The following is a 215,282-nucleotide window of genomic DNA, read 5'->3' as shown; positions in this document are numbered from 1 at the left end:
TCTGGGAATTTTCTCCTGGGGCAGAGCCAGGAAAGGACCTGGTGCTTTGTCAATTCCTTCAGCTCAGGGATGTTCCAGGTCCCTCAAAAAAGGGACTTTCCACGTGGTGCTGTGGTTCCCTGACCCCTGTGTGGACACTGCAGATGTGGATCCTTCTGGAATTATTTCTACTCTTTGGGAATAAAACAAACAAACAACTTTTCCTGATGCTAAACCTGTTCCTGCCTGGCTTCCTGATTTCTCCTGGACAGAGCCAGGTGGCTCCATGGCTGAGGGTTTATCCACAACAGGACAGGACTTTTGGGACTTCCCAGACAATGACAGGGGGGTGGCAGCACCTGAGGGGACACGAGCTGCTGATCCATCAATCCTGATGGGAACCTGGTGCCTGCTCCTGGATGAAATCCTGGAGGATTAAAGATCCCTGTGCTTCCTGGTGCTCTGAGGGTGTTGGATGTGGCCACAGCTTCCTGCTGCTGGGTTTGCACCCATGGAAACTGGGCTGGGCTCAGCAGGGAGGGCTTGGGGTGGTCAGGGGGTGCTCAGGAGGGTTTGGGGTGGTCAGGAAGGTGGTCAGAGGAGTTTGGGGTGGTCAGGGGGGTGGTAAGAGGAGTTTGGGGTGGTCAAGAGAGTTGTCAGAAGGATTTGAGTGGTCAGGAGGGCTTGGGGTGGTCAGGGGGGTGGTCAGGAGGGTTTGGGGTGGTCGGGAGGGTTTGGGGTGGTCAAGAGAGTTGTCAGAAGGATTTGGGTGGTCAGGAATGTGGTCAGAGGAGTTTGGGGTGGTCAGGGGGGTGGTCAGAGGAGTTTGGGGTGGTCAGGAGAGTTGTCAGAAGGATTTGGGTGGTCAGGAGGGTTTGGGGTGGTCAGGAGGGTTTGGGGTGGTCAAGAGAGTTGTCAGAAGGATTTGGATTGTCAGGAGGGTTTGGGGTGGCTGGAAGGGTTTGCTCTGGGCTTGGCAGAAGGGTTTGTGCTCAGTGAGGGGCTGGTTGAAGGGTTTTGAGATGGTTGAAGGGTTTTGAGATGGTTGAAGGGTTTTGGGATGGTTGGAAGGGTTTTGGGATGGTTGGAAGGGTTTTGGGATGGTTGAAGGGTTTTGGGATGGTTGGAAGGGTTTTGAGATGGTCAGAAGGGTTTGTGCTCAGTGAGGGGCTGGTTGAAGGGTTTTGGGATGGTTGGAAGGGTTTTGGGATGGTTGAAGGGTTTTGGGATGGTTGGAAGGGTTTTGAGATGGCTGGAAGGGTTTGTGCTCAGTCAGGGGCTGGTTGAAGGGTTTTGGGATGGTTGAAGGGTTTTGGGATGGTTGGAAGGGTTTTGGGATGGTTGGAAGGGTTTTGGGATGGTTGAAGGGTTTTGGGATGGTTGGAAGGGTTTGTGCTCAGTGAGGGGCTGGTTGAAGGGTTTTGGGATGGTTGAAGGGTTTTGGGATGGTTGAAGGGTTTTGGGATGGTCAGAAGGGTTTGGGGTAATCAAAAACCCATCAGTGCCAGGAGGTCACACTGGATGATTTATTCACCATCTATTATCCCTCCAAGTGCTGAACAGGACAAATTTAACCACGAAACAGCCACCAAAAATCCCTTAAGGCACGGAATTGTCTGTCCTTGCACCCTGGAGCTCAGGGATCCATGGATTTTGCCATCCCAAAAGGATGAGCCATCAGGGGAGGCGCCTTGGGTCAGGTTCTGCTGCTCCCTCAGGACCCAGCCAGGCACAGGGAGACTCCCAGGATGGTGAGCAGCATTCCTGCCACAGCTCCTGTGGGAATTAACAGAGATAAACTGGGAATCTGCCTCAAACAACAACCTCCAGCTGCTTTTCCTGGAGTTTTAAACTTTCCAATGTCCTGCTTTTTCCTGAGCAGGGCAGGTTGACATTTGGGGGGTTTTGCACCACTCCTTTTCCATGGCATTTTATTCAGTGTTTCTCTCCTGGCTAAATATCCCCTGAGGGAAAAGCTTAAGCCTATAAACTCTTTCAGCACAAAACAGCCAGTTCTGGCTTTAAGTTCACCAACCCTGCCCAAAAATCTGTTTTAATTCCCTTTCAGGTCCTGCAGCCAAAGCTGCTGCACCCCAGTTCAAGCCTTGTGGGGTGTTTGGTGTCTTCAGAGCCTCCACATTATAAATCAAATCAAAACAAAATCTCAATCAAATAAAAGGTGATTTCTTGAGGAAATGCTTGAAGTGGGACTCACTTTTCCCACCGATGTCCTCTCCCAGGATTTTCCCAGTCACCAACGTCACAATCAAAGCCAGGGAGTTGCAGAGTGGGACTGCCAGGGACAGGTCTGAAATGCAAGTTTCAAGTGGAGAAATTCACTTTATTTGTAATTATTTGTAATTATTTATTTGTAATTTTTTATTATTTATTTATTTGTTTGTTTGTTTATTTATTTTTTATTTATTTTTTATTTATTTTTTATTTATTTTTTATTTATTTGTATTATTTATTTGTAATTATTTGTAATTATTCCAAGGGAGCTGCTTGGTGTTTGGCCGAGTCACCGACCCACAGCGCTGATCCTGCCAAAATCTCATAAACCCCCAAAAAAAAAGCAGCAGGAACTGACCTGTGGAGGCCAAGGTGAGGTAGAAGAGGAGGGATCCAGCCTGGTTGAGCAGGAAGGGCAGCAGGTACTGCAGGAGAACACAAAGCTGCTCTGAGCTCCCCAAATGGGGATCCCAGTGAGCTCATCCCAGCCAAAGGATGCAGGGAATGACAGGAAAAGGTCTCAGTTCTGCACAGGAGGAGCAGAGCAGTGGGAATAAACAGCCCAAGGAATGAGGGATTGTGGATATTGAAGCTGCAGGAAGGATGGCAGGGAATGGCAGTGTGAAAAACGAGGTTCACATAATTTTTATAGAATTTAAAAGTTTAATAGAAAGACAATTAGGAGAAAAAAATAAAGTGTACAGATAGGGCCGGGTGTCTCTGCATTCACCTCACTGACAAAGGATTGTCCCTTAAAAACAGAACCCTGCTCCAGATCCATAAATTCTCATACATATCCATAAATTCTCATACATATTCATAAATTCTCACACATATTCATAAATTCTCACACATATCCATAAATTCTCACACATATTCAGACATTCTCACACATATTCAGACATTCTTCTTAGGATCTTTGGTGTTTTTCTGTTTAGTTTTCTCTTGCCCCCTTCCCAATAGATCAATCCTCTTGGCACCACCGAGATTTACATTCCCTGATCCCAGAAATGCAATAAATTCCTCCCCCAGAGTTCTGGTCACTGCTGTCCTCATCTGGATAAGATAATTTACAAATGCAGGAGTTCTCTGGCTATTTTTTTCCTCAGTCCTTGGTTTATACAACCAAAAGCAATTTTTATTTTAATACTATGCCATAGCCTAACATATTTGTATTATACCACTATTTCTAAATTTCATCAGTAACAGAAATATAGAAAACTATATTAACCCAACAAAATTTCTCATTCTTATACACATAACATTCATTTGAATATTTGCCAAAAGCCAGCAATATAAAATGTATCTATAATGTAGATATAATGTATAATGTATAATGTATAATGTATAATGTATAGTGTATAATGTATAATGTATAATGTATAGTGTATAATGTATAATGTACCAGGGGCTCACCTTGGGGCTGAGGATGAGGAAGCGCAGCTCGGTCAGGAGCTGCCGCAGGCGGCCCCGGCCCCGCGGCCGCTCGGTGCCCGCCGCTGCCGACCGGAGGAACGGGCTGGAGGCACCCCAGAGAGCGGCCACCAGCGCCAGAGCCACCGCCTGTGCTGGGGGACACCGGGATCAGCACCGGGACACCGGGATCAGCACCGGGAACATCCCCCGGGAATACCGGGATCACCGGGATCAGCACCGGGACACCGGGATCAGCACCGGGATCAGCCCCGGAACACCGGGATCAGCACCGGGAACAGCCCGGGAACAGCACCCGGGAACACCGGGATCAGCCCCAGAGCCACCGCCTGTGCTGGGGGACACCGGGATCAGCACCGGGACACCGGGATCAGCCCCCGGGACACCGGGATCAGCACCGGGATCAGCCCCCGGGAACACCGGGATCAGCCCCAGAGCCACCGCCTGTCCTGGGGGACACCGGGATCAGCACCGGGAACAGCGGGATCAGCACCGGGAACACCGGGATCAGCCCCAGAGCCACCGCCTGTCCTGCGGGACACCGGGATCAGCACCGGGAACACCGGGATCACCCCCCGGGACACCGGGATCACCCCCCGGGACACCGGGATCAGCACCGGGATCAGCCCCGGAACACCGGGATCAGCCCCAGAGCCACCGCCTGCCCTGCGGGACACCGGGATCAGCACCGGGACACCGGGATCACCCCCCGGGACACCGGGATCAGCACCGGGATCAGCCCCGGAACACCGGGATCAGCCCCAGAGCCACCGCCTGCCCTGCGGGACACCGGGGTCAGCACCGGGAACATCCCAGAACACCAGGATCAGCACCGGGACACCGGGATCAGCGCTGTGACACCGGGGTCAGCACCGGGAACAGCACCGGGAACACCGGCATCACTCTCGGAACACCGGGATCACCGTCCTGGAACACCGGGATCATCCTCGGAACACCGGGATCTCCTCGGGAACACCGGGATCTCCCCCAGAACACCGGGATCACTCCGGGAACACCGGGAAGTGTCCAACGCCACACGGAGCTCGGAGCAGCCCGGGGTGCTGCCGCTGTCCCTGCCCACGGGACTGGATCATCCCTAAATTCCTTCCCAAGCCAAAGCACTCCATGCTCCCATCCCTCCCAGAAGAGCCCGACCCCCTCCCACCCCCTCAGAGCCCCCCAGCCATTCCCAGTCCCCCCCATTCCCAAACAAATCCCCCCCGCCGCCATCACTCTCCCCTCACCCACGGTCGCCATGGCAACGCCGCTGCACTTCCTGGTTTCCCCGGAAGCCCGTTGCGTTGCCGTGGAAACAGTGACGCATTTCCGCCGCGCCGCCGCCAACCCGGAAGTGCCGCCCTCAGCCCTCAGCGTGGCCGCCATGGTGAGCGCGGGGTCGCCACAGGCGCGGCGGCCGCGATTTGTGGTCGCCACCGATGATTTATCGGCTCCAAACCCCCGCTCCGCGGCTCCTGGGCGTGGGGAGGCGGGTTGGCCGCCTCAGTAGCCCGCAGCGGGGGTCGCGCTGGCCCCCCGGGCTCACCCCCCTTTCCCTGCCCTCACTCATTAATTATTTAATCATTAATTGCAGAAGCCCATCCTGCTGCAGGGCCATGAGCGCTCCATCACTCAGATCAAATACAACCGCGAGGGAGACCTGCTCTTCACCGTGGCCAAGGATCCCGTGAGTGTTCCCCAGCTTCGCTAATTAACGCGGCCTAATTAAGGCGCTGATCATTAATTTTAATCATTTTTTTCTCTCCTCAGATTGTCAATGTTTGGTATTCGGTGAATGGGGAGAGGTTGGGAACCTACAATGGGCACACGGGAGCTGTGTGGTGTGTGGATGCCGACTGTATCCTTTAATGCCAAAAAACGCTTTAATTCCATATTTTAGTGTCTGATTCCCGCTGATTCCTCCTCATTTTCCTCCCAAAAAACAGCTTTTAACTCTTCTGCTGCCTCTTCTTTCCCCATCTTTTGGCTGTTTTTGCTGCCTTGCTGAGATTTGGGGAGATTTTCCACGGGCAGCAGGGACAGGAGCGTGGCAGAGTTGTTTAAATGCACAAAACTGAGCCTTTTATTTCAAATTTCATCGGAAAACCTTGGGCTGTGTTGCCTTTCCTGGGATAGATTTTTGCCCTTTTAAAGGGCAAGTATTTAATTAAAAATTTAATTATTAAATTATTAATTTATATATTATATTATACTATATTATATTATTAATTATATTATATTAAAATTATATTACAATATTAATTACAATGTAATATATTATATTATATATATTATTAATTATATTATTGTTAATATAGTATTAATAATATTATAATATTGTAATATATTACATTATATATTATTAATTATATATTATATTATATTATATATAATTTTATATATTGTATAATATATGATATAATATAATATAATATAAATTATATTTTGTATTATATTGTATTATATTGTATTATATTATTAATTATATTATAATATTCTTTACAATATAATATATTATATTATTAATTATATTATATATAGTATTAATTATATTATATTATAATATTATAATATGTGACATTTTATATTATTAATATTATAATATATTACAATAGATTATAATATAATCTATATTATATATAATTTTATATATTGTATAATATATAATATAATATAAATATTGTATTATATTATATTATATATATGTTATATAAAATCTATTGATAAAATTTATAATTTATATCTTACATGATTATATATAAACATAGATATATAATTTAATTATATTTTTATTTATGTTTATATATAAACATACAACTAAAATACAAATTATGTAAAATACATTTATTGCCTATAACAGCATATAATATATTAATTTTCTTTAATTTAAAAGGGGTTTTAAAAGTACCTTTTTAATCTGGTGCAGAAACATTCTCTGAGATTTCCAGCCTGGGGAATTTGGGGCTGAGATTCCCAACCAGGGGAATTTGGGGGTGAGGAATTTGGGGCTGAGATTCCAAACCTGGGGAATTTGGGGCTGAGATTCCCAATCAGGGGAATTTGGGGATGAGATTCCCAATCAGGGGAATTTGGGGATGAGATTCCCAGCCAGGGGAATTTGGGGCTGAGATTCCAAACCTGGGGAATTTGGGGGTGAGGAATTTGGGGCTGAGATTCCCAGCCAGGGGAATTTGGGGCTGAGATTCCCAACCAGGGGAATTTGGGGCTGAGGAATTTGGGGCTGAGATTCCCAACCAGGGGAATTTGGGGGTGAGGAATTTGGGGATGAGATTCCCAACCTGGGGAATTTGGGGCTGAGATTCCCAACCAGGGGAATTTGGGGCTGAGATTCCCAACCAGGGGAATTTGGGGCTGAGATTCCCAACCAGGGGAATTTGGGGCTGAGATTCCCTAACTGATGGCCCAGGGGACACCAGGCACGTCCTCACCGGCTCTGCAGACAACAGCTGTCGGCTCTGGGACTGTGAGACAGGTGAGGCCATTCCCAAATTCCCCGTGGGGACACGGCTGTGACACCTCCTGAGCCTGGGGGACATCCCAGGCTGGGAGAATCCCGAGAGGAGAAGCTCCAGGGAGAGCTCAGAGCCCCTTGCAGGGCCTGCAGGGGCTCCAGGAGAGCTGGAGAGGGGCTGGGGACAGGGGATGGAGGGACAGGACACAGGGAATGGCTTTGAACTGCAGGAATGGGTCGGTGTTGGGAAGGAATTCTTCCCTGGGCGGGGCTGGGAAGGAATTCCTGGAGAATCTGCAGCTGCCTCATCCCTGGAAGTGTCCCAGGCCAGGCTGGAGCCACCTGGGATAGCGGGAAGTGACCCTGCCCAGGGCTGGGTGAGCTTTAAATCCCTTCCAACCCAAACCAATCCATGAGAAAAGCTGGAAGAGCCTCCAGCGATTCCTGAGTGGGTCACCAGCCCCTCCCACCATCCCTGCCATCATCTCCCCTCCTTTCCCTCTTTTCCCACCCATCCCAGGGAAGCAGCTGGCCCTGGTGAAGACCAGCTCAGCTGTGAGGACGTGTGGCTTTGACTTTGGAGGGAACATCATCATGTTCTCCACGGATAAGCAGATGGGATACCAGTGCTTCGTCAGCTTCTTCGACCTGCGGGACCCCAGCCAGATCGGTGAGGGCACACATTTCACAATCCCAGAATAGTCTGGGGACAGCCTGAAATCCCACCCCATTCCCATGGGCAGGGATTCCTTCCCCTCTCCCAAATTGCTGGAACACTTCCAGGGATGGAACAGAGATGGTTCCCTAAAAAAATCACTTTGTTAAAGGGCTGGAAGTGGTTGGGGGTGATCACATCAGCACAATTCCCCCCCTCAGATCCCTGGAAATCTGAGCTCCACAAATAAAAATTACAAAGGAATCCACCCTGGAAATGCTGGAAAAGCCCAAAGCCAAGCTGAGCACGGGACATGAAAGGATAAATGCTGGATCCAGTCCCTGTGGGATTGTCTGATTCCTCCTTCCCACAGAGAACAACGAGCCCTACATGAAGATTCCCTGCAGCGACTCCAAGATCACCAGCGCCGTGTGGGGCCCCCTCGGGGAGTTCATCATCGCTGGCCACGAGAATGGGGAGCTCAACCAGTTCAGTGCCAAGGTCAGGGCCTGGGGGAGGCTGGAGCATCATTCCCAGCGGGATCAGGGCTGGAATGTGGGATTTGGGGCTCCAAACAGCAGCTCCAGCAAAGGGTAATTAAAATGTGAGGCTCCCCTGAGCGAGGCTGGGAGTGACACAGCACAGAGATGTGAAACTGAATCCATCTCTAAATTCCCTTCCAACCCAAAGGATTCCAGGGTTCTATTCCATGCTCTCCCAGGTTGTTTTGAATGAGGAAATCACTTCCCAGCTCCCTGAAAACTCTTTTTCCTCTCCTGTTAAAATTCGAGGCTCCCCTGGGTGAGGCTGGGAGTGACACAGCATAGAGACATGGAACTGAATCCATTCCTAAATTCCTTCCAACCCAAGGCATTCCAGGATTCTATTCCATGATCTCTGAGGTTGTTTTGAGTGAGGAAATCACTTCCCAGCTCCCTGGAAACTCTTTTTCCTCTCCTGTTAAAATTCGAGGCTCCCCTGAGTGAGGCTGGGAGTGACACAGCATAGAGACATGGAACTGAATCCATTCCTAAATTCCTTCCAACCCAAGGCATTCCAGGATTCTATTCCATGCTCTCCCAGGTTGTTTTGAGTGAGGAAATCACTTCCCAGCTCCCTGGAAACTCCTCTTCCTCTCTCCTGTTAAAATTCGAGGCTCCCCTGAGTGAGGCTGGGAGTGACACAGCACAGAGATGTGAAACTGAATCCATCTCTAAATTCCCTTCCAACCCAAAGGATTCCAGGATTCTATTCCATGTTATTTTTAATGAGACTTCCCAGCTCCCTGAAAACTCCTCTTCCCTGTTAAAATATGAGGCTCCCCAAGCAAAGCTGGAAGTGACACCTCAGTGCAGGGGTGTGGAGCTGAACCCATTCCTAAATTCCCTTCCCAGCCAAAGGATTCCAGGATTCTATTCCATGATCTCCCAGGTTGTTTTGAGTGAGGAAATCACTTCCCAGCTCCCTGGAAACTCCTCTTCCTCTCTCCTGTTAAAATTCGAGGCTCCCCTGAGTGAGGCTGGGAGTGACACAGCACAGAGATGTGAAACTGAATCCATCTAAATTCCCTTCCAACCCAAGGCATTCCAGGATTCTATTCCATGATCTCCCAGGTTGTTTTGAGTGAGGGAATCACTTCCCAGCTCCCTGAAATTGTCTTTTCCCCTCCAGTCAGGGGAGCAGCTTTCCAATATCAAGGAGCACACCAAGCAAATCAACGACATCCAGACCTCCCGGGACATGACCATGTTCATCACTGCTTCCAAGGATAACACAGCCAAGGTGAGCTTTTCCTGGAGATTTCCTGGCAGGATCTCTGCTCAGAGGGAGGGTTTTGCTCCTTGGGAACGTTCAGTGAGAAAGGTGAGGTGCTAAATGAACAGCCAGGCATTGAAAACGGAATATTTTGGGATTTCAGTAGAACATTTGCAGTTTGCCACCTCTGGAAGGCAAAAAAATTTCCCTTTTTGGGGGGATATTTTTTGGGATTTGAACTTGGAGAGGGAACATCCAACCAGGTAAGGCCCAGCAGCTGGAGCTGTGTGAATTAATTGATGAATTTCTCCTTTTTTTGCAGCTCTTTGACTGCACATCCCTGGAGCACCTGAAGACGTTCCGGACGGAGCGGCCGGTGAATTCTGCTGCCCTTTCCCCCATTTTTGACCATGTAAGGATGAGTTTCCTCAGGGTGTCACTAATCCTGGGATTTCTGCCTTGGGAGTGCTGCCAGTCCAGCCTAAAACCAGGACTCTGCAATGAGCCTGGGCAATTTTGCTAGGTCTGGCACCGGGAACAAAATTTTTGTGTCCTCTGGTCAAATGTGTCAGGGAGGTGGGAATTCCTCTGAGGACTCTGGGAATTCCTCTGAGGATTGATGGATTTGTGGGATTAGTGGGAAGTGCTGGAGGTTGTCCCCACCCTTGGAGCTGTCCAGGAAACCTCTGGACCTGGCCCTCACTGCTCTAAACTGGTTTTGAGGTGGGGATCAATGTTGGGCTGGATCTTGGCGGTCTTTTCCAACCTCGGTGATCCCAGGATTCCCGAAATCCCAGCGGGAAGCACTGAAGGGTTGTGATTTCCCTGGTTTCTCTTCCCTGCAGGTGGTGCTGGGTGGAGGGCAGGAAGCCATGGATGTGACCACAACCTCCACCAGGATTGGCAAATTCGAGGCCAGGTTGGTCCTTTCTCTTCTCGGGGCCAAATCCTCCCCAGAGCACTCCTGACATTCCCAAGGATTGCATTTCCCTTTCTTCCTTTCTTTTGGCAAGTTGGCAGTGCTGGAGAAGCCCTTGAGTTTTGTTTATTTTTTTAAGAATTCCATGGTTTTGTCCCTTCTGGGCTTGTGACAATTGAAATCTTCCTCCTGCCAGGTTCTTCCACTTGGCTTTTGAGGAGGAGTTTGGCAGAGTCAAGGGACACTTTGGGCCCATCAACAGCGTTGCCTTCCACCCTGATGGGAAGAGGTGAGAGGCTCCCTGGGGATCCTGCAGTGTCCCAGTCCACCCAGTCCCACTTTTTAATTGGGGTATGACCAGACTGACGGGATTTCTGTGGTGGGAATGGAACCAGCACCTCAATTCTCCCATTTGGAGGGCTTCCCTCACGCCCTGCCCCACACTTCGGCCACATCACTGATCTGTTTTTTCCCCTTTGTAATTCCTGAATCAGTTTCAGGAGGGGGTGGTGAGGCCAGACTTCCCAGTCTTTGCTCCCAGCAGCATTCCTGACTTTCCCTGACATTCCCTGACTTTCCCTTTTCCTCCCTGCAGCTACAGCAGCGGGGGTGAGGATGGCTACGTCCGCATCCATTACTTCGATCCCCAGTACTTCGAGTTCGAGTTTGAAGCCTGAAGGAGAATTTCCCTCTCCTCTCCTCTTCTTTTCCCTTCTCCAACCCCTTTCCCAGTCCATGGGCTCCACCAGGACTGTTGGAAAGGCCTGGAGCTTTTCTTGGCAGTGCTTTTGGGGGCTGTGGGAAGTTGGGGAGTGGGAACTTGAGCAGCTCCAAAGGGCAGGAATGGCTTTTACTGGAAGAAGAGTGAAGGGAACTGGGTTGGCTGCCTGCCTGCTGGGCATATTTATAAATCAGGGGAAGGGAAAAAAACCAGGAAATAAATAGAAATCTTTTCTAAACACAAGGAAAAGCACCTCTGTGGGGTTTTTTTTTTAGTTATTTCTTTTTCCTATCTGGAGCAAGGTTAACCCAAGGACTTTGTTTTCCCAGCTCTGCTGTCAGTGCTTTGTTCCACACCCATGGAGCAGCGCTGCTCCTTCCAGGACCTCTGCCCATCCATGAACTCCTTCCCAGAGAGGCTCCACAGCCTCAGGCCCAGCCCTGAAGTGTGAAAAGTCTGGAAGTGCAGCAGCCAGGAATTGTTTTCCAGCTGCCACGCACGCGCCCGGCCCCGCTGCTTTGTTTATCTGCTGGGCTGACCCCGAGCCAGCTTTCATCATGGAACAGTTATTTCCTGCCCTAGGAGCTCCTGCTGCAGATCCTCACCCACCCACCCTCTTGTCTCTCCACAGGGTGGTTTTTTTCTTTCCTCTTTCCTTCCTCAAAACTGGGCCCAAGGGCAGAATTCCCCGGCTGGCTCCCGGCTCGGAGCCGCTGGCACGACGCTGAGGCTGCAGCCTTCGCAGTTTTGTGGGAGGGTGTTGGTTTAGTGTGTCCTGTTGGGGTTTTTTGTGTCATCTCCTGGGATTTTTGTGTGATCTCCTGCCCTTTAGGCACTGCTGAGATCCCAGTGGGAAGGAGCAGCTTCCCTATGGAAGAGTGGGACACAGGCAAGGGCTGGGAGAGAGATTTACTGCAACGAGCTCGGGCTGGGCAGCCAAAGGCTGGGAAAGGGGGTCTGTCCCCATTCCCAGAGCTGTCCATGGGGTCTGTGTCCAGCACAGCCCTTCCCATGGGAAGATCCAGCTTATCCCAAATCCCATGTGGACACGACTGGCCACGCTTCACCTCCCGTTCTGTGTCCCTGCAGTGGGGTCAGGGAAGCTCTGGCTCAGCCTTTTCCCTGTGCTCTCCTTGCTGGAGGAGTTGTTTCCCTCCACCAACCTCCGGATCTCCGCCCAGGCCTCATCCAGGTGCTGGGAAGGACGGATCCAACGCAGGAATAAACCTGGGAGAAAAGGGGCTGGGTGTTATTTCAGCCCTGTCAGAGGGGGAAAGGCAGAGCAGCTTGGCCTGAGCCAAGGGTGGATTTTGGGAGGATCCCGCTCACCCTGCCAGAGCTGGATGCTCTGGGGCTCCACAGAGGGCCAGATCACCAGGGGGTTGTGTGAGTAGAGAGGGTTCAGGTATTTCTGCCTCTCCTCGGGCTGGTTCAGCCAGGCCCAGAGCGAGTGTGTGCTTTCCTTCACCTTACACAGGCTCCTGGGGGGGACAGGCAGGACACATTTCAGTCCCCAGCAGGGTTTGGTGTCACCTGAGCCGTGCCCAGGAGGGGTTTGGCCCTGGCTGTGCCCCACACCGACCTCTCCTTCTCGTTGTTGCACAGGAAGGTGCCGTAGGAGGAGGCGTAGGCGTTGTCGAAGAGGGTGAGGAGCAGCTGCTCCCCAAATTCCAGGGAGAAGGGGAACTGGCGGCTCAGCTGCCACACGCAGTCGAGGAAGAGGAGGAAAAGCGGAGCCTCCTGCTTCCCTCGGCCGTGGGAGGAGGCGGAGCGGGCGCAGCGCAGCTGGAAGGGGTGCCCGGCCTGCGGGACCCCCACGGGGATACGGGGTGAGGGCACCCAGCCGGGCTGGGATCCCCACCCTCCTCCAAACCGCCTCTCACCTGGATCCATTCCCGCTCCAGCAGCCCCTGGAACCCCTCCAGGCTGCGGCAGGACGGGTCCAGGATGAGCTGGGCCAGCGCCGTCACCAGCAGCGTGGTGTCTGTCCCCTCCGCCCCGTGCACCAGCACCTTGCAGCCCTCCCTGCCCGGCGATTCCAGGGCTCAATCCGCGCTTTGAGCCACGCTGGGGGCTCGGGGAAGGGGAAAGGTGGGCGAGGTGCAGCCCCCCTTACCTGTCCAGGCACTGAGCAGCCAGGCAGGCCGTGCTCAGGGCGGCCTTGACGTGGCTGAGCCAGCGGCTGCTCTCCAGCCGGCCCAGCCAGCGATCCATGCCCTGCTCAGCGCACGCCTCCACCAGCCTGATGAAGCTCTCCTGCAGCGGGCGGCCTCTGCGAGAGGGGATGGAGGTGTGGGGGGCTCGCTGGGGCTGTCCCCACCTCACACCTTCAGCACCTGTTGGAGTCTGAAATACAGACTGTGTGCCCTTGTTTTTAATATTTAGTTCTGAGATTCAAAGAAACACTGAATTTCATATGATATGAAATTTATGAGCATGTTTTCATGGTGATACATGAAAACAAATGCTAAAGTTAGATAAGAAAGGTAGGTGTGTAGATTAGAAAGTTTCTTAAATCACTGGGTGAAAAAGTAGTTTAGAGAACAGGAGACAAGATGGAGGATTTAGGGTGTTGTCCCTTGTCCCTTCTTCTTTCTTCTTCATGTTCTTCTCCTAGAGGTTTTTGGGTAATGGTTAGTGATTGGATAGAAAATGCAGCAGTGCATCACAGAGGTGATGGGTCATTGGGTCATTAAGAAAAATAATATAGGTGTCTATTGTTAATTGGGTAAAAATAGGTATAAAGATAAAAGAGCTGCGTAGTTCGGGGCCATTTTGTGTATCAGACATGAAGTGTGCCACAAGGCCTTGTTTGTACCATCAGAAGAAAGAAATGTACCAAATTGCAAAGATTAACCTTGTAACCAGCCTGGAGAGACCTGTTAAGTTTTATAAGGATCCTTCAATAAACACGAGAAACAAGATTCTAACGAGCTCGAGAGTTTACTTCGAATAATAAAGATTGAGGTAAGTGGAACTCCCCACGAGGGAGGATCCCAGAAGAATTCAGCCCAGAGAAGGCTGGGAGACTGGAGAAAAGTTGTATCCACAGAGAATTGAGCCCAGAGAAGGCTGAGAGACTATAGAAAAGTTGTATCCACAGAGAATTGAGCCCAAAAGAGGCAAAGAGAGAGGGAGGTAACAGCACCCAGCCCTCCCTCACCTGTCCAGGGCTCGGTGGAGCCTCCTCCACTGCGGGTACGAGGATTTGGGCTCGGTGCCGCCGCCGCTCATCCGGGCCTGCTTGGCCGCCTGCGCCGAGCGCGTGTCGATGATGAAGCCTCGCTCGCCCTCGTCCAGGATTGTCCCCAGGAGTTTCTCGTCCTCGCGGCAGCGCCGGCGGTTGGGCCCGGTCAGGGGCTGGCTGCTGCGGAGCAGAGCCTGCAGGAGACGGTGGGAGCAGCTGGGAATGTCCAGCCTGGAGAGGGAAGGCTCCAGGGTGACCTTAGAGAGCCTCACGGAGCCTGAAGGGGCTCCAGGAGAGCTGGAGAGAGACTTGGGATGAGAGAGATGGAAGGACAGGACACAGGGAATTGCCCTCCCCAGAGGGCAGGGATGGATGGGATATTGGGAAGGAATTGTTCCCTGTGAGGGTGAGGAGGGGCTGGAATGGAATTCCCAGAGAAGCTGTGGATCCCTGGCAGTGCCCAAGAGCAGACTGGACAGGGCTTGGAATAACCCGGGAGAGTGGAAGTGTCAGGAGTGGAATGGGATGATCTCCAAGATCCCTTCCAAGCCAGTTCTGGGATTCTATGGAGAAGGAATCCCTCCTCCGAGGGCACCGGGGGCTCCCAGCCCCCTTCCCCCGCGGTTCCGAGGGCTGGGCCGGACTCACGGTGCCGTTTTTGGGGTGGAAGTAGCTGAGCACGGGGAAGCGCCCGCCCTGCCGGAACGCCGCTGCCTTGGCCACGACATCATCGCCCACGGCCGCCGGCACCATCACGGCCGGAGGGTACGAGGGGCAGGCGCTGAAGTCCCGGTTCACGGTGCTCAGCCGCCACTGGCTCGTCTGGGGGACAGGCGACATCAGCGGCCAGCCCGGCACGGCGCGGGGAAGGCAGCGGGACCCTCCCGGCCGGGCTCACCTGAGAGGCGACCTGCTGGAAGTGTCGCTCGAGGGGGGACTGGTGCCAGCCCTGCTGGAGCCGCAGGCCCGGGGGGCGATAGAAGAACGGGTACATCATCATCACCGAGTCCACCGAGGAGAGCGCCTGCGGCGGGGACACGGCCGGAGCTGCTCAGGGACACCGCAGCGGAGCGCTGGCGACATCCCCGTGTGCCATCCCCGTGTCCCCAGCCCCCTGTGCCATCCCCGAGTGCCATCCCCGAGTGCCATCCTCGAGTGCCAGTCCCGTGTCCCCATCCCCGTGTCCCATCCCCGTGTCCCATTCCCGTGTGCCATCCCCGTGTCCCATCCCCGTGTCCCATCCCCGTGTCCCCAGCCCCCTGTGCCACCCCCGAGTGCCATCCCCGTGTCCCCATCCCCGTGTCCCACCCCCGTGTGCCATCCCCGTGTGCCATCCCCGTGTGCCAGCCCCGTGTCCCCATTCCCGAGTGCCATCCCCGTGTCCCACCCCCGTGTGCCAGCCCCGAGTGCCATCCCCGAGTGCCATCCCCGAGTGCCAGCCCCGTGTCCCATCTCCATGTCCCCATCCCCGTGTGCCATCCCCGTGTCCCAGCCCCGTGTCCCATCCCTGTGTGCCATCCCCGTGTCCCCATCCCCGTGTGACATCCCTGTGTCCCCATCCCCGTGTGCCAGCCCCGTGTCCCATCCCCGTGTCCCATCCCCGTGTCCCATCCCCGTGTCCCCATCCCCGTGTCCCCAGCCCCGTGTGCCATCGCCGTGTCCCCAGCCCCGTGTCCCCATCCCCGTGTCCCCATTCCCGTGTCCCCAGCCCCGTGTCCCCATCCTCGTGTCCCCAGCCCCGTGTCCCCACCCCCTTGTCCCCATCCCCGTGTCCCCATCCCCGTGTCCCATTCCCGTGTGCCAGCCCCGTGTCCCATCCCCGTGTCCCCATCCCCGTGTGCCAGCCCCGTGTCCCCAGCCCCGTGTCCCCATCCCCGTGTCCCATCCCCGTGTCCCATTCCCGTGTCCCATCCCCGTGTCCCATTCCTGTGTGCCAGCCCCGTGTCCCATCGCCGTGTCCCCATCCCCGTGTCCCCATCCCCTTGTCCCCATCCCCGTGTCCCCAGCCCTGTGTCCCATTCCCGTGTCCCATCCCCGTGTCCCAGCCCCGTGTCCCCATCCCCGTGTGCCATCCCCGTGTCCCATCCCCGTGTCCCATCCCCGTGTCCCAGCCCCGTGTGCCAGCCCCGCCGGATCTGTGTGTTTACCCAGCTGATGCCCGGCCCAGAGCAAACACCGCAGCGCTTTCCAACCCTTTTCTGGCCGGCCGGGGCTCACCTCGATGGAGCTGGCGATGTTCAGACACTCCTCCATGCCCGGGATCTCCAGCTGCAGCACCTTCAGGTCCTTGCAGCGCAGCGTGATGGTGCCGGAGGAGCCGGAGACCCTGCGGGAGGGGTGTCAGGGCTGGGGGACACACGGGGACACACACACAGCACCGAGCTGCCCTCTCCCCCCGGGGCTGTGCCGGACTCGAGCCTCTCGTGTGCCACCGCAGCCGGGATGCGCCACGGCGGGTGGGTGGCAGAGGCAAGAGAGCCAAAAAAATCCAAACCTGGTGTCCCGCAGGGAGCCGGCGGTCCGGGGGGGCTGGTACCAGCCTAAATTGTGCACTCTGAGGAGGAGAGGAGGGCAATGCCCGCTGCTGCCGAGCGCGGCCCGGGAGGAAGAGGAAGGCCGGGGCTGGGCGGGGCAGCGCGGTGCCCCTGGGGTGCCCCCCGGGACAGGGAGAGGGGGAATCCTCCAGCTCGGACAGCAGGGGTGACACGGCTGGAGGTGACAACCCTTGGGGACAGCCCCACCTTTTCTCCACGGCGTCCACGTTGCGGATGAGCAGCCAGAGCTCCAGGTCGCCGCGGGGGCTGGAGGAGAGCAGCAGGTGGTGGCTGGTGATGCACAGGGTGCCCCTGACCGCCGGCAGCCCCGGTCGCGACAGCAGCACGTTCTCCACTGTCGCCGTCTTGATCAGCTCCGAGAACTCCATGGGCGCTGCCTCTGCCCGGCGCAGGGGAGGGAGGAGAGGGAGAAAGGGGAAATCCTGCAGCTCTCGGCCCGCCTGGAAACCCCTGCCCTGCGCGTCACTGCGGGCTGTCCCCCCCTCCCCGTGTTGACATTGTCACCTCCAGCACGCGGGAGCGCGACATTCCCTCCACCAGCGGGGAAACTGAGGCACGGGGGGCTGAGCTGGCTGGAGGGGATTTTTTTGGGGGGGAGGTGGAATGGGATTGCAGGGAGCGGCTCCCGGTCCTTCCCTGCCGCCTTGGGGCTGTACCCCGCTACCTGCCCCGACACAAGCCGGCTGCTCTGCTGTCCCCAAAGCCACACCAGGGGCTGGGGACGGCGCAGGAGGAGGAGGAGGAGGAGGAGGGTGGGAGGGTGGCGGTGCTCCTGTCCCCGCCACCCCTCTGCTTACCTGCCCGGGTTGGGTGCCAGGTGGGGACAGCGGGGGACAAGCGGGGTGCAAGCAGGGGACCTCCGAGAGCCGGCGGGGACCTGCTGGCCATAAGGAGAGGATTTTGGGGTGCCAGCAGGGGACCTTGGGGCACAAGGAAGAGCCTCAGGGTGCAAGGAAGGGATTGGGGGGGCACTGGGAGTCCGGGGGTGCAAGGAGGGGACCCCGGGGTGGCAGCGGAGGAGTCGGGGGTGCGAGGGCGGGGATCGGGGGGTGCGGGAGGGGGAGTTCGGGGACCTCGGGGTGGAAGCGGGGAGGCGGCGGCGATGTCCCCGCACAGCCCGGCCCGGCTGGCGGATGTCGGGTTTAAGGTGGCCCGGTCCGGGGGGACGCGGCCATGCCCGGGGCTGGGGCTGGGTCGGGAGTGTCACTGACTGCGAGGGGACACGGGGGGACCGTGGGAAGGGACACGAGAGGGGACAGCGGGAGCCGGGAGCAGCGCAGGGGGAGCACGCGGAGAATTTGGGGGCTACTCTGGGAGAGCTGGGGGGGACAGGAATGGGCACCCACGGGGCAGGGGAGAGCCGGGGGACGCGGGTGAGACCCCTGAGCCTCCTCCGCTGCCTCCGGGCCCCTCCGGGCAAGGAGGAGGTGGCACAGGACAGATCCGGACGCGGTTCCACCTTAAGGTCCCGTCCGGGTGCGGGACCCCGGCTGCCCCCGGTGGGCATCCCCCGTTTCTTTTTCCTTCCTTGAGCTTTTTCGGACCCCCCCAAGGGGCCGGGGAGCGGCTGAGCCCGGGGATAAATCATTCCCGCTCCTCCGTGCCCAGTGAAGGCTCCGTCCGGGAACGAGGAGTTTCCTCCCGGGCGGAGACAATGATGTTAAAAAAGAAAAGGAAAAAAAAAACCAAAAAAAACCAAACCAAAACAAAACAAAAAAAAACCCCAAACACAACAAGCCAAAAAAACTCCTTTGCACTCCTCTGGATAAGGAAATTCCTGCCCATCGGACTTGTCCTCGAGGGGTGGATAAATAGCCGGGAGCCGGCTGCAGCTGGGGCAGGGAGTGGGTGGGTGGTCGTGGGCTTCATTTCCCCGGGGGGAGGTGTTGAGGGAGCAGAGATCTTCTGGGCGTTTTGGGGGGGCTCTGTTTCGTCCCACCATGGCTTTCAGCCAGCTGAAATTCAAGGAATTGGGCGAGGAGGAGCCCACCTGGGAGGAGGAGAACCTGGACAGCGTGAAGGCACTGACGGCCAAGCTGAAGCTGCAGACCCGCAGACCCTCGTACCTGGAGTGGGAAGCTCGGGTGAGGGGGCAGCGCTGGGGGGCTCGGACCCCCGGGGGCACCCGGGGCACAGAGCAGAGCCCCGGGCAGCCCAAGGAGCAGCAGGATGGTGGCGTTTGTGGCTTTGCCACCGTGGAGGCGGCTCTGGAGTGGCTGAGGACGGAGCTGGTGAGTAGGACGGGAACCAGGACCGGGATGGGGTCACCGTGCCCGAGCTGACCGGGCACGGCAAGCTCAGGGCGCTCCTCTGTCCTCCCTGCTGGCTGTGCACGGGTTTTTCCAAGATTTTTCGTGGCTCCGCGGTGCCCCAGCCCTGCCCCTGACCCCGCACAGCAGCGGCGGGGGCGGTGGCCTTGCCACCCCCTCCTGCCGCTCTGGGGGTGGCACGGATGGCACAAGCCGAGCTGTCCCCGCGCTGTGACCGTGCCCTGGCAGCCGATCCCGCTCCATCCCCGTTCCCTCCTGCCCCCAGAGGGAGATGCAGGCTCTGGACCAGCGTTTGGCGCAGCAGCTGATGCGGCTGCGGGCGCGGCTGCACCGGCTGAAGGTGGAGCAGGCCTGCCACCAGCACAAGGAGATGCTGGACGACGCCACCTTCGGCCTCGAGGGCTGCGAGGAAGACTCGGATCTGCTCTGCACCATCCCCCCCAAGGCCGCCTTCCTGCTCTCCACCCCGCTCAAGCACATCGGCGTCACCCGCATGAACATCAACTCCCGGCGCTTCTCCCTCTGCTGAGCCGCCCCCGGAGCCTCGAGGGAGTTTTGGGGCTCAAAGATCCCTCCCCAAATCTCTCAGCACTCGGGGCGATGGGGCACGGGAATGTCACCATCCCCAGGGGACACCGGGCGTTTTGGGGTCTGGCCCTGAGGGCGGTGGGGTCAAGCCCGGTGGGAAATGTGGGGAGCAGCTCTTTGAGGAGGAATAAAAGGAGGTGAGGGTGAGAGCTGATGGTTTTTCCTTCCAGAAAAAACAGTTCCAGATGTGGCTCCTGGCCTTTTTTTGGGAGGGTGACAGCTCCAGGTGCCACTGGGGGATGTGACTTTGACAGAAGCAGTGCCAGGGAAGCTGTGGGGTGAGCCAGGGATTATTTTGGGGTCTGTTTCTCCTTTCCCAGGACGCGAGGAGAGCCCGAATGTGCCCCTCAAGCTGCCACAACGCCCCCGTCCTGACACCTCTGGGCTTCCTGCCTGTGCCTGTGGCTTCTCACTCCATCAAAAAAGCCAGCACAATTCTGCTGGGGCTGCTCTGAGCTCTCCAAAGCAGCGCTGGCAGGGGCACGGCGTGTCCCCTGTGTCCCCTCAGCTCCAGCCCTTGTCCCCACGGTGCTGGCACGGCGGTGCCAGCCGTGCTGGAGCTGCAGGATGTGTCCCACAGGGGACCTTGGGGCGCAGGGAGGAGGATGAGGGTGCACGGAGGGTGCCAGCGGGGATTTGGGGGTGCGAGAGGCAGAGCTCGGCACGGAGCAGGGCACTGCCAGCGCAGGGGACCGAGGGGTGCTGGCAGCAGGTGACAACGCCATGCTCATCTGAGGGTCTGAGCATCCCCTCGCCATGGGGGGACCCGGGGATGGCAGGAAGCCATCGGGGTTTGTCACTCGCTCTTGCGGTCGGCAGCGAGCTGAGAACGGGCTCCTCTTGAGTTTGCTCATGAGGCAGGAAACCGGGGCAAGGCGGGGAGAGCAGCAGCGGGCGGCGGCGGAGCCGGGCTCGGGGGGCTCCTCTCTGCACCCCAAAAGATCCCAGCCGGGCTCGGGGGGCTCCTCTCTGGACCCCAAAAGATCCCACCCGAGCTCGGGGGGCTCCTCTCTGCACCCCAAAAGGTCCCACCCGGGCTCGGGGGGCTCCTCTCCGCACCCCAAAAGATCCCAGCCGGGCTCGGGGGGCTCCTCCCCGCACCCCAAAAGGTCCCAGCCGGGCTCGGGGGGCTCCTCCCCGCACCCCACGGCTCCCGGGGGATGGCCAGGACGTGACCCCAGCGGGACATGGCACTCTGAGAGCGGCCGGTGCTCACCTCGCTGCCAACAGGTGAGAGCCGGGGGAAGGGGTCTGCGGGTCCAGCTGGGATTTTGGGGAGCAGCTGGGGGGGCTGGGGCTGAGCTGAGCTCCCCAGTGCCCCTCGCAGGGGTGGAAATGCGGGTTCGGGCTCGTTCTTGGCGGCTTGAGAGCCCGGGTGGGGATGGGGGAGAGCCAGGCTGGGCTCTTCATCCCTCTGGGGCCTCCCAGGTGGGGGAAAGGCGCTGTCCCAATGTCCCCTCCCCGCCCGGGGGTCCTGCCAGCGGTGCCAGCTCTCCCCAGCCCCCATTTCCAGCACAACGCAGCAGTTTTGGCCCCAGGGCTGTGGCAGCAGCTCGGTGCCGGTCCCTCAGCGTTGCTGCCCAGTTTGGGGGGTTCAGACGCTCAGAAATTCCCATTTTTGATGCTGGCTCAGTGCAAACACCTCCCTGCTGCGGTGGCAGCCTTGGGGACACGGTCCCTGGTGTCCCTGCCGGGCTGTGGCCGTGCAGAGGGCTCACAGCTGGCTCACAGCTGGCTCACAGCTGGCTCAAGGACACACAGGTGACCCTGGCAGAGCATCAAGCGCGGGGTCAGCCCAGATTTCATTTCAGATTTGATTTTCCTGCCCACACTGGTGACAAACCAACAGGACCTGGCCAGGGCCACGTGGGCGGAAGGGACAGCACAGGACAGGGGGTTCCAAACCCAGAGGGGGGAAAAAAAAAACCCAACAGGGAGAGAGGGACACACCTGGCAAGGACACCCGTGCACACCTGAACACTCTCACACTCCACACCCCTCCCTGCCAGGCCCCTTTGCACAAAGAATTTCGGTTGCACAGATGCAGCCACCAAAAAAAGAAAACAAACCGACTTCAAACGCCCCCTTTTTTTTTTTTTTCCCCCTCCTGCGTGGCCCTGGCGCAGGTGGAACGGCTGCTGCTCGGTGGAAATTACGCTGTGGCTTGGGGCTGTAAGAAAAAAAAAGGCAGAATAGCAGCACCTCCCTCTCAGCCCGGGAGGAAAAAACAGCTCCCGGCACCGCTCGCCTCTCCTGGAGGTGTTTGAAGAGCTCCTCCATGGGGTCAGGGATGGATTTGGGATTTCTCAGCTGTCCTTTTGCTCTGGCCAATGAATGTGGACACATAAAAGCCTGGCTTGAGCTGGGTCCTGCTCAGAAAGGCCTTCAAATATTGACAAATTTTGGATTTTTTTACTCTCCTGCCTACCAGCTGAAAGGTCTTGATGGTGCTGGTAATTACAAGGAAAGAGTCAGCAAAAGAAAATCTGTGTTTGAATGCTGTCACCCTTCCTGCAGTGTGACCAAACCCCTTTCTGGGTGCCAAAAGGTGTCCCCAAATGGGTGTCACCAGGAGCTGAAGGCACCAGGGTGAGGTTTGAGTCCCCAAAGCAGCGTTGCAGGGCATGGGGACCTCACTCCTGAGCGTCCTCCTGGCCAAAATCAGCTGTCACCTGCTCCTCTGGCCACTGTGGGGACAGTCCTGGTGTCCCTGCCACCTCTGCACCTGAGCGAGGTGGCTCCTGGTCTAGAGAATCAAACCTGGAAGAGCAGGCTGGGGGGCTTGGACTGGCACTGGGAGCTGGCAGCACCCTGGGGACCCCAAACCCTCCCTGGGGACCCCAAACCCTCCCTGGGGACCCCAAACCCTCCTTGGAGACCCCAAACCCTCCCTGGGGACCCCAAACCCTCCTTGGAGACCCCAAACCCTCCCTGGAAGCCCCAAACCCTCCCTGGGGACTTCAAACTCTCCTTGGAGACCCCAAACCCTCCCTGGGGACCCCAAACTCTCCTTGGAGACCCCAAACCCCCCTTGGAGACCTCAAACCCTCCCTGGGACTCCAGACCCTCCCTGGAGACCCCAAATCCTCTCTGGAGATCCCAAACTCTCCCTGAGGACCCCAAACCCTCCCTGAGGACTCCAAACCCTCCCTGGAAGCCCCAAACCCTCCCTAAAGATGCCCTGCAAGGCTCAAACGAAGCCCCCGCTGCTGTGTCCCCTTGGCACGGTAGGAAAAGCTGGATTTTGGAGAATGCTGGTGGAAACCCAGGCTCCCAGGCAGGAAAACAAGGAAAAAAACACCACCAGCATCCCAGGAAAGCATCTCCCAGCCCAGCTGGGCTTTGGGCGCCGGAGCTTGGCCTGGCTGCCACGTCAGAGCTGGCACAGCGAGGTTTGGCAGTGGGGGTGACACACCTGGGCTGCCTCGTGGGGACAAAACCCCCCCTGAGCCCTGAGAAAACCACACCTGGGCTCCTCAAGAGCCGCTGGAGCTGAGCCTGGGGAGGAGGGAGATGAATTCCGGCCCCGTGGGCACGGGGGATTCTGCGGAAGAGCTTTTTCCGCGGCCCACGCGCTGCTCCCGGGTTTGTGCCACGCTCAGCGCTCTCAGGAGAGACAGAGGTGACAGAGCTCTGCCCTCCGTGGTGACAGGGACACCGGTGTGGCCCTGGCTGGGTTTTGGGGGCCCTGGGTGTTGCAGGGATGGGGGTTTAGGAACATCCCTGATGCAGCAGAACGGGGGCTGAACGTCGGGAGAGGATGGGAATTTGTAGGGAGAGGAATTTGGAAGTGCCCACACCCAGCTGTGAGCCCAGGAGCTGATTTTAGGATCGGGAAATGCTTGCCCAGCCAAAAGCTCATTAAAGCTGAGCTGCAGGAGTTATTAATTGCTGATGGGGTATTAATGATGATATTAATGATGAGGTTATTATCTGCAGGGAGAGCAGAGGGATCAGCCCCAGAGCTGCACGGTGGGAGGAGCTGGCACCGTGCACAGCGCCGGGGACACAGGAGCCAGGCTGGGGACTAATTGCCTTCAGTGGTTTTAATTAACAAAGGCAGGATAAACGAGGAGAAAATGACAGCTGGTGACAGAGTCAGGGAATGTCCCCAGTTCAGCTGGGGGATGGGCCAGGTGGTGTGGGAAGGTGGATGGATGATGGATGATGGATGGATGGATGGATGATGGATGGATGATGGATGATGGATGATGGATGATGGATGATGGATGGATGGATGATGGATGATGGATGATGGATGATGGATGATGGATGGATGGATGATGGATGATGGATGGATGGATGATGGATGGATGGATGATGGATGATGGATGATGGATGGATGGATGATGGATGGATGGATGATGGATGGATGATGGATGGATGATGGATGATGGATGGATGGATGGATGGATGGATGGATGGATGATGGATGATGGATGGATGGATGGATGGATGATGGATGATGGATGGATGATGGATGGATGGATGGATGATGGATGGATGGATGGATGGATGATGGATGATGGATGGATGGATGATGGATGATGGATGATGGATGGATGATGGATGATGGATGGATGGATGGATGGATGGATGATGGATGATGGATGGATGGATGGATGGATGATGGATGGATGATGGATGATGGATGGATGATGGATGGATGATGGATGATGGATGGATGATGGATGGATGGATGATGGATGGATGGATGATGGATGATGGATGGATGGATGGATGGATGATGGATGGATGATGGATGATGGATGGATGATGGATGGATGATGGATGATGGATGGATGATGGATGGATGGATGATGGATGGATGGATGGATGGATGATGGATGATGGATGATGGATGATGGATGGATGGATGGATGATGGATGATGGATGGATGATGGATGGATGATGGATGGATGATGGATGGATGATGGATGGATGGATGATGGATGGATGGATGGATGGATGATGGATGGATGGATGGATGGATGGATGGATGGATGATGGATGGATGGATGATGGATGGATGGATGATGGATGGATGGATGATGGATGGATGATGGATGATGGATGGATGATGGATGATGGATGATGGATGGATGATGGATGGATGGATGGATGGATGGATGGATGGATGGATGATGGATGGATGGATGATGGATGATGGATGGATGATGGATGGATGATGGATGGATGATGGATGGATGATGGATGGATGGATGATGGATGGATGGATGGATGGATGATGGATGGATGGATGGATGGATGGATGGATGGATGGATGATGGATGGATGGATGATGGATGGATGGATGATGGATGGATGGATGATGGATGGATGATGGATGGATGATGGATGATGGATGATGGATGATGGATGGATGATGGATGATGGATGATGGATGGATGGATGGATGATGGATGGATGGATGGATGATGGATGGATGATGGATGGATGGATGATGGATGGATGATGGATGGATGATGGATGGATGATGGATGATGGATGATGGATGGATGGATGATGGATGATGGATGGATTGATGATGGATGATGGATGGATGATGGATGGATGTATGATGGATGATGGATGGATGGATGGATGGATGGGGACGCACTGGAGCAGGAGGAGAGGCAGGGATGGGTGTGCCCTAGGTGTCCCCTGTGTCCCCCACAGCCACCATGGGCTGCTGCTGCAGCTCAGACTATGACGAGGACTGGATTGAGAACATCGACATTTGCGAGCACTGCAATTACCCCATCGAGCCTGACAGCAAGCGCCAGGTGAGGAGGAGGTGACAGACCCCAACCCTGGTGGCCAAACCCCCCCCAGAGGTGGCCAAATCCCACAGGCTCACGGGGTTCCTGTCCCCTGGCAGAGGCTGACCCGCAACGGCTCCGAGGTTCGAGACCCTCTGGTGTCCTACGAGCCCTCGTCACCTCCGTGCTCGCCCATGCAAGGTGAGGCCCAGCCGTGGCGTGGGGTGGCTGTGACACCCCCAAACCGGTCACTGCCACCCTGTCCCTCCGCCTGTCCCCCCAGATAAGCTGGTGGTGGCCCTGTACGACTACGAGCCCAAGCACGACGGGGACCTGGGGCTGCGGAAGGGGGAGAGGCTCCGTGTCCTGGAAGAGTGAGTGAATTCCAGTGGTGTCCCTGCAGCCCTGGGGGTCTGGGCAGGGTCTGGGGGGTCTCACTGAGCTCTGTCCTTGCAGGAACGGGGAGTGGTGGAAGGCACAGTCGCTCACCACGGGCCAGGAGGGGCTGATCCCCCACAACTTCGTGGCCTTGGTGAACAGCCTGGAGCCCGAGCCGTGAGTAGGGAGCAGCCGTGTCCCGGTGGGATCCCAGATCCGGGAAGGAGCCTGGAGCATCCCACAAAACCCCAAAGGCCGGGTCCCCCCAGGCCTGACCCTGCCCCGTGTCCCCAGGTGGTTCTTCAAGAACATGAGCCGCAAGGACGCCGAGCGGCAGCTCCTGGCCTCGGGAAACACCCACGGCTCCTTCCTCATTCGGGAGAGCGAGACCTCCAAAGGTGCCGCCCGCAGCTCCCTCGGGCTCTGGGGGCGCAGGAGGGGCCGGGGGTCCCACGGGTGTCCCTGTCCCCAGGCTCGTACTCGCTGTCCGTGCGGGACCTGGACGAGAGCCAGGGAGAGACGGTGAAGCACTACAAGATCCGGAACCTGGACAGCGGCGGCTTCTACATCTCCCCCCGCGCGCCCTTCGGCAGCCTCAGGGAGCTGGTGCAGCACTACACACGTGAGGGAATGGGATGGGAATGGGGCGGGAATGGGGCGGGAATGGGATGGGAATGGGGCGGGAATGGGGCGGGAATGGGATGGGATCCATGGGATGGGATGGGATGGGATGGGATCCATGGGATGGGATCCATGGGATGGGATCCATGGGATGGGATCCATGGGATGGGATGGGATGGGATGGGATGGGATGGGATGGGATGGGATGGGATGGGATGAGATGGGATGGGATGGGATGGGATGGGATGGGATGGGATGGGATGGGATCCATGGGATGGGATGGGATCCATGGGATGGGATCCAGGGGATGGGATGAGATGGGATGGGATCCATGGGATGGGATCCATGGGATGGGATGGGATGGGATCCATGGGATGGGATCCATGGGATGGGATGGGTTCCATGGGATGTGATGGGATGGGATGGGATGGGAGGGAATGGAATGGAATGGAATGGAATGGAATGGAATGGAATGGAATGGAATGGAATGGAATGGAATGGAATGGAATGGAATGGAATGGAATGGAATGGAATGAGGCAGGGTGTCACAGGACACGGGACGATGAAACGGGAATGGGGCAGAATTGGATGGGGTGAGGCTGGATGGGATGGGATGGGAATGTGGCAGGCTGGAATGGGAGTGGGATGGGACATGACTGAATGGGATGGGATAAGGACAGGATGGGATGGGGCAGGACACTGTGGGACAAGATGAAATGGAAATGGGGGAGAATTGGATGGGGTGGAACAGGACAGAATGGGAATGGAACAGAAAAGAATGGAATAGGATGGGATGGGATGGGATGCATGGGATGGGATGGGATGGGACGGGATGGGATGGGATGGGATGGGATGGGACAGGATGCTCCCAGTGTCCCAGCCAAGCCATGGCTCGTGTTGGGTGCCCCACGCTGGCCCAGCTCTGCCTCCCCCTGGCCCAGGCAGCTCTGACGGGCTCTGCTGCCGCCTGGGCAAGCCCTGCCGGACGCAGAAGCCGCAGAAGCCGTGGTGGCAGGACGAGTGGGAGGTGCCGCGGGAGTCGCTGAAGCTGGTGGAGAAGCTGGGAGCGGGGCAGTTCGGAGAGGTCTGGATGGGTGAGTCAGGGTGAAGCTCCAGAGCGAGCAGCAGGATCCTCCAGCCGCCCTCCTTGGCACCGCTGTTGTCACCTGCCCGGTGTCCGGATCCTGTTTTCCCCTGTTTTTCCCCCAAGGTTTCTACAACGGGCACACGAAGGTGGCAGTGAAGAGCCTGAAGGCTGGCAGCATGTCCCCCAGCGCCTTCCTGGCCGAGGCCAACCTGATGAAGAAGCTGCAGCACCCGCGGCTGGTGCGGCTCTACGCCGTGGTCACCAAGGAGCCCATCTACATCATCACCGAGTTCATGGAGAAGGGTGAGGCCACCCCACACGGCTCCTGGGGCTGGCACATCCCTGTGGATGTGCCCACAGAGCTCTGGGATTTTAAGGCTGGAAAAGATCTTCAGGATAAGAGTCCAAGTTGTGGAAAATCCCCACCTAAACTGGCCCAGAGCGCTGAGCCGGTCATTCCTTAACCCCCTCCAAGGATGTGACTCCCCAAAACCAGTAAAAATGAGATTGGTAATGAGGAAATCTGTTAAATTTAGAGATTCCTTTGCCTCCAGCCTTTATTCTCTCCCACCTCCAGCCTGGGGAAAAAGGACTTTCTGTGTTCTCCTGCCCACATTCCCTGAGGTTTTTTTGGGGGGGGGACAGTGCCCTTGTGACCCCCCACGGCCCCCAGGAGCTGAGAACTGCTGCTTTCATCACAGGCAGCCTCGTGGATTTCCTCAAGACCTCGGAAGGAGTCAAGCTCAGCACCAACAAACTGCTGGACATGGCAGCGCAGGTGAGGGGGGAGCAGGAAAATGGGGATGGAACTGGGAGGGCTGGAGCTGTTAATTAACAATTGCCATTCGTTAATAATTGCAGATTGCTGAAGGCATGGCCTTCATCGAGGCCAAGAATTACATCCACAGGGACCTGAGGGCCGCCAACATCCTCGTCTCGGACACTTTGTGCTGCAAAATCGCCGATTTTGGGCTGGCCCGGCTCATCGAGGATAACGAGTACACGGCTCGGGAGGGTGAGTCCAGCCCAGCCCGGGGGTGACAGAGCTTGGGGACATCGGGAAAGGGACCTCAGCCAGCCTGGGTCTCTGGGGAGCTGCAGGAGAGGGGAGCAGGGCGTGCAAGGATGTTTTTCCCCTTTTCCATCTCTCTCCCCGCAGCTGCAGGGGGATGTGGGGCTCCAGCTTTGGGGTCAGGGGGCTCAGCCACCAAACCCAGCTCGTCCCCAAGCAGCGACAGAGCCTGCCTGGGGTTTGTCACATCGGATTAAACCGAGCGGGCTGATTCCAGCTCAGCCAGGGCGCTTTATCCCCTCCCCTCCCGCCGCTTTCCAGGGGCGAAATTCCCGATTAAGTGGACAGCACCCGAGGCCATCAACTACGGGACGTTCACCATCAAGTCGGACGTGTGGTCCTTCGGGATCCTGCTCACCGAGATCGTCACCTACGGCCGGATCCCGTATCCAGGTCAGGATTTTCGGGCAGCTGCGGGGCTGGCACGCCCACGAGTGTGTGTGCATGCAGTGCTGCACGCACGCTGCTGCCAGCCTGGCTCCCTGCCCTCCATCCCTGCCCCGCGTGGCTGCACCGGGCACGGTCCCCAAAACACCTGGGGAGGGGTTGGAGGAGCTGGGAGGGGATGGGAGATCCCCCCCCGCGGGGTTTGGGAAGGTGGGGTGGTAGCTGGGAGCCAAACTGTGTCCTGAGGGTTGTCCTTGGCAAGGGTGGCCAAGCCCTGGGGTGGTCCCTGTGACCCAAACTGGGTCCTGGTGTTGTCCTGGGCAAGGGAGACCAACCCTGGGGTGGTCCCTGTGACCCAAATTGGGTCCTGAGGGTTGTCCTTGGCGAGGGTGGCCAAGCCCTGGGGTGGTCCCTGTGACCCAAACTGGGTCCTGAGGGTTGTCCTTGGCAAGGGTGGCCAAGCCTGGGGTGGTCCCTATGACCCAAACTGGGTCCTGGGCATTGTCCTAGCAGAGATCAAGCCTAGGGTGGTCCCTGCCAAGTGGGGGTGGCACAAATTGGGTGCCACAGGGGTTGTCCTGGTAAGAGTGACCAACCCCAGGGTGGTCTCTGTGAAATTGGGGTGACCCCAGCTGAGTCCTGGGCATTGTCCTGGCAGCAATGACCAACCCTGGGGTGATTCCCATGACCCAAACTGAGTTCTGGGCATTGTCCTGGCAGCAATGACCAACCCTGGGGTGATTCCCATGACCCAAACTGAGTCCTGGGCATTGTCCTGGCAGCAATGACCAACCCTGGGGTGATTCCCATGACCCAAACTGAGTCCTGGGCACTGTCCTGGCAGGGTTGACCAACCCCAGGGTGACACCCACACCTGTGGGGTGACCCAAACCGAGCCCCCAAACGTGTTGCCCTCCAGGGATGACCAACCCCGAGGTGATCCAGAACCTGGAGCGCGGGTACCGGATGCCGCAGCCGGACAACTGCCCCGTGGAGCTGTACGAGCTGATGAGGCAGTGCTGGAAGGAGAGCCCCGAGGAGCGTCCCACCTTCGAGTTCATGAAGAGCGTGCTGGAGGATTTCTTCACTGCCACCGAGGGCCAGTACCAGCAGCAGCCCTGAGGGCCTGGCAGCTGGGACAGCCCCGCTTTGGGGTGCTGGAGGTGCCCCACATCCCCACAGACTCCACGGACATCGCCCCGGCTTGGGGGTGAACTCTGCCTGGGAAGATTTGAAGCGCTCCAGAGCTCGGGAGCAGCAGATTTCACCCCTTCAGGAGGGGATGGACGGCCAAAGCAGACCCCCAAAAGCTGGGGGATGGCACAGGGGGCTCTGCTGGTGGCCGGAGGGTGCCCACCCTGCTGTCCCTGCGTTTTCCAGGGGGCAGATCCAGGCTCCAGCCCCTCAGGAGCTGCCCTGGGGTCGCCTCACCCGGCTCTGGCCGTGCCCCCTTCACCCCCGGTGATGGCAGGAGCCCCCCAGCAGCGCTGGCCACTGCACCCCTCGGCTGTGGGACGCTCCTTCTCCCCCCTCAGCGTTTGCAGGACCTGTCCCACACCAATTTTGGGGAAATAAAGGCCTTTTCAGCGGCGGGGACCTCGCAGGGCCAGGCTGCCATGGGATGGGGTACGCGGGGTGATGTCCACGGCAGATGAACCCCACTGGGCGCTACCCACGGGAGATGGACCCCACTGGCACCGAGCCACCCCGGGGCGCTCCCGGGACCCCCTCACCCCACCCCAGCCCTGTGAGACCCCCCTGGGCCCTCTCTCGCCCACCCACATGGGTCACCCTCCCCCTCCCCCGGGATGGTTCAGCCCTACCTGCCCCCCCCCCCCCCCAGGGAATGGTTCCTCCCCGCCCACTTGGACCCTCTCCTCTTTTGCCCCCTCCCAGCGATGGTACAACCTCCCCCCCCCGTCCCCCGCCGCAGTAGTACAGCCCAGGCGCCCCCTATCGCTCAGCCTAACCTGCTGGGTGCCGCTGCGGCTTGCGATTGGTCAAAGGGCGGGAGGGGGCGGAACGGAGATCTGTGATTGGGCGGAACTGCGCGGGAGGCGGGGCCGCGGGCCCGGGGCGGGCAGGGTTGGTTGCGCCGGGCGGCGGCGGGTCGGGCGCTGTGAGGGGAGGCAGGAAAATGGCGCTGACGCAGGGCACGAAGCGCAAAGTCTGCTACTACTACGATGGTGAGGGGCTGCGTGCACCCGCCGGGACCGCCGGGGCGCGGAGGAGCCGTCCCGGGGTGGGGGGGAGTGGGGGGCATCGGGGACGGGGGGGGGTGGGGAGGAGGCGGGGTTGAGGAGAGGGGGCGAGGGCTGAGGGGAGAATGGGAGGGAATGGAGATCACTGGGGATGGGGGTGAGGGGGCACCGGGGGTCACTGGGGAGAGGGGTGGGGATGTCTGTGGGGGTCACTGAGGGAGGACGGGGGTGCTGGGGATGGGGTGAGAGGTTGGCAGCGGGGGATCATTGGAGGATATGGAGGTGGGGAGGATTTTAAAGGTTGTGGGGGGTCACTGGGGGCTGCAGGGATGGATACTGGGGGCACTGGTGGACAGGGGCAAGCAGGGCGTGGGGCTCGAGGGTTGTGTGGGGTTTTTATGGGGTTGAGGGGTATAGGAAGCATCTGGGCGGGCATGGAGGGGTATGGGGGACACTGGAGGGGAGAATGGGAAGAGTGGGGGGAAATCAGAGGGGTGGAATGGGAATGGGAGGTGTGGAGATCTGGGGTTTTGGGAAATGGGAAAGGCTGGGGAGGGTCCGGGATGGTGACAGGGACATGAGACCAGGAGAGGCTTTGGATGCTGGAGAAGGATTTTGGGGAGCTCTGGAGGAGGTGCTGCACGGGCTCTGAGGAGGAAGAGGCACTGCTGGGACAATCCTTTGGTGTCAGGGGGGAACAGAAAGGCTCTGGGAAGCCAGGGTGGCTGCGTGGCTCCTTGCACGGAGCTCCTGTCCAGGAGCATCCTTCACTTCTGGCTCTGGATCGTGGATTGTGGAGTGACTCCTTGTGGTTCTGCCTCTGGGGCTGCGTCACCATCCCTGCGGAGCAGGGAAGGAACAGGGTGGACAAATCCTTCTCTGGGGCTTCCAGAAAATCCCAGTCTTGCCCCTCTCCCTTTCCCTTTAGAGGGCTGGCTCGGTGCCCTGGCTGGTTTTTCGCAGGCTCTGTGCTCACCTTGTATGAGAGGTGTTTTGAAATTCTCTGTTCCATCACGGGTTTTAGCCTGAAATCAAATAAAAACTTGTTCTTGCTACTTTTTCCCTCTCAAAGGATGTGCCCAGTGCTGGAGCAGTGTAGGAGGCTCTTCCAAATCCTGTGCTGAGGGCTTTTTTTTTTTTCCCCCTCTAAGAATGTGAAGTTTTTTTCCTCAAATGTGAGGTTTTCAGCCCTGTTGGGTTGTAATTTTTAAAGGCACTTAATTATATCTGAAATATGAAATAAGCAGTTGTTTTGTTTGAAATGCTGCTGCCCTGCAGGTCTTTGCTGCACAGGAATTTCACAAATTTGGGTTCTGTGCTCTGTGGTGGGGTTTTAGTGCCCTTTTTAAAAGATTTGTTTTCTTTTTAGCTGTTCTTTTCTGAGCAGCTCTCAGTCATCCACAGCTGAGGGGTAAAAAGCTGCGTTTGCTGGGAGGAAATAAATAATTTGTTGATTTGAACCTTTTATTTTCCACGCTGGGAAGTTGAATCAGCCCTGGAATGTGGGAATTCCCTGAATTTGATGGGATGAAGGAAGTGGGGATGGTATCCAAAGGGTCCTTTATGGAATCCCGAGGGCCTGTGGAAAGGTTTGGATGGAATTTCTCCATCCAGAGCTCCCTGTGGAGGGATTTGTTTAACCCCAGCAGAGCCTGCTAAGTTCACACTCCTTAATCTGCTGTGACGTCCAGGAGCAGCTGAGCTCATCCGTGGATCCACAGGGCTTGGGATGTGCTCAGCACAGGGAACAGGAGCTCAGGGTTGGCCCAGGGCATTCCCTGGACAGCTGATGGTGACTTTGAAAAAGCTTCACAGAATTCTGTGCTTGGATTTTTTTTATGCAGAGCCTCAAATATCTCTTCCAAGATCCCCAAACCTTGACTTAGAGGTAGTAAAATACATCCCTAAAACTGCCAGGATGCTTACCCCAGGAAAACACCAGCAGGGATTTCCAAAATTTCAGAAAATAGAATTATTTTCAGTGAAAAGAACCCGTATTGGACTGAAAATAATACATTTTACTGAAAGAACATTCCCCCAGAGCTCCACAGACAGTAAATTCCAGCAGCAGACTTGCCTGGATGTGGGATTTGCACCTCTGGCATCTCTTTTTCCTACCTGAAAATAGATCTGTGTCCACAGGAAGAAAAACTGCTTCTGCAGAAGGTGGGGAGTGGTGATGAAATATTAATTCTCCCTTCTGAGTCACCCAGCCAGACCGGATTGGATCTCCTGCTTCCCAAAAGGATCAGGAGTTGTTCAACCCCAGGAACAACTTGGTCTGGTTTCCCAGGAAAATGATGCTTGGGAGAGATTCCTGCTCTCTGCAGCCAAATCAGGCAGCAGGCAGAAATCTGAAAGTGAAATTCCTGTAAATTTCAGGGAAATGAGTCCCCCCTGGGAAAGGAACCCGGTTAGAAGTGAAGTGTGAGCTCAGTTTGGAGGAGAAAATCCTCGTGGGGAGGTGACTTCATTCCCCTGGTCCCATAAAATAATTCCTGGGGGGTGGCTGGAAAGTCCTGGGAATCCTCTGGAGGATTTCAAGGAATAAAAAAAGGGTGAAAACAACTGTGGAGCTGTAAAAGCAGAGCTGGGTGGTGTTTGCTGAGTTCAGAGTTCCCTGGATCCCATTTCCCTTGGGTAAACAGGAGGAAAGTGAGGCAGAGGCCGGGTGTTCCTGGGCTGAGTCACTGTCTGAGCCGGGATTAACTCCCGTGGCCCTTGGGAATCCTGCTCCCAGCACTCCCTGAAACCTGGGAGAGATTCCTGGCACTGAGCCCAGAGCTCCTCTGGCCCAAAAAACCTTGGAGATTCTTCCTCTGTATTGACAGAACCATGGAATGGTTTGGGTTGGGAGATGATCCAGCACTAATGATCCAATTCCAGCTCCTTTCCAAGGGCAGGGACACATTCCACTGATGGTGGCATTCCAAATTCCCTGTCTCACCTTCCCTGAACTTCCAAACTTCTGTCTTTATTTGAGGATGAACCCTGAATCCATGGATTTCCCTGTGCCAGGAAGGTGGGAGATCCCACCCACTGCTGGAGGAGAAATAAATCCCAGAGGAGCTGATGGGTCCCTCTCCAGGAATTGATGATCAACTCCTTTCTGCTTCCAGGGGATGTTGGGAATTATTATTATGGCCAAGGACATCCCATGAAACCCCACAGGATCCGCATGACCCACAACCTCCTGCTCAACTATGGGCTCTACAGGAAGATGGAGATCTATGTAAGTGTGGCATAATTGATGTTTCACCTTTAATTGTGGAGCTTTTCCCTGAGAGGAGAGTAATAAACCCCAGTCAGTTGTGTTGATGTATTTCTGGTTTTTTCTCAGTGTTGAAGGGAGGGGTTCTATGCTTCAGAGAGGCTTTGGAGACTGGAAAACTGTTTTTTATCCTTGAAATTAAATTTATTTCCATGTCTGCATGTGTAACTTGCCAACAGTGCTACTCTTGCCTTTCAAATTCAGTTTTTCTTATTTAACACTGCTGATTTGATACTTTTCTCAGTTCCTGGGGGTAAATCTGGGATTTGGGAATTAGGGAGGGGAGGAATTCCAGAACAATCCTTGCTGTGTTACTGTCCTTGCAGCGTCCTCACAAAGCCAATGCAGAGGAGATGACCAAGTACCACAGTGATGATTACATCAAATTCCTGAGGTCCATCCGCCCTGACAACATGTCTGAGTACAGCAAGCAGATGCAAAGATGTGAGTGATGCTGCAGCTGAAAATCTGGGATCTGGGAATCCCAGCCCAGCTCCAGAAGTTTGGGATAAACTTCTATCAGTTGTCATTCTCTTGACTTTGCTTTTGATTTTCTGGTCCCTCTCTCAAGCTAAAGGAGCTGGGGGAAATCCTTTGAGCTGGTTGAATTTTGTTGCCTAAATTCCCTTCCTGGCTCGGAGATGACAGAGCTACTCCATTTCTGACCTGTGTGGATTTTGTGTTAATGCTCATCTTCAACCAGAAGAGTTGGGGCATTTAAAACCAGCAAATTTAGAAACCACAACTCCTCAGTTCTACCCCAAATCTGAAGGATTTTCAGGGCAAGTTTGAGATACTCATCAATACCCGATGATTTTGTAGGTTAATTGTGAGCTGATGTCTTGTTCCAACCTCTCCAATCCATGGAAAGACACTTTAATGGTACAAAAACCTGGATTTGCTGTCTCAGCCACTCTGAGCTGATGTTTTTTTGGCAAAGTAGATTTCTAACAAGTCCAGACAACCAGTGGGAAGAGCTCAAGCTTCATTTAAACAACATTTTACTCTTGGAAACCACCATGAGCTGAAGGGGACAGATATTTCTGCATGAGGTTCATGATTTCAGACACACTGAAAGCGTCCCCCCAGTCCATGATATTCTTTAATCCACCAAATGACATCCAGCAAAGTGCATTTTTTACCCAAACTGACCTGTTTACCCCTGGAGCAGCCACAGCTCATGAACACTCTGCTCTCTCTGGTGCTCAGTGTTTTCTGCAATGTGTTTTATTCCTGAAAAAGCCAAAATATGAAAATTAAATATGCAAAGGACAGAGCTTTTCTTCAACAAAACCTGCTGGAAAGGGAATGAACAGTTTCTAATTCCATTTTTGCATGCCAGACTTGGGCAGAATAAATCAAAGGACCTGAAGTTTAATTTTTTGTAATGAGTGACTATTTTTAATAGTGGAATTAATTACAGTAAAAATTTATTTTTACTAAAAGTCCAGTTGTGCTGAAAACTGTGTGATTTGAAGTGAAAGGAGTGTGCAAAGTGTCAGCCACACATTTCCATTTTATCATTTGATCACAGCATTTTGTTTAACCCTTTTGGCCACTTTTCAAACCCAAATGGTGATGTAAGATTTGGATTTTATTTCTGCTTTTATTTTAATGACTCTTTTCCATTCTCTTCCAGTTAATGTTGGGGAGGACTGCCCTGTGTTTGATGGGCTCTTTGAGTTTTGTCAGCTCTCTGCTGGAGGCTCTGTTGGTAAGATCACAAATCCTGTGTATTTTTTATTGTGTTTTATGTCATTCTGTCTCTGTGAACCCATTGCTGATTTAATAATTAAATCCAGATTTCCTCCAAGCTTTGCCTGTTGAATCCCTTTCCATTTGTTAATCACTGATTTGGGTTATCTCACTGAATGGCTCTGTAACATCACCAGTGACAGAGTTAAAACCACAACAGCATGGTTGAAATAAAAAAAAAATTCAACCTGATCTTTCCATTAAAATAAAAGTTGTACAAGTCTCACTCTGGGCAGGCACAACTTGGAAAGGAAATACCAGGGTGGCTTAGCTGCTGTTTTTAAAAACTCTGGATGTGAGGCAAAGCAGAAACTGAAAGGTTTGAGAACTGGAACATTGAAATGTTTTTTATTTTCTCACAATTCACAGCAAAACTGCTGGGGAGTTGTTTATGTGCACAAAGCCTGAGAGCTTTGTGGCTGCTGCTGCTGCCACAATGACACCTCCAGTCTGTATTTCCTGTGCCAGCAACACCCCAGCACTGACTGCAGCAGTTTTTGAAGCAGCTCTCTGCTCTCTCTGCTCCCAGAGCTGGAGAATTCCACAGAATTTATAATTTATTTGGATCCTGGGAGATTCCAGAATGTGCAGAAAGTTGATGGAAGGGGCTGGGGGAGGAGAACTTCCTTTGCCTGGATGCATTTTCACTCAATGACCTGAATATATCTCAGCTAAAAGCTTGATTTGTTCAGGGCTCTGAGAAATCCAGCTCATCTCCAGTGTGACACCAGCTGGGTGCTGGGCTCTACTCTCTGGAGATTTTTCTGCTCTGAGGCAAAAATGGGAAGGGATGTGAAGTATTTCCCATTTTCTTTTGGTTTGTGGGGAAATTCAGAGTCAAACCCTTGAGCTGGAGCTTTGTGGAGCCCCCAAAAAACCCCGGGGAGGAGCTGGAGCTTCACCTCAGCCTCTGGCCCAGGGTTTTCACTCCTGTTTTAAACTCTGTGTGATTTTTCTCCCCCAGCCAGTGCTGTGAAGCTGAACAAGCAGCAGACAGACATCGCAGTGAACTGGGCAGGAGGTCTCCACCACGCCAAAAAATCAGAAGCTTCTGGTTTCTGCTACGTCAACGACATCGTCCTGGCCATCCTGGAGCTCCTCAAGTATGGGCAGCAGCTCTCCCTCCTCTTCCTCACTGCTTTCTCCTCAGGATTTTTATTTTATTCCCTATTTTTTTCCCCAGCAGAGCTGATTTTTTGTGCTCTGCTCCCCTCTCTCCCCAAAGGGATTTGTCCAGCAGGAGGCAGAGGATTTTTGGAGCTTTTTGGGTGTTACATTTTTTTGCTGCTGTTCTTTGTCCCTCCCCTGTGCCACCCACCCATGGCTGTGTGACAGCTTCTGGCTCCAGGCAAACCTCACTGGGGGAGGCTTGGGCATAAAAATGCACTTTATTGGCTAAATCTGACCAAACTGAGCTGAATCTGAAACAAACTCAGCAGCAGGGGTCACTTATTTTCTGTTCCACTGCTGTCCCTTTCCTGCAGCTCCTTCCCCTGTAAATCCTGGCCCGAATTCCATGCTCTCCTCCCAGTTTCCTCTGCTCTGGAGGCAGTTTTTCGTTGGCAGAAATGCAATATTCTGATTTTTTCCAGGTACCACCAGCGGGTGCTGTACATTGACATCGACATCCACCACGGGGATGGGGTGGAGGAGGCTTTTTACACCACAGACCGAGTCATGACGGTGTCCTTCCACAAATATGGAGAATATTTCCCAGGAACTGGGGACTTGAGGGTGAGAGCCAAAAAAATTCCCAAGAAATTTGGGTTTTTCCCAGCTTTCCTGGCTCTCCCTGCTCAGTGGGCTGAGGTTTGGATGGGGAGGCTCCCTGATCGTTTATTAAACCCAAATCTTTGCTCTCAGTCTCTCTCTTGGTGGGGTTGTGCTCACAAAAAATGACTCTGAAGGTGACATTTTGGTGACAAAATTCGGTGACACAAACTTTTGGGTGAAGGTTTCTGAGGGAGTGGATTTTTATTGGCGTTTCCTGCAGTGCCTCAGTTCTGTGTCACTCAAAGTGTCACCTTGTGACATTGCCAGAACTCCTGTTCTCAGGGGTGAAAGGTTCTTTACTTACTTTTATAGGATTTTTATAGAAACTGTTTTGGTTTTTTTACACCTAAATCTTCTCATCTTTCACTTGGGATTTGTATTTTTTTCAGCCCTGCCAAGACCTTGGTGCTGCACCATAAATGAAATAACTATTTTTAATAAACTGCTTAGAGCGATAAAAGAAATGCTCTTTTTAATAAATGATTAAAAAAAAAAAGTTTCTTTTATCACTGTGAGTGATAAAAGAAATGTTAAAATACATATTAGTTTAGAGGAGAATATTTTATTTTTATTTTAAAGTAGAATTTGCTGACTGAATAGATTCAGCGAGTGGTCTGGCCCGCCTGGGCCACTGCTGTGCATCTCCACAGTAAATCATTAATATTTATTAATATTGTTAAATATTTCTTAATATCCAGATTAGACTGGAATCCAAGCTTCCTTTCCCAGTTTGGAGCAGAATTTGGATTTCTGCTGAGCTCTGTTCTCCTTTCTCCCCCCACAGGACATTGGGGCAGGCAAAGGGAAGTACTACGCTGTCAATTACCCGCTGCGGGACGGCATCGACGACGAGTCCTACGAAGCCATTTTCAAGCCTGTAAGTGAAGCCTCCTCTGCTCAGGGATCCTCTGTGGCTCCCTCTTTGTCCTTGGGGTCGTTCTTTTGGGGGATTGGATTGAGTTTTTCCTGTGGCAAGGCTCACCAAAGGCTCTGTTCCCCCCGAACAATGTGTGCCTGTGCGGGAGCTCCTGGGTGTGAGAGCCCCAGTGTTAGCAGGGCAGCTGTGGGGATGGCTTCACGTGCCTGGCTGTCACTGTGCTGCTGTGACAGTGGCCTGTGGGCAGGGGGTGACAAGGCTTTTGTTGTTTAGGTGATCTCCAAAGTGATGGAGACGTTCCAGCCCAGCGCCGTTGTCCTGCAGTGCGGCTCCGATTCCCTGTCTGGGGACAGGCTGGGCTGCTTCAACCTGACCATCAAAGGTGGGAGCTGAACTGCCGCAGGCACAGCACGAGCTTCCATGGAAAAGTTGGGATTTGTGGAATGAGTGGGATGGTTTTTTTTGTCCTGCAGGCCATGCCAAGTGTGTGGAGTTTGTGAAGAGCTTTAACCTGCCCATGCTGATGCTGGGAGGAGGGGGGTACACGATCCGCAACGTGGCCCGCTGCTGGACCTACGAGACTGCTGTGGCTTTGGACACTGAGATCCCCAATGGTAATTCCCCCCTGGAGCCCTGAGGAGCAGTGATATCCCGCTAAGAGCTCAGGGAAATGGTGCTGCTGGGCTTCTCTCACCTCTGGATGATCCCTTCTGGATGCCCTCAGTGCTGCTCCTGCCTCTAATTTGGTGTTAATTACCATTAATTTCCCCCCAGAACTTCCATACAACGACTACTTTGAGTACTTTGGGCCAGACTTCAAGCTCCACATCAGCCCCTCCAACATGACCAACCAGAACACCAACGAATACCTGGAGAAAATCAAGTGGGTGTTGGAATGACCCTTCCACGGGGGCTGGTGGCCTTGGGTGGCCCCTGGTGACAAAGTGTCCTTCCCTGGCTGGCTCTAGGCAGCGGCTCTTCGAGAACCTGAGGATGCTCCCTCACGCTCCCGGGGTCCAGATGCAGCCAATTCCTGAGGATGCTGTCCAGGAGGACAGTGGGGATGAGGAGGAGGATGATCCTGAGAAACGCATTTCCAGTAGGTGCTGGGAATTGAATTCTGCTGGGAGAAGCCCAAAGCCGAGCGGGATCCATGAGCTCTTCATGAGGATGCAGGGTTTAGATCCAATTCTGACTCCAGGATTTATTCCCCTCAGTTTGTGGGGGCATCCAAAGTCAAACCCTTGGGCTTGGGACTTTGTGGAGCCCCCAGAATCCCTGGGGAGGGGCTGGAGCTTCACCTCAGGCTCTGCCCCAGGGTTTGACCTCTCTGATTTGAATCCATTCCCACCTCCCTGCTGGGATTTTATAGGACAAAGCACTGCAGGATCTCTCCTGCCAGGTGATTTCCATATTGGGAGGAGCTCTGGTTTTCAAGGGAGAATTCCAGGAGTTTCTGAGAATCCTTGGCAGAATCCTGGGTGTGATCCCAGCAGTGGAAAATGGAGTTTTCCATCCAGCTTGGCCCTTGGGATCTGGCAGACAGATTTGGCAGTGGGAGGCTGGTTCTAAACCTGCTGTCAGGTCTAGACATCCCACTGTGCCTAATCCAAGCTGTCCCTGTGATCTTGGAGCACTTGGGATGAGTTCAAAGATGCAGCAGGTACCAAAATAAAGTGTTTTTATCACGGCCTAATCCTGATTTACGTGAGCTCCGCTCAGAGAATTAATCCTGGGAGCCTCCTGATTCTGAAAATCTGCTCAGCCAAGCTCTGTCCTCTCCCCTCAGTCCGAAATTCCAACAAGAGAATATCCTGTGATGAGGAATTCTCCGACTCCGAGGACGAGGGCGAGGGAGGGCGCAAAAACGTCGCCAACTTCAAGAAAGCCAAACGTGTGAAAGCAGAGGAGGAGAAGGAGGAAGAGGAGAAGAAAGGTGAGCAGCAGAGCTGGCACCACCTGCAGTTCTCCTTTCCTCCTGCTCTGCTGTGTGTCTTTAATTTTATTATTTTTTTTTTTTCCCAGATGAGAAAGAAGAGGAAAAAGTCAAAGAGGAAAAAGCAGCAGCAGCAGAACCCAAAGGGTGAGCCTGGCTCCTGCCCAGTGGGGTTTGGGAGGGTTGAGGTGACAATTTGGGTGGATTTATCACAGGTTCCTCATTGGAAGAAGCTTGCAGGTGTTGAGAGGGCTAAAAAATCAAAACACTGCTCTTTCCTTCAGCAATATATTAAATTTCAGCTGAAAATGAACCAGATAAGCAACATTTTTAAGCCTTGTTGTTAGATTCAAACCCAAATTGTTGATTTAAACCAAAATCCTTCTATTTTTTTTGCTTCCCCAGGGTGAAGGAAGAAACAAAATCCACTTGAGTTGGCTGCAGCTGCCCGGGTGTTGTCGTAGGTTTAGCTCCTGGGTTGCCTCCTCCCCACAGGATTTCTATTTTATATATGTTTTCTGTATATATTTCTATATAATTGTATAAATGACTGGAGAACTGTAAATTATTCCTTGCTGCACTCCACTGGGAGCAGGCAGGGGAGGATTCAGCTGAGCAGCCCAGGTTTGGTGTCTGGGGGAGTTTTACTCTTTGCCTTCCACTGCCCCTCCTTGGTGTGGCTCTAAAAACACAAAAATCACTTCCTTGCCTTTGCTCTCTCCTCTGAAATAACCTTGGAAAAGAATAATTTAAGTAGAAGTAGTGTCTGCATTTCAGGTTAGGTGGAAAGATGGCCATCAATTCTTGGTTTTCCTCGATTTTTATTTTTTTTTTTGGTGTTGTTTTTAACGGGAGAATTCCCAAACAAAGCCTGGGAGAGACCTTTGAGGTCTTCAGTTGGATTCCACCACCACAAAAAAACAAAAACCTGTGAGCTGGTGCCACTTCTCAGGGTCTAAATTGTGCAGTTCTTGAACAGAGTTGGCTCCTCCCTGCAGCAAACTTGGGGAAAGAGATGAAGCAGCTGAAAAGAAACCTGAAAAGTCTTTTTGTTTCTCTATTTTTTGGCTTTTTTTTTTTTAATGAATCAGCCCCAGAGCCCAGATCTGGAAAATGTAAAATTAAAATCACCTTTAGGGGGTGATTCAGTTTTCCAAGATCTGCTGGATCCAAGGAGTGTGGCAGCATTTGATGCTCCTCCAGGGAGGGAAGGGATTTTTCACCTGGTTTTTGGGGAGGGAATTCCTCCCCTTTGGCTCCACTTTTCTGCTGAAACCCCAGAAATTCCCTCAAAGAACCCAGCTGGCAGCTTTTCTTCATGTGGATCCCTTAAAAAAACCAACTTTTTCCTCATTTTTAAGCCAAGTTTTCCAACTGGATTTCCTTCCCAAGGCCAGTAAATTCCAACCTTTTTATCCTGAGGGAACAGCAGATGGGGCTCTGAGCTTTTTCACAGCTCCTCTCCCTCCTCCCACACATCCTCACCCCCACATCTCTTTTGTGACCTTTTACCTCTCCTTTTCTACAACCCAGGGAAGGGAAAAATAAAACTTTTTTTGTTTTTTTTGGAGGGGAGAAATTTGGATTTTTTTAAAATTTTTTATTATTTTTTTTTCTCCAGGCAGTTCCAACTCGCTGCTCTCCTTTCTCAGGGGGATCCCTCTGGAATTCCAGAGGTTCTGCACCCTCCCATGGGAGCACTGCTGAGGGTTTCAACTCCAATAATGCTGCTAAAACTTCACACAGGTTCTTTTTCAAAGGGTTTATTTTTTTAATTCCTTATTTTTTTCCCCCCCTCCCTTTTTTTTTCCCCCCTCACCGTGGAGTTTTTTAGTCTCTTTGGGATCTGAGTGAGGTTTTCACTCTGATTTTCAGTGTTTTTATGTGAAACAAGAGAGAGATCAGTGTAACTTTGTGTCTGGGGAATGTGGGAGGGACACGAGGGGAGGGGAAAAATCTATTGTGGTTTTTTAAAGATGCGTTTATTTTGAATTTTCAGAACCTTTGTAATAAAACTGCTCCATTTCTATTGCTGGTGTGAGCCTGGTCTTCTTTTTTACTCAATTAATTCATTTTCAGAGCTGTGCTTGGATCTAATGGATAAAAAAAAAATTAGAGGTGGAATTAGGAGTTGGGAAGAAAAACAAGGCATTAATTCCTTTCTTCTTTCAGGTTTAATTCCATCCACCAAAACATTTATTTATTTCTCCTACACCTGAAAAACTGCTTGAATCTCTTTTGTTAATGGTTATTCCCTTTGTCAATTATTTGGGTTTTTTGTTTGTTTTCTTTGTTTTTTGGGGTTTTTTTTTGCCTTTCCCCCTTTTTTTTATTTTTGCTTTGAGATTCTCAAAGGAGCTCAAATGTGATGGGTTTTGGGGATTATTTTTGTTTTCCTTTGATTTTATTCCCAAACTCCAGCTGGGTTCTCATCCCTGATCCTGTTTGGTTTCCTGCTTGGAGTGGAGCAATTTGGGAATAATCAAGTGATGGACTTAATTCACCTTTGGGCTGAATTTTAGTGGTTTTACCCAGAATCTGAGAGGATGAAAATCCTTTAATTGAATTATTAGCAGCTCCATTGTGGAGCTGAGTGCTGATCACACCTGAAATGGCCACAAAACCCCAAATCTGCTCTTTTTGGAGTAAAAAAAAAAGCAGCTTTGTGTGAGCTCAGTGGACTTTGGGTGCTGAACAGCCCCGGGAAGGCTCCATCCTCCCTCCCACCATTAAATCCTCCCCTTTTTTGGAACAAAACCCCTGGAATTTGAATGGAATCACCATTGAATTCCCCCTTCCCGAGCCCTTCCCTTTCCCAGCATTTCTAAAATGGCTGCCAGGCTGCGGCTCCGCCAGATGCTCCCAAATCCCATTTTTCCTTCAAAATTGGGTAAAAAAAACCCATTTATTTCACCCCTCTGCTCAAAGAAATGAATCCATTTGGGAGACAAATCCCCGATTTTGGCTTTCTTACGTAAAACATGGAATTTTTTGGGTATTCCCACCTACCTCAAGGCTCGGGAAGAGCCTGGATGCTCCTTGCCCTTGCCAGGGTGGTGCCTGTTGGGCAAACAAAGCTTTGGGGTTTATTTTCTATTATTTTATTTCTTTTCTATTATTTCTTTTCTATTATTTTAGCTCTTCTCCAGCCAGAACAGCAGGAGCAGGTGGAACTGGGCAAACTGGGAGCACGAGGTGGGAATTGGGAGCAAGGCCATGAAATGGAGGAGCCGCAGGAGCATTTTCCAGGAAAATCTCTGGAAAAACCACCGGATCCATCCCGAAAAAACCATCCCAGATCCCGGTGCAGGTGACAGGAGCAGGGATAGAGGCTCCATTGTCGCCTCCTTTTCCCTTTGTTCAGGAAATCTTTGCTGCCAACCCTCGCCTTTTGTGCTCCTTTCAGCCCAGAGGAGCTAATCCCTCTCTAAAAAAAAAAAAAACTATTTAAATTTAAAAAAATCGGGAATTCCGCCTCATCCTAAGCAAAATCCCGAGGGTTTTTCCAGCTTCCACAGGGGGAAAAAGCGGGATTGGGAAGAAAACAGGTTTGGAGCAGCGATGGCGAGGTGGGGATGGGGCTGGGCTGGGAAAGTCCTTTGTGGCCGGGGCTCTGCATCTGCTGCGAGTCAATTAACGGCGAGCGCTGATTAAACAGAGCAGCTGCTGGGCTAAATCAGCAACTGCCATCTTCCTCCCCTTCCATCCAGGACAAGAAGGACTCCAGCTCTCCCATAAAGGGCTCACCATTTATTCCTTTCAAATGTTACAGCTTTTGTTTGGTGGTTTAGTTTGGGTTTGTTGTCGTTTTGTTGGTTTTTTTTTTTTTTTGATTTTTTTTTTCTCGCTTTCTTCTTTTTTTTTTTTTTGTTTTTTTTTTTACAAGTTAGAAAATTGCAAATCAAGTGGTTTTCTTGGCCATTAAAAAAATTATTTACAGAGAAAAAAAAAACAACAATGTTGGCTTCACATTATACAGCTGGTAGGGCCCCCTCTCTCCACCCCACACCCTAAAAGTTATCCCTTAAAGCAGAATTAAACACAGCGGACTTACAAGCTTTATAGTTTTAAGCCAATAGAAGACATTATAAAAAACTAACCAGATTAGCTTTTTTAAACCATCGATTTCTATATAAAAAAGCACAAAATACTTGAAATGAAAAGTCAGAACCAGGAATGTAAACTGAGAAATAAAGAAAAAAACAAAAACAAAACGAAAAAACACAAAATAAAATAAAAATTCCATTGAACAGTCAGTGGGAGCGGGAGGAGAGGAGAGATCTGGAGAGATCCAGAGTGGGATTTGGGATCCAGGCTTCTTACAAACTGTAAACTCCAGTGGTGTCCGGGACAAATCTTCCTCCCCAGCTTTCTTTTGTTTGTTTGTTTATTTTCTCCAAGGAATTCAGCTCAAACTACTCCAAGTGGCGGCGGCGGTGGGAATCCAAACCAGCTTTTTCAATTTGATTTCTACCGGGAACGGGGAGCGCAATCCCTGCAGGGCGGGGTGTGCGGGAGGTGCTGCCAGTCCTAGGGGGGCCGGGGCGGTGCGGGCGAGTCCGTGGCGATCGGGGCTGGGGCGGGGAGGGTCGGGGGGCGGTGTGAGAGTCCCCGGTGAGGATGATGATGATGCCCGAGCGGCCTCTACTCTTCCTTTTGCTCCGCCGGGCTCGTTGTGGGCTCCGGCCCCGCGGTTTTCGAGGGTTCCTCGGGTTTGGCTGTGTCTCCTTGGCTCTCCCCTCCCTGCTGCTGCTGCTGCTTCTCCTCCTCCTGGCTCCCCGCGGCTTCTCCTCCATCCTTGGGCTCGGGCCCCTCGCCGCCCTCCTCCTCCTCCTCGGGGGGAGCCGAGGGCTGCAGCCCCCCCGGCGGGGTCTCCTCGCTCCTGCCCTGTTCCTCCGTGGGCGAGGAGCCGGAGGAGTCCCCGCCTTCCTTCTTGTTCTTGCGAAAGGAGATCCCGCTCAGCTTGAAGGATTTCTTGAAGGAGAACTTCTTCTTCTTCTTGGGGGCGTCCTTGGGGGCCGCGGCCCCTTCGCTTTTGGGGTCGCCGCCGTCGGCGGCGGCCGGGGCGGGCTCGATGGTGTCCGCACCGCCCGCTTCGCCCTCGCTCTCCTCCTTGGGGGGTTCCGCCGAGCCGTTCCCGTTCTGTGGGGCCACCTCGACCCCCACCTTGGGCGTCATGTCCCCGTTGTAGATGACATGGCCGTTCTCCTGCGGGGGGAGCGCGTTAGGCACCGCCGGGACCCCGCGCCCCCTCCCCAAAACCCCCCCACGCCCTACAAAGGGCTCCCAGCCGGGAAAACGGGGGGGCACCGAGCACGGGGGGGTCCGGATGGAGAAAAAGAGACGGGGATGGGGGGGAAGCACGACGGGGAGAAGCGGGGTTTGCAGCCGGTGGAAACGGGGAACACCGGGCACAGAGCGGGGCTTCCCCGAGGGAAAGCAGCGCACGGGAGGTGCCCGAGCAGAAAAAGGGGCTGCAGCGGGCCTGGGTGAGGGTCTCACGGGGGGATCCGCCGGGCTGGGGCGGGGGGGATAGCGCGTTACCACCGGGCGGCGCCCGCGCTCCACTCCCGGTACCGGGGCGCGGCGGCGGACGGGACCCGCCCGGTGCCGGGGGGAGCCCGGGGCGCGGCGCGGGCGGTGCCGCATCCCCCGGTGCCCCCCGGGCCAGGAGGGACCCCTCGGGACAGGAAGCTTTCCCTCGGCTCCATCACCTCGCTCTCCCCGCCGCGCCTTTGTCCGCGCTGCCGCCCGCCCCGGCGGAGCGCACGGTGCCCCCCGGTTCCTCCCGGTACCCCCCGGTTCCTCCCGGTACCCACCTGCCCGTTGGCCTTGGCGGTGTCGGGGTCGCCGCCCGCCGCCTTGGAGCCCTGGCTGCCCATGGTGCGGCCCTTGCGGAGGTGCCGGCCCCGCCGCGGCGGCTGCGCTGGGCGGGAGTGGGGCGAGCCCCCCGCCGGCCGCTGATAAGGCGAGGGGCGGGGGCGGGACGGGGCCGAGCCCGCCCCGGAGGCGGGGGGAGCGCCGTGGAGCCACCGCCCCGACCGGCGCCGGGGGGGTTCTGGTGGCTGCCGAGCCCCCGAAGGTCGGGGAGGCCGCGGTGGGGTGATGGGGGTACCCCCTCCCCTGGGTGGGGTCTCATGGCATTTCCACCCCCCCCCCGGGCTGCTGCTCACCCATTCCTGACACCCCCAGGGTGCTGCTCCCCCCAAGCCCAGAGCCCCTGGGTGCCTCTGCCCCATCACCAACCCCCCTGCAGTGCCGCTGCCCCCTGCCCTGTCACCCTTGGGGTGCTGCTCACCCCATCCCTGTCACCCCCGCGAGGGTCCCGTGGTGCCCCTTGTCCCTTTTCTGTCCCCCCCAGGACTGTCCTGGTGCAGGTCAGGTGCAGTCCTGTCACCCCCCGGTCCTGCTCAGCCCAGGGTGCCTCATCCCGGGGTTTTTCTCGTTCCAGGCTCCTGCTCATTCCATCCCCACCATCCCCGGGGTGTCCTGCAGTGGGGACAGCCTGTGCCGTGTGTCACACCCCGGCTCCCTGCCCTGCTCAGCACCCTGGCACACACTCAGGGAGGTTTTTCCCCTCTGGATGTTCCTCCTCTCTGATTTCCCAGAATAGGAGAACTGATGAGAAAGGAAAATGGAACTAAATCGATGGATTGCTGGTGCTGGCCTGCAGCATCCCTGCCAGCACCCAAACACAGCTGGATTTCACCGGGGGCTCCCAAAATCCAGAGCCTTTTGTGCCAGCCCAAGCCACCAACACCCCTGGAGGAATCTCCCAAGTGCCACATCCTGAGCTCTGGAGTTTTCCAGGAATCCTGCTCCCACCAGAGCAGCTCCAGAGCCACCACGGGTGGCAGAACCCTCTGTCCCCAGCACCCAGCTGTGCCACGAAGCCCAGCAGCGTCCAAGGCCAAACTCCAAGGGGAAAACAATGTCCCGCTGTGTGTGCTGCACCAACAAGGTCATGTTTTGTCTCCGGCCTCCCTCCCTCCCCCCCTGCACATCAGCTCACCCCCGTTAGAGTGAAATTGCTGTTAATTAAAACAGGCGGCATCTTCCTTATTGACTTTTGGGTGCCAGTTGATAAAAAGCCCTTGGACGGCTGCCGGGCGCTGCCGGCTTGGCCGTGAGCGCCGGAGTGTCCTGAGCAGCCACAGGAGACGGGCAGGGAGTTCCCTGCTGGAAAACTGCAGTTCCAGGGAGGTTGTTGGGCTTGGGAAGACCCAGAGTCCAAGAGAGGGTGGAATTAGTGGACACACGATGGTTGTTCCCAATCTCAGCCTTGGGAAATATCCAGGTCAGATCCGCACTTCTCTTCCCGCCTCCTGGGAGCAATTTTCAGCCTTTCTGCTGGAGGTCATTTCATCCTGGCTTTTCTCTTCAGGAACACGAACAGGCCTTGTGCTGCTGTCCTGTCCCATGGATCCCATCCCATCCCCATCTCATCCCATCCCATCCCATCCCATCCCATCCCCATCTCATCCCATCCCATCCCATCCCATGGATCCCATCCCATCCCATCCCACCCCATCCCATGGATCCCATCCCATCCCATCCCATCCTATCCCATCCCATGGATCCCATCCCGTCCCATCCCATCCCATCCCATCCCATGGATCCCATCCCATCCCATGGATCCCATCCCATGGATCCCATCCCATCCCATCCCATCCCATCCCATCCCATCCCATCCCCATCTCATCCCATCCCATCCCATCCCATCCCATCCTATCCCATGGATCCCATCCCATCCCATGGATCCCATCCCATCCCAGTTCCCATCCCAGAACCACCTCATCCAGCACCGGCTCTCGCAGCTCCCGTCCAAACCCATCCACACGACAGCCCTGAGACATTCCCAGCTCCCATCCCAAAGCCACAAATGGGAATGGCACCAGCAGCTCATTCCCACTGGCCATTCCCATTCCCACTGGCCATTCCCATTCCCACTGGCCCATTCCCACTGGCCCATTCCATTCCCACTGGCCCATTCCCATTCCCACTGGCCCATTCCATTCCCACTGGCCCACTCCCATTCCCAATGGCCCATTCCCAATCCCACTGGCCCATTCCTATTAGCACTGGCCCATTCCCACTGGCCCATTCCCATTCCCAATGGCCCATTCCCATTCCCACTGGCCCATTCCCATTCCCACTGGCCCATTCCATTCCCAATGGCCCATTCCCATTCCCAATGGCCCATTCCCACTGGCCATTCCCATTCCCACTGGCCCATTCCCATTCCCACTGGCCCATTCCCATTCCCAATGGCCCATTCCCATTCCCACTGGCCCATTCCCATTCCCAATGGCCCATTCCCATTCCCAATGGCCCATTCCCATTCCCACTGGCCCATTCCCAATCCCACTGGCCCATTCCCATTCCCACTGGCCCATTCCCATTCCCACTTGCCCATTCCCATTCCCACTTGCCCGTTCACATTCCCACTGGCCCATTCCCATTCCCACTGGCCCATTCCCATTCCCACTGGCCCATTCCATTCCCACTGGCCCATTCCCATTCCCACTGGCCCATTCCCATTCCCACTGGCCCATTCCCATTCCCACTGGCCCATTCCCATTCCCACTGGCCCATTCCATTCCCACTGGCCCATTCCCACTGGCCCATTCCATTCCCACTGGCCCATTCCCATTCCCACTGGCCCATTCCATTCCCACTGGCCCATTCCCAATCCCACTGGCCCATTCCCATTCCCACTTGCCCATTCCCATTCCCACTGGCCCATTCCCATTCCCACTGGCCCATTCCCACTCCTGGGGGGCTCTGGGGGTGTTGGTAGCAGCCCCAGCGTGGCTCTGGCTGTTGGGCTGGGGGCACCTTCCCTGTGGAACTGGCGCTGGTGGGGTTTTTTGGGATACAAGAGGATTTATTGGGGTCAGGGCTGGGGTCAGCAGCCACCCCATGGACACTTCAATCACAACAATTCCCGTGTTTTGCCAGAAGGGATGAAGGATTTCACCCCACGCCTCTCCCAGAGCTCCAGGACACGGCTGTGGTGTGTAAAGGTAAACTGAGGCACGGCTGGGCAGCGCAAGAAGCAGAACTGGGGGGTGACAGTGACAGCCCCCTCCCCAATCCAGGCCCTCCCAGCAGGAGTTTTTCATCTCCGAGGAATCCCCGTCTCTCCCGGTCTCGGCTTTTCCTGCGCTCCCTCTCCGGCAGCTGTGGTTATAAATATCCGCGCTCCCCGTGAATTCCCGAGTGTGCCACAGCACCTCCCTCCTTCCCTGCTCCTTCCCACCATGGATCTGCTGCCTCTGGAGCTCCGTGGGGTGACCAGAGCTGTCCCCAGACACATCCACAGCTTTCCCAGCTCCCAGCTTTTCCTCCTCCGTGTGTGGCTGGGGACCGGTGGTGACACCGGCGGTGTCAGGGAAGCAGAAATCGGTGAATTCCAGCACAACCCAAACACCATCCCAGCCCTCCCAGTGGAAACCAGTGGCCACCAGCAGCATGGTGGATCCCATCCCATCCTCCATCCCGCTGGAGCGGGGCAGGAGATGTTTCCGGGGGCTTTGGAAGGGCTGGGAATTTGCAGGATCCCCGCAGACGGACAGATTACGGTCTGGCTGCTCCTCCAGCAGATGGACAGGCAGACAAATCTCTGCTGCTCCTGCCCGCCTGGCCGGGGGGGGACTCCAGATCCTTGCGGATGTTGTTTTCCACTTTCCAGACCTACTTAAAGCGCGGCTGATTATTAATTTATTGGGTGTTAAGCGCTGGGAGGCTGCGGGGCAGAGCAGGGAGCGCAGCTCCGGCACCACCCGAGAGGTGGATGCTGGAGAGGGGCAGGAGGGACCGGGAACATCCCCAGGACCTCGCCCTGAATTCCCCCAACCCTTAACGAGGAATTAAGGCAATTATTTATTCATGGACCCGGATCATCCGCTGCGGGATTTTATCCCGAGTTAAAGGGGCCTGGGAATAAAAACAGAGGGATTTCCACATTGATTTATAAATAGCGAGGGAATTAACTAATTAGATCTCTGCAGGGAGAGAATTCCAGCAGGGAGAGTGCGGGGTTGGCCTGGATGGATGGTGATGGCTTCTGCCACCATGGCAGTGATGGGGACAGCGCTTGGGGACAGCCCAGAGCTGCTTTAGGGTCTGGGGGCTGCTCTGTAGGGTCTGGGGGCTGCCCCTATAGGGTCTGGGGGCTGCCCTGTGGGGTTTGGGGGCCTGTAGGGTTTGGGAGCTGCCCCTGTAGGGTTTTGAGGCTGTCCCTATAGGGTTTTGGGGCTGTCCTGTAGGGTCTGGGGGCTGCCCCTGTAGGGTCTGGGGGCTGCTCTGTAGGGTCTGGGGGCTGCCCCTATAGGATTTGGGAGCTGCCCCTGTAGGGTTTTGGGGCTGTCCCTGTAGGGTTTGGGGGATGCCCCTGTAGGATTTGGGAGCTGTCCCTATAGGGTTTTGAGGCTGTCCCTATAGGGTCTGGGGGCTGTCCCTATAGGGTCTGGGGGCTGTCCCTTCCATGCTGCAGCAGTTTGGCCTTCCCAGGACATGGCCACTCTCCTGGGGATGCTCTGGATGCTCATCCCACAGGGATTCAGGGTGAAGGGGCCGAGCTCCTTGAGCCGTGGCAGGAAAATCCTCCACGCTGGGGATTCCTGATGGGAACAGCAGGAGGAGCAGGGAATCTCTCCCCTTCACCGAGCAGAAGTTGGGCACAGCCCGACTCAATCCCGGGTGATCTCTGACGTGCACCTGGGAAAAGGCTCCCGGAGCGAACTCCTGGGAATGCAGCAGCAGTGTCCCCAAATCCTTCCTGCCCTGGGCAGGGCTCCAGCCCGGGAGGCTGTGCTGAGGCTCTGACTTCCCATAGAAACACATGAAAGGGCCCCTTCTTGTATTTGCCAGAGCCCCGTCATTTTTGGTTGTGAAGATCCCATGGCAACCGGCGCCTTCTGCAACTGCACTTGCTATTTCTGGGCTCGCTTCTCCCCTCCTGTGGGATCATCCCGTGGGATCAGCCCTGCTCTCCCAGCCCTGGGCTTTTCCCAGCCCATCACCCCCTTCCCTGCTCCGTGCTGAGGTGTTGGGAGTCACGGAGCAGGGATTGGAGCAGGAATCTCCTCGGTATCTTATCTTGGAGCCCATCTGCCCTTCCTTAGGGTCAGGAGTTGGGAGATTTGCAAACAGAGCCCGGCCCCAAACTCAAAGCCCTGCAGCCTCATCCTCAGGCTGAGCTGCACACCCCAGGATGATGATGGGGACAGTGCTGGGGTGTGAGGATGGTCCTCAGGCAGTTTTGGAATTTTGGGGATCAACACCCACCCCCCACGGCCTTTCCCAGCCTGTGGATCCCTCCTGGCAGGACAGGAACCCTCACAACGCCCTGCTCCAGGCATCCCGCTCATCCCACGCTCCTTATCTGCACTATCCCGGCCTCAGGCTGTGTCTCGGGGCTGATAAAGGGCTGCCTGACCCTGAGCTGCCAGCTCGGGAGGGTTGTGAGGGCAGGACGGCTGCCAGAGGCTGCCTGGAGAAATCCGGGAATGCCGCAGGATCCAGCCCAGAGCAGGGATTGAGGGGCGGCCGCACCGGGCTCTGCTCCCCTGACCTGGGCAGGGTCCCCCAGCCCGGGGCCGAGCCGGGACAGGTTCCCGAGCATCCTTCCTCGCCGAGAGGGAAGTTTATAGTGGAAACAAAAGCCAGGCTCGCTCCAAGTGGAGCTTTTCCCGTGCTGTTTCCTGGCTCCCGCACGCCACGGCCGGGGCAGCGGGACGGGAGGGGTTTGTGTGATTTGGGATCCCAAAATGCCACCCAACCCTGCCCTCTGGCAGTGGGGAACCATTCCCGTCACTCCAGGCCTTTGTCCAAACCTCTCCAGTTCTCTTGGACCGCCTGGAAGGGGCTCTGGGCTTTCCCTTCTCCAGGTGGGCACCCCCAGCTCTGCCAGCCCGGCTCCAGCCCTTGGAGCATCTCCGTGCTCTCCTCTGGACCAGCTCCGGCAGCTCCTCATCCTCTGGAGCCTCTCCATCCACATCCCGGGGCTGGAGGAGGCTCTGCAGGTGCGGCCTCACCTGAGCGGGGCACACAGGGACAATCCCCGATCCCACCGATCCCACCGATCCCTCGGCAGCGGGACACAACCTCCCAGCCCCTCCCCGCCCCCCTCCAGCTCCGTGACCCCTTTTGCCCGTGTCCCCGGGGCCGGTGGCCGCCGGTGGCCGGGACGCAGCGCAGGGAAGCGGGGCCGGGCGGCTCCGGGGCCGCGCTGCCTCCCCCGGGAGCTGCGGGATGTAAGGGCCCCTTTCTCCCGGCCACTCAATGTGGCTTTTTGTTGCTGTGCCGGGGCTGATACCGCCGAGCGGGGACAGACAATACGTGGCATTGTTCCTTTTCAGCAACATCTGACGGGCCCAGGCGCAGAGGAGAGGCCAGTGTGTGCCCGGGGTGAGGGGGGAAGGGACCGGCACGGACGGACAGACAGCAGGAAAGGAACAGAGACTCCCAAACCCAGCCCTGGATGTCGGGATGGGCAGCACCGGAGGGATGCTGCGTGCCTGGGAGATTGTAAAATCATCTCGGTTTGGGTTGAAAAGGAGCTTAAAGAGCATTCAGATGATGGGGGTGTTGTTTGTGGTACCCAAAGAGCGTGGAAAATCATCCCCGAGAGCCACAAACTTCCCGCCTCACTTACCCTAATGGAATATTAATTATAAAACCTCATTAGGGACCTGCAAGTGTCAACACCACCAAGGCTGCTGCTCCCTCTCCCCCAGGTTTCCTGGGACAGCTGGGGGTACCCGAACCCCCGGGAAATGCAGGGAAAAACCTCTCCCCGAACCCCAGGCGGGTGGGGTGGGGCAGGGGCTCAGTCCCTGCGGGGGAGGAGCCGGGAACGGAGCTCGGCGGGGGAATCCCGGCGGTGCCAGGGCTGTCTGCAACTTTCCATCAGAAATCCCCTCCTTCCCTTTATCCCGGGCTGTCCCCGGCCGGGATTGCTTCATCGCCAGCAGCAGAATTCCCCCTTGGCCTCCCAGCAAACCCCAGAGTGTCCCCAGGGTGGCGGCTGCCGGGACACGGAGACCTCGGGGGTGGCTCCGGGCTGGGGCTGCGGTTTTTGGGGAGCTCTTTGCCCTCCCAGGAATTCCAGCCGTGCCCGATGAGCTCCCATCCTCCCGGGGGCTGGCGGGACGCGCTGGGAGGGGGCACAGAGGGGTTTTGGACCCTCCAGAATCAGGAGCTGTTCCCATCCCCCTCATTCCTGCGCGGCTTTCGGGGTCGGAGGAGCGCGAAGGGTCCCGGCTGGAAGGGGCTCGGTAACGCCCCAATCCCACCCGCTCTGGGGGAGCCCCCGGGAGGGATCTCCAGGCGCTTTTGGGGTCGGGAGGGGAGGAGTGGCCGTGTCTGGGGGCAGCGGAGCCGTCCCCGCCCCCACGGCTCGCTGGGATGCAGCGGCGGATGCAGCTCGGGCAGACTTGCATGGCCGTAGCCATGGCAACGGCAGCGCGGGGGGATGCGGGGGATGCGGGGGATGCGGGGGGAACCGGGGAGAACCGGGGAGAACCGGAGGGAACCGGGGGGAACCGGGGGGAACAGGGGGGAGCGAGGCTGCACCGCTGCCATCCCACCCAGGGCCGGCTTGGCCGCGTCTGGGGTCACCCCACATCTGGATTTGCAGACATCTGGCTTCTCCCACCTCTGGATTCACCCCACATCTGCCTTTTCCCAGCTCTTGGTTCACCCAGGTCCGGCTTCGCCCCCCATCTGTTTCTTTTTCCGCGTCTGGGTTCACCCCACATCTGGGCTCACCCCACGCCAGGATTCCCCTCACATTTGGCTTCTCCCAGGTCCGGGGTCGTTCCCCATCCCCTTTTCCCAGGCCTGGCTTCACCCCACATCTGGCACCACCTCAATCGCTCCTTCACCCCTTTCCCGTGTCCCCGCAGCTCCGGCTTTCCCCGGGGCGGGCTCACCCCATTGCACCGCACGGATCCGGGGCCGTGCCCGCTCTTTGGGGTGCCGGTACCGGGGTGCAGCACCCCGGGAGGGGCTGGGGCGGGCTCACCCCATTGCACCCCACGGATCCGGGGCCGTGCCCGCTCTTTGGGGTGCCGGTACCGGGGTGCAGCACCCCGGGAGCGGCGGGCAGGGCGCGGAGGGAGCGCTGCGGGCGGGGGCCATAAAAGCCACCCTCTGTTTGCTTTGGCGTGGCCGCACTTTTGCTCCACATTAACTTTGAACCTCAGCCGTTTTTCCTCTTCTCCCGCCTCCCCAGGGCTCTGAACCTCGGGGTGCTGCTGCCCAGCCCCCCCAGAACCACGGAGGGCTGCGGAGAAACCCCCAGCCCCAACTCTCTGCCTGCTGGGCTGCGCGCATCGCGCTCTTTCCAGCCGCACTGGGGACAGCGGTGGGGCACAGGGGACACTCGGGGTGGCCGTGCCAGGCTGGCGGTGCCCACCCGCCCGCCCCTCCGGCCGGCCCCTCCGGCCGGCCCAGCCCCCGCGCCGCCAGCCCGGCTGCGTTTGGCAGCAAAGCAGCTCAGCTGGAGAAAAGCCTGCGGCGCTGGAGTGACCCACTAACCTTCTTCTCCTTAAAAATGCATGAAATGCAGGCAGCTGCCGCGGGGACCCGCACATGCAGCGGGGCTGGAGCGCGGGCGGGGGCTCGGGTGGGCACCGGGGCGGGCGCAGGGGAGCCCCCCTGGGCAGGGAGGGAGGGAGGGAGGGGATGCGCTGCTCTGGCTGCCCAGCTCTGGGGGGCTGACGGTGCTGGAATCGCGGTGCATCCCCGGCCCCGGCGAGGGGTGGCACGGGGCCGCTGGCACCGGGATGTGGGAACGCCGCGGCGGAGAGAAATCCGCCCCGGAGGGTCAGGAGGGAGCAGCCACGGCCGGGGCTCCGCTGCGCTCCGAGGACCCGGCAGAGCGAGCCCCGCTCCGCTCGGTGCCACCGGAGGGTCCCGCTGGGGACACGGGAGGGTGGCAGGGTCCTCCCAGGCGGGCTCAGCCTCGTCCCAGCGCTGCCATCACGGCCCTGACCTCGTTTTTCTGCAGCTCCTTTAACACACCCGGGGCAGATGGCAGCGAGCCCGGGGGGGGCCGGGGACAGCGGGGGAACGGCGGCTCAGCCCCACCGGGGGACCCCGATCCCCGAGCACCCCCTGTCCCCCTCGGGCCCCGGGCAGTGCCGGGGGGACGCGTCCCCGCTCTGGCAGGGGTTAACAGCTCCTGTCGCATGCGGCTGATTTAATTTCGGTCTCGTTTGCATGGCTGATTGCGGCTGCAACACCTCCGTGAAGACACGGGGTTATTTTTAGCTGCTCTGCGCTCCGGCTGAGCCGCCCCCGGGCAGCCCCCGGGCCGTGTCCGACCCCAGAGTCCCCTCGGAGGGGAAAAAACACCCGCGGCCTTCGGTGGGAAGAGAGGAGGATTTGAAGGATTAAAGTTTTGCCTTTGTTTCTGCGGTCACAGCCCTGTCTGGAGAAGGAAAACAAGCCCAGGAACCAACAGCAGCACAAACTGGATTGAGTAAACAACGGAGCTGCTCCATCCCTGCCGGAGAGGGGCTCGTTCCTTGGCTGGATCACGTTTCCCATCCTTTTCCCTCCGAAATTCCCAGCCTGGCCACCGCGTGCTGCTGCCGTCACCCGAACAGCCTCAGAAAGAGGGAGGAAATCACAGCTCGGGGGGGTTTCCAAGGCGTTTTGGAAATCCCTGGAGCTTCCCCCGGGGTCTCAGCTCTGTCTCAGCGGGCAGGGAAGGCGAGGAAGGGCCGGGAGCAGCCCCAGGGAGCTCGGCTGTCCTGCCCTGCCACCCTCAGCTCCACGCGTGTCCCCCCAGCCCGGCCCTGCGCGAGCCAGGTGGCAGAGCCGTGAGTGTCTCCACTCCCTCCGGCTAATTAACATAAATTGACACTGACTAATTAACCGTCCCGCCTCATTAGAGCCCGGATGCCACATCCCTGGGAACAGCAGGCACCCGAACCCTGGCTATGGACGCGTGGTGGCCGCGTTCTGCCCCTCGCCACCCCTGTCCCCCCCAGCGGGAGCGTTCCCATCGCTGTCCCCGTCCCACGGCCCTTGTGAGGCTGCCAGCAGCGATAACGAGATTGGTTCCTAATCCACTTATTCCTGGCTGGAGCAGAGGCCCGGCAGCCTGTTCCCAATTCCCGCCGGGCACCGAGCCCTCCCGGCCCTGGGGCCAGGGGGAAAAACCTCGCTGGGCTCGGCTGTGGGGCAGGGAATGATGGCCAGGAGGGGGAGGAAAAAAGAGTTGAAGCCTCGGGGGAAGGTGGCACCGCCAGCAGCGCGGCCTTGGGAAGCAGCAGGATGAGCAAATCTTGCATCAGCCTGGAAGGGAGATAAGGAGCCCTTCCCAACCCTCACCCGGAGCCGGGAGGGAGGGAGGGAGGGGGATGCTTGAGGCAGCGGAGTGCAGGGGAAGGTCACCCCAAGGCGGTGACACCCAGCTCGGCGGGAGGAAGGAAAAGGAAATTTTTCACTTCCCTGTTTGCTCAGGGCTGCCTGGGAAGCGGGGGCCCCGCACAGGTCCCGTCCTGCGCCGCTCTCGCCGCTCCCCACCCGCTGCCACCGGGCTGAGTCACGGCCCCGCACGTCCGACCGGTTTTGGGGGACACCCTCGGGCTGAGCGTGGGAATGTCCTGCCCTCAGCAGCACCCCCGAGCCGGGAGCAGCCCCGGGACTCTCAGCTCCCCAAAAACCACGATCTGGGGGGGGTGTGGGCGCTCCGGGAAAGCTCCCGATCCTCCCCAGCGTCCTGCGTGTGATCCCCGCCGCCCCGAGCCGTGGATTATAAACTAGGTCAGCCACAGATCCCCAAAAGTGATTGGAATCGGGGAATCGCCGCTCCCTGGGGTGAGCCCGGGGACAGATTTGCTCCGTTCGATGTTTCCTCCGCAGAGCTGGGAGGAAGCTGAGGATGGAACGGGGACCCCTGGAGCCCCCCGAGCGGCGTCGGGGAAGGGTCCCACGAGGAGCTTTGGGGACCGGAGGCTCGGGAAGGGCTCAGGAGGCCGGGTCCCCCTGTGAGAAGCTCGGGAAGGAGCCCCGGGGAGGATGGATGGAGCTGGGAAAGCCGGGAACGCTGAGCTCGGAGGGCAGGAAGCGGGGCCGGGGCAGGAAGGCAGCCCCGGCTCCGGGCTGGGCGGAAAAGCGAAGGAAGAGCGGAGGAAAGGCTGGAGGCCACGGCGGGAGGAAGCCTGGAGCTGTCCCGGGGCACGTTGTCCCCGCGGGGAGGGGACGGGACACCGAAACTCGCCCGTTCCCTCCCTCCGGCTGCCCACGCCTCTCGTGGGGCTGCAGGTCCTGGCGTGCCCCGTGTCAGCCGCACCTCGGGACTCGTGGGAGATCCCAAAAAGGGGGATCAGGACCCTCGGGACACCCCTTTGGTGGCCGTGGAGGTGGCGCTGCCTCTGGCCGGGGTCTGAGTGAGGATTCAGAACCTCCGGGGGTGTAGGGTGGGTTTGGGGTTTCTTCCTTTCCTTTGGGGTTCTGCCTGGGATGGGGCCACCACAGGGCCTGACACCCACCTGGGGTATGTGCGACATTCCTGACACTGCCCCCGCTTCTCCACAAATTTGGGAAATGTCCCAACACTCTCCAAAGCCTCCATTCACCCCCTCTCTGTCCTCAGGCACCTCCAGCTCAGATCACCGGGAATATTCAGCTCGAACTGCGGTGGGGGCCGTGTCCCCCATGCCTGGGATGTCACCCCGGTGTCCCCCATGCCGGGGATGTCACCCCGGTGTCCCCCAGCCCGGAGCAAAGGAGCTGGAGCACCGGGAGCCGCCGTCCCTCCTCCTTTTAAATATTTATAGCACTGCCGAGGAAAATGGCAGCGGGAACGGAGGGGGAACCGCGGGCGGGAGGATCCATCTGGAGCCTCCAGGAGCCGCTTCCCGGGGTGCTGCAGGCGCTGTCCCCCCTCCCCTGCACCAGGGCCGCGAGTTTGGTGTCCTTTGATGGGAAAGGCTTGCGGGGGATGGCTCGGGGTCCGCCCGGTCCTTGCTCCGACTCCTGGCTCCTCGTGGCTTGTTGAAATGAGGAAATGAGGACGTGTGTGTAATTGTTAATGAGGATGCTCGGGGTTTGTAATTACGGCTGGACGGGGTCTCGTGGCCTGCCCTGGTTTTGGCCAGCCCTGGGGTTGTTATGGCCAGCCCGGCTCGGTTCAGCATCTCCAAAATTTGGGGGTCTCAAGGGGATCCCGCGGCTCTGGGGCTGGAGGGGAGCAGGGCCCGGGGGATGCTCAGGGATCTCCCAGCCCGGGAATCCTGACAGGATCTGCACTGGGATATTTTTCCCTCCCTCATGCTTTTCCCACCCTTGATCTCACCCCAGACCTGCTGTGCTGTGAGGTGACAGTGAGCAAACGAATCCTTAATTAACCACTTCAGGGATTTGGCTTTAGAAATGTGAAAAAAAAATATTTGTTAGGGAGGAATTAAAGCTGCCAGTCTCTGGATACACGGTGGCACGGCTCAGGTGGGATCAACATTGGTTTTGGGGGATGATCCTGCTCCTTCCAACCTTCTTGTCCACAGCAGGAGCTGCTGGATGCTGGATTTGGCAGTGAAGCAGCCAGAGATGGGCTGGGGGTTTGGGATGGATGAGGAGGAGCTGGGAGTTCTCCAGTGAGAGGATTGAGCTGCAGGATCACCCAGAATTCCAGGATCAAACAACCCTGGATCACCCAGAAATCTGGGATCAAACAACCCAGGATCACCCAGAATTCCAGGATCAAACAACCCAGGATCACCCAGAAACCTGGGATCAAACAACCCAGGATCACCCAGAATTCCAGGATCAAACAACCCTGGATCACCCAGAAATCTGGGATCAAACAACCCAGGATCACCCAGAATTCCAGGATCAAACAACCCTGGATCACCCAGAAATCCGGGATCAAACAACCCTGGATCACCCAGAATTCCGGGATCAAACAACCCAGGATCATCCAGAAATCCAGGATCCTTCACTGTGCCGAGCTGGGCTGCGACCAGGCAGGAATTGGCTGCTTGGAGGTCCCAGGAACTGGGATAAGGGTGGGAGACGCGGCCTCCCAGGAATGTTGGGGCGGGCTTTTAGGGGAAAACAACCATTTCCCATCAGCTGCATCCGCTGGGAAGCGGGAGGGGATTCCCGGCGGGCAGCAGGAGGGAGAAGTTTTCCCATTTCGGGTGGGAGGGCTCATCCCGGGCAGTGCTGAGCCCATGGAGGGAATTTCTGCCGGGAATTTTGCTCCAGCGTGGCCTCTGTCCTGAGTTTCTGTTCTCGGGAACACCCCAGGATGTGTCCTGGCAGATGTGAGCCCCTCCTGGCCGGGGGACCCCCAGGCTGAGGTGGGATTGCTCACAATTCCTGCGCTTTGATGTCACCACCTGCTCCCGAGGGATCCTCGTTACCTGTTCCTGGCATCTGGCTGCTAATCCCGGGATTAATCCCGCGGCAGATGGAGCCCGGCCAGCCCGGGACCCCCGGCGGGCAGCCCGGGACCCCCGGCGGGCAGCCCGGGACCCCCGGCGGGCAGCCCGGGACCCCCGGCGGGCAGCCCGGGACCCCCGGCGGGCAGCCCGGGACCCCCGGCGGGCAGCCCGGGACCCTCGGGGTCACCGAGGCAGCTGAATCCCAAGCGGAGCCACCTCCGTGGTATTCCCGGGGGAATTCCTACCGGGAACTCCCCTGGGACATCGTCCCTGCCCGGGGCCCTGGGAAAGGGAAGTGAAACGTGTCACTGCTCCCGGTGACAGCTCTGCCCAGCTGCGGGAACAGCGTTTCTGGGAAGCCCAGAATCCCCATGTCCGGCTTCTTCTCACCCCAGAAATATCCCGAGCGCTCTCGGGGTGGGAAAAAGGGAAGGAGAAGAGGAAATGGCTGCGTGTCTCTATCGTGTGTCCCCCCCAGTTTCATCTCCTTCATTCTCGGGGTCCCGGCAAGGCAGAGGGGAATAAAGGAGATGTCCCCAGGGCTGTGTCGAGGGTCTCTGCCCCCCAATTCCCAGCCAGGCCCCCCGTCCTGTGGCCGAGTGTCCCACGGCTGCGTGCTAACCCCAGGGTCCCCGCTCAATGGGAGGAAGGAAATCCTCATCCTCGGGAAAGGCTGGACACGGCCGTTTCCTCCCGCCGTGCTGGGGAGGGGGCCGGGGCCCCGGCATCACCCCCCGCCCCATCCCTGCTGGAGAACCCGGCCGGACACGGGGTTTGGTGCTGGGGGGGCCGCTCCGTGCCCCCCAAACCCGCAGGATCTGCCGGGGGGGCTCCAAGCAGCCGAGCCCTCGGGAATGGGGATCCCAGCTCCGTGTCGGGGTGGGGGTGAAGGGAGGCACAGTCCCGCGGGATCCGCACGTCTGGCTCTCCTCCAGCCTTCGCTATTCCCGCTGCTCCTTCCTCTTCCTCGCCCTTCGCCCTTCGCGCTGAGAAACGGCGGCGGCTTCGTTCCGGTGGCCTTTGGTCCCGCCGTGTCCCCGCCGTGTCCCCGCCGTCCCTCGAGCCTCTGCCGGGCACCGACGCCCCCTTTCCCCTCCCCGGTGCCACGGACGATGCTGCCACCGGTCCCGGTTCTGCTCCCGGTCCCGATCCTGACCCCAGTCCCGGTCCTGCTCCCGGTCCCGGTTCCCGGACCCGCTCCGGTGCTTGGTCTCCGCTTTCGGTGGCGATAATTCCCCCGGCGTGATCGGGGCTGGATCGGGAACGGTGTCGGAAGCGGGACCGGGATCAGGATCAGGATCGGGACCGGGATCGGGATCGGTACCGGGATTAGGATCACGATCGAGATCAGGACCGGGATCGGTACCGGGATCAGGATGAGGATCAGGACCGGGATCGGGACCGGGATCAGGATGAGGATCAGGATCAGGACCGGGATCGGGACCGGGATCAGGATGAGGATGAGGATGAGGATCGGGACCGGGATCGGTACCGGGATCAGGATGAGGATCAGGACCGGGATCGGTACCGGGATCAGGATGAGGATGAGGATGAGGACCGGGATCGGTACCGGGATCAGGATGAGGATCAGGACCGGGATCGGTACCAGGATCAGGATGAGGATCGGGATCAGGACCGGGATCGGGACCGGGATCAGGATGAGGATGAGGATGAGGATCAGGACCGGGATCGGTACCGGGATCAGGATGAGGATGAGGATGAGGACCGGGATCGGTACCGGGATCAGGATGAGGATGAGGATCGGGACCGGGATCGGGACCGGGATCAGGATGAGGATCAGGACCGGGATCGGTACCGGGATCAGGACGAGGATCAGGATCGGGACCGGGATCGGTACCGCGCGTGCCGGGCGCCCCCTGGCGGCCTCATGGCCCTGCCGGAACAAAGGCCGGACCCGGGACCCCCCCGAGCCCCCCGGGACCCCCCCGGGACCCCCGGGACCCCCTTTAGGACCGCAGGAACCTCTTTTGGGACCCCCCGGGACCCTCCCGCGGGCAGGGGATGCTCGGAACCCTCGCAGCGGCCGCACGGGCGCTGCTCCCGGCAGAGGGGATGGCCCTGCTGCCCCGGGCCGGGGCACTCGGGATGCGCTGTGTCCCTTCCTCCTCCTCCTCCTCCTCCTCCTCCTCTCCCGACCCCGACGGGCAGGTTGGGCAGGAGGAGCCTGGGGAGAGCACACGACCCGCGGGTAAACGAGCCAAGGGGAGCGGCTGGGGCTCCCCCAAACCCTCCCAGCTCCCCCTGGGTCCCCACATCCACAGGGGACCCCTCAAACCAGGGCACTGCGAGCTGGGGGTTGCTGCAGTTGGGGCTCAACAATTTGAAAAGAAACATTTTGGAGAAATAACATCACCTTTCCCTACACAGAGCATGGGGAGGGGGCACAAGAGCTCCTGAGGACCCCCAAAAGGATGGGATGAGGGTTCACCCCCTCCTGAAGGAACCCAGCTGGGAGATTTAACACACCTGTAACTCTCACCTTCCTCCTCCCACTCCACCCCTGTCAAACCTCAGCACCATCAAAAAATCCCTCCACACACCCAAACAGCAGCAAACCTTTCGGTGGAGGCGGATTCAAACAACAAACACACAAACAACTTGTTGGGAGTAAAAAAATATGTTTTGTTTTTTTTTTTTTTCCTTTTAATTACATCAGTTATCAAAGAAAACGACAACAAAAAAAAAGCAGTGGTAACAAAAATACAAAGCTCTGAGGGTTTCTTGTTTTTGTTTGTTCTGTAATATGCTGAGAGCATCAGTGCAATTGTTTTAATTTAACTTCTGCTCTGAGTCCCTGCTGGCAGCATAGGAGTAGGCTTTGCCCAGCACCAGCCGGTCCCGCAGCAGTTTGAAGAAGGCGTAGTAATTGCTGAAGAGGATCAGAGCCAGTGAGATCGTCTGGTGCCACTTCTCTGAGGAAATCAGCGAGTAGAGCTGGTAGAAGATGACAGCTCCTTCCAGCAGGATCAAGATGTTGAGGATTCGCAGTGGTTTGCTGAAAAAGAACTGTGGGAGAGCAGGGTGAGGCACCTGGCAGAAGGTGAAACCTTTGGGGGAGGACTGGGAGGATTCCTCGGGACACTTTGGCTCTGGATGGAGTCACAGGGCTGAGATGGAGCCTGAACCCCACCCTGGGCATTGTCCCCCAGCTCCAGCAGCCTGAGGTGTCCAGGACCACAATCCTGAGGTGTTATCCCTGCTCCCAGCAAGGAGAGGGGAGGAGAGCTTACGTGGAACCTGAAGTGTGACACGTCCGAGGGCACGGCCACGTTGTAGTGACCCACGGCCTTGTAAACGTTCTTGCTGTGCTTCACCAGCACCCCCTGAGGCCACATGCACTCCTCAGTCCACCTGCAGGGAACAAGAGAATCCTCAATCCCAGCTGCAGGGAACAAGGGTTAATCCTCAACCCCACCTGCATGGGGCACTGGGCTCTGCACAGGGAAACTGCTCCTGGTTTGGAAGTGTCACCACAGCTGTGACAAACTGCAGGTAGCTGTGGCCAGGAGCAACAGGCACCTTGCCAAAAATCAGCTCTGCTTGCCAGGGGACAGTGCCCAGAGTGTCAGTGTCAGCCAAAAACTCCACTCTCACTTTTCTCTGGTTTACTTTAAGGCTGAGCTCCCCACCCACCCAGCAAAAGGAAAAGTGCAGCCTTTATCCCAGGAGAGAATTCCTTACTGGTGCTGCAGCACGTTGGAGCAGAGGGCTGGATCCACCTTCTGCCAGCAGCCAAGGTGTGCTGCAGCTTTGTGGAGCAGGTCACAGTATCGTGCAGGGAGCAGGTACTGCATGAGGATCACCGAGGTGCTGATGGAAACCAGCAGGAAGAGCTCACAGGACCAGCGTTTGTCGTAGTACTGAGTGTTCTGGGGGGGACAGGAAGTGTTTGGACACTGTGGGACACACCTTGGGACAGCCTCACCTGCCCAGGGCATCACAAAGCACCTGGGCAGGCAGGTAAAACGAGGGCTCTGCACGGAGCTGTGGATCCTGCCTGGAAAGGAAGAGCCCATGTGGGATGGGGGATGGAGAATTCCTGCAGAGTATTTGTGCCATCATCACCAGGACTGGGGAGGCAGCTCCTGATGGTCCCCATGCTGGAGGGGTCAGGGACAGGGACAGCCTCACCCCTGAGGCCCATTTACCAGCAGACATTCAGAATTCCATCACCACGAGCCATCCTCAAGTGTCCTCCCTCACTGTGCCACCACAGCCCAGTGTCACCTCCCAGCCAGGCCTCACCTTGACAAACCACACGGGCACAAAGGCCACGTAGTAGGCACTGAGCATGGAGCTCACCAGCACCTCCTTCATGCGCCAGTTGAAATCCATTTTCAGGAATTCCACCTCGTTGCGGATGAGGTCTGGGGAGAGGCAGCAGGCATGGCTGGGCATGGCCTCCATGCCGTACATCTGCCTCGTGTGCTGCTTCCAGGTCTCCTTGAGCACTGTCAGGTAGTCCCTGCCCCGGGCTGTCACCTCCCCTGTGTCCCTGGGGCCAATGTTGGCCACCTGGGCGAAGAGCCCTGCCTTCCGAAAGTCACAGTTCAGCTGGAGGAAGGGGATGTACATCCCAAACCTGGAAAAACACAGACCTTGGGAGCTGCATCCCATCCCACTGCTGTCACAGCCCCGTCCCAAATTCCCCTCTGGGGTTTTGAGCTGGGAGAGCTCGTGGCTTGGAGCAACCTGGGATAGTGGAAGGTGTTCCTGCCCCTGCTGGATGAGCTTTAAGGTCCATCCTCTGCCCCAACCCAGTCTGGGATTCCCTGATTCCAAAGGGAAATTCCCAAAAAGAGCCCTGAGTTCAAACACAGGCAGCAAACATCTGTGGATGTTTCTTCCTGCATCTACCAGGGAGGAGGGAGCTATTTCCACTCCAAATATTTCCTTTTGATAGGTAACAAAAAACCAGGAGCTGTTTGAATCCCTCCACCTGGCAGAGGAGGCCAGGAACAAAGGGAAAACCGAACCCTGAGTTCTGTGAACGCCATGGGAAAACCACACAACCCTTTCCAGAAGATACCAGCAGCAATCATGACTAATAATTAATGCTCACATCAAGCTGAAACAGGGGTCAATGTCCCAGATGTGTCCTGCCACCGTGGAATGTGACACAGGAGAAGGGAGAGGTGCAGGAAAAACTCTGTGTGCATGGGCAGGGACACCTTCCACAAGCCCAGGCTGCTCCAAGCCTTGGTCCCTTCCAGCTCAGAACCCCAGAGGGCTGCAGGGAGCCTCCCCCTGGACTTTGGGAGCATCCCCCAGCCCAGAGCCAGGGATACTCACGGGTAGCACAGGAACAGGAGGTTGAGGAATGAGTAGGTCCTGAAGAGGTGGATGATGGAGCGACACAAACTCCAGCCTGTGCCCGTGAGGACGGCGAAGCGAGTGACCACCAGGAAGATGGAGCGTGGCAGGGAGACTTTGCCACTCTGGGAAGCCTGTGGGACACAGGAGAGAGCTGGGCATTCCCTCTTCTTAGAGGAGAAAACTCAGGGTGTAAAATCACAGCTGCCAAGGAAGTGCCAGGGACAAGTTGACACCAGGACAGGGAGGATTTCTGTGGAATCTCAGTTTCATTCCTCAGGGAGTGAGGGGAGTTTCTAGTTAAGGCCTGGTAGTGCCCAGCACACTCTCCTGGCACTGCTCACCACGGGATGCTTCCACAGTGAGCATCCCTGGCTCTTCCCTGGGGAAAGCTGGAGAGATGGAGAGAGCAGGAAAAGAGCCAAAAGGCAGGAGGGAATCCCAGCCACTACAGTCTGGCTGAGACAGAAATTCAGAGTCAGATAAGGACACAGAGTCAGCAGGAGCAGTGGGCTGGGGAGCTCAGTTCTGTTCTCTGCTCCTCCCACTGCCTGGGATTTTGACTAGGGAATATCACACAGGTCTTTAGGGAGGGATGGAGGAGTTTGGAGTGGCAAAAGGGACACAGAGCTTTACAAAGGACAGCTCTGACTTTACCTCCTTGACCACAGCACCAATGAGCCGCCGTGCCAGCACGATGGTTGTCACTGTCAGCACGTTGAAGTCAATGAGGTGAAAGTTCTGTGGGGACAAAACTAAAATGATTCCGTTTTCATCAGCAGCAGGAACCCACATTCAACACAGAAAGTCCCAAATTATTCTCTTCTCCTTGGACTCTCTTCCAAGAGAATGCCAAGCCAGCAGCCAGAACCCAAAAATATGGGAAACAGGAGCGACAGGAGCAATCCTGAAGGGTCAGATGCAACTTTTATCAACCATTATCTCTAAAACTTTACATTTAGCGGTCCAAGAGACAGCCTGGGAGCTCCAGCTGCCCTTTGGTGCTTACCAGGGAGGTGTGGGAAGGAGGGTGGGAGGGTGGGTACCACCACACTGTCTTGTAGATGTTGATGTAGTGGACGAAGAGGGCGACGAGGTGGCAGAAGAAGAGCTGCAGCTCGAACAGGACGCTCCTCTCCACGGGCAGCTCGGGGATCTTGCAGTGCCGCAGGGGAACGACTGTCTGAGCTGCCAGAGGGGGGCTGGACAGGCCTGTCCCTGAGCCACTCCTGCCAGGGGAAGCCAAGAGCCAGGGGTGAACAGGGGAATGTCCTCCAGCTCCCCCCTCCACAGCTCTCAGATTGATTGGGGAACTCAAGTTATCAGTGGCTGGCACAAATCACAAATTTCAGGCAGATATTTAGACCCAGGACATTTGATATTAAATCTTCTGTGTTGTTCAAACCCAGGGTTGTGTTGTGCTACTCAGTGGCTGCCTTAATTAATTGGAAGCTTTCAGAGCTCAAGTTGATGTTTACATATCTAAGAGTGCTTGAACATGAAAGGCAGAGCAATTACACACAAGCCCTTGTTCATTCTTCACCTTCTGTTCACCTGAGGAGGAAAAACGAGTTTAGCCAGAGGTGCCTCCTGCTGTGTGAGCATGAACACAATCCCAGACTGATCCTCTGGATCAAGGGGAATGAATATCTCCCAGATTGAGCTGCAATCTCTAAGTAACAACAGGCAAAGGAATCTGGGTGTGGGCCTCAAAGGAACTGCAGTGCACAAAGTGTAATTCCCCAAATGAAATCTCAATCGTGGAGTGTGGCTGTGGATCCAGGGGGATCAGGCCATGGTTTCAAACAGGAGATGGAGAACCTAAAATAAGGCATTGAGTGAGGGAAAACCTGAGGAGCCTGAGCTGTCTCTCTGAAATGCCCAAATTCCCAGACTCATGGTGATTCAGAGCCTTAGCACTGATAAATCATGGAATCACAGAATGCTGTGGGCTGGAAGGGACATCAAGGATCATCCAGGGCATGGGCAGGGACACCTTCCCCTATCCCAGGTGGCTCCAAGCTCCATCCAACCCAGGCTGGGACACTTTGAGGGATACAGCAGCCACAGCTTCTCTGGGAATTCCATTCCAGCCCCTCCCCACCCTCCCAGGGGAGGATTTCTCCCTAAAATCCCATCTGGCAGTGGGAAGCCATTCCCTGTGTGCTGTCACTTCACAGCCTGGCACAAAGCAGAGCTCTCCATGCCCTGGAGGTGAGCTGGGTGTGGATCTGTGCATTCCCTGCCTGGGATAAGGCCCTGGGTGTGTGCTTTTCCCAGGAAAGCTGGATTGCTCCACCTCCTGTGGCCTTGCAATGACATGTCTGGATAACTGTACCCCTAGAAATTCCTGTCTCAGGGCCCTCAGCTGAGGCAGATTGAACATTTTCTTTGCAGAGTAAATAAAGAACCTCCTGATTATGCTGTTGCTCCTTGGCTTCTCCCTCCTCTGCCCCAGTGACAGAATCCAGCTGATCCTAAAAAACCCCACAGAGCCACATCACACCAACTTCAGGGCACTGCAGGTGCAACAACCCCAGCTGGGCTCTGGATATAAAATTGCTTCTATTTTTATTTCTCATTCCCTGGTCACTGAAGGGTTTTGAACTTTCCTGGGAGCCTGTCCTGAAGAGTCTCAGGGACACCCATCCTAAAGCCAAGGGGTGGTATGGACAAATCAGGATACAGGAAAAGGGAACTGGGAGTTAACAAGAAAGTGGAATGGTTTCCCAGTCCCAGAGGGCTGGGTTTGATGGGATATTGGCAACAAATTCCTCCCTCTGAGGGTGGGGAGGAGCTGGAATGGAATTCCCAGGGAAGCTGTGGCTGCTCCATCCCTGGAAGTGTCCAGGGCTGGGCTGGACTGGGGTTGGAATAACCTGGGATAGGGAAAGGTGGGGAAATGGGATGAGCTTTAAGATCAGGGAATGGGATGAGCTTTAAAATAAAGGAATGGGAAGTTTTATTATCAGGGAATGGGATGAGCTTTAAAATAAAGGAATGGGAAGTTTTACTATCAGGGAATGGGATGAGTTTTAAGGTCAGGGAATGAGATGAACTTTAAGATCAGGGAATGGGAAGTTTTAAGATCAGGGAATGGGATGAACTTTAAAATAAATGAATGGGAAGTTTTACTATCAGGGAATGGGATGAGCTTTAAGGTCAAGGAATGGGATGAGCTTTAAGATCAGGGAATGAGATGAGTTTGAAGGTCAAGGAATGGGATAAACTTTAAAATCAAGGAATAGAATGTTTTACTATCAGGGAATGGGATGAGTTTTAAGATGAGGGAGTGGGACGAGTTTTAAGATCAGGAAATGAGATGAGTTCTAAGATCAGGGAATGGGATGAGCTTTAAGATCAAGGAATGGGAAGTTTTACTATCAAGGAATGGGACGAATTTTAAGGTCAAGGAATGGGACGGATTTTAAGGTCAAGGAATGGGATGAGTTCTAAGGTCAGGGAATGGGACAGGCTTTAGGATCAAGGAATGGGATGAGCTTTAAGGTCAAGGAATGGGATGAACTTTAAAATAAAGGAATGGGAAGTTTTAAGATCAGGGAATGGGATGAGCTTTAAAATCAAGGAATGGGAAGTTCTGCTATCAGGGAATGGGATGAGTTTTAAGATCAGGGAATGGGATGAGTTTTAAGATCAGGGAATGGGATGAGTTTTAAGGTCAAGGAATGGGACAAATTTTAAGATCAGGGAATGGGATGAGCTTTAAGATCAAGGAATGGGAAGTTTTACTATCAAGGAATGGGACAAATTTTAAGGTCAAGGAATGGGACGGATTTTAAGGTCAAGGAATGGGATGAGTTCTAAGATCAGGGAATGGGACGAGTTTTAAGATCAGGGAATGGAATGAGTTCTAAGATCAGGGAATGGAATGAGTTCTAAGATCAGGGAATGGGACGAGTTTTAAGATCAGGGAATGGAATCAGTTCTAAGATCAGGGAATGGGACAGGCTTTAGGATCAAGGAATGGGATGAGCTCCAAGGTCCCCCCCAGCCATCCCACTCCACTCCAGAGGCATTCCCAGCTGTCCCTGGTGCCGGGCCGTGCCCGTACCTGGTCCGGGAGCGCACGCCGGTGACGGAGGAGCCCGAGGAGTGTCCGGAGGCTCCGGCAGCTCCGGGCTCGCACAGGGGGTTCCGGCAGTAGGAGGTTCTGTTGGGACCCCGGCGTCCCCCAGCCATTCCCAGGAGTTTGGGAGAATTCCTGGCTGCTCACTGTGGGCTCAGCTCGGCCCTCACCACTGCAGGGAGACATTGAGCATGTATTAATTATAATTTCTTAATTGTTATTTCTTATTGAGCGTTCCAGGCCTCTCCATCGCCACCCCACTGCTCCAGGATAATCCAAATTTCTCCAGCCATTTTTTCCCTGTCTGCCACATTTCCTCAGGCCATGGAGGCAACCCCAAGGAGCTCCAACCTTGCTGAGGTGCTGGGAATTCATCACTTTAAAAGGAATTCCATCTGCACCCCTGTGGTGTCATCCCTGTTTTCCAGACTCCACAGAAACTCAACATTTGGCCCCAAGAATTCTGAAAACTGGGATATTTTGGTATCATCTTGTGTTGGAACTGAAGGTTACAGCTCTTTAAAATGACTCTTTTCTTTTTGACTCTTTAAGATGGGAAAATACACCACATTTTTAGGGTACTTGTTGTTGTATGTTTTGATGGCACTGAGATCAATGGGGTCAGCCCAAATTCAGCTTTTCCAGTGCTTGTTTGCCACACATAAAACTCATCCTGAGGTTTTTCCAACTTTCTCTGGATGCTGTTAACCTCAGGAGAATCCACACAAGTGATAAAAAAACCCCATTTCCAAAAGAAATCTGAGCTGTGAGGGAAACTCAGGGCACATTTCTTTTCCTGGTGGATCATTTCCAGCTTGCACTGCTTGGGAATTCGCATCTGGAGGAACAAAATACGTGCTGAAGGTTTAGAAACTGATCTCAAAGGAGTTTTAAAGCCGATGCTGAGCTCGGGAGTTCTCCAAAAACCCCTTTGTAGAGCTGGATCTTGCAGGAGCTGCTGTTTTGGGGAGCTGCAACCCCTTCCTAGAGCTGGATCTTGTTTTGAGGAGCTGCTGGGATCGTTTTTGGGAACTGCTGAAGCTCTGGGAGCTCCAAGGAGGCTCTGAAGAAGCAGTGGAAACTATGAGGGCACAGACTGAGGGGGAATTTGGAGTCCGGAGAGGCGCAGGGAGGAACCACGAAGGCTCCAAGAGAGAAATGGGAAATGTGGGGGCACAGCGGGGGCTGTAAATGGAAATTTGGGGGTAAAACTTGGGGTCAAAGGGGCTGTAAAAGGGAAATGTGGGACACAAACGGGGGCTGCAGGAAAACACCGGGGACCACAGGGGCTCTGAGGGAGAGGAATCTGGGGCAGGAGTGGGGCTGAACACAAGCTGAGAGAGCCCGGGGCGCTCTGAGGGCCGGGGGGTCCTGCCAGGGCTGCAGAGGGACCCTGGGGGGCTTTAAAAACCCCACCAGCCTACTCAGGACCCGCACGGCAGCGCCACGGAAGGCTCCGAGGCCGCTCTGTGAGCGCTCCCCGAGCCCGCGGGGCTCTGAGGGGCTCGGGGGCTCCGGGCGAGGCCGCGGCGCGGGAGCCGCCCCCCTCAGCGCGGCGGGGCGAGCCTCGGGGCTCTCCCGCGCCCCGCCCGCCGCCCGAGCCGCTCCCCAGCGGCCGCCGGGCGGGTTCCCTCCAGCCCGTTCCGCCCGTTCCCCCCGCGGCCGCGCTGCCCCCGGCCCGGCCCCCCTCACCCATCGCCGGCCGCCGCTCCGCCTGCGCCGGGCACAATATGGCGGGCGGGGCGCGACGGCAAGCGGCGCGGGACAAGCGGCTGCGGGGCGCGAACGCGGGAAAGAAGCCATGCCCCCCTTGTGACCACGCCCCCTGTGACCACGCCCCCCCCTGTGGCCACGCCCACCCGGGGCACCGGGAAAATGCCGGCAGCGCTCCCCGTTATTACCGGGAATGCGAAATCCCTCCCTGCTCCAGGCTCCTCCGCGGTTCGGTGCTGTGATCCACCTGCAAGGGTTTTAGAGCGCCCTCCAGGTGTGGTTTATTCCCAGTTCTCCGCTCGGTTTTGCGGGGTTGGTGTTTCAGCGTGGATGGGTTCATATAAAACCGAGCCAGCCCTGCCTAGGCTGGAGGAAAAAGCTGCCCTGGAATGGATGGACCTGCACAGAGCCAAGATTTGCTTCTTTTCTGGTGTTTTTTTGGCTGTACAGAGAGGTCTGGAGTGCCCAGGTGTCCAACCAGTGGGGATGGTGACAGATCTTGGAGCGCTTTTCCAACTTAAAATGATTCTGGGGTTGTGCAAAACCATCAAAAATCAGGAGTGGCCAAGCACCTGATGTTTAAGAGAATCCTCTAAAGGTACCAGGAGATCCCTAAAAATACTGTCAGGCTAAAAAATGTATCTGGAATGTGATGGATGAACCTTTTTTGGTCGTTTCTAGTTCCAAATTCAGTGGTAAAATGAACACTTCCGTCAGGAAACAGTTTATATATTTCAGTTTTCCAACAGGCAGCTGGAGATCCAAGGGAATTCCCGGGATCCAAGGGAGGCTCTGGTGTTCTCCAACACTCCCAAAAAACCCTGGCAGATTCCCATTTTCCAGTCATAGCAAACAGTGTTTGAACTGATCCTCAACCAGCTCCTGGGAGATTCATCCCTCTTGGCAAAAGGAGCAAAGGGAGCATGGAAATCATCCTTTTCCATGTGAAAACATATGGAAAGCTCAACTGAGCAGCACAGCCCTGTGCTCACACCCAGGGAACTTCCAGAGGGGAATAATTCAGGAATAACATCCCCATCCTGGATGGAAGCCCCCAGGGACACTGCCCAAGCTGCAGGAATTCCTCCCCCTCACCACCCACGGCTCAGCCGAGGTGTTGGAGCTTGAGCCACGAAGGAGAAATTCCCTGAGCTCTCTTTTCCTCCCCAAAAGCTTCAGCTGGAGAATTCCCTGCTCTCCTCCTCCAGAGCCACTCCAGGCTGCTGAAATCACCCTGCATCCCAAGGGTTTTTTTTTTTTGGGAGAGCAGCAAGAGGGGTTAAGGAAGTAAAAAATTACATTCCAGTTATTTTTTCTTGGCAGATGCTCTCATATAAATTTCAAATTTGTTCAAATCTGGATAGGGAATCCAGCTGTGCTCTCCAACTCAGCCAAGCTAAGGAATTTTGGAGGGGTGCATTGAGGTAAAAATCAAACCACTGTGCTTTCAGTGAGGCTGAGATATAAAAAAATCCCAGAAAAGCTGTGAAATTCCCATCCCTGGAGTGTTGGATAGCAGAAAGTGGCCCTGCCATGGGACTGGAGCAGCTTTTTTAAGGTCCCTCCCACCCCAAAGCATTCCCTGAATCCATGATTCCATAGAATAAAGCTCAGAGCCACTTGCTTTATTGAAATCATCCAAACAGAAAATGGAAAGCAGGGGTAAGGAACAGGCAGGGGATGAGGCTCCTTCCAGGAAAAGCTGCTGGGGATACCTCTGGAATTCCAGCTGGAGAGTTTTCCTTGGATTCACTCCCCACTAAGGACAAAAGCCAGGTTTGTGCCAGCTCCAAGCAAGGCCAGGCTGAGGTTTTCCAGCCAGGGCTGCACTGGAGGCTGGAGGTTTTCCCACTCAGGGAAAAGGAAGATGGGAATGCTGAGGCACAGAGCAGGAGGATGTTCCCAATCCAAGCTCCTCCTGACAAAACCAGGCTTTTGTTGGGAAACACTTCCAGAGAGGAGACATGGACAGAGCCAAGAACAACAGGGGCTTTTCTCTGGGTTGGGGCCTTTCCCAAGATCCCACAAATAACAGGATGTGGATGAGCCCTTGGGGAAAAGAGGGAGAGGAAAAGATCCCTGGCACTTGGGAGCAGAATTCCATCAGGAAAGGGAAGGTTCTCCAGGTTACTGAGGTGACTCAGACTCCCAGGAATCTCCATCCCTCCCAAATCCCTGCATCACCCCCGGAATGTTTGGCTAATTAGAGCATCTCTGAGAGGCACATCCGACGCTGAGGGCTTATTTTGGGATCTCAAATGAGCTCTGGCAGGCTCCAGCTCTAAAATCTGCCTGGAAAAGTGCTGGAAGAGGGAAGGAAAGAGGGAGGGAGCTGTCTGATCCAAGGAATGTTTGCAAAACACTCCCAGCACATCCAGTTATTTCAATGTTCACATTTCCATCCTGCCATAACATTCAAATCCTTCCCATCAACATCCCACAAAAAGCAAGGCACGAGCTGGGTTATTCCAAAGGCAGCGTCACAAGATCCATTTGGGAATAAACTGCATCCTAAGAGATGATCTCTAGCAAATCTTTTCCACTTGACCTAAAAGCTGTGCCTATTAAGAGAGAAATGGGAAAGATTGGTGCATTGCCACTGAAATTGATGCTCCAATTCCATGGGAAGTGAAGATGGATTTGATAACCAGGCCTGTTATCATTTCCCTCCTGGCAGGATGCAATTTTCAAAGTGTGGGAATTCAGGATGAACTCCCTGCTGCAGCATTCCCACAAATTGGCTTTTCCCTGTTCCTGATGCTCCTGAGGTAAGAGGGGCTCGTTTGGGAGCTTTGTAATTCCCTATAAAATTGGATTTCTCCTTTGATGTCCCGTGCTCAGCTTGGCTTTGGGCTTTTCCAGCATTTCCAGGGTGGATTCCTTTGTAATTTTTATTTATGGAGCTCAGATTTCCAGGGATCTGAGGGGGGGAATTGTGCTGATGTGATCACCCCCAACCACTTCCAGCCCTTTAACAAAGTGATTTTTTTAGGGAATCATCTCCGTTCCATCCCTGGAAGTGTTCCAGCAATTTGGGAGAGGGGAAGGAATCCCTGCCCATGGGAATTTAAGGCTGCCCCAACCCCAAATCATTCTGGGATTGTGAAATGTGTGCCAGGATCACTGAGGGAGATTCCCTGGCAGGATTCCATAAAAATAAATCCCAGCAGCCACATCCCATTCCAGAGTCCATGGATGGGAAGAGGAAGGGGTGGAACTGGCAAGGTTTAAAGATCTGCAGCCTGGAATTTTACTGGATTATGGCTTCCTGTGGGAATTCCTGAGCCATTCCCAGAGCCTGGGAATCCCTGAGCCATTCCCAGAGCCTGGGAAATCCTGAGCCAGAGCCTGGGAATCCCTGAGCTATTCCCAGAGCCTGGGAATTTCTGAGCCATTCCCAGAGCCTGGGAATTCCTGAGCCAGAGCCTGGGAATTCCTGAGCCTGGGAATCCCTGAGCCATTCCCAGAGCCTGGGAATTCCTGAGCCAGAGCCTGGGAATTCCTGAGCCAGAGCCTGGGAATTCCTGAGCCAGAGCCTGGGAATTCCTGAGCCAGAGCCTGGGAATTCCTGAGCCATTCCCAGAGCCTGGGAATCCCTGAGCCATTCCCAGAGCCTGGGAATTCCTGAGCCATTCCCAGAGCCTGGGAATTCCTGAGCCAGAGCCTGGGAATTCCTGAGCCATTCCCAGAGCCTGGGAATCCCTGAGCCTGGGAATTCCTGAGCCATTCCCAGAGCCTGGGAATTCCTGAGCCATTCCCAGAGCCTGGGAATTCCTGAGCCATTCCCAGAGCCTGGGAATTCCTGAGCCATTCCCAGAGCCTGGGAATTCCTGAGCCAGAGCCTGGGAATTCCTGAGCCAGAGCCTGGGAATTCCTGAGCCATTCCCAGAGCCTGGGAATTCCTGAGCCAGAGCCTGGGAATCCCTGAGCCATTCCCAGAGCCTGGGAATCCCTGAGCCATTCCCAGAGCCTGGGAATTCCTGAGCCTGGGAATTCCTGAGCCAGAGCCTGGGAATTCCTGAGCCAGAGCCTGGGAATTCCTGAGCCATTCCCAGAGCCTGGGAATCCCTGAGCCATTCCCAGAGCCTGGGAATCCCTGAGCCAGAGCCTGGGAATTCCTGAGCCTGGGAATTCCTGAGCCATTCCCAGAGCCTGGGAATTCCTGAGCCTGGGAATTCCTGAGCCATTCCCAGAGCCTCGGAATTCCTGAGCCATTCCCAGAGCCTGCTCTGCTCCTGGAGCACTGGGTAACAAATCCCAAGGCTTGGGAAGCACAGAACCTTTAAGGCCTCTCATTCCATGAAATCCAACTGCTCCCAAATCCCTGCATCCCAGCTCCAAGGCACAGATCCCATCCCAAAAATCCCTTAAAATCCCCCAAAACCTCAACTCAGGAGCCTCCTCCACGCCCTGACCTCTGCCAGAGCAGCAGGCAGGGAAGCAGCTTCCCTCCTTTTTTCATTCCTTTCGTGTGGATCCAAGGAAAAATCGGAATTTAGCAGCTCAGATGGTGCCACCCCCACGTTGGGAACTCAACAAGGGGTTGTAAAAATCCCCCAAAACTCACCCAGCTGGCGCTGCTGCTCCTCCTCCTCCTCCTCACCCCGCTGAGTCACGGCGCCAAATCCCTGCAAATGAAAGGAAAAAAATAAAAAATCGTGAGGATCCTCAATAAAAGCAGAGATACCAAAAAAAATCTTCCAAGAAAAAAATAATAATTAAAAAAAATAAAGGATAAAGAAGGAAAAAGATTCCTGCATGCAATTACACATGAAGGAAAAACATGCAAGTTCAGCTGAGCTATGGACATTTCACAGGAAACAGCAATACTGGGGGGGCTAAAAATTGATATTTTCAAACAACTGAGCAGAATTTGGGGTTTGGTTTTGGTTTTTGGCAGTAGCAGGACTAGCTTGGATTCATGTTCATTTTACATCTTTTATCCTTTAAAAATTCAGGATATTTAAAGATTCCTTTTGGCCCACATTCCATCCCAGTGCATCTGCCAAGGGCACATTATTAAATAAAGTTATTGCTAATTTATGCCGGAGCCATGTGGGTTGGTTTAAATGTTTATATTTAAAACATTTTTTTTTTTTTTTGGGTTTTTCTTTGGGTTTTGCTTGTTTTTTGTCCCCTTTTGCATTAAATTAACATCTGAAGGGTCGGCTGGGTAAAAAAGTTTACGTCACAGGTTTATGGAAAAGAGAAATGTGCTATATTAAAATCAGACATTTAGGTTACCTTTTGGGCTTTGCGATGCCTGTTAGCTTTACACATCCTGATTTCTCCTGCTGATAATTTTCCTTTAAAAGGGGGGGCATAGGCTGATCTTTTCATCACATTATGCCCTGAAAGCTGACTCCAAACCAGTGTTGAAAATTCAGTTATTTGCACTTTAATAACAATCTACAAATACAACTTTTGTGGTTTTTTGTTTGTTTTTTTTTTTTTTTCTTTTTTATTTTTTAAATATTCCCCTCTGTTCATGCGCTGCAGTTTGTTGTTTTTGTTGTTTTTTTGTTTTTTTTTTTCCCTAAAATTCTATTTTTCACCCCCAAGCAGTTTAATCCTCTCCCCTTAAAATTCCAAATTCATCTGCTGGATGGGAAATAACAAACCATGAAGCCTTTATTTTTAAATATAAATATATTAAATATTTCTACATCCACACCCTCTCAGAAAGGATTTAAGGAGCAGCTGCTGCACCATTCACCAACAAAAAAATTCATTTTTAAAGTGTTTTTTTCCAAGGAAAAGCTGCTTTGGAAACATCATCTTGGCCAAGGGGGGGTTACAGAAAGCAAATTCCTTGGAATTCTCAGCAATCCTACTTAAACCAGCCTCTGGAATATTCTCTGAGGCCACCTGAAATCTGAATCATCGAGCAAAGAACCATCACACGCTTTCCAAATTCAGATTTCTGCCTCAAAACTGCTTTCAGCAACTTCCAGGGGGTGAAAAACAATTTTTGTTTTGTTTTTTTCATTTTTTTTTTTTTTTAAAAAAAAAAGAAATTTAAGCTTGAAAAAAAAAAATCTGTTTTCTCACGAGAATTACCAAAAGACCACCATTTTTTAAAAAAAATGCCTCCACGGTTTTAAAATAAATAATAAATAATAATAATAATAATAAAAAAAGACAAATTAATTTGAGCATGAATTTAAAAGTTGTTTGAAAAATAAAAATAAAAACCTCCAAAAAAAAACAAATGACAATTCATCACATTTACTTTGATTAAAAAAGGACTAAACTTTATTGACAGATTGAGACAGACATTTTGACACGTTTTGAGCTACCTAGTTAGGCAGACTTTACACAAAATGTAGCATTTTTCTCTTCCAGAACAGAGTGGGAGGACAGTGTAACAAATCCAATTAGGACTTTATCTTATGTACAAAGTGAAATTTGGGATTGTTTTTTGTCTGTTGTTTTGTTTTTGGTTTTGATTTTTTTTTTTACAGCTGCAGTGTCCCTTTTTATGAGAAGCTCGTGCTGAGATACACTTGAACAAGTGGCTGGGACTTCTTAAAATTGAGATTTTTTTTCAGGGCAAGTTTGAGATTTTCATCAGATTTTCTGCCCCAAAGTGCTACAAAAAAGAAGAGAATTTTACAGGCCTACCCATGGAATATTATTTCTATCAAACACTGGGCAATTAGAGCCATATTTTGGTTTTTTTTTCCTTTAAAAATTATTCCTTTAGAACCAAACTAAAACCCCTCTCCACTGGAAAAATATTCCCAAGCATATCTCAACACTGCATGGGGGCTAGATTTCAAAATCCACATAAGAAAAGTCAATTTTTTTTACCAACCTAATTTTTCCTTTTAAGTCAATTCTCTTTAGAAAATGCTATTTAATTTGTTTGGAGGATCCTTTAGGTTAAAATTTAAACTTCAAGATTCACCAGCAATCTCCTTTTAAAGGTTTGGCATCTGAAGTTATTTTTTGTTTTTTTAAATGGTGGCAGCCACTACTGTAACATTATGATTTTAATTCTTAAAAAAATAACCCTGAATTTTGAAATGTAGCCTACTTTGGGATTCTGCAACTACAACCTTTATGGGTTCCTTTAAAACAAACTTTAAAAGTTTTAACAAAACCTTAAGTTCAGAACTAAGCAAAGCATGTCACTTTGGAAACTAACATTTTTAAACTTTTTTTTTTTAGTTTTTTTTTTTGTTTGTTTGTTTTCCTTAAAAAAGTTACATTTTTTTTTTTAACCTAAAATGACAAAGAAAGAAAAGCCATCTACACACTGAAGAAGAAGAAGGAAAAAAAAAATAATAATAATAATAATAAAAATTAAAAAGTTTTCCTCTAAATCTATTTAAATTCATCTCGAGAAGTCACTACATACAGAAGCCAAAATGCAGGGTGAGGATGGAGTGGGAGGAAAAAAAGGGCCAGGAAGAAAAACAGGGAGACAATTACTTGTCTGCTGTGGGTAAAGCAACAGGAATCCTGGGAGATACAAGAACCAGTAACAACTGTTTGCTCCTAAATGGGGATTTTTTCCCTCATTTTTTGTGTTTTAGTAGCGTCCATAGGGGTGCTCTCTGTAGCCCCCCTTAACTGGCCTGGCTGGAGGGGCTTTCAGGGAGGGCCGGGTTCCATTCCAGTCATCTTGGCCTGTGGGGAAAAGGAGGAGAAAGTCAAGGATGGGATGGATGGATGGAGGGAGGGAGAGTCCTAAAAATGGGATGGGAAAGGTGGTGGGAGCCCCCAGAATCCAGCTTGTGATATAGCAGAATAGCTTCACCAAAAAAGATCCTGATCCCCCCAAATCCAGCTTGTGATATGGCAGAATAGCTTCACCAAAACAGATCCTGATTCCTTCAAAATCCACCAAAACAGATCCTGATCCCTCAAAATGCACCAAAACTGCTCCTGATCCCCCAAAATCCAGCTTGTGATCCACCAAAACTGCTCCTGATCCCCCCAAATCCACCCTGTCATCCATCAGAACTGCTCCTGATTCCTTCAAAATCCACCAAAACAGATCCTGATCCCTCAAAATCCAGCTTGTCATCCACCAAAACTGCTTCACCAAAACAGCTCCTGATTCCTTCAAAATCCACCAAAACAGATCCTGATCCCCCAAAATCCACCAAAACAACTCCTGAGCCCCCCAAATCCACCCTGTCATCCAGCAAAACTGCTCCTGATTCCCCAGAATCCAGCTTGTGATATAGCAGAATAGCTTCACCAAAAAAGATCCTGATTCCTTCAAAATCCACCAAAACAGATCCTGATCCCCCAAAATCCAGCTTGTGATCCAGCAGAATAGCTTCACCAAAACAGATCCTGATTCCCTCAAAATCCAGCAAAACAGATCCTGATCCCCCAAAATGCACCAAAACAACTCCTGAGCCCCCCCAAATCCACCAAAACAACTCCTGAGCCCCCCAAATCCACCCTGTCATCCAGCAAAACTGCTCCTGATTCCCCAAAATCCAGCTTGTGATATAGCAGAATAGCTTCACCAAAACAGATCCTGATTCCTTCAAAATCCACCAAAACAGATCCTGATCCCTCAAAATCCAGCTTGTGATCCAGCAAAACTGCTCCACCAAAACAGATCCTGATCCCCCAAAATCCAGCTTGTGATATAGCAGAATAGCTTCACCAAAACAGATCCTGATCCCCCAAAATGCACCAAAACTGCTCCTGATCCCCCAAAATCCAGCTTGTGATATAGCAGAATAGCTTCACCAAAAAAGATCCTGATTCCTTCAAAATCCACCAAAACTGCTCCTGATCCCCCCAATCCACCCTGTCATCCAGCAAAACTGCTCCTGATCCCCCAAAATCCAGCTTGTGATCCACCAAAACTGCTCCTGATTCCCTCAAAATCCAGCTTGTGATCCAGCAGAATAGCTTCACCAAAACAGATCCTGATTCCTTCAAAATCCACCAAAACAGATCCTGATTCCTCCAAATCCAGCTTGTGATCCAGCAAAACTGCTCCTGATCCCCCCAATCCACCCTGTCATCCAGCAAAATAGCTCCTGATTCCCTCAAAATCCACCAAAACAGCTCCTGATCCCCCAAAATCCACCAAAACAGCTCCTGATCCCCCAAAATCCACCTTTTCATCCACCAAAACAGCTCCTGATCCCCCAAAATACACTTTGACATCCAGCAAAACTGCTCCCGATTCCCTCAAAATCCAGCTTGCCATCCACCAAAACCGCTCCACCAAAACTGCTCCTGATTCCCCCAAAATCCACCTTTTCATCCACCAAAACAGCTCACGATCCCCCAAAACAGCTCATGATCCCCCAAAACAGCTCATGATCCCCCAAAACCAGCTCATGATCCCCCAAAACAGCTCATGATCCCCCAAAACAGCTCATGATTCCCCCAAAAACAGCTCATGATCCCCCAAAACAGCTCATGATCCCCCAAAACAGCTTCCCAAAACAGCTCATGATCCCCAAAAACAGATCATGATCCCCAAAAACAGATCATGATCCCCCAAAACAGCTTCCCAAAACAGCTCATGATCCCCCAAAACAGCTCATGATCCCCAAAAACAGATCATGATCCCCAAAAACAACTTCCCAAAACAGCTCATGATCCCCCAAAACAGCTCATGATCCCCCAAAACAGCTCATGATCCCCCAAAACAGCTCCAAAAAAGCTCATGATCCCCCAAAACAGCTCATGATCCCCCAAAACCAGCTCATGGTCCCCCAAAACCAGCTCATGATCCCCCCAAAGCTATCCAAAACAGCTCATGATCCCCCAAAAACCAGCTCCAAAAAAGCTCATGATCTCCCCAAAGCTATCCAAAACAGCTCATGATCCCCCAAAACAGCTCCAAAAAAGCTCATGATCTCCCCAAAGCTCTCCAAAACAGCTCATGTTCTTCCCCAAAACGATTTGTGATCAGCCAAGGCAGGGTCACCCGGAGCAGGTGACACGGGGACAGCTCCAGGTGGGGTTGGGATGTCTCCAGAGGGAGGTTCCAGCTGTTCCAGGGCTGCAGGGAATGAAGTTCTTCCTCAGGGTGAGGTGGAACTCGTTGTGTTTTAATTTATGGCCACTGCTCCTCGTCCTGTCCCCGAACAGAGCCTGGCACCGTCCTCTGACACCCCTTGGGGACATTTTTTGGGGGCAGACATGCCACCTGGCAGTGCTGCACCAGTACAGGACACAGCACATCCCAGTCCTGGGACAGTGGAAGGTGTCCAAGGCAGGGGATGATCTTCAAGGCCCCTTCCACCCCAAACCATTCCAGGATTCCATGAAAAAAGCGGAGTTTACTTGCAGCACCCACCCCTGGGAGCTGTCCCTGCCAGGTCTGAAATCCAATGTCCCAAGACACCAAATCCATTCCTCCCACCCTGTTCCCACTTTCTCCAACTGTCTCCAGCCCAGTTTGGTGATTTATTCCCTAATTTCAGGGAAGCTGTGGATAAACAGATTGGATTAACTGTGCCAAGTGTCCAAGGAGCATCGTGGCCTCCCAGTCCTGGCCAGCTCCAAGAGAGCAGGAGGCTCTTTGTGCTCTGGGAGTGACACGGGCACAGCAAAGCCAGGGAAGAGCCAGCTCCTGGGAGCAGCTGTCTGGAAAACACCTGGATTTGGGTTTAAACTGGAGCAGGGAATGCCCCAAGGTTCCTGGATTTGGGTTTAAACCTGGAGCAGGGAATGCCATGAAGGTCCAGGATTTGGGTTTAAACCTGGAGCAGGGAATGCCCCAAGATTCCTGGATTTGGGTTTAAACTGGAGCAGGGAATGCCCCAATGCTCCTGGATTTGAATTCAAACCTGGAGCAGTGAATGCCCCAAGATTCCTGGATTTGGGTTTAAACTGGAGCAGGGAATGCCATGGGACTCCAGGATTTGGGTTTAAACTGGAGCAGGGAATGCCATGAAGGTTCCTGGATTTGAATTCAAACCTGGAGCAGGGAATGCCATGAGGTTCCTGGATTTGAATTCAAACCTGGAGCAGGGAATGCCATGAGGTTCCTGGATTTGAATTCAAACCTGGAGCAGGGAATGCCATGAAGGTCCAGGATTTGGGTTTAAACTGGAACAGGGAATGCCATGAAGGTCCAGGATTTGAATTCAAACCTGGAGCAGGGAATGCCATGAGGCTCCAGGATTTGGGTTTAAACTGGAGCAGGGAATGCCATGGGACTCCAGGATTTGAATTCAAACCTGGAGCAGGGTGAACAGGAGACAACAATTCTGCTTCCCTGATTTTGCCAGGACATGAATTCCCAATTCCCAGGGATCTCCAGCTGCTCAGGAATGTCACTACCTGCACTCACTCAGCTGTGAAAGGCACTGGTTCCAGCCACATGGAATTCCACACCTTTCAGCAGCTCCCTGGAGAGCTTTGGGAATTTTGGAAAATTCCTTGGGGTCCTGTCCCAGTTTCCCTGTGTGAGGAGCAGGAAAGTCCTGTCCAGCAACAACAGAACTCAGGATCATCAGGACAAATCCAGAGTCAATCCCAGAGCAGCCTTGGGGAGGAAGATGAACTCTGGCCCAGCCCAGAGCAACACAGGCTGGTCTGGGGACAGAGGACAAGGATTCCTTCTCATTGCCACATCCAGATGCCATTCCAAGCCTGGATATGGAACTGGCCTCAAAAGTAAATGCAGCCACAGCTGAGGAGAGCAGGAGGCAGGAAGAGAACTTTGGAATGTCTTCCCAGGGAAACAGGGAATTAATTCTTTGTTTTACTTTTCCTCTTGAACTTTATCCCAACCCATTAATTCCCTCACTTTTACCCTTCCAATTCTCTCTCCATCCCATAAGTGGGGAGGGATTCAATGAGGTGTGGTTGCCCTTTGGGGTTAAATCACAAAATTTTGGCTCAGCCCAGCCTAAGTTGGGAGTTTGACATAATTTAGATTAGCTGAGCTTTGCCTACTGAGCCCAACTGGCTCCACACAGCCAAGGAGAGGCCTCCTGATGACATTTACATCCAAATTTTGGGCAGATCTACAGCCCAGAGTCAGGATTTGTGAGGATAAGGGAAGCAGATGGAACCATATCAAATCCAGCCATGAAAACCAGACTGCAGCACAAGTGCTGTGGGTGGAAATCCAGACCTCCTGAAATATTCTAAAGCTACAAAGGAAGGAAGACATTTCCAGAATTAAAAAATGATTTTTTTTTTTTAAAGCACCACCTTTGAGACAGTCAAGATTGAGAAGAATCTAAACCCAGAGATGGGTGGTCCTTATGCTAAGACCTAAATAAAAACACCACAAAACCCACTCGAGATTCTTCTCAGTTTTTTTTTTATCCAGACATTGGAAAACTGACCACAAGCAATTCCCAACCCCCTTCCCTATCCCAGAATTCCCAGACATACCATAAGCTTCATAGGTTTCCTGTGCCTCCCCATGTCCATAATCATAATATTCTGTATCCCTGGAAAAGCAACGAGGTGGTTACACACAGGGAAATCCCATTCCCAGTGCTCAGTGTCATTCCCTGGATTCCAGCAGAACTCTACAGCTCAGGAATGTTTCTATTGGCTTCAAATGGGATTAAAAAAAAAGGGGGGAAAAAGGGGGAAAAAAGGGGGAAAAAAGGGGAAAGAAAGGGGAAAGAAAGGGGAAAGAAAGGGGAAAGAAAGGGGAAAGAAAGGGGAAAGAAAGGGGAAAGAAAGGGGAAAGAAAGGGGAAAGAAAGGGGAAAGAAAGGGGAAAGAAAGGGGAAAGAAAGGGGAAAGAAAGGGGAAAGAAAGGGGAAAGAAAGGGGAAAGAAAGGGGAAAGAAAGGGGAAAGAAAGGGGAAAGAAAGGGGAAAGAAAGGGGAAAGAAAGGGAAAAAAAAGGAAAAAAAAGGGGAAAAAAAGGGGAAAAAAGGGGGAAAAAAGGGGGGAAAAAGGGGGGAAAAAGGGGGGAAAAAGGGGGGGAAAAGGGGGGGAAAAAGGGGGGGGAAAAGGGGGGGGAAAAGGGGGGGAAAAGGGGGAAAAGGGAGGGGAAAAGGGGGAAAAAAAGAGAAAAAAAGGGGGAAAAAAAGGGGGAAAAGGGGGGAGGGAAAAAGGGGAGGAAAAGGGGGAAAAAAGGGGAAGAAAAAAGGGGGGAAAAGGGGAAAAAGGGGAAAAAAAGGGGAAGAAAAAAGGGGAAAAAAAGGGGAAAAAAAAGGGGAAAAAAGGGAAAAAAAGGGGAAAAAAGGGGAAATAAGGGGAAAAAAAGGGAAAAAAAGGGGAAAAAAAGGGGAAAAAAAAGGGGAAAAAAAGGGGAAAAAAAGGGCAAAAAAGGGGAAAAAAAGGGAAAAAAAGGGAAAAAAAGGGGAAAAAAAGGGGGAAAAAAAGGGGAAAAGAAAAGGGGAAACTAAGGGAAAAGGAAAAAAAGGGGAAAAAAAGGGGAAAAAAAGGGGAAAAAAAGGGAAAAAAAGGGAAAAAAAGGAAAAAAAGGGATTGCAGCATTCCTTTGGGAAGAGAGAATCCAACTCACCCTTGGCCCTGCTGTAGTAGCCCTCGTATCCCTCGTAGCTCTGGTCTGCATATGTGTCATCGTAGCCCTGGCAAGGATGGGGACAAAAATTTGTCACAAAAGGACCAAAAAGGAACCAAATCCAACCCCCAGCAGCTTCCAGAGGAGCCTGGAAATCCTGGATTCCCACAGGGAAAGGGCTCAGCACAACACAGAGGTAGCAGGGCTGGGATTAATCACACTCATATTTAGGAATCATTCCATCTCCAGGATAAATCCATGTGCCCAGAGAGCTGGAATTGTTATCAGGGAAAGGTTTTTCCCCAGAAGGTGCTGGGCACTGGACAGGCTCCACAGGGCACCAGGAAAACGCTCTCAGGGATGCACAGGGAGGGATTTTGGGGTGTCTGTGCAGGGCCAGGATGATCCAGGGGATCCTTCCCAGCTCAGGATATTCCATAATTCTGTGTCATCCAAACCACACATTTACAACCTCCAACCTCTGAACTTTTCAGTGAAAAAAAAAAAATTTCTGGGAAGAGAAACCAGATTTCCAGGTGTATCAGTATTTGTGATGATTCCCAAAAATGCTGTTGTGATCCAAAATCAGTTTTCCCATTTTCCCTTTGGAACACAGATGCCAAAAATTAGCTTGGCAGGAGGGTGGTCCTGAGTTATAGGGCTTGAAACACCACCCTGTCCATTCCAATATTTAATTTTTAGAGGATTTTTTTGGTGCTTCTTAAAGAATTCTCTTGCAGAAAGAGCAAGTAAAATGTGAATTTCATCCATTTTTGATGTCATTTTTCACACTGTGCCTGGACAGCCATGGGAAACTTCAGTTCTTGGGGCACTTTTATGAAAACCAATCCTCATTCTGGATTTAGAACACTTTGAATTCCATTCTTTGAGTGATGAACAGGCAGGGGAGGTCACCCAGCACCATCCCAATGGTCCCTGGAGATCCCAGCACCATCCCAAAGGTCCCTGGAGATCCCAGCACCCCACAGTGGTCCCTGGAGATCCCAGCACCATCCCAAAGGTTCCTGGAGATCCCAGCACCATCCCAAAGGTTCCTGGAGATCCCAGCACCATCCCACTGATCCCTGGAGATCCCAGAACCATCCCAGTGCTTCCTGGAGATCCCAGCACCATCCCAGTGCTTCCTGGAGATCCCAGCACCATCCCAATGGTCCCTGGAGATCCCAGCACCATCCCAGGAGTTGGTGGGATCCCAACACCATTTCCATCAGTCTCTGGTGATCCCAGCACCATCCCAAGTGTGCCTGCTGATCCCATTGATCCCTGGTGACCCCAGTACCATCCCAGCGATCCCTGGTGATCCCAGCATCATCCCACTGATCTCTGGTGATCCCAACACCATCCCACTGATCTCTGGTGATCCCAGCACCATCCCAGTGATCCCTGGTGATCCCAGCACCATCCCAAGAGTGCCTGCTGCTCCCACTGATCCCCAGTGATCCCAGCACCATCCCACCGATCCCCAGTGATCCCAGAACCATCCCACCAATCCCTGGTGACCCCACTGATCCCTGGTGATCCCACTGATCCCAGCACCATCCCAGCAATCCCCAGTGATCCCAGCACCATCCCACTGATCCCTGGTGATCCCACTGATCTCTGGTGATCCCAGCACTATCCCACTGATCCCTGCTGATCCCAGCACCATCCCACTGTGATCCCCAGTGATCCCAGCACTATCCCACTGATCCCTGGTGACCCCACTGATCCCAGCACCATCCCACTGATCTCTGGTGACCCCAGCACCACCCCACTGATCCCTGGTGACCCCACCAATCCCTGGTGACCCCCCTGCTCCCCGGTGCTCCCCATCCCATCCCACCCTCCCTGCACCCCACCGAGCAGCCAGCACCCATTAACCCCGTGCATCCCGAATCGTTCCTTACATATTCCTCGTAGGTCTCTGGCACGGGGGGAGGGGGCAGGGGTATCCTCTGGATTCCAGCTGCCCGTGCCCGGGGGGCAGGAGTGCCCCGCACCGCCGGGGGAGGGGGCACCCCCCGGGCCAGCGTGGCCCCCCGGGCCATGGCCCCGCGCACGGGGGCTCCTCGCACCAGGGCACCCCGAGGAGGGGGAGGAGGAGGAGGAGGAGGGGGAGGACCAACCCCACGGCCCCTGGAAAAGAGAGAGGAAGGTTTTGGTCAGGAGCCCGAGGATGGGGATTTTCAGCAATGATGTGAAGCTGCCAAAAAACGGAGCCAGGAATGCTGGATCAGCACAAAAATTCACAAAAATTTACAGCTGCTGTGCTGTAAGAGGTACCAAACTCTCCTTTGGGGTGAGAATTCTACAGTTTTAGGTGTAGAAAGACAAGAAATCACAGCTGAGGAAAGCAGGAGGCAGGAAGGGAACCTTTGGAATGTCTTCCCAAGGAAACAGGGAATGAACTCCTTGTTTTACTTTGCTTTTCCTGTTGAACTTTATCCCAACCCACTCATTCCCTCACCTTTACCCTTCCAATTCTCTCTCCATCCCATAACTGGGGAGGGATTCAATGAGGTGTGGTTGCCCTTTGGGGTTAAATCACAAAATTTTGGCTCCCAGCCTAAGTTGGGAGTTTGACATAATTTAGATTAGCTGAGCTTTGCCTACTGAGCCCAACTGGCTCCACACAGGCAAGGAGAGGCCTCCTGATGACATTTACATCCAAATTTTGGGCAGATCTACAGCCCAGAGTCAGGATTTGTGAGGATAAAAGAAGCTGTAGACAAAGAAATAAATCTGATACAGAACTCTTGGCAGGGAATTTCACTTTAAAGGACCCTCCCACCCACCTGGGATCACTCCAGATCCCTCAGGATCACTGAGGACATGGGCAGGGACTCTCCAAGCAGAAGGAAAAGCACCACCCATGGATCAGGGAGTGAGGTAAGCATTGAAGGAACAGTTTTGTTACCAATTTATCCCCAGGCTTTGACAGAAGCTCCCCCAGAGCTCTGCAGGGATGGGCATTTCAGCTGAAAACGCTGAGGGGGGCTACAGCACATCCATCACCAGCTGGGACCACTTCTGAAAGGCTCCTTTATGAAACTATTGATTAAACCCATCCCAAATCATCCCCAGTCTTGGATTACATCCCAAACATTGTGCTCCGAGCCAGCTGGTAAACCTTGGCTGAATCCCAAGGTCAGGCCCAGCAGCTGATGTGCAAGAAGAAACAGCTTAACCCCCTCTGACAGCACAACTGTGAGTGAAATCCAGCATTGCCAGGGCTGGGATTTTGGGAATACCTCGGAACAGGTGGAGGGGGAGGTGGGGCTGCCCCCCGGCCCCGCCCGGGGACGCCTCGGCCGCGGTTGGGCTCCGGGACCCCGTTGAGATAGGAGAGCTCCAGGAACTGCTCCTGGCAGATGTCATCCATCATATCCTGGAAAAAGGATGCAAATAAAGGATAAAAATAAAGATAAATAAGGATGTAAAGAGTCAGCTCCAGAGAACAGCTCTGGCATATCACAGGCTGCTGTGCTGGGATAAAAATAACTGCATGGACCTCAGTTCAAATCTGCTTTTACTGGGATTTGCTGCAGCTTTCTCCAAGATTCCAGCACCTGTGTCTCCAGGTCCTGATGTTCCCAGCATCCCAGGGATGTCAGGAGGATTTATGGGGGAAAGCCCAGGCAGGTCTCAGCCCACAGCTCCTGTCTGAAGGGGCAATGAGCCTGCACAAGGTAACCCTGCAGTGTTCCCATTCCCAAAGGAAAGGGTTGGGATGCAGAGCAAACACCCATTCCCAAATCCAAGCTGGCTGTTCAAATCCTTAGGGATGCAGTGTGTTCCTGGCAGATCCTTAAAGATCCCTTCCTTGGGGCCTAAAGGGGCACAGGAGATCACCCAGCACCATTCCCAGTGCTCCCTGCTGATCCCAGAATCATTCCAGTGCTCCCTGCTGATCCCAGAAGCATCCCAGCACCATTCCAGTGCTCCCTGGTAATCCCAGCACCATTCCCAGTGCTTCCTGGTGATCCCAGAATCATCCCAGTGCTCCCTGCTGATCCCAGAATCATCCCAGCACCATTCCCAGTGCTTCCTGGTGATCCCAGAATCATCCCAGTGCTCCCTGGTGAGCCCAGAATCATCCCAGCACCATTCCCAGTGCTCCCTGGTGATCCCAGCATCATCCCAGCACCATTCCCAGTGCTCCCTGGTGATCCCAGCACCATCCCAGTGCTCCCTGGTGATCCCAGAATCATCCCAGCACCATTCCCAGTGCTCCCTGGTGATCCCAGCACCATCCCAGTGCTCCCTGGTGATCCCAGAATCATCCCAGTGCTCCCTGGTGATCCCAGCATCATCCCAGTGCTCCCTGGTGATCCCAGAATCATCCCAGCACCATTCCCAGTGCTCCCTGGTGATCCCAGAATCATCCCAGTGCTCCCTGGTGATCCCAGAATCATCCCAGTGCTCCCTGGTGATCCCAGAATCATCCCAGCACCATTCCCAGAGCTTCCTGGTGATCCCAGAATCATCCCAGCACCATTCCCAGTGCTTCCTGGTGATCCTAGAATCATCCCAGCACCATTCCCAGTGCTTCCTGGTGATCCTAGAATCATCCCAGCACCATTCCACTGCTCCCTGCTCATCCCAGCACCATTCCCAGCGCTCCCTGGTGATCCCAACACGATTCCCAGTGCTCCCTGGAGATCCCAGCATCATCCCAGTGCTCCCTGGTGATCCCAGAATCATCCCAGTGCTTCCTGAAAATCCCAGTGACCATCTCCCACCAGATGCATGAACTTTCCCATTTTTTCCTCCTAATTCAACACCCAAGTTTAATTTTAAAAACACACTTCAAGTTCTGCCACCCTTGGAGGCAAAATCCCAGCACAATCCTGTCACACACCAGCACAAAATGCCAGGAATTTGGCTATGAAAGCATTAAAAAGCTTCACCAGGAAAACACATCCCCAAGCAGGTGACAAGTGGCACCTGTAGAAAAACCTGCTCTGCAAAACCAGGTTTTTTTATGCATTTGAAACTGTAAAAATATTGATTTAACTCAGAAAAAAAGACACAAAATACGAAAAAAGACACAAAAGATTGTATTTCGTGTCTTTTTTTCTGAGTTAAATCAATATTTTTATAGTTTTAAATGCAGAAAATCCCTGGTTTTGCAGCTAAGCTGCCTGGTTTTGAGCTACTAAGCTGCCTGGGCAGTCACCCTCCTCATCTTCACACCCTTCAGCACCTCTGTATTTAATTCCTGACCTGACCATGAGGTTTTCCAGCCATTCCCACTAAAATTGGCAGGTGGAGCTAGACAGGATACCCACAGCTTGAACTGGGAGAGAAATCTCCACCCCAAATGTTTTGTCTGGGAGTTTTTTGTCATTTATAATTAAAATTATAATGAAATTATAATTATTTATTATAATATTATAATTAATATATATGATATAATGTAATGTAATATAATGTAATGTAATGGAATATAATGGACTATAGTGTAGTATAATGTAATATAATGTAATATAATGTAATGTAATATAATGTAATGTAATATAATGTAATATAATATAATGTAATATAATGATATAGTATACTATAATGTAATGTAATATAATATAATGTAATGTAATGTAATATAATATAATGTAATATAATATAATGTAATATAATGATATACTATACCATAATATAATGTAATGTAATGTAATATAATGTAATATAATGTAATAAAATATAATGTAATAAAATAAAATAAAAAATAAAATAAAATAAAATAAAATAATATAATATAAATATAATATAATATAATATAATATAATATAATATAATATAATATAATATAATATAATATAATATAATATAAATTAAATTAAATTAAATTAAATTAAAAAACAACAAAACACCTTCCTGAAGGATTCTACAAAGCTGCCACACACATTTAACCATTTCATCTCCTTTCATCTCTGCAGGAGGAGGAAATCCAACCCATCCCAAGCCAGTTCCATCCCTCAGGAATAAAAAAAAGGAGCAGGACACATACTGGGACCAGGAATTTCTTGACCTCCTCCATGGCATGGGCCATGAGGGCATAGGCCTCGCAGGGGGGCCCAAAAACCTCGATGAAAACGTGCAAATCCATGTTGAGATGGGCGTATTTGGGATCCCCCCCTTTACGAAGCTCTTCCTCCTGGGGAAAAAAAAATAAATTAAATCTTTTTTTTGCCTCTTAAAATCATATTTTTTTGCCTCTTTTCTAAGCTTTAACAAGGTGTGTAAGGGTATTTTTAAAATAAATAAAACCTTTTTATTGCTGCCTCTTCATGTGGCTTTATATTTTTTTTTTTAAGGAAAAAAACTTCCACTTTTTTATTGCTGCCTCTTCAGCTGGTTTATTTTTTGCTAAATCAACGTTTTTTAACTGGTGCCAGCAAAATTTTTACCTCAGAATATTTAAATATTCTCTTCTACGCCACTTTGTGGAACCCGATGCCTCCGACAACTCCTCCTCTATCTGCTTTAAGATATCTTTAAGATATCTTTAAGATATTTCTGTTTTTCAGGCTGTTTCGCAGTTATTTCACAAGTTAAAAACAACCTGAAAGTGTTTTTAAAAAACCTTTTTGTGCCACTCAAGTAAAATCTGAATTAAGTTACAGCTCTGCTGGTTCTTAGCTCAGCTTCAAAATAAACAGGAAGAAATAAAAAACATCTTTTCCCCATTCTTTTCATATTTTTTTTTTTTCTGTTAAAAAAACCCTCCTGGTACTTTGTGATTCACCAAAGATTATCAACATCTCCACTGAACCAGAAGAATTTAAGGATTTCAGAGGGAGCAGCTAGAAAAGGGATTTTTTATCTTTTTATGGAGGGGAAAAATATCCCTTTAGTGAAAGGCTCTTCAGGAGATTAATCCTTATTTTATCAACTTTGAAGTTCATTTTTCATTGAAGCTTTATCTAGTTTAATTTTTAATAAAATGCTTGGAGAGACACTAATTCTCACACCACAAAAGGAATTTTGCTGTCTTTTACCTTGGCTTTATCTCTCATTGAACCTTTCCCCAGCACAGAGATTTTAGCACCAGTTTCTTCCTGAAGTCTCTTAATGGTGTTGCCTTGGGGTCCCAAAATCTTCCCAACAAAGTTGAACTGGAATTTAAGAAAAAACAACAACAAAAAAAAATCAACTCCAGAGCTCAAAAAAAGTCAACAAAATTTTTTTCTGAATGTTCTGTTGGTTGACAAAGGAAGAAAAAAATAAATAATTCTTCATTTCTCCTCACCTCACCAAAAAAAAATGCACAGGAAAATTTAACTTTCAAAAGGAAAAATTAAGTTTCTAACCTTTCTTTTCATGAGAATAAAAGTGCTCCAACAGAAAAATCAAGCTAAATTAAGTGTTTCAATTCCAACATCTACTCTGCAGCAGCTTTCCAGCAAATCTTTAAGGAGTTAAATGTAAAAACACAAAGCTCCACACTTGGAATTGTCTGTTCCAGCAATCCAAAATCCCACCTAGGCACCACCATTTATCACAAGATATTCTAGAAATTCAATGTATTAAAAATTAAATCCCTGCAGGCCTGCAAAGAAAGAAAGAAAAAAAAAATAATCCCTCCTCACTTTTCAAAAGAAATATTTTGAATTTTGCTTTAAAAAGAAGATTTAACTCCTGCTGACACTTTGCCAGGCACAAAATCCCACAGAAAAGAAGCAAATCCCAGAGATTCCATCACCCTTTTCTGGCCCTCACCTTGGGGTACTGTTTGACAGGGATCAGAACTCGTTCTTTCAGTTTCATATTCTTGTGGGAAAATAAATCCAGGTAGTTCTCTTCCTCATCCTTCTTTGTTGTCTCACCCTTCTGAATTTTTTCAATTTCTAAACAAGATATAAAAATAGGGCTGCTTTATATTTTCCTTAAACAAGCATCAGATCAGAGATGGAATCATGACAAGGACAGAACCCTACAAATACCAGAAGGAAATTCCTGTGCTTTCCTCTGCCAGCCCCTAAATCTGCAAAGAAACCAGCTCAAACTACATTAAAATCCAACATTTTTGCTAAATTGTGACAGAAATCAGCAAGTTTTTATCATCCAACTCGAATTTATTTGAAATCTGCCCTTTAATCAACACCTCCAGGCACGATGAGTTTTGGTTACATTGAAAATATTCCTAATAAACATCAGTGTGCTTTGGGTTAGGAAATTCTCCCAGCTTCACCTCATGAAATAAATTCAGATTTATCACACAAATAATTCCTAAGTGGGAATTTTAAACCCTTTAAACCCTTTAAAAAATTTAAATTTTTTTATAGTGTGCAGCCATAAAAGCCAGTCTCAGAAATTCTTAATTCAGCAACGCAACTACAAATTATTTGTCTCTCAAAATTGAGATTTTTTTTTTTGCTTTTTTAATGATTTGTCTCTCAAAATTATGATTTTTTTTTTTCTTTTTTAATTGCCTGTGGTGAATTAAAAATCAATTTTAAAACCCCACTGAGGCAGCCTGAGGGGAGCTGGGACAGTCCCAATAACCTGCTGGAATTAGGTCGTTAAGGGAAGTTAATTAGGGCCTGGTACACAAACACCTCCTGGAAATTCAGCTTTCACTGAGAGATAGCAGGAGATGACCCACATGGAGATGGAAAATCCTCTTCCAGGCATTTCTGAGTTATAAATTAATTTTCCTGGTGCAGGAATAACCCCTATCATTTTCCAGAAGAACACAGCCCACAGCTGCCTGGATTTCCCTTTCCAGAGGTGATAAAACCACAATTTTTATTTCAAGGCAAACAACTCCGTGACAAATTCCCCCAAATGTGGAGTCAATCCATTGTTAACAATCCCAAATTACTGCTGATCCTTTGGTCCAACAGAAAGAAAAACCCAAACTGATCATTAATATCCATCCCAAATCCTAATTTCAGGCTGTTTATCAGAAGAGGAGCCTGGTGAAAAATCAAATTATGCCATTCCACCAGCAAACCCAAGGCCTGTAAATTTAATTTCTGAGCCTCTTCCAAGGGAAAGAGACACTTCCCAAAATTATCCAGAGCACTGGGATTGAGCTGGGAGAGCAAAGTGCAGCCTGCTTAGTCATGAGCAGGATTTCCAGCACACTGCAGCTGCAATATTTTGTATTTCCTGGGATTTTTGGCCACGTCCAACCATCTGCTTGAGTCTGAAATGCTCCTGTCCACAGCTCCATGAGCCTGCCAGATGGACTTGATGATCCTGGAAGTCTTCTCCAACCTTAAAGATGTTGAATATTTGGGGTATTATCCATTAGGGAATATTTTTGGATCATCCAAGCAGGAATAAGGGGTCACCACCACCCTTCTGAACAACCCCTGGGCTGAGAAGCATCTCAGAAAAAAATCATCAAATTATCTCTATTTTAATTATATTTCTTTTGTTATAGGCCCAGTGATATAAACTCGGTTTTAGTGGGGCCCCCTTGTCAGCTGGGCTCAAACCATAACAGAATTGTGCTAAAAAACCTGAATTTTGTATTTTTACTCCCAGCAGCCCCTTGTCTCCCCTCACAAAATTGTTATCATGACTCCTTACATTTCAAAATTGAAAGAAATCTCTTGAATTTTGCTGTAAAAAGAAATTATTTTTCTGAAGATAGAAAGGAAAAGTAAAAAACCTTCAAGTTTATACACTGCCAAATTTATAAAATAAGACAAAGAGCTGTCTTGGTTTGTTTTATGGAGTTGTTTGGGTTTTTTTTTATTTTAGCTCCAAGAACAGGGCAGAGAATCAAGATTTGGAAATTAAAGGTTGCACTGTTTGCCTGTTTAAGGATAACCTAAACCACTTAAATAATTTGTTTTTCTGAAAATGCATCCTGCAGACAAACAAAAAGTGTTTTTTTTACACACACATCCAGAATAAAAACACCCTCAAACTTCCTTGATAAAATTAAATGAAACATGAATTAATTACTGTTAAATTAAAAAATTAAAATGAAACTAAACAGAGGAATTTTCTGCCTCCTGAAAACACCACAGGACTGGGTGAAAACCTCTGCAAATCCCAATTCACACCCAGCAAAATCCATTTTTGCCTCCTGCCAAAGCTGCAGAAACATCTGGGAATTGGGCTGGGCCACAAGGAATTAAATAAATTGATCAAAACCAAACCAGAGGAGAAAAGCAGCAGCAGCTCCATGCCTTGAAATGGAACATAAAACACAAAGGAGGAGAAGGAGCAGCGGAGGAATTCCAAGCTCTTCCAAGCTTTGGGAATTCAGGGCACCTCCAGATCCAAGGGGGAGTCTGGAAATAGGTGAGGAAGGATAAAATCATGGCACTGCTGAGCTGGATGTGACACCAGGAGCAGCTGTTGGAAAATCTGGATAGCTGGAGGGATCCAGGCCCATTCCAGAGGTTTTTTGGGAGAAGGTTTCCTGCTTGCCACGGGGAATGTCAGCAGCATGAGTGGCTTTTCCAGAGCTTTCCAGGGCAGGGATGGGCTCAGCAGGACTCCTATGGGGCAGGTAAAGGGGGCTGGGAATGCTGCTGTTCCTCCTTCCTGCTCCTGAGCTAAGCCCCAGCTCTTCCTTAATAATTAAAATCCATGGGAAGCGCTGGCCTGCAGCTCAGCTGTGCTCTGGAAGCACATTTGCAAGGCTGAAAATATTACCAGCAAAAATAATACTGACCCCTAAAAAAACACCTCCAAACCTGAAAGAATTTGGGGGTGGCACCTCTGAGGAAAGCAGAGCCTCCTCCATCCTTCCCTGCTTCCCAGCTGGTTTGATTTCTCAGGAAGGGGAAGCAGTTCCTGGCTAGATTCCAAGAATTTGGCAATCTTAATCCCACTATTTTTCCCTCCCCAAAATACACCCCCCACCCTGGGATTCCTGGGCAGGCAGCTCTGCTTTTGGGGCCTTGCTGGGAAGGGAGGGCACTGCCAGGAGAAGGAGCACAGGGAGGGAAAGGTGAGATTTGGGATGTGGCACAGAAACTCCTGGGATGGCAGTGGGAATGGGAATGGCCACAGCAGTGCCAGCAATTGAGAACACTGCCATGGTTGAACAAAATACAAATTGAAAAGTGCAACAGTGAAATGGTTTCAAACTAATCCAGCCTGAGACAATTTCAGGTGACAGTTTGGGGGCAGGATATTCACTTGGAAAGACAGGAATTGAAGCCATCTCCGAGCCAGGAGAGCCTGGACTCCACGTGGAAGGAGCTCCAGGGTGACATTTCTCATCTCCAGTGATCTCAGCCCTCTCTAATCCCTCCTTTGGCTCCCAGGAGCCACCACCCATCCGTGGGACATTCCCATCCAGTCCTTTCCCATTCCCAGGAATGAATCCCAGCCTGAATCCAGCAGGGAATTCCACGTGGGAGTTCCCCAGGACCTCCAGCTGCTCCTGCCTTTGCCAGGTGTTGCTCCAACTCCAACAGCTCCTTCCTGCTGTCATTCCCACCCCAGATGGAATGACACTGCTCACACAACCTTGGGAAGCTCAGCTCTTTTCCCTTGGACCTTCTCCATTAAATAAAACCAGCTAAAATTCCCAGAAAACCCCAAATCCTACACTCAAGTGGGATATCCCCCATTTTCCCAAAGGAGGGAAGCAGAGAGAGCCATGCCCTTCACACCAGCAGCAGCTCCCCCTGCTCTTTCCACAGCTTAAATCCAAAGGAAAAAGAGGATTTTCTTGCTCCTGTGGAAAAGGAAGGTCACACAGACCCCAAATCCCAGGAGGGAAACATGGATTATATTCGAAAATGCAAGAAATCACAGTTTTCAGTTTCTCCTTAGGATAACAGAACCCTCAATGTAGCCACTTCCATACCAGAATTAGTAAAATTAGTGGAATTAGTAAAAATCCCATCACTGTCAGACCCCTGCTCCCAAAAAAAGCCAATTCCCTCTAAAAACACAGAACCACCACAGTATTTTAGACAACTTTAAGACGTTGCTTTAAAATAAATGAATGCAGAATTCCTGCAGGGCTCCCTCCCTGAGGCAGGCAGGCTGAGCAACTTCCACTCTGGGAAGAAAATAAAAAGGCTGGAATAGGAATTCTGCTGACACTCAAGATCATTTCTGCGTCTGGAAGTCATTTTACTGGCTCTGTGCATCACAGCTTTGGCCCAGACTGAAATTCCAAGGAATTCAGAGCACTTTGGGGGATCATCCAGGCAAAAAAATTGACCTAAATCCACCATTTTACCTCAAATTTTTCCTCATCGTTTTCCTGCTCAGCTCACCTTGAACTGGGACTGTGAATACTCCCAAAATAAAGTGATTTTCAATATATCCACAGCTGGAGCTGCTCCAATTTTAAATCTCCCCAAGCTGCAATCAGCAATTTTTAAATTAATAAAAATCCCCCTCCTAAATCCTCGTTACACCCCTCAAGTGAAGGAGGCTTTGCAGGACGCTGCTCTTTGTGTGGGAATTTGCAAACTCCTTGGATTTCCTTTGGCTGGGAGGCACCACAGCCAAGCTGGCTGAAGAATTTTATTAATCAAAACCATTAAACTGACGGAAAATCGGATTATAAAACTCCTTTATTTTGATCAAGATGCTGGTGGGTGATGCCGTGACGATCTCTCCTGGTTGTTTGCACAATAGGAGAGAGACAGCAATTCCCAAGAATTATTCCCCGCATAAATAAAGCTTGTAAAACCTCAAGAGCCGCACCAAAACTCTGCATTTATAACCCTCGACAAAACAAATTATTTTAAAAAGCAGGATACCAAGCACAGGGGAGATTAAACAGATCCTTGTTTTGGGAACCTCCCAGCTCCCCCCACCGTGCACGGAAAGCAGAAAGAGGTTGGGAATATTTGAAGTGATTTAAAATGGAATATTTTAAGCTGACTCCAGAGTGTGGGAGCAGCTGAATGGGCTGGATGGAGGCCCCGAAGGCGGTGCAGCAGCTGCAGAGGGGAGATCCAGGGAAATCCGAGCTGCCAGGCGATTGGACAGAGGCGGGGAGGAAGAAGAAGGCTCGGCTGGGCACAGAACAAAGACTGCCATTTCCAGTCCTTCCTCGGGCTCGGCACGGATTTCCAACAGGGGAAAAAAAAAAATCCCAGAAATGGCTCGCTGGGATTTAAGCACCGCTACGTGGGAACCGCCCCGGGTTTTTAAGGTTCCTTTTTAGCTCCTCTGTCCCCAGGGATGGAAGAGCTGCCCTGGTTTCGGCTCCTTTTCTTCTTAACAGCTGTTTTTAGGGAATTTTATGGGAATCACGTTACCAACACCCTGATGTTTTGCCTGTTCCCGAGCAGCGTTTGGCTCGAGACTTTTCAGTAAAGGAAAGGAGATGTCCTCAAGCCAGCGTGGCCAGGACAGGTCACCTGAAGGGTCCCAAAGGGAAATTCCATCCCCCGGACTGTCACTCCCATCCCAGAAACCCCAAGGAGCTCGGGGATGGGGTGGTGAAGAACCGGGGATCGCTTGCTTCTACTCCTTCTCAACATCACAATTTATTTACTATTACCATTACGTTTTATTTCAATTATTAAACGGCTATCTCAACCCGCAAGGGTCTTGAGTCTCTTGATTCACCCGTCTGGCCCAGGCCACACCACAAGGACTAACGCAATGTAATATAACCACCAATAAAACACACACAAAACTTGCGGATTAACCTCCGATTACACAGGGAAATAGCTCATTTTAACCCCCTGTGGCACCGGAGCCAGAACGGCCACCGGGACCCGCTGCCCTCTCCCTCCTCCCGGCGCTGCCCCGGTACCTGCGGTGAGGAGCTGCATGGCGTGCGTGAAGGACGGGTCCAGGCTGTCCTTCTCGGCCATCAGCTCGGGCAGGTACTTGTTCTCGGGCTCCATCTTGCCGCCAACCATCGAGCCACCGGAGCCCCCCGGCCCTGAGGCCCCGCCGGTCGCGGCCCCACCGGGCGGCGGCTGCGTCCCGCTGGCGGCCCCGCGGGCCCCTCCGCCACGGGGCGCTCGGCGCGACGGCGGCGCGCGCCCACCGGGACCCTGTCCTCGAGACAGGCGGCCGGCGGGGTCGTCGCGGCGCTGCATGAGGCGGAGCCGGGGCGGGGACGCCGGGCCGGGCCGAGCCGGGCCGGGGACAGCGGCGGGAGCGCAGCGGCCACACCGCCCGCGCAGCGCCGGGGCCGGAAGTGCCGCGGCGGAAGCTCCGCCCCCTCCGCCTGTGTGTGTGAGGGTGTGAGGGGGGACCCGCCGCGGGACCACCCCGCGCATGCGCCGCGCGCCGCTCGGGAATGGCGCCATGGCGGCCGCGCGGTTCCCGCCGGTGGCGTGAGGGGAGCCGTGGAAGCGGGGAATGATGGAGTCAGGGAATGATGGAGTAAGGGAATGATGGAGTCAGGGAATGATGGAGTAAGGGAATGATGGAGTCGGGGAATCGTGGATGTGGGAGGGGAACAACTCTTCCACTCCGTCCACGCAGCGCTGCCATTGTAATCCCTAAACCGCATCACGTAGCGCCTCTAAACACATTGAGAGGAATGACGGGTTTGTCTTTACAAACAAGCTGTGGGTCTGCTGATAAGATGCAGCTGTCAGTGAGAGACAACAGAAACAATGGGATGGATTCCACTAAAAGATGAAAGAGGCACTGAAAGAGCACCATGAATTCCACAAGAGTTAAGAATTAAGAATTCAGAAGGGAATATGCATTGGGGGTGTCTCAGGTATCAGGTGTTCCGGGAAGCCTGTACCTCTCAAGTACCTCAGCCGATGTGGAAAGAGAGAAGGGACAAGCGGCCGGGAATTAGGATAAAAAGGAGGCTGCGCCCTCCAAAAATTGGATATACCCCAGGGGAATGCCCCATGGCCTCTCCCTTTATTCGAATAAAGAAAAAGGACTCCTCTGTCTCCTTTTTGGACATAAACCTCTGGTGTTTGTGGATTAATTTTCCCGACAACGGTGACTCCACCACCTCCCCAGGCAACCCCTTCTAATGTCTGGCCACCCGGACGGCGAATGAACTTGAATATTTACTGTGAATGTCCCTTGTCTCTGCTTGCGGCCGTTTCCTCTCAGTAAGCTCACTCTTCACACAGTAGAAGAGGAGGTCTCTTCTCACCACAAGCTCCTGGCAGGTGGTTGTTGTGGAGAGCGATGAGGTTCCCCTTAAGCCTTCTCCAGACTAAACCCAGCTCCTCCAGCCGCTCCTCTTCGACCTTTCAGGAGCCTTTGAGGGGCCCAGAACTGGACGCAGTAGTAGAAGTGCAGCCTCACCAACCCATACTACATAGAATCAGAAATTTGGAAGAGAAGCGGTGATGGCGCTGGGAGCGTGGGCGGGATTCGAACCCACGACCAGAAGCGAACCGCCGACTGCGGGATTCGAACCGGCGGCGCTGCCCGGACTGCGCCCCGGCGGTGCCGCGCATGCGCGCTCCGGATTCCCTCCAGGCGGCGGCGCTGAGGCGCGGGAAGGGACTGAGGGGGGATCGGGACCGGGACCGGGACCGAGATTTTGGCCTGCCCAGGTCACAGCGCTGCCCTGAGGTACAGGGGTAGCGCCGCTGTGAGGGCTCAGCGTCTCCCTCCGGCTTCCACAGTCCGGCAGGGCCTTGGCAGTGCCCTTGCGGGAGCTGAGCCTTCCCTTGCCTGCCCTCATGTTCCTGTGGAGCAGAGCCCACCCTGGGGACGAGCCTCGGTGTCTTGGCTCCCTGAAGGGCGAGCAGGTGTGCTTGTGGCAGGTGTTGTCACACAGTGCTGAAGAAGGAAAGAAAAGAGCCCTAAGACCTGTGATTCTCGGAGTTTATGTGACTCCAGTTACGACTTTGCAGAGCCATTAAACCCAGCAAAGTGGCACTGAGAGCTTCTCCGTGTATTTTGAGGGACAAAGGTTAGCTGGTTCCTTCTTTCTCACTGGAGATCCACCCTCAATTTTGCCCCTTCATGGATGATTCTTCAGGTTTCTTTGCTGATGGGTTTGGGCAAGGGGTTGGACTTGGTGATCCTCATGGGTCCCTTCCAACTTGAGGTATTCCATTCTATAAATGCAAAAACTCTTTTATGCAGGGGTTCTGTTATTGTGTGTGGAGGCAACACTTGACTGGCACAGACACATTGCAGGCAGTGCAGCTGCTTAAATTAGAATAAAACCCAGCCCTCTATTAAAAATTCTACAGTCAGAGCATGGGAAACGGGAAGACAACAACTTTTAGAATTGGGGAAATCACACATCTCCTCCAGCCTGTGCAGGAAACAAGGGATTCTTATTTATCCACCTCTCCCTGAGCTGTGAGATGTCACCCGATGTTGGGGACACCGCGCTGCCTGCACATTGGTGACCCCAGCTGGTACCGGTGGCTCTGAGCGGGTTCTGACACAATCTCAGCAGGATTCTGAGGGGAACAGCCTCCCTTTTCCAGCTGGGATTGGAAAGCAGCTTTTACACAAGCACTGTCACACCCGGCCACGTCGCAAGGTTGTCACCTCGGGTCGCCTGAAGCCGCACAGCTGTGGGCTGTCCGGCCGGCCAGGATCCTGCTCCCAGCCACGCTCTGAGGCACGGAACGCCGTGCTCCAGCCGGGAGCGGGGAAGCGGATGACGGCTCATTGATTTACTGACATTTCACCGTGTGCTGGCGCTTCCACGGGGATCAGGGCTGGACGCACCAGCGTTTCCCCGTGTGTTTTGTTCCCAGATCCCGGTCCCGGCGCGGGCTCATGGAAGCGGAAGCCGTGGGAACCCCCGTGAGGACCGAACCACTGCCCGCAGTGGGGGGGAGCGGGCTGCGCTGGCGGGGGGGGGGGGGGATGCTGGCGTGGAAGGCTCCGTGTGCACGTGCGGCCAAAGGGCCGCTCCAAGTGCGCGGGGGCTGCGGGGGGGGCGGGACGTACCAAAGGTGACCGGGGACAGTCGGTGCCTGGTCAGGGCGAGACGCCTCCGGGCCATACCAATACCCAAACGAGGGGGGAACAAGCGGCCTGTACCATGAGATATAAAGGGGGTGTTGCTATAAAGGAGCCGGATAAAGGGATGGAAGGAGCCGTTCTCCGCTGCATGGAGAGGGGGCACCTCCCACTAGAGCGGGTTGCTCAAGGTATTATCTAACCTGGCTTTGAACAATTCCAGGCTCGAGGCATTCCACAACCTATGGCAGTGCCTCGCCATGCTCACAGGAATTTTCTCCTAACACCTAACCTGTATTGTTCCTTGTCCTATCACTACAGCTCCTGACGGGGGATCCCTCTCCGGTTTCTCTGGAGACCACTCCAGACACCGCAAGGTGCTGCGAGGTCCTCACGCCGCCCTCCATTCCCCGCTCCCCCCCCGCCTCGCCTCGAATGGACGCGCCCAGCGCGCTGCCCCGGGGCGGGGGCGCGTGTGGGCGGACCGTACCACTGTGCCGGCCGTGGGTGTGAGGGGCGGGCCGTACCACGGGGCCGCGGGCGGCGGGGGGGGGCGCGGCCTGTGCGCGAGGAGCCGTGTGGCGGCGCGCGGGCTCTCGGTGTCTCCGGCCGGACCGGGCCCAGCGCAGCCCCAGCCCCGTCACGGGCCCCGCCGCCCGCCCGCGACCCCGCCCGACCCCGCCCGGCCCCCGGCCCGCTCAATGCCCAGGGTGAGGGGGCAACCGGGGGGCTTCGGGAGAACGGAGGGGACCGCGGAAGGCTGGAGGCGCCGCCCCGGGAGCTGGGAAAGGGGGGGAATCCCTGGTGTTGCTTGGCGTGTTTGGAGGGGATTCCCCGCTCTGAGGGGGGCTCTCTGGTCCGGAGAGTCTCCTTAGGCCCTTTGTAGCTGGCTTTTGTGCTCTGGGGGACAGTTTGGGGCGGCCTTAGGGTTGCAGAAGGCTGAGGCGTTGATTTGGGGTGGGCTTGGGGGTCCAGGAGGCTCCCTCAGGGCTGAGGGGCTCGTTTGGAGGGGAATTTGAGGGTCCACGAGGCTGTGTCTGGGTCGAGGGGCTGGTTCGTGGAGTCTTTCCTGTTCTGGAAGAAACTCCCGGCTTGTGGGGTTTGTCTGGGGGACCCTTCGGGGCTGTGAGTATGAGGAGGAGGTTTGGGGGCAGCTCGTCACCTGTGGGGTCCCTCCTGTGCTTGGGGGGCTGCTTTGGGGGTCCCCTGTGCCCGTGAGGAGTCCCCAGGGGCTGCTTAGGGACTCTGGCTCTGATTTGCAGCTTTGGGGGGGTCCCTTTTACCTGCAGGGCTGGTTTGGGGGGTCCTTCCTCAGCCGTGGGATGTGGGGGCCTCAGTGCCCACCCCCAGTCTTGTGTGGGTCCCCAAAGCCCCCCTTGCACCCCGTTGTGGGGGGAAGGAAAAGCAATTCCTGTGGGATTGAAACAGCGAGGGGGACAGGGAGGCTGCAGGAGGGTTAAATGTGGGGTTTGTGCCTGGTTTTGGGGGGCATTTGGAGCAGTGTTTTGAGGGGAGTGGTGTTACAGATTCCTGTGTGGATGGGGGGGATAAGTTTGATAAAAGCTGGGTTTTTTTGGGGGGTGGGAAAGGGAAGCCTCGGTGTGGTCAGTAAAGGGTCGAAGGGTTTTTTTTTTGTGTGTGTGTGTTCAGAGGTGGCAAATGGAGGGGACAAAGCTGGGGGGTGACATTTCTCAGGCTGGAGGGGGGCAGATGGAGCAGGAAAGGAAGGGTGTCCAGGATGTGGTGGTTTTCCTGGGCTGGGAATGGGGGCAGGGCTGCGAACGCCGGGGCCGGTTTGTCTGGATAAAGGGCTACCCTGTGGGATTTGGGGCTGGAAAAGGGGGGAGCCGATGAATTCTGGGACAAGCAATGCCTCAGGAAAAGTCCTGGCGTGGCCCAGGGTGTTGCGAGTGACCTGCGGGAAGGTCTGAGTCAGGGAGGGGCGGATTTCTTGGGAATGTCGGCTCGGGGCGTGCTTTGGGTTGAGAAGCAGCTGAGCTTTGGGATTTTGGGGCTTTGGAGCACAGGTGAGGCTGTAGGGAAGTGCTGGAAGTGGCTTCCTTCAGTCGCATGATGGTTCCTGGGTGTGATTAGTCACGATCTGCATTTTCTCCCGGGGCAGTCTGTGCTCGCTGGTTTCGGGGCGAGGAGGAGGAGGAAGAAGGCAGAAATTTGGCTTTGAAAAGCTCCTGTATAAATGGAAACTCGCCTCGAAACTCCCTGAACAAACCAGGCAGGGTCTGACTCAGAACTGCAGTTAGGATTTAAAGGAGAGGAAAAAAATAAAAAGAAAGAGAAACCCACCGGTAGCAGCAGCCAGAAAACTCTGTCTCCTTATGACTCAACACGTAGAAATACTTGGATTTAATCAACTCAGCTGGAGTTAAGGTAGGAGTGTGGATGTACAGCCAGGAATGTGGGTCTTAGGGTCTAGCTGTGATTTTTTTTTTTAAACACCTCATAAAACCTCAGGGAATGATTCCAGGCTGAATTCCCCACAGAGATCCATCCTCCTCTTCCACACTGCAATGCTCAAACCTTTCCCTGTGTCAGGGCAGAGCCCAGGGTGCTTCCCTGGCTTCTGCCTGGACTTTGCCCCTCTCTGGAATTGTGGATCTGTTACCTGGGAGGCAGAGCTGTGTGATTCATGGAAAGGCACGCTCCAGGAGGGTGAGCCACAGCTGGGAAAGGAGCTCTGGAGGTGCAGGACAAGCAGGGAACTTCCTACAAGAGAGCCAGGACAACAGGGAATGGCTTTGCACTGACAGGGAGTGGGTTCAGAGGTTGGGGGAAGAATTCCCTGCCAGGGTGATGAGGGGTTGAGGTTTCCCAGAGAAGCTGTGGCTGCTCCATCCCTGGAAGTGCCCAAGGCCAGGCTGGAGCAACCTGGGATTGTGGGAGGTCTCCCTGCCCCTGGATGAGCTTTAATGTCCCTTCCCACCTGAACCATCCTGGGATTCCCGATGATCTTTGTAGGCTGTGTATTTTGGGAGGGGAAAACACGTTTTCAGTGAGGTTCCTGCACTGGCACAGAGCAGCTCGGTGCTGTTGGTGCCTCTGGATTACTTTGACAGCTGGAGATTTAGAACAGCTCTGTGTAAACATTGGAAATCAGCCCCGATGCCTTGGAGCTTGCTCTTTTTTGGGGCAGGTGAGCCGAGAGCTGGAGCAGCCTGGCACGTCTTAAATAAGGATTATAAAACCCCTTTGGAGTGGCTGTGAGCCGGGTATCATCTCACGGCTCGTTTTGCTGATTGTGCAGGGCTAAACGAGTCTGAAATCTTTCTCAGCTCTCAGACCTCTCCGGCTTGGCTCCACTCGGGTCACTGTTACTTGTAGCTTTTTGTTGCCCCTTGTTTCTCTCCGTGCCCTGCTAAAAAGTTCAGCTCTTTGCTCTCACGCTGAAAACCGAGCTGTGCCCCGGAGAATGGGCTGTGGCTGGGAACAATTGGGACTTTGTGGCCGGGCAGTGACATTTATCAGTCAGCCCCAGGCTCAGCTGTCAGCCTGCCTTTAACTCCTCGGCTCCAAACTGAGGCGTTTACCCAGCCGAGGTGGATGGAAACTCAAATTAGGGAGATGAGCGAGGTGCAAGTGACTCAACGCTGCAGCTTCTGTGTTTTCTGTGTGATTTTTGAAGTTGCTTTTAAGTCCTGCTTGATTCGTTAATGGGGTTTGGGTGTTGGGTTTGATATTTGGGCTGGAAGTGTGAGAATATTTAGGCTGAGCTGTTGATCAGGCAGGGCCTTGTTTTCAAAGCCCAGCTTAGACAACTCAGTGTTCTGATTTTCAGGAAAGACTTATTGATGTCACAAACTTCTGAAAGTAATTTTTGATTTCACTTGAATACAATTCCATGGCTTAAACAGGATTGTAGCTCAATTTTAATTTTTTTTAAATTTTTTTTTTCTTAGCAGGGCCTTTTGCTTCTGACTTCAAACACTTTTACCAACTTCAACTTCAAAACACTTTTAGCAACTTTCAACTTTTTGGGCATGGAATGCAAATATCATTCAAACACGTCTTCTAAAAACTTAAGTGATGGGTGGGGAAGGTGTTTTTTTAAAAATAATCCCAGTGTCAGAACAGGGAAGAACATAAAGCACCTTCCTGGCAGAATGATGGCAGTGTCCAGCTGCTTCCCGGTGTTTCCAGGGTGATTTTCCCATCCATTCCAGCCCAACTTTGTGAGCTTTTCCTCAGGCCTGGCCTCCCCACGAGCAGGTGACAATTGTCACCATTTCCTGACGTGTCACTTGCCACTTCTTTCATGCAGAGAGAGTTTTTGTTGCTGCTCCTCGGGCAGATCCATATCTGCCTGCCGAGGCTTTGGTGCGAGAGGAAGCGAGTGAGTCACCCCCAGAGCCTGTCAGCGAACTGGGAGGGACTGGGAGGGAACTGGGAGGGAACTGGGAAGGAGCTGCAGGCGCCCGCGGGGGTGGACAGGGTGGAACAGTGACATTTTTGGACCTCACCCCTCTCCGGGCACGTGTCAGTCTGAGCAAGCTTCCTTCAGAGAGGGTTTCCAAGGAGTTCATCCAAAACCGTTTCGTTCCAGGGTTTTTCTCCGTGATCTAGGAGAGGATATTTTAGAAAAGATCTTTTTTAGGTTCTGGCTGATTTGTGGTTTAAGTTTGAGGGCTCGTTTTGGAGGTCTCTCACTTCTTTCGCTTGGAAAATGTTGCAGACTAAACATTTTGGCAGGGTAGGGATAGAGAGGGGTCACTCAGTGGGGAATTTTTAGGAAGGGGAAGTAAAACCTGGCATGGTTTTACTTCCAGAGTGGCAGGAAAAGCCAAAATCCTGATGGCAGCATGAAAATTTGCTGGGATCCACTTGTGGTGCTGACTTCACGTGTGGAAATGTGGAGATTTTATGGAAGAGGAAAATCCAGCAGCTCATGAGTTCAACATGGATTCTCCCTTAGAGGAAGAAAATGATTTGGGATTGCTCGAGGCCTTCCCAAGGATCCTTTTCAGTCTGAGTAACAAATTAGCAGGGAGTGCTGTGCATCCTGTGCCCTGGGGCATTGGAAAGGGGATCCCGGTGACCTTTCCAGGGGGATCCGTGTTTTGCAATCCCTGGAAGCTGCAGCTGTTCCGAGCTGTTCTCACTCCCTCTCTCTCTCCATGGAGCTCAGTTTTGGAGGAGCTGGTGGAACTGGGAACTCCTCACGGTGTCATTCCTTGTTTTTCCTTTACCCTGGGCTCAGTCCAGAGCTGCTGGCTCTGCTGGAATCTCCGATTCAGGAGCTGGTGCCACAGCAGCCCCTGGAACTGGAGATTGAGGGGGTGCTGGATTTCATTCCCAGCCATCTCCAGGCCCTGTCAAGCCAGGAATTCATTTCCCTGATCCCTCCTGATTTCTTTCTGCTGCTTAATGACTGCCCTTTCCATAGGTTTGCAGCTTATTTTTGACCATTTGAGAAGAAATTAACCTCTCAAATTTGCTTCAGATCAGGCTGTGAGTGAGGAGAGGCCGATTCTGGTGGCATCCATGTGTGTGTTCAGCTGAAACTTCCCCAAATCCCTCCCACCTGCACAGATAACATCTGGATTGACTGGGTAACATCTGGATCGATCACCATTCCCTGACAACACCACCAGGAGCTGCCTCCCAGGCACACCCTTGCAGCTCCAGGAATGTTTATTCCCAGCTGTTTGTCCTGCTGGGTCTCTGCTTTTCCTCCCTGGATGCTTCTGCTCCCTTTTGCAGCCCAGCCTTTTCGTTTTTTGGTTCCTTTCCATGCCTTATCTCACTTTCTGACTAGAAAATCTGAAGCTTAATTGGCTGAAAAACGATTCCTTGTTTCCTGCTGCCCACAGACCTGGTTACAATTTATTCTCACCGGTTCTCCTGGGGTTTTGAAGTGCAAATTTACTTGGTAACACGGGGAGAGCGAATTTTTAAAATATTCACTTGGAAAAATCAGAATTTGTCGACAAGAAGTTTTAATTTTCTTAATTAAAAGCCTGATTTTTCTTTTTCAACTTGATATCTCTCAGTAACCCAAACTTTTAAAATTAACCTTGTGTGCTACATCAACTCCTTATCCTGCTGGAAATAACTTTTTTCAGGCTTAAATACAGCGCTTTACATTTTTAATCACTCCTGAGCTAGGAGCTAATTAAATGCTTCAGGAATATTCCTTTGGGAAGGGGAGCTGGTGTCATTCCTATTTTTCAGAGGAGCTGGTTTTTGCCACTCTCAGGACACGTGGAAATGAAATATTCCACTTCTTAATCACTTGGTAAATTGTTTGTACAAGTGCCTTTTAAAATAATTGGGGTGAAATTCCCTCTTTGATTTGAAGAGTATCCAAAATGTCCCTGATTTGATACAACTTCCAGGGCAAAAATAGCTCTGGATGAGGCTCTTCCAACCAAAATCTGCTGCTGGGAAGAAAATCTAGGAATGGAGATTTTTCCTTTTTCCTCATTTTACCGTTAAATTATTTATAAAAACATTTTTTATTATCCTTAATTAAGTTCTAATTGGGCTTTCACCTCTTAATTTTCTATGATCTGTGAGAGAGTGAATTGATAAATGTAAGGACTTGAGTCTGAAGTGTTTAGAGGGGACTCTTCCATCCTGTGGTTAAAATATTCCAGGATTCATGATGGAAATTTGTATTTCAGTCACTCAGAGCAGAAGCTGCGTCAAGGTCGGGGGAGGTGATTGAAAACAGCTTTTCCCTTGCCTCTGGCAAGCTAATTAATATCATTTTTGGCACTGAAAGCTGTACTTTAAGGGAGTAATTGCTGTTCTTTGGGTGATTTTTGACTCGATGGCAGTGAAAAAGGTAATTTTGTGGTGCTTAATTTGCCTATTTGAAAGCGAGGGTCTCATTAAACACCGGGCACTCCACGAGTTTGGGATGGGAGCTCCATGGGAGTGTGTTTTTCCCTAATAATTATCCTCACTCGAGTGTGCCACCTTGACCTTTCCACTCCAGCTGCAGGTTTGTGACTTCTGCCTTCAGGCTGGGATTTTACCCATCTGATTTCAACCTTTTTTTTTTTTCCCCCCTTAAAAAAAAAGAAACATCAGCAGTGATTTCTTGGCTTGGTTATTTTTAAAAGCTCTGAAAAAAAACGTGTTGATAATTTAAATATTTCAGTCCTGATTCGAGGTAGTTTGGGATAACTCCCATTTTCATGCTCCTAAATTTCATGGCTTCGTTCCATTCTTTATTGCTGAAATGTTGTATTTTGAATTTTGGCTCTTCAAACTGAAAGCTGTGGCTTCCTTTAAAGCCCAGGCCTGTAAATAGAGATAAGGCTGTGAGTAACACGAAATTATTATGGTTATAACTGGAATAATTGAGAATAACTAAAAGTTATTGCTGCTAAATGACCATTTGGCCATCACTTTGATAGATTTCTGGGGGATATTTGGAGTTGGGTGAAATTTATCTGCTAGCAAGAGCTCAAATACATGAAAAATTGATTATATTATATTATTTTATTTATTATACTCTTACTTCTGCTCCTGCTGCTGGTTTTGTTCAGAAAATAGAGCCACAGCAGTGCTATTTTTTATATATTTGGGATTAATCCAAGCAGGTGGGGCTGTGCCCATGACATTTCCAAGTGTGTGCTTGGCTTTGTGCTGTTTTCTGCTATTCCAGGACACCTCTCTGGGGAAGGGAACACAGAATTCCTTGTTCTTGGTGGCTCCGTGAGCAGGAATTACCCCAAATCCAGAGCGAAAATTCACCATATTTGTGATTAGGGCTATCAGAACTTTGATTTATTTGGTGTTTTTTTTCATTGTTTGTCTTAAATTGAGTTTCTCTGTGGGAGGTCAGCGATGGGAGCAGCATCCATCAACGCTTTTCCCGCTGTTTTTCCCTGTTCCAGGTGTTCTGTTGGAGGATACTTGGCACATTTATGGCGATTCTGAGCGTCAGGGCAGACTTCTGCCAGGCCCAGCACAGCACCCTGGCTGCCAAGTGAGCTCAGGGGGCTCCCCACGTGTGTGTGCGTGCCACAATTCCCCTTTTTGGCCTTCAAGACTCCAGGAACGTGGCTCAGATTTATGGGATATCTCCTGCCCCCTTGGAAACAGATTCCTGTCACTGACTCTGGCAGAACTCAGCACCAGGAAAAGCAAGTGGAGACAAAGCCCTGCCCTTACTCCTCACCAGTGCCTCGATGTAGAACAGGCTGCCTAGCCTCACCTGCAGTGGGAATTTTGGGAGTCTGAAGGATAACACCCCGCCAGAAATTGAGGATTCTGAAGCAAACCTGCTTTTTCGAGGAGCAAAACCCGTGAGGAACAAACCCATCAAAGCAAGCTCTGATCAATCCCAGGCATATTAGTGGTCTTTTTGATGTTTTCTGCTGTGAAGTGTTTCCAAGGTCATTGATTTTTATTTTTTTTTCCCCCCTTTTTATTTTGATTTTTCTTTCTTTTTTTTTTTTCCTTTTTTTTTTCCTTTTTTTTTCCTTTTTTTTTTTTCCTTTTTTTTTTCCTTTTTTTTTCCCTTTTTTTTTTTCCTTTTTTTTTTCCTTTTTTTTTTTTTCTTTTTTTTTTCTTTGTCCCCCTCACACATTTTCTTGGCCATTATGAACCGTCCAGCCCCTGTGGAAATTACTTATGAGAATCTACGTTTCCTGATCACTCACAACCCAACCAATGCAACCCTCAGCAAGTTCATCGAGGTAAGGAGTTAAAAAAAAAAATTCCCAAATTCCTCAAAATTCCTGTCCAGGAATTTGCTGACCAGTCCTTCCTCACCTCTGGTGCTCTTTGCTTGTTACCTGAAATTTAAAGTTTTTTTTTTTGTCTTTATTTTTCACATTCTTTTCACAGTATGAGAATCCCTGCTGGCTTTTTTTTCTGAACTCCTGCATTTCTTGGCTTGGATGAGCTTCAATTTCAGGATACAAACACCCCTCCCACCCCTTGCCATCAAGGGACAAGAATAATGGGTCCAAAAAAATTCCCTAATTCCTCAAAATTCCTGCCCAGGAATTTGTTGACCAGTCCTTCCTCACCTCTTTGCCTGTTACCTGAAATTTCAGGGTTTGTTTTGTCTTTATTGTTCACCTTCTCCTCACAGTATGAGAATTCACTGGTGGTTTTTTTTCCTGAATTCCTGCATTTCTTGGCATGGACAAGCTTCAATTTTTGGGATACAAACACACCCTGCCCCTTGTCATCAAGGCATCCTTGGAGAAGATAATAGGTTCAAACAGAAAAATGGGAAATTTAGGTTAAAAATACAGGCAATTCCTCCCTGTGAGGGCTGGGATGGAATTCCCAGAGAAGCTGTGGCTGCCTCTGGATCCCTGGAAGTGTCCAAGGCCAGGTTGGTGTCCTTAACCAGAGGAGTGGGCTTTGAGTTCCCTTCCCACCCAAACCATTCCATGGTTCTGGTGTCCTTTGGAATATTTTGTGACTCTAAATGTTCTTTTTTCATTAAGTAACACACTGTTTTTAATAAATCAACCATTGCTCAGCTGCTGCTTTTCAAGAGGCAGTTAAGAATTGCAACTGAGCTTTCTCCTCCCTCAGAAAATGAAATACAAGACTCAAAGTGAAGTTTTAAGTCTACAGGATGAGTTATCTCACTCCTGTGTCCATCCCAGAGCTGTCAGGGATTTCAGGTGCCAGAACTGATCCATGAAAAGTGGCGTCTGCTGGGCCACCTTGTGTCTGACACAGCAACATCTTAAATGCAGCAAAATTCAATTTTCTGGGCGAGTGGCAGATGGGCTCAGCAGAGGAGCAGCAGCAGCACAGTGGATTTCACATCTTTGTGCCCTTCTGGCTTCTCTCAAGAGGGTTTTTATCTGCTGTGTGCAGCTTTTTGTCATTCCAGAGGGATCCTGTCACCTCACACTGGTGTCTGAGTGTCCCCTGGCATGGATCTGCTCAGATATCACTGCTCCATTTTCCCTCACAGCCACATCCTTCTGTTTTTATTTCCCCCCTCCCCAGTTATTGAGAATTTTCTCCCTTTCTCAGGACTCTCTCTGCAATAGATATTCCTGCTGACTGTGAGGTGCAATTCAGCCCCAAACAGCAGAGGAAATGCTGGTTTCTATTTTTTTTTATGTATTTGGGATTAATCCAAGCAGGTGGGGCTGTGCCCATGACATTTCCAAGTGTGTGCTTGGCTTTGTGCTGTTTTCTGTTATTCCAGGACACCTCTCTGGGGAAGGGAACACAGAATTCCCTGTTCTTGGTGGCTCCATGAGCAGGAATTACCCCAAATCCAGAGCGAAAATTCACCATATTTATGATTAGGGCTATCAGGACTTTGATTTATTTGGTGTTTTTTTCATTGTTTGTCTTAAATTGAGTTTCTCTGTGGGAGGTCAGAGAGGAGCAGCATCCATCAACGCTTTTCCCGCTGTTTTTCCCTGTTCCAGGTGTTCTGTTGGAGGACACTTGGCACATTTATGGCGATTCTGAGCGTCAGGGCAGAGCTCAGAGTGAACTGGAGCAGCTTTTGTTTGATCCACTGATTCTTTATCTGGCACTGAGTGCTACTTATAGTGCATTACCAGGAAGCTGGAGCACGATGGGGTGTGTGTTCTGTTCCTCCCTGCCTCCAAATGTCAACACTGGCTGAAGCAAACAGTCCCAGGCTTCTATTTAAAGAGGAGAAGAAGCTGCATGGAGGATATAAGCAGCTATTTTAACTTTACTCCTATAATTGCAATTTTTAATTTTTTTTCCTCCTCAGAGACGTTTCTCATTTGTCCTGTTGCTTGTAACTTTTCCTCACGAATTTTATCCCTTGCTCCTTCCTCAGGCAGTCACCTCAGTGCCCTGAAACTGTGGAAAATGTTGAGTTTTATAGCTGATAAAAAGAGATTTGTCATTCATCAGTGCTCAGGTGTTTTCCTTTCTCTTCAAGGAGCTGAAGAAGTACGGGGTGACCACCTTGGTGCGAGTTTGTGATGCCACTTATGATCAAGCTCCAATCGAGAAAGAGGGAATCCAAGTTCTAGTGAGTTGCCTTTAAAACTGGCTAAAAATGTGAAATTTTTGTGTCTAGAAGTTGTGGGGATCTCTTCATACTTGGGGCTTGTCCAGCTTGGCCAAAAGTCAATTTAGCACCAGGTAAAGGTGGGTTTGAGAAACTAATTTTTTGAATTTTTTTTTGGTGTGGTTTTGGATTTGTTGAGATATTTTGTTTGCTTTTTTGTGATTATTTTGGTGATATCTGGTGCTCAGCTCTGTGGTTGAAGCCTGGTTTGGTCCCTGTCTCTGGCCCACAGCGTTTTTTGGCTTTGCTGTTGGTTTTCTCAGGATGTGGATAAAATTCCCTTTCCTTGTTCTGACAGAAAGTGCCACTTTTGAGCCTGCAGGTGACACATTGCCACGAATTTCTGTGCAATGGCTGTGGCAGGAGAGGATCCTGGAATCCTGGAATGTTTTGGGTTGGAAGGGACCTTAAAGCTCCTCCATGCCATGGACAGGGACACTTCCACTCTCCCAGATTGCTCCAACCTGGCCTTGGACACTCCTGGGGCAGCCACAGCTTCTCTGGGAAATCCATCCCAACCCTTCCCCACCCTCAGAGGGAAGAATTCCTCCCAAAATCCCATCCAGCCCTGCCCTCCTGACCTCTGAGAGGAGCTTCCCAGTTGAGCAGGTGGAATTCCTGCCCTGCTTACTCACAGCTGCCATTGTGCAATGGTGTCTGACTGTTTCAGGGAGGTTTTTTTAAGAGGTGTGTGCTCACCCCGAGCTTCCAGGCAGTGTTTTTCCAGGCAATACTTGGGAATTATTAGAATGTGCCTGATACAATCAGTTTATTTTGCTGGAATGAGTAACACCCCAGTGTTGTGAGGGCAGAAATTACACCTCAGCCTTCCTGCAGCTCTCCTGATTTTTGTGGCTCAGCTGTTGGAAAACTCCTGCAGTTTTCCATGAGGAGAAAAAAAAATTTTATCCTGGCATATCAGTGAAAATTCCATGTCCAGGTCACTCAGGTTTCTTGGCTTCCAGCCCTGCAGAGCTTTTATTCCAGTTCCAGGCAGCCACGTGGGCCTCAGTGTTGTTGGAAAAGTCCCTCCTTGCAGGGCTGCCCTCTGGAATTGTGTTTTTCCTCCTTCCAGAGCTGGGATTTGGACACACCTCTCCCTGGGACACTTCCAGAGGCTGGAAGGATTAAATTTGTGCTGTGGAATCCCTCTGAGCCCTGAGTTAAGCTGGGGCTTGGGAGAGAATTCCTGTACCAGAGGGGAGATTCTTCCCAGGGCAGATTCCCAGCTGGGATGGAATTCCCACCTTTTCCAGGCCCTGGGGCAGCTGCAGGAGCTGGGCAGTGCTCTGGAGCCCGTGTTTCTAAAATAATTCAGCCTTTTGGTTCTCTGGAAGCTTTAAAACCTCAATTTTGAACCGAAAGCTGCTCTTTGAGGAAGCTTTGCTAAAAAAAAACCTGGAAATGGGGTTTCCTGCAGCTCTGCCTTGGTGTGGAACCTCTCACTTTGAGCAGAATTTCCTGTTGGAGATTTGTCCTCAGCCTGAAAAGCCTCAGGACACTGCTCCAGGAGGGGGATAAATCCAGCTCTTCTTCCCTGTGAATTCCTGTTTTTTTTTTCCAGGCAGAGTCCTGTTGCTGCTCTGAAACGGGATTGAGTTACCCCTGGCTGAGAAAATAACACCTCACTATTTAAAGCTAATATTTGCCTGTAAAAAAAAAATAACATTTGAGATTAAAAACACAGCCTGGGGGGAGATCAGTGCCTCTTTTAGCAATATGTAATGTCTATTTTAGCACTGCTGAGGTCAAAAATGTGGTGAAACCCCTGAAAATGGGATTGTTTTGGCAAACCTGGCCATGGGTAGAGCATGGCAGCTCCAGAGCTTTTTTTTTCTTTTTCCAGAGTGAGAAAATAAGGAATGAGCTGTTCCCTAGGTGCTGGAATATTATTCCCTGCACGTGTTTGTCAGCAGGGATGGGATTCAGGAGCTGGAGATGAATTTCATTCCAGTTCAGGGCTCGGAACACAAATGTGACGTCAGGAAAACCAGGAGGGGTTTTATTCCTGAGAGGATTTTTTGCACTTTTCGGCAGCCTGAGGAGCTGTGGTGGCTTTGTTCATCTTCAGGATCCAAGGGATATTTTCTTGTTCTCCTTCTCTCACTCCTTGATTTATTGGATCAGATTTTTTTACCCTCTGTGCCCCCCAAGAGCGTGGAGAATGCCACAGGCATTGCTGTGGGATTTCAGGGTGGAAGTGGAAGCTGTGGGCTCACCCTGCACAGATCCAGGCAGCTTTGGGAGTTCCTAATTTCAGTATTTTTGGAGGAAAAGTTCTTTATCACCTCAAAGTTCTGTCACTTCTTCACCACCTGCCTGTTGTCATTCCAAAAAAAGGGAAAAGAGGATAAATCCCTTTCCTTTCCTGCCTCTCCCCCTTTGTACAATCCTGGTTATTTATCACAGTTTTCATTGTGCAGAATTTGCTTTTGTGTCCTGTCCAACAGGAATCCAGACGTGGCAGAATTCAGAATAAGGGAAAAAAAATCCTTGAAAACTTTGCTGCCTTTCCAGAATTAATCTTGTTCCTGTGTTCTGTCAGTGCTGGGATGCTCTGGGATCAGCTGAGATTGATTCAGGCCAGCCCAGGAGTTGTATGAATATGAAGGCAAAGCTTTCATTTCAATTAAACACAGAAATCCTCTTTTAAAAGCAACATCCTGCAGTTTGTACCTCTCTTCCTGGGACAGGGGGTGCCACAGACCTAAAATAACCCAATGGGATTGAGTGGAAAATCCCATAAAAACCTTTTATTACAAAGAACAAATTTTGATTCGTGATCCTGTGGCCTTTTCCTTCGCTGTGCTGTCCCAGATATTTTTCATTTTCCAAGCACTTTTACAAAGGACTTCTCTGCACTCTTCAGGCTGGGTGAATTAATCCCATATAAAATTATTTCAGTGTTTCTGAGGTTTTGTTGGTCTCAGGCTCAGCTCCCACCTTGCAGCACATTTCTGAGCTGTGTTTGCTCTTCAGGAAGTGTTGAAATGCATCTCAAAATGAGAACTCTGGTGGTTTTCAGCTGTTCCTGTGTGCTGCTTTGGGGGTTTCAGAGGATATTACTTCACCAGAACCTGTTCTTAAAGTGCTCCAGGAAAGGCCTTTTTGTGCCTGATGAGGGGAGAGGGCTCTTTTTAAAGCAATTTCTTTCCATTTTCAGGGTTTGTGGAATAATGCAGGACTCTGCCGTGAGTTTTGCTGCTAAAATACATCACAATCATCTAAAGAAAATTGCTAAATAACTCTACAAAATACTATTTTTTTTCCCCTTTACATCCTTTTTCTGGCACTCCTCACATCCAAGAAAATTATAAATTGTGAGATGTTGTGCTTGGGCCTGAAAGGAAAGACGTGGAGCACAAATTCCAGGAGAGCTGTGTGTCCTCAGGAAAAATGAAATATGGGAAGCTGCTTCCTTGGCATTTTTGATTATTGATATTAAATGTGGCCTGGATTTAAGGGTGATGCCCCTTCAACAGCAAAATATGTGACTTTTTGCCATTATTTGAGCACCTTTCTGCTGGTTTTTGTTTTTATTTTCAAATTAGAAACACCCAGGTGATTGGTAACTCCCTGAATTCCTGGCTATTATAATAATATATTATAATATATTTATTACCAATAAATATATATATATTTATTACCTATATATATATATATAACCTATATATATATTTACTACCAATAAATATATTTATTTATTTATATTTATTACCTATATATAAATAAATAAATATATTTATTTATTTATATTTATTACCTATATATATAAATATATATATAATATCTAAATCTATTATATATTATAATAAAAAGCAATAAGGATAGTAATAATAGGAATTCAGGGAGTTACCAATCACCTGGGTGTTTCTAATTTGAAAATAAAAACAAAAACCAGCAGAAAGGTGCTCAAATAATGGCAAAAAGTCACATATTTTGCTGTTGAAGGGGCATCACCATTAAATTGATTTATATTATATTATATTATATTATATTATATTATATTATATTATATTATATTATATTATATTATATTATATTATATTATATTATATTATATTATATTATATTATATTATATTATATTATATTTATATTATATTTATATTATATTTATATTAAGGATAGTAATTATAAGTATATATATACTATATATAATATCAAATAATAATATCAATATATTATAATTGTATTGTAATAATAGGAAGAGCTGCTCCACTGGAATTTGGAATTTTTGGGAGCAGCTTCATCTCCCCAGAGCCTGAATCACAAATAGGATTTTAAAAGGATGCCACAGCCACCTGCAGAACTCTGCGGAGTTCTTCTCTCTCCTGTGTTTATTTGAAAATGCCTATTGATTTTCACATCTTTTTTTAATAAAATGGGATTTCAAGGGCAGGGATTTTTCTAAAAAACCCTTTATTGCAGAGGAGTTCACATGGGGCTTCACTGCAAAGTGCAATTAAATGGTTGTTAAACATTTAATGTTGCATTATATCGACCTGCAAACTCCTGTGCCACCAGAGAAAGAACAAAAAAACCCAGAACTGTGTTTATTATGCTTTTTTTTTTTTTTTTTTTGAAACTAAATCTGGCTGCTGGAGTTTGTGGATTTGATGGAATTTTTTCCCTCTCAGGACTGGCCGTTTGATGATGGAGCACCACCCCCCAGTCAGATCGTGGAGGACTGGCTGAACCTTTTGAAAACCAAATTTCGGGAGGAGCCTGGATGCTGCGTGGCTGTTCACTGTGTGGCAGGGTTGGGGAGGTCAGTGCCCTGCTCCCCTGCCTCTAAACTGGATTGAAATTTCATTTTATTTCAACAAACCCCAGTTTCTCTCTTTTCTCCCAAATCATTTAAACCAACAACCTCAAATTTGTGTCATGAAAGCAGCAGGGTGCTTAAAATAAGCACAATATAAGCAATAAATATAAAATAAATAAGAAAATAAATAAAATAATAAATATATAATATATATTTATATATATAAATAAAATAATAAAAATAAAATATAACACATATATAACAATAAAATAAAAATAATTAAAATAAAATAATAAAAGTAATAAAAATAAAATATAACATCAATATATAACAATAAAAAGAAAAATAAATAAAATAAAATGTTTAAAATAAAATATAACAATAAAATATAAAATAAAAAATAAAATAAAATAAAAAATAAAATAAAATAAAAAATATAAAATATAGAATTAAAAAAAATAAAAAATAAAATTAAAAATATAATAAAAAATAAAAATATAATATAAAATAAAAAATAAAAAATAAATAAATAAAATAAAAAATAAAATAAAAAATAAAATAAAAAATAAAAAATAAAAATAAAATAAAATATAAAATAAAACATAAAAAATAAAATATAACAATATAAGCAGTGCAGCTTAAAAATATTGAGTAATTTCATAATTGATCAAAAACCTTGGAGAAATGGCTCAGGACACTTGAGTCAGTCATGAATTCATTAATTTAAAAGTATTGTGAATTCATTAATTTAAAAGTGCTGTGAAATCACTAATTTAAAGGTGTTGTCAATTGATCAATTAAAAAACATTATGAATTCATTAATTTAAAAATATTTTTTGTGCTAAAACAATAAACCCTTCTGTGCTACTTCACACAAATATAATACATTTTTATAGTAGTTTTTTAAATAAATTTCCTTTTGTTTTCCACTGATTAAACTATCTGTGAAAATGAAAAAAAAAGGCCATTTAGGAGCACTGCTTTAATTACTTTTCTTCCTCTCAAGTGGCTCCAGTTTGGAGAAGTCAGCCTGGAGGTTCTTCCTCACAAATTCCAGCTTTGGGGAAAAACCTTCCCAGATAAAAAAAATGCTGCAATTCCCAAATGGAATCCCTGGATGTTGGGATTATCTCGTGGGCTTGGAAAAAAAAAATAAATGGAATTTAGGTGTTAATGTTGTTCCAGTTGCCATGGGATGTTAATATTTAAGGAAAACAAAGATTAAAGAGTGTGGATGCATCAATTGTTAAATTTCCACCTCTGGAAGAAGAGAGAGGAGGAAATGAGGAGCCAGAGGGAGAAATGGCCAATATTTCCTGGCACAGGAGCCATTTACATTTGTTTTTCCATTTGGGCTCTATTTTTATCCAAGGAACATCTTCAGGACTTCCCCACGTGTGGCTTGGGTGGTTCTCTAGAAAAGAAATTATTCTATATTGGAAAAAAAAAATATAGAATTATTGTATATTTTTCTTTTAGAATAAATATTCTATATTATTTTATTCTATATTTTATTCCATATTATCCCAGTGACCTTTGGAGTTTCAAATTCACTCTTGGGGGGTCAATAATTGTATTTATGCAGGTGCAGGGTGATGGTGGGAGTTATTCCTCCTGAATTTTCTTATTTTATCCACAGGGATTGTCCAATTCCTGGCACCTCTTTAATCCTTCTTTACACCCTTAGAGATGCCTGTTGCACTGTGGGCTGGAGAAAAATGAATGTATTCTGGGATTCCTGCTTGTTAAAACCCCATTTTTTTACCCTTAACTCACTTCCAAAATGAAGATCCCAAAGCAGAAAAATTCTGCTTATCCCTGTTCCTTTACAGATTTACTTAAAGAAAAATATATAAATATTTTTAAATTTAGATATAAATTTATATAAAAATTATATAAAAATATTTTTAATTTAGATATAAATTTATATATAAATTTAGATATAAATATTTTTAATTTAGATATAAATTTATATATAAATTTAGATATAAATATTTTTAATTTAGATATAAATTTATATATAAATTTAGATATAAATATTTTTATATTTATAAATATAAATAAAGCCATAGCTCTGTGTCTGCACAGCTCAATCCACACTCAAAAGCATTCAAGAGATGTTAAAAACCAGAAAATTGGGTTAAAGTGAGATAAAAAAAACCCATAAAAATCCAGAATTATTATCACACCCCAACCACTAAAGAGCTGCTATTGATTTTTATTTCCTTTGGAAGCAAAATCCCTCACAAAAAAGTCATTTTACATCGGGCAAAACACCTTTCTGTAGGCAAAGAAAAAAACCCTTCAAGCTGCTTGTTTGGCAGAGGAATTTAATGAATTTTGAAGGATTCAATTTATTATTTCTGTGGATCTTCCTTAAATATTGATTTTTTCCTGCAGGGCTCCTGTTCTGGTTGCACTCGCTCTCATTGAATGTGGAATGAAGTATGAGGATGCAGTTCAGTTTATAAGGCAGTAAGTAAAAATTAACTTATTTTTTAACTTTTTAACTTTAATTCCCGTGGTTTTTGACTGGCCTGAGCCTGTTAAGGAAGAGATTTGGGGTTTTTCTAAGAGCTTTATCCTAAAATAAATAATATCTCATTAAAATCTGGGTTTAAATGTGAAGAAAAGGCTCAAAAATTCTGATTTTTGTGAGGTGAAGAGGTCAGGGCCAGGACTGTAATTATGGCTTATTATTAATAAGGATTAACAGGTGATCTCTCTTTAAATCTGGGTATAAAATGAGAAGAAAAAGCTCAAATATTTTGAATTTTGTGAGGTAAAAGTGTCAAGGATGGAGCTGTAAAAGTTGCTGCTAACTAATGAGGATTAACAGGTGATCACTCCTAAAAAATTTGGCGTTATATGTTAAGAAAAACCTCAAATATTCTGATTTTTGTGAGGTAAAAGTGTCAAGGATGGGGCTTTAAAAACTGCACTAATTAATAAGGATTAATAAGTGATTTCTCTATTCAAAATTGGGTTTAAATGTAAAGAAAAACCTCAAATATTTTGATTTTTGTGAGGTAAAAGTGTCAAGGATGGGGCTTTAAAAACTGTGCTAATTAATGAGGATTAACAGGTGATCTCTCTCCTTAAAAATCTGGCTTTAAATGTAAAGCAAAACCTCAAATATTTTGATTTTTGTGAGGTAAAAATGTCTAGGATGGGGCTGTAAAAATTGCTGTTAATTAATAAGGATTAATAAGTGATTTCTCTATTGAAAATCTGGCTTTAAATGTAAAGCAAAGCCTCAAATATTCTGATTTTTGTGAGGTAAAAGTTGCTGCTAACTAATGAGGATTAACAGGTGATCACTCCTAAAAAATTTGGGGTTATATGTTAAGAAAAACCTCAAATATTCTGATTTTTGTGAGGTAAAAGTGTCAAGGATGGGGCTTTAAAAACTGCACTAATTAATAAGGATTAATAAGTGATTTCTCTATTCAAAATTGGGTTTAAATGTAAAGCAAAGCCTCAAATATTTTGATTTTTGTGAGGTAAAAATGTCAAGGATGGGGCTTTAAAAACTGCGCTAACTAATGAGGATTAACAGGTGATCACTCCTAAAACATCTGGGGTTATGTGTTAAGAAAAGCCTCAAATATTTTGATTTTTGTGAGGCAAAAATGTCTAGGCCGGGACTATAAAAATTGCTGTTAATTAATGAGGATTAATAAGTGATTTCTCTATAGAAAATCTGGCTTTAAATGTAAAGCAAAGCCTTAAATATTTTGATTTTTGTGAGGTAAAAGTTGCTGCTAACTAATGAGGACTAACAGGTGATCACTCCTAAAAAATCTGGGGTTATGTGTTAAGAAAAACCTCAAATATTTTGATTTTTGTGAGGTAAAAATGTCTAGGATGGGGCTGTAAAAATTGTGCTAATTAATGAGGATTAACAGGTGATCTCTCTCCTTAAAAATCTGGCTTTAAATGTAAAGCAAAGCCTCAAGTATTTTGATTTTTGTGAGGTAAAAGTGTCAAGGATGGGGCTTTAAAAACTGCACTAATTAATAAGGATTAATAAGTGATTTCTCTATTCAAAATTGGGTTTAAATGTAAAGCAAAGCCTCAAAAATTTTGATTTTTGTGAGGTAAAAGTGTCAAGGATGGGGCTTTAAAAACTGCACTAATTAATGAGGATTAACAGGTGATCTCTCTCCTTAAAAATCTGGCTTTAAATGTAAAGCAAAACCTCAAATATTTTGATTTTTGTGAGGTAAAAATGTCTAGGATGGGGCTTTAAAAACTGCACTAATTTATGAGGATTAATAAGTGATTTCTCTATTGAAAATCTGGCTTTAAATGTAAAGCAAAGCCTCAAATATTTTGATTTTTGTGAGGTAAAAGTGTCAAGGACAGGACTATAAAAATTACTTTAAATTAATAAAAATGACTTTAAATTAATAAAAATTAAATCCTGCTGAGGCTGAGGAGCTCAGCACTCCCAAGGGAATTTTGGGGAGTAAAATCTCAGGAATAATAAATCCAGTGACAACTCCCCTGGAAAATGAAGCTCAGCAGGTGAGATTTGTGTGGAGGGAGCTTTGCCACGAAGCAATTCCAGCTTTTTGTAGCTTCCCAGGGTTTCCAGTTATCCTTGGATTGCTGGAAAAAACCAGATTTTCCTGCCTTTTTTTGAAATTCCTATTTGTTTTATTTTTGTGGGCCCCTTTTATCTCTTTGTCTTTTGGTCACCTTGATATCTCCCACTCCACAAAATAAAAAAAAACCCCAATATTTGATTGGAATATTTCCCTGAAATATTTTGCTTTATCCTCCCGTGGGGGCACGAATTCCCACCAAAATTCTGCTTTTTAGCGCTTAAAAACTCATTAAAACACCAATTAATCTGCCTGAAACGAGGAAAAAGCTGCTTTTGCCATTGATATCCACCTTCCTTGTGTCTTTTTTTAGGAAAAGGAGGGGAGCTTTCAATTCCAAACAGCTGCTTTATCTGGAGAAATACCGGCCCAAGATGCGATTACGCTTCAAAGATGCCAACGGTCACTGCTGTGTTCAATAAATAAACACACACCAAACAAAAAAATGATCTCAAAAGGAAGGCAGAAGTGAGCAGGGGGCTCTTCTATGGACTTTTGGCACCTGGAAATGTGAATCTGGAATGGAAAAAAAAGAAAAAAAAGAAAAAAAAAAGTCATCAAATTAGTGGTGGAGTCAGCGTTCCTCAACCTCTGTCCTTAAAAAAAAAATATTAAATAAAAGGGTGATGATGATTGAGAGAGATAAAAAAAACCCCAAAATGAAAAAATATATAATAATAATAATAATAATAAAACCCAATTAAGAGAAACATTTCAGTGAAGGATTGTTTTCTCCTTAAAGCTGCAAGGAGAAAAGCAGTTTCTGAAACCTTCTGTATTTTTAACTTTTTAAAAAAAGAAATAAAGTCAACTTTATGTCTAAGGAAAAAGCAGCAGAGCATTGCCTTGTGCAGAAAGGATTTTCTGGAGGTGAGGGAAGCACCCCCAGCCAGGGATGTGAATTCCTTTTTTAAATCTTTAAAACAAAAAGGGAATTTTTAACCTGGAGGAGCTGGCTGGGAACATCCCTAAACCCCTTTTTGGGCACATCCCAGGGATTGGGGGACGTTTTCCATGGAATTCTGACTCCTGGCGGGGCTTGGACAGGAACCTCACTGCTGGAACCCTCTGGTGAATCTGTTTTTGGGAGTGTGAGTGATTCTCTGTGTGTGTCAGTCTGATTTTTCCCAAAGAGTTTGGCTGAAATGTTCATTTTAGACAGAAAATCCATCCTGGCACACAAGACTGATACTCCAAAGTGTCCTGAGTGAGCAAGGGGTGATTCAGACAAGGATTTAAAATTAATTTCTCTGTCACAAAGCTGGAAAAGGCTTCATTTTTAATTTTTATTTTTTAATTTTTATTTTTATTTCTTATTTCTTTTCTGCTGTCCCCATTCCCTGCCTTGCTGAGCACAAGAAATCAGGATTTTGGGGGAGGGCCTCACTTGGTATGAGAGGGAATTTTCTCTGCTAAACCTCTGATTGCCTTCTTCTTTTTTATTTGGCTTTTTGGGATGGAGAATCTTTAATCCCACCCCAAAATCCAGGCACCCTTCATCAGCAAACCCAAAAAACTTGGATTTTCTGGGGCTGCCAGTGAAGAAATCAGATTTTTTAGGAGCAATTTTGGCCAGGCTGCTTCTACCAAACACTTTTGCAGTGCCCTGCCAGAGGGGTGACGTTGTTCACCTTCTCCTGGATATTTTTCCATGATGTCCATTATTTTTTCCACATTATCCAGCCTTGGAAGGGTTTGGATCCAGGTTTAGGACCCTGTTCCCTCAGGATATTTTGTTGGCGAGGTTTTTGGTCTGCACCTGCAGCAGGTGAAGCTTCATCCCCACCCAACCCCTCATCATCCTCCCTCCCAGGATTTCTCCCTCTTCCAAACTCCTGCAGGAGCCTTTGGAGAACCCAGGGAAGGAATTTTAGGAATGCCAAGCCTTGGGAGAGATTTTATAATCTAATTTAACTAGAAAATGTTGGTACAAGCCCCTCAGGCGTGTCCCTGCCTCCAGCTGTGTGTGCTTGTGCTCAATTCCCTCCTCCCTCTGGAATATTCCCGATTTTTTTTCCATGGATCAAGGAAAGCTGGAAGTGTTTGTGGGGTGGATTCTGCCCCATGGGAGGGGCTGGTGCTGAAATCCCCCAATTCACCTTTGCCTTCCCCTCCCACGCTCAGAGCCTGCTGAGCAAATAAAAACCCATCTTTCTGCAAAGAAAAACTTGATTTTTTTTTTAGCCAAAGGTATCAAATTTTAAACCAATTTGACAAATTCTGGAAGTCAGATTGGAGGGGAAGGTGCTAAACTGGATGAAAACCCCAATTCCTCCTTGGAAGAACAATAAACCAAATTTTAAATGCTCCATGTATAACTTGGCATTCTTCCCCCCTGCTCCCCTAAATCCCCCTCTTGATTTATAATGTCCTAATTATCATATCCAGCCTTAATATGAGGGGGAAATGGTGGAAAAATGTGGATTTTCAGGGTGCCCCCCATGTCCCACAGGCACAATTCCTGTCTCAGCACTTGAATGTGGTGCAATAAAGTTCTTGCAGTAAAAAAAAAAATCTCTTTTTCCTCTGCCTCTTGATGCATTTATTGCAGCTCATTAATGGTAAATAATCACCTTTAATTGAGTTTCATTATCTCCAATAGTTTGTGCTCCCTGCTTTGGAATTGCTGCTGGGTAAAGCTGTTTTTAACAGGGAAATAGGAACAATTCTCTCCCTTTATCTCTTTAAAAATTAAAAATAAAGGTGTAAACTTACCTTGAAACAACCCCAAACAACAGCTCTGACCTTTCCCAAGAATTGTTGCCAAAACTTTTCTGGACAAGGCTTGACCTGGCAGCACCTGAATGGGGGGGGATTGTTTTGAGGTGAAAATTGAGGAATTTTGGGGTCCTGAATATCAATATTTCCTCCCTCCTTAGCTCTGCAATCCTGTTAATCTCTTTAATTCATATAAATCATTTCAGGTGCATTTTTTTCCTGGATTTTTCACAGACTTTAATTTGTTTAATTTATTTAAATTGATTTCAGGTGCTTTTTTTTCCCTGGGTTTTCACAGATAACGATCAGCTTTGCTCTGCTGCCATCACAGAAATCTCCTCCTTGCACTTGGGTGTTGTATTTCCAACATTTATCAGATTTTTCCCACTCTCAGAACAGTTTTTAATCCCTGTTGGCTTCGAGAGAATAAAAACCCATGGGAGGTGAGACTGGAAATTCCAGCTCCTCTTTTAATTTTATTTTATTTTTTTTTTTGTTTTTTAACACCAAAACTCTTTTGTTTTTCCAAATGTCTGGGGTTTGTTAATAAAAGTGAAATGTCCTGCTAATTAAAGGCTATTTAGGAGAAAAATTAGCAGGCCCTTAATTGGAGCTGAGATATTCCTTTGTAATTGGAGTCACTTTTTTCCTTCTGGATCATTTTTTTTCCACCTAAATCCAGGCAGCTGCAGCTGCTGGTGCTGGAATTGGAGATAAAACTTTAATTTATATCATTTCAAATGCTGTTTTTGGAGCAATTAAAGATGATGAGCACGCTGGAGCTGCAGGAATCACTTCAGACAATTCCAGGTTGGAATTGGAGGGGAAATTTCAGGATCAACCCCAGCCCAGCCTCACCATCTTCCCAGGATGCTTTAAAATAAAAGAGAATAAATCATTTCATTCCATTTTAACTCTTGCAGCTCAGCTCTGGGGTAAATTAAATTATTTCCATGGTTTTGGGTGGATTTGGGGGGGTCACAAACGATCCTGGGGCTCCTCAGAGTGGAATTCCTGCCTGGAAATGGATGGATCCCTCCTGAAATCCCAAAGAATGGAACAGAAAATGTTTCCACAACCCCTTTAGGCTCTCCAGGGGTGATTTTGATTGAAATATTCCTGAAAAACCCAATTTTTTTTAGGATGGAGTGAAATCTTAGGCCCTTCCCTTGTTTTAGCTGACCTTAAATCCTAAAAAAAAATGAAATGTAAGTGAAATTTTAACTTTTTCATGCCACAAATTCAGTCTGGATCCTGCTGCTGCTGATCTGGGAGACATCAACAGGAAAAAAAGGTGATTTTCATGAAGTTTGGGAGTTTTTGGTTTCCTTTCCCAGGCTCTTCCCTTTGGAGGATGAAGCAGATTCCTCGTGCCAGGGTGTGGTGGGTACCAGGTAACTTTTGGGGTGATCAGCCAGGATTTTGTGTCTTGGAGCAGCTCTGGGGGAATGTGGAGGTCACCTGGGGACATTCTTCCTTTTTTCTTTAATTTTTCTTTATTTTTTCTTTATTTTTTCTTTATTTTTTCTTTATTTTTTCTTTATTTTTTCTTTATTTTTTCTTTATTTTTTCTTTATTTTCTTCTTTCATTTTTCTTTCATTTTTCTTTCATTTTTCTTTCTTTTTTCTTTCATTTTTCTTTCTTTTTTCTTTCATTTTTTCTTTATCTTTTTCCTTGTTCTTTCTTTTTTCTTTATTTTCTTCTTTAATTTTTCTTTTTTTTTCTTTTTTTCTTTATTTCTTTTTCCTTTCTTTTTCCTTTCTTTTTCCTTTCTTTTTCCTTTCTTTTTCCTTTCTTTTTCCTTTCTTTTTCCTTTCTTTTTCCTTTCTTTTTTCTTTATATTTTGTTTAATTTTTCTTTATTTTTTCTTTCTTTTTTATTTTTTCTTTATTTTTTCTATAATTTTCCTATAATTTTCCTATAATTTTTCTATAATTTTTCTATAATTTTTCTTTTTTCTTTCTTTTTTCTTTTTTTTCTTTAATTTTTCTTTATATTTTCTTTAATTCTTCTTTTTTCCTCTCTTTTTTCTTATTTTTTATTTAATTTTTCTTTATTTTTCTTTATTTTTTCTCTAATTTTTCTTTCTTTTTTCTTTCTTTTCTTTAACTTTTCTTCCTTTTTATCTTTAATTTTTCTTTCTTTTTTTTTTTCTTTCTTTTCTCCTTATTTATTTATTCTTTATTCTGGCTGGGGCTGGAGAGGAACTGAGATTTGAGGAACCTCTGTGTTCTCCTGCAGGGCCAAACTCAGGAGGTGGAGAAGGAAAACCTGGAGCCAGATCCAAGGAAATTCCCTGATCCGAGAGTGCAGATGGATCAGAGGAGCTGGAGCAGGGAAATCACCAGGTAAGGAATCATCTCCTGGGCAAGGAGGGAAAACAGAGCAGTGATTCCTTCAGGGATGGAATTGGTCCCAGGATTTGGGACATTGGAAAGAGGGAATTGGTCCCAGGATTTGGGACACTGGAAAGAGGGAATTGATCCCAGGATTTGGGACATTGGAAATTGAATTGATCCCAGGATTTGGGACATTGTCTGGAAAGAGGGAATTGATCCCAGGATGTGGAACATTGGAAATTGAATTGATCCCAGGATTTGGGACATTGGAAAGAGGGAATTGATCCCAGGATTTGGGACATTGGAAAGAGGGAACTGATCCCAGGATGTGGAACATTGGAAAGAGAGAACCTGGGAATTTGGGATGTGCTGCCTCTGGAAGGAGGGAATGTGGTTCCAGAAAGTGAAATATTGGAGAAGAGAGGGAATCTGGTCCCAGGATTTGGAACATTGGAAAGAGGGAATTGATCCCAGGATGTGGGACACTGGAAAGAGGGAATTGATCCCAGGATTTGGGACATTGGAAAGAGGAAATTGATCCCAGGATATGGAACATTGGAAAGAGGAAATTGATCCCAGGATGTGGGACATTGGAAAGAGGGAATTGATCCCAGGGTGTGGGACACCCTTTGGAAAGAGGGAATTGATCCCAGGATGTGGAACATTGAAAGAGGGAATTGATCCCAGGATTTGGGACATTGGAAAGAGGGAATTGATCCCAGGATTTGGGACATTGGAAAGAGGGAATTGATCCCAGGATGTGGAACATTGGAAAGAGGGAATTGGTCCCAGAAAGTGAAATATCTGAGAAGGGAGGGAATCTGCTCCCAGAATGTGGGACACCCTCTGGAAAGAGGGAATCTGGGAATTTGGGATGTGTTGCCTCTGGAAAGAGGGAATTGATCCCAGGATTTGGGACATTGGAAAGAGGGAATTGATCCCAGGATTTGGGACACCCTTTGGAAAGAGGGAATTGATCCCAGGATTTGGGACATTGGAAAGAGGGAATTGGTCCCAGGATGTGGAACATTGGAAAGAGGAAATTGGTCCCAGGATTTGGGACATTGGAAAGAGGGAATTGGTCCCAGAAAGTGAAATATCTGAGAAGAGAGGGAATCTGGTCCCGGGATTTGGGACACCCTTTGGAAAGAGGGAATTGATCCCAGGATGTGGAACATTCTCTGGAAAGAGGGCATCTGGGAATTTGGGATGTGTTGCCCCTGGAAAGAGGGAATGTGGTCCCAGAAAGTGAAATATCTGAGAGGGAATCTGGTCTCAGGATGTGGGACACCCTCTGGAAGGAGGGAATCTGGGAATTTGGGATGTGCTGCCTCTGTGGAAAGAGGAAATTGATCCCAGGGTGTGGGACACCCTTTGGAAAGAGGGAATTGATCCTAGGATGTGGAACATTGGAAAGAGGGAATTGGTCCCAGGATGTGGAACATTGGAAAGAGGGAATTGATCCCAGGATGTGGGACATTGGAAAGAGGGAATTGATCCCAGGATATGGGACATTGTCTGGAAGGATGGAATTGATCCCAGGATGTGGAACATTGGAAAGAGGGAATTGGTCCCAGGATGTGGAACATTGGAAATTGAATTGATCCCAGGATTTGGGACATTGGAAAGAGGGAATTGATCCCAGGATGTGGAACATTGGAAAGAGAGAACCTGGGAATTTGGGATGTGCTGCCTCTGGAAGGAGGGAATGTGGTCCCAGAAAGTGAAATATTGGAGAAGAGAGGGAATCTGCTCCCAGGATGTGGAACATTGGAAAGAGGGAATTGATCCCAGGATTTGGGACATTGGAAAGAGGGAATTGGTCCCAGAAAGTGAAATATCTGAGAGGGAATCTGGTCTCAGGATGTGGGACACCCTCTGGAAAGAGGGAATCTGGGAATTTGGGATGTGTTGCCTCTGGAAAGAGGGAATTGATCCCAGGATTTGGGACATTGGAAAGAGGGAATTGGTCCCAGGATTTGGGACATTGGAAAGAGGGAATTGGTCCCAGGATGTGGAACATTCTCTGGAAAGAGGGAATTGGTCCCAGAAAGTGAAATATCTGAGAAGGGAGGGAATCTGCTCCCAGAATGTGGGACATTGGAAAGAGAGAATCTGGGAATTTGGGATGTGTTGCCCCTGGAAAGAGGGAATCTGGTCCCAGAAAGTGAAATATCTGAGAAGAGAGGGAATCTGGTCCCAGGATTTGGGACACCCTTTGGAAAGAGGGAATTGGTCCCAGGATTTGGGACATTGGAAAGAGGGAATTGATCCCAGGATTTGGGACACCCTTTGGAAAGAGGGAATTGATCCCAGGATGTGGAACATTGGAAAGAGGGAATTGATCCCAGGATGTGGGACATTGGAAAGAGGGAATTGATCCCAGGGTGTGGGACATTGGAAAGAGGGAATTGATCCCAGGATTTGGGACATTGGAAAGAGGGAATTGATCCCAGGATGTGGGACACTCTTTGGAAAGAGGGAATTGATCCCAGGATTTAGGACATTGGAAAGAGGGAATTGATCCCAGGATGTGGAACACCCTTTGGAAAGAGGGAATTGATCCCAGGATGTGGGACACTCTTTGGAAGGAGGGAATCTCCTCCCAGGATTTGGGCCATCCTGAGTTTTCCTTGGCATTGAGATTTCCAGCCATTGCCGTTATCCTGGGCTCAGCTGTGTGAGCTGTGGCTGTCCCAGGTGTCACCTCTGTGCCTGCAGAGCTGATTTATCACCTGCCTCTGCCAGCTGAGAGCTCAATCCAAGATTTCCATTCCTTTTGGAATGAAACCGCTTTGCCTTGGCTTGGAAATGGCTTTGGATTCATCCTGCTGCTGGCAGAGCTGGGGAGAGCAGCGCTGGGGGCTCTTCTGGGCAGATCTTTGTCACTTGTCACTTTGCCAGCTGAGCCACAGGCTTCTCCCAGTGTGGAAATGTGGGAAATCCCTGTGGGAGTGAAATCCCAGGCGGTTCTGGCGTGCTGCTGTCCCCTGTCACCCCTGGAGCGCTCAGGGAGCTGTTCCAGCTGCTGGGAATTCTGCCCTTGGATGTGCAGTGCCAGCAGTGGTGACAGAGCTGTGTCCCTGTGTCCCAGGAAAATCAACTCCAAGGGAAGGCTGTCCCAGCTCTCCTGTTCAGGGAGGGATGCTGTGTGCACTTTGCTGCTTTTCCAAATGATTTTTGGGATTATTCTGCCTGTTTGGAGCTGGGGGGTGTTTGGGATCAGAGCAGCAGGTGGCATTTTTCTCTGGGCTTATCTTGGGAGGACAGAGTCACAAACTGGAGCAGAGGACAAAGCTGGAATTGTGCAAGGCCAGGAGAAAGGGGAAGCTCAGGGGATGGGCTGAGTGCTGGGTGTGATATCCCTGCTCCTTCCATCCCTGCTCCATCCCTACTCCTGCTCCATCCCTGCTCCCTCCATCCATCCCTGCTCCCTCCCTGCTCCCTCCCTGCTCCCTTCCTGCTCCCTTCTTGCTCCCTTCCTGCTCCATCCCTGCTCCATCCCTGCTCCATCCCTGCTCCATCCCTGCTCCTTCCATCCCTGCTCCATCCCTACTCCTGCTCCATCCCTGCTCCATCCCTGCTCCATCCCTACTCCTGCTCCATCCCTGCTCCATCCCTGCTCCTTCCATCCCTGCTCCTTCCATCCCTGCTCCTTCCATCCCTGCTCCTTCCATCTCTGCTCCATCCCTGCTCCTTCCCTGCTCCTTCCCTGCTCCTGCTCCATCCCTGCTCCATCCCTGCTCCATCCCTGCTCCATCCCTGCTCCATCCCTGCTCCATCCCTGCTCCATCCCTGCTCCATCCCTGCTCCTTCCATCTCTGCTCCATCCCTGCTCCATCCCTGCTCCTTCCATCCCTGCTCCATCCCAGCTCCATCCCTGCTCCTTCCCTGCTCCTTCCCTGCTCCTGCTCCATCCCTGCTCCATCCCTGCTCCATCCCTGCTCCATCCCTGCTCCATCCCTGCTCCTTCCCTCCCTGCTCCATCTCTGCTCCATCCCTGCTCCTTCCCTGCTCCTTCCCTGCTCCTGCTCCATCCCTGCTCCATCCCTGCTCCATCCCAGCTCCATCCCTGCTCCTTCCCTGCTCCATCCCTGCTCCATCCCAGCTCCATCCCAGCTCCATCCCTGCTCCATCCCTGCTCCATCCCTGCTCCATCCCTGCTCCTTCCCTCCCTGCTCCATCCCAGCTCCATCCCTGCTCCTTCCCTGCTCCTTCCCTGCTCCTGCTCCATCCCTGCTCCATCCCTGCTCCATCCCTGCTCCATCCCTGCTCCATCCCTGCTCCTTCCATCCCTGCTCCATCCCTGCTCCCTCCCTCCCTGCTCCCTCCCTGCTCCCTCCCTGCTCCCTCCCTGCTCCAGGATTAATTCAGGAGCTCAAGGTCAGAGTCTGCCCAGCTCTGGGAGCTGCAGACACAAAGATCCTGGAGGAAGAAGAGGAAAGGTTCCATTCTTTATCTCCTGGAGCCGTGTATCAATTATCCCTGGCGTCTCAGAGCCTGGGATGGGAATGGATTTTTCTGCTCTTTTAGGAGAGGTTTTGTCCTGGGAGAGGGGAGAGCCGAGGGCAGCAGCTTCCCTGGGATGGGAATGGATTTTTCTGCTCTTTTAGGAGAGGTTTTGTCCTGGGAGAGGGGAGAGCCGAGGGCAGCAGCTTCCCTGGGATCTCAGGTGTTCCTGCTGCTGCTGCTGCTGCTGAGCCAAATGGTGCTGCTAGTGGGAATTAGGGAAGTGTGCTGTGCTGTGCTGTGCTCCACAGGGAGAGCTGAGGAATTGGAGAGGAAATCACCAGCCCTGGGTGGCAGGGAGTTAAGAAAACAGGATCTGAAACAGAGGGGTTAAAAAAGCCATTTTTGTCAGGATTTTGGGGAGAGGAGCTGCCCACACTGTCACAGCCTCATCACCTCCCCCTGGACATTCCCAGTCCACATCCTTGGGATCCTCATGGAGTGATGCTCCTGCACCATGGAGGGTGGTGAGACTGTTCCAGCCCCATGGAAAAGCTCCTCCACAGCTCCAGGAGAGCAGGAATTCCTGCTCAGCCAGGCAGGGGCTGAGCCTCATCCCATCCCTGTTGTCCCTGTGAATGGATCCTGTGGAGAGCAAATGGATCTGGGCTGCAGCTCAGGCATCCCACAGGACACTTCACACCCAGCCTGGCCTCAGCATTCCCAGCCTGGCCACATTCCTGCTCCTGCCAGCTCCTCCTTGGCCCAGAAACACAGGATGGAAAAAGCAGGACAGACTCAGAGGTGATTCCTGGGATCCTGGCTTCTCTGGGATAACAGGAGGCTGTTTTTGCCTTGAAATTGTTGAAATAAATTCCTTTTTTTTGGGGAAAAACCTGATGCTGCTGCCTCCTGCTCCTTCCTGCTCTGTGAGCTCTGGGAATGTGTTCCTGTGGGAGCAGGAAATCTTTCCTCTGGAGCTGGATTAGGATCTGGGCACAGAGTTTTTTAGAGGAGCTGAATTATTGCCTTTACCCCTTCCCAAAGTCTGGGGGTTCCTGACCTGTCTCAGCACCTTTCTCTGCAAAGGCACCATCCTCCTCTTCCTCACATCCTTCCCATCCCTGGAATTCCTTCTTTTTTTCTTTTGTTTTACTCCCTGCAGAATCCCAGCTGATGGGAATCCCCATTCCAGGCAGGTGGAGCCCTTGGATGATGAATCCCTTGAGTTTCCACTGCCTGAGCACTGCCAGAACCAACCTCCCCAAAACTGGGAATGGGAGCTTTGATGGGAGCTGCTCCATCTTTCTCTCATCCACCTCTTCAGGAATTATCTGTGGTTTTATCCTTGGAGAGGAGCCTCATCCCTCCTGTCCCTGTGGAAAACCAAGAGGCTCCCCCCTGCTGCTCCATCCCCTTTTCCTGGGGTTATTGCAGAGATCCCTGCAGTGTCCTCGCTGTGGCTCATCCCATCTTTGATTCTGGAATAAATCTGACCTCCCAGGGATCAATCTCCTGTTGGAAACACAATAACACAGCCAGGAATTGCTCTTGGAGGGCTCCTGACTGTGGCCACGGGGCTTTAATGCAGCAGGAGCCTCTCCCTAATTGATGGGAGCTCTCTGCTGCTCCCAAAATCCAATATCTGATCGATCCAGGGGCACGGAGAGAGCAGCATTAAATCCAGGCCTCCTCCAGGACCTCCCAGGAGAAGGGGGAGAAATGAATTTGGAGCCTCCTGGAGTGATTTCCTGGCTGGAGCTCGGCAAGACACAGAGCTCTGCTTGTTCAGTGCCATCCCAGTATGCCCAGCTTGGCTCCACTGGCCATAAAATCTGCATTAGCCATAAAATCTGCATTAGCCATAAAATCTGCATTACATTATCCATAAAATCTGCATTAGCTGAGTCTCCCTGGCATTTTCCCTGGAGCTGAGGCAGCAGAGGGGTGGGAATGACCATCCATAAAGGCTGAGGGAATGTTCACCTGGAATCCAGGGAGAAAAGGGCCCTAAAACACCAGGGGTGTGGATTGAATTCATTTGGTGAGAGGCAAAGGAAGGATTTTAGATGGAATCCAGGTGGGAAATGATCCCTGTTCCCTGGACAAGGATTTCAAGGGCAAACAGGGATGCTGAGGGCAGGGACCTTCTAAATTGGGGAGTTACCTTTGGGCTCTGCACAATTTGCACTTGGGAGGAGCTCTGGCTCTGGCTGGACCTCCCAATCCCAACATTTGTGCATCTCCAAATCCAAACATTTGGAAATCTCCTAATCCCAACATTTGTGCATCTCCTGATCCCAACATTTGAGCATCTCCTGATCCCAACATTTGTGCATCTCCCGATCCCAACATTTGTGCATCTCCCGATCCCAACATTTGTGCATCTCCCGATCCCAACATTTGTGCATCTCCCGATCCCAACATTTGTGCATCTCCCGATCCCAACATTTGTGCATCTCCTAATCCCAACATTTGTGCATCTCCCAATCCCAACATTTGTGTGTCTCCTGATCCCAACATTTGGGATCTCCAAATCCCAACCTTTGGGCATCTCCCAATCCCAACATTTGGGATCTCCTGATCCCAGCATTTGTGCATCTCCTAATCCCAGTATTTGGGATGCCCACACTGATTCCCACAGAAGCTGTGGCTGCCCCTGGATCCCTGGAAGTGTCCAAGGCCAGGTTGGGCAGGGCTTGGAGCACCCTGGGATAGTGGGAAGTGTCCCTGTCCTGCCAGGGGTGGAAAGGGATGATCCTTTAGATCCCATTTTGGAACCATTCCATGGATCTGTGACATTCCCTGGTGATGTGATGCCATTTCTGGCACTGGGGATTGTGGCTCTGGTGGCCTCACAGCTGAATGTCACCACTGGAGCTCTCAAAGGTCACCTGCTGTCACCTCCTGTCCCCAGCTGCTGCCTCCTCCATGAATTCATCCTTGCAAACTTCCCTCAGGAGCTTTTTTTGGGAGATGTGGATCCAAAGGTGTTTGAACCTTTGCTGCCCTTGGATTTGGAGCAGAATTAGGGACAGAATCCATGCCTTGAGTGCCATCCCAACTCTGGAATTCTGTGATTCCCAGTGCTGGAGATGCTGTTCCCAGCTCTGGAATTTTGTGATTCCCAGTGCTGGAGATGCTGTTCCCACCTCTGGAATTCTGTGATTCCCAGTGCTGGAGATGCTGTTCCCAACTCTGGAATTTTGTGATTCCCAGTGCTGGAGATGCTGTTCCCACCTCTGGAATTCTGTGATTCCCAGTGCTGGAGATGCTGTTCCCAACTCTGGAATTTTGTGATTCCCAGTGCTGGAGATGCTGTTCCCAGCTCTGGAATTTTGATTCCCAGTGCTGGAGATGCTGTTCCCAACTGTGGAATTTTGTGATTCCCAGTGCAGGAGATGCTGTTCCCAACTCTGGAATTTTGATTCCCAGTGCTGGAGATGCTGTTCCCAGCTCTGGAATTTTGTGATTCCCAGTGCTGGAGATGCTGTTCCCAACTGTGGAATTTTGATTCCCAGTGCTGGAGATGCTGTTCCTAACTCTGGAATTTTGTGATTCCCAGTGCTGGAGATGCTGTTCCCATCCAGCTCCAGCCCTGATTCCTCATCTGCCTCCTGCCCTGCCCAATCCCAGCGCAATCCCACCGGGATCTGGGATGTGTTTGTCACCTGCCTGAGGGTGACAGCTCCGTGCTGTCCTGGATTCCTTGGTTTGGGAATTGGCAGAGCCCAGCTTGGGCTTCCCATAAATCCATAAATCCATCAATCCATCAATCCCTTGGTGCTGCTCCCGAGTGCAGAGAGGCTCGTGGGCTCTGATTCCTTGGATTTGGAGCTGGATCCATCTGGATCAGGAGCCTGGCTGCCGAGGAGGGGGAGCGCATTCCCGGGATCCCGGGAGTGACAGGGAATGTGGAATTCCCAGGGGAGCAGCCGGGGCTGCCTCGTGTGTCCGTCTGTCCTGCTGGAGGGAGCTGCACGTTCCAGGGCTTGGAGCAGGGATGGGATCGAGGGATGAGTCCCCTCCCGGCTTCCAAACTCTGCTCCCCATCCCCGTGTTCCCAGCACAGTCCCAGTCCCACCGGGAATTCCCGGGATTCCTCTCCAGCCCCACCACGCGCTCCCGGGATTTGCAGGGACCTGGGAACTCCCACCCTTCCCAACCCCATCCCAGACATTTTCCATGTGAACTTTTCCAGGATGAAAACTGAGGATTTGATGACTTTTTGATCCCAGCTTTTCCAGGAAGGGCTTTTTTTCCCGGGATGGGATTTCCAGGCTGATGGGTGTTTCCAGGAATCCAGGAGAGAGGGATCAGTGATGCTCCAGCTCTCCCGTTTTCTCAACTCCCGCTTCCTGAGTGACTTTTAAAGAAAATGTGGAGAAAAAGGAAAGGAAAGGAAAGGAAAGGAAAGGAAAGGAAAGGAAAGGAAAGGAAAGGAAAGGAAAGGAAAGGAAAGGAAAGGAAAGGAAAGGAAAGGGGAAAGGAAAGGGGAAAGGAAAAAGGAAAGGAAAAAGGAAAGGAAAGGAAAAAGGAAAGGAAAGGAAAGGAAAGGAAAGGAAAGGAAAGGAAAGGAAAGGAAAGGAAAGGAAAGGAAAGGAAAGGAAAGGAAAGGAAAGGAAAGGGAAAGGGAAAGGAAAGGAAAAGGCACACGTCAGCGGGGTGGGAAGGGATCCTGGAAAGCTCTGGATGCGAGGGGAAAGAGGGGGATTGGCCCGCGTGGGAAGGGGCCTTGGCAACGCTGCAAAAAGCTGTGAAAAAAAAAAAAAGAGAATCCGTGATTTGTTTGGCATTTCCTTCCCGATTTTCTCACATTCCTCTGCCTGACTCATAAACCTGCTGCTCTGCATTTCTGGGATTCATCCTGGATGTCCTGGAGCTCTGCAGCCTCCCTGGAATTGCTCAGTGGGATTGATCCCAGGGCATCCCTGCTCCATAGGGAAATATTTTTTCCCTTGGAAGCTGCTGATTGCTGTTTAATTAACAACAATTCACGCGTTCCTTGAGGCTTGGGAATTACCCAGAGGAGTTTGTTTTTTTTTCCAGGATGCTGCTCTGTGCTTATTCCCGAGGCTGGGATTCCCATAATCCCTCCAAACCTCTGGAAAATTTGGGAAGTCACCCTGGATAATCAACAAACACAGGAGGGTCAGGAACAAATCACGGCAGCGGGGAGAAAACAAGATTTTATCCAAGGCTTTATTTTTATTTTCCTTTTGATTCTGTAGAGAAACTGATAATGAAGCTCTCGTCTTCCCAAAGCGTTGCCATGGCAACCGGCGGGATGCGGGGATGGAGGAGGAGGAGGAGGAGGAGGAGGAGGAGGAGGAGGAGGAGGAGTGTCACCCTTGAGGAGAGAGGGGACAGCTGCTGCCTTGGGGCACCTGGGATGAAGGATTTCAGCTGGAAGAAAGGATTCCAGCTGGAATAGAAGATTTCAGCTGGAATTGTAGGGTTCCAGGAAGGATTTCAGCTGGAATAAAGGATTTCAGCTGGACTTGTGGGGTTCCAGGAAGGATTTCAGCTGGAATAGAGGATTTCAGCTGGAATGAAGGATTTCAGCTGGAATTGTGGGGTTCCAGATGGAATAGAGGGGTTCCAGGAAGGATTTCAGCTGGAATAAAGGATTTCAGCTGGAATTGTGAGGTTCCAGGAAGGATTCCAGCTGGAATTGTGGGGTTCCAGGAGGGATTTCAGCTGGAATAGAGGGGTTCCAGCTGGAATTAAGGGGTTCCAGGTGGAATAATGGGGGTTCTAGCATGGAATAAAAGGATTCCAGCTGGAATTATGGTGTTCCAGGAAGGGTTTCAGCTGATATAAAGGGGTTCCAGGTGGAATAAAGCGGTTCCAGATGGAATAAAGGGGTTCCAGCTGGAATAATGGGGTTCCAGCAGGAAATAAAGGAATTCCACATGGAATGAGGGTGTTCCAGGAAGGATTTCAGCTGGAATAAAGGATTCCATATGGAATCGTGGGGTTCCAGGTGGAATAATGGGGTTCTAGCAGGAAATGGAAGGATTCCAGCTGGAATGAGGGTGTTCCAGGAAGGATTTCAGCTGGAATAAAGGATTTCAGCTGGAATTGTGGGGTTCCAGGAAGGATTTCAGCTGGAATAAAGGATTTCAGCTGGAATGAAGGATTTCAGCTGGAATTGTGGGGTTTCAGATGGAATAGAGGGGTTCCAGGAGGGATTTCAGCTGGAATTGTGGGGTTCCAGCTGGAATTGTGGGGTTCCAGGAAGGATTTCAGCTGGAATAGAGGATTTCAGCTGGAATAGAGGAGTTCCAGGTGGAATAATGGGGGTTCTAGCAGGGAATAAAAGGATTCCAGCTGGAATGAGGGTGTTCCAGGATGGGTTCCAAATGGAATTGTGGGGTTCCAGGTGGAATAATGGGGTTCCAGTAGGAAATAAAAATATTCCAGCTGGAATAGAGGGGTTCCAGATGGAATAGAGGGGTTCCAGGTGGAATAATGGGGGTTCTAGTAGGAAATGAAAGGATTCCATCTGGAATTATGGTGTTCCAGGAAGGATTTCAGCTGGAATAAAGGAGTTCCAGATGGAATTAAGGGGTTCTAGCAGGGAATAAAAGGATTCCAGCTGGAATGAGGGCATTCCAGGATGGGTTCCAAATGGAATCGTGGGGTTCCAGGTGGAATAATGGGGGTTCCAGTAGGAAATAAAAAGATTCCACATGGAATGAGGGTGTTCCACAAAGGATTCCAGCTGGAATAGAGGGGTTCCAGATGGAATAGAGGGGTTCCAGGTGGAATAATGGGGGTTCTAGCAGGAAATGAAAGGATTCCAGCTGGAATGAGGGCTTTCCAGGAAGGATTTCAGCTGGAATAGAGGGGTTCCAGATGGAATAGAGGGGTTCCAGATGGAATAATGGTGTTCCAGCAGGAAAGAAAAGGATTCCATTTGAAATGAGGGTGGATCCAGGAAGGATTTCAGCTGGAATAAAGGGGTTACAGGTGGAATAACGGAATTCTAGATGGAATAAAGGAGTTCCAGATGGAATAAAGGGATTCCATATGGAATAAAGGGGTTCCATATGGAATAATGGGGTTCCAGCAGGAAATAAAAGTATTTCATTTGGGATTAGAGTGTGCCAGGATTGATTTCAGCTGGAATAAAGGGGTTTCAGCTGGAATTGAGGGGTTCCAGCAGGAATAAAGGGGTTCCAGCTGGAATAAAGGATTCCTGCTCCATCCAGGGAGGAAGAGGCTCCCTGTGCTTCCTCCACCCCACAACAACCCCTGTGCCTCACTGATATTCGGGATTTTTGTTTGTTAACCTTTTCCCACTCCTGAGAGGAGCTTTGGGATCAAACCCAGCGCTTGGAAACATTATCCTGTGAAGCAGAGCCAGGAATCCAGCAGGGACTGGGAGGATGTGGATGGGATCCACTGGGATGTGGATCCAAATCCCTGCTGGGAGCGGGACTGTGGCACTCTCAGCTGTCAGGACAGGGAAGGAGCCACTCATGAAGGGTCAGACCTGCCTTGGACAGCAGCTAAAACATCCAGGAAAAGCTTTTTTTCCTGGGAATGGCTGTCAGGAAGCAGCAGGAGATGGAAAGGAGCCAGCTCTGGGAATGGCAGGCCCAGGAGGCTTCCTGGGAGAGGAAGAAGCTTTTCCCTGGCTCTTGTTTTCCCAGCCTTTTCCTCCTGTTAAAAGGCTGGGAAAATTCCTGGAAATTTTCCTCCAGAGCTTGGAAAAGGCTGGGAGTCTCCTCTGTGCCTGCTCTGTGTCCCTTTTGCTGCAGGCTGGAAGATGGAAAATAAATCTGGGAAGCAGAACAGAAGGAGAACTCCTGCAGGAGTTGGGAATTGGGAATCTCCTGAGGATCATGATGGATATTCCTGGTTATTCCATGACCTGCCAGCATCCCTGCTCCCGTGGCCTTGTTGATTATCAGGATTGGAGTGGGAATCTGGGAAAAGCTCTTGGATCTCCTGCAGAGGCAGGAGCTGTCACCAAGGCAGAGCAGATGGTGACCTGGTTTTGCCAGGGAAGGGATGAGGTTGGGAATGCACCTTTGGAAGCAGGATTTGGGGAAGGGCCTGGGATACACTGGGATTCATCCCAGCCAGCTCAGACCTGGAAAGAAAAAAAAACAAAATGGAAAACAAATTTGGAAAATTTTTTGGAAAAACAAATCCCTGTGGTCCTTAATTTGTAACCCTTGGATTGAATATATGGCTTTGGTGTGGATGGATGGATGGATGGATGGATGGATGGATGGATGGATGGATGGATGGATCCATCAAGTGTTTAATCTCTCATTATTCCCACCAAAAACTCCAGGAGAAGTGGCCCTTCCCTAGCCAGACCCTAATTCCTCATTCCAGAGCCCATTTTCACATTCCAGCCCCATCCCTGAGGAAGTTTTCCCCCAAACAGGGAAAATGGAGGAGATTTTCCCGTTGTTTTCCTGGACTGCTGCAAGCTGATCCCCTCTTCTGCCTGGGAACATCTGTTTCTCCTTGGATTCTTGGATTTCTTGGCTCCAGGAGCTTCTCCTGGGAGTCTGGCCACGTTTTGCTTCGTGTTTGAGCTTTGTGAGGGGTTCAGATCCAGGGAAATCAGAGTTGGAGCTGTGTTCCTGCCTTGGAAATAACTGAATTCCTGGAATGGTCTGCTGGAAAAGGGGGATTTTGAGAGGTAACAATGGGAGCATTCCCAGATCCAGGGAAGCAGGAAAGCTCTGGAATGTTCTGCTGGGAGAGAGCAGAGGCTGAGGAGGGCTGTGCTAATCAGGGCAGGGGATCTGGGCAGGCAGAGGAGTCTCTCAGGGATTAGGGAAATGTCAGCAGGATTATTCCAAGGGAAAATCCGGCAGCTGTTGGATCTGGAGTCACCTCCAGAGGGGAACGGGCAGGGCACCGACCGTGGCTGGATGGATCCATGGGCACAGCTCCACCCCTCTGGAAAGGGATCCTGCTCCTCTGCAGGGCAGGGGACACAGGGCAATGGTGGCCTCAGGGTGAGGGACAGGGATGTGGCAGTGCTGGCCTGTCCCTGATTGTCCTGTGTTACCACCCATTGTCCTGTGTCACCCTCTGATTGTCCTGTGTCACCCCCCATTGTCCTGTGCCATCCTCTGATTTTCCTGTGTTACCACCAATTGTCCTGTGCCACCCCCTGATTGTCCTATGCCACCCCCTGATTGTCCTGTGTCACCCCTGATTGTCCTGTGTCACCCCTGCTTGTCCTGTGCCACCCCTGATTGTCCTGTGTCACCCCTGCTTGTCCTGTGCCATCCCTGATTGTCCTGTGTCACCCCTGGCTGTCCTGTGTCACCTCTGATTGTCCTCTGTCACCCCCTCACTGTCCTGTGTCACCCCTCACTGTCCTGTGTCACCCCTGGCTGTCCTGTGTCACCTTCTGGCTGTCCTGTGTCACCCCCTGATTGTCCTATGCCACCCCCTGATTGTCCTGTGTCACCCCTGATTGTCCTGTGCCACCCCCTGATTGTCCTGTGTCACCTCTGATTGTCCTGTGTCACCCTCTGATTGTCCTGTGTCACCCTCTGGCTGTCCTGTGCCATCCTCTGATTGTCCTGTGTCACCACCCATTGTCCTGTGTCACCTCTGATTGTCCTCTGTCACCCCCTGATTGTCCTGTGTCACCCCCTGGCTGTCCTGTGTCACCCTCTGGCTGTCCTGTGTCACCCCTGATTGTCTTGTGTCATCCCTGATTGTCCTGTGTCACCCTCTGATTGTCCTGTGCCACCCCCCATTGTCCTGTGTCACCTCTGATTGTCCTGTGTCACCCCTCACTGTCCTGTGTCACCCCTCATTGTCCTGTGTCACCCCTCACTGTCCTGTGTCACCCCTCATTGTCCTGTGCCACCACCCATTGTCCTGTGCCACCCCTCACTGTCCTGTGCCACCTCTGATTGTCCTGTGTCACCTCTGATTGTCCTGTGTCACCCTCTGATTGTCCTGTGTCACCCCTCACTGTCCTGTGTCACCCCTCATTGTCCTGTGCCACCCCTCACTGTCCTGTGCCACCCCTCACTGTCCTGTGCCACCTCTGATTGTCCTGTGTCACCTCTGATTGTCCTGTGCCATCCCTGATTGTCCTGTGCCATCCCTGATTGTCCTGTGTCACCCCTGGCTGTCCTGTGTCACCTCTGCCTGTCCTGTGTCACCCACCCTGTCCCTCATCCTCTGTTTCCCACAGGTAAAATTTACAGGGAATGCTGATTCGGATCCAGGGCCCAGCCACATTCCCTGGCTCTGCTCCTGGGGTGGCCTTTGCACCTGGCAGGTGACAATTTTCTATTCCAGGTGTCCCCTGCTTTATTCCAGGTGTCCCCTGGTTTATTCCAGGTGATCCCTGGTTTATTCCAGGTGATCCCTGGTTTATTCCAGCTTCCCCCTGGTTTATTCCAGATGTCCCCTGGTTTATTCCAGATGTCCCCTGGTTTATTCCAGGTGTCCCTTGGTTTATTCCAGGTAATCCCTGGTTTATTCCAGGTGTCCCCTGGTTTATTCCAGGTGATCCCTGGTTTATTCCAGATGATCCCTGGTTTATTCCAGGTATCCCCTGGTTTATTCCAGGTATCCCCTGGTTTATTCCAGGTGATCCCTGGTTTATTCCAGGTGTCCTCTCAGTTATTCCAGGTATCCCCTGGTTTATTCCAGCTTCCCCCTGGTTTATTCCAGCTTCCCCCTGGTTTATTCCAGGTGATCCCTGGTTTATTCCAGGTATCCCCTGGTTTATTCCAGCTTCCCCCTGGTTTATTCCAGATAATCCCTGGTTTATTCCAGGTATCCCCTGGTTTATTCCAGGTGTCCCCTGGTTTATTCCAGCTTCCCCCTGGTTTATTCCAGGTATCCCCTGGTTTATTCCAGCTTCCCCCTGGTTTATTCCAGGTATCCCCTGGTTTATTCCAGGTATCCCCTGGTTTATTCCTAGTCCCATTCCCAGGGATGAGCAGCAGCCCTGCCCCTGGGCTCACTATAAATAGATTATCCCTAATCCTAAAAAGATCAAGCAGTGCAGATTAAAGGATTTTGGGGGGAATTTTCCAGCCTGTGGAGCTGGAAGACGGAGGGATGAATATCCCTGCTTTGTGTCCTGCTTCCTCAGAGCATCCTCCCTCTGAATTTTGGGATTTTTGGTGCTCCCAGGAGCTCCTGTGGGGCACAGGGGACACAGTTCCACTGTCACCTGCAGGGAAGCTCAGGAATGTTGGATAGACCTGGAAAAAAAGCCAGGGAAGGATGGGCAGATCAGAGTCAGCCCCGTGTTTGCCTCCAAACCCTGACACGTCTGAGGCTTCCTGCAGGCTGGAATTGGATTTACCAACTCCATCATTGACCAGAATGAAGATTTCTTCCTGATTTCTTCTTGATTTCTTTCTGATTTCTGCTTTGGGGTGGGAGGGACTTTAAATTCATCCCATTCCACCCCTGCCACGGGCAAGGACACCTTCCTCTATCCCAGGTTATTCCAAACCCACCCAACATGGCCCTGGACACTTCCAGGGATGATTCCTGGATCTCTCCTGCATCCCTGCCCTCCTCTTCCCATTGGCACCTCCCAGAAATGCCCATCCCTCTCCCCAGAGGGATTTTCCTGTGCCTTTTATCCCTCCCTGGAGCTCAGAGCCTCTTTTGTTGCTGCTGCAGATGAGCTGAGTTTGTGTCCCAAGGATTTTCCTGAAATTTTGCTGCCCCAGCCGTGGAATTCTGAGCAGAGAGGATCCCAAATCCAGCAGTGCCCAGGCTCCATCTCCTCCCCAGCTGCCTCGGAAGGTGTTGGGAATATTCCTCCTCTGAACAGATCTCATTTCCTTCTGTGGGATCTGGATGGATCCAGAGCTCCTTTGTCCTTGGGGAGGAATTTTCAGCCTCGGGGAGGGTCTGGATTAGTTCCCAGGGTCCCCAGCCTCAGGGACAGCGTCTCTTCGGTGTCACCCAGCCCAGCCGTGTCCCTCCCGTCTCCCGAGCATCCCGCGGGAACGTTCCAGGAGTTCTGGGAAGCGCTGCCAGGTCCTGCAGGTCCCCAAGGGGGACATGGCCACCTGCCCAGGTGTTCCGGTGCCACCAGCCCTGGCAGCGGCAGCATTTTGCTGCCCTCTAGTGAGGTCTGGCAGCCGGGACCCTTTGGGGTCCCCACGCGTCCCTTGGGGGTCCCCACGGCACCCACAGCTCCCTTTGGGGTTGCCACATCCCTGCGGGGTGGTGGCACTTGGTGACGGCTCCTCCGTGTCCGAGTCACCAGCTCTGACCCCAAAGTGTCCCCCTCGTGTCCCCGCCTTGTCTCGGTGTCACCAAAGTGTCACCTCCCACCGCTCCTGGCCCTCGGGATGTGCCCTTTGCCGAGCAGACATTTCCCGTCACTGTGCCCGGGCAATCGCTGCGTGTAAATAATACAAATTAATTAAAAGAGAAATCAAATCTAGCCTCCTTTATAATTAGATCATCCACAGGCCCCTGGCTTAATTAATTATGTTAATAGGGCCTGGGGAGACAGGCAGGGATGGGCACAGCGGGTGCTGGATGGGATTGAGAGCAGAGGGAATTGGGGATGCGTGGCTGAACTCTGGTCCCCAGAGCAGGGATGTCACCACTGTCCCTGCAGTGGGGACCTGCAGCCTTCTCCCACTCATGGAATGAGGCTCATGATCCCATGGGGATTCAGGTAAAACACATGGGGGGGGGTTTAGCTCTTCTCTCATGGTCCCCCCCCGGCTGTGGTCCCTGTGCCCCACTCCGGTTCTGCCTCTCCTGGGACTGGGAGATTCCCAGGACATTCACCCCTCCTGCCCCTCTGCGTGGGAGAACATCCCCTGCTGGGCCAGGAGATACTGGGGAGCATCCTGATCCTGGGATCCAGAACATCCTTGTCCTGGGATCCAGAACATCCTTGTCCTGGGATCCAGAGCATCCTTGTCCTGGGATCCAGAACATCCTGATCCTGCATCCCAGAGCATCCTGATCCTGGGATCCAGAGCTTCCTTGTCCTGGGATCCAGAGCATCCTGACCCTGGGATCCAGAGCATCCTTGTCCTGGGATCCAGAGCATCCTTGTCCTGGGATCCAGAGCATCCTGATCCTGGGATCCAGAACATCCTGATCCTGGGATCCAGAGCATCCTGACCCTGGATCCCAGAGCATCCTGATCCTGGATCCCACAGTATCCTGACCCTGCATCCCACAGCATCCTTGTCCTGGGATCCAGAGCATCCTGATCCTGGGATCCACAGCATCCTGATCCTGGGATCCAGAGCATCCTGATCCTGGGATCCAGAGCATCCTGATCCTGGGATCCAGAGCATCCTGATCCTGGGATCCACAGCATCCTGATCCTGGGATCCAGAGCATCCTGATCCTGGGATCCACAGCATCCTGATCCTGGGATCCAGAGCATCCTGATCCTGGGATCCAGAGCATCCTGTTCCTGGGATCCAGAGCATCCTTGTCCTGGGATCCAGAGCATCCTGACCCTGCATCCCACAGCATCCTTGTCCTGGGATCCAGAGCATCCTGGAGTGCAGGGCATCCCTGTCCTGGGGTCAAGAACATCCCTGTCCTGATGTCCATAACATCTTTGTCCATGGAGTCCAGAGCATCCTTGTCCTGGGAACCAGAGCATCCTGGCCCTGAATTCCAGAGCATCCTTGTCCTGGGAACCAAAGCATCCTGGCCCTGAATTCCAGAGCATCTTTTCCCAGGGATCTGGAGCATCCTGGACCCTGGCCTGCAGGGTCCATCCCTATCCAGAGCATCCCTGACCCTGGATCCCCCAGCATCCTTGTCCCGGCATCCAGAGCATCCTTCCCTGGGGTGCAGAGTGCTCCCAGCGTTCCCACAGCAGCCAGGCCCGCCTGCCCTGAGCATCAGGAGCCTTTCCCATGGGAGCGGCTTTCCTGGGAGCGGAATTCCCTGGCAGCAGCTTCCCTGCGGCAGAGGGCAGCAGCAGGCTGGGCACGGCGGCACCCGCGGCGCGGCCGGAGCCTGCCCGGGCACCCAGCACTGTGGGGGGCTCTGGCACACGGGATGAGCACCCCCGAATGGGGATTTGGATTCCCAAAGCGCTTCCCGGGGGATTTATGGCAAGGGGAGAATTCCGCGCCTGCGGTAGAACAGGAGCTGAGCTCCCCTCTGCTCTTCCTTGAGCCCGATCCATCCCTTCCTGCCCGAGGAGAGGCACAGCGGGATGTGATTCCTTTCCTTTCCTTTCCTTTCCTTTCCTTTCCTTTCCTTTCCTTTCCTTTCCTTTCCTTTCCTTTCCTTTCCTTTCCTTTCCTTTCCTTTCCTTTCCTTTCCTTTCCTTTCCTTTCCTTTCCTTTCCTTCCCTTCCCTTCCCTTCCCTTCCCTTCCCTTCCCTTCCCTTCCCTTCCCTTCCCTTCCCTTCCCTTCCCTTCCCTTCCCTTCCCTTCCCTTCCCTTCCCTTCCCTTCCCTTCCCTTCCCTTCCCTTCCCTTCCCTTCCCTTCCCTTCCCTTCCCTTCCCTTCCCTTCCCTTCCCTTCCCTTCCCCAACAATTCCAGGTTTTATCTGTGGATTTTAAAAGGGGATGATTGTCCTGTATAATTAAATATTTTCCTTTATTTATTTCTTTTATATATATATATTATTTAATCTTTATGGATCTAGGCAGCTCTGGGAGCCTCCCTGGGATGGGAGAAGGGATTGGGAGAAGGATTTGGGGAGGAATTTGGGGCTGTGATGAGGAGCTGGAGACCCTTCCCAACTTGCCAGGAGAAAAGGGATGGAGAGAAGGATTTCGGGGGAATTCGGGGCTGTGATGAGGAGCTGGAGACTTTTCCCAGCTTTCTTCATCTCAGCAGGAGAAAAGGAGATGGGGAGAAGGATTTTGGGGTTATGATGAGGAGCTGGAGATTCTTCCCATCTTTCCTCTCCAGAAAAGGGATGGGATAAAGTTTTAGGAATGGGAAGAACCGTGGCACGGCCACATCCCCCTCCCGGTGCCCTGGCACGGCTCTAATCCCAGGTAATTGGATTTACAGGGAGCGCTGTATCCAATTACAGGGCCCTAATTAACAGCCCGCGGTTACGAGCGCTCCGTGCCTCGCTCGCAGCAATTGGGATTAATTTCTCCAGGATCCACAGGCGGCCCCTGATTGCAGGATCCGCGGGCAGCTCCAGCAGAACGCGGATAATTGAGCTGGAACCAGCAACTTCCAGGGCTGATGGACACAGCCCTGGAATCTGAGGGTCCTGCTGGCTCCTCACTGGAAAAAGCAGGATATGGAATTGCTGAAACAAATCCAGAGGAGGCCTTGGAGCTGCTCGTGGAGCTGGGAATGTTCTCCTGGAGAAGGGAAGGATCCAGGGAGAGCTGGGAATGTTCTCCTGGAGAAAGGAAGGATCCAGGGAGAGCTGGGAATGTTCTCCTGGAGAAGGGAAGGATCCAGGGAGAGCTGGGAATGTTCTCCTGGAGAAGGGAAGGATCCAGGAAGAGCTGGGAATGTTCTCCTGGAGAAGGGAAGGATCCAGGAAGAGCTGGGAATGTTCCCCTGGAGAAGGGAAGGATCCAGGGAGAGCTGGGAATGTTCTGGAGAAGGGAAGGATCCAGGGAGAGCTGGGAATGTTCTCCTGGAGAAGGGAAGGATCCAGGGAGAGCTGGGAATGTTCTCCTGGAGAAGGATCCAGAGAGAGCTGGGAATGTTCTGGAGAAGGATCCAGAGAGAGCTGGGAATGTTCCCCTGGAGAAGGGAAGGATCCAGGGAGAGCTGGGAATGTTCTGGAGAAAGGAAGGATCCAGGGAGAGCTGGGAATGTTCTGGAGAAAGGATCCAGGGAGAGCTGGGAATGTTCCCCTGGAGAAGGGAAGGATCCAGGGAGAGCTGGGAATGTTCACCTGGAGAAGGGAAGGATCCAGGGAGAGCTGGGAATGTTCCCCTGGAGAAGGGAAGGATCCAGGGAGAGCTGGGAATGTTCTGGAGAAAGGAAGGATCCAGGGAGAGCTGGGAATGTTCTGGAGAAAGGAAGGATCCAGGGAGAGCTGGGAATGTTCTCCTGGAGAAGGGAAGGATCCAGGGAGAGCTGGGAATGTTCCCCTGGAGAAGGGAAGGATCCAGAGAGAGCTGGGAATGTTCTCCTGGAGAAGGGAAGGATCCAGGGAGAGCTCAGAGCCCCTTGCAGGGCCTGAAGGGGCTCCAGGAGAGCTGGAGAGGAACTTGGAACAAGGGATGGAGTCACAGGGAATGGCTTTGAAGTGGAAAAGGGGAGATTTGGGGATATTGGAAAGGAATTTCTGGCTGTGAGGGTGGGGATGGGCTGGCATGGAATTCCTGGAGAAGCTGTGGCTGCCCCTGGATCCCTGGAAGTGCCCCAGACCAGCTTGGAACACTCTGGAATAATGAAAAGTGTCCTTGCCCATGGAATGAGATGGATTTGAAGTTTCTTTCCAACCCAAACCACTCCATGGTTCTATGATGAAATCCTGGAATTCCCAGAGATTCCCTGAGATATTCCCATGCCTGGACACACCAGATTTAGGGACTGGGAGCAGCATCCCTGTGTGGGGCATCCCCTTTTCAGCACTTCCCACCTTTCCCTGGGGGTGTTTATTCCTTATCCCTCCCTGCTGGACTGAGCTGCTGCCGAGCCATTACCAGGAGAAGGTTTGAGGGATCAGCAGCTGGGAATTGCTTTATTCCATGAAAATCCATGGAAGCTCGGCTGTGGAGCTGCTGCAGCCCTGCAGCAGTGCTGGGATTCATCCCGTTTTCCCTCCTCTGGAAAAAAATAAAATCTCAAAGTTACAAGAGCCTGAGGAATCTTCATCACTCCAGCAGTGCCTGGGATTTTCCTGCATCCCAAGGGCTCCAGGATTCCCTGAGGAGCATCACTCTGGAATTTCTGACCCTGGAAAAGCAGCGGGATCATTTCTCATTGCTCTGTTTGCCTTTCCTCATTATGACGTTCCCAAGCATCCGCCAGTTCCCAGCTTGGGACGTTAATCCAGTGCAAGCCAGAGGCTTATCCAAACAGGGAATCTTCCTCGGTGATTTCAAACTAAACTCGATAAATCCTTCATAAAAGAAAAAGGGATTTCCTCTCCAAAGGGTCCGCAGAGGAGCCGGGGAGGGATCGCGGCTCCGGAGCCGAGCATCTTCATTTGCTCCCCGCTTCTCCCCGGGAGCTGCACGTTTGCTCCTGTTCCCGCTGGAATTTTTCCTGCTGGTGGAGAAATCCCAGCCTGGGGACCATTCCCAAGGCCGTGCTCCTGGCTTTGGTGTCCCACAGGAGCTGGGATTTGGTGCTGGATCTTGGGATGTGCCAAGAGGGAAGCACTGATGGGCAACTCCTGCTTGTCCCTTCCTGGGATCATCCCGGTGGTGACATCTGCCTGTGTCCCTGTCCATCCCGAGCCCTCTATTCCCGGATTTGGGAGTGGCAGGATGGGAAAGGGACCGAATTTGGCGACAAGGACAATATTTGGCTGCTCTGGTGGCTCTGCCCGCCCTTGGCCGCCTCCCCACGATGCTCAGCTCCTTCCCAGGCATCGGGAAGCTTGAAACGGATCCCTCAGATCCGCATCTCCATCTTTTTATTCCCAGCCCTCATTCCCCTCCTTCCGAGCCCCCTCCGCTCCCGACGCGGGGCTTTGATCTCCGAAAAGCCCCTTCCTCTCTCCAAAGCCTCTGGAATGCTCGGAGGAGCCTCATTAAAATAGATGAGGCTCCCTTTGATCGCGGCGCTCGCAGGACCTTTCCCAGCGCCGGGCTTCCCTTTCATCCCTGCTCCCAGCTGGAAAAGCCGGAGCTGCTCCTCACATTCCCGGGAAAAGCTGGGGGATCCTGGCCCCCGGGGAGCCACGGTGAATCCCTGGAAGCTCGGTAGCCCCCAGGGAGGTGGAAAAGCCGGAGGGATTTTTGGAGAGTTTGGCAAGGACACGCAGAGGCGGTGCCGGAACTCTGGGGAAAAACGGGAAAGGGAAGGTGAAGATAAAAACGATTCTGGGGAGAAAAAAGGAAAAGGTTGGGAAGCAAAGGAGGAGAAAGCCAAGGGCAGCTGCCCCGCTGGGCAAAGCTCGTCAGGCCTTTGGAGCCATGTGGCTGGGTTGGATAATCCAGGAATAATTAATGAATCCTGTCCCCATTCCCATCCCTGGATTGGGATCTGGGAGATCCCTGCTCGGAGCTGGGATGGGAACGGGGATGGGAACGGGGATGGGAACGGGGATGGGAACGGGGTGCAGGGATACAGGACACGAGGATTTGGGATTTGGGGATGCAGGAATGGGGATGTGGGACACAGGATACAGGGATAGGGGGTTGCAGGAATTCAGGGAATGTCTGTGGGATGCAGGATACAGGGATATGGGGTTACAGGGATTCAGGGAATATGGGATGAAAGATACAAGGATATGGGGATACCGGGATTCAGGACACAGGGATTTGGGGATGCAGGATATGGGGATATGGGAGGCAGGACACAGGGATGCAGGCTGCCAGGATTTGGAGACACAAGGATGCAGAGAATGGAGCTGTGGGATGCAGGGATGAGGGATGAAGGGATGGAGGGATGAGGGGTGCAGGGATGAGGGATCAGGGATGCAGGGATCAGGGATGCAGGGATGAAGGATTCAGGGATGCAGGGATCAGGGATCAGGGATGAAGGATGCAGGGGTGAGGGATTCAGGGATGCAGGGATCAGGGATGCAGGGATCAGGGATGCAGGGGTGCAGCGATCAGGGATGAAGGATGCAGGGATGAGGGATTCAGGGATGCAGGGATCAGGGATGCAGGGCATGGAGGTGCTTCAGGAGGGTTCCCCAAGGGAAATGTCCCCACTTCAGACCAATCCCCGCTCCCACTGAGAGGGGACACGGGGGTGGCACCCAGGACAGCCAGGAGGGCCACACGTGACTCCTGCCCCTTCCCACTCGGGCTCCTCCAGCTCCATCCCCACAGGAACCAGCTCAGCCCACGGGAGGTGGCAAATATTGGCCCAGGCGGTTCCAATGAGGCGAGTCCTGCTAATTAGGGCTAATTAACAGCCCTGTGTGTGGTGTGCTCAGAGCTGGCTGCTGCCAGCCCCATGGGCTGTCCCCAAACCCTGGTGGCATCTGTCCCCTGGGGTGAGCAGCAGTGCCACCGAGGATCACAGGGTGTCACCGAGGATGGCACAGTGGCACCAAGGATGTCACATGGCCTCTCTGTCCCATCATGGTCCCTTGTCCCACTGCAGTCCCCTGTCCCATCATTGTCCCATCATCCTGTTACTGTCCCTCTATCCCATCATGGTCTCCTTGTCCCACCATTGTCCCTCTGTCCCACCAGGGCCCCCTGTCCCTTCATTCTCCCTCCATCCCACCACATTCCTTTGTCCCACCAGGTCCCTCCATCCCACCGTGGTCCCCTTGTCCCATCATTGTCCCATCATGGTCCCTTGTCCCATAATTGTCCCATCATCTCATCATCATCCCTTGTCCCATCACGGTCCCATCATCGTCATCCCTTGTCCCATCATTGTCCCATCCTTGTCCCTTGTCCCATCGTGGTCCCATAGTGGTCCCATCACTGTCCCCTATCCCATTGTGGTCCCATGGTTGTCCCTTGTCCCATCATTGTCCCATCATGGTCCCATCACTGTCCCCTGTCCCATCGTTATCCTAGGGTTGTCCCTTGTCCCATCATGGCTCCATCACAGTCCCATCATCATCCCTTGTCCCATCACGGTCCCATCATGGTCCCTTGTCCCATTGTTGTCTCATCCTTGTCCCATGGTTGTCCCTTGTCCCATCATCATCCCTTGTCCCATCACGGTCCCATCATGGTCCCTTGTCCCATTGTGGTCCCATGGTTGTCCCTTGTCCCATCGTGGTCCCATCACTGTCCCCTGTCCCATCGTGGTCCCATGGTTGTCCCTCATCCCATCATTGTCCTATCATGGTCCCTTGTCCCATTGTTGTCCCATCCTTGTCCCTTGTCCCATCCTTGTCCCTTGTCCCATAATTTTCCCATCATCTCATCCTCATCCCTTGTCCCATCATCATCATCCCTTGTCCCATCATTGTCCCATCACCGTCCCCTGTCCCATCATGGCCCCATCATTGTCCCTTGTCCCATGGTTGTTGCTTGTCCCATCATGGTCCCATCATGGTCCCTTGTCCCATTGTTGTCCCATCCTTGTCCCATGGTTGTCCCTTGTCCCATCATGGTCCCTTGTCCAATCATCTCATCATCATCCCTTGTCCCATCATTGTCCCATCATCGTCCCTTGTCCCATCGTGGTCCCATGGTTGTCCCTTGTCCCATCATGGTCCCTTGTCCCATGGTTGTCCCTTGTCCCCTGGTTGTCCCCTGTCCCACGGTTGTCCCTTGTCCCACCGTTGTCCCCTGTCCCATTGTTGTCCCATCCTTGTCCCACAGCTGTCCCTTGTCCCACGGTTGTCCCCTGTCTGCTGGTTGTCCCCTGTCCCATGGTTGTCCCCTGTCCCATTGTTGTCCCATCACGGTCCCATGATTGTCCCCTGTCCCACGGTTGTTCCCTGTCCCACGGTTGTCCCTTGTCCCATGGTTGTCCCTTGTCCCATCATGGTCCCCTGTCCCACGGTTGTCCCCCGTCCCATTGTTGTCCCCTGTCCCATTGTTGTCCCTTGTCCCATGGTTGTCCCTTGTCCCATGGTTGTCCCTTGTCCCATCATGGTCCCCTGTCCCACGGTTGTCCCCTGTCCCATTGTTGTCCCCTGTCCCCTGGTTGTCCCCTGTCCCATTGTTGTCCCCTGTCCCATTGTTGTCCCTTGTCCCATGGTTGTCCCTTGTCCCATGGTTGTCCCTTGTCCCATCATGGTCCCCTGTCCCATTGTTGTCCCCTGTCCCCTGGTTGTCCCCTGTCCCATTGTTGTCCCTTGTCCCCTGCTTGTCCCCTGTCCCCTGGCGGTCCCGGCTGGCAGAGCCCGCGCTGAGCCCTTAATAAGCCGTGATTCACACCCTGTGCTTAATTAGCAATTCAGTTAACGGTTTGTAATTCAGGCACGACCCTGATTGCATCCGAACGCTGCTTTATTTCTTCTCTGCCGCTCGCATTCTGAGCACTAATTACGCCTCTTTGGATGCTAATTGCTTCCCAGCCCTCTGCCGCTGTCTTTCCTGAGCAACATTTATTTTTCATGCGTCCGTGTGTTTAAACTAAGAAAAGCCGGGAGGGAGGTGGGAGGAGGGAATCGCTTCGCTCCAAGGATTCTCCGGGATCAAACGTGCCAGGAAAGGTGAGCTGGGAAATGTGGGGAGGAGTGAGCGTGGGAAAGAAGCGGGATTCTTCCTCCTCCTCCTCCTCCTCCTCCTCCTCCTCCTCCTCCTCCTCCTCCACTCCAAACCCCTCCGTGCCCCTCGGGATGGGGCTCCCGGGCTCCTTTGGGATATTCCAGCCTGGAATCACCGGTGGGAAGGGTTCAGGGATGGGGGAATCAGGAGGGGGCCCTGGATTAGGGATGAAGCCCTCGGGAATGGGAATGAAGGGTTGGGGAGCTCAGCCTGGGGCGCTGGGTTGGAGATGGAGCCCTGGGGGGATCAGGATGGGGCTGGATTCGGGATAAAGCCTTGGAAAACTCAGTCTGGGGAGCTGGATCAGGGACAAAACTCAGGTTGTGGTGTTGGATTAGGAACAAATTCCAGGGGGGATTCAAATTTTGGGGCTGGATTAGGAACAAATTCCCAGGGAAATTCAAATTTTGGGGCTGGATTAGGAACAAATTCCTGGTGGATTCAATTTTGGGGGCTGGATTTGGAATGAAGCCCAGGAGACTCAGGTTGTGGTGTTGGATTAGGAACAAATTCCGGGGGGTGTTCAAATTTTGGGGCTGGATTTGGGATGAAGCCCTGGAGACTCAGGTTTGGTGCTGGATTAGGAACAAATTCCTGGGGTGGGATTCAAATTTTGGGGCTGGATTAGGAACAAATTCCTGGTGGATTCAGTTTTGGGGGCTGGATTTGGGATGAAGCCCTGGAGACTCAGGTTTGGTGTTGGATTAGGAACAAATTCCGGGGGGGTGTTCAAGTTTTGGGGCTGGATTTGGGATGAAGCCCCGGGAGCTCAGGCAGGAGATGCCCGGGGAGGGGTCCGTGACCCTCGGGTGACATTCCCGGGGCTCCATTGGGATCGTCCCTCCAGAGCACCTGGAAAAGCTTTTCCTGCTTTTTTCCAGCTGGGAAAATCCCAGCCCCTGCCCCGGGGCACAGCCAGGCTCGGCTTTGATGGCCCTGGTTAATGATTAAGATCATTAAGAGCGGTTTAATTAGCTCAGTGAGCAGTGTCACCTGCCTGTCCCCTGCTGTCCCACTCCGTGCCTCAGTTTCCCCACCCAGAGCAGGGCACGGGGACACGGGGCAGGGCCAGCCGGTGCTCTGGGATATTCCAGGGATGTTCCAGGGATATTCCAGGGAGCCCGAGGGTTGTGGACATTCAGGATGGTGGCAGTGACCGCCCGAGGTCACACCAGGGGTGTCCCGGTGTCCCTGGCCGCCCCCAGCACGCCGGAAAGGTGGGAAGATGAAGGGAGAATTCCACGTTTTCCTGCCTTTTCCAGCACTTTCTGCACCTGGCACGGCACGGGAGAATCAGGGCAGAGGATGCCAGGCCTGGAGGAGCCCAAACCCGCTGGAATTTGCATTTTTCCTGGTGTTCCATGAATAATTAACGGCGAGAATCCACAGGAGGGTCCCGCAGCACCGGGAAAACATTCCATGAATATTTATCTGCCGGGAAGATGCGGCCAGAGGCGGCTTTGAGTGACAGCTGTCAATCACCCAGCCCTGGGCATCCCTGCGGGGTTTGGGGATGCAGAAGGTGGCACCAAGCAAATCCCGGGATTTGGGAGCTCCGGGAGAGGCCGGGCACAGCCTGGAGAGGGTTAAACCCCGGGATGGGGGTGGGAGATGGGAACAGCATCCATTAATTAGCGCCTGCATTGCGGGCCATTAATGCAGAGCGTTATTAAACCGATAAAATCCCCTCATTCCCAGCTTTTCCAGGAGCGATCCCGGGCTCATCCCGCCGTGTTTGGGCTCTGGAAGAGCCGCGAGCGCACCTGGAGCCTCCCGCTGCTCTCCACTGACGCCATCGAGTTTATTTATTCCAAACATTTGGCATTTTTGGGAGGCGAGGAATGCGAAAATCCCATTTGCATCGGATTCCTGCGGAACGGCTCCGCCACCCCGGCAGGCGCCGGCCAATTAAAAATCCATCAGGAAAAGAAAATTCCTGGATTTCTCCCGCTCCGTGTTAAAAGTTAATGATGGAGCAGGAGAGGGGAACCGGGAGTGGCGCTTGGAAAGGAGGAGGGAGCGATTCATAAACAGGAAAAGATGAAGGGAAAGAATCGGGAGGTGCTCCAGAATATTCCATGATTTCCACGTTCTGGAGTTCTGGAGTGCTTTGGGTGGGAAGGGACGTAAAGCTCATCCCTTCCCACTATCCCAAACTGGCCTGGGATCATTCCAGGGATAATTCCAGGGATCATTCCAGGGATGGAATCATCCCAAACTGATCATTCCAGGGATGGAGCAGCCACAGCTTCCCTGGGAAATCCATCCCAGCCCCTCACAGAGAGGGATTTCATCCCGATATCCCACCCATCCCTGCCCCAAAAGGCACTGGGAAGCCATTCCCGGCACTCCAGGTCCTTCTCCAGGGTCTGAATCCATTTCTTGGAGCTCCTTCAGGTCCTGGAAGGTCACAGTGAGGTCACCCTGAAGCTTCTCCTCTCCAGGCTGGACATTCCCAACTTTTCCAGCCTTTCCTACAGTCACATCCCTCTGGATCCTCTCCTCGCTCCAGCTGGGCCCCACAGCTGGATCCAGCCCTGCAGGGAGGCTTTCCCCACCTTTCCGGGATTTCCTGGGATGCTTTTCCCACTCTTCCAGGATTTTACCCAATTCCAAAACCTGGATCCCAATTTCCCAGGATTTTTCCCCATTCCATGATCTGGATCCCAATTTCCCAGGATTTTTCGACCTTTCCATGATCTGGATCCCAATTTCCCAGGATTTTTCCTCATTCCATGGTCTGGATCCCAATTTCCCAGGATTTTTCCCCATTCCATGGTCTGGATCCCAATTTCCCAGGATTTTTCCCCATTCCAGAGCCTGGATCCCAATTTCCCAGGATATTTCCCCATTTCAGAGCCTGGATCCCAATTTCACAGGATTTTTCCCCATTCCAGAGCCTGGATCCCAATTCCCCAGGATTTTTCCCCATTCCATGGCCTGGATCCCAATTCCCCAGGATTTTTCCCCATTCCAGAGCCTGGATCCCAATTTCCCAGGATTTTGCCCCATTCCAGAGCCTGGATCCCAATTCCTCAGGATTTTGCCCCATTCCAGAGCCTGGATCCCAATTCCCCAGGATTTTTCCCCATTCCAGAGCCTGGATCCCAATTCCTCAGGATTTTGCCCCATTCCAGAGCCTGGATCCCAATTTCCCAGGATTTTGCCCCATTCCATGGTCTGGATCCCAATTTCCCAGGATTTTGCCCCATTCCAGAGCCTGGATCCCAATTCCCCAGGATTTTTCCCCATTCCAGAGCCTGGATCCAAATTCCCCAGGATTTTGCCCCATTCCAGAGCCTGGATCCCAATTCCCCAGGATTTTGCCCCATTCCATAGTCTGGATCCCAATTTCCCAGGATTTTGCCCCATTCCAGAGCCTGGATCCCAATTCCTCAGGATTTTTCCCCATTCCAGAGCCTGGATCCCAATTTCCCAGGATTTTTCTCCATTCCATGGTCTGGATCCCAATTCCCCAGGATTTTTCCCCATTCCAGAGCCTGGATCCCAATTCCCCAGGATTTTTCCGCATTCCATGATCTGGATCCCAATTTCCCAGGATTTTTCTCCATTCCATGGTCTGGATCCCAATTCCCCAGGATTTTTCCCTATTCCAGAGCCTGGATCCAAGTTCCCCAGGATTTTTCCCCATTCCATGGTCTGGATCCCAATTTCCCAGGATTTTTCTCCATTCCAGAGCCTGGATCCAAATTTCCCAGGATTTTTCCCCATTCCAGGGCCTGGATCCAAATTTCCCAGGATTTTTCCCCATTCCAGAGCCTGGATCCCAATTTCCCAGGATTTTTCCCCATTCCAGAGCCTGGATCCAAATTTCCCAGGATTTTTCTCCATTCCATGGTCTGGATCCCAATTCCCCAGGATTTTTCCCCATTCCATGGCCTGGATCCCAATTTCCCAGGATTTTTCCCCATTCCATAGTCTGGATCCAAATTTCCCCAGGATTTTTCCCCATTCCAGAGCCTGGATCCCATTTTCCCAGGATTTTTCCCCATTCCAGAGCCTGGATCCCAATTTCCCAGGATTTTTCCCCATTCCAGAGCCTGGATCCCAATTTCCCAGGATTTTTCCCCATTCCATGGCCTGGATCCCAATTTCCCAGGATTTTGTCCCATTCCAGAGCCTGGATCCCAATTCTCCAGGATTTTTCCCCATTCCATAGTCTGGATCCCAATTCCCCAGGATTTTTCCCCATTCCAGAGCCTGGATCCCAATTCCCCAGGATTTTTCCCTATTCCAGAGCCTGGATCCAAGTTCCCCAGGATTTTTCCCCATTCCATGGTCTGGATCCCAATTCCCCAGGATTTTTCCCCATTCCAGGGCCTGGATCCCAATTTCCCAGGATTTTTCCCCATTCCAGAGCCTGGATCCCAATTTCCCAGGATATTTCCCCATTTCAGAGCCTGGATCCCAATTTCACAGGATTTTTCCCCATTCCAGAGCCTGGATCCCAATTCCCCAGGATTTTTCCCCATTCCATGGCCTGGATCCCAATTCCCCAGGATTTTTCCCCATTCCAGAGCCTGGATCCCAATTTCCCAGGATTTTGCCCCATTCCAGAGCCTGGATCCCAATTCCTCAGGATTTTGCCCCATTCCAGAGCCTGGATCCCAATTCCCCAGGATTTTTCCCCATTCCAGAGCCTGGATCCCAATTCCTCAGGATTTTGCCCCATTCCAGAGCCTGGATCCCAATTTCCCAGGATTTTGCCCCATTCCATGGTCTGGATCCCAATTTCCCAGGATTTTGCCCCATTCCAGAGCCTGGATCCCAATTCCCCAGGATTTTTCCCCATTCCAGAGCCTGGATCCAAATTCCCCAGGATTTTGCCCCATTCCAGAGCCTGGATCCCAATTCCCCAGGATTTTGCCCCATTCCATAGTCTGGATCCCAATTTCCCAGGATTTTGCCCCATTCCAGAGCCTGGATCCCAATTCCTCAGGATTTTTCCCCATTCCAGAGCCTGGATCCCAATTTCCCAGGATTTTTCTCCATTCCATGGTCTGGATCCCAATTCCCCAGGATTTTTCCCCATTCCAGAGCCTGGATCCCAATTCCCCAGGATTTTTCCGCATTCCATGATCTGGATCCCAATTTCCCAGGATTTTTCTCCATTCCATGGTCTGGATCCCAATTCCCCAGGATTTTTCCCTATTCCAGAGCCTGGATCCAAGTTCCCCAGGATTTTTCCCCATTCCATGGTCTGGATCCCAATTTCCCAGGATTTTTCTCCATTCCAGAGCCTGGATCCAAATTTCCCAGGATTTTTCCCCATTCCAGGGCCTGGATCCAAATTTCCCAGGATTTTTCCCCATTCCAGAGCCTGGATCCCAATTTCCCAGGATTTTTCCCCATTCCAGAGCCTGGATCCAAATTTCCCAGGATTTTTCTCCATTCCATGGTCTGGATCCCAATTCCCCAGGATTTTTCCCCATTCCATGGCCTGGATCCCAATTTCCCAGGATTTTTCCCCATTCCATAGTCTGGATCCAAATTTCCCCAGGATTTTTCCCCATTCCAGAGCCTGGATCCCATTTTCCCAGGATTTTTCCCCATTCCAGAGCCTGGATCCCAATTTCCCAGGATTTTTCCCCATTCCAGAGCCTGGATCCCAATTTCCCAGGATTTTTCCCCATTCCATGGCCTGGATCCCAATTTCCCAGGATTTTGTCCCATTCCAGAGCCTGGATCCCAATTCTCCAGGATTTTTCCCCATTCCATAGTCTGGATCCCAATTCCCCAGGATTTTTCCCCATTCCAGAGCCTGGATCCCAATTCCCCAGGATTTTTCCCTATTCCAGAGCCTGGATCCAAGTTCCCCAGGATTTTTCCCCATTCCATGGTCTGGATCCCAATTCCCCAGGATTTTTCCCCATTCCAGGGCCTGGATCCAAATTTCCCAGGATTTTTCTCCATTCCAGAGCCTGGATCCAAATTTCCCAGGATTTTTCTCCATTCCATGGTCTGGATCCAAATTTCCCAGGATTTTTCTCCATTCCAGAGCCTGGATCCAAATTTCCCAGGATTTTTCCCCATTCCAGAGCCTGGATCCCAATTTCCCAGGATTTTTCCCCATTCCAGAGCCTGGATCCCAATTTCCCAGGATTTTTCCCCATTCCAGAGCCTGGATCCCAATTCCTCCGGATTTTTCCCCATTCCATGGTCTGGATCCCAATTTCCCAGGATTTTTCCCTATTCCAGAGCCTGGATCCCAATTTCCCAGGATTTTTCCCCATTCCAGAGCCTGGATCCCAATTTCCCAGGATTTTTCCCCATTCCAGAGCCTGGATCCCAATTTCCCAGGATTTTTCCCCATTCCATGGTCTGGATCCAAATTTCCCAGGATTTTTCCCCATTCCAGAGCCTGGATCCCATTTTCCCAGGATTTTTCCCCATTCCAGAGCCTGGATCCCAATTCCCCAGGATTTTTCCCCATTCCAGAGCCTGGATCCCAATTTCCCAGGATTTTTCCCCATTCCATGGCCTGGATCCCAATTTCCCAGGATTTTTCCCCATTCCATGGTCTGGATCCCAATTTCCCAGGATTTTGCCCCATTCCAGAGCCTGGATCCCAATTTCCCAGGATTTTTCCCCATTCCAGAGCCTGGATCCCAATTCCCCAGGATTTTTCCCCATTCCATGGTCTGGATCCCAATTTCCCAGGATTTTGCCCCATTCCAGAGCCTGGATCCCAATTTCCCAGGATTTTTCCCCATTCCAGAGCCTGGATCCCAATTTCCCAGGATTTTTCCCCATTCCAGAGCCTGGATCCCAATTTCCCAGGATTTTTCCCCATTCCAGAGCCTGGATCCCAATTTCCCAGGATTTTTCCCCATTCCAGAGCCGGGCTCTCTCCACATCCCAGCCCGGCTGCACCAGCAGGGAAACTGAGGCACGGCCCCTGCTGGATCCCGACCTTTCAGGAATTCGCTGCAGATTTGGGAAATTCTCCACCCTGGAGCCCTTCCCCACCAAAAGTGGAATATTTTGGGCTCAGATTTTTAAATCCACACCGGGAGAGGAGCCGGGATCGATCCCAGGGGGTTTGGATTTGATTTTCCAGCTGCTCCTTTTGCTTTATCATTCCTTTTTTTAATTTTTCCTCTTTTTTCCTTCTTTTTTTTTTAATTCATAATTATTATTTTTTCCCAATTCCTTCTCTCCCAGCCCAAAAGGAAGAGCTGATATCTCTCAATCCGCAGCAGAAACGTTTCCTTGCAGGCTTTTAACAGGAAAAAGAATGAAAATGTTTGAAGTTTTCCAATGGAATATTATTAGAAGGGCACGGGCAGGATGAGGAATCGCTGCTGGCACAGCAATGAAAAGAGAATAAAATAAAAACCCAGCCCTGAAAGCTCAAACCGTCTCTTCCAAGCCTTGACAATTTTTTTATTTTATCCCCTATTAGATATATTTTTAGAAAGCTGAAAAAAAATTAAAAATATTCATTTCCCAGCACTTTTTAAATTTTATTATTATTATTTTTTTGGATTCCTAAACCGCTCTGATTGGCCTGGAAATTGAATATCTGAGGGATATTGGCTCCAGATATTGGCTCTTATTAATTAATTACTAATAAATAATTAGATATTAGGAGGGGGCTATCTCCCAGACCAGAATATCTTTAATTTTCCAGCTTTTCCTGCTTTTCCCGGACCCTTCCTGCCTCCAAAACTGGAATATTTTTAATTTTCCAGCTTTTCCAGACCCCTCACTGCCTCCCAGGCTGGAATATTTTTAATTTTCCAGCTTTTCCTGCTTTTCCCGGACCCCTCACTGCCTCCCAGACCGGAATATTTTGAATATTTTCCCATTTTCCCTTTAAATGTCCCCATTTTCCCTCTGCTGCCTGCAGGGGATGATCCACCAGGGCTGATTTTGGCCTGGAAAAGGGAATTAGGGCAGGGAAATCCTGGATCTCCAGAGGAAAATCCCAAAATCCAGCCCCCCCTGGAGTGGATCCCGGGATTCCCTGGAAAAACCGGGATTTTCTGGAAAAACCGGGATTCCCTGAAAAACCGGGATTCCCAGGAAAAAAAACGGGATTCCCTGGAAAAACCGGGATTCTCTGGAAAAATCGGGATTCCCTGGAAAAACCGGGATTCCCAGGAAAAACCGGGATTCTCTGGAAAAACCGGGATTCTCTGGAAAAACCGGAATTTCCTGGCAAAACCGGGATTCCCTGGAAAAAACCGGGATTCTCTGGAAAAACCGGGATTCTCTGGAAAAACCGGGATTCTCTGGAAAAACCGGGATTCTCTGGAAAAAACCGGGATTCTCTGGAAAAAACCGGGATTCCCTGGAAAAACCGGGATTCTCTGGAAAAACCGGGATTCTCTGGAAAAACCGGAATTTCCTGGAAAAACCGGAATTTCCTGGAAAAACCGGGATTCTCTGGAAAAACCGGGATTTCCTGGCAAAACCGGGATTCTCTGGAAAAACCGGGATTCCCAGGAAAAACCGGGATTCTCTGGAAAAACCGGGATTTCCTGGCAAAACCGGGATTCCCTGGAAAAACCGGGATTCCTGCCAGCCAAGCCAGCGGGAGGGGAGAGATAAATTAAAATCAGTTTTAATAAAACCGGGCTCGATTTTTCTCCGGCCGCTCCGCTCGGATTTCTCCATGAAAAATGAGGGAATTTTCATTTCCCGCCGCCTGGAGATGAATTCCCGCCTGGAAATGAATTGAATGGAGATAAAATCCATTAATTCTACCCCAGACAATTCCCTCCATCCGCTCGTTTTTCTCCCTGGATTATCCCAAATCCTTCCCCCCTCTGGGGAAAACCTCGGGAAGGAGGGGTTGAATCCCTTTTCCCATCCCATTTTTTTCCCATCCCTTTTTTTTCCCATCCCTTTTTTTTCCCATCCCTTTTTTTTCCCATCCCTTTTTTTTTTTCCATCCTTTTTTTTTCCCATCCCTTTTTTTTCCCATCCCTTTTTTTTCTCCCATCCTGGGGTTGTTCTGGGGGAAATTCGGGATTTGGGGTGGGATTGCGGCGCTGGGGGGTTGGGAATTGTCACATTCCTGGGAATTATCCAGAACCGTGGAGAGACAGAGCCCAAATCCTGCGGGAATGAAGGGAAAGCTCTGGAAAACCGGGATTTGAGGAGGGAATGTGATGGAAAACTGGGATTTGAGGTGGGAATGGGGAGCAGGAATGAAGGGAAAACTGGGATTTGAGGAGGGAATGTGATGGAAAAGTGGGATTTGAGATGGGAATGGGAGCAGGAATGAAGGGAAAACTGGGATTTGAGGTGGGAATGGGAGCAGGAATGGAGGGAATGTGATGGAAAAGTGGGATTTGAGATGGGAATGGGAGCAGGAATGAAGGGAAAACTGGGATTTGAGGTGGGAATGGGATGGAAAACTGGGATTTGAGGTGGGAATGGGGAGCAGGAATGAAGGGAAAACTCTGGAAAACTGGGATTTGAGGTGGGAATGGGGAGCAGGAATGAAGGGAAAGCTCTGGAAAACCGGGATTTGAGGTGGGAATGGGAGCAGGAATGAAGGGAAAGCTCTGGAAAACTGGGATTTGAGGTGGGAATGGGGAGCAGGACAGGGCTGGGAGGGAGCTGAGGGGTTTGAGGTGTTGGGGTGACCCCAAAAACCTCGGGGACATGGAAGAAAAAAGGGAATAGGAAATATCCCGGAGGAAAAGAGGCTGGAGAGGGATCTGGGAAGGCCTTGGAAGGGTTTTTCATGCTGGAATGAGGGAGCAACTGGAAAAATCCCTTTTTTTTCCCAATTTCTGCTCTCCCTGGAGATGCCCAGGGGACACTGGGGGTGACAGCTCCGACCTGGCCTCTTCCAGCCCAGGAAAGGGCTCAGTCCTTCCCTCCTGGATTCCCTAATCCCTTCCCACCCCTCGGGATAATCCCCCGAGGCCCCGGGGCTGGTTTAAATCAGCTAAAAGCGAATTTCCGAGGGAAAAAAAAAGCGGAATAAAAGGTTTTTTCCGCCTTTTTCTCCGCGCGGTGCCATCCTTCCCTCGCATCCCTGCAATTCCCCGAATTCCCGAATTAATTCCCGAATTCCCTGCGCTTCCCCTCGTCCTCAGGATGTTTGGAAAAGCTTCGTCTCAACCCCACGCAGCGCTGGGAGAGGATGGGAGAGGCTCTGTCCTCATCCCGGAGAGCCCCTCTGGAATGTTTCAATTCCCGTTTATCCCACAAACATCTTCCTGCTCTCCCTGCTGAGGGTGGGGATGCTCAGCACTGGGATAACGAGGTGTGAAAATCCAGGATTTTGGGATTCCTGGGCATTTCTCAGCCTTCCCCTGCTCCAGGGGGTCTGGAATGAGCCGTGCCAGGATCCAGGATCCCCCCAGTGATGCCCTAAAAACGCTCCTGAGTGCGGTTTCCCCTCCCTGAAGCTGGAAAAAGAGGGAAAACAACCCCAAAACCGCAGGATTTGGGATTAAATTCGCTTCCCAACCCTTTTCCTGCCCAGCTCCGCCTGACCCAGCGCTGCCCATCTGCTGCTCCCGGTGCATTTTGAGGGACTGACACCGAGCTGTGACCTCCAATCCATGCTCTGCATCCCGAAATTCCCCCTCTGGAATTGCCGGGTGAGCTTTCCTGGCTCTTCAGCTTCCTCCCCGAGCTGGTGGCAGCAATTCCTCTCTGCCACGCGGATCCCAGCGCCTTTGATCCACCTTTTCTTCCCTTTTTGCTGCCATTTCCCATTCATTAACCGCGCCGTTTATCGCTTTAAACTTTGAGAAACGCACCCAAAGCTCGGGGATTTTATTTTTTTAAAGATGTTTTCCCTAAAGGGACGGGCGGTGACACCTTCCTGTCCCCTCCGGGACAGCTCCGGGCTCCATCCCTGCTGTCCCCGAGCTTTGGGATGCTCCCGTTGATCCTTTAAGGAAGATGGGAGAGCGGAGCCATCAATTCCTGAATAATCCCGAGCCCCAAAAACGCCTCTGCCCCCCCCGTGGGTACTCCTCACCCCCCTGATCCCCCTGAGCCGCCGCTGCTGGAAAAGGTTCTTTTAATCAGGGGTAATTTTATGCATCATTAATAGCAGGCCTTGATTAGAAGGAAGGAAAGTTCAGCTGAGGGGAAGATGAAAAGAGGAGGCGGTTGGGGAAGGGGGTTTTGGGGGGTTTTGGGGGGGTTTTGGGGGTGGTTTTGGGGGGGTTTTGGGGTTTTTGGGGACTAAAGGGGCTCTCTTGATGCTGCCTGGACTGAGGAGAGGGCAAAGGGGTTTTTGGGGGGCCCCTGGTTGGTTGTTTCATGCTCAGTGCTTGGACATCGCTGCTGTCCCCCGAGGCTGGCCAGGATTCCAGCAGATCCCATCCTTTGGGATTTTGGGATGAAGGGGCTCTCCCAATGCCAGAGCTGCTGGGATTGAGGGGAGGGCAAAGGGGGGTTTTTGGGGTGCTCCGTGGGTGGTTGAGCTTCGTGCTCAGCACCTGGGGGTCCCCGTGTCCCCTGCCAGGGTGATGGGATCAGCAGGAGCTCCCATCCTTTGGGATCCCTTTGGCTCTGGGTGTTCCACAACGGGATTTTCCCGATGCTGGAACCATCGGAGACGGGGCAAGGAGGTTTTTGGGGGGTCCCTGGGTGGCTGAGGTGCTTTTTGCTCATCCCAGGATGCAGGAGGCGCCTTCCTTTGGGATCCCTTTCCCTCGGGAGATTTGGGATAAAGGGGCTCTCCCGATGCCGGAGCCGCGGGGGCTGAGGGAGGATTTTGGAGAGCCCCGAGCAGCTCAGACAGAGGAGATTTTTCTCTTCCTTCCTTAACACCATTTTCTGCATTAAAGCGCTTTGGAGCATCTCCTGCATCAAAGGAATCGCTTCCACAGGCGAGGGATCAAACAGGCCCTGAAATCCCCGTTCCCTGGGGATGGGAAACGGAGCCAGCCGTGCCCAGCATCCCCACAACCCCCCCGGGCTGCCAGGAAGAAACCAGAGTGGGATAGGAGAAGTTATGGGGGTGTTGGGAATCACTGGATGGTTCCAGCAGGATTTGGGGCTGGAAGCTGCTCTTGGCCTCAGTCAGACCCTGGGATCAGCATCCAGCCCCAAATCCTGCTGGGATCATCCAGTGATGCCCAGCACCCCCACAACTTCCCCTGTTCCCCACTAACTTATCCTTGGCTCCAGCAGACTTTGGGGTTGGATGTTGATCCTGGAGTCTGACTGAGGCCAGGAGCAGCTTCCAGCCCCAAATCCTCCCTGGATCATCCAGTGATTCCCAACACCCCCACAACTTCCCCTGTTACTGAGGCCAGGAGCAGCTTCCAGCCCCAAATCCTGCCAGGATCATCCAGCGATGCCCATCAGCCCCACAACTTCCCCCATTCCCCACTGATGGCTCCCTGGCTGATCCCAGCAGGATTTGGGGCTGGATGCTGATCCCGATCTCCTTCAGATCCCAGGGGATCAACATCCAGCCCCAAATCCTGCTGGGATCAGCATCCAGCCCCAAATCCTGCCAGGATCATCCAGTGATTCCCAACACCCCCACAACTTCCCCCATTCCCCACTGATGGCTCCCTGGCTGATCCCGGCAGGATTTGGGGCTGGATGCTGATCCCGGGGTCTGCCTGAGGCCAGGAGCAGCTTCCAGCCCCAAATCCTGCCAGGATCATCCAGGGGTGCCCATCAGCCCCACAACTTCCCCCATTCCCCACTGATGGCTCCCTGGCTGATCCCAGCAGGATTTGGGGCTGGATGCTGATCCCGATCTCCTTCAGATCCCCTGGGATCAGCATCCAGCCCCAAATCCTGCTGGGATCAGCCAGGGATCCCCCCACAACTTCCCCTTTCCCACTCTGGCCTCTCCCTGGCAGGATTTGGGGCTGGAAGTTGCTCCTGGCGCATCAAACCCCCGGCTCAGCCCAGCCGTGGGGTTTCACCCCAATTTCCCGTGGCTGCTGCCATCCCCGGGAACGAGTTCCAATGATTCCTTGGAGCCGGCCCCGATTCTCCCTCCTCTTCCTCTTCCTGACCTTCTCCTTCGCTTGTTTTCCCTCCGAGTGAGGAGGCCGTAAATTTAAACCCTCCGCGAGGAAAACAACATCTGTTTACCCTCCTCGGCTGCTCGGCACCAGGGGAGGAGGAGGAGGAGGGAAAATGCACCTGAATGGCTCCTCCGGGGGTTATTTTGTTATTTATCCCCAGAGAAAAATCCATCCCCAGCCCCTCCAGGCGAGGTTTCCCCTCCCCAGGCGGAGGTGGAGAAGGGACAATCCTCATGAAGGAAAAAAATCTCCATTTTCCCCAGTTTTATTCCCCGAAAAGCGCAGGATTTAAAAGCTAAACTCCCAGAACACCTTTGCTGATGAGGTGTGAATTTAAGAGGGTTCAAATAAAACCCGATAAAAACCGCGATGAGCAGAAGCTGCCGGAGGATTCCCGCATCCCCCAGGGATGGAGAACTGAGGAAGAGGAAAAATTCCTGCCGGGATCTCCCAGCAGAGCTCGAACATTCCCGGCGAAACTTCAAATCCCCCGGCGGGGAGGTGCTGCTGAGCACCAAATAAATTCCGGTTAATTGGATGAAAACATCGCAGCGCCTTTGTTTCACCGCCAGCTGCCAGGTGTGGGGACAGCGGTGGCACCAGAGGGGACCTGAGCCGTGCCCGTTGTCACCAGAACCGCCGGTCCCGCTCTGAAATGTCGCATCAATTAAGAGCTGGATGTTTAATTAAATCCCATTTCCCCCATTCCCTTCCTTCGTCCTTTCCCGCCTCTGCCGGCTCTAAGTTTGGAGTAATATTAAAAAAAAAACAACCCCAAATTCCCCTGGAATATGAACCGTAATGAGATCAACTTAATTGAACGATTTTACGATGTCATCCTCATTTGCCTTTTTAATTAGGTCCTGCTTCCATACCGACAGGAATCCGTGGGATTGGGAACTTCCAGGAGCGGCTTTGTCAGGCAGAGCATCCAGAGCTGGAATTACAGGAGGAGCTGGAGCAGCTCTGAGGGAGCAACTGATGCCGTGGGGGGAAAAAATTGAGTTTTTGGGGTGGCAGGAGGAGGTGACACTGAGCCTTTTGTCCCTCCTGCTGGGTGCTGTCCCTTTCTCCCGGCTGGAAATTAATTGCACTTAGGAAACAACCCGATAAAATCGGGATAAAATGGAAATTAAGAGGATCAAATGAAAAATAAAATAAAAATGAAGAGGATAAAAGGTGAGCGAGCTGCGGCTTTGGGAGGCACTGGGGACTCATGGCACGTTGGGGACAGGGTGTGACAGCCCGGGACAGCACCGCAGGTGACACAGGGACTGTCACCAACCCCCCCTGGCACCGTAAGGACCAGGATCCGGAGCATCCCTCCCATGATCCCTGCTGGGACCCGCTCGGGCACTGCTGACAACACCAAAAACCACTTTGAGCACTCCCTGTCCCATCCCTGCCACAAAAATCCAGGAATTCGGCTCTTTTTTCCCAATCTGCCTTTTCCAGAAATCCCTGGAAGGGGAGGGAGGAAAGACACCGCTGCTCAAAGCCACAAAAATCCAGGAATTCGTCACTTTTTTCCCAATCCGCCTTTTCCAGGGATGGGAGAAATCCCTGGAACGGGAGAGAGAAAAAGACACCGCTGCTCAAAGCCACAAAAATCCAGGAATTCGTTACTTTTTTCCCAATCCGCCTTTTCCAGGGATGGGAGAAATCCCTGGAAGGGGAGGGAGGAAGACACCGCTGCTCAAAGCATCGCGTTCCTCGTGGGACAATCAGCACCCAGGCGCTTCCAAAGGGATCCGTGAGCTTCCAGAACTCCTGAAAACTTGGAATTAGGACACGGCCGGGTCGCTGAGAGGATTTTCCCTGCGATTTCCTCGCTCCCCGAGCAGGTATTTAGCAGGGGAGAGCACTCAGTGCATTAGCGGAGTTTTCTGCTCCTCGCACGCAGCCGGGCTGTAATTAATCATTTATACAGCTCTGGGACCCCCGGCAGCGATCGCAGGGAGTAATTAAACCTCTCCAGCTCCTCTCCAGCTCCTCTTCCTCGCCTCCTCAGCCCGGAGAAGTTTTGACAAGGTGATCAATGAGGGCTGCGGGGCGGGGGAAGCGCCGAGGGCGGAGAGAATTGGAGCAGAAAAAGGGGCCTGGAGGAGGCAGCCCGGCCTAATGGAGCAGCCGGCCGGGAGGATGGGGCAGAAAAAAGGGAATAAAAAAGGAATAAAAGCCGGAACGCGGCCGCTGACCCCGGCCTGAGCGCACGTGGTGCTGCTGAGAGGGAAACTGGGACCAGTTTCACCAGTGCTGGCTCTGCTGCCGGCCCCAAAGATGCTCCAGGGCAGCGCTGTTCCCTTCTGGATGCCGTTTGGAGCTGGAAAGAAGGGAAAAAACAACCAAAAAAATCAGAATTTGGGATTAAATTTGCTTCCCCAGCTGCCTGAGGACTCACGGTATAGGACTGGAGGGAGTTTGAGGGAGAGGAGCCACGCAGGTGATGAAATCCACGTGGGAAATGTTTGAAATCCTCGTTTCCAACCCAAAACATCATTAGCTAAAATCCCGTGGAGATGGAGGAGGGAAAAAAAAAAAAAGAAAAAAAAATTTAAATCCTCGGTCCTTAAAAATGCAAATAACATGGGCTGCTGAATGTCCTTGTTTGTCGGTAATTGCAAAATTCTTCGGCTCAATCAGCCAAAGATAAACTGTGTTATTTAGGAGCAATTTGAAGGCAGACGGATGGAAAACAATGGGCCGGATTCGGCTCAGGAATGACGCCAGGATCCCGCCGGGATCAGCTGGGCCCTGCGGGATTCCCAACCCTTGGAATTGCATCCGAAGGCAGCACCCAGGGGATGCCCTGGAGTGCAGGGTGGAATATCCTGGTGGATATTCCCGATTGGAAGGGTCCCACAAGGATCTTGGAGTCCCAAATCCTGGCCCTGCACACCAAAAATCCCACCCTGAGCATTCCCTGGGGATTCCAGCGGATGTTTCCCTACAGAATTCCCGAATTTCTTCTTCCAGCAGCCTCCTGGTGGAGGCACAGCCTGGATGGGCTGCATCCCTGGAGATTGTTTAATTTTTAGGGAAGAGGAGGCAGAGGGTGCAAGGAGCAGGAGCAGCATCCAGGGATTTATAAAGGATATTCTGGGATGTTCTCTTTTCCTTGGATGTTCTCTTTTCCCTGGGTTTTCACTTCCCCTTGGTGCTCAGCGCTCCCTGGTTTCTCTCCCTTCCTTGGATGTTCTTCCTCCCTGGGGTTCTCTCTCTTCCCTGGATTCTCTCCCTCCCCTGGATGTTCTCTTTTCCCAGCTTCTCACCTTTTCCAGGCTATTTCCCCTTCCTAGGATGCTCTCCCTTCTCTGGATTCTCTCCCTTCCTTGGATGGAATGTTCTTCCTTGCATGGAATCTCTTCTTTGGGTTCCCCCTTCCCTTGGTGACCTTTCTTTCCTGGATCCTCTCCCTCCTCTGGATCCTCTCCCTCCCCTGGATCCTCTCCCTCCCCTGGATCCTCTTCCTCCCCTGGATCCTCTCTCTCCCCTGGATCCTCTCCCTCCCCTGGATCCTCTCCCTCCCCTGGATCCTCTCTCTCCCCTGGATCCTCTTTGTCCCCTGGATCCTCTCTCTCCCCTGGATCCTCTCCCTTCCCTGGATCCTCTCCCTTCTCTGGATCCTCTTCCTCCCCTGGACCCTCTCCCTCCCCTGGACCCTCTCCCTCCCCTGGACCCTCTCCCTCCCCTGGATCCTCTCCCTTCTCTGGATCCTCTCCCTTCCCTGGATCCTCTCCCTCCCCTGGATCCTCTCCCTTCCCTGGATCCTCTCCCTCCCCTGGATCCTCTCCCTTCTCTGGATCCTCTCCCTTCTCTGGATCCTCTCCCTTCCCTGGATCCTCTTCCTCTCTGATCCTCTCCCTTCTCTGGATCCTCTCTCTCCCCTGGATCCTCTTTGTCCCCTGGATCCTCTCTCTCCCCTGGATCCTCTCCCTTCTCTGGATCCTCTCCCTTCTCTGGATCCTCTCCCTTCTCTGGATCCTCTCTCTCCCCTGGATCCTCTCTCTCCCCTGGATCCTCTTCCTCCCCTGGATCCTCTCCCTTCCTAGGATGCTCTTCCTTCCCTGGATTCTCTCCCTTCCTTGGATGGAATGTTCTTCCTTGCATGGAATCTCTTCTTTGGGTTCCCCCTTCCCTTGGTGACCTTTCTTTCCTGGATCCTCTTCCTCCCCTGGATTCTCTCTCTCCCCTGGATCCTCTCCCTTCTCTGGATCCTCTCCCTTCCCTGTATCCTCTCCCTCCCCTGGATCCTCTCCCTTCCCTGTATCCTCTCCCTCCCCTGGATCCTCTCCCTTTTCTGGATCCTCTCCCTTTTCTGGATCCTCTCCCTTCTCTGGATCCTCTCCCTTCCCTGGATCCTCTCCCTCCCCTGGATCCTCTCCCTCCCCTGGATCCTCTCCCTTCCCTGCATCCTCTCCCTTCCCTGCATCCTCTCCCTTCCCTGCATCCTCTCCCTCCCCTAGATCCTCTCCCTTCCCTGGATCCTCTCCCTTCCCTGGATCCTCTCTCTCCCCTGGACCCTCTCTCTCCCCTGGACCCTCTCTCTCCCCTGGACCCTCTTCCTCCCCTGGATCCTCTTCCTCCCCTGGATCCTCTTCCTCCCCTGGATCCTCTCTCTCCCCTGGACCCTCTTCCTCCCCTGGATCCTCTTCTTCCCCTGGATCCTCTCCCTTCCCTGGATCCTCTCCCTTTTCTGGATCCTCTCCCTTTTCTGGATCCTCTCCCTTCTCTGGATCCTCTCCCTTCCCTGGATCCTCTCCCTTCCTGGATCCTCTTCCTCTCTGATCCTCTCCCTTCCCTGGATCCTCTCCCTTCCCTGGATCCTCTTCCTCTCTGATCCTCTCCCTTCCCTGGATGTTTTTCCTGCCCTGGATCCTCTCCCTTCCCTGGTTTCTTTCCCTTCTCCACCAACCCCACACCCCATAAAACCCCTACAAATCCCAGCAATTCCATCTCCAATCCTTCCCCCATCTCTTCCAGGAGCTCTCCTGGGATCTCAGAGGCTGCAGGAGCAGGCAGGATCCCACAGTAACTCCCAACACGCCCGGTAATTATTTCCCAACCATCCCATTCCCTTTTCTGTGCAGACCTACAAGGATGTAAACACGATTCCCTTTAAACACATGCTTCCCTGCCATCCATCACCTCATCCAGACTTTATTATGCTCCACTCTCGACGTTATAAATTACATTTTAATGATAAATTACGCACTCCCAATGCCAACCACGGCCTCCCGCAGCCAGCAAAAACAATAATAGATTTGTAGGAAGTGAAAATGGGAAAATGAATATTTATGAGGTTGGATGGGGTTTTTTTTTTGGGGGGGGAAAGGCAATTGTGCTCTGAAATATTTGGATTTATGGATTATTTCCTATTTTTAAAATGCCTCTGTGTTTTGTTGTGCTCAAAATGCCAAGTCATTCCAAGGATGAAGGGTGGGAATTGCTCCAGGGGCTCCTTTGGGACACAAACAAGGCTGAGACAAAGCCTTGGTGGGCTGAGAAAATTCCAGGGGGATGTTTCAGCATTCCAGGATGGGGGTTGGGGTGAGTTGGGAAAATGGCCAGAATTCAGGGAATGATGGGGATGGGATGGGGGGATAAAAAAAGGGGATATAAAGGGAGAAAGGGATGGGGGAGTATGAGGGGATGTGATGGAGATGGGAAGGGAGAATATGTGGGAATGGGGTGGGATTGGAATTGGGATTGGGATGGGTTGGGGTTGGGATTGGGACTGGGATTGGGATTGGGATTTGGATTGGGATTTGGATTGGGATTGGGATCAGGATTGGGATTGGGATCAGGATTGGGATTGGGATTGAGATTGGGATTGGGATTTTGATTGGGATTGGGATCAGGATCGGGATTGGGATTGAGATTGGGATTGGGATGGGTTGGGATTGGGAGGGAATGGGATTGGGATGAGATGGGGTGGGATAAAGTGGGGATGTGATGAGGGATAAACTGTGGGGATATTATGGGATGTGACGGGGTGTGATGAGGGAATACGAGGGGATGAAGTGGGGGTGTGGGATGTGATGAGGAACGTGGTGGGAATGAAGGGGAATGAGATGGGGGGGTTGAAAAGAGGGGATTTGGTGGGGGATGAGATGGGGATGGGGATGGGATGGGGGGATGGGGATGGGGATGGGATGGGGATGGGGGTGTGATGGGGATGGGATGGGGATGTGATGGGGGGATGGGGATGGGATGGGGGATGTGATGGGGGGATGGGGATGAGATGGGGATGTGATGGGGGTGTGATGGGGGATGGGATGGGGGGATGGGGATGAGATGGGGATGGGAGGATGGGGATGGAGATGCAGGATGGGGATGGGATGGGGATGTGATGGGGGGATGGGGATGAGATGGGGATGAGATGGGGATGGGAGGATGGGGATGGAGATGCAGGATGGGGATGGGATGGGGATGTGATGGGGGGATGGGGATGAGATGGGGATGAGATGGGGATGTGATGGGGGATGGGATGGGGATGGGGGTGTGATGGGGATGTGATGGGGGATGGGGAGGTGATGGGGGGATGGGAGGATGGGGATGGAGATGCAGGATGGGGATGTGATGGGGGGATGTGATGGGGATGGGGATATGATGGGGATGTGATGGGGGGATGGGGATGTGATGGGGGATGGGATGGGGATGAGGATGAGATGGGGATGTGATGGGGGATGTTTTGGGATGCAGTGTGGGGCTGGAGGAGAAGGACCAGGAGGACACATCCATGGGGACACCTGGCCGGGGAGGGGACACCTGCTGCCAGCTCGGGGCCCTGGCAGTGCCCCCGGGGCCGCTGCAGGTGGGGGCAGAGCTCGGGGGCCTCTCCACCCCTGGCGCTTTTGTCTGCACATCCATTACCGGAGCAGCTTTTGACTCGAGCGAGGATCGCCTCTCTGGCCTTCAGCAAATGGCTTTTTCAAGGTGAACATCAGCTTTCTGCCAGAGCTTCTGGGAGCTTTTCAAACACTGGCCTTTATTAGGCTGCGGCTGCAGCGGGATCAGGGCCCCGCCGTGCAAATCCCTGGCAAAAGGAGGAGGAGGAAAAGGGGGAAAACCACAGGGAGGGAAATGAGAGGAGAGGGGCAGGAGCAGGGAAGGTCCTGGGGGTGTATCCATGGGGATGTCCCAGCCTGGGGAGCTGGGTAAGGAGGTCGTGCGTGGCTCCAGGGTTTTTGGAGGCAGTGGAATCGCTCCTGGGGACAGCCAGGGGACAGCCAGGGGACAATGAGGCACAAGGACAGCACAGAGTCGGTGGCACAGAGGCTCCTCCATTCGCAGCACTCGGGGTGAGGCGGAGGTGAGAACCAGGAGATCAAAAGGGCAGCGAGAGCAGGAGGGAGGAGGAAAAAATGGAAGGGAGGAAGGGCTGGAAGGGGGGAAGGGCTGAGAGGGAGGAAGGGCTGAGAGAGAGGAAGGGCTGAGAGGGAGGAAAAGCTCGCAGGGAGGAAGGGCTGGTGGGGAGGAAGGGCTGGCAGGGAGGAAGGGCTGAGAGGGAGGAAGGGCTGGAAGGGAGGAAGGGCTGAGAGGGAGGAAGGGCTGGAAGGGAGGAAGGGCTGGAAGGGAGGAAGGGCTGAGAGCGAGGAAGGGCTGAGAGCGAGGAAGGGCTGGAAGGGAGGAAGGGCTGGAAGGGAGGAAGGGCTGGAAGGGAGGAAGGGCTGGCAGGGACGAAGGGCTGGAAGGGAGGAAGGGCTGGTGGGGAGGAAGGGCTGAGAGGGAGGAAGGGCTGGCAGGGAGGAAAAGCTCGCAGGGAGGAAGGGCTGGCAGGGAGGAAGGGCTGGTGGGGAGGAAGGGCTGGCAGGGAGGAAGGGCTGACGTCGGCGGTGACGGTGACATCGGTGCCGTTTCGTCGGTCCCCTCCGGGCAGCGGCCTCATTCCATTGCCGGGCTCCACGGGGAATTGAGCCGCTGCCCGCGGGCAGGGGGGGCTGTGCGGGGTCCCGCTTTATGCATCAGCGGCGCCCGGCTCACGCACAAGTGCCCAATTATCCCTCGCATGGCCACCCAAGCGATCCGATCCGAGCGCGGGCCCGGAGCTCGGGGGTGTCCCCCCGTCCCCCGAGCCCCCCGAGGCCCCCGAACCCCCCGAGCCCCCTGAGCCCCCCGAGCGCCCGAACCCCCTGAGCCTCCCGAGCCCCCCGAACTCCCCGAGTCCCCCGAACCCCCTGAGCCCCCCGAACCCCTGAACCTCCGAGCCCCCCGAGCCTCCCGAGCCCCCCGAGCCTCCCAAGCCTCCCGAACCCCCCGAGCCTCCCAAGCCTCCCGAGCCCCCCGAGCCCCCCGAGCCCCCGAACCCCCTGAGCCTCCCGAGCCCCCTGAGTCCCCCTGAGCCCCCTGAGTGCCCCGAGCCCCCCAAGCCTCCCGAACCCCCCGAGCCTCCCGAGCCTCCCGAGCCCCCTGAGCCCCCCGAGCCCCCCAAACGCCTCAAGTCCCCTCTCGCCCCCCTCGCCCCTCGCTGTGCCCGGTGTCGGTGCCCGGTGTTGGTGCCTGATGTTGGTGTCAGTACCCGGTGTCGGTGTCGGTGCCCGCAGGGGCCCGGGTGGAGCTCAGATCCTTCCCAGGGAGCTCCTTTAGAGGTTTCACCTCAGGATTCCAGGCCAGAATTCCAGAATTTCTGGCTGTTCCATGATCCTGGGAAGGGATGAAGGCAGTGCTGGGGAGCCGGGATTTGTGTAGGCGGGGCAGAACTGGGATGGGGGAGTCAAATTCCAGAGTGGGAGCGTCAGGGACTGCCTGGGGATGGGGTCTGTGAGCCCCTCGGGGTGTGGGGTGGCCCAGAGCCGAGCACCACGTGGGGACAGGCTGTTCTCTGTGGGATTTAGGGACAAAGAGGATGAGATAAAGATGGGAGCAGTTATGGGAGCTGGGATCCAGCACCAGCACAGCCCCTGCAGGACTGGGGTTTTTTATTGGAATCATCACACCTGGAAGGGACAGAGTCCTGAGCAAAACCAGCAAGGAGCAAATAGGTACCGGGCTGGGCAGCAGGCCTGGCTCTGAAATGATGTCCTGCAGGCAGAAAAATATCCCAAAATCCAGCCAGGAATGCTCTGCACCTCTGCAGGACCCAGCTGTGCTCTGTCCTCTTGGCCCCGCTCCAGCTGTTTGGGACAGGAGGCACCTGGGGATGAGCTGAGCCAGGGATGATCCTCCTCTCCCTTCTCTCCCTTCTCCCAGGCCTGGCACTCTGCATTCCCTGGAATTTTGGGAAGCAGGAGGTGAGATCTGCCTTCACTCCTCCTCCTCCTCCTCCTCCTGTGCCACCCAGCCATCGCCTGGGCACGGGAAGCTGTTCCCGGCTATTTTTGGGATGGCTCCCCATGCTGGGGAGGAAAAACCCCGCAGGGAGCGGGTCCATCTGGATGTCTGGCTGTATCCCCAGGGTGCCACCAGCCCCTCGGCCCCCCTCAGCCAACGCAGTGTCACAGGCGGGATGGGAGAGGTGACACAAGGACAGCGATGGCAGTGCTGGGAGCGGTGGGCTCAGCACCCCAGCATCATTCCAGGACCATCCCATCACCATCCCAGCATCCCGGGCAGGACCACCGGGGCTCTCCCGAGCCGGGTGAAGAGGCAGCACCTGGCTGCTATATTTAGGAGGAATGTAGGCCAGGCTGGAGCATCCCAGGCCATCTCCTTCCCGCACGGAGCGCGGCATGTGAGGGCCAGGGCAGGCGCAGGGGGGCCGGAGGGGGCTGCTGCCCATCCGTGTGTGCCGGCACGCTCCGGCTCCGGCTCCGGCCAGCTGGCCGAGGGCTCCGGAGGTTTCTTCCCAAGGATTTTTCCCGGGAATGAGGAGAAACAGAGCTGCGATGTACCCATGGCGAGCCCCAGCTCTTCACCGCACTGTTCCTCATTCCTGCTCCTGCTCCGGGGTTTTTTATCTGGCTGCAAGCGCCTCCAGCTCGGTCACGCCGATCTCCTCTCAACAGAGGCCTTTGTTCTGCTGCTCCGGAGATGTTTAATTCCCATTGTTGTCATTAGCATAGGAGTACAAAGAAAGGTGAAAGGAGAAAAATCGCTCTTGTCCCCCAATTCCCTGGATCTCTGCAGCGTGGAGAGCGGGGCTGGTGCCAGGAGGGAGGTGCCAGCCTGGGGTCGGGAAGGGTTTGGCACCCGGGACGGTGCTGGGGAGGGAGGAATCCCAGCTCAGCCAGGGGAGGGAGGTGCCACGCCATCACCTTCAGTCCTGAGTGCTCCACATGGACACACTGCCCATGGCTGGGCATGGTGGGAGCCCATGGCTGCATTCCAGAGACTCCCAGATATCTGCTCCAGCCCTGTCTGCATCCCTGTGCCCATCCCCATTCCCTGTGCCCATCCCTGTGCCCATCCCCATCCCTGTGCCCATTCCCTGTGCCCATCCCTGTGCCCATCCCCATCCCTGTGCCCATCCCTGTGCCCATCCCTGTGCCCATTCCCTGTGCCCATCCCATTCCCTGGGCCCATTCCCTGTGCCCATCCCATTCCCTGTGCCCATTCCCTGTGCCCATCCCATTCCCTGTGCCCATTCCCTGTGCCCATTCCCTGTGCCCATCCCTGTGCCCATCCCCATTCCCTGTGCCCATCCCATCCCTGTGCCCATCCCTGTGCCCATCCCATTCCCTGGGCCCATTCCCTGTGCCCATCCCATTCCCTGTGCCCATCCCTGTGCCCATCCCCATTCCCTGTGCCCATCCCATCCCTGTGCCCATCCCTGTGCCCATCCCCATTCCCTGTGCCCATCCCTGTGCCCATCTCATTCCCTGTGCCCATCCCTGTGCCCATCCCGTTCCCTGTGCCCATCTCATTCCCTGTGCCCATCCCTGTGCCCATCCCGTTCCCTGTGCCCATCCCTGTGCCCATCCCGTTCCCTGTGCCCATCCCATCCCTGTGCCCATCCCTGTGTTTATCCCAATCCCTGTGCCCATCCCTGTGCCCATCCCATCCCTGTGCCCATCCCTGTGCCCATCTCATTCCCTGTGCCCATCCCATTCCCTGTGCCCATCCCCATCCCTGTGTTTATCCCATTCCCTGTGCCCATCCCTGTGCCCATCCCATTCCCTGTGCCCATCCCATTCCCTGTGCCCATCCCTGTGCCCATCCCCATCCCTGTGCCCATCCCATCCCTGTGCCCATCCCTGTGCCCATCCCCATCCCTGTGCCCATCCCATCCCTGTGCCCATCCCTGTGCCCATCCCATCCCTGTGCCCATCCCATCCCTGTGCCCATCCCTGTGCCCATCCCATCCCTGTGCCCATCCCATTCCATATCCTCATCTCCATGCTGACCCCCAGAACTGTTCCTGGCTCTCCATTCCCATTGTTTTCCATGTTTTTTGGGTGGAATGAAGCCCATCACCCCCATCTTCCCACAGCGCTTCCCTTTGGCTGCCACGAGGTGCCCGAATGTCCCCGGATGTCCCTGGTCCCTGCTGTGGCCGTTCCTGGTGCTCCTCTTCCTCATCCCAGCAAATCTCCCTGCCCTGTCCACCAGCCCCTCATCCCTGGCTGTGTCACCTCCACAGACCCTGTGTCACCTCCACAGACCCTGTGTCACCTCCATGGATCCTGTGTCACCTCCACAGATCCCGTGTCACCTCCATGGATCCCGTGTCACCTCCATGGATCCCCTGTCACTTCCATGGATCCCTTGTCACCTCCATGGATCCTGTGTCACCTCCACAGATCCTGTGTCACCTCCACAGATCCCGTGTCACCTCCATGGATCCCGTGTCACCTCCATGGATCCCCTGTCACCTCCATGGATCCCTTGTCACCTCCACAGATCCTGTGTCACCTCCACAGATCCTGTGTCACCTCCATGGACCCCGTGTCACCTCCATGGATCCTGTGTCACCTCCATGGATCCTGTGTCACCTCCACAGATCCTGTGTCACCTCCACAGCTCCCCTGTCACCTCCATGGATCCTGTGTCACCTCTATGGATCCCGTGTCACCTCCACAGATCCTGTGTCACCTCCATGGATCCTGTGTCACCTCCACGGATCCCCTGTCACCTCCATGGATCCCCTGTCACCTCCATGGATCCTGTGTCACCTCCATGGATCCCGTGTCACCTCCGTCACCTCCATGGATCCTGTGTCACCTCCACAGATCCCGTGTCACCTCCACAGATCCCGTGTCACCTCCATAGATCCCATGTCACCTCCATGGATCCTGTGTCACCTCCATGGATCCCGTGTCACCCCCATGGATCCCGTGTCACCTCCACAGATCCTGTGTCACCTCCATGGACCCTGTGTCACCTCCATGGATCCCGTGTCACCTCCACAGATCCTGTGTCACCTCCATGGATCCCGTGTCACCTCCATGGATCCCGTGTCACCTCCATCACCTCCACAGATCCCGTGTCACCTCCACAGATCCCGTGTCACCTCCACAGATCCCGTGTCACCTCCATGGATCCCGTGTCACCTCCATGGATCCTGTGTCACCTCCACAGGTGTCATGTCACCTCCACGGATCCCGTGTCACCTCCATGGTTCCCGTGTCACCTCCACGGATCCCGTGTCACCTCCATGGATCCCGTGTCACCACAGGATTTGCTCCACTGGGAGTGAATTTTTTTGATTTGCTGCACCACGGGGTCCCTGTGCCACCGGGGTCACTCTGGGGGAATTCCTGGGAATGCAGGGGTTTGGAATATCCCAGACTGTGTGGGGCAGATGTCCCCAGCCCCGAGGCCGCTACACCCGGCTGATTTCTGGGCTGTTCCCATGGAAGGAGAGGAAACGGCACCGCTGGGGAAGCGCTGGAAGCCGAGCTGAGATTCTGGATTTTTTTGGGAGCTCCATCCTTGAAATTCCAGACGGGAATTCCCTCCCTCCTGCTTCCCTCCACCTGAGTGGGGCCGGGGCAGAGTGGCTGCAGCACACGCATCCGATTGGGGCATTAAATTGAAAGAGCTGATTAAGTGCAATGAAAAGCGTGTCAGCCTCTTGTCAGCGAGGAGAATGCAGCAGGGCTGCGGATTAGAGGCTGAGTGACGGCCGGGGATTGCAGGCAGACAGTCGATCCATCAGCTGGGGGGATCAGAGGGAAGCATTCCCAATCCTGGCATTCCTGGCTGCTCTGTGGTCTCTGTCCCCACCGGGCTGGGCTGGGAGCATGGATGGGAAGAGGGAAGAGGCTGAGGTTCTCCAAAGGGTCGTCCCTGCTCCTTGCTGATTCCCTGAGCCCAAAAATACCCCAAAAAACCCTTTATGGGATTCACCTGGGTCCCCCAGTCCCTGACCACAGAGATGAGGGGACAAATATGACAATGGGGACACACTGGGGTGGTGACAGTGCAAGCCCAGGTGAGGTGGATCCGCAGCATTTCCATCTCTCCACGTTTCCATCTTTCCACATTTCCATCTCCTCTCCACGTTTCCATCTCTCCACATTTCCATCTCCTCTCCACATTCCCATCTCTCCACATTCCCATCTCTCCACATTTCCATCTCTCCACGTTTCCATCTCCTCTCCACATTTCCATCTCTCCACGTTTCCATCTCTCCACATTCCCATCTCTCCACATTCCCATCTCTCCACATTCCCATCTCCTCTCCACATTTCCATCTCTCCACATTTCCATCTCTCCACGTTTCCATCTCTCCACATTCCCATCTCTCCACATTTCCATCTCCTCTCCACATTTCCATCTCTCCACATTTCCATCTTTCCACGTTTCCATCTCTCCACGTTTCCATCTCTCCACATTTCCATCTCTCCACATTTCCATCTCTCCACATTTCCATCTCTCCACATTTCCATCTCTCCACATTCCCATCTCTCCACATTCCCATCTCTCCACATTCCCATCTCTCCACATTTCCATCTCTCCACATTTCCATCTCTCCACATTTCCATCTCTCCACATTCCCATCTCTCCACATTCCCATCTCCTCTCCACATTTCCATCTCTCCACATTCCCATCTCTCCACGTTTCCATCTTTCCACGTTTCCATCTCTCCACCTGGCTGCTACTTTCAACCCCAAATTCATCCCAGGTTCCCTGGGGAGGCTCCAAGGATGCTCAGCTCGAGGTGACAACATTCCCCAAGCCCAAGCAGACGAGCCAGGCTGGGGTTTGGTTGCAAACACGCAGGGATCGGCCCACGCCGAGCTCTCCTTCCAATCCAGGGGCTGATCCAGAGCCTGCGGCTGCTCCCGCTGGCGGCTGCAGCTCCCTCGCTCCTGGCAGCGCTCCTGGATTGTCACCACTTCACACCCTCCCTGCCCGCCCCTGGAATTCTCACCCGGCTCCGAGGCGGGAGCTGGGAAAACAGGGATGGCTGTGGGGTCCAGCACCGCCCTCCCACCCATCCCATGCGCTGCATCCAGCCTGGAAATGCAGATCCCAACACCTGCAGAGCTTTTCCTGCCTCGCTCCCCACCTGGAACATCGGGAGAAGCAGAATTTTCCCATCCTGATGGCTCAGGCCTTCCTGGTGGATTCATGGATCTGCTCCTTGTGGCCGGAGCGAGCTGGGCTGGCAGCTCCTGGGGCTGAATCTGGGTATAAATAAATGTCAAACACTCCTCTGCTCTTCAGGGGGGCTCCAGCCCTTTCCCTCTCTTTCCCTCGGTTAATTAATTTAATGGCTTTATGATTGCTGAGGGATTAGCTGGGAGCTATAGAATCTATATATAGACGTATAGAGGGGACTATAGATAGCGCAGAAAAGTGAGAACAGCCCCCACTCCCCTGGAATTGGGAAGTTTGGAAGCGGAGGGGAGGCCGTGGATGGAGCTCCTGGATGCGGCCGGCTCACGGCAGAGCCCGGGAGATGCTGGCTGGGATTTAGGAGGGCTGGCAGGAAGGTGAGTGAGGGGATCCCGGGGGTCGCAGAGGTCGGAATTGGAGCTGGATGGAGCTGAGGGAGGGGACAGCAGCGTGTCCTGCACTGGAGGAGAGGGACAGGGGGGTCACAGCGCCTGGAGGTCACAGCACCTCCTGCCACTGCTTTGGGGTCCCCTGGGTGCCGGGTCTGGCTGTGCCACAGAGCCTGCAGGGTCCTGGGAGAGCTGGAAAAGCTCTGGCTCCACCCCACTGGGGCTTCAGCACCGCTGTCACCACCCCCATGTGTCCCCATTGTCACACTTGTCCCCTCACCTCTCCAGGTCAGGAGCCTGGGGAACGTGGGCAGGTGCAGCCCATTCAGGGACTTCTGGGGTGTTTTTGGGTTCAGGGGGATCAGGGAGGGGCAGGGATGATCCCGGAGGAGACACCTGGCTCTTTCCCTCTCTCCATCTGTGGAAATCCCAGTGCCACCACGCCTGCTGGGGCTGTGACAAACCCCGTCCTCCTCCTCGCAGCTCTCAGCCAGCGCTGATCCCTCTGTGCTGGGGCTGTCACCGCTCCCTGGCAGCTCCGTTTGTGCAGGGAACAAAGCCAGGCTCCCAGGGAGCACAAATCTATCTCAGGATCGACAGCTGTCCCCGAGGAAACATCCAGGAGCAGCCGCTGGTCCCTTCCCATGGTGACAGGGAGGGGGGCGAGGCGGGGCTCAGCCCCTCCAGCTGATGACAGCACCGTGGATTGAAGCTGGAATTTGGGGGGATGCTCCTGTGCTGGTTTTTAATCCCATTGGAGCATCCCATGGATGTCCCCAAGGGACACATTTGTGTCACCCACAAGTCGGTGGCTCTTTCCCTCCTGCCTCCCAAGGATTCTCATCCCTGGGGTTCAGGGAGACGGGGGCTGATGTTCCTTGGTGTTTAATCCCTTGGTGTTTAATCCCTTGGTGTTTAATCCCTTGGTTCTGGTGTTTAATCCCCTCAGAGCACCATGGCTCATCCCAGGGATGTCCCTCACCCACAGAGGACAGGGACACCTTGTCTTTGTGTCACCCACAAGCTGCTGGCTCCTTCCTTTCTGCCTCTCAAAAATTTGCACCCCTGGGGTTCAGGGAGATGGGATTGATGCTGGAATTTGGGGTGATGCTCCTGCTCTGGTGTTTAATCCCTTTGGAGCACCATAGCTCATCCCAGGAGTGAAGTGACACAGGGACACCTTGTCCTTGTGTCACCCACAAAGCTGGTGGCTCTTTCCCTCCTGTTTCCCAGGAATTTGCACCCCTGGGGTTCAGGGAGATGGGATTGATGCTGGAATTCGGGGTGATGCTCCTGCTCTGGTGTTTAATCCCTTTGGAGCACCGTAGCTCATCCCAGGAATGAAGTGACACAGGGACACCTTGTCCTGGTGTCACCCACAAGCTGCTGGCTCTTTTCCTTCTGTTTCCCAGGAATTTGCACCCCTGGGGTTCTGGGAAACGAGGGCTGATGCCAAAATTGGGGGTGACGCTCCTGCTGTGGTGTTGAGCCCCTTTGGAGCACCACGACTCATCCCAGGAGTGAAGTGACACAGGGACACCTTGTCCTTGTGTCACCCACAATCTTCTGGCTCTTTCCCTCCTGTTTCCCAGGAATTTGCACCCTTGGAGGCTGGGCTGGGACGGGCAGGAGGTGGCAGAGCCATCCCGGCTGCGGCCTCGTGGCTCCGTGGGCAGCTCCGGAGCGCTGCCCATGCCCGTCCGTGATCCTGGTGATCATGTTGGAATCCCTGGAGGCAGCGAGCCGCAGATTGACTTTGACAAACGCGGCCCAGAAGCTGCATCGTGGCGGATGCAAATTATTCAGCAGCTCCCGGGAAAAACGCGCCGTGACAGCGTGTGCTGGGAGGGGGGAAGGGGCTGTGACACCCTGTCACATCCCCTGCCAGCAGCAGCTGCTCTGTCCCCACGCCTCCGGCGAGCTCCTGGCACAAAGAGAAGGGGGACAGGCCTGGGGGTCCCCAAGGGCGAGGCTGGGAGGTGACAAAAGGGGGTTTGGCCAAAGGATGGAGCCGTGGGAGGTGACAGCAGATCCATGGACAATGCTCGTGTGCATCTCCAGGCAGGCTGGGGAGAGATCCAGAGCATCCCAGTTCATCCCAGTTCATCCCAGGACTGCATTTTGCCCCATGGAGCTGGGCTGAGTGTGGGATTAAGCTCAGGGCTGTTGAGGAATTGGCCAGGAGCTGATAACAGAGATAAGGAGCTGGAAGGAGTCTCCCGGGATCACTTTCCCCATCTGATTCCCGGGATCATTTTCCTGATCTGACTCCCGGGATCATTTTCCCCATCTGATTCCCAGGACCCCTTTCCCGATCTGATTCCCAGGATCATTTTCCCATCCTGATTCACCAGGTGCTGGGCAGGTGGATCAGGCAGGAGAATCTGTTCCCAGCTGAGAGACAATTCACACTCAGAAAATAAATCACTCCTGGCCACGAGCCTGCGGCAGGAGCCTCCCCAGGGATGTCCCCAAGTGGGTGACATTGGGATGGGACACCTCAGCTTTTCCTGGGCTGTTCTGGACCCAAAAATCCTCTGTTTCCATGAAGGAATTCAGGTTTTGAGGCCATCCCCTGCCCCATACCCAGGATGACACATTTTGCCTGGCTCCGAGGCCCCAGGAAATCTAAAGCCCTCTGGAATTCCCGGGATCAAGCATGCAAATCCCGAGGAGGAGAACGAGGAGCAAACGACGAGGGGAGAAGCTGTTCGGAGCCAATCCCTCTCGGAGGTGGCATTTAAGCAGATGGAGGAGTGGAGCAGAGCTGTCTGAGGAGGATGTGATGGAAATGTGAATATGGAGAGGAGGCTCCGGCTGCCTGCTGGGAGCCGGGATTGCAGCGGAGCCACATCCCGCGGCCACTGCCCCCAGCCAGCTCCTTGTGCCGGCCCTTTGGAGCTGATTTTAGGGGTCATTAAATGGTTTGTGGGGTTCCCTTCGCTTTTTGGGAGGTGGATGAGGCTGCGGCAGCGTTTGGAAAGGCTCTCAGTGCCTTTGCTGCCCCGGCTCTGGTGGTCCCTGGGAGCAGAACAGGGAATGTGGCTCACGGGTGATGCCAATTCCATGCCAGGAACTGCCGGGACAGCAGAGCTGCTGCACGACTCTGGTGGCTGCACCATGACGGACTCCTGTGCCAAACCCTCCACGTTCCGAGCTGGATCCTCATTCCTGAGGGTTTGGAATTAATATTTATCTATCAGTGGCTGCTAATTAAGCCTCTCAATGATGCTCCTGCTCTGCGTTGGAGCAGATAAAATGCGGATGATGTGCGAGAGGAGCCACGGGCTGGCTCGGGGATGTGCTTCGCCTCCAGATCAATACCAGGCCATGGGTAAAATTTTCCATGATGTTTTTCCCACATTCTGCTTCTCCCGCTGCTGCCTCAAGGAGGGGGACACGTGGTGGGAGTTGGGATTTTCCTCTCCAGGTGTTTCCCCGTATTTCCGTGGTTCGGTGTCCCGGTGCTGCGGCAGGGCCAGGGATGAGGAGGGAGGATTCCTCTCGGATCCCTCTCCATGCTGCTTCCCATCTGCTAGATTATTTCAGCATTTAATTATTTACCGCAGGCTGTGTGGGCAGCTGTACAGAGGCAGTTATTGCTTAATTGAGCTACTTGACTCCAGCACTGCCAAAATAGGAGCAGGAGTGGAAAAAAAGGATCCCCCCTTGTCGGGCAGCCCAGGAAGCAAGGACAGTGCAATCCTCTGGGGAAAAAATCCACCTTTCCGGGGGAAATTTGGGGTGCTGCCACCTTCATCCCATCTCAGCCCTTGCTCCTGAACCCAAACGCTGCCCTGAGGGAGAGGGGAGCCCCAGGGGTGCTCCAGCCAGGTGACAGGCGGTGACAACACCCTGCCAAGGAGGTACCAGTGTTCATCCCCAGGTATCCCAAACCTGGAGGCGGGATGACCCCAGGAATCTCAGCTCTTCCCAGAGCTCAGGGCATCCCTTTCAGTGAGGCTGGAGTTTTGCAGCGTTTTCCCGATTCCCAAAGGGAATCCAGCCCCAGGCTCTCCCCATCCCTTCCACCACTGTGACCTCCCCATCTGTCACCAAGCCCGGTGTCCCCAGGACCCCCCCAGCTGGCAGCAAAGCGGCTCCATTCATCTTTATTTCCCCGGGAACACAGAGCTCCGTGGATGAAAGCTTGGGATAATTGATATTATTATGGAATCCAGCAGGATGCAGATTGGCACAGAGCAAACATCTGCCTGCTGCTCCTCAGGGAGCCTGGGGGAGACGGGGGAGAGGGGCCGATCCCGTTTTCTTCTGGAGTGCTGATGGAAAGGAGGATGAAGTGAGGAAAAGCCAGGAGTGTGTTTTGGGATGTTCACGTGCGGGTGTGCAGCCCCTGGGGTGTGGGATTTGGGATGGGGTGAGGGGACGCTGTCACATCCAGAGGCTCAGGATGGGGGTTTGGGATGGCCAGATGTGGTGCCCACCACCAATCCCATGGAAATCGGGGATTTGTTGCCTTCCAAAAGCTGTGTGAGCCTGGAGGGAACCCTCTGGGATGTGTAAAGGAGGGATGGGAGCCATAAATGTGCTCCGGGATGCTCGTGGTGCTGGCACAGTGACAAGGCTGGGACCTTTGGCTCGGTTCAGCCCATCAATCACTGAATCCCTGCTCTGCAGCTTCCTCCTGGCATTTCCAGGATGGGAATGGGGTGGTGGAGGTGACAGGGACAGCAGGGAAAGGGGACAGTGAGGAGAGAGGGGACAGAGGGGATGGAGGGGACACAGGGGACACAGGGGACACAGTGCAGTCCCAGCTGCCAGGGCCGAGGTGCAGCTCAGTCCCAGCGAGTCCCTGAGCTGGGTGCAGCCCTGAGAACTCTGAGGTGGCCAAAGGGGAGCAGATCTATGGGTTGGGGACACGGAGGTGACCCCAGTGCTGGCATCACAGCCGGTTTGGCATTTCAGAGGCTCTGGCTGTTACCTGTAGCCACCTTGCTCCCGTTCCCAGCCTGGCAGGAGAAATTATATCATTTATAGATGCTTTTTATTTCCTTTTATCTCCTCCCTGGAGTGACAGAAACGCACCCACGCCGCCTCCGCAGCGCTGCTCTCCCCGTCCTTGTCCCTGTCCCTCTGTGAGGTGGCCCCGGGGTTTTTGTGGCTTTGTTCCCCTCATGGAGAGGCTGTCGGGGGTGATGCTGTTCCCCAGAGAACTTGGGGTGTCACACAGCCCGTGGTGAGCTCAGCTCCATCCCTGGTCTTTCATGGATCGCTGTCCCCTCGATGTTTTGGGGTTCAAGGCAGGGAGGGTGAGCCCAGCACGGGGCAGGGCCAGGGCCAGGGTTGGGGTCAGCACAAAGGGTTGGGATCCTAATGAGACCCTAATAAAGCAGGACTGGGTGGGCTGGGGTGGATTTACAGCCCATCCACAGGCCCAGCTGTGCTGCCTGGGAGGAGGAGGAGGATGAGGAATTTCCTGTCCTGTTTGGGGAAGGTCGAGCACATGGTGGGAAGCTCAGAGCTGCTCTGTCCCTGCCTGGGACCCTGTGGTCCACAACTTGGGCCACCAAAATGGGCCACTGGGCCAGGCCACTGGGAGCTGGGGATGTGAGGATGTGATGAGGGGAGCCAGGCTGTGCTGGGGGACAGCTTGGGGTCACCCCCGAGCTCCCACAGAGGTGCCGAGAGCCCCGGGCAGGCGCATGGGCGGAGCACTGAGCTGCGTGCGCAGCGATAAATTAATTAAATCCATCAAATTAAGCCGCACAACAGCCCCAGTGGGATCCGCGCTGATGCCGGCGCTGCTCGCGTTTAGGTGTTAATGCCCTGCCGGGATGGGCTCTCATTCCCAGCCTCTAATCCCGCTTTTCTCCTCCCCGGCCGCGGGTGCCCGCATCCCTCGGGAGCAGCACTGTCAGCTCGCATCGCTCTCCGGAGCATCCCGGGAGCATCCCCAGCCCCGGCTCCGCCGGGACCTCGGCGAGCGAGGATCAAACCGAATTAACGTGAAGCTCTGGCAGAAAGATCCAGGGAAAGCCGAGCGATTCCCGGCTGATCCAGCGGCGCCGCTGGAACCCGCTGGAGGGCCGGGGATGGTGGGATGGGGAGGGGAGAGCGCGGCGGGGGAAAGGGCTCGGTGGTGCTGTGGTTTTGATAAATTGTTGATAATCGTGGCTGCTCAAGGAGCTGGCGGCGTCCTTGGTTTGATGCAGGGAAAGGAGGAATCCCAAATCCCGGATTTTCGGCGAGCGTTTTGTCTGGATTGGGAATGGGAATGGGAATGGAATGGGAATGGGAGTGGGAATGGGAATGGGAGTGGGAATGGGAATGGGAATGGGAGTGGGAATGGGAGTGGGAATGGGAATGGGAATGGGAGTGGGAATGGGAATGGGAATGGGATTAGGAATGGGAATGGGAATGGGAATGGGAGTGGGAATGGGAGTGGGAATGGGATTAGGAATGGGAATGGGAATGGGAATGGGAATGGGAGTGGGAATGGGAATGGGAATGGGAATGGGAATGGGAATGGGATTGGGAATGGGAGTGGGAATGGGAATGGGAATGGGAATGGGAATGGGAATGGGAATGGGAGTGGGAATGGGATTAGGAATGGGAATGGGGATGGGAATGGGAATGGGATTGGGATTGGGAATGGGAGTGGGAATGGGAATGGGAGTGGGAATGGGAATGGGAGTGGGATTGGGATTGGGAATGGGAGTGGGAATGGCAATGGGAATAGGAATGGGAATGGGAATGGGAATGGGATTGGGATTGGGAATGGGAATGGGAATGGGATTGGGAATGGGATTAGGAATGGGAATGGGAATGGGAATGGGAATGGGGATGGGAATGGGAATGGAAATGGGAATGGGATTGGGAATGAGAATGGGAATGGGAATGGGATTGGGAATGGGAATGGGAATGGGAATGAGAATAGGAACGGTGGCATCGAGCTGCCGGAGCTCCAGTGTGTCCAAAACCATCGTCAATCCTGGCTTGTGTCCCGATCCATCCCCAGGCTCAAATCCATCTCTGGAAAAGAGGATTTCCCAGGAAATCTGGGCTCCCTGTCACCCACCACCATCCCACCAGGATGGAGAGGAAGGACATGGACAATTTACCGGGATATCGAGGGCTTAATAACTCGCTCCTTGGGGATTTAGGAATTAAAAGTGGAAAAACAAACCAGGGCTGGGTGTGAAGGGAAGGGTGGTGGGTGGGATTTGGGTGAATTTTAGAAGGAGGTGAATATTCCTGTGGGAAGGGAAGGGGAAAAAATAAATGGAAAGGGGGAAAAGGAAGGGAAGGGGAAAAATGAAGGAAATGAAAGAGAATGGAAGAAACGGGGGAAAACAGGAAGGGAAGGGGAAAAAAGAAAGGAAAGGGGTAAAAAAGGAGGAAAGGGGAAAAAAGGAAGGGAAAGGATAAAAAGGAAGAAGGGAAAGGATAAAAAAGGAAGAAGGGAAGGGTAAAAAGGAAGAAGGGAAAGGATAAAAAGGAAGAAGGATAAAAAGGAAGAAGGGAAAGGATAAAAAGGAAGAAGGATAAAAAGGAAGAAGGGAAAGGATAAAAAGGAAGAAGGGAAAGGATAAAAAGGAAGAAGGGAAAGGATAAAAAGGAAGAAGGGAAGGGTAAAAAGGAAGAAGGGAAAGGATAAAAAGGAAGAAGGAAAAGGATAAAAAGGAAGAAGGGAAAGGATAAAAAGGAAGAAGGATAAAAAGGAAGAAGGGAAAGGATAAAAAGGAAGAAGGGAAAGGATAAAAAGGAAGAAGGGAAAGGATAAAAAAGAAGAAGGGAAAGGATAAAAAGGAAGAAGGGAAAGGATAAAAAGGAAGAAAGGAAAGGATAAAAAGGAAGAAGGATAAAAAGGAAGAAGGGAAGGGTGTGGTGAAGCAGCTCCAGCGCTATTTTAGTGCTGGGAGCGCAACTGGAATTTCCCAGCCCAAGGATCTCCAAAGCCCCGTCGGGAGAAGCCATCCCGCCGGGAAGGGACAGGGAGTTTGTCTCGCTGCCAGCTCTCGCACGCACGCCAGCTTGTGCTGCTAATTGTCTGTTAATTGTAATGGAGCTGTAGTCAGGGTGCTTTAATTAGCGCTGTGCCTCATCCAGGGAGCGGCTCCAGGGCTCCGTGCGGCACTCAGGGATGGAGATGGGATTCCTCCGGGATGGAAATTGCGAGGAATTCTTAGGGAAAAGCGTTGGAATGAGCAAGAGGAAGAGAATGTCTTCTGGATTTTGGGAGAGGTCTCGACTATGGAGGAGGTTAATCCTGGGGTGGCTGTGGGACCTTGATCCCATTCCCAAAATGATGGGAGCAGGGAAGGAACCCGAGAGGATCCCTTTGCTCTGCTCAGCAGCTCAGAATTTATTGGATTTTTATCCTGAATACCCTCGGAATTGCCGCTCTGCGCCGAGTCCATCCCATTTTCCCTCCATTTCCCACCATTTATAAATAAACTGCCATCCCTCCCATTCCTCTTTTCCCTCCCTTCCTGCCCCCTCCATGTCATTCTGGGCTATTCCTGACTCGTGGGATATGGGATTGATATCTGTGGTAAGCCTTGGGAAAGCCAAAATCCTCCTGAACTGGAGCTGGGTGATCCCAGCTGGCGGAATTTTCCCTGGGATGCTCCAAGCTTGACCTCGGCACAGGACCAGGGACATCCGTCAGGGACATTCCCTCAAAATCCCACTTTTACTCTTTCTCCTCCACAATTTCCACCCCAAATAATGGGAATGGAGAGCTTGATCTTCTTCATCCAAAGTTTTTACAGCCCAAAAGGCTCCTTCCCTCAAAATCCCACTTTCATTCTTTCTCCTCCACAATTTCCACCCCAAATAATGGGAACAGAGATCTTGATCTTCTTCATCCAAAGCTTTTCCAGCCCAAATGGCTCCTTCCCTCTAAATTGCATTTTCACACATTTCCCTCCACAATTTCCACCCCAAATAATGGGAATGGAGAGAGGTTTGATCTTCTTCATCCAGAGTTTTTACAGCCCAAAAGGCTCCTTCCCTCTAAATTGCACTTTCACCCTTTTTCCTCCACAATTTCCATCCCAAATAATGGGAATGGAGAGCTTGATCTTCTTCATCCAAAGTTTTTCCAGCCCAAAAACCTCCTTCCCTCAAAATCCCACTTTCTTTCTCGTCCATAATTTCCACCCCAAATAATGGGAACAGAGATCTTGATCTTCTTCATCCAAAGCTTTTCCAGCCCAAAAGGCTCCTTCCCTCAAAATCCCACTTTCACTCTTTCTCCTCCACAATTTCCACCCCAAATAATGGGAACGGAGAGCTCGATCTTCTTCATCCAAAGCTTTTCCAGCCCGAATGGCTCCTTCCCTCTAAATTGCGCTTTCACACATTTCCCTCCACAATTTCCACCCCAAATAATGGGAATGGAGAGCTTGATCTTCTTCATCCAAAGTTTTTCCAGCCCAAAAGGCTCCTTCCCTCAAAATCCCACTTTTACTCTTTCTCCTCCACAATTTCCACCCCAAATAATGGGAATGGAGAGCTTGATCTTCTTCATCCAAAGTTTTTCCAGCCCAAAAACCTCCTTCCCTCAAAATCCCACTTTTACTCTTTCTCCTCCACAATTTCCACCCCAAATAATGGGAACGGAGAGCTCGATCTTCTTCATCCAAAGCTTTTCCAGCCCAAATGGCTCCTTCCCTCTAAATTGCGCTTTCACACATTTCCCTCCACAATTTCCACCCCAAATAATGGGAATGGAGAGAGGCTGATCCATCTTATCCAAAGCTTTTCTATCCCAAAAAGGCTCCTTTCCTGAAAATTGCACTTTCACCCTTTTTCCTCCACAATTTCCACCCAAATATCGGGAGTGGAGAGGCTGATCCTCCTCATCTGAAGTTTTTCCAGCCCAGAAATCAGGAATGGAGAGGTTGCTCCACCTTATCCAAATTTTTCCAGCCCAAATTCTTCACTCTGGCAGCGGTTTTGTGGCTGTTCCTGGGCTCTGAACGCCCTCCTCTCATCCCAATATTCCAAAATTGGTGCCTCCACGGGATCTGGGAGCTTTGTCAGGAGCGGGGATGAATGGATCCGTGCAGGAGAGTCTTTCCCAGCATCCCCAAAAACAGTTGTCAGGGCTGCTTTGTGCTTCCCTGTATTTTCCCAGCGATAAAACTCCCGCTGCAATTATCCCATTTTTTATCTTTATGGCCTTGGCCGCTGTGGGAGATATTGGATCCATATCGGAGCGAAAGAGGACATGAAAAAAGCTCCTAAAAGCAGAGAGGAGATCACTCATGCTGCCAGCTGAAATATGGGGCTTTGATTAAACATCCCCAGGTAACCGGGACAGAATTTATGGCCCTTAAGATGTGTTTCACCTGGAGCTGGGAGCTGGATCCTTTGGGGAGCCTGGGATTGGCACCATGGAGAGTGGGAACACCCCTGGGGACCCCCCAAAAAAACCCCTGAGAGCCTCAGGATTGTGGGTTTGGGTGGGTGAGAAGCAATTTGGTTGTGCTGGGATGGAAGGAGGTGAGAGAGGCTGCGATAGAGGAGAATTCCAGGAGCTGGGATTTAATTCCTGGAAGTGTCACTGAGGGTGGGATCCATGTCCTGTGGCTGTGGGGATGCTGTCACCCCCCTGAGCCCACCTGGGTGAATTTCGGGGTGCCCAGGGTGGTTTTAGTGCTGATGTCCAATCCTTCTCTTGCTGTTACCCCATTGCTGGAACCCTCAGCGTTCTTTTTCCAAGGGATTTATCCTGAGGATGTTTTATGCTCCTCATCCATTCCCTGTGCTGATCCAGGTGTTTGTGATCCCGCAGGAGAAGCGGCCGCGCCGGGGTTATGATGTGTATTAAAATAAAAAAAAAAAAGTCAATAGGAAAGGGCCAGCGGGGGTGGCAGCGCCCATCCATCACCGTCACCGCGGATTTTCCCTGGATTATCCCAGGAAAAGGACACTGGAGCTTCATCCTCACTGCTCCTCCTGGGAAGGGGGGGTTTGGTCACCCCCTGGCTGCCCTGGCCATCCATCACCCGGCCAAGGAGGCGGCAACAGGGACGGGGGTGAGGAGACAGCGATTTATGGGAAGGACGGAATGCGGCCTTGGGAGGGATGCAGGGGGGGAGGATGGAGATTTGGGATGGGTGGGACAGGGCGGGAAGGGCTCCCATCCCACCCCAATCCCCTTCTGCCTCTCTGCACAGGGTCTGTGGGACTGTGGGGAACGTGTGGGTCTTGGAAATTGATGGGGATTGGTGAATATCGATGGATATTGATGGATATCGATGGATATCGATGGATATTGATGGATATCGATGGATATCGATGGATGTTGATGGATATCGATGGATATCAATGGATATTGATGGGGATTGGTGGATATCGATGGATATTGATGGGGATTGGTGGATATCGATGGATGTTGATGGATATCGATGGATATTGATGGGGATTGGTGGATATCGATGGATGTTGATGGGGATTGGTGGATATCGATGGATGTTGATGGGGATTGGTGGATATCGATGGATATTGATGGATATCGATGGATATTGATGGATATTGATGGATATCGATGGATATCGATGGATGTTGACGGATATCGATGGATATCAATGGATGTCGATGGATGTTGATGGGTATTGATGGATGTTGATGGATATCGATGGATATCAATGGATGTCGATGGATACTGATGGGTATTGATGGATATTGATGGATACTGATGGGTATTGATGGATGTTGGTGGATATTGGTGGATGTTGATGGATATTGATGGATATTGATGGATGTTGATGGATATCGATGGATATCAATGGATATCAATGGATGTTGATGGGTATTGGTGGATATCAATGGATGTTGATGGATATCGATGGATATCAATGGATATTGATGGATGTTGATGGATATTGATGGATATCAATGGATGTTTATGGATATCAATGGATATTGATGGATATCAATGGATATCGATGGATGTTGATGGATATCAATGGATATCGATGGATGTTGATGGATATCAATGGATATCAATGGATATCAATGGATATTGATGGATATCAATGGATATTGATGGATATTGATGGATGGAGGCCACTGGAAATTGGGGACAGGCCCAGGTGACCCCCATGACCCCACCAGCCCCGGGTGCTGAGGGTGAGGGGCTGCTGGCTCTGCTCCCGAGTGCCCAGGGAGGAGGATTCGGGAATTTTCCTGACTTATCCAGCAGAAAGCTGGCATTGCAAGAGCTCTGATGCCACCTGGGATGTCCCCCAGAACTCAGTGGCTCTGACTTCATCATTCCTCACCTGTTTTTGGGGAGTTTTGGGGCTCTTTGCTTTGGTTGCTGTCCCTGCATTAGGGTGAGCAGGGAGGGGAGGATGAGGAAAATCATCCAGGAACAGTGTCAGGATTGTCCCCAAGTCGCACTGGCAGCTTGGCACCTCTGGTTTATCCCAAATCCCACCCCGGAGAGCCTGGAATGTGCATTCCTGGTGGGGGAAGAGACACCCCTGTGGCGCTCCGGGGGTGTCACTGTCACTCAACAGCGTTTAATGAACGCTTCCAGCACGGTGGAAATTCACTCTTCGCTCCTCACCCCAAGGAATCCGAAAAACAGCGGGCACCGTCAGTTGTGGGGTTTCTTTGTCCTTTTTCCCTTTAATCTTGCCACAGATCGCTCTTTCCTTTTCTCCTCTCTGCTCCCTTTCATTTAGCAGCAAAGCAGGCGGGAGGTCACCGTTCCAGTGGGGATCTGCACATTCCAGAGGCAGGCACCTCTTGGATATCTGAGACCCCCCACACGAGGCCTTCTCCTCAGTCCTGATCCTTTAAATCCCTCCTCAAACCCCTCAGCACGAGCACCAGGAAAGGCTGGAGAAGCTTTTGGACCCTCAGCATTCGCAGCTTCAGGAAAAATCCTGGATGTCCCATCCCTGGAAGTGCCCAAGGCCAGGCTGGATGGGGCTGGGAGCAACCTGGGATAGTGGAAGGTGAAACTGGTTTTTTTTGGGATGGGTTTTAAAGCCCCTCCCAACCCAAAATTCTCTGTGAAGAGCCCCTAAATCCCACCCTGGTGATGTGAGCACTCACGTGCTGGATCAATCCCTTGGAAAAACACTTGGCTTTGTGCACATCCGCCTCCTGGAAGCACTTTTAGCTCCTTTCCTTTGTAATTATTCCCAGGATGAGCAGGCAGCTCCAAGACCTGGGAGGAAATGTGTCAGTCACAGAACAATTTCCTTGAGCATATTTTTTTCCTCTCTTTTCCCCCCCACCCCAAACCTCCTTCAAATGAAAGTTGGCTAATGGCTCGTTGCAAAAAAAATAATTGCCACTGATTTCTCCAAATTGCAGAACGAGTATTAACGACGCTTTTTTTAATTTTTTATTTTTTTTTTTTTTTTCCCTGAGACAGAAATAACGCAATTTGCATTTAAATGCGCCCGATCTTTGCAAACTCCTCTCGGTGTTTTCTTGCAGCCACATAAAAATACGGGGTGAGATCAGAGCAGGTGCCAGCAGTGGGGACAGGGGGTGGCCTCAGCTCCAGGCTGTGGCACTGGGAATTGGAATTCCAGCAGGAATTCAGCCGGGAATCTCCAAACTTTGCTACCAGAAGGGAAGTGAAGCTGCTTCTCTTCATTAATAACTTTATCCTTAATTTTATGACTGCCTCATTAGCACAGGGAAGGGTAAACCCAGTGATTTATCCCACTGATTTAACCACAAATCCCCTGGGATGGGAAGCTCCAGGAATGGCCCCATAACACAGGGTGAGGATTTGGGGATTTTCTGCTGATTCTTGGTGTCTGTGGGTGAGCAGATGAGGGAGTTTGGGGTCACCAGGCCCCTTTTCCTGCCTTTCTATCCCACTGGAATCCCACTGGAGGGATGATGTTGGAGCGGGGCAGGGATTTGGGATCATCCCCTGCGCCCCCATCCACTCCTTCATCGCAGCTGCCGTGGTTTAATTCCTGATCAGGCAGAAAATGGCTCAGTTTTAGGAGCTCAGGATGGGCTCAGAACTGTGGAAATGGAACTTTTCTCTGGATTTGGCAGGGCTGAGGAGCGGAGAGTGGGAAGTTTCGGTGGGAAATGAAGCAGAGCCAAGCAACGAGGTAGAATCCTCGCTCTAATCTTCCTCTTCCTGAGGATCCCTCCCGGCTCCTTGGGCTTGGAAACTGAGGCACAGGAGGATTTGGGGGTTTGAGGAAAGATTTCCCAGCGGTTCAGCGTCTCCCTGGCCCCTGGGATTCCTCCCTCCCACCCCTTCTTGTGGGATAAACACTTTTATTTGGAGAAGAGAAATATTTGCTTTATTCATGGAGAAATCACTCATTTTCTCCCATCTGTGGGGTCACTGTTTGTGCCCCAGTGCCCCCACAGCGGGCAGGACTCTTCCTGGGGGCTGATTTCCTGGGAATTCACAGCTCTGCAGCAAAAAGAAAAACCAGAAAGGAGAAATTCCAGCTGGACCAAGAGGGATTTGCCTGGGTGGGAGTTTGTGAGCCCCTTCCCCTTCAACCCAGACGTGTTTCCAGGGATTTGTTCCATCCCAGAAGGAGCAGTTTTGGGGTGCAGGATGCTGAGAAATGCTGGGAATTCCAGCTGCATCCCCGGCTTGGCTGCACTGCTCTGGGGAGAGGAGGTTTAATTCACCTGCTTGTGTTTTATCTGCGGCTCCCCAAGCTCCTCCGGCTCCATAAAAAGCAATCGGCTGCCCTAAAAGCTAAAAGGAGGAGGAAAAGCATTCCTTGGTTTATTCCCTGCCCTCTCCTGCCTAGATCTTTCCAACAGCTTTTTCTCTTCTCCCTCCTCCTCCTCCTCCTCCTTTTCCTCCTCCTGGGGTTGCAAAACCTATGGAGAGGCAAAAAAATCCCTCTTGGAGTTGGTTTTGGGATCATTTTTGATCCTGTACCACATCCTGGGGTCAGAGCTCACCCCGGGTGTTCCCATTCTTTGGAGGGGAGAGGAGGCACAGGATGCCCCGATCCACGATGCATTTCCACGGTATTCCCTGGAAAGAGGATCAGGATGCAATTCCAGAGGGTTTTTTCGGTGCCCTCGGCGTGTCCCCAACGAGGCCGTGGCAGGGAGGGACCTCTCCAGCCTCTCTCTCCTCCCGAAGTGCTCCCTCCCTTCTCTCCCCTTGTGTTTTCCTTGCAAACAGCCTCGCCTTTGAAATTCAAATGTTGCGTGGCCCTTTCCTCACCCTCCGCAGGAGTATCTCCCTTTTCATCTGAAAATAATTAACAAATGAACAAAACTCCTGTGTGAAATTAAAATTCATGCCCAGAGGTGACCTTTGAAACTCAGCACTGCTGCTGGCTTGGGTTGGGTTTTTATATTTTCCCTTCTCATTTTTTTTAAGTTTTTTTCTTTTTTTTTTTTTTTTTCCTTCTCATACTCACAGCTCCTTTCCACCTCCTTTCCCCCTCTCTTTTTTTAAAATTGCGATGAATTGCGTTCCTCCGGGGATTCTCTGCCTCCCACAGCCGCCACTTCCCCAGTCCTGGATGTCAGCTCCAAAATCTGCCCCTGGAGAGGGAGCTCAGGCGGCTGCTCCCGCAGGGCTCGGCGTGTGGGATTTCTCTGGGATCAACAGGATCATGAAATCCCCACCCCAGGATAATTGTTTGTAATTAATTACACAGAGATTCTCAGCCGGAGCCCTGCTCTGAGCAGGGAATTTCCCATAGGATCCCCCTGGGGATGGGGATGGCTCAGCCCTGCTCGTTTGGTGCTCAGGGATTTGCTGGGATTCACTTTGGGGTTGTTCTGGACTGGTGGGATGGACTTTTCCAGTATCCCCCCCATGGAGAATCCAACCCCAAACTGGTTTCCTGCTGGGAAAGGGAGGAAATGTTGAGCTGGGAACGGTTCCAGGTGCGGCCTGGGGTGGCTGAGCCGGGGGAATCCTGGTTCCTTCTGGTCTGGCCTTGCTTTGAATTCCAGCTGGGAGAGAGGGATGGATGGATGGATGGATGGATGGATGGATGATGGATGGATGGATGGATGGATGGATGGATGGATGATGGATGATGGATGATGGATGGATGATGGATGGATGGATGGATGGATGGATGGATGGATGGATGGATGATGGATGATGGATGGATGGATGATGGATGGATGGATGGATGGATGATGGATGATGGATGATGGATGGATGATGGATGGATGGATGGATGGATGATGGATGATGGATGGATGGATGGATGATGGATGGATGGATGGATGGATGATGGATGGATGATGGATGATGGATGGATGATGGATGGATGGATGGATGGATGGATGGATGGATGGATGGATGGATGGATGGATGGATGATGGATGATGGATGATGGATGGATGATGGATGGATGGATGGATGGATGGATGGATGGATGGATGGATGGATGGATGGATGGATGATGGATGATGGATGGATGGATGATGGATGGATGATGGATGGATGGATGGATGGATGGATGGATGGATGGATGGATGGATGATGGATGGATGATGGATGGATGGATGATGGATGGATGGATGGATGGATGGATGGATGGATGGATGATGGATGATGGATGATGGATGATGGATGGATGATGGATGATGGATGGATGATGGATGGATGATGGATGGATGATGGATGATGGATGGATGATGGATGGATGGATGATGGATGGATGGATGGATGGATGGATGGATGGATGGATGATGGATGGATGGATGGATGGATGATGGATGGATGGATGATGGATGGATGGATGATGGATGGATGATGGATGATGGATGATGGATGGATGATGGATGGATGATGGATGGATGATGGATGATGGATGATGGATGATGGATGGATGGATGATGGATGGATGATGGATGATGGATGATGGATGATGGATGGATGATGGATGGATGATGGATGGATGATGGATGATGGATGATGGATGATGGATGGATGATGGATGGATGATGGATGATGGATGGATGGATGGATGATGGATGGATGATGGATGGATGGATGATGGATGATGGATGGATGGATGGATGGATGATGGATGGATGGATGGATGATGGATGGATGGATGATGGATGATGGATGGATGGATGGATGATGGATGGATGGATGGATGGATGGATGATGGATGATGGATGGATGGATGGATGATGGATGGATGGATGGATGGATGGATGATGGATGAAGGGAGCAGGGATGGAGCAGGGATGGAGCAGGAGTAGGGATGGAGCAGGGATGGAGCAGAAATGGAGCAGGAGCAGGGATGGAGCAGGGATGGAGCAGGAGTGGGGATGGAGCAGGGATGGAGTAGGGATGGAGCAGGGATGGAGCAAGGATGGAGCAGGGATGGAGCAGGGAGGGAGCAGGGATGGAGCAAGGTGGGAGCAGGAGTAGGGATGGAGCAGGGATGGAGCAGGGATGGAGCAGGAGCAGGGAAGGAGCAGGGATGGAGCAGAGATGGAGCAGGGATGGAGCAGGGAAGCAGCAGAGATGGAGCAGGGATGGAGCAGGGATGGAGCAGAGATGGAGCAGGGAGGGAGCAGAGATGGAGCAGAGATGGAGCAGGGATGGAGCAGAGATGGAGCAGGAGCAGGGATGGAGCAGGGATGGAGCAGAGATGGAGCAGAGATGGAGCAGAGATGGAGCAGGGATGGAGCAGAGATGGAGCAGGGATGGAGCAGGGATGGAGCAGGGATGGAGCAGGGATGGAGCAGAGATGGAGCAGAGATGGAGCAGGGATGGATCAGCCCCCCCGCGGAGGCACAGCCGGCACTGTAATTAAGCCAAGTGGGAAAGGTTGCCATGGCACCAATAGCAAAGAAGCGAAGCTGCACCTTTCTGGTTGCTCCGGAGCCTCGGGGCGTTGCCAGCCCCTGTGCCCGAGGCGCTGGGAGCCCGTGGGGCACGGGGGACCCTCCGGTAGCCCCGGGGCCGTGCCCTGTGTCGGTGGAGGGGCAGAGGCACCGGGATGTGGCGGTCGGGCCCCGGGGCTGTGCCGTGTCTGATCCACCGGGATCCGGGCTTGTCCCAGCGGGTTCCATCCCGCTTTTCCCGCTGTGCCACATCCCTGTCCGTGCCCGCTGCCTGCAGGTGGCTCCTGGGGGGTTCTCGTATGGACCGACACCGGGGGGCTCCCCCAGCACCCCAAAGCTGCCGCTGTCCCCGCATCCCGACATCCCGGAGCCGGCGCTGATGGAGGTGGCTCCATCACATCCCGTTGTCCTGGCAACGGGCGAGGATGCTGAGGAGCCAGGCCTGGCCTGTCCCCTCCGGCTCCAGGAATATCCCCCCTGCACCTGGATCTTTCCCGCTGCTTTTCCCGGCCAGGCAGCGAGGAAAAGCCGGGATGGGGTGAGTGTCCCCTCCTCTGTCCCCCACTGCACACGGGACAGGGTTGGTCGGTGCCATTTGTGTCCCTTTGTCCTGCCCAGCCTGGGCGGGACAGGTCTCAGCCATTCCCACGCCAGGGATTTATTTTCTCTCTCTCTCTGTCCCACATTCCGAGCCTTTCCTTGCCCTTTCTCTGGCCTTGCACTCCTGTTGTGTTTCTGCCACGACAAAAATAGCCCGGGAGGTGCTAAAATAGAATTAAGGATATGTAAATGCTGTTTGTGCTCGCCCTGTTGCCTCCTTCTTTTCAGCAGGAATGATGATTTTCCTGCCAACCTCAGCCCGGGGAGGCGGTTTGGGATCAGGGAATGCTGGGACACAGAGCTTTGCCAGGGGTGAGGATGGATTTGTGAACTCCCCTTGGCACCCATGACCATTTTCCCAGGAGCTCCTCTAAATCCTGGGGTTTTCCACCCAAATTTGGCCAAGCTCTATCACCTCGTGGTCACATCGGGGGGGATTTTGCTCTCAGCATCTTCCCGGCAGGAATTCGGGGGGGATCAGGCTCTGCCCCAAGGCGCGGGGTTGGATTCTGGTGAAGCTTCGCAGCTCCCTCGATCCCTGCTCATGCGGTGAGGGAGGGATAACTCGGGAGCTCTGCCATGAATCTGGGCTGCTCCCGCGGCTGCCGAGGGGAAGGAATTAAACACTTCGAGGAGCTGGCAAAGATCCCTCCGGGAGCCCTGCGGCGGCTTCTTCAAACCCATCCTTTCCCTCCCTCCCCTTGGAAGTTACAACACGCGGCCGCTGCCAGTGCCGCTCCCAGCTCCGCTCCTGTCCCACATCCCCCAGCTCCACGGGCATTATCCCATCCCTGCACCCATCTGGGAGCCCAAAATTCCTGCTTTCCCCCTTTGCTTCGTGCTGGGGAGGCTGGGAGGGCTCGGGGCCGTGGGTGTGAGCTCTGCCAGCCGGCGCAGATGCTGGATTCGCTCACACCACAGCTCTGCTTTCCCTTTTTCGGATTTTACCCTGGAAAAGTAGGGCGCAGCCACGGCTGTCCACGCTCTCCTCATCCACCCCCATCCCTGGCATCTGCTGCTCCTCCTGCTGGGGATGGGGGAGCAGCCGGAGCCCACCGTGGGGATGGGGTTGGGGGGTGGGATTTGGGATGAGACCCAAAAGCAGCTCCTTCTGCGCTCTCCCTGGAGAAACGCGGGCAGGGTGGCGCTCCCTGGCAGTGCCACCGCTCCGTGTCACCTCCCAGCTTGGGAAGGAGCATCGGGGCTCTGCTGGGACCTCCGGCTCCCCTGTCACCGCCTGGGAATGGGGTGGAGCGGCAGGATGAGGTCCCAGCAGCCACCCACGGGCTCCGCACCAGGCGGTGCAAGGAGGCAGCACAATCTGCATGTAAATGGGGATATTTAAAGCCGGAGCCGGGTGGGAAGCGAAGGAATCAATTTCCCAAGTGGGAGGGCGGGGTGTTATTTTTGTACCGCGCTGGATACGCAGCTTAAATCTGGTCCTGGGAGATGGAGGGGAAACAGGGCGGGTGGGGAAGGAGAATCGTGTTCCTTCGGCCTTTGGGCTCTGCAATCCCTGGATCCAGCAGTGCTGCCGTCGCTGCCAGCCCCACACGGTGTCCCTCTGCTGTCTGGGCCTGGATGAGGTGGCAGGAGGGGACAGGGAGCTCCGTGTGTGCTCTTTGTGGTGTCCCCGCTGGGTCTGTGCCCTCAGCTCTGATCATTCCCTGCTCTCTGAGTGTCTCCAGCTCTTCTCGTGTCACTGCTCGGCACGGCTCGGATCCGTGGGCGTCCTCACGGAGCTGTGGCTCCTCTTCCAGCAGCGCCGCTGGGTTTGGAGGTGGGCAGGGGCTCCTTTTGTGCTCGTCGTTAATTAAGAGGATCATTCAGAGCCACTCGTAGTGTAGTGTGTTGTCTTCTAAGAGTTGCGATTCTGTCCTTGTGCCAGCTTCCATTAGCAACAAAACCCACTTATCTTGTTCTTCCCTATCTCTTCCCTTTATATTTTTATCCTCCCCTCTCCCTGCAAGTCTCTCTCTCCTCTTTTTTCCCAGCCCCAGCACCGCAGTAATAATTCCACCAGTCGTCATCTCGGTTGACAAAACACTGGTGATGTGACAGCTCCGAGCTATGAAATCTCCGTTACCGCTCGATAATTAATTTACTAATTGCGTGCGCTGCTTGGCCGGGCGGCTCCGGGCCACCAGCGGTGCCACCCTGACCCCACCGTGCCCCAGGTGTCCCCTCCCTGCTCCGGGAGGATGAAAGCTCGGGTTGTTCCCTTAGGAGGACGTGGTTCTCCTGGGAATGGGGGAGTTGGGATGGAGGGAAGGGGGAGCTGGGCAAGGCTGAGAGCCCCCGGTGCCACCCGGATTTCTGCCTGGGTGAGCTGCCAGCGCTGCCAGCCACGCTTGGGTGACTTAACGTGTCACCTCCATCCTCTGCCTTGCCGTGGAGCTTTCAAAACTGGTCCATCTGCTGGGAAAAAAAATCCCAAAACCACCCTTTTCTGCCTCCATCCCAGTGGATAAATTTTGGATAAATTTTTCCTGGTGCCAGGATGGGATGGGATTTTCCGCCGTCTCCCCATGGGGTGCCCCCAAAACCCCTCTGAGCTGGATTCTCATCCCGTGCCTCCTGCAGGCTGGGAATGTTGATGGAGGGAGAACAGAGGCTTTTCCCTCCTTTCCCAAACCCATCCAGAGCCCTCCTGCCCATCCAGTAATTTCCCGGATTTCAGCGGCTGCGGATTGTTTGGATTTGCCCGGATGACAGGAGTCAAAATGAACAAATTCTGAGGGAGCCACCGGAGCCAAGCGACATCTCTCATTCTGACACCGCCACTTGCTGCATTCCTGGAGGGAAATGTTGGGTTTTGCGTTGTTTTGCTGGTTTTTTCCCCACTCTTCGCCGTCTCAAACCCCAGACGGTGTTTTGTCATTGGCAGGAAAACTTGGTGTCACCAGTGAGAGAGATGGGGCAGCGCCTCAGGCTGAATTTGGGTTTAAATTGCTCTGTCAGGGGTTAAAAATCCCCTCTATTTGGGGTTAACCCAGGGGTGAAAACTCCATATTTGAGGTTAAACCCCTCTGTTTGGGGTTAACCCAGGAGTCAAAACCCCATATTTGGGGTTAAATCCCCTCTATTTGGGGTTAACTCAGGGTTTAAACCTCCATATTTGGGGTTAAACTCCTTCTTTTGTGGGTTAAAAATCCCCTATTTGGAGTTAACCCAAGGGATAGATAGGGAGGAACTTAAGAGTTAAACCCCCATATTCGGGGTTAAACCCCTCCTGTTTGGGGTTAACCCAGGGGTTAAAACCCCATATTTGGGGTTAACCCAGGAGTTAAAACCCTCTATTTGGGGTTAAATCCCCTCTATTTGGGGTTAACCCAAGGGGTAAAACCCCATATTTGGGGTTAACACAGGAGTTAAAACTCCATATTTGGGGTTAAATCCCCCTATTTGGGGTTAACCCAGGGGGTAAAACCCCCTATTTGGGATTAAACCCCCATATTTGGGGTTAAATCCCCACTATTTGGGGTTAACCCAGGAGATAAAACTCCATATTTGAGGTTAAATCCCCTCTGTTTGTGGTTAACCCAGGGGTTAAAACCCCATATTTGGGATTAAACCCCCTATTTGGGGTTAACCCAGGGGTTAAAACCCCATATTTGGGGCTAAACCCCTCTATTTGGGGTTAACCCAGGGGTTAAACCTCCATATTTGGGGTTATTCCCCCACTGTTTTGGGTTAACCCAGGGGTTAAAACCCCACATTTGGGGTTAAACCCCTCTGTTTGGGGTTAACCCAGGAGTCAAAACCCCATATTTGGGGTTAAATCCCCTCTATTTGGGGTTAACGCAGGGGTTAAAACCCCATATTTGGGATTAAACCCCCTATTTGGGGTTAACCCAGGGGTTAAAGCCCCACATTTGGGGTTTTCCCCCCCTGTTTGGGGTTGAGTGAGGAGAATAGACCCCTCTGCTGTCCCCAATCCATGGAAAATCAACCACGGGATGGCCTCAGGAATGGGCAGAACATTTTTTTCCCCTTGAGTTTTCCATCCAGGGAAGCGACACGAGCTGGGATCATCGCAAGGAAAGGGAAACTGAGGCACGGCCAGTTGAATTTGACGTCGTGGCCCCTGGGGACGGAGCTGCCAGGGCCAAATGTCACCGTCACGGCCACTTGGTGGGGAGTTAAGCGCCCTATTCCCGGTGCCAGCGACATTCCAGGGCTGCCACCTCGTTGCCGGGTGAATAAATAACGTGTGGCCTCCGCCGCCGCGGGGCTGCTGCCGCCGTAATTGCATTTTTGGGAGACGCAATTACCGGGCAATGTTGTGGAACGTGTCGCGCCTGCGGGAGTGGAATTCCAGCCGGGTGGCGGTGGTGGCAGCTGGTGACACCCCCCGAGGGCATGGCTGAGCTTTGGGTGCCACCCTGGGCTGAGCTGGGCGCGCTGTGCCACCCCCCAGGCCAAACCCAGCTTTTCCTGTCCTCTCCCAGCATCCAAAACACCCAAATCCTCTCTCTGGGCAGGGGTGGCACCATCCCATGTCCTGCTGTGTCGTGGGGGCTCTCCCTGAGCTGACCCTGTCACCAGGAGAACCCTGGTTAGGGATTTGGGGTGGCCCAGGAGGGATTTGGGGTGGCCCAGGAGGGATTTGGGGTGGCCCAGGAGGGATTTGGGGTGGCCCAGGAGGGATTTGGGGTGGCACAGGAGGTATTTGGGGTGGCCCAGGAGGGATTTGGGGTGTCACAGGGGGGATTTGGGGTGGCCCAGGAGGGATTTGGGATGGCCCAGGAGGGATTTGGGGTGGCCCAGGAGGGATTTGGGGTGGCACAGGAGGGATTTGGGGTGGCACAGGAGGGATTTGGGGTGGCACAGGAGGGATTTGGGGCAGCCCAGGAGGGATTTGGAATGGCCCAGGAGGGATTTGGGGTGGCCCAGGAGGGATTTGGGGTGGCACAGGAGGGATTTGGGGTGGCACAGGAAGGATTTGGGGTGGCCCAGGAGGGATTTGGGGTGGCCCAGGAGGGATTTGGGGTGGCACAGGAGGGATTTGGGATGGCACAGGAGGCACAGGGCAAACAGCAAACAGCAAACAGCCTCGGCTGCCCTCCCCTGCCACCCCAAACCCCAAATCAGCTCTGCCAGGGCTCCTGCAGAGGGGCACAAACACACCGAGAGCCCCCACCACAAAAGGGGGACACGGCACGGTGCCACCCCCAGCAGCAGAACCCCCAAACTCCAAATGCTCCGTGAATTTGGGGGGTTTGGCTCTGGCAGTGACGGTCTGGAGGAGCAGGGGGACAAGGGCTGGTGTCACCTCCCCTGCAGCCACAACCCCCGAACTCTCTGTGCTTTAAATCCTCTGCTCTTCTGAGCTTTGAGGGGGATTTGGGACATGGGTGGCACCTTCTCGTGTCCCCCCCCTGCCGTGGGGGCTCTGCCATCACTGACAGAGCCGAGCAGCCTCGGCTTCCCTCCTGTGCCATCCCAAATTCCAGAGCAGGGTTTTCCAGGGCTCCTGGTGAGCGGGATAAACACAGGAAGAGCCCCCAGGGCACGGGGGGGGACACGGGATGGTGCCACCCCCTGAAGCCAGAACCCCCAAACCCTCCGTGATTGAAATCCTCTGCTTTTCTGGTTTTTGGGGCGGATTTGGGCAGGGGGTGGCACCTCCTCGTGTCCCCCTGTGCCGTGGAGGCTCCTCCTGTGCTTCCAAACCACCAAACAGCCGAACAGCCTTGGCTGCCCTCCCGTGCCATCCCAAATCCCTAACCAGGGTTTTCCAGGCTGCTGGGTGAGGGGCATCAGCATGGGGAGACACTGGGAGGTGCCACCCCCTGCCCAAATCCACCCCTAAAACCAGAAAAGCAGCGGATTTAAAGCACGGAGGGTTTGGGGGTTCTGGCTTCAGGGGGTGGCACCATCCCGTGTCACCCCCCCGTGCCCTGGGGGCTCTTCCTGTGTTTATCCCGCTCACCAGGAGCCCTGGAAAACCCTGCTCTGGAATTTGGGATGGCACAGGAGGGAAGCCGAGGCTGCTCGGCTCTGTCAGTGATGGCAGAGCCCCCACGGCAGGGGGGGGACACGAGAAGGTGCCACCCATGTCCCAAATCCCCCTCAAAGCTCAGAAAAGCGGAGGATTTAAAGCACAGAGAGTTCGGGGGTTGTGGCTGCAGGGGAGGTGACACCAGCCCTTGTCCCCCTGCTCCTCCAGACCGTCACTGCCAGAGCCAAACCCCCCAAATTCACGGAGCATTTGGAGTTTGGGGGTTCTGCTGCTGGGGGTGGCACCGTGCCGTGTCCCCCTTTTGTGGTGGGGGCTCTCGGTGTGTTTGTGCCCCTCTGCAGGAGCCCTGGCAGAGCTGATTTGGGGTTTGGGGTGGCAGGGGAGGGCAGCCGAGGCTGTTTGCTGCGGTGAGCGATGGCTCTGAAGTGCCGAGCTGTGGCTCTCAGCAGCTTTTGAAGCTTCAGGAAATTTATCTTTTTGACTCGGCAAGGTGCTCAGGCGGGGAGGGAGACGCATTACGCTTTGAAAGGCTCAGAGAGCAGAGGGGAAGCGTTCTGTGGTTCCAGCCCCTTTTCTCCCAGCCGGAGCCACCCGCGGAACACAATCCCTGGTATTCCCACATTCCTGCCCTCCCTGCCCCTCGTGTCTCCAGGGTTTTGTTCCGTCCTCGGCTCCCGGAGCTCAGAGCAGCAGCAGCACTCGATTCCCAGCCCAGCCCAGCCCCCCTGGCATCCAGCCTGGCCTGGAGGGATGAAGGGAACGCCAGGATGGGGCTGGGTGAGAGCCTGGATCCTGGGAAAGAACAAAGCATTTTCCATCCTGAATATCCTGACGCTCCCGAGCCTCCTCCCAGGCGGGCTTTGCCACCTCTCAGAGGTGGGGAAGGAGCTGGGACGGGATGGGGAACTCTGATTGTGAGAGTTCCAAGGACCCAAATCCTCCCCTTGGGAGGGGAGAGGTGGGAAATGAGATGGGAGAGGATGTGGGGCCTGATCCTGAGCATCCCAAATCCTTCTGGTGGGCTTTGCCTCCCTTGGAGGTGGGAAGGGAGCTGAGAGAAGGTGGAAAACCCTGTTGCTGAGAGTTCTGAGCATCCCAATCTTCTCCTGGCCTCAGCCCAGGTGGGTTTTGTCCCCCTCACAGTTGGGAAGGGAGCTGGGAGATGTGGATGGTGATCCTGAGCATCCCGAGCATCCTGAGCATCCCAATCCTCTTCTGACCCCACTCCAGGTGGGTTTTTCCCCCATAAGAGATGGAAAAGGAGCTGGGAGGAGATGGGAACCCTGATGCTGAGCATCCCAATCCTCTCCTTGTAGGCTGTGACCCTCTTCAGATGTGAGAAGGGATCTGGGAGAGAATGGGGACTGTGATCCTGAGCATCCTGAACATCCCAATCCTCTCCTGACCCCACTCCAGGTGGGTTTCCCCCCCCATAAGAGATGGGAAGGGATCTGGGACAGGATGGGGACTGTGATCCTGAGCATCCTGAACATCCCAATCCTCTCCTGACCTCACTCCAGGTGGGTTTCCTCCCCATAAGAGATGGAAAGGGAGCTGGGAGGAGATGGGAACCACGATGTTGAGAGTTCCAAACATCCCAATCCTCTCCTGCTTTACCAAGAGGGGTTCCCCCCATGGCAGGGGAGGTTTGGGGGCACGGCTGGGGATGGGACCTGACCCCACCGGCGGAGCCTGGGAGGGTTGAGGCAAAAAATCCCCGGTGGTTTCCTGCCGAAAATGAACGGGAGCGGATTTCGAGCCGTGGGGAAGTGAGTGACGAACGCCGGTGCTTAAATGTCCTCACAAAAGCCCCGTGTGTAAGTGGGACTTGGCATGAGGAATTCCATACATTTTTAATGGAGAGCCCTGGGGGAAAATCCATCAGGACTGAGTTTCCCTCGTGCCAGGGAGCACAAAGCGATTGGGGTGGAGAAGGCAGCGCTCCAGAGGCTCCTCTTCCCCCCCCGTTTCCCTGGGAAACCCCCCCTTGGCAAAGCCCTGGAGTTCGGGAGGGTTTTTCTGGCTGGTTTGGGGGTGGTTTGGGCATGGAAAGAACGTGCTCAGCTCGCTGTTGTGTTGTCCTCGCTCTGGAGGTGGGGCTGTGGCTCTTCCTGGTGCCTGGGATTTGGGGTCACACCTCCCTGCAAGGCTCCTGGTTTTTGGGAGCATCCAGCTCCTGATTCCCAGAGAATCCAGCCCAGCTGGGGTGAGGGTTCTGCCAAGAATGTTTTTTTTCTGGGGTGAAAAAAATGTCCTTGTGGTTATTCTGGATCATCCCAGCTCCATTCACCTCCCGTGGCAGGACACTTAAAAATGGATCAGCAGAGCTTCCCTAGGGATGCAGCACCCCTGGGCACAGGGACACTGGAATGGGGAGAGGAGCGGCTCAAAATCCTCCTCTCTGCCTCCTCCAGCTCCCAGACCAGCCTGTGGTCAGTCCTGAAGCTCACATGGGTGAATTTTCCAGCCAGGATTTCCCTTATGGACCCAAAATCTTTCCCTCTGAAAATCAATCCTGACTGAGGCTTCCAGAGGAGCCATGGGGCACAAAGGACCCCAGGAAGATTTTAGAGGTGTTGTTTTTTGTGTAAACCATATCAAAATGCCCTAAAAATAATCCCCAGGGGAGCCCTTTGTGCTCCCACAGCTCTGGGAGTCCACAGGGAGATTTGGGACAACTCCCAGGAATTTCCAATTCCTTCCAAATCTGCAATCCCAGACCCCCTGCAGGCACTGGGATCACCAGAGCAGGAATGGGGTCACGCCCACAGGACTCCCCCGATCCCATCCCGCCCAAGGGCGTGGTGGCTTTTGGGGACCTGGGAGAATCTGGGGGCACTTCACCCATTCTCTGCCACCCCGAGGCGTCCCTGGGAGAGATGGAGAGCAGCAGGAGGGGGGATTTTCGGGATGGAGCCGCGTCCCTGCAGGAGCCAGGCGCTAATGTGCTCCAGGGAGCCGCTCCAACCTGTGCCGGGGATATGGAACACCTCATTTACCGGGATATTTCTTCTGCCGGAACAGGAGGAAGCAGCTGCTATCTGTACAAACAAAATTAGGCCAAAGGAGGAAAGTAATTTTGTCAAAGAAATAGGGAGATGCAGGGGGAGATGGAGAGGAGACAGATGAATAAACACAATCTACATAGGAACTGATAAAAATTCAATTTCTGCTCACACACGTCCCGGTCTCACTCACACCCTTCCTCTCCTCCTCTCCACGCGCTCCCCGGCGTTGTCTGCAGCCCTCGTGCATCCATCTGGGATGTGGGAGGCAAACACAATGATCCTCTTCTGTCTTCAGCATGCTGGAAAATTTTTCCTTTAATTATGGCGCTTTAATTCCTGTCGCTGCAGCTTTTCCCTGCTCTTCCCCGGAGAGCAGAGGCAGCCTGGGAGAGCGGGATGGGATCGGGGGGTCCTGTGGGCGTGACCCCATTCCTGATCTGGTGATCCCAGTGCCTGCAGGGGGGTCTGGGATTGCAGATTTGGAAGGAATTGGAAATTCCTGGGAGTTGTCCCAAATCTCCCTGTGGACTCCCGGAGCTGTGGGAGCACAAAGGGCTCCCCTGGGGATTATTTTTAGGGCATTTTGATATGGTTTACACAAAAAACAACACTTCTAAAATCTTCCTGGGGTCCTTTGTGCCCCATGGTTCGTCTGGAAGCCTCAGTCAGGATTGATTTTCAGAGGGAAAGATTTTGGGTCCATAAGGGAAATCCTGGCTGGAAAATTCACCCATGTGAGCTTCAGGACTGACCACAGGCTGGTCTGGGAGCTGGAGGAGGCAGAGAGGAGGATTTTGAGCCACTCCTCTCCCATTCCAGTGTCCCTGTGCCCCTCCTGGTCCCCAGTCGCTGCTCCAGCTCCTCCAGATCCATGGGATCCCAGCCTGGGATCTGGAGGAGACTTTTCCTGTCGATTCCTCCATCCTCTGCTCACAGAGGGAGCAGCTTGCTGCTGAGGGGCAGGTTCTGAGCGGTTGGTGCTGATGGCAGTGGCACTTCTGCCCTTCCCAAATCCAGGGCTCTGAGTTCACTTGGAACAGGTCCCCGCTCTTCCAAGTGGGAGTGGGGCTGTCCCAGGGCTGTGCCTTCTCCCTTTTCCCCTCACCTTTATCCCACCTTCCTCTCTTCCCTTCTCCCACCATCCTGGTCCCTCATCCCGGCGCTCTGAGGTGCTGCAGAGCCACAGCTGGAATTTGGGAGGCTCCCATGGGGGTGTCCCTCGTGTCCTGGTGACACGGAACAGCCTGGCCCGTGTCCCCAGGGAGCGAGGGCTGGCTCCAGGCCAGAGGGGATGGATCCACGGGAGCTTTGCGATCAGTTCCAAGGGCAGTGGAGCACGGAAAGGGCCAGCCCGGCTCAGCCTCCTCCCGCCTCTCTCCGAGCCCCGGGGAGGCCGGGCCCGGTTCTGAGCATCCCTGGGTGGCACCGGCTCATCCTCAGGGATGCGGGACCTGCATCGTTCCCAGAGATCCCAGGGGATCACCCAGGAGCGGGGACTTTGCTCCAATCCCTTCCTCGGGGCTTTGGGAGGCTCCAAGGAGAGCTGGGAGAGGAGGCAGAGGGTGCGGGGCACCCATGGCCCTCCCTGCACTTCCCCGGCCCTCCCTTCATACCCCCGACCCTCCCTGCACATCCCTGACCCTCCCTGCACATCCTCATCCTCCCTGCACACCCCTGATCCTCCCTGCACACCCCCGACCCTCCCTGCACATCCCTGACCCTCCCTGCACACCCTCATCCTCCCTGCACACCCTGACCCTCCCTGCACACCCTGACCCTCCCTGCACATCCCTGACCCTCCCTGCACATCCCTGACCCTCCCTGCACATCCTCATCCTCCCTGCACACCCCCGACCCTCCCTGCACATCCCTGACCCTCCCTGCACACCCCCGATCCTCCCTGCACACCCTGACCCTCCCTGCACATCCCTGACCCTCCCTGCACATCCCTGACCCTCCCTGCACATCCTCATCCTCCCTGCACATCCCTGACCCTCCCTGCACATCCCTGACCCTCCCTGCACATCCTCATCCTCCCTGCACATCCCTGACCCTCCCTGCACACCCCTGACCCTCCCTGCACATCCTCATCCTCCCTGCACATCCCCGACCCTCCCTGCACACCCTCATCCTCCCTGCACACCCTGACCCTCCCTGCACATCCCCGACCCTCCCTGCACATCCCCGACCTCCCTGCACACCCTGACCCTCCCTGCACACCCCTGACCCTCCCTGCACACCCTCATCCTCCCTGCACACCCCCGACCCTCCCTGCACATCCCCGACCCTCCCTGCACACCCTGACCCTCCCTGCACACCCCCGATCCTCCCTGCACTCCCCTGACCCTCCCTGCACATCCCTGACCCTCCCTGCACACCCTGACCCTCCCTGCACATCCCTGATCCTCCCTGCACATCCCTGACCCTCTCTGCACATCCCTGACCCTCCCTGCACACCCTCATCCTCCCTTCACACCCCGACCCTCCCTGCACACCCTCATCCTCCCTGCACACCCCCGATCCTCACTGCACAGCCCCGACCCTCCCTGCACACCCTGACCCTCCCTGCACACCCTGACCCTCCCTGCACACCCCTGACCCTCTCTGCACATCCTCATCCTCCCTGCACATCCCTGACCCTCTCTGCACACCCCCGGCCCTCCCTGCACATCCCCATCCTCCCTGCACACCCTGACCCTCCCTGCACACCCTCATCCTCCCTGCACACCCCAGACCCTCCCTGCACATCCCTGACCCTCCCTGCACATCCCTGACCCTCCCTGCACACCCCTGACCCTCCCTGCACATCCTCATCCTCCCTGCACATCCCTGACCCTCCCTGCACATCCCCATCCTCCCTGCACACCCCTGACCCTCCCTGCACTCCCTGACCCTCCCTGCACATCCCTGACCCTCCCTGCACTCCCTGACCCTCCCTGCACACCCCTGGCCCTCCCTGCACACCCCGACCCTCCCTGCACACCCCTGGCCCTCCCTGCACACCCCGACCCTCCCTGTACACCCCTGACCCTCCCTGCACACCCTCATCCTCCCTTCACACCCCCATCCTCCCTGCACACCCCTGACCCTCCCTGCACACCCTGACCCTCCCTGCACATCCCCATCCTCCCTGCACCCCCGACCCTCCCTGCACATCCCCGACCCTCCCTGCACACCCCCGACCTCCCTGCACATCCTCATCCTCCCTTCACACCCCCGGCCCTCCCTGCACTCCCACGAGCGTGGAGGCTGAGCTGAGCTGAGCTGCAGCCTGGTTTCCCTAGGAAACCAAGCGGAGCCCAAAATCCCGCAGGGAAGCGCTGGAGGGGCTCCAGAAGGCAGCTGGAAGAGCTCTGCCCCCCGGCAGCCCCGCTGTCCCAGCGCTGCTCCGGGGACACCGGTGACAGTGGCACTCCAGGTGAAGGGAGATTTGGGGGTGAAACATTCCCGGCACCCCCAGGTGACCGAGCAGGGCGGGGCAGGGCGGTCCCCAGCGCTGTGGGGCTGTCACCGGTGCTGGCGTGTCCCTGCCACGGCCAGGATCACTCAGAGCATCCCCTCCTGAGCCACAGGAATTTTGGGGGCTCTTCCTGCAATCCCGAGCCTGAATTCCTGCTTCCACGGGGGCGCTTTCCTGCGAACACCCTGGGATGAGGAGGAGGAAGGAGAGCTTTGTTCCGGGCTCCATCCTTGGGGACCAGGGAGGGAAGAGCCTCTGGCAGGTGGCAGGATCACACCTTCAGCCCTCTGCTCCCTCCGTGCCTCCTCCTCCTCTTCCTACACCTCCTCCTCCTCCTACACCTCCTCCTCCTCCTTCTCTTCCTCCTCCTCCTCCTCCTCCTCCTCCTCCTCCTCCCCGGGCCTTTCTCACGCTGCCAAGCGAGGATGCATTTACCGGGCTGCACGCTCCGAAAGTTGCTCCTCTCCCCTCCAGGCAATTAAAGGGAAGCTATTTCTCCTCAATCAGGCGTATTTGAATATGGAAATGATTTTTAATTACTCAGAGTCAATATCATTTTATCACCGAAATATGTTTGAACGAGGTTCGCCCGTATTTGCAGGGTGTCTAATAAGCGGAATGCAAATTCACCCTGATTCACGGGGTTTGGTGTCCCGCTGAGCCAGAGGAAGGTGCTGCCCTTTGAAGGTTTCATTCCCAGGCTCCTGACGGCGCAGGGAATCCCGGTTAACCCCTGCCCTGTTGGGAAAATCCAAGGGAAGGGATGCAGGGACAACAACTCGTGGCCATCCCCGTCTCGCCTGGCCCCGAACATGCCCGGGGTCAGCTCCGCGCGGAGCCGGTGACATCTCGGCAGCCTCAGATCCCGGCTATTGTCTCCTGATTAATTTGCTAATTATGTTCTGCCTTAATCCGAGGGCCTGGCGGCGGTGTGGAAATGTCAGGCACTTGTTTATGCCCCGGGTTGCTGGCGGAGTGACAAAGGCAGTGTCCCGCAGGTGCCACCACGCGTCACCTGGCCCCGCCGGCTCCGAGCTGCTGCCGCCTCGCACAGCCCTGGCGCTGTCCTTTGCCTCAGTTTCCCCCACAGGAGCTGGGAATACCTGGAATACCTGGGAATACCGCAGCCTCAGTGCCAGCTGTCACCAGCGCTGTGGGACTGTCACCGGCGCCGGGCATGTCCCTGTCCTCACTGCCTTTGTGCAGGGCTGGCACTGTTCAAAGCTGGCCCTGAACGTCCCCTCTGGAGCCGTGGGGGGGTTTGGGGCTATTCCAGAGCCCCCATCCCGGTGCAGCCACACCCGAAGGGGACAGGACAGGCTGCGGTGCCTGTGCCTCCGTGGGGCTGGCACAGGGGGTGCAGAGGTGACAGGGACAGCTTGCTTTGTCACCCAGTGTCCCCGTTTAGGTCTTACTGGGAAGCACTGGGGCTCCAGCCCCCTGGGGAGATGCCACCCCCTCGCTAACGAGGGGACAAAGGACGTGGCTGAGCGGTTTCCCAACATCCAACCTCTGGTTTTTCCTGCTGTGCCAAACCCATCAGGTGTCGGGGTTGAGCTCCTTCCTGCAAGGCTGAGCAGCCGCTGACACCCTGCTGCCGCTGCAGCCGGGCTTTCTGCAGCCCTCATGTTTATTAATCGAGATGAATATTTATGCAAAGTTCCTGGCTTCTGGAGAGGCTGCTCGAGTGCAGGCATGATCTGGCCAGTGCTGCCGGGCCGAGCAGTGAGATGGCTCCGGTGGATGGAGCTGGAAAAGGGGCTGAGGGTGGCATTGCTCCTTGCCAGACTGCTCCAGACCAGGGAGGATCTCCCAGAAAACACCAGGAGGTGAAAAATCCCACAGTTGTCCCACTGGTGCTCTGCTCATCCCTCAGTCCCACAGGCCCATCAGGGAGGTCAGCATCTCACCCGGCAGAAATTCCCCTGATTTTCCCCCAAAAACTCTCCCCAGCGTGCCTGGCCTGGCAACTTGGGTCCTTCGTGCTGCCCTGCCCTGTGCCACAGCATCGCCTGGCACGGGTGGACAGGGATCAGCCCCGATCCATCCCTCACCACAAAAAAGAGTCTGGGAATACTAAAATGGGGTTGCTGAACTGAAATCCATCTTCCTGGGCACGGTGACCTCATCCAGAGGCCTGGGAGCCACTCGGGGTGGGTTTTGGCTGTGCCCTCAGTCCGGAACAATCCATAAAGTGAAATTTATTTCACGGCTCGTTCAATTCCTTCCTCTGCTTCTCATCACCTGCTCTTCCCTCCCTGTTTTTTTTCTGGGCTTTTCTCCCTGACACCAGCGAGGGAAAACTCCACGTGGAGGTCCCTGGGAGGGAGCGGTGGCCGCCGGCAGGGCCGGTCCCTCCATCCCGGTGACAGCACCGAGCGAGTGGCGGAGGCTCCTCCGCGGGCGCTCCCATCAGAGCGGATTATCCTGAAACCCCAACTCCCCTGTTTACGGCTGGTTTTGTTTTCCCGCTGGAGCAATTCTCCGCCGAGTTTACGGGAAGCGATTCAGACAAGCGGCTGTCGTTACCGGCTGCTCGGGGGCTGCCGTCCCCTCCCGGCTCGCCCCGTCTTGGAGCCGAGGTGTTCCTGATGAACCTTTCTGAAAAGCTGCCGCTCCCTGCGCTGCTCGGGGGAGACAATCCCTGGGGATGGAGCCCATCGGGAGCCGCACGAGCATCCCCGGCCAGGAGCTGGATTCAACTCTTCCCTGAATCCTCACTGGGCACAGAGCAGCTGCCACCTCGGTGTTTCTCCGTGTCCCTGATTTCTGTGCCGAATGAAGGGGAAACAAAATCTCTGTGCTGGAAGCAGCAGCGCCGGGTACCCGGGGAGCCCCCGGCCGGGGCTGGGGGGGGTTGGCCGGTGTTTGGCTGTCCCGGTGTGACCGGTCCCTGCGGCGCTGGGGGCCATTAATGACAGCGGTGACACCGGGGACCTCGTGTCAGCCTGGCGGGTTATTACGGCCTTAATGGACGGGTTTGATTCCCAGCGAGGCAGAAAGGGCCGGTGTCACCACCTCGGCGCGCTGCTCTAATTACACCCTGCGAGAAGCTCTGCTCGAGCCCAGCCCCCGGATCCGCGGGCACCGGAGAGGCCGTGATCGGTGTTTTCCCACATCCCAGCAGCTCAGGGCGGTGAGGAGGAGGATGGAGGCTCAGAGCCCGCACTCTGGCCAGCCGGGGACACCCTGGGCGTGTCTCCAATGCTTTTCCAAGCTGTGTCTGGGGCTCTGGGGGGGATGAGCGTGCCCCTGGTTGAAGATTTGGTGGCAGCGGCGCTCCCGCGGTGTCGGGGGAGGTTTGCAGGGATGCAGCAGCAGCAACAAGCGGCTCTGAAGAGCACCCAGTTGTCCTGGTAACAATGGGTGCCTCCCGCTCCCGCAGCTCAGCCCCCCCAGAGCCGGAGCCCCCCAGCTCCTCTTTGCCCACCTGGGGCAGAGGGGACTTGGCAGGGAGGGGACACGGAGGACGGAAAGGATTCCCCGAGCGGGACGAGCAGCAGCAGGGGGATGGTGGCCTTGTGGGACAGAGTGACACGAGCCAGGATGTGCCACAGCCTTCAGGGGAGACCCCACGGGCATCGTGTCCCGCGTGGCATCCCGCACTGCATCCTGCACCACAGCCTGTGTTGCATCCCCTGTTGCATCCGGTATTGCATCCTGAATCCCACACCACATCCCACGTTGCATCCTGCAGAGCATCCTGCAGCTCATCCCACTTCGCATCCTGCATCCCACGCCACATCCCACCTTCCTCGCGGGGCAGTGGCAGCCGGTGCAAGAGATCCCTTTGGAAATTCCCAATTCCCTCAACTGTGCCGAGCTACTCTGC

General features: G+C 52.6%; 10 protein-coding genes across 16 annotated transcripts; 5 read left to right on the top strand and 5 right to left on the bottom strand.

The window, feature by feature from the left end:
• Positions 1-1,464: 1,464 nt before the first annotated feature.
• TMEM234 (transmembrane protein 234) lies at positions 1,465-4,926 on the bottom strand. The gene is made up of 5 exons (XM_058856415.1): positions 4,890-4,926; positions 3,628-3,779; positions 2,570-2,636; positions 2,195-2,287; positions 1,465-1,755 (listed from the first exon to the last, which is right to left on the bottom strand). The coding sequence occupies exons 1-5, from the start codon at positions 4,900-4,902 to the stop codon at positions 1,694-1,696; spliced, it is 387 nt and encodes a 128-aa protein (XP_058712398.1). The 5' UTR covers positions 4,903-4,926; the 3' UTR covers positions 1,465-1,693.
• A 30-nt stretch (positions 4,927-4,956) lies between these two features.
• EIF3I (eukaryotic translation initiation factor 3 subunit I) lies at positions 4,957-11,407 on the top strand. The gene is made up of 11 exons (XM_058856412.1): positions 4,957-5,029; positions 5,237-5,329; positions 5,413-5,500; positions 7,070-7,135; positions 7,635-7,784; positions 8,143-8,270; positions 9,441-9,551; positions 9,847-9,936; positions 10,370-10,443; positions 10,640-10,732; positions 11,039-11,407. Exons 1-11 carry the CDS (start codon positions 5,027-5,029, stop codon positions 11,118-11,120), a joined length of 978 nt encoding a protein of 325 aa, XP_058712395.1. The 5' UTR covers positions 4,957-5,026; the 3' UTR covers positions 11,121-11,407.
• A 133-nt stretch (positions 11,408-11,540) lies between these two features.
• Positions 11,541-18,002, bottom strand: LOC131587975 (myotubularin-related protein 9-like). 4 transcript variants are annotated; one of them, XM_058856402.1, is made up of 13 exons: positions 17,980-18,002; positions 17,704-17,783; positions 17,093-17,285; positions 16,846-16,905; positions 16,569-16,677; positions 15,250-15,375; positions 15,000-15,173; positions 14,328-14,545; positions 13,281-13,436; positions 13,048-13,189; positions 12,747-12,967; positions 12,494-12,645; positions 11,541-12,391 (listed from the first exon to the last, which is right to left on the bottom strand). In XM_058856402.1, exons 3-13 carry the CDS (start codon positions 17,272-17,274, stop codon positions 12,228-12,230), a joined length of 1,704 nt encoding a protein of 567 aa, XP_058712385.1. In that variant the 5' UTR covers positions 17,275-17,285; positions 17,704-17,783; positions 17,980-18,002; the 3' UTR covers positions 11,541-12,227. The 4 variants fall into 4 exon arrangements, with proteins under 4 accessions (XP_058712385.1, XP_058712383.1, XP_058712386.1 ...); XM_058856400.1 differs by lacking the exon at positions 17,980-18,002 and having other exon boundaries at positions 17,704-17,884; XM_058856403.1 differs by lacking the exons at positions 15,000-15,173; positions 17,980-18,002 and having other exon boundaries at positions 17,704-17,884.
• A 127-nt stretch (positions 18,003-18,129) lies between these two features.
• FAM167B (family with sequence similarity 167 member B) lies at positions 18,130-20,161 on the top strand. Its single transcript, XM_058856414.1, has 2 exons — positions 18,130-19,137; positions 19,442-20,161. Exons 1-2 carry the CDS (start codon positions 18,847-18,849, stop codon positions 19,703-19,705), a joined length of 555 nt encoding a protein of 184 aa, XP_058712397.1. The 5' UTR covers positions 18,130-18,846; the 3' UTR covers positions 19,706-20,161.
• Positions 20,162-20,395: 234 nt separating this feature from the next.
• LCK (LCK proto-oncogene, Src family tyrosine kinase) lies at positions 20,396-30,793 on the top strand. Its single transcript, XM_058856406.1, has 13 exons — positions 20,396-20,994; positions 25,445-25,551; positions 25,647-25,728; positions 25,811-25,901; positions 25,984-26,082; positions 26,200-26,303; positions 26,378-26,527; positions 27,468-27,620; positions 27,737-27,916; positions 28,315-28,391; positions 28,475-28,628; positions 28,947-29,078; positions 29,992-30,793. The coding sequence occupies exons 2-13, from the start codon at positions 25,450-25,452 to the stop codon at positions 30,192-30,194; spliced, it is 1,527 nt and encodes a 508-aa protein (XP_058712389.1). The 5' UTR covers positions 20,396-20,994; positions 25,445-25,449; the 3' UTR covers positions 30,195-30,793.
• Positions 30,794-31,079: 286 nt separating this feature from the next.
• On the top strand, positions 31,080-41,793 carry HDAC1 (histone deacetylase 1). Its single transcript, XM_058856410.1, has 14 exons — positions 31,080-31,258; positions 34,393-34,505; positions 34,871-34,988; positions 36,184-36,258; positions 37,264-37,402; positions 37,892-38,033; positions 38,857-38,949; positions 39,223-39,331; positions 39,423-39,563; positions 39,724-39,832; positions 39,918-40,048; positions 40,739-40,885; positions 40,975-41,032; positions 41,291-41,793. Exons 1-14 carry the CDS (start codon positions 31,210-31,212, stop codon positions 41,316-41,318), a joined length of 1,452 nt encoding a protein of 483 aa, XP_058712393.1. The 5' UTR covers positions 31,080-31,209; the 3' UTR covers positions 41,319-41,793.
• Positions 41,794-41,929: 136 nt separating this feature from the next.
• MARCKSL1 (MARCKS like 1) lies at positions 41,930-46,853 on the bottom strand. The gene is made up of 2 exons (XM_058856413.1): positions 46,705-46,853; positions 41,930-46,093 (listed from the first exon to the last, which is right to left on the bottom strand). Exons 1-2 carry the CDS (start codon positions 46,765-46,767, stop codon positions 45,530-45,532), a joined length of 627 nt encoding a protein of 208 aa, XP_058712396.1. The 5' UTR covers positions 46,768-46,853; the 3' UTR covers positions 41,930-45,529.
• A 16,063-nt stretch (positions 46,854-62,916) lies between these two features.
• Positions 62,917-79,005, bottom strand: TMEM39B (transmembrane protein 39B). Of its 3 annotated transcripts, none has more exons than XM_058856408.1 (10): positions 78,866-79,005; positions 75,996-76,056; positions 69,701-69,887; positions 66,638-66,857; positions 66,286-66,369; positions 65,608-65,762; positions 64,561-64,897; positions 63,997-64,184; positions 63,546-63,666; positions 62,917-63,321 (listed from the first exon to the last, which is right to left on the bottom strand). In XM_058856408.1, the coding sequence occupies exons 3-10, from the start codon at positions 69,826-69,828 to the stop codon at positions 63,085-63,087; spliced, it is 1,470 nt and encodes a 489-aa protein (XP_058712391.1). In that variant the 5' UTR covers positions 69,829-69,887; positions 75,996-76,056; positions 78,866-79,005; the 3' UTR covers positions 62,917-63,084. The 3 variants fall into 3 exon arrangements, with proteins under 3 accessions (XP_058712391.1, XP_058712390.1, XP_058712392.1); XM_058856407.1 differs by lacking the exon at positions 78,866-79,005 and adding an exon at positions 76,673-77,528; XM_058856409.1 differs by lacking the exons at positions 75,996-76,056; positions 78,866-79,005 and adding an exon at positions 71,408-71,498.
• KHDRBS1 (KH RNA binding domain containing, signal transduction associated 1) lies at positions 77,661-98,955 on the bottom strand. The gene is made up of 9 exons (XM_058856416.1): positions 98,563-98,955; positions 92,580-92,707; positions 91,859-91,975; positions 90,868-91,014; positions 88,112-88,248; positions 86,768-86,996; positions 84,857-84,927; positions 83,771-83,829; positions 77,661-79,063 (listed from the first exon to the last, which is right to left on the bottom strand). The coding sequence occupies exons 1-9, from the start codon at positions 98,852-98,854 to the stop codon at positions 78,966-78,968; spliced, it is 1,278 nt and encodes a 425-aa protein (XP_058712399.1). The 5' UTR covers positions 98,855-98,955; the 3' UTR covers positions 77,661-78,965.
• A 3,261-nt stretch (positions 98,956-102,216) lies between these two features.
• Positions 102,217-122,881, top strand: PTP4A2 (protein tyrosine phosphatase 4A2). Of its 2 annotated transcripts, none has more exons than XM_058856314.1 (5): positions 102,217-102,379; positions 109,532-110,335; positions 117,314-117,444; positions 119,842-119,916; positions 122,365-122,881. In XM_058856314.1, the coding sequence occupies exons 2-5, from the start codon at positions 110,240-110,242 to the stop codon at positions 122,471-122,473; spliced, it is 411 nt and encodes a 136-aa protein (XP_058712297.1). In that variant the 5' UTR covers positions 102,217-102,379; positions 109,532-110,239; the 3' UTR covers positions 122,474-122,881. The 2 variants fall into 2 exon arrangements, with proteins under 2 accessions (XP_058712297.1, XP_058712295.1); XM_058856312.1 differs by lacking the exon at positions 102,217-102,379 and adding an exon at positions 112,543-112,635 and having other exon boundaries at positions 110,146-110,335.
• The last annotated feature ends 92,401 nt before the right edge of the window (positions 122,882-215,282 follow it).

Source organism: Poecile atricapillus, chromosome 24 (genome assembly GCF_030490865.1).
Source record: "Poecile atricapillus isolate bPoeAtr1 chromosome 24, bPoeAtr1.hap1, whole genome shotgun sequence".
NCBI lineage: Eukaryota > Metazoa > Chordata > Aves > Passeriformes > Paridae > Poecile > Poecile atricapillus.
Note: the sequence above shows the minus strand (reverse complement) of the source record. Positions and strands in the feature narration are given on the sequence as shown.

Bases quoted from the DNA above. Each gene is read 5' to 3' on its own strand.
- KHDRBS1 (XM_058856416.1), bottom strand. From the start codon at position 98,854: ATGCAGCGCCGCGACGACCCCGCCGGCCGCCTGTCTCGAGGACAGGGT. The intron at 91,015-91,858 runs GTAAAAGACAGC...TTTTTTCCCCAG, and splicing joins CAATGAGAGATAAAGCCAAG to GAGGAAGAGCTTCGTAAAGG. The intron at 84,928-86,767 runs GTAAGGAACGAT...CATCCTTGCCAG, and splicing joins CAGAGACCTACGAGGAATAT to GGCTACGATGACACATATGC.
- EIF3I (XM_058856412.1), top strand. The intron at 7,785-8,142 runs GTGAGGGCACAC...TCCTTCCCACAG, and splicing joins GCGGGACCCCAGCCAGATCG to AGAACAACGAGCCCTACATG. The intron at 8,271-9,440 runs GTCAGGGCCTGG...TTTCCCCTCCAG, and splicing joins TCAACCAGTTCAGTGCCAAG to TCAGGGGAGCAGCTTTCCAA.
- HDAC1 (XM_058856410.1), top strand. From the start codon at position 31,210: ATGGCGCTGACGCAGGGCACGAAGCGCAAAGTCTGCTACTACTACGAT. The intron at 34,989-36,183 runs GTGAGTGATGCT...ATTCTCTTCCAG, and splicing joins CAGCAAGCAGATGCAAAGAT to TTAATGTTGGGGAGGACTGC. The intron at 39,833-39,917 runs GTGGGTGTTGGA...GGCTGGCTCTAG, and splicing joins GAATACCTGGAGAAAATCAA to GCAGCGGCTCTTCGAGAACC.
- MARCKSL1 (XM_058856413.1), bottom strand. From the start codon at position 46,767: ATGGGCAGCCAGGGCTCCAAGGCGGCGGGCGGCGACCCCGACACCGCC. The intron at 46,094-46,704 runs GTGGGTACCGGG...CTCCCCCCGCAG, and splicing joins CCGCCAAGGCCAACGGGCAG to GAGAACGGCCATGTCATCTA.
- PTP4A2 (XM_058856312.1), top strand. From the start codon at position 110,240: ATGAACCGTCCAGCCCCTGTGGAAATTACTTATGAGAATCTACGTTTC. The intron at 117,445-119,841 runs GTCAGTGCCCTG...TTTTTCCTGCAG, and splicing joins TGTGTGGCAGGGTTGGGGAG to GGCTCCTGTTCTGGTTGCAC. The intron at 119,917-122,364 runs GTAAGTAAAAAT...GTCTTTTTTTAG, and splicing joins GCAGTTCAGTTTATAAGGCA to GAAAAGGAGGGGAGCTTTCA.
- TMEM39B (XM_058856408.1), bottom strand. From the start codon at position 69,828: ATGGCTGGGGGACGCCGGGGTCCCAACAGAACCTCCTACTGCCGGAAC. The intron at 66,370-66,637 runs GTAAGCACCAAA...TTGTCCCCACAG, and splicing joins CTCCTTCCCACACCTCCCTG to AACTTTCACCTCATTGACTT. The intron at 65,763-66,285 runs GTAAAGTCAGAG...TGTGTCCCACAG, and splicing joins TTGGTGCTGTGGTCAAGGAG to GCTTCCCAGAGTGGCAAAGT.
- LOC131587975 (XM_058856400.1), bottom strand. From the start codon at position 17,794: ATGGCCAGCAGGTCCCCGCCGGCTCTCGGAGGTCCCCTGCTTGCACCC. The intron at 16,906-17,092 runs GTGGGGCTGTCC...TCTCCTCCTCAG, and splicing joins GTGGACGCCGTGGAGAAAAG to AGTGCACAATTTAGGCTGGT. The intron at 15,174-15,249 runs GTGAGCCCGGCC...CCTGTCCCCCAG, and splicing joins TCCAGCAGGTCGCCTCTCAG to ACGAGCCAGTGGCGGCTGAG.
- TMEM234 (XM_058856415.1), bottom strand. The intron at 2,288-2,569 runs GTCAGTTCCTGC...CTTGCATTTCAG, and splicing joins CCTCACCTTGGCCTCCACAG to ACCTGTCCCTGGCAGTCCCA. The intron at 1,756-2,194 runs GTGAGTCCCACT...TAATTCCCACAG, and splicing joins AGAGGACATCGGTGGGAAAA to GAGCTGTGGCAGGAATGCTG.
- FAM167B (XM_058856414.1), top strand. From the start codon at position 18,847: ATGGCTTTCAGCCAGCTGAAATTCAAGGAATTGGGCGAGGAGGAGCCC. The intron at 19,138-19,441 runs GTGAGTAGGACG...TCCTGCCCCCAG, and splicing joins AGTGGCTGAGGACGGAGCTG to AGGGAGATGCAGGCTCTGGA.
- LCK (XM_058856406.1), top strand. From the start codon at position 25,450: ATGGGCTGCTGCTGCAGCTCAGACTATGACGAGGACTGGATTGAGAAC. The intron at 27,621-27,736 runs GTGAGTCAGGGT...TTTTCCCCCAAG, and splicing joins GTTCGGAGAGGTCTGGATGG to GTTTCTACAACGGGCACACG. The intron at 28,392-28,474 runs GTGAGGGGGGAG...TAATAATTGCAG, and splicing joins TGCTGGACATGGCAGCGCAG to ATTGCTGAAGGCATGGCCTT.